At 53.9% G+C, this 275,234-nt stretch overlaps 59 protein-coding genes across 68 annotated transcripts in view; 24 read left to right on the top strand and 35 right to left on the bottom strand.

Moving 5' to 3' along the window:
- The window catches only part of IUM83_03564 (Lysosomal alpha-glucosidase), a gene marked incomplete at both ends in the record, with an annotated part of 3,321 nt that extends 2,772 nt beyond the window's left edge, over positions 1-549 (bottom strand). Inside the window, one exon of the mRNA XM_067927578.1 lies at positions 1-549. This exon is cut by the window's left edge and continues 1,388 nt beyond it. Within this exon, the coding sequence (XP_067795547.1) occupies positions 1-549 (549 nt within the window).
- Positions 550-3,044: 2,495 nt separating this feature from the next.
- Positions 3,045-4,100, bottom strand: IUM83_03563 (kazal-like serine protease inhibitor domain and phox-like domain-containing protein; the record flags this gene model as incomplete). The annotated part of the gene is made up of 1 exon (XM_067927577.1): positions 3,045-4,100. One exon carries the CDS (start codon positions 4,098-4,100, stop codon positions 3,045-3,047), a length of 1,056 nt encoding a protein of 351 aa, XP_067795546.1.
- Positions 4,101-24,216: 20,116 nt separating this feature from the next.
- On the top strand, positions 24,217-24,942 carry IUM83_03562 (neutral zinc metallopeptidase, Zn-binding site; the record flags this gene model as incomplete). The annotated part of the gene is made up of 1 exon (XM_067927576.1): positions 24,217-24,942. One exon carries the CDS (start codon positions 24,217-24,219, stop codon positions 24,940-24,942), a length of 726 nt encoding a protein of 241 aa, XP_067795545.1.
- Positions 24,943-28,196: 3,254 nt separating this feature from the next.
- Positions 28,197-31,546, bottom strand: IUM83_03561 (uncharacterized protein; the record flags this gene model as incomplete). Its single annotated transcript, XM_067927575.1, has 2 exons — positions 28,197-30,412; positions 30,499-31,546. 2 exons carry the CDS (start codon positions 31,544-31,546, stop codon positions 28,197-28,199), a joined length of 3,264 nt encoding a protein of 1,087 aa, XP_067795474.1.
- Positions 31,547-31,854: 308 nt separating this feature from the next.
- On the bottom strand, positions 31,855-32,706 carry IUM83_03560 (uncharacterized protein; the record flags this gene model as incomplete). The annotated part of the gene is made up of 1 exon (XM_067927574.1): positions 31,855-32,706. The coding sequence occupies one exon, from the start codon at positions 32,704-32,706 to the stop codon at positions 31,855-31,857; it is 852 nt and encodes a 283-aa protein (XP_067795473.1).
- Positions 32,707-35,078: 2,372 nt separating this feature from the next.
- IUM83_03559 (putative protein S-acyltransferase 16) lies at positions 35,079-36,408 on the bottom strand (the record flags this gene model as incomplete). Its single annotated transcript, XM_067927573.1, has 5 exons — positions 35,079-35,149; positions 35,217-35,311; positions 35,397-35,465; positions 35,527-35,935; positions 36,033-36,408. 5 exons carry the CDS (start codon positions 36,406-36,408, stop codon positions 35,079-35,081), a joined length of 1,020 nt encoding a protein of 339 aa, XP_067795536.1.
- An 841-nt stretch (positions 36,409-37,249) lies between these two features.
- On the top strand, positions 37,250-40,432 carry IUM83_03558 (rna-binding protein; the record flags this gene model as incomplete). Its single annotated transcript, XM_067927572.1, has 1 exon — positions 37,250-40,432. The coding sequence occupies one exon, from the start codon at positions 37,250-37,252 to the stop codon at positions 40,430-40,432; it is 3,183 nt and encodes a 1,060-aa protein (XP_067795564.1).
- A 607-nt stretch (positions 40,433-41,039) lies between these two features.
- IUM83_03557 (uncharacterized protein) lies at positions 41,040-42,845 on the bottom strand (the record flags this gene model as incomplete). 3 transcript variants are annotated; one of them, XM_067927571.1, is made up of 3 exons in its annotated part: positions 41,040-41,477; positions 41,538-42,551; positions 42,660-42,806. In XM_067927571.1, the coding sequence occupies 3 exons, from the start codon at positions 42,804-42,806 to the stop codon at positions 41,040-41,042; spliced, it is 1,599 nt and encodes a 532-aa protein (XP_067795402.1). The 3 variants fall into 3 exon arrangements, with proteins under 3 accessions (XP_067795402.1, XP_067795403.1, XP_067795401.1); XM_067927569.1 differs by having other exon boundaries at positions 41,538-42,845; XM_067927570.1 differs by having other exon boundaries at positions 41,538-42,806.
- A 159-nt stretch (positions 42,846-43,004) lies between these two features.
- IUM83_03556 (Radial spoke head 10 family protein) lies at positions 43,005-46,703 on the top strand (the record flags this gene model as incomplete). 2 transcript variants are annotated; one of them, XM_067927567.1, is made up of 2 exons in its annotated part: positions 43,005-44,145; positions 45,856-46,703. In XM_067927567.1, 2 exons carry the CDS (start codon positions 43,005-43,007, stop codon positions 46,701-46,703), a joined length of 1,989 nt encoding a protein of 662 aa, XP_067795539.1. The 2 variants fall into 2 exon arrangements, with proteins under 2 accessions (XP_067795539.1, XP_067795538.1); XM_067927568.1 differs by lacking the exon at positions 45,856-46,703 and adding an exon at positions 44,152-44,158 and having other exon boundaries at positions 43,005-44,059.
- A 5,477-nt stretch (positions 46,704-52,180) lies between these two features.
- Positions 52,181-53,809, bottom strand: IUM83_03555 (uv-stimulated scaffold protein a; the record flags this gene model as incomplete). Its single annotated transcript, XM_067927566.1, has 3 exons — positions 52,181-52,459; positions 52,532-53,398; positions 53,471-53,809. 3 exons carry the CDS (start codon positions 53,807-53,809, stop codon positions 52,181-52,183), a joined length of 1,485 nt encoding a protein of 494 aa, XP_067795565.1.
- Positions 53,810-82,604: 28,795 nt separating this feature from the next.
- IUM83_03554 (Cytochrome P450) lies at positions 82,605-83,758 on the bottom strand (the record flags this gene model as incomplete). Its single annotated transcript, XM_067927565.1, has 5 exons — positions 82,605-82,858; positions 82,921-83,107; positions 83,178-83,382; positions 83,433-83,653; positions 83,717-83,758. 5 exons carry the CDS (start codon positions 83,756-83,758, stop codon positions 82,605-82,607), a joined length of 909 nt encoding a protein of 302 aa, XP_067795537.1.
- A 173-nt stretch (positions 83,759-83,931) lies between these two features.
- On the bottom strand, positions 83,932-90,059 carry IUM83_03553 (putative protein S-acyltransferase 16; the record flags this gene model as incomplete). Its single annotated transcript, XM_067927564.1, has 2 exons — positions 83,932-84,371; positions 90,047-90,059. The coding sequence occupies 2 exons, from the start codon at positions 90,057-90,059 to the stop codon at positions 83,932-83,934; spliced, it is 453 nt and encodes a 150-aa protein (XP_067795540.1).
- Positions 90,060-91,330: 1,271 nt separating this feature from the next.
- On the top strand, positions 91,331-93,262 carry IUM83_03552 (uncharacterized protein; the record flags this gene model as incomplete). The annotated part of the gene is made up of 1 exon (XM_067927563.1): positions 91,331-93,262. The coding sequence occupies one exon, from the start codon at positions 91,331-91,333 to the stop codon at positions 93,260-93,262; it is 1,932 nt and encodes a 643-aa protein (XP_067795541.1).
- Positions 93,263-93,676: 414 nt separating this feature from the next.
- IUM83_03551 (DNA-binding protein) lies at positions 93,677-94,427 on the top strand (the record flags this gene model as incomplete). Its single annotated transcript, XM_067927562.1, has 5 exons — positions 93,677-93,682; positions 93,840-93,904; positions 93,986-94,050; positions 94,127-94,293; positions 94,368-94,427. 5 exons carry the CDS (start codon positions 93,677-93,679, stop codon positions 94,425-94,427), a joined length of 363 nt encoding a protein of 120 aa, XP_067795566.1.
- Positions 94,428-94,921: 494 nt separating this feature from the next.
- Positions 94,922-96,109, bottom strand: IUM83_03550 (putative protein phosphatase 2C; the record flags this gene model as incomplete). Its single annotated transcript, XM_067927561.1, has 1 exon — positions 94,922-96,109. One exon carries the CDS (start codon positions 96,107-96,109, stop codon positions 94,922-94,924), a length of 1,188 nt encoding a protein of 395 aa, XP_067795329.1.
- A 489-nt stretch (positions 96,110-96,598) lies between these two features.
- Positions 96,599-98,082, bottom strand: IUM83_03549 (uncharacterized protein; the record flags this gene model as incomplete). The annotated part of the gene is made up of 5 exons (XM_067927560.1): positions 96,599-97,198; positions 97,299-97,381; positions 97,448-97,621; positions 97,705-97,805; positions 97,913-98,082. 5 exons carry the CDS (start codon positions 98,080-98,082, stop codon positions 96,599-96,601), a joined length of 1,128 nt encoding a protein of 375 aa, XP_067795379.1.
- A 116-nt stretch (positions 98,083-98,198) lies between these two features.
- Positions 98,199-101,222, top strand: IUM83_03548 (putative GPI ethanolamine phosphate transferase; the record flags this gene model as incomplete). The annotated part of the gene is made up of 2 exons (XM_067927559.1): positions 98,199-99,637; positions 100,610-101,222. The coding sequence occupies 2 exons, from the start codon at positions 98,199-98,201 to the stop codon at positions 101,220-101,222; spliced, it is 2,052 nt and encodes a 683-aa protein (XP_067795378.1).
- An 8,925-nt stretch (positions 101,223-110,147) lies between these two features.
- On the top strand, positions 110,148-110,976 carry IUM83_03547 (N(6)-adenine-specific DNA methyltransferase 2; the record flags this gene model as incomplete). The annotated part of the gene is made up of 3 exons (XM_067927558.1): positions 110,148-110,269; positions 110,334-110,752; positions 110,822-110,976. The coding sequence occupies 3 exons, from the start codon at positions 110,148-110,150 to the stop codon at positions 110,974-110,976; spliced, it is 696 nt and encodes a 231-aa protein (XP_067795533.1).
- A 141-nt stretch (positions 110,977-111,117) lies between these two features.
- On the top strand, positions 111,118-112,028 carry IUM83_03546 (N(6)-adenine-specific DNA methyltransferase 2; the record flags this gene model as incomplete). The annotated part of the gene is made up of 4 exons (XM_067927557.1): positions 111,118-111,239; positions 111,311-111,602; positions 111,666-111,777; positions 111,859-112,028. 4 exons carry the CDS (start codon positions 111,118-111,120, stop codon positions 112,026-112,028), a joined length of 696 nt encoding a protein of 231 aa, XP_067795532.1.
- A 657-nt stretch (positions 112,029-112,685) lies between these two features.
- IUM83_03545 (importin-like protein) lies at positions 112,686-113,903 on the top strand (the record flags this gene model as incomplete). The annotated part of the gene is made up of 1 exon (XM_067927556.1): positions 112,686-113,903. The coding sequence occupies one exon, from the start codon at positions 112,686-112,688 to the stop codon at positions 113,901-113,903; it is 1,218 nt and encodes a 405-aa protein (XP_067795534.1).
- Positions 113,904-122,749: 8,846 nt separating this feature from the next.
- On the bottom strand, positions 122,750-126,328 carry IUM83_03544 (importin-like protein; the record flags this gene model as incomplete). The annotated part of the gene is made up of 2 exons (XM_067927555.1): positions 122,750-124,348; positions 124,418-126,328. The coding sequence occupies 2 exons, from the start codon at positions 126,326-126,328 to the stop codon at positions 122,750-122,752; spliced, it is 3,510 nt and encodes a 1,169-aa protein (XP_067795377.1).
- A 304-nt stretch (positions 126,329-126,632) lies between these two features.
- On the bottom strand, positions 126,633-129,399 carry IUM83_03543 (Regulator of G protein signaling; the record flags this gene model as incomplete). The annotated part of the gene is made up of 3 exons (XM_067927554.1): positions 126,633-128,993; positions 129,055-129,267; positions 129,346-129,399. The coding sequence occupies 3 exons, from the start codon at positions 129,397-129,399 to the stop codon at positions 126,633-126,635; spliced, it is 2,628 nt and encodes an 875-aa protein (XP_067795199.1).
- An 11,740-nt stretch (positions 129,400-141,139) lies between these two features.
- IUM83_03542 (putative secreted RxLR effector protein) lies at positions 141,140-142,590 on the bottom strand (the record flags this gene model as incomplete). The annotated part of the gene is made up of 2 exons (XM_067927553.1): positions 141,140-141,146; positions 141,230-142,590. The coding sequence occupies 2 exons, from the start codon at positions 142,588-142,590 to the stop codon at positions 141,140-141,142; spliced, it is 1,368 nt and encodes a 455-aa protein (XP_067795375.1).
- Positions 142,591-150,514: 7,924 nt separating this feature from the next.
- IUM83_03541 (uncharacterized protein) lies at positions 150,515-151,771 on the top strand (the record flags this gene model as incomplete). The annotated part of the gene is made up of 1 exon (XM_067927552.1): positions 150,515-151,771. The coding sequence occupies one exon, from the start codon at positions 150,515-150,517 to the stop codon at positions 151,769-151,771; it is 1,257 nt and encodes a 418-aa protein (XP_067795376.1).
- Positions 151,772-151,960: 189 nt separating this feature from the next.
- IUM83_03540 (Histone-lysine N-methyltransferase) lies at positions 151,961-152,812 on the bottom strand (the record flags this gene model as incomplete). The annotated part of the gene is made up of 1 exon (XM_067927551.1): positions 151,961-152,812. The coding sequence occupies one exon, from the start codon at positions 152,810-152,812 to the stop codon at positions 151,961-151,963; it is 852 nt and encodes a 283-aa protein (XP_067795531.1).
- A 1,589-nt stretch (positions 152,813-154,401) lies between these two features.
- On the top strand, positions 154,402-155,820 carry IUM83_03539 (sporangia-induced kinesin-like protein; the record flags this gene model as incomplete). 3 transcript variants are annotated; one of them, XM_067927548.1, is made up of 2 exons in its annotated part: positions 154,402-155,728; positions 155,810-155,820. In XM_067927548.1, 2 exons carry the CDS (start codon positions 154,402-154,404, stop codon positions 155,818-155,820), a joined length of 1,338 nt encoding a protein of 445 aa, XP_067795212.1. The 3 variants fall into 3 exon arrangements, with proteins under 3 accessions (XP_067795212.1, XP_067795210.1, XP_067795211.1); XM_067927549.1 differs by lacking the exon at positions 155,810-155,820 and having other exon boundaries at positions 154,402-155,221; positions 155,387-155,733; XM_067927550.1 differs by lacking the exon at positions 155,810-155,820 and having other exon boundaries at positions 154,402-155,733.
- A 1,078-nt stretch (positions 155,821-156,898) lies between these two features.
- On the top strand, positions 156,899-158,329 carry IUM83_03538 (uncharacterized protein; the record flags this gene model as incomplete). The annotated part of the gene is made up of 1 exon (XM_067927547.1): positions 156,899-158,329. One exon carries the CDS (start codon positions 156,899-156,901, stop codon positions 158,327-158,329), a length of 1,431 nt encoding a protein of 476 aa, XP_067795170.1.
- A 664-nt stretch (positions 158,330-158,993) lies between these two features.
- Positions 158,994-160,229, top strand: IUM83_03537 (Trans-2-enoyl-CoA reductase; the record flags this gene model as incomplete). Its single annotated transcript, XM_067927546.1, has 3 exons — positions 158,994-159,091; positions 159,182-159,414; positions 159,514-160,229. The coding sequence occupies 3 exons, from the start codon at positions 158,994-158,996 to the stop codon at positions 160,227-160,229; spliced, it is 1,047 nt and encodes a 348-aa protein (XP_067795380.1).
- Positions 160,230-160,507: 278 nt separating this feature from the next.
- On the bottom strand, positions 160,508-161,300 carry IUM83_03536 (uncharacterized protein; the record flags this gene model as incomplete). The annotated part of the gene is made up of 2 exons (XM_067927545.1): positions 160,508-161,154; positions 161,234-161,300. The coding sequence occupies 2 exons, from the start codon at positions 161,298-161,300 to the stop codon at positions 160,508-160,510; spliced, it is 714 nt and encodes a 237-aa protein (XP_067795302.1).
- Positions 161,301-161,465: 165 nt separating this feature from the next.
- IUM83_03535 (WRKY transcription factor 19) lies at positions 161,466-165,507 on the bottom strand (the record flags this gene model as incomplete). Its single annotated transcript, XM_067927544.1, has 2 exons — positions 161,466-163,168; positions 164,211-165,507. The coding sequence occupies 2 exons, from the start codon at positions 165,505-165,507 to the stop codon at positions 161,466-161,468; spliced, it is 3,000 nt and encodes a 999-aa protein (XP_067795168.1).
- A 1,804-nt stretch (positions 165,508-167,311) lies between these two features.
- IUM83_03534 (Ethylmalonyl-CoA decarboxylase) lies at positions 167,312-168,508 on the top strand (the record flags this gene model as incomplete). Its single annotated transcript, XM_067927543.1, has 1 exon — positions 167,312-168,508. The coding sequence occupies one exon, from the start codon at positions 167,312-167,314 to the stop codon at positions 168,506-168,508; it is 1,197 nt and encodes a 398-aa protein (XP_067795304.1).
- A 2,331-nt stretch (positions 168,509-170,839) lies between these two features.
- IUM83_03533 (uncharacterized protein) lies at positions 170,840-172,147 on the bottom strand (the record flags this gene model as incomplete). Its single annotated transcript, XM_067927542.1, has 1 exon — positions 170,840-172,147. One exon carries the CDS (start codon positions 172,145-172,147, stop codon positions 170,840-170,842), a length of 1,308 nt encoding a protein of 435 aa, XP_067795235.1.
- A 1,486-nt stretch (positions 172,148-173,633) lies between these two features.
- Positions 173,634-175,760, top strand: IUM83_03532 (WRKY transcription factor 19; the record flags this gene model as incomplete). The annotated part of the gene is made up of 1 exon (XM_067927541.1): positions 173,634-175,760. The coding sequence occupies one exon, from the start codon at positions 173,634-173,636 to the stop codon at positions 175,758-175,760; it is 2,127 nt and encodes a 708-aa protein (XP_067795305.1).
- A 587-nt stretch (positions 175,761-176,347) lies between these two features.
- Positions 176,348-177,309, bottom strand: IUM83_03531 (uncharacterized protein; the record flags this gene model as incomplete). The annotated part of the gene is made up of 2 exons (XM_067927540.1): positions 176,348-176,353; positions 176,560-177,309. The coding sequence occupies 2 exons, from the start codon at positions 177,307-177,309 to the stop codon at positions 176,348-176,350; spliced, it is 756 nt and encodes a 251-aa protein (XP_067795246.1).
- Positions 177,310-177,793: 484 nt separating this feature from the next.
- IUM83_03530 (FYVE-FINGER-CONTAINING RAB5 EFFECTOR PROTEIN RABENOSYN-5-RELATED) lies at positions 177,794-178,972 on the bottom strand (the record flags this gene model as incomplete). The annotated part of the gene is made up of 1 exon (XM_067927539.1): positions 177,794-178,972. One exon carries the CDS (start codon positions 178,970-178,972, stop codon positions 177,794-177,796), a length of 1,179 nt encoding a protein of 392 aa, XP_067795169.1.
- A 2,399-nt stretch (positions 178,973-181,371) lies between these two features.
- IUM83_03529 (DNA replication licensing factor mcm6) lies at positions 181,372-184,348 on the top strand (the record flags this gene model as incomplete). 3 transcript variants are annotated; one of them, XM_067927537.1, is made up of 3 exons in its annotated part: positions 181,372-181,850; positions 181,930-183,649; positions 183,842-184,348. In XM_067927537.1, the coding sequence occupies 3 exons, from the start codon at positions 181,372-181,374 to the stop codon at positions 184,346-184,348; spliced, it is 2,706 nt and encodes a 901-aa protein (XP_067795399.1). The 3 variants fall into 3 exon arrangements, with proteins under 3 accessions (XP_067795399.1, XP_067795398.1, XP_067795400.1); XM_067927538.1 differs by having other exon boundaries at positions 181,945-184,348; XM_067927536.1 differs by having other exon boundaries at positions 181,930-184,348.
- A 158-nt stretch (positions 184,349-184,506) lies between these two features.
- Positions 184,507-185,988, top strand: IUM83_03528 (Vacuolar protein sorting-associated protein 27; the record flags this gene model as incomplete). Its single annotated transcript, XM_067927535.1, has 4 exons — positions 184,507-184,832; positions 184,912-185,032; positions 185,110-185,190; positions 185,254-185,988. The coding sequence occupies 4 exons, from the start codon at positions 184,507-184,509 to the stop codon at positions 185,986-185,988; spliced, it is 1,263 nt and encodes a 420-aa protein (XP_067795240.1).
- Positions 185,989-186,588: 600 nt separating this feature from the next.
- Positions 186,589-187,098, bottom strand: IUM83_03527 (P-type ATPase (P-ATPase) Superfamily; the record flags this gene model as incomplete). The annotated part of the gene is made up of 1 exon (XM_067927534.1): positions 186,589-187,098. One exon carries the CDS (start codon positions 187,096-187,098, stop codon positions 186,589-186,591), a length of 510 nt encoding a protein of 169 aa, XP_067795236.1.
- Positions 187,099-189,285: 2,187 nt separating this feature from the next.
- IUM83_03526 (Cysteine desulfurase IscS) lies at positions 189,286-190,294 on the bottom strand (the record flags this gene model as incomplete). The annotated part of the gene is made up of 2 exons (XM_067927533.1): positions 189,286-189,313; positions 189,450-190,294. The coding sequence occupies 2 exons, from the start codon at positions 190,292-190,294 to the stop codon at positions 189,286-189,288; spliced, it is 873 nt and encodes a 290-aa protein (XP_067795395.1).
- A 305-nt stretch (positions 190,295-190,599) lies between these two features.
- On the bottom strand, positions 190,600-193,896 carry IUM83_03525 (the record flags this gene model as incomplete). 2 transcript variants are annotated; one of them, XM_067927531.1, is made up of 2 exons in its annotated part: positions 192,558-192,571; positions 192,627-193,896. In XM_067927531.1, the coding sequence occupies 2 exons, from the start codon at positions 193,894-193,896 to the stop codon at positions 192,558-192,560; spliced, it is 1,284 nt and encodes a 427-aa protein (XP_067795501.1). The 2 variants fall into 2 exon arrangements, with proteins under 2 accessions (XP_067795502.1, XP_067795501.1); XM_067927532.1 differs by having other exon boundaries at positions 190,600-193,896.
- A 1,306-nt stretch (positions 193,897-195,202) lies between these two features.
- On the top strand, positions 195,203-197,908 carry IUM83_03524 (uncharacterized protein; the record flags this gene model as incomplete). Its single annotated transcript, XM_067927530.1, has 1 exon — positions 195,203-197,908. One exon carries the CDS (start codon positions 195,203-195,205, stop codon positions 197,906-197,908), a length of 2,706 nt encoding a protein of 901 aa, XP_067795394.1.
- A 2,257-nt stretch (positions 197,909-200,165) lies between these two features.
- On the top strand, positions 200,166-203,978 carry IUM83_03523 (putative transmembrane protein; the record flags this gene model as incomplete). The annotated part of the gene is made up of 1 exon (XM_067927529.1): positions 200,166-203,978. The coding sequence occupies one exon, from the start codon at positions 200,166-200,168 to the stop codon at positions 203,976-203,978; it is 3,813 nt and encodes a 1,270-aa protein (XP_067795239.1).
- A 638-nt stretch (positions 203,979-204,616) lies between these two features.
- On the bottom strand, positions 204,617-208,506 carry IUM83_03522 (rpL41-like protein; the record flags this gene model as incomplete). 2 transcript variants are annotated; one of them, XM_067927527.1, is made up of 4 exons in its annotated part: positions 204,617-204,937; positions 205,031-205,130; positions 205,412-205,775; positions 208,149-208,506. In XM_067927527.1, the coding sequence occupies 4 exons, from the start codon at positions 208,504-208,506 to the stop codon at positions 204,617-204,619; spliced, it is 1,143 nt and encodes a 380-aa protein (XP_067795238.1). The 2 variants fall into 2 exon arrangements, with proteins under 2 accessions (XP_067795238.1, XP_067795237.1); XM_067927528.1 differs by lacking the exon at positions 208,149-208,506 and having other exon boundaries at positions 205,412-205,833.
- Positions 208,507-208,988: 482 nt separating this feature from the next.
- Positions 208,989-209,843, bottom strand: IUM83_03521 (uncharacterized protein; the record flags this gene model as incomplete). Its single annotated transcript, XM_067927526.1, has 2 exons — positions 208,989-209,245; positions 209,330-209,843. The coding sequence occupies 2 exons, from the start codon at positions 209,841-209,843 to the stop codon at positions 208,989-208,991; spliced, it is 771 nt and encodes a 256-aa protein (XP_067795397.1).
- A 502-nt stretch (positions 209,844-210,345) lies between these two features.
- IUM83_03520 (GAF domain) lies at positions 210,346-211,416 on the bottom strand (the record flags this gene model as incomplete). Its single annotated transcript, XM_067927525.1, has 1 exon — positions 210,346-211,416. The coding sequence occupies one exon, from the start codon at positions 211,414-211,416 to the stop codon at positions 210,346-210,348; it is 1,071 nt and encodes a 356-aa protein (XP_067795396.1).
- Positions 211,417-212,887: 1,471 nt separating this feature from the next.
- Positions 212,888-214,350, top strand: IUM83_03519 (putative serine protease family S33; the record flags this gene model as incomplete). The annotated part of the gene is made up of 3 exons (XM_067927524.1): positions 212,888-213,095; positions 213,168-213,844; positions 213,907-214,350. The coding sequence occupies 3 exons, from the start codon at positions 212,888-212,890 to the stop codon at positions 214,348-214,350; spliced, it is 1,329 nt and encodes a 442-aa protein (XP_067795277.1).
- A 1,649-nt stretch (positions 214,351-215,999) lies between these two features.
- Positions 216,000-217,945, bottom strand: IUM83_03518 (uncharacterized protein; the record flags this gene model as incomplete). The annotated part of the gene is made up of 4 exons (XM_067927523.1): positions 216,000-216,006; positions 216,767-217,765; positions 217,829-217,864; positions 217,941-217,945. 4 exons carry the CDS (start codon positions 217,943-217,945, stop codon positions 216,000-216,002), a joined length of 1,047 nt encoding a protein of 348 aa, XP_067795187.1.
- Positions 217,946-217,989: 44 nt separating this feature from the next.
- On the bottom strand, positions 217,990-220,815 carry IUM83_03517 (Major Facilitator Superfamily (MFS); the record flags this gene model as incomplete). Its single annotated transcript, XM_067927522.1, has 1 exon — positions 217,990-220,815. One exon carries the CDS (start codon positions 220,813-220,815, stop codon positions 217,990-217,992), a length of 2,826 nt encoding a protein of 941 aa, XP_067795295.1.
- A 1,051-nt stretch (positions 220,816-221,866) lies between these two features.
- On the bottom strand, positions 221,867-222,400 carry IUM83_03516 (uncharacterized protein; the record flags this gene model as incomplete). The annotated part of the gene is made up of 1 exon (XM_067927521.1): positions 221,867-222,400. One exon carries the CDS (start codon positions 222,398-222,400, stop codon positions 221,867-221,869), a length of 534 nt encoding a protein of 177 aa, XP_067795284.1.
- A 2,005-nt stretch (positions 222,401-224,405) lies between these two features.
- Positions 224,406-226,150, bottom strand: IUM83_03515 (methylmalonate-semialdehyde dehydrogenase (acylating); the record flags this gene model as incomplete). The annotated part of the gene is made up of 4 exons (XM_067927520.1): positions 224,406-225,287; positions 225,366-225,434; positions 225,505-225,791; positions 225,871-226,150. 4 exons carry the CDS (start codon positions 226,148-226,150, stop codon positions 224,406-224,408), a joined length of 1,518 nt encoding a protein of 505 aa, XP_067795188.1.
- Positions 226,151-226,851: 701 nt separating this feature from the next.
- On the bottom strand, positions 226,852-227,994 carry IUM83_03514 (putative secreted RxLR effector protein; the record flags this gene model as incomplete). The annotated part of the gene is made up of 1 exon (XM_067927519.1): positions 226,852-227,994. The coding sequence occupies one exon, from the start codon at positions 227,992-227,994 to the stop codon at positions 226,852-226,854; it is 1,143 nt and encodes a 380-aa protein (XP_067795286.1).
- Positions 227,995-246,305: 18,311 nt separating this feature from the next.
- On the bottom strand, positions 246,306-246,776 carry IUM83_03513 (uncharacterized protein; the record flags this gene model as incomplete). The annotated part of the gene is made up of 1 exon (XM_067927518.1): positions 246,306-246,776. The coding sequence occupies one exon, from the start codon at positions 246,774-246,776 to the stop codon at positions 246,306-246,308; it is 471 nt and encodes a 156-aa protein (XP_067795285.1).
- Positions 246,777-256,672: 9,896 nt separating this feature from the next.
- On the top strand, positions 256,673-257,986 carry IUM83_03512 (Embryogenesis-associated protein EMB8; the record flags this gene model as incomplete). Its single annotated transcript, XM_067927517.1, has 1 exon — positions 256,673-257,986. The coding sequence occupies one exon, from the start codon at positions 256,673-256,675 to the stop codon at positions 257,984-257,986; it is 1,314 nt and encodes a 437-aa protein (XP_067795280.1).
- A 247-nt stretch (positions 257,987-258,233) lies between these two features.
- IUM83_03511 (Ribosomal protein L11) lies at positions 258,234-258,853 on the top strand (the record flags this gene model as incomplete). Its single annotated transcript, XM_067927516.1, has 2 exons — positions 258,234-258,251; positions 258,371-258,853. 2 exons carry the CDS (start codon positions 258,234-258,236, stop codon positions 258,851-258,853), a joined length of 501 nt encoding a protein of 166 aa, XP_067795279.1.
- A 187-nt stretch (positions 258,854-259,040) lies between these two features.
- IUM83_03510 (AGC protein Kinase) lies at positions 259,041-261,676 on the bottom strand (the record flags this gene model as incomplete). Its single annotated transcript, XM_067927515.1, has 4 exons — positions 259,041-259,108; positions 259,184-259,290; positions 259,399-261,539; positions 261,674-261,676. The coding sequence occupies 4 exons, from the start codon at positions 261,674-261,676 to the stop codon at positions 259,041-259,043; spliced, it is 2,319 nt and encodes a 772-aa protein (XP_067795287.1).
- An 874-nt stretch (positions 261,677-262,550) lies between these two features.
- IUM83_03509 (AGC protein kinase) lies at positions 262,551-262,985 on the top strand (the record flags this gene model as incomplete). Its single annotated transcript, XM_067927514.1, has 1 exon — positions 262,551-262,985. The coding sequence occupies one exon, from the start codon at positions 262,551-262,553 to the stop codon at positions 262,983-262,985; it is 435 nt and encodes a 144-aa protein (XP_067795334.1).
- Positions 262,986-263,254: 269 nt separating this feature from the next.
- IUM83_03508 (uncharacterized protein) lies at positions 263,255-264,305 on the bottom strand (the record flags this gene model as incomplete). The annotated part of the gene is made up of 3 exons (XM_067927513.1): positions 263,255-263,851; positions 263,916-264,051; positions 264,130-264,305. 3 exons carry the CDS (start codon positions 264,303-264,305, stop codon positions 263,255-263,257), a joined length of 909 nt encoding a protein of 302 aa, XP_067795333.1.
- A 231-nt stretch (positions 264,306-264,536) lies between these two features.
- On the top strand, positions 264,537-265,664 carry IUM83_03507 (actin-1; the record flags this gene model as incomplete). Its single annotated transcript, XM_067927512.1, has 1 exon — positions 264,537-265,664. The coding sequence occupies one exon, from the start codon at positions 264,537-264,539 to the stop codon at positions 265,662-265,664; it is 1,128 nt and encodes a 375-aa protein (XP_067795456.1).
- A 196-nt stretch (positions 265,665-265,860) lies between these two features.
- On the bottom strand, positions 265,861-267,375 carry IUM83_03506 (putative serine protease family S33; the record flags this gene model as incomplete). Its single annotated transcript, XM_067927511.1, has 4 exons — positions 265,861-266,319; positions 266,396-266,638; positions 266,753-267,075; positions 267,147-267,375. The coding sequence occupies 4 exons, from the start codon at positions 267,373-267,375 to the stop codon at positions 265,861-265,863; spliced, it is 1,254 nt and encodes a 417-aa protein (XP_067795454.1).
- Between the last annotated feature and the right edge of the window lie 7,859 nt (positions 267,376-275,234).

The following is a 275,234-nucleotide window of genomic DNA, read 5'->3' as shown; positions in this document are numbered from 1 at the left end:
GCTGGCGCCCGCGTGGGCCTTCCTCTTGCCGGCGTACTCCAGGTAGCAGAAGTCCAGCGACTTCTGCCCCTCGCGGCGCTTGGCCTTGAGCAGCGTCCACTTGATGGCTCGGTACGAGTAGCTGGGCTTCTTGTGCTCCGAGGACGTGGGGAACGTCAGCAGCGTCTGCGTGTCCACGAACTCGTCCCCGTGCAGGTAGCTCATGGCTCTGCGCGCGTCGCGCGTCTTGGGCTTGGCCAGCGCCTGGAGGATCTCCTCCGGCTGCACGTCCACCATGTGCACGCTGCACTTGAGGATCGTGGACGGCTGCTGCGCCGCCGGCTGCTTGGAGGCCGGCCGGATGTCCAGGAACTGCGCGCGCAGCACGCCGCGGCCGCTGCGAGCCTTGGCGTCCGTCCAGCGGTACACGCAGTCGGCGTCGTCGATGATGCGCACGAGCTGCGCCACGCGCTCCTTGCCGAAGCGCCGGTAGTGCATGAGCTCCTCCACGGTCAGCACCATCTGCGGGAAGAAGCCCGCGTACAGCGGGAGCGGCAGCTCCGTCGCCATGCGAGTGACGTCGGTGGCTCGAGTGGTACAGCGCCAATTCCCGACTGAGGACGGCGCCGAACTTGGGCGAGGTGACGCCTCGGCCGGTCTCTGTCGCGTGTGTGCGTTACACCAAAGTGCAGGTTGTACGCTGACTCCCAAGCTCGCGAGCTTGTTGCCAGCTGGCCAACTTCAACGCCAGTCGCCGACTTAAGTGGGGGGGGAGACGTATATACACTTCTGGTTGTGTGGGTCGAGCTTATCGCCTCGGGCTGCAGCGGATTTTGGCAGAGAGTTTGGAGGTTGGCGGGGTACTAGTGGTGAGCGCTGGCTGGAACGAGAACCTTCGGGCAGCGTTCTGAAAGGTGAGGCCCCCCCCGCCGGCGGAGTTTTGTGCAGGCAGAGCTGGTGGGGGACGAGGTGTGCTTTTGCGTGGGTGTGTGCATTGCGTTGGTGTTGTTTTTGTGTTGGTGGTTGGTGGTGGTTCGCGTGTCGAATGTTGGTAGCGCTGCTTGGGTGTGTGCTGTCCACTTTGCGAGAAGAAAAAGTATCTTATCCGGCGGATGTTGAAGAGAAACGGTGTGAGTTGAGCTGAGCTGAGCTGGGGCTCTTCTGCGGGCAGCTGCCGGGCTGCCGTCACGAGCGGATTCAGTTTTTTTTAGTGCTGGGTTTTGAGGATCTGCCATCCCATGAATCCATTGTCGTGCGCGCAGGATTCTCTCCAGAGCGATGGGTTTGCCGATCTTACTCTTGCCAGCGCCGATGGCTCGAGCGTCAGTGCGCGATGCAGTTATCGCAGAATACACTGGCGGCTAGCGATGCTGTCCGCTGTTATCGTAGGGAATTACGCGTGAGTTCACTTTTGCCAGTCCCCTGTTCTTGTTTACTGCGAGCGATTTACAGTTTGTCCTTTTAGTAGTCAAGGTATTATGTGCAACCCAAGTTTGAGGACGTCAAATTTGGTGTCGCTAATTTACGTGAACGATGACGTACAGCCGTCAGTCGGCAGCGTCGACTCGCCAACAGCGCGCGATCGCATACTTGTCAATCGTGGCCCTCTGTTGTCTATTCCAAGCTCGAACGTGCGTCTGGGGGACGGATCCGCCACGACTGCGATGTGTCGATGGTTTTCGTACACAAGGGGCAGATATAGCGTCGCAGAAATACCAGCGCAGTGTGCGTCACAGATTCTGGGACTTCCAGCAGAGGACAAGACCGTCAACGTCCTTGTCCGCTATTCTGAGAGTCGGCAACCTATCGCTGTTGCTGCGACTGGGCAAAGTCCGCTGTTGTCGAGCTACAACTTGGGGTATTTCCAGCGGAAGGGTGGCGAACTGATCTGTCCGTTGCGGGTGAAAGCGTTAAGCATGCTCCCCTTCATTGACTGACCTGAAGGAGCCACTGGGGACATTGGGCAGCGTCCACTGGGTTTCGAGCTCTCACTTCTACTTTCTCTTCGGTCGCTCAACCAGCTCTTCCTCCAAGTCCTGCACGTCACTTCAGACCAGCACAACAATGGCAGTTGCACAAAAGAACGCGGTAATTCCGACTGCGATTCCGGTCGACCTCGAGGCGGGCGTGCTTTCTCCCCAGTCAACGTCTCCCCAAAACTTCAACGCTGGTCAACAAGGCAACGAGCACATATCGCCTATCCAGCAGGCGCCTCAAGTCTACGAGCCTCCGATGGCGGGCAGTTGGGTGGTCGGCTCTGCGGCTGCTGCCAAGATATGGTGCCGAGCTGCTATATGGCGTGCTTTTGCCCCTGCGTCTCGACTGCGCAGATCGCCAAGCGACTCGGAGTGAGCTCCTACTGCTGCGGTTTAGGCTTGAGTGTTCTGTTCCTGTGTCTCGGTCTGTTCCCGTGCTGGGTTTGTCACCTGCGCTCCGCCACTCGCCAGCGTTTCCGCATTCCAGGGAACTGCTGTGATGACTGCTGCGAATCGTGTTGGTGCTCCACCTGCGCGATCGCTCAGATGGCCACGCGCGCGGGGAGCTACACGCCCGGCAGTTGCAGCTTTGGCTCTCTGGACACGCTGCCGCCGTACAAGCCGATGTAGACCGGCCCTCGCCTCCTATGCATATTCCAACCACCTACCAAAGCTGTAGGATCTATAAACCGAATAACAGCTCGACTCTACAACCTGCACGAGTGCCCCCAAGGATGCTTTTTGTACCAGTGTCCCGTCGGAAGAATAGTGGCGTGAAAGGGATCCATGTACATGAACTGGTGAAAGGCGCTGTGTCGGCAGAGAGTTTGTTGCTTAACTTTCAAAGCATAGAGCTCTACGTCAGGGCCAGACAGGAAGCTTCGAGCAGCGTTCTGAAACGGGGTTTCACTAGTGTTAACTGCCTTGTAGTTGACGTTGAAGTGCTATTGCGCCTGTTGTCCCCTGTCCGGTAGGTATCGAGGCACTCACTTGCATTATCTGGTATCTGTGTATTATGTTGCACTTATCTCTATGACGGTGGATCTCTACTAGTGTGACTACTCTCGGTTGGGTTACATCGAATGGAAACTACAGGCCGACACCGACGGGGGCTCGGCATTCGGGGCAGCTCGGGTTATGCCGTAGCCACGACATGATGCAATTTTCGTGGTACACGTGTGCGCACGGAAGCTTCACCGAGAAGTTGGCAGAGTTGGCGTCGGGCGTTCCGGTATCGTCGCTGTCGCTGCTGCTGCCATTACTGCCGCTGCTGTGGCAACTATAGCTGTTGTCCCGGTCGCTCTCGGGGAGCTCGAGCCCCTTCGTTTCACTGGAGACCAGTGGCTCGAGGCAAATGCTGCACGAGTGCTCGGAGTGCGTGGGCAGCAAATCTTCGACGTCTTCAAGACTCAGGATGGCGTTCGCATACGTGCAATTGGCGTCCAGCACGTTCTCGGGCAGTGACAGAAAGTCTCGCATGAGTAAATAGATGCACAGCACTTCACGGCCCAGCGGAGCCGGCAGGTACGGCTCCACCACGAGTGCCGGGACGATCACCTCGAGCGCTCGCCAGCACTCGGACAGGAACCCCTCGAGTTCCACCTTCCCAATATTCATGGTGGTGACATCTGCTTGGATGGAAAACGCGGCATACTGCAGGTGTTCGTATCGCCGGAATACGTCGGCGAGGATTTGCAAGAACACCTCAAAGGGTTTCCACTCCACGACAATTTCGTGGTCCTCGTCTTGTCGGTGGTGGTGCTGTTGCTGCTGCTGGATACTCGTCGGGGTGAGGTGTTGTGTCACGCTCGGATGGTGCAGGATGGTGGCGACTTGGGCGTAGAATCCACGAAACTTGGTCTGGCTCATGGCGATGACCCACGCGAATTGTGTCGTGTGGCCGCCGTTGGTCGTCGTTGCGCCGGTCGCCGAGATGCACGTACTGGTGACCGTGAGCGATAGTGACACCCGGTACACGACGGCTAGCCCCACACAGAGCAGCCGCGCTTGCACCAGGAATCTGAAGCTGGACGGCTGGAACTCCTCGCTCATCTTGCGCAGCCGTCGCTGCACGGGGGCGCTGCTGGCGTTGGTGGCGGCGGTATGCACGAGTTTGACGCGTTTAGTCTCGCGTCCCCCTTCCATGCTCTGCTTTGTCATTGCAGCGTCGCGGTTCCCCTGCGCCTGAACGCGCGGAATGCAAAATGACGACGAAAAGCACGGAGGGACTTGAGTTTGCGCGGCGTTGAGCAGCAAACTGAACCGAACCCGGACTTTCGCCACCCCTCACTCAGCGGTGTACTTGTGCACTCCATGGAAGAGCACCGTAACTTGCTACCGTGTTGGCAAGGGCTCTGGAGCCCACGCTGTAGACGATGGAGTACAATCGGCATTTCGTCGACTCTTCTGCCTCCGACTACAACAAGATACGACTTGAGCTGCTCGAAACGCTGGGAATGAGTGGGGTACGTCGCATGATTTGAGTTGAGGCGGCCCGGTTCATGGAAAACACAAGCGCGACAGCCCTCGTTGTAGTGGGTGGTGCAGCTCTGGTTCGTCTACCAGCGCTTTAGGCTCTATGGGGCAAAACTTATCGCGACAGGCAAGCAAAGCAGGCTCGACAACGTTGCTCCATGCGGCAAAGCTTCGAGCTGAGAGGCGTCGCCAAGCTCAATAGTTCGAGTGGGTGTCGCACGATTCCGACCCCACGCCGAATTACTACAACGGCTCCTTCCACAGCCAAGGGCAGCTAGCTAGCCTCACTATTTATTGCGCTCACGCTCGAGCACCACAGCGTAAGCAATCGCTGTTGTCTGTTGTCACGCGTGGCAAGTCTGTCTGATAACTCGATAGGCACGCGGCGTGCGTAATGGGCCACGTAGCGTTCAGCCCGGATTCTTTCTCGAACTCGGCGAGAGGTTTTTCGGTAGCCTAGAGCGCGACAGCCTACGACATCTATGGCAAGAGGGCCCACGACCACCAAACGAGTATGTCTCGTTGCAGAAGTCGCCGTTTCAAGGCGTTGTGTGTTTGTGCGACGCGCGCAATAATACGCGTCTGCGTTGCAAGTGGATCGCGGGCCAGCGTGGGTTCCAGTGACCAATAGTTTTCCTTGCTGCGGAGACTACTCTCCGCCCAGCGCACATTGCTACAATGAGGTGCGCGTGCAGAGACGTCCGGCGACGAGCAAAACGGCACTTGGCTCACTACGGCCCCGCCACGCACTAATGGAAGTAATGGATCGTATACGTGCCCAATTTCGCCAAGGTTAGATATGTTTCTGGAGTCGCACGCTTCCTACAGCAAAGCTGCATGTATAGTATGCATTATATACCAGGGGTCACCCAGCCAACAATCGGAGCTCCTCTCACCACATACTTATATGTTTCTGTTTAGGTCGGCCTGCTCGGAGAATGCGATAAATGATAGCTCTTAGTTCGACATCCTGTCGCTGTACAATGTTATGCGTGAAAATCTCGGTAGATCACATGAGTGCACTGGCGGACTGAAAGGAAAAAGTGGTGTTCTCAACAAAGTTGCATTGGAAATTACAGCCTCTTGATGGCCATTTAACGCTAACTAAGGCTTCCGCACGCAATGTCAGCACAGATCACGAGAGAAAGTGCTGCTACAGGAGCGTCAACCTCATTCGGGACGCAGTACACGGTGGTAGCCGTCGCAGAACTTGTTCAGACGACGATCCAAAGCATAGTAACGCATAGTCACCGCAGCTTGAGTGATAAGACTATCTCCCACACCTGGCAGCTCCGACGTAGCCCTATTTGCTTCCACAACCAGGGAATAAAACGCGTTTCGGCACTCTCCCCTCTCTATGTCGACAATAGTTTCATGTGTATTCTCGAGGCGGCCCCACAATGACGCGTACAGCGAGAACACTGGGTCCGCCTGATCAGTACCACAGCGCAGTCGGTCCAATATATCCCTTGCTTGTTCAATTACTGCCCGAACAGGATTCAATATCACTTGTTCGGACGTGGCACTGGCAGTAGTTTTTTGACGATTGGCTAGTTGTGCCAAGCGATCCACCACCGTAGATATTTTCATTCGCTCCTTCGGCTTGAACGCACACATCTGCTTGACCAAAGCCCACTGTTCGTCACTACAGATCGTCGGCTGCGAGGGCAATTCCCCATTGGTAGCATGAAATCTCACAAGAAAATTGTCCAGTCCTCTCCAAGGCAAGCAAGGTTGAGATTCCTGTCCAACTTTCACTTTCCCAACATTCTCCACAACCCGAAACGCTTCCACAATGCACATGCCGAGAGAGTAGATATCTGATTCAAACGTGGGGATTTTGTTACCCGGGTTGGTAGCCGTTTTCTTTGCGTCAGGTAGACATTCCGGCGCCACCCAATGCCATGCACCGGATACTTGCGTCTTAACCTCGTTCCCGGCAATTGAACTCAAGCCGAAGTCTGTCACCTTCGCCTTCAGATCGCTCCCGATCACGATGTTGTTTCCCTTGAGATCACCGTGCACAACCTTGCGCGCGTGAAGGTATTGTACGCCCAACGCAGCCTCGTGTAGTTTCGTCCATAATTCACCAGGATGTGTTTTCAGGTACTCAACGAGGGTACCGTTGGTGGCGTATTCACAGGCGAAGAATGGCGTGCCAACGTGGCATGCACCAAAGAGCCGAATGACATGAGGATGGTTAAAACCGAACCAAATATCCACTTCGCGACGAAACATGATGACTGCGTCACCTCGTTCGGGCGAGTCCATCACTGATCGAGTATCTAACAACGCTGATAAACTCGACTGGCCCTCTGCTTCACTCTCCGCCCCAAGGAATTTCGCCACTACGTCGGAGCCCAGCCACTTGGCTCGATACACGCATCCAAATCCACCTCTGCCGAGACATCGCCACCCGTCTACAAACAACTCGAACCTCGGAATGAACCATTCAGGTATTAACTTCGACAAATCTTCACTCGCGAGTGCTCTGGCAATATCGGCGTGCGCCTTCTTCACCACTTGCAGCTGTACGGGGTTGTACTGCGACTCTGGATCATCGATCTCCCGTGCTAAGGTTTTGAGAAATACTGCTCGCTCTTCCGCAGTCTTCAAGCGCTCGAGAAGAAATGAAGTGTCTTCCACGCCCGACACAAACAATTCGATTTGCTCGCGGCGTTGTTGCTGCCATCGATCTTTTCTCACTGTCGTAGTATCCGCCGATTCGCCCAGTACTGTCATCATTAATTCGATGCGTGAATAAAACAATTCCAAGCTCGTTGTGGTAGCCCGCGTCGACGACAGTCGTGCGATAGATGCTTGCTCAGGCGACATGGTGATGACTCGATAAAAGTCGGTGAGAAGAGCGTGAAGTCGTTCCAGCACCATCGAGTTGCTACTGCTCTCGGAGTCTTGCCACCTCTCGCAAAATCTTTTGAGCTCGTTGTATACTAGATGATACTTATCATCACTGCATGTTTCCATGTGTCTTTGGACGTCCAGCCATAATTCCTTTATTTTGCCGCGCTCTGTGTCATCTGTAGGTTCGTATTCGGGCTGCAAAGAGTTGGGACGGTCCGCAATAGCTAGTCGTTCCAGCTCATCGACGACAAGAGACAAGCTCGCTCGTTGGGCGGCGTCATTAGAGCACAACTTCCACACTAAGTTGCGCGCGTCTCCAGGCGGACAGTCAGGTTCACAAAAGTTGGCTGCATCGGCCTCTGGAGTCCAGCGCGTTTTATATTTCTCAACAACATGTTCGGTTTCGCAGCCCCACGGCTGCTCTCTCGTCATGGCTTCCAGAATGCACATGCCCAGCGAATAAACATCCGACTCGACTGACCAAGGTTCTCCTCTTAAGATCTCAGGAGCTTGCCAACGTATGGACCTAACGTTGGTCATATCTGGTTGGTCGCCATCTGTAGGTGTCTTTGATCCGCTTAGATCGAAATTGGACAGCTTCGCCAAGCCGTCACTGCCAATCAAAATGTTGCTGCACCTAAGGTCGCGGTGGAGGATTCCCCGCTCGTGAAGATACGTAAGACCTAGTGCTGCCTCGTGCAAAAACTTCCACACCGTTGGCATCCCCATTGAGGTCAATTCCACATACTCAATCAGCGAACCATTGCTGATGTGCTCGCAAACGAAAAACTGTAAATTCGGAGGAGCAGTGCATGCGCCATACATTTTCATTACGTTTGGGTGCCGTAGTTGCTGCCATAAGTGAACTTCTTCGTCAAATGTGGTAGTGGATGCGTCTGGAACAAAGAGCCTAACCACAGCGTCGGCATCCAACCACTTGGCTAGATATTCACCCCCAATACTTCCGTTTCTACAGAAGCGAGTAAATTCGACTTCCGACGGAGGTATTGAAGCCCTTAATAGCGTTTTGGGAGATTGAATTTCACCAGCGTGCAGTCGGTGGTGAAGCGGAAGAAATGGCGTGAGCATACGCCGAATTTCTTGATAGCCATGGCCAACAGCCAGGCGAATAGCGGTTTCCCCGCGCTGGTTTTTATGGTTGGCATCGATACCGTGATGCCCCAGCAGACACTGGACAATCTCAACATGTCCGTTTTTCGCGGCGTTCATCAATGCTGTGTATCCTCTAGTGTTTTCGACGTTCACGTCCACTCCATATCCAGTGATGGATCGAACGACAGCGATGTTTCCGTTCTCAGCCGCCCTCATGAGTGCTGTCTCCCCGTTGTTATTCTTGACATTTACATCAAGCCCCCGCCTCTCAGTGAAATAGCGAAATACTTCAATGTGCCCTACAACTGCAGCAAGAATCAACGCGGTATCCCCCTCTCTAGCTTTGGCGTTAACGTCAGCTCCATATTCTTCAGCTAGACACCGCACAACGTCAGTGGCCCCGCTTAGTGTGGCCATCATTAGCGGTGTATATCCGTACTCGTCTGCAGCATTCACATCGACTCCCTGATGACCAGCCAGGTACTGTACAACTTGAGCATGGCCGTTTACTGCGGCTGTCATTAAAGCGGTATATCCGAATTGGTTTGTGGCATTTACATCGGTGCCCGGGTGATCAGCGAGATGCTGGCAGACTCTCACGAGTCCCTTTCCAGCGGTAATCATCAGCACTGTATCTCCGATATTGTCCGTGGCAGTTAAGCTGGCGCCGTGTTTAATGAGATATCTGACAATATCGATTTGATCATACTCTGCAGCGGCCATCAGCGCCGTTTGGCCTTCATCATCTTGAGCATTGACGTCTGCACCACCATCAATAAGGGATTGAACGACTTGAATTTGACCATTCCTGGCCGCCCACATGAGATCTGTTTCTTTGCCCCCAAGCTTGTTGAGACAACGTTCAGAAGCGTAGCACCGGAGAGCTAGCACAGCCAGCGCGAAAAGACTTCGATTCGAGTCTTGCAACTCTGATGTGGCCGCGTCAACTTCACCAACAAGTGAAAAGAACTCTGCGGGTAAATCGTCGTTGTCTCTATAACTGCTCTGTCCGTGTATCTGCTCGAGCCGATTCCACAACGATACGTAGAGCAATAGTACTGACGTTAATTCCTCTTGTTTCGAATCCTGTTGCAATTTAGCTAGACGGCGTTGCGCTGTTGCAGCTAGTTGCGGAATGGACCCTAGTTCTAACGATTCTGTCCGAGAAATGGCAATGGAATCGTTGTGTCGACTACTCGCCAGTCTCGTTAGCTCGTCCACCACTTCTGCAATCGGGATTCGTTTCTTCGAATCCAGCGCACACATCCGTTCAACCAATTCCCATTGACAGTCTTCACAAATAGAAGGGCGCGTCGGTAAACTGCCTTTTGTGGCGTAATATTTCACTGAATTTCGGTCAAGATCACGCCAAGGGAAGGAGCTACGTGACTCTTGACGAGCCTTCACTGCCTCTACGACGCGCAGTGCCTCCACAACGCACATACCCAAAGAATAAACATCCGATGCAAATGTTGGGGGCTGGGTCCCATCAAAGCATTCTGGTGCCAGCCAGTGCCACGCACCACTAATCAAACTTCGGGCGTCATCACGTGCAACAAAACTCGTACTAAAGTCCGCCACTTTCGCCTTGAGGTCGCCAGCGATCACAATAGTGTTGCCTTTAAGATCACCATGAACGATCCCGCGTCCGTGGAGGTACTGGACTCCCAACGCGACATCAAGTAACTTTGACCAAATCTCATCAGGGTGTTTTCTCAAATAGCTCACCATCGTTCCATTTGGTGCATATTCACACACGAAAAACGGCGTGCCGACGTGGCAAGCTCCGAACAGTCTGATGACATGGGGATGATTCAAGCCAAACCAAATATCAACTTCGTGGCGAAATGCCGCTAGCTCTTCTGATTGCTGGATCGCATTTCTCTGGTCTTGAGAAGCTGATGGGGTATCTAATAGGCTGTCTTTGACCGACAACGTTGAGTCCGAGTCCGGCGTGTCTGCCAAAACAGCTCGTTTTATAACAACATCAGCGTCATGCCACTTGGCTCGGTGCACCCTCCCAAATTCGACTTCTCTCAGATAATCCCACTCACCAACCAGTAACTCGTACCAGGGAATGAACCATTGCGGCGTGAGTTTCGACAATGCATCAATCTCAACTCTACTGGAAATATCATCGAACGCCTTCTTCAGTAAGCCAAGTTCACCAGGTGTGTACTTGAACGACTGGTCAATCTCTGCTCTTAGCGAGGCTAATAGCTTCGACCGCTCTCCTCGAGTTTTTACTTCTCCAAGTAATACATATGAATCCGACACTTCAGATATAATGATCTCGGTTTGCAGCCAACCATAATGCTTCCATCGCTCCTTTCGCCCCCTCGCTAGCTCAGTCGTCTCGCCCAATGCCTTCCATATTGAGCGAAGTAGTTGACGAAAAGCAACCCTACTAGAAGAGATGTCACTGGGGACTGATAGTTTTAGTACCACAGAATGTTCTCTTGACCCTATCGTCATCGCCCGGATGCCACGGACAAGCACGCCAAACTGTTTCAATAGTGCTGTTCGGAATGGGGAAACCAGCAAATGTTCCCGAACTTTTTTAATTTCATCGAATGCCTCGTGGAAGAAATCATCGTCGCAATGTGCCACATCTGTCTGAATAGCCATCCATATTTTGCGAATGGAATCATCGCCAAAATCGTCAAAACCAGGTTCTGCGGTAGAACCATCTTCCATGGCCAGGTTTCGTAGTTCTCCCACAAGTGACGCTAAACTGACACGCTTCTCTGGATTCTGGCAGCATATCCGCCATATCAAATCTTTTTCGTTTCCGAGAGGACATTTAGGTCCCAGATTTTCGTCACCGGCTGACTCCGGGGTCCACCGCATCTTGAGATCCCTCACACAAATATCGGAGCCGCAATCTTCCCATGGTATCCGCCTTGTCACGACTTCCAAAATGCACATTCCCAGTGAATACACATCTGACATAAACGACGGCTGTTCTCCTCTTAAAATCTCAGGTGATTGCCATCGTATGGATCCAATTGGGCCCGTAGAAACAGAACTTGATTTCTCCAATACGCCACCGAGATTACCATTGAACAATTTTGCCGTTCCATCGTTGCCAATAAAAATGTTGCTGCAGCGAAGATCACCGTGAGCAAGTCCCCGTCCGTGAAAATACGCAAGGCCTACCGCCGCCTCGTGCAGATATTTCCACACTAATGGCATCGCCACTGAACTCGACTTCACGAAGCCGGTCAGAGGTCCCTTACTGGAGTGCTCGCATACCAAAAGCTGCAATTGCGGGACAGCACGACAGATACCGTATATGTCCATCACGTTGGGGTGTCGTAGCGCTTGCCACAAACGCACTTTTTCCTCGAGTACAGAATGATCTGAGTGTGGAATAGCCAAAATCAAGGTAGCATCGGCTTTGAGCCACGTTGCTCGACGGTAATCAGTCCCCATGCTACTGCTCGTACTGAAGTCGACCGGGTCAATTTCAGACGGAGAAATAGAAGTGGTTGCCGACTCATCGATATCACTGTCGGTGGTACTCGTTGGAGCAGCACTGACATACGACAGAGGACTATGTGAAGTGAGATAACGCTCAACGTCGCGATATCCACAGTCGCTTGCCAGTCGAACTGCAGTTTCACCACGATTGTTCCTGGAATTCAAGACTGCATGACAGCGTTCAACGAGGTGCCATACGATCTCACGGTGACCGCACCCAGAGGCGATCATCAGCGGAGTGTGACCGAGCCCGTCACTCTCATCCACATCAGAGCCTGCTTCGACGAGGCATTGCACAATAGCCACACGCCCACCTTTGCAGGCCTTCATCAGTGCCGTGTACCCATAGTTGTCCTTGGCATCCACGTTGATACCGCTCTGACCAGCAAGGTACCGGACAACCTCGACTTCTCCGCTTCTAACAGCCCACATGAGAGCCGTGTAGTCGTTCGTATTGGACGCGTTCACGTCGACACCGCACTCTTCAACAAGAAACCGGACGACCTCCGAGTAGCCCCCATGAGTAGCTCTCATCAGCGCTGTGTCCCCGTACCAATCCTTGGCGCCACAGTCGGCCCCCTGCTCCTTTAGATACTTCACCACCTCCAGCCGTCCCTCCCTCGCAGCCCATCGCAGCGCGTTGTCCTTATCAACGCCGGTGTCTTGTTCTACCAGGACTTTCACTCTCTCGAGCTCGCCTGCTCTCACAGCTTCTAGGAGCTCGTTCCCCTCCATCTGCGAGCTTTTGACTGAGATGGCGTCCTTCTGGGCTTTGTGGGGGGAAACGGCTCAGACTAACATCCATGGATTCCTGAACAAGTATGGTCCGACGATACGGAATCGTTTGTCGAGGGTGAGGAGGGAGCGGAAATGCGCCAGTATTCAACCAAGAAACTGAGCGTGAACTTTGTAGATCCCTGACAGTCCGAGCTCCTGCATCTACCGCCCGTTGACGTGAATACCTGGGCTGGTCAAGATGCTGGCCGTGGCTAGGTGGTGCTTCTCACTCGAGAACAAATTGTTGGAAAGATGAAGAAGGGCTTGCATCGCTGAGAGGTGGAGAGTGGCTTCCCAAGCGGACGCGCCGACCAAAAGGAATCCGATCGCAGTGAGGAGGAGAAGATACTCGATAATATAGTCGTCAATAAACTCTTTGAAAGGCTGGGGAATACGCTTACAGAGTAGTGATCAGCTCCAAAAACCCAGTCGAAAAAACGCAGGGAGCTGCCAATGAGTTGACGGGATGCGGTACCCATGACGACATGAGCGCTAGGATTTTTTTTTCGACCACCATGGGCTGCACTATGTGTGGATGGATGGCAACAATATTAACACTATTGCACTACCACGAGTATCGTGAGGCAACACTTGGCTTAACTGTGACGTTTACTGTAGTCTGCTAGTAGCAGTGCACAGTCCCTAATCGACCAGAGTAGTAACAGCGCAGTCAGCGAGTGAGCAACGTGTTGCTCACTGTCTGCAGACTTTGGCAAAAGCAATCAAAGGTAACAACGCTTTTGCTACGGGACTGGCGATACACGGACTATGACGGATTAACTGACGGCAGAGGTTTGGCAAGACATAGGGAGGGTTCTTGTAGAAACCGAGGACACGACACGTTCATCAACGGTCGTCGGAATCATGAGCGGGTTGTTGAATTCAAAATTGGTTTCGTCATCGTACCAGCAGACTATACATCCATGAAGTTCTTCGAGGCCATTCGCTGGCGTGAAATCTACATTGAATTTGCAAGTGCCGACAAGAATCCTAACTATGTACAGAATGAGTTATCGACAAGGAGATGAAGAATATGTATTTTTATGATTGTATTCCATTATTGACCACTTCAGACATTCACGTCGATTTCTTTGATCCGGTGCCACGCACCTTCTATTCGGCTTTTTCCTGAGCAACAGAGGGCACCGAGATGGTATTCACTCGCGAGCAGTCTTCACCCTCCATGGGTGGCTGGGTATGGGGCTAAACCGCTGAATAAGTCGTTCATGGACTTCCACAATCTTTTGAATATGACGACACGCTTCCAAGCCTTGGAATCCAAGGGCACGGGGGGGGGGGTAGCTGCTGTTTGAACGTCGCTCCTTATTGCCAATGTTCTCTTCTTTAGCTGATTCCTTCACGGATGATTATTATCGATTAAGCTAAAGCCCACGAAACCCAGCATGCAAGCAGACACATCACGAACGCAAGCGGCATGGATAGCGTGGTCAAATTCATGCCAGACATGTATATTTTTGACTTCAAATCATCTTGCACACGGTTGAGCAAAAGGAAGTATTCATCGCAAAATTTCTCCAGACGTCGATCCAGAGCGTAACAGCGCATTGTCATTTCAGCTAGAACTGTCAGGCTTTTTAGTGTTCCCTTAAGTTTTGATGTGGCCTCGTCAGCCTCACCAACCAGGGTTATGAACGCAGTTCGACACTCGTCACTTTGTTCTTCATTGATCTGCACGTATGTCTGCTCAAGTCGTTTCCACAATAAACCGTATAGAGAGATAAGGCCTTGAACTTGGTCCTCTTCTCTTTGAATTCGAGTTAGAAAATATTTCGCTGCTGCGATCACACTGTCGACGGATGAGCTCTTTGGTAACACACTAGCAGGTTTTCTTTGATCGATATGCGCCAGCCACGCCAACCTACGCACCACAGTAGATATTTTCATTCGCTCCTTCGGCTTGAACGCACACATCTGCTTGACCAAAACCCACTGCTCGCCGCTGCAGATCGTAGGCTGCGAGGGCAGTTCCCCTTTGGTAGCGTTAGATCTCACAACATGGTTTTCGAGTCCTCTCCAAGGCAAGCAGACTTGAGACTCCTTCCCAGCTTTCACACGCTCAACATTCTCCACAACCCGAAGCGCTTCCACAATGCACATGCCAAGAGAGTAGATATCTGATTCAAACGTGGGGCTTTTGCTACCTGGGTTGGTTGCCGTTTTCTTTGCATCCGGTAGGCACTCCGGCGCCACCCAATGCCACGCGCCTGATATTTGCGGTCTAGCCTCGTTTCCTGCGATTGAACTCAAGCCGAAGTCTGTCACCTTCGCTTTCATATCGCTCCCGATCACGATATTGTTTCCCTTGAGATCACCATGAACGACCCCGCGTGCATGGAGATATTGCACGCCCATTGCGGCCTCGTGCAACTTTACCCACAATTCTTCTGGATGTGTCTTCAGGTATCTGACTAGGGTTCCATTTGTAGCGTACTCACAAACAAAGAATGGTCTGCCGACATGGCAAGCCCCGAAGAGACGAATAATGTGAGGGTGGTTCAAACGAAACCATACGTCGACTTCATGACGAAACATTTCCATGCCTGCACCTCGCTTCGTCGAATCCATCAAGGATTGCGTAGTGGAATGGTCTATCAGCGCCGATAAACGAAACAGGGAGGATTTCAACGAAAATATATCATGTGTGCTGTTAGATCCAATAATCTTGGCCACCACATCGGAGTCCAGCCACTTGGCTTGATATACACATCCAAAACCACCCTTGCCCAGGCAACGCCACTCGTCTACAATCAGTTCGTACCACGGGATAAACCATTCGGGCGTTAGCTTTGCCAAGTCTTCACTCCCGATTGTACTTGCAATAGTATCGAATGCCTTCTTCACCATTCCAAGTCGTGCGGGGGTGTACTGCGACTGAACATCTTCAATCTCCGTTTTTAGTGTCCTGAGAAACACCGCCCGTTCTTCCTGTGATTTTAAACTTTGCAATAATAGCGAAGTATCTGCGACGCCCGACACGAACGCTTCGATCTGCTCAGTCCGTTGCTGCTGCCATTGCGCACTTCTAGTATTCACCATGTCGGTCGAGTTATCTATTGCTGCCAATACTGATTCAATGCGCCCACAAAGCGCGGTCATATTTCTGGTAGTGGCGAGAGTTGACGAAAGTCGGCTGATAGAAGCTTGCTCAGGTGACATGTTGATTATTCGATAAAAGTCGTTGAGAAGGGCATCGAATTGTATTGGCAACTTCAGCCCGCTAATTGAGTCTTTCATCACCTTACGAACCCTTTTGAGATTGTTAAATGGTCGGTGATACTGTGCATCGCCGCATGTTGTCATGAATGTTTTCACCTCCAGCCATAATTTGTTGACTTTACTGCAGTCGGCGTCAGGTTCGTGTTCTGGTTGTGACGAACTGGAGCCCTCAGCATTAGCTAACTGTTCCAACTCATAGAGGACAGGGGACAGCTTTGCACGCTGGAGGGGATTTTGGCAGCACATTTTCCATACTAGCCTGTGCACATCACCAGGTGGGCAGTCAGGTTCGCTGAAGCTGTAACTACCTAGCTCTGGAATCCAACGCTTTTTATATTTCACAACAGTGCGTTCACTTTCGCAGTTCCACGGTTTCGCCCTTGTGGCGGCTTCCAAAATGCACATGCCCAGAGAATAAATATCCGACGCAACTGACGGCGGCGTACTTTTCAAACTCTCAGGAGCCTGCCAGCGCATGGATGCGACCCCACCCGAAAGCCCGCGACGAGAGCTCTTCGTCGAACTCAAACCGAAATTGGATAGTTTTGCCAAGTTATCACTGCCAATCAAAATGTTGCTGCATCGGAGATCACCGTGGAAAATACCCCGCTGGTGAAGATACTCAAGACCTAAGGCTGCCTCATACAAGAACTTCCACGTCGTTGGCCTTTTCACCGACGCCAACTCCACATGCTCGATCAGCGATCCATTGCTAACGTACTCACATACGAAGAACTGCAGATGTGGGCTCGCATTACAGGCACCGTACATTTTCATCACGTTTGGGTGCCGTAATGGCTGCCATAAATGGACTTCGTCATGGAACAGCGTCTGCGATGCGTCTGAGATAAACAACTTAACGACGGCGTCGGCGTCCAACCATTTAGCACGGTATTCGCCTCCAATACCTCCGCTCTGACAGAAGCGAATAAGCTCGACTTCAGTCGGATGGATGGAATAAGTGTCGACGGATATAGTTTCAAGACCATCCTGCCGAGGGCGGGGCGGAAGGAAAGGTGTGAGCAAACGCCGGATTTCTTGGTGCCCATGATCAGTGGCAAGGCGGATTGCGGTTTCTCCGCGTTGATTTCTGGTGGCGACATTGATACCTCGTTGTTCAAGGAGGCACTGAACAACTTTAATGTGCCCATTTGTAGAGGCTTTCATCAGCGCAGTGCTTCCTCGTTCATTTTTCGCATTCACATCGACGCCCAATTCAGTAAGGGAACGCACGATTACAATTCTCCCGCTTTCAGCTGCCATCATTAGTGCTGAATCACCGATGGCATTCTTGGCATTTACGTCCGCACCATGTCGCTCCGTGAAATAACGAAATAAATCGGCATGTCCTCCAACCGCGGCCATCATCAAGACTGTATCGCCACCCCTTGTGTTAATAGTAACATCCGCTCCATGCTCTTCAGCGAGGCATTGGACAACGTCCACGTGACCGCTCAGCGTAGCCATCATCAGAGCTGTACACCCGTCGTTGTTTGTAGCGTTTAGGTTGGAATCACCTTGACCAGCTAGATATTGAACAATGTTTAGTTGTCCATGTGTAGCAGCCCTCATGAGCACTGTGATTCCGTATTCGTTTTTCGCATCTATGTCCACACCTGGTTGTCCAGCAACATACTCAAATACTTCCAAGTGGCCTCGTTCAGCAGCTAATGTGAGCGCTGTGTTGCCAACATTATCTGATGCGTTTATGCTGGCGCCATGCTCAACAAGATACCGAACTATCTCAATCCGTCCACTTTCTGCAGCTGTCATCGCTGTAGTGTAACCATCTTCACTTTGCACGTTTACGTCCGCACCGCCTTTTTCAATGAGAGACTGCACGACTTCAATACGACCACTCTTAGCAGCCCACATCAAATTTGAATCTCCTTGCCTACTGGTAGCATCCTGAATGTTGTTCAGGCGATGACCGAACGCATAGCAGTGCAGCAGTGCCTCGGCAAGCGATATGGGGTCCAATACTGCATCTTGCAGCTTCGCCGTGGCTTTATCAGCTTCAACAACCAGCGTGCAGAACATCACACGATACTCTTCACTCCATTGATCGTCGATCCTACCGTACGTCTGCTCCAAGCGATTCCACAAGGCAAAATACAACCGCAGTACGGATGTTAACTCTTCAGGGTCCGGCTCACTTTGTAAACGAACCAGTAGTGTTTGAGCCGCAGCAAATTTGCTTTCTATCGACTTCAAGTCGGCAGCCGATATTGGTGATGCACAACTCGGGTTTTCGTCTTGAGTTGTGGTACGAACCGCTAACTTCGCCAGTTCGTCGACCACAGCAGCGATTTTAATTCTCGCTCTTGGCTCTAACTCACACATCCGTTTGACCAACTCCCATTGCCTATCCTCGCATATAGATGGCCGAGACGGCATTTTGCCACGGGTGGCGAGAAATCTCACTTCATGCTTGTCAAGAGAACGCCAAGGCAAGCAGTTTCGTGAGTCTTTGCCGGATGTCACTGCCTCCACAACTCGCAACGCTTCCACGATACACATACCAAGAGAGTAGACATCTGACGCAACTGTTGGCCTTGTTTTGGAAAGTAGGCACTCTGGTGCTACCCAGTGCCATGCACCTGAAATCATAGGTGCCATCGCATTGCCCTCAACAAAACTATTACCGAAATCTGTTAGTTTCGCCTTGTTGTCGCTCCCGATTACAATGTTGTTTCCTTTTAAGTCTCCATGAACAACGTCGCGTGAGTGGAGGTATTGAACGCCTAAAACAGCCTCTCGTAACTTCACCCACAGCTGATCGGGATGATTTCGCAGGTAACTGGGCAACGTTCCATTGGTGGCGTATTCGCAGACGAAGAAAGGTATTCCAACATGACAGGCGCCGAAGAGCCGAATGACGTGAGGATGGCTAAAGCCAAACCAAATATCAACTTCGCGGCAAAATTTTGCCAAAGCTTCCACTCGGTTAGTGGCATCTATTCTGGCTTGAGTAGATGTATTATCCGTCAAACTCGACCCCAAACTCGACCAAGAGGATAAGGGGGAGGCGTCAGTCGAATTGGTTTTGTCAAAAAAATCTAACGTTACTTCTTTTACGACCACATCACTGTCCAGCCATTTGGCTCGATGCACGGTACCAAAACCGCCACTGCCCAAGCTACTCCACTCGTCAATGTCCAACTCGTACCAGGGTATAAACCATCGTGGTGTGGAGGGTGGCGTGTCCCCGGTCGAACGTTTGCTGGCAATATCATCATACGCCTTCTTCATTACATTGTATTGCTTTTTAACAGTGTATTTACCCGGCGAATGTTCCATTTCGGTTTTCAAAGTCCTCAAGAATGCCGATCGTTCTTCCAGCGACTTCAAATCCTGTAGTAGAAAGGAGCTGTCTGATCTTTGTGACACGAACGACTCGATCTGTTCGGCGCGCTCTTGATGCCATGGTGATGACGCTCTTATTTCATTCACTATGGTTTCGGACACTCCCAGCGATGATAATAATGACTGAATGCGCCACAGAAACGCATTCATGCTGATGCAAGTGCTACGAGTTGTACTCAATCGCATCGCTAGCCCCTGTTCAGGTGACATCATTATTGCGTCATAAAGCTCGGTAAGCAGTGCATGAAACCGCTTGAACTCTCTCGGGTGGTGGATTGGCTCTTGCAGACACTCTTGTACCCTCGTGCATCCGTCGAAAGCCCAGCGATACGAGATATTGTCGTCGTTTTGCATGAGAGTTTCGAGCTTCAACCACGTTTCTTTCAGCCGACCCTCCTCATACTCATCAAACGAAGTTGCAGAATGTGCCTCGTGGTCTGAATAGCTAGATGTTTCATTAGCTGCCAAATTCTCGAGCTCGTAGACAACAGAAGGCAGTCTGGCTCGTTCGTGAGGGTTATGACAGCACATGCGTCTTGCTAAATCGCAATAACCAGGAGGAAACCTTGAATATATCTGTGCATCCGTCTTAGGGGTCCATTTCCCTTTACAATCCTCCATCCGTATCTCGCTCGGTCCTATTCCGGTTGTAGCCTCCAAAATACACATTCCCAATGAATATATATCCGAATCAAACGACGGCGGGTCACCTTTTAAAATCTCAGGCGCATTGTACTTTTCTAAATATTCACGATAATCCGAGGAATGTTTTTTCGTCAATCCACTTTGCCCAAAATTCGACAACTTCGCGACATCATCACTGCTGATCAAAATGTTGGTACAACGAAGATTGCCGTGAACGATCCTACGCTCACGTAGATATTCAAGACCTACTGCTGTCTCGTGGAGATATTTCCATATTTTCGTTTTTCTCGTGGGAGATAACGTGACATACTCCCAAAGAGAGCCCCCACTGGGATACTCGCAAACAAATAGCTGTAGGTGGGGGCCGGGCTGACATGCCCCATACAATTTTATCACATTGGGATGCCGTAATCGCTGCCATTGACGCACTGCATCGTCGAATGATGAACGATACACTTCTGTATTGAAGATCTTCACCGCCGCGTCAACATTAAGCCACTTGACTCGGTGGAAGTCACGTCCAATGCTGCTTTTCGTGCTGAAATCGACTGGGTCGATCTCAGTTGGGAGAATAAGTGCTATTGAAGACTGGCTATCACCAGGGGTTGGTGCGACACTGATGTACGATGGAGCTGTGAAGGCAAGTTGGAGATACGGCTTTAGAAATCCCTCGATATCGCGACACCCATAATTAGCCGCCACTCGGGCTGCTGTTTCACCGCGCTTGTTCCTGGAATCTACGACCGCGTTACAGTCTTTAACGAGATATCGGACGATTTCCAAGTGGCCACATCCTGACGCTATCATCAATGCTGTGTGGCCGAGATCGTCACTCGGGTTGAGATCAGCTCCAGCTGCAGCAAGACATCGGACAATACGAATATGTCCGAATTTACAAGCCTTCATCAACGCAGTATTTCCGTACTTGTCCTTAGCATTCACGTCCACACCTTGCCGCCCGGAGATATACTGGACAACTTTGAACCTCCCGCTTCTAGCAGCCCACATCAGAGCCGTGCATCCGGTTGTGTTCGACGCGTTCACATCAGCGCCGCATTCCTCAGCAAGAAATCGGACGACCTCCACGTGTCCCCCACCAGCGGCCCTCATGAGCGCCGTGTCTCCGTAGTAATCCTTGGCGTCAACCGCTGCCTCTTCCTCCACTAGATACTTCACCACCCCCAACCGCCCCTCTCTCGCTGCCCATCGCAGCGCGTTGTCCTTATCAACGTCAGCTTCTTGCTCTACCAGGGTCCTCACCCTCTTGAGATCACCTGCTCTTGCAGCCTCTAAGAGATCGTTCCCCTCCATCTGCGGTATGCGAGGCGAAATCTTGAATGAGATGGCGTCCCTCTGGACTTCTAGTCTAATTTACCACCCAAACGCCATCGGCAAGTGATCCAAAAACTTCCTGGACGTGCATTACTCAAGGAACTGGCCAGGAATGCTAAGGGTAACTTCAACCTGACACATGGCTACATCCATCTTCACTCACTGAAACATGTTATCGTAAATCAGTACGTAACGCCCCTTTGTAACCCTTTCAGTAGGAGTACTTGATGCTGCTGGCGTACACTCTGCTCGTGGACATCACACGCGCTTCGTGATGTCCATTTCCCGTTGCCCTTCGTGGTTGCCGATGCGATGACGCAGCTGGCGAAGCCTGCACAGGAGCGCAAGCGGTGGCTGGAGCTGCAGCGCTGGTGATTTTTCTGGGTAGATACGGCAAAAACCCGACGAATCCGGACTTGGAGACGATCTGGACGTGGCGCTGAGGGCGATGCAGAAACGGGAACTGAACGGTGTCGTCTCCGATATCGCCGTTACTGGAAATGGAAACAACATTAGTCAGTAGGAGGTGGAAGCGGAGCTATTGGAGCAGCGGCGGAACGACGTGACGGTCCCTCTTCGATTCTTCGCCTGGGTAGGTCAACTCAACTTCATACTTACTGAGGGCGACTTCATGCAAATCGCGTTGATTATTCTGCTGTGATGGCATTCGAGACGGAACGCTTGCGCTGAACGCGAATTCCAAGGGTGGACTGCTTGGGTTCTGCAAACGGTGCGTTGGTGAAGATCTGGCCATTGCTGATGCACGATGATCTTTCAAATCGGTCGAGAAGCCGTTGCCAGGAATGATATCGACAAGCGCACTGTAATCCTTCCAATAGAGCAAACCGCTGTGCCTCGTTGTACTTAAATACTATGAAAACATGTTACTGTCGAAGTGTAACCGTCGTCAACGATTCATTTTTTGTTTTGATTAATATACGATAACGCGCCGTGTAGTATGTAAAAAAAAGATATCGGATCGTAAATTTCTCCTAACTCACGGATATGGGGAATACAGTGTTTTGCCTCAATAGCGCAGTCGTACTTTGTATACAATTTCTCAAGTAAATGGGGTGACAGAGGTTTTACTAGTCGACTACGAGTGGGAGTAGGTCGCAATGATGCCGCGCAAGCGCTCAACTTCAGGCGCTGCAGCCTCTAAGTCGACCGCACCCGACTCGCCGTGAGCTCTCTTCCAGCGAATCCCGTAGCGAGATTGCACGTGGCGTAGCCAAGACCAGGTAAAGCTTGGTAGTGACGACGGCGGAATTTCTAGAAGCCTGGCGATTTTGCGAGCCCGCATGACGATCATCTCGCCAGTAAGCGACACTTGGATGTCCTCGCACATGAGGACGTACTCAACAACGCAGTAGGGAGAGTTTGGTTTTGGCCACCACAGCGAGCTCAACGTTGGTAATGGCAGGCAGCTGGCGGCGGAGGTCACAAATCTGCAGCTCCTGCTGCTTCGTGAGGCGTTGGCGCTTCTGGAAAGGCTTCGGAAGAGACGGCATTGCAGACTCGATGCTTGTAGACTTGGTTAGGCTTGGCTAATGAAAGAATGAGGAGCGAGTCGCTCCGGTCGCTCCGACCGACCAAGGTGATCTTGGCGCGCAATGACATGAGTGTGACGCTTTTTGTTTTGACGTTTTCCCCTATGTCCTCGGTTGTGGTAATTTGATTGGCGGAACCATACTGTCGATGGCGTGATTGGCTGAATCTTGCTGTTCGTGAAAAACAGGGTGATTATATATAGTCTGCGAGGTTATTAGATGTGATGGCTGCGCTATTGAGGCAAAATACTGTACTGTACATGTATCAGCTGACAGACCGTTAGTAGATGTAGCCTCTATGTGCATGCACATCGTGCTGTGTCATGTTGTGCAGAGTGATTAGAATTCCCCGTTTGTACTAAACAATGCCAATCTCTAGTACCTGTGTATGTCATGAGTAGGATACAGCGATTCGGGCAAAATTTGCATAATGTTGGGCAAGGTAAAGTACAGTTAAGGTCGCACACGGCCAGTCGCAGCCGTACGCATACTTGTTCGCCACGAAATCGCTCCTTGGTACTACGCACTCGGGTTCGTACATCACATTTGAACGTGAGCACCCAATACGTTTTCTCTTTTAGACACTCGCTTTTGAAAAACTTTTGGAGAAATAGAGATCGTACGTTTGCGTGGTTCGAATTGACAGCTTGGAAACATACGTTATCGATGCAGAAGTTAACGACTATGGATACGAGCTCCGGATCTTTGTCGTTGCAACTCTGTTGGTCTTCGATGCTTCAAAACATTGAGGGCATCACATTTCACGCGCTCATATTTGTGGCTGAATGCACAGCAGATGAGGACTACAATTAATCTACATGTAGTGGCACTAGATTATGCTGGACCTGTCAATTGGTCGTAGATAGACCACTTTAACATAGACGTTATCAGTTGTTGTGTCAACGAGTGGTACAGTTGTCATGATCTGAAAAAGCTTAGTACAAAGGTTACTGTAGTGGTTGACACTACGGTGACGAATGACAATTCCAAGCATTGTTTTACTAGCCGACCAGTAAGCAGCACCAGCAGAAGCTGCCGAACTCTTCGAAGTGTTTACTCTGTTGTAGTTGCAAGCGCCTGCCTTAGTATACCAATCATCGCGCGAGAAATGCCGTTCTTCTTTGATCTGACAACCTTACACGAAGCGTGAAAAGTCATTGGTCGAACAGCAAACAGATTCTACAACCCCCTCGACTGAAATACATATGCATAAACGCCAGAGTGATTCGTATTGGAGTCATGAGCGTCATCTATCACCAAGTCCACACGTGACAAAAACATCATGGTACACAGAACAAATGTCTTATGATAGGCAAGCTAGCCTCACGGCATTGCCTGCAAGACTCATTCTCCATTCTTCCACGATGGTCCCAAGTCTTCTTTCGAGCGTCTCTGCTGTTGTCCTAGCCACCACTTTGGCGATGGCTCCTACTGCTGCTGCGGCCACAAACAGCAGCGCTGCCCATGCTCCGTTTGGAACCATCACGTCCAAGCCTGGTGAATGCGTCGTCGGCAACCCAAACACCTACATCAGCACGACTGACCTTCAGTGGATTTGGGACAACCGTATGAAGTCGGAGGTGGAGCCCTATGACTATTGGATCATGGATCACATCGTGAAGAACAAGGGCACTCTCAACTACTGCGTCCGCTGGGACAGCAAGACCGCCACACTTACCAAGGAAATCGCAGCGAAAATCGGGCCCATGTTGACCCGCCAGTACGCCGCGTGGAACCACTGGCTCATCGGCTACAACTACTGGCCGTTCAACGAGATCAAGATCAACATTGTCGGCTGGGCTGCTCGTAAGGCCTCCGACCTGGAGTGGTCGGATGACTCGTTCGGAAAGCTCTACATCGGCAACCTCGACCAGGACGGAGTTCCGCAGTGCCCCGACAACTGCTACCGCTCGGCCGACGGATTTGGTGGCTGGTCGGAGTCCAGTGGCTGCGATGGCGACCCGTTCGACGTCTCCCTTCAGCCCACGGAGGGCTTGGGCGGAGGGTTGGGCAACTACAACTTTCAGCAATTCGGTATTGAAACGATGCTGGACAACATCGACGCCGAGCAGCTCACAGTTGCTGCACACGAAATCGGCCACAGTTTTGGACTGCCGGATTTTTACCAGGAGCCCAAGCCCTGCTAACTTCAAGCCGTGCCTAATGGACGCACTCTCTACGGACTCGATGAAAGACACGGACGGCTGGATGGTTCGCCGCGTGCTCGAGAACAAGAAGCCCAAGTACGACTTCTGAGTGTGCAGGCGGGTTCATGTATAAAGTGTTCATGTGTTTGACATAAAGCACCTTCAATCGATGTTCTTCAAAAAAAAGAAACGAGACCTCCCAGTTGTTAGCACGACCAATCCGTACATGACGGAGATGCCAATCATCAGGATGACGGAAACGGGCAGTCATTGTCAAGAGCTTCCATCAGCGTGCTGTTAATTAAGGCCTGAACATCAGCTAATTTACCCCACGCTAATAGCCTTGTCCTCATGGTTTACTGCACAAACCTGAATCTTCAAGAAGTTCGTCGTAGTAACAGATGATACCTCGCAATTCGTAGCAATGCTGATTAGTACATGTAACTGGGTAGTTTCATTTTCACTTCAAGTTCGCGTGCACACTAGGTTGCCACTAATGAAGTTCTGAAACAGTGACTTCGAGCCCTTATTGACCCACATCGCAGTTTGAACTTTGAATACAACGGAACCGTGGCTATTGATCAGCCAAAAGCAGCGGCGGTCAAAGAAAATAGCGCTTGGTGACCCCTTGGGGCGAAGATTCTGCAGATACCGCACCACTGGCTGAATGCAGCATCGCTTATCGTGAGCTTGCTTTCGAACAAAATGAAGTAATCGAACAATTCTCGCTCTAGTACTCCAAGCCGAAGTCCAATCAGCACTAGAAACATCCCTGGCTGGATCGCAAATCCATCCGGGTTGAGATCTGCATTCTAGCGAGATAGACACAGGTATCGGGTTATTGACGAAATTTTGCTAATGAAAGGAGTGATGAATACATCAAAATTGGCTTGAATTGTTTTCCTGCCCCGACCGAAACGCTTTCCAGTTATCTGCTGGTACAACCTCGAACACCAATCCGTTCCTTTCCAATCTTTGTGCCCAATGATAGGGCCTCCAGTCTTTGTATGCTAAAGAGTCCAGACGTTAATTAGTTCCCTTTACAAGCGGCATACGAAGCCTTCTCGGAATATCGGTAAACAACTTGTTAGCGCTCTCGACTTGATCCTGTCTCTCATGCTCCGGAACCACCACCGCCACGTCCTCTCCGATCAAAATGTTTGACCCATAGAGGGTCGTTTTATTCAGCTTCAGCGACGAGCGCATCGTTATGTCCGACGCAGTGACAACTCTGCTTTCTAGCTTTACCTCCGCAGCTTTGTCATTTTGCAGCCACTCGTCTCCCGTCTACGGGCCATTTGATTTTATTCAACGCTTTCGCGTTCTTTTTCTTTATCTGTTCCTACAAGTCTCCCACAGACTGGCGCATTCGCCAACGATTGTGCTGAAAGCTCAAGTTATATACTAGGAAGGTATTTGTGGTTTTTTAGATGCGCAAGATTCGGGGAATTCTGTCGCCTCCCCTGGATCACACAGACACTATTTGAGCAACAACTCGATGCTTCAGCGATGGCGGCTAGCTTGGTGGTCTTCCCATGTTTCATTCGTTGCTACTTAGGAGCTTGTAAATCGTGGCCAGCACACTCTCCAGGTTTCTCATCAGTTCTGGTTCATTCTCGAAGCCGAAAAAATCCTGCCGCAATCTCTCCGTTGTTAGATCGAGCAGCAGCACTTCGGTGATGTGCGGACATCCCATAGGCACCCTGTACCGGGTAGACGAGTTGCCAGAAAACTGTCGTTGCACCTCCTCCGAATACTTTGTCGTGCAAATGACGAGGATATGAGTCATTTTCCCAAACTGCTCATCCAATTCACCGAGGTTAATGAACATCGCCTCAAACTTCTTGCATTCCTCGATAATGCCTGCTGTGTCAGCCCTGATGTGCATCACACTCACTCCCACGGACATGATGTGCAGTGTTGGGGGGTCTAACGCCAACGTTCGCATGCTACTCGAAAGTTTTTGTCTTTTCGTCGCCATCCTCATGTTGCTTTTGGTCACCTTAGTGTGGGCCACGAATAATACATCCACGGACCAAGACTCTTCCTGTGGCATCAGACACAAGCATGGACACCCGTCTCCGAGTTTGTGGATAATAATTTCCATCTTCGGCCAAGCATATTTGTGTACTGTTTTGACCCACAACCCGATGTCGGGGGACTCCATGCGCGTAACATACTTTGTGATTTCAGGAAGAGGGTACACTTTTGCCGGCAACCACTCGCCCTCAAAATCATCAACTAATGTGGTTTTGCCAAAAAAGGAGGGGAGCGCCATTTTCCCCGAAAGAAGCTGTTGGAATCTCTTCAGAAGCGCCCACTTGAACAAGTGTGCGGGGTCAAGTGAGGTAATAGGCTGCACTTTGCCGATGTAGACTGCATATTCGCGCAGGGGGCGTAAGACAGACACAACAGCGATCCAAACCGCTCTGTGAGCGAAAACGCGAGCCTGCTCCAGCGTTCCCTCCCAGCTGAGATGGCACCGACGAAGCACGAGTATCGGCGACACCTCGTCTCCATCGGCAGATTCCATATCCAACGTCAAGTCGATAGTCGGGTTCTCATCAGCCTTTTCACCTACCCACCCCGCAAATGTTCTTTGCCATCGAAGCACGTTCCGGTACAACTCGGTTCTCTCCTTCGTAGTTAAGTCGACATCGTTTCCCTTGTCCACGCATTGTCGAAAGGCATCAAGCGTAGAATTATAGAACAGCATCTCCAGTACTGCGCTCGGGTGCCCCGATGATGCCGTAAGAACGAGATCAACAGCTTCCTCGACACTTAACTGGGAAGTGAGCTCCCAGTGCTCCGGTAGAGATCGCTTGCCATCCCTGTAAACGGGTGTTTCTTCCAGAATTGCTTTAATATGACTGCGCCCAAACAAATCAAACGGCAGCCGCACAAGGTCATAAGGCCTCGTTACATATTTGTCGCGTTTACCCGGGGCTTGATTCCAAGCAGGAAAGTTTATTAATGAGCAGAAGTAGAGTAAAGAAAATCGAGCGCCTCCGCTAGAGCGCACTCCTACATGAAGACGAGTGGGAGCGTGCCAGCACCCACTCGTTGTGTAAACTGCGTGCCGCGGCCCACTAGTCTGCCGTGCCATAATCCTTGGCACGCGTCCTGCGCTCCGACGTGGTGCTGATTGGGCACCAGCGCGAACTCGTGCTGCGACGCAGCCTAAGCTTGAACTCTGACCGCCATCACGGCGACAGTGCCCTCCAAAGCTTGGATGCGGCTGCAGTATCGTGCTGCTAGTCAATTTGAGCGCTGAGTTCGTCATCTTCAGCCGCGTCGATGTACTCGCGCACCTTCGCGGGGACATCATGCAGCAACGTGATCAGCGGCTCCCATGAGTTCTCGATGGCTTGGAGACCGGCCCATGAGACGAAAAGCTCCCAGCGGTTCAGGTCATGGTTGTAGCGATGGTCGACCAACTTCTCGACTCCCAAGAGCATGCCCTGGCTGGAGACCAATTCCAACAGCTCTGCAGTCGTGTCCAGCTCGGCGTCGGCGTAGAATTTAAGACGAGAAGCGTGCACATCGTACTTTCGTCCAGTCACCAGGTGCTCTATCTCGAAGGAGTGGGCGAGAGCAGCAACCACTTTGAAGGGGCCGACCCAGTGACCCAACAGCTTGTTGTTCGGCAGACGTTGGTCGATTCTTGACCATAGCACAAAGTCACCGACGTCGAAGTTGACAGGAATGCCCTTGTGCGATGCCATGTCGCGGAGTCGCTGGCGTTCCTTTGCATCTGACACGTCCTGGTGAATAGCGTGCAGCGAAGAGCGAAGCTGGCCCACAAAGCCGCCAATATCGTCGAGGTCGACTACGCGTTCAGCGTGCTCGCTACCGGCGGGCACCACAATTACGTCCAATGCTGATGAAGCTGGCAGCCCCGTGAACACCTCCACAGGAGCATGACCGGCAAGAGATGGGACTGGAGTGTGGTTTAAGTTGGCTTGGATAGCAGGCAACAGATATGGCCACTCGTGCTGGTCCAGGCCATACTCCATGAGCAGCGCTCGGAGTACTTGAAGGACGTCCTTGTTCAGCCTTTCAATCGTCCCGTTCAACCATGGTGAGTATACTGGCGTGAAGTGCAGCTCCATCTTCAATCGCGCTGCGAGGTGCTTCACCATTTCGTTGCGAAAGTGTGTGCCCTGGTCGGACTTCAGAGTCTGTGGTAGCCCATACCGTGCGTACCAGAGTGTGAGTGATTCCGCCGCGACGTAGGCAGTTGGTGTAGCGCACGGAAACAATTCACAGAAGTGGGATATTCCATCTTTCACCACCAGCAGATACTTCGAGTCGCCAAAACCATCACCAAGGGACAGGAAGTCCCAATGCACCACTTCATTTCGCTGCGTCGGTGTCAGCAGCGGGCCATATGGGCGCGGAATCTGACGAGGGCCCTTGAAGTGCTTGCAGAGTAGACACTGTCGGACGAACTTGGCCACTTTATCGTCCAGATTCACGGTGTAAAATCGTTCTTTCAACACCAAGGCCATTGCATCCTGGCCGCGATGGCCTTGTGAACCGCAATGAGCGACGACAAAAATTCGGGCGAGCAGGTCCTTTGCATTCGTGGGGACCCAGGGGCGGTTGTCCACGGTCACCACACCATCCTCCTCTTCCGAAGCGTGCTGCAACCGAGAGCGCTCACGAGAGGCAGCAAGTTGAGCAGCGTGCAGGTCAGCGCGCTTGGGAAAAATAAACTGCTCGTCAGCAAGTGGACGAAGCGGTGATAACTCTTCCACTGGGACGATGTGACGACTGCGTGTCTGGACAGCGGCCACAGCAACAATCTCGCGGGCATGCCAACGGGACACGATATCCGCCCACACATTCTTTTCGCCAGGAATGTGTTCGATAATGTAGTGCAGACCACATAGACGCATCGCCCAGCGTTGCAAGCGGTCCCGGACGTGCTTTTTGAGCTCGACGCTCGGCGCAAAAAATGTATGCCAAGTTGGCATGATCGCAGTAGAGGCGGAACCCACGAGGGCGAAGCAGGAGATATTCGAGATCTTGACAGGCTTTAACAATCGGATAAGCCTCTTTTCCACCACGGTCCAATTCAACTCTGAATGCTTGAACAGGCCACCCTTGCAGATAATCATCTCGTGGTGCTGTTCGTCAACAGGTAGGGAAGCATCCCAATCGCGAACCTGTGTGAGGATGATCGAGTAGCCGGTGGCCGAGGCATCTGTGAAGAGTAGCAACTGGGCATCAGGATCCGGAAAAGCCATCGGCGCGGAGTCCTTCACCAGTGATACAACAGTCTTGAACGCGACTTCTTCGGCCGGAGACCACGTCGTAGGGACGTTCAACGCATTGCGACTTCGCCGACCAATTCGGGTGCGCTCATCATTCAGCTTGTCTTGCAGCGGTGCAATTGTCCTCGCGTAGTCAGGTAGCGAGTCGTGCAGCCAGTTCGTAGCGCACACGAAGTATTGTAGGTCAGCGACTGTAGCGGGTAGCGGGAGCTCTGTGAGAGCGCTGACTCGGGACGGGTCGTGGCGAATACCTTCACTGGAAATAAGACGCCCGCACCAGAGGATCTCGAGCTCAAAAGCGACGACTTTGTACGATTGAGCTTGAAGTTGGCCGCACTGACAATCTCGAAAAACGTCCGCAGCGTTTGCAGGAATTCGGCGATGGTAGGCGCAAATAGGATCACGTCGTCAACCCACACCAACGCCGAATGTGGGATCAGCGGTGCCAGTTTCGCTTGCACTTGGCTTTGAAAATGCAGCGCCGAGTCCATCGCTCCTTGCGGGACTCTAGTAGGTGTATACACGCCATCCGGCGTGACGAACGAGAAAATCTCCCTACTGTCTTCATGAAGAGGTAGCTGCCAGAAACCTTGGGTGAAGTCAAATCGGGCGAAGATCTTCTTGCCCTGGAAAGCATCGGCTTGGATGGCAGCTGACGGCATGGTGCCGGCGATAGGGACCGTCACACTGTTAACAGGTCGATAGTCGATCGTCAGCCGAAATTTATCCTGGGTTCCTGGCTTGCGGACGGGAACCACGGCACATGCCCAGCGTGCCGAGTTATTCTGTTCGATGAGACCACCATCAACCAATGCCTTTACATAGTCGCGGATAAAAGCAGCCTGCAGCGGCGCGTACTTGCGTGGCGCACTCCGGTGAGGGACCGCATCGGGTCGCAGCGTGACACGAAGTGGTTCGACGTCTGCTGGTAGGTCTGCGCCGACTGCGTCGCGCCAAATATCGGGGAATTCATCAAGCAGTGCGCGAACGGCACCGACGTGCTCTTCCGGTAGCCCGTTCCCAACTGCGCAGTCCAGCAGTTCGTCGAGAGAGTTGATTGGTTGTGGGGCAAAAGGAAGTTCGTCGCCCACAGAAAACTCGTCGTTCTCACTATCGAGCAGTGCAGGTTCGGCTAATTGAGCCAACTGCTCCTCGACGTCGATACCGAGCCCCTTCAGCACGTCGCGCCCGAGCAGCAGCTCGTCGCCGTCACCTCTCAGAACGAGGCATGGCACCGATCGAAGCGACACCTGGCCGGCCATCGTCATCAGCTCCAGGTCCAGTAGCAATTCTTGGTCACACCTCAGCCTGCGTCCGTCCGCCATTTCGGCTTCCACGGGCGTACTTAGTAGGATAGGTGAGAGGGTGGGCTGAACCGCACGAAGTGAAGTCACGACGCCTTCTGGGATGATGCTTCTGTCCGCACCGGTATCAGGGACGTACGGGACCGTGAGAAGACCGTTGATGCAGACAGACATAGCACTTCTCTTGTAACGCGCTGCCTTGGATCTCGAGGCGCTGGCGCGGTGCTCCTTGTCTTCGCGGAACTTCTTCAGCGCTTCGGTCCGCTGCGCTTCCGTAGCCTTTGGGCAGTCGTTGAGCCAATGCGCCCCCCTTGCACACTAGGCAACCATCACGAGGGGGGAGCCCGTGGAGGCGGTGTGGCCGGCGCAGCGGTCCCTGGAGCTCGTGGTGCCGGAGTTGTAGGGCGAGGCGCTGGCTTGGAGCTCGTGGTCCGAGGCGGCTTGCGGTCGGCCTTGAACGCTTTGGCATCAATTTTTCCAGCATGGTCCTGCGACATTCGATGAAAGCGCTGCTGGACTTTCGCATGTTCCAGTATCAAATCAAAGAGGGCAACATCATCTGACTTACAGTCACGCCTCTCTAACTCAATAAGTCGATCGATCTGGGCCTTGAGGATAGAAGGTTGCAGGTTTTCGACCAGAATGCGGCAGCGAGCCTTCATCCTGTTCTTGTAGTTGGTACCTTCCTTGTCATCCGCTCCCATCAGCCCTTGTAGACCGTTGTCCTCCACGATCCCATTGAAGTCCTCGTAGTAGCGGAAAATCCGCGCGTCACAGTCATCGATCGTCAGGTCCATCCTTAAGTTCGCACGGAACAGGGACGAGACATCAGGTACGAACTCATTCTTGAGTGTACGACAGCGTGCCTCGACGACTCCCATGATGTCGGCATCGGTGACGGAGGCAACAGGCTTCTTGAGCACATACGTGGCCAGGTTCTTCAGCGTCTGGCGTCTCACAGAGCCCTTCACAGTGGCTACAACGTTCTCATACGTCTCACCGGTAGTAGTGCAGCGGTGACGCATCTTCTCAACATAGCGTTCCCACTCACGGTGCCACTCAACCAGAGCGGCATGCTCCCAGCTGGTCAGCTCGGGTGCCTTGATGACCTCGAAGATAGGCTGGGGGATTGACATCTCCACATCGCCATCGGGATCCACCGTGTAGCGAGTCCCCGACATAGTTGACGTTGAAGTTGTCAGAGCCGAACTTAACGCGAGCCGCACTTAAGTCCGATGCGAACTTCCGATTCGCACTTAGTCGACGAAGGTCGGTAGTGTCCTCGACCCTACGACGACAGGCAGGAGTACCTTCGGTTGACACGCGCACCGAAGAAGAACAGCAGTCCGGACAGTCGGCGACGTCCGGGATCAACAAACTCGCGCTTCGAAGAGCGCAAAGCTAGCTTTGTCGCGTTTACCCGGGGCTTGATTCCAAGCAGGAAAGTTTATTAATGAGCAGAAGTAGAGTAAAGAAAATCGAGCGCCTCCGCTAGAGCGCACTCCTACATGAAGACGAGTGGGAGCGTGCCAGCACCCACTCGTTGTGTAAACTGCGTGCCGCGGCCCACTAGTCTGCCGTGCCATAATCCTTGGCACGCGTCCTGCGCTCCGACGTGGTGCTGATTGGGCACCAGCGCGAACTCGTGCTGCGACGCAGCCTAAGCTTGAACTCTGACCGCCATCACGGCGACAATATTCATCATCACGTGGCGTCCATCCAATCATGCGCGAGAACCGAGCCTGGGCCAACAACAAAAAGTAAACCTTCGGAGTCGCTATCCACTGAGTCCACACACAGTTGTAAAGCTGCAGAAATAGCTGTTGCGAATCCGCGCTATCTCCCATTGTGTCTAGAACTCCTCGATCCATATCGTCGACAACAATGAATAGAGGGCCTAAATCATTCACAATACCCACCAGGAAATCCTTTGCAGAGTCTGTGAATGTCATGAGGGGTGCTGTTCCAGGCTCGAGCTTCTCCGTAATAGCCTTTGCGAGCGCTCGGTTCACCACTTCGTTGAGAGGCGACTTCCCGACAAACTGCCCAGCGTGTGCATTGAAGACGATTGTTCTGCAGTTGGAGAGTTCCTTTAGTACTTTATAGCGCGTCGTGGACTCACCGAAATGTCCAGATTTGAGCGTCTTCTTGCACTGGTCAACGTAGTGGTGAGCAAACTCTGTTTTCCCAAATCCACGGGGGCTGTCCGCCAAAGGAACTTTCTGCTTCCTTCTGGTCGCGTTCCCAAAGTGCACGTCTTGCAGTGTTTCGACAGCTGCCTCCCGGCCTACGAAGGCTAGCCTGGCATCTAGAAGCGCGGGGATAAACGGCTCCTCAGGCTTCCAAGTTGGCTGGACACGTGGTTCTTCTAACATCAGCAGCACGAGCAGGTGGAATTGTTCGTCTTGCATGTCCTCATTGCGTGGAAGGTTGTACCTCGATAGGTCGTGGCCAGGGCGCAATTCGAGGCCATCATTAACCATCGTATAGATTTCAAATGGCACGACGCCACGCTGCATCTGCCGCACTTGATCCTGGGTTACTATTAATCGCGAGCCGAACTGAGCAGCGACAGCTCTGATATAGGTGTTGTACTCCATCTGGGCATCAATTTTACGGAGCAACACGTCCACACGCTCGTGCATTTCCACTTTAACCGAGGCGACCTGCCCTTTACCAGGTCAACGTACACCACATCTCTCAGATCCTGCATCGCGTCACTTCCTTGCCCTTCGCTCATCTCTCTGGTCTTACTGGTCGTACACTTCGGAAATGAGATCGTTTTCTTGTCCTTTTAAGTAAGGTGCAAACCCATCTGTCACGCCATCGGGGAATTTCTGCGATTTCTACACAAAAGCAACACTAAGTGAGGAAAATATACAACATAGGTTGTAGATCTACAGATGTAGCCACAAATGACACATTTGACCGCTAGCCCACAACTTAGTGATCTCATTGTGTCTCGATGTCAAGCAAGAGCAAAACATTTCTGGTTCTATCACGTGGGCAAACGTCTTCCTCACCAGCGGATTCCCTTTTTTCAAACGATTGAACATGTGTCCTTTGCAATTTTCATCGAAAACCTTCACGAAGATCGCAACCTAGACACAAAACACTCGCAAAAATGACTGTCACAATTCAAATTCACTAACCACGTGAGTCTGTCTACCTTGTATCTTCCGTTGACTGGCTGCTTTTTGTCAACACTACAAGCTGAAGAGATGTACTTCACAGTTAAGGCCGTCGTAGTACCCGTGCATTGCGCGAAACAATGTAAGCAGATTGCTCGAGTCATGATCACCTTGTTCCGCCAAATAACAAGCCTCCTGGACATACGGTACAAATAACCGTTTGTGTTCAATTCGTTGATTGCGAAACTCGTCCGTAGAAGTATCCAAGATTTCAATACCCGAATCTGGACCGCTTAATTAACAAGGCCACCAGATGACGCGGAGACATTGACTCGTCAGCTTGGCATTGGTCGCGAAAGATGCGCTCCAGGTAGCGCGCCTCTGTCGTGAACACCTCGTCCACGGTTGTCCACACCTGATGACTAGTTAGCGGAGAACCAAGCACCACCTGACTTTCGCAAAGAGCAGTATCGAATACCCAAAGCGCTCATTTCTGCAAACAATACATGGTTAGCTCACTCAAACATCGCTCAATGCGGTGACAAAATTCAGCACCTTACCAGTCTTGGACTGATTGCGGAGCCACAACTTGTCTTGTTCATACCAGAATACGCTAACAAGATTCAAGCGAGACGCCTCATCGAGGTGTCTCCTCCTCCACAGGAACAACCATGCACACACAGATAGTTTGCACTCCAATCACGAATAAACCTCGACAAACTTTCGAGTGCACAAATTACTTCAAGTACAGCGAAAAGCCGAGAAAGAAGTAGTCCGCTAGCTCCTCTTGGGCAAAATCGCGCGGACCACTAGAGTACCATTCCAAAACTCGCCTACTATTACACAGCGCCTGCAGAAGCAGCGCCATACCCGTCCGACTTCAACAAATACTTGGGCGGCAGTCTGCGTCCAAGCGGCGGCAGCACCAACGCGGTGAACCACAGCGCGTCGTGCCTGCCCAGCATCCTCCCCAGTGCATGCCGCACCGACGCCGCAGTCACCGTGAGCCTCAACCTCTCACCGTCACGCTGCATGAACTCGATGGTGCTCTGCTCCGTGAGCACCAGGTACACGTGCCAGCCCCAATATGCGCAGACCACGACGCCCACCACACTCGTCGCCATGAAGGAGAACAGCACCTTGAAGCGGTCCAACACGACATTTTCACCTTCAACGTCGGCGCTGCTGCTCGTGAACGTCGCGACGAAGAGCCCCGCCGACAACACGGCGACGTACAGGCAGCTCACCCAGATGTACAGCAACAGCAGCCAGAAGTGTCCTGCCCATTGACACGCGTACCGTGAGCACCATAAAGTTTGGCAGGATGCATTGGGGCTCATAACCTGATAATATTGTACAGTACAGTAGGTACGCACGGTAGTTGTTGTAGCCGACGCAGTTGTTGAGCCAGGGGCAGTGGTGGTCCATCTCGTACACGCATCGCCGGCACTCGCGGCAGTGATGCGCCCTGGGCGGCTTGGGCGTCTCGCACTGCCTGCAGAAGCGCTGGTCGCCAGAGTTGCCCTGGACCAGATGCCGGCTCACCACGTAGCCAGGGTCACTCCAGATGGCCAGCGAGAACTGCAGCAGCAGCTCCGAGGCCAGGAAGACGCTGGCCGCCAAGTGCCCGGGGCTGTTCGCCGGCAGGAACTTGGTGAAGTGCACGCGGGCGATGCCCACGATGAGGCCGTAGCCCAGCGCCACCAGCAGCGGGCCCAGCAGTACCGTAGCCATCCCCCAGTTGAGACGCATGACGTACAGTGCAGCCAAGTGTATGTCGCCAAGTCGCACGTATCAGGGGGGGCGTTAGTCGCGGTGCCTGCGCTCTGGGATGACGCTCCATCTGGTCGGCGTGACAGCTGGGCCTGTTCCCCAGTCTGCCCACCTCTTCTACGGCATAAACCTTGCATCCAGCGTGGACCCTCGCTGCGGCATAAGTCCGGCAGGTTTTATGCCTCAGCGGCCGCGCTTCCCGCCCACCCAAGCCCGGCCCCCCGCTGCTGTATCAACCAAAGAGCGGCGTCCAGCCAAGTCGAGAGAGCGAGAGCGAGAGAGAGCGAGGGGAAGTTGCTCCTGGCGCCTCTTGCTGCTCGTGTGTGTGGCAGTCGCTCGGAAAAGCTCGAGAGAGGAGAGAGAGAGAGAGAGAGAGGCGAGTGCAGCCATCAATCAGTCACAGAGAGAGAGAGAGAAAGAGAAGCACAAGAGAGAAGCACAAGAGCCAGCCGAGAGACAGAAGAGACCAACAAGGTGAGGACACGAGCACGTTCATAATTAATGAGGCCGATGGATGGAGAGAGACGGACGGGCGGAGGGAGGGAGGGAAGCACGGGATCAGTCGGCAACTCGCAGCAGTACACGCCACTCTACTCCACTCTACTCCACTCTACTCCAGTTGGAGCCTTCCCCCGTCCTGTAGGGCGAGACTACCCTTCTCTCCTTCCCCTCCCCTCGGTCAGGAGAGAGAGAGAGAGGAGTTAAACGTTGCAGAGCAGAGGAGCTGACGTGGGTTGATGTGCTTCTTTGTTCTCTTTTCTGTGTGCCAGGGGGTTTTATTCTCTTCTTCTTGTTTTTCTTCTGCTGACTGGCGACGTGGATGACGATGGAGTTTGCGCCTGCCAGCGTGGGCGCCGCCGGCCCCGCCAAGCTGGCGTACGGCTCGCCGCAGACGGAGACGGACCAGGGCAGCGAGCCCGGCAGCGGCAGCGACGGCCAGGCGGCCGCGGCCGCCCCCAGCCTCAGCTTCGAGGCGTCCAACCTGTTCCGCTTCGGCAGCTCGAGCGACTTCTTCGCGCCCATGAAGTACAGCGAGGACGCGTCGGCGCCCGCGGGCGGCGGCGACAACAGCAGCAGCAGCGGCGCGGTCAATGACGCCGGCAGCAGTGCAGCTGGAGACGCAGGAGCCAGCAACAACGACGTGCTGCCGCCGCGCGCGCTGTCGCCGTCGAACCAGGCGACCCATGACCGCGAAGAAGGCGCGGCTGGAGACGACGGACGCGCCGGAGCCGGCGACGCTGTCGGACGCACCATCGACATCAAGATCCGCAAGGCCCGCCCGCCCATGGAGATGCTGCCGTCGCACAACAGCCGCCGCAAAAACAGCATCGAGATGTTCCTCTCGCAGTCGCCCAGCCAGGCGCTGGGCGGCGACTTCCTCAAGCTCAGTCTGGACGACCGCCAGATGAGTCTCCAGGCGAACGAGCGCGCCGCTAGTGGCGGCGTCTCCGTGAGCGGAAGTGCCGCGGGAAGTGTCAGCTCGTACGCGTCGGGCCAGTTCCAGCTCAACCCCGTGCAGGAGTCCCCGAATGAATACGGGTCGCTCACAGGCCGTTATCGCCACCAGCAGCCGTCGCCCGCCGTCCAGCAACAGCAGCAGGAGCGCTACCGCGCCGGCGGACGTGACTCTCAGCAGCACCTGCCGACGTCGTTGTCACTTTCGCGCTCGAACACAGTGCCTGGGACCAGCAGCACTGCGTCCGGCGCGTACAACGGCGCGTACACATTGAGTCCGCGGATGTCGTCGGAAGACTCGTGGTCGGGCAGCCAAGATGGTGACAACAACGCCATGTACCAGGAGCAAATGCACGAGTACTATGGCAACAATCAGATGGCCGCCTCGTATGAGCAACAGTATCGTCAACAGCAGCAGCAGTACCGCTCTCCACAGACGGCTAACGGTTCGTACGGCTACGGTGGTGTCCAAGCTCGTGCGCAAATGAGTTCAGGACAATGGAACCCGATGGTTGTGGGGCCGCACCCTCAAGCCGGCATGTATGACGGCGGGAACAACATGTACATGAACCCTCGCTCCAGTCCAATGAGGCACCCGCATACGGCGCAGATGGGGTACGGTTCGCAGCAACAGGTCTCTTCGATGGGGATGCGTGGTGGTGGCCATTCAAGCGGTCGTGCACAGGGACGCAGTATGTATTCACGTATGACCCCACCGCTTCCGGAGTCGTCTCCGCCGCACTCGCCTCGCAAGGGTATGGGCATGGGCGGAGGCATGCAAATGGGAATGAAGCAGTGCAAGTTTTTCCTGCAGGGCCACTGTCGGATGGGCAGCAAGTGCAAGTTTGTGCACCAGGCAGGTGCTCCGACCCCGGAACACATGGCTAGTGCTCACAGCTCGAGCCGTCAAAACGCTTCAATGATGTACCAGCAAAGCCGGATGATGATGTCGCCCCCGCCATCGCATATGATGCAGCAGCAGCGCCATCAAATGGGCAGTGACGATCTCGGTCACCAGTTGAATGGAGCGTTTGGAGGGCGACAGCAGTCTCGTATGTACCGCTCGGAAAGCTCAGGTGTTGGTAGCATGAGCTTGGGCTTAATGAACGGTGGTGGAATGAGTGCTCCTATGATGGGTGGTGCTGCTAACGACCCGTCCAGTCTGAGTGCTGCTTTGAGCGTGGAAGACATCCAGAACCGTGTGTTCGCTATGTCGAAGGATCAGAACGGTTGTCGGCTGCTGCAAGAGCAACTCGACTACGAAGACCGTGCCGATCTGTGCGAAGTGATTTACCAAGAGTCGCTGGAGCACCTTGCTGAGATGATGGTGGACCCATTCGGTAACTATCTCTTCCAGAAACTGCTGGAACGTGTAAACGAGAAGCAACGGCTTGTGATCATTCGCCGCGTGAGCTCGAATCTTGTGGCTGCAGCGCTCAACTTGCACGGTACCAGATCAGTGCAGAAGGTGGTGGAGGTTTGCGCCACATCACCTGACGTTATTGAGGAAGACTATGACGATGAGGATGGCGATGACTATGGCTATGTGAACGATCGTGAGGAGCGCCCGGAAGGTGGGGAACGTCGCCGAACGACGAGCCTACCGGATATTATTGTGGAGGCGCTGAAGGATGATGCCGTGCGTCTGTGTATTGACTCGAATGGTAACCACGTCATCCAACGTGCACTGCAGTTTATGAAACCCGAGTACAACCAGTTTGTATTTGACGCTGTGTGTAAGGAGTGCACGACTGTCGGTACGCACCGCCACGGTTGCTGCGTCCTGCAACGTTGCCTGGACGCGGCTAACAAGGCGCAAAAGGCCGAAGTGATTGAGCAAGTGGAGCGCCAGGCTATGAAGCTGATGCAGGACCCTTATGGAAACTACGTTGTGCAGTATGTTCTTGATTCGTGTACGGCTGAAGAGGCCTTCGGTGTCATTATGAAGCCGTTGGGCCACATCTACGAGCTCTCGGTGCAGAAGTTTAGTTCGAATGTGATTGAGAAGTGCCTTGAGAAGGCTCCCGAGCGCGTGCGCCAAAAGTACATTACTGAAATCACGAGTTGTCCGAAGATGAACAAGATGCTGCAGGACCAGTTCGCTAATTACGTGGTGCAGCGGGCGTTATGCGTGTGTGCGGAGGAACAGTGTTTGCTTCTCGTGAAGGCCATTCGTCCACATCTGGCCGCCATGAAGAACACGTCCGGCGGTCGTCGCATCACTGCACGTATCCTCAAGCGCTTCCCGAACATGGACATCAGCATGGACATGGGCATGTCGCCGACAGCCGACAACCTGTTTGATAACGGTGCCAACGGCATGATGATGGGCCACTTGCCGTCTTCTGCCATGGGCGGCTATATGCACCAGCAGCACCTGCAGCCGAACCAGATGTACGGAATGCAGGGTGGTCACATGGGCGCTTCTCATCACTTCCAAGGAGGAGGCCGTGGCAATCGCATGCAGCAGATGCACGGGAACGACGGCAGCATGATGATGCTGAATGATGTGGGCGGCATGGGGATGAATGCCACGAGTCGTGCATAAGGCAAGAGTCGGAAGGTGGTGCGAAAACTATGAACCAGCAGTTAGGGAAGGAGCGTGTGATGTATGAACGACGAAGCAGCGAGGAAGACCCGGTAAAACGAACGCTGGAGACGCGCAGCAGGTGTGATGGAGAGAGGGCGGAGGGAGGAGGAGGACCTGCCACCAGCGAGGAGGACGCGTGGGTATGATGACAGGAGGCAAACTAGTGACAAGAGCAGGAAAGGATCCAAAAGTTTTGCGCGTTTGTAGATAAGACAGATACAAAAAGAGGAGAATGCATGTTTAGGACTTGTATCAAAGCAATGAAGAGTCCCGCGATAGCGGCGATGGCGGGCAGCGTGGAGTGGACGTGAAGGCGAGAAGCAAGTGACACGACAGTATGCTGTATCAGTAAGCCGCCACCCCACCGCCGAGTTGAAGACGAAGACCGTGGTGAAGATGGAAGCTGGAAGCTGCTTGGCCTGCCGCTCGCCCATCTTGCCCCGTGCTATGGCTGCGACACATAGGCAGTAGGAAAGAAAACAAATGACCATAACAATGAACGAAGAAGCTTTTGAAGGAAGTACGAGGCGTCTATATGGGCTTGGGTCGTTGATTGGCATGCACGCTAAAACTTGTAGCGTTGAATGGACTCGAGGTGGCGCACCGAACGCGGGCTCTTAGGTCGTGTGTCGTCCAGCCTGCCAGATTTGCACGCGTAAATCATCAGCCCCAGACTCAGCAGTGCTTTGAAGGCCGCAAGACACATGAAGAACGCTACAGTCACCAGTATCCCACTAGGTGACGTGAACTCAATCGGCACGTCCGTGAGCGCCTTTGATACCATTCGCAACACTACACAGGCCAGAGGAAGTGACATCAGACCCAACCGTTTGGAAACGTGATGCGTGTGATCCAGAATCGTATCCTCGCTCTTCCAGCCCGTTAGGTCCCGACACAGGATCGTAATGAATTTGGAGTACATCGTAGGCGGGAGCTGGTTAAATTTCGTGATGAAGGCGTGCTTAAGCCAGTCGATCACCATCTCGGCGACCCAAACCATCGCCTGCACAAATGTCAAACAGTCAGCCACGATCCGAGCATGAAAACTAATAAATAAACGTACCGTTCCCCAGGCGACATCCCCAGTAGAAGATTGCAGCAGGATGAGGCTGATAATCGTAATAAGCTTGAAGCGCTCCACGATATCACTGCAGCTGATCTGGAAGAGGTTTTGCTCTTCGAATTTCTTGAACACTGAGCTTTTGAGCTCCGCAAAGTTATTGGAAATCAGTAGCGTGAGGAGCGAGGTGTTACTTGAATTGACTGCCACATTGAGCGTCACAACTTGCGCGAAAAGCAGCAGCGAGTGGAGCACCACGTAAACGATCGCAACGGTGAAGTCCAGGAACATGCGCGTAACACGGCGGGGGTGATATTTGGCCGTGTAGTACAGCGAGTCTAGGATATCCTGGCCGAGGGAGGAAAACAAACGGTCGAAGATCTCAATCATAGTGAACAGCACGTAGAGCTTGATCATGGCCTGGCCTCGGATCGCGTGGTAGACTCGTGACATGTCCACATGGCCCAGCACCGTCGTGCCCACGGCCATAATGACCGCCACCATCAAGTCGTAGAAGTGCGTCCTCCTGAAAACTCTGGTATGGAAACTCGACGTCACCGCGCACCCGCACGCGAACAGAATCCGCAGCGGCAAGTACGTGAAGACGTACAAAAAGCTATCCAGCGCCAGCAGCACGCCAAAGAAGAACAACTGCTCCGTGTTCACCGGCACCGCGAAGAAGTTGTGCACGCGCTCCTGGTGCATCCCGTCCGTGGGTTTAATGTCATGAACTCCAAAAATCTCCTTGTAGAAGAAGTCCGACAGGCGGAACGCATGGGGCGCCGGCGGTTTGTCCGGCAGAGCTCCACCTCCTAGAGCCCCCGCCGACCTCGGCGAGGGCGCCGGGGCCAGCTTGGGCTCTGTGTCCACCCCTCTGGCTGTCAGAGGGTATGGGGAGCTCCTGGCCAGCGGCGCCACGGGCGAGAAGCTCGACGGGGACGGAGGCGAAAATGTCGCCGAGAAGTCCGTCTGCACGCGGAGATTGGGCTTGGGGCGGCCGTTCTGCGAGGAAGATGGCTTCACCACTGTTGCATCTGGGGTAGGAGGCGATTTGCAGTCCTCTGGTGCTGGTGACAGCCTCGTGGCGGGGCTGAGAGGCTCGGGATTCGGCTTTTTCCGCTTAACGGAGCTGCTCGGGACGCCCGCGTGCTTGTGCGTTTTCCGGCGAACCACGCGCTTCCGGTGGAATAAAGAGGTGGAGACGTCTAGGTAAGACGCCTTCCTGGATGGGTCAGCGGTGGGGAAGGCTGCGGGCGCAGCGGGGAGCGCCATGGACGGCGGCGAAGACGGAGGAGCACAAGCCGACGCCATGCTGCGACCGTGACCTCGACACAGACAAGTTTTTTTATGTCACTAAAGTGAGTGTGCGGCTGGAAAATGTAGCCATTTCATGCCAAGTTGAAGTGGTACCGTATGTGATGGTGTCGCTTCATGTGCATTTTGGTGTTGTAACGGATCCCGTCACGTAGTATGATGGAGACGCTGGCGAAGGAGACCGAGGACTTGGCGGTGTCGTGGGCGAATTCACCACCGCTGGACCCTCGCGTGCTGGCGAATGTGGTGCGGGCGTACGAGGGCGAGACACTGCTGGTGTCCGAGTGCGATGTGCCCGTGTACCACGGCAAAGGAAGGCTGGAGTTCAAGACGGGCTTCACGTATGTTGGCGACTTCGTGCGTGGACGGATGCATGGGACTGGACGCATCGAGTGGCACGCGAGTGGCGTGGCGTACGAGGGCGACTTCACGCACAACGAGATCACTGGACGGGGCACGTACTGGTGGCCGAACGGAAGCTCGTACGTAGGGGACGTGAAGCGCGGCAAGCGCCACGGTCGCGGCGCTTTCGTTACTGGGGACCGCGGGGTGGTGCTGCAGCAAGCGAGAGACGAAAAGGGTCAAGAACAGGAGGCGAATGAGGCAGCTGACGAGGTGCCCAAGCCGCTTCTCTTTGGCTTCCGGTCTCACGAAGAGCAGGACCACGATGCAGATGGCGACGGCCAAGACGAAACCAGGGGTGAGAATGAGGCTGGCCTCGTCATGGCTCAGAGCAATGCTCGATATGATGGCGAGTGGGTGGACGGACTGCCTCATGGCTATGGTGAACTGGTGTTTGACGCTGCACGCAACATTCGCTACGAAGGACAGTTCGTGGAGGGGAAGCGCGAGGGCAAAGGACACATGCACTATGCGGACGGCAGTGTGTACGTCGGAGATTGGAAAGCTGACGTCAAATGTGGGCAAGGCATGATGACGTGGATGACCCCGCGAGGACTTGAAGAGTTGTTGAACCCTGAGGACGCAACACCGCTAGAGCGATACGATGGTGAATGGTTCAATGACTGCCAGGAAGGATTTGGAAGGCACGTGTGGCTTGTGAACCCCCTTAGCGCCTCTGCTACGGGGTCAGCTAGCAGAAATGGTTGTTCTTCTCCGAGCAATTTGCACGACAAGAACTGGTACGAGGGTGAGTTCCACGAAGGGCTACGTCATGGTCGTGGGGTGTTCTTCTACGCAAATGGCGCCAGGTATGAAGGGGAATGGAGAGCCAACGTCAAAGAAGGCTACGGGCTCTTCTTCTATGAGGATGGCCGCGTATTTGTCGGGCTCTTTCGTCAAGATCGTAGCGTCGAAGGCAGCTACGCAACAGCCGCTACCACAACAGGATCGATGGTTCCAGCATCCCCAGTGAAAGCAGATCCGACCGACCCGAATACAGCAGCATCAGCGATCTCATCGTCTCAGCCCCCCTCATCATCCTCGAGTGTTGCAGGAATCATGCTATTCATCAACGACCTGCTACCGATAACGGATATCCCAAAGAGAGAAAAGGCTAGAAAGGCCGTGGAGCATGCTGCCCTTCGTATCAACACTGAGTTGCGTGCATTATACCGCGGGTGCATCAAGGAAGCTCGACGGTCAAACTCCTCCTCCAACGATCTCGACGATTCCGGATCACTGCTTGAGGTCTTTGAGTGTCGGCAATTGCTGTGTCAGTGTGGCTTTTACTTTACCAGCGGACAGCTCGAAAACTTCATGCAGGACGTTCGGAATGCTCAGCGAGCTAGTGCCCTGGTCTGTGCTTCATCAATGAATATCGCTGAGTATTTTCTGGAGGGCCTTACTGCAGATAATCGAGCCAAGCATCCTGTGGACCCAACTCGTCTCGATATCGTCCCTTGGGACGAAGTTCTACTTTACAGGGAATTTGTTGAGCTGTTCGTCCGCATCGCATATTCGTGGGTGATGACAGCAGAGGCAGAGGGCACAATTGAGCTAGCTGGAAGCAGCGACAGCACAGTGTTTCTTGCGGACATCTTCTCCGACTTCTACGAGCAAATGGCACGCGAACGGCAAGAAGCGCTTAGTCAAAGTTCGCCGTCATGGCTGGCACTGCTGCGGGCAGAATTAATGGGAAAGAGTCTGCACAATGTCTTCACGAAACACCACGATCATCTCTATAGATGGTATACCATTTGTGCCGCTTATTCGGTTCGAAGTCAGTATGAAGACGCAAGGGAGGGGGGAGATGGCGAGGGTCAGCTTACAGAATCCCCCAAGTACGTTCACGAGGTGTCCATCAAATCCGTGCTTGTCCTGCTGCGCAGCCAAGGTTCGGTAGAATCGCCCATCTTCACCGCAGATTTTCAGGTCCGCAACGCACTTGGAGCGTTGAATCGAGCGTTCTCGGCGTCAGCACCATTGTTGAAACCCGAGTTACACCGAAGCGTAGCTGGATCAATCACTAGCGATAACAACCACGCCGGCGAACCTGACGCCTTTTTCCTGGGCACGAAGTTGGTCTTCTCGGAATTTCTGGACGCCATCGCGATCGTCCTTTTCACGAAGCAGCACATGAAACTGAAAGCCTCAACTCAGAACCCAAGCAAGTCCCAGGAACTACCTTTGCACGTGCTGGTAGACCAATTTATGCAGTCAGCGAAGGAAGTTCATAAATGAGTCTTCGATCGCCAAATACATGCAGTGTTCAACTAGCACGAAGTGCGCCTTCTTCTATGCTAAGTATCACGTAGCCTGCCTGGTAGTGATAATACATGTAATACGTCCAGACGACAGAATCGTTCGTAAAACCATCTTGCACGTAATCGCCTTGGTATTCTGCGGCGGAAAACCAAGACGATTACGTGCAGGCAGACTTTCCGCCTTAAGGTTTTGACAGCACAACAGAAATGCATTATACTAACTAAAAATGCATGTCACACAGATCATCCTTCGTCACGGACAGGTAAACCAGTCTGCCTGCACGACCATAGTCTCCATTTCTCCAAGATGGTCCCAAGTCTTCATTCGAGCGTCTCTGCAGCTATTCTTGCCACCGGATTCGCCGCTGCCGCCGGCACAAACAGCAGCGCGGCCCATGCTCCGTTCGGAACCATCACGTCCAAGCCTGGTGAATGCGTCGTCGGCAACCCAAACACCTACATCAGCACGACAGACCTTCAGTGGATTTGGGACAACCGCATGAAGTCGGAGGTGGAGCCCTATGACAATTGGATCATGGACCACATCGTGAAGAACAAGGGCACTCTCAACTACTGCGTCCGCTGGGACAGCAAGACCGCCACACTTACCAAGGAAATCGCAGCGAAAATCGGGCCCATGTTGACCCGCCAGTACGCCGCGTGGAACCACTGGCTCATCGGCTACAACTGCTGGCCGTTCAACGAGATCAAGATCAACATCGTCGGCTGGGCTGCTCGTAAGGCCTCCGACCTGGAGTGGTCGGATGACTCGTTCGGAAAGCTCTACATCGGCAACCTCGACCATGACGGAATCCCGCAATGTCCCGACAACTGCTACCGCTCGGCGGACGGATTTGGCGGCTGGTCGGAGTCCAGTGGCTGCGATGGCGACCCGTTCGACGTCTCGGTGTGGCCCAAGGATGGTATGGAGGGGGGTTTAGGAAACTACAACTTCCAGCAATTCGGCATTGAAACGATGCTGGACAACATCGACGCCGAGCAGCTCACAGTTGCTGCACACGAAATCGGCCACGGCTTCGGACTGCCAGACTTTTACCTGCAGCCCAAGCCGGACAACCTCAAGCCGTGTCTCATGGAGTCACGGTCGGGGGTAGACTCGGTCACTGACGCGGACGGCTGGATGGTTCGCCGCGTGCTCGAGAGCAAGAAACCCAAGTATAACTTCTAAGTGTGCCGCAAGAAGATGCTTGATTAGAATTTTTACTTGTTGATGCCGTAATAAAAACAATAGATGTCAGTAATAAAAACAATATATGTCAGTGGTCGGACGATACAAACATGCTCTCGTACAAACATACTCTCACAAAGTATCGACAATACCAAGGTAAGATACTTTCAATGCGGGAAATTGCTATAAAGTGCACAAGTTTTTGTACACGGCACGTGATTTCCCGCGCCACAATCTCATACCTCGTGATATGAGGAACAACGAGCTGCTGGAGGCTGCTAGGGCGGGTGAGCTCGAGCGGGTGAAAGCTCTGGTAGAACAAGACACTAGTATCGATAAGGACAATGCACTGCGATGGGCTGCGAGAGAGGGGCGACTGGATGTAGTGCGGTTTTTAGTGGAGCACGGAGCTGTGATCGACGCCACGGACTACCTTGGCGACACGGCGTTGATGAGGGCCGCTGAAGGGGGACACACCAAGATCGTTCGGTTTCTTACAGAGGGTTGTAAATTGGACGTGAATACGTCCAACATGAATGGGATTACGGCTCTGATGCGCGCTGCTACAAACGGACAAGTAGAAGTGGTGCGCTATCTCGCAGGTCAACGCGGAGTTCAGATGGGTGCCAACGACAAGTATGGATACACTGCCCTGATGAAGGCGTGCAAAGCTGGACATGTGGACATTGTGCGATGTCTCGCTGAAGCAGGCGCAGACGTGAAAGATACGGACGAGTTCGGTCACACAACACTGATGATAGCGTCGGGAAGCGGCAACCTCGAGGTTGTACGCTACCTCGTTGAAGATGGTGGCGTCGCTGCGGACTCGAGGAGCATGCGCGGCGAAACTGCAATCCGACTGGCTGTTGCGGCTGGATATCACGATATCGAGCAGTATCTCAAACCTCTTCTTCTCACATTTCTCATGGACGATGTAGGGGGTGATGTAGCAGGAGATGCTGAAGCGTCCGAGATGGATTCATCCAAACTTCTGACGAACAACAACATGGGGCCCACTGAATCATTAAGGCTGGAGTCCGTTCCGCAACTTGCTGCTACAATGCAAAGACTGCTAACTCGACTACGAGATGAGTCGGAGGACGACGAGTTCACGCGGGTGTTAGTGCGGTTTGTTTCTTTGTGGAGTCGTCTTGAGCAATTTTTTTGGCAGATCAATGGCGCGGTCAGCGATGAACACTCCACACAATTCTGCTCCCTTGTTGCTGATGCAAAAAGAGCTACATTCAAGCTACAAAACATACAAGGAAGATCTAACTTGGAGGCTGTAACAACACAGTGCTGTTGCGCGTTTGAGCTACTTCTGGACAAGTGTGTGGATGCTATTAACGGGGGAAACAATGGAGACTTAATGTGGGCAGCTAGACATGGTCGAATTGATATAGTTCGTGCTCTTTGTGAAATCGGCACAGACGTAAATGCTCAAGCAAAGGATGGCCGCACTCCGCTGATGATCGCTGCTGAAAACAACGAAATCCAGCTGATTAAGTATCTCATTGAGCGTGGTGCTAGCATCACCACCACCGACAGCGTGAGAAATACTGTGCTGATGATTGCCGCCGAAAAGGGACGTAAGGAAGTTTGCCAGTACCTCGTTAAGCTATCTGGCTGCGACGTAAATGCCAAGAACTCGTTCGGACATACAGCGCTGATAAGAGCCGCTGCAAACGGGCACATCAATGTTGTTAGACTTCTCGTTGACCAAGGCGCTGATGCCAATGCAGCGAGTAAACAAGGTCTTACAGCGTTAATGATGGCCACCCTTAGCGGGTCCAGTGATATTGTACGATTTCTAGCTGATAAACACAAGGCTGACATCAATGCCAAGACAACTGATGGAGATACCGTGCTGATGCTCGCCGCCTCTGGAGGGCATACTGATGCATTTCTCTATTTCACTGAGGAGCGAGGCCTTGATCTCAATGCCAAGAACGACAATGGTGACACTGCACTCATGAGGGCCGCTGCAAACGGGAAAGTTGCGATTGTTCGATATATCACTGACCACGGCGTGCAGTTGAACGCGAAGAACAAAAGAGGATACACAGCGTTGATGAAAGCCACCAAAAGCGGACACGCTGAGGTTGCACAGTGTCTTCTTGAACAATCTGGCATTGATGTCAATCACAGAAACGAACGTGGAGAAACAGCAGCCCGTCTAGCTGCTGATCATGGCCACCTAGATATCGAGAGGATGCTTACACCGTTTCTCCCACCTCGTCGCGAGCAGGATACTGCAGCAATTACATGCTCGAGTGCATTCTCTAGCTGCATAATCCCACCGTCAGAAGTCGACCTCGTTCAATTTTGCAGGAACGAAAATGTTGGAGGTGAATACCTCGCTGAGTGGTTGGATGCCGACGCTGTCGTGAAACTCAATATTCTAGATGCGTCTCATACGCCATTCAAGGACGAAGTATGTTTGTGGCAGCAACTACGGCACCCCAACGTGATGAAAATGTATGGTGCCTGTTTTGCTAGCCCAAATCTACAATTCTTTGTTTGTGAGTACGTGAGCAATGGGTCGCTGCTCGACTGTGTAGAGTTAGCTTCATTGAAAAGACCAACGATGTGGAAATTCCTGCACGAGGCAGCGCTAGGTCTTGAATACCTTCACGAGCGCGGTATTGTTCACGGTGACCTTCAATGCAGAAACATTTTAATTGGTAGCGATGGCTTAGCGAAGCTGACCAATTTCGGTTTGAGTGGATCAACGAAGCGACCAGGTCGTGAATTTTCTGTTGGAGCAAAGCGCTGGCAGTCTCCAGAGGTTTTACAGGGCAAGTCGGCGTCGACTGCGTCGGATATTTACTCTCTGGGTATGTGCATTTTGGAAGCTGTGACAAGGGAGCGGCCTTGGGGCTGCCAGACTGAGCACACAATGGAGAAACATAAGATGCGCTGGAATCCAGAGACAGAAGCCAACAGCTTCAGTGAACCAGATTGTTTCCCTGGTGAAGCGCGCAGGTTAGTGTGGCGAATGTGCTGCCAGGATCCTGGTCAACGTGCACCTCTGGCATCCATCATTTATGAGCTGGAACGTTTAGCTATCACCGACAGTTTAAGCACTTCACAACCGGAATGTGAGCGTGAAGTCGATACTAACCGAATGCAAAACATCGAAGTGGACGAGTTGTGGCTAGATGTGACAGAATTCATGGATATTAGCGATGAAGACCAATATTGCCGATCATTTGACGCTCTAAAGCGACTTCGTCTAGCCCTGAAAAACTCTACTACAAGGCTGAGGTTGCTAGAGGAATTCAAGATGCTTCTCACGGATTTTTACCGAATAATCACGATGTCACCTGAACAGGCCTCCATGCTGCGGGCTTCATCCACATGGGGTACGATGACGAACATGAATATTTTCCACTTGCGCATTGAATCGGTTTTAGGCTCATTGGAGAAGGCACAGGGTGAAGAGCGCGAGAGAAACCTACGGTGGCAGCACCAGCGCAATGAACAAGCCGGGGTGTTCTTATCTGAAGTGCAGGATACCTCTCATTTATTGGACCGCCTAACGACTGCGGAAGAACGAGCGGCGTACCTCAAGTTCCTAAGAACAGAGATGAAAGACCCTAGGCTCAAGTACTCAGCAGAGCAACTTGCAGTAATGAAAAAGGCATACACAGAAATTGCCTCTACAATCGAAAACGATGATATTTCGCAGCTTATCCCAGAATGGTTCATCCCGAGGTTCGAATTGATTGTCGACGAGTGGCGGTGTCTGGGTAGCGGTGGGTTTGGAAGTGTGTACCAAGCCAAGTGGCTCGATTCCGAGGTTGTGGCAAAGCTTCTTGGGTCTGCAGCAGACATGTTTGCGCCTACGGACCAGTCCTCCGAATCAAGCTTGTCGGCGCTACTAGACCTTTCTAGCACTCAATCCACAATGGATTCGACAAAGCGCTGTGAAGCAATGTCAACGTTCCGCCATGAAGTCGACATCTGGTTCGGATTTAACCATCCTCACATCATTCGGCTATTCGGCGCCTGCCACGTTGGCACACCTTTCTTCGTTTGTGAGTACGCTACGAATGGAACTTTGACGAGCTATCTGCAAAAGCACCCGAATGAGTTATGGACGAAGTTGCACGAGGCTGCGTTGGGTGTCCAGTATCTCCATGCGCGCGGAGTTGTGCATGGTGATTTAAAAGGAAACAATATCGTGATCGGGAGCGATATGAAGGCGAAGGTGACAGATTTTGGGTTGAGCTCTATGGCAAACAATGACGAGATACCGCAGATTTCAGGGGCGTGGCACTGGGTGGCACCCGAGTGCCTACCCGATATCAACGACGGAGCACAGAATGCGGCTAACAAACGACCAACAGTGTCATCAGACGTCTACTCTCTTGGTATGTGCATCATAGAAGCGCTACGGGTTGTGGAGAATGTAGAAGATGCCAAGCGTGGAAAACCCCCAAAACCTACTTTGCCGTGGGGTAAACTCGACAATTTTCTTGTGAGATACCATGCCACGAAGGGCAAATTTCCTTCAAAGCCCGCTATCTGCAGTGACGACCAGTGGGAGTTTATCAAGAAGGTGTGCGCGTTCAGTCCGCAAGAACGAATAAGGATCTCAACTGTCGTTGACAGGTTATCGCAAATTACCACTCGGCAACAGAACGAGTTCAAGGATGCCTCACAAATGAAACAAATGAATTCGAATTTCACTCGAGAAACTATTACGGCAGCGCGAAATCTGTTGAACTCGTTGCCGGATAACATGGAACGACGTGAGTCGCTGCCCGCTCTGTATGCTTCATTGTGGAATCGGTTGGAGCAGGTACACGAAAGTGTCGACAACATCCACGAAAGCGAGTGCCAAAATGCATTCTATTCACTGATGCAAGAAGTCAACGAGGGTACACGGATGCTACAAAACATGAACAATAGCCTCGTGAATTTAGCCGAGACAACAATGCGGTACTATGCGTTGAATCGTCGCCTGGACAAGTTTTGCGACGCATACTTCCGTTTGTTCAAGCAGGGCAGCCAGCCAGCAGCAGCACCATGCGAGAACTATTTTGCTCGCTTTATGACTCTTCTCGCAGGTGTTTCGATCTCCCTACGCCAGTCATCAGGTGGAAAAGTGTACTCGTACGCCATGAAGCTTTTGTATCTGAATATCGTGCTAGTCCAGATTGCGTTTGTTCTAGTTCTTCTCGCCTGTTGGGTGGCGTTCAAGTGAGCCTGATCTTCTAAGGAAGCCAGCGAACGATGAAACACTTTGACAAGTACGAGTAATTGCTGCTAGCTAAGTCAATAATCAGGAATAAATGGTGCAACCCATCTAGAAATTTGCAGAAGTCCAAATGGACTAACAGTAGTATTTACGAGAGCTGTTTGTTGCGCAATGCTCGCAGCTGATACACGAATCTTGACAGAGATCACATCTGGTGAACCGCTTGCTACTTCGGGGATCTGAACAGTCTGGTGCCACGATCCTTAGTTAATTACTTGATGTTGCTCGTACGGCGTTGACGCTTCGACGGAGGATCGTACGCATCAATTGGTAGTGCCACTACTGCAGGTCGAGTCGACTTGTTCTTGTTGGAACTATTCGCGCATTGAACGAGGTCATCCCACTTCAACAAAGCACGCGTCATGCGGTCACGTAAGTCCCGGATCTGCAGCAGTACCTCGCGCTGTGATTGCATCGTTGCCGAGCTGGATGATGGCGATCCTGTTAGCGTCGAGTGCTGTTCCCAGTCGTCCAGCAATGGTAGAAAACGCTTCCGCATGCGCAAGGCACAATCGGTTAGACTTCGGAACAATGCGTCGTTGTCAGAAGACTCCTTACACACTTGTTTGGACACCTCGACGGTTAGCTGGTACGACGAGCTACCCAGACCGTATGCTTGAACGATATCATTAATGTCCATGTGGTCGTCAGTATCGTCATTGTTGTCGAAGGTTCCGTCTTGGGCATCATTGTAATCGTCCGTTTCCACGCTTTCCCATTCTATATCTTCTTCCTCCTCAGAACCATCTTCAGCATCCAATGCTATCGCTGGCGGCCCATTTGCGTCTTCCCATTGGACCTTGTCATCCTTTTGGTAGTCGCGTTGATCCTTTGACCTTGCACGGTCGGCCACAATGTCACCCTCACATTCGCCTCTAAACTTCTCTTCATCCACAATAGCTGCATCTGCACGAGATGATCGCGTCGACTTTTCTTCCTCATCTCCGGAACCACCCGACACGTCAAAAGCATCCAGCGTCGGCACCAAAATCTCAAAGACACGATTCATCTCCACCAGCACCTGCTCCATCTCCGGCACAAACTGCGCCATCTCTCGATCTCGTTGCTGCTTCTTGGCTTCACTCACCCGTTCACGATGTCGTATCGTGTCCACCTCCCGCTGTCGTTGCTCCTGCCGTCTCTCTCGCCTCTGCGGGAACACGTACCCTCTCTCCATCAGCACCGCATGGCCCGCCACCAGCGACGGATACTTGTGGCCAAAGTCCTGCTTCCACGTCTCAATCAGAGCCAACACCTCCGTCAGTTGCTTGGACCCCTGCGTTCTGGCTCGCAAGGCCCTCGACACATTGGCACTCGGGTCTTCACCCGCCGCAACCAGCAGCCGATCGAAAAACGAGGCCGTTTGCTTCGTGATCAGCGCCCGAAACACCACCGACCGCTTGAAAAGCTCATCACACAGCTCCACCGCCTGCAAAAAAGTAAAAAAAAAAAAAAGATCAGAAAATAGGACTCTACACTTCAATACTACATGATGTCTGACCCTGGAGAAAACAATAGGGGTCCTGCTCCCTCGCTGCAATTGATGCAGGACAGTTGCAAAGAGTCTTTGAATGTATTGGGATTGCACCGGAGCTGCCGCGTCGCGGAGAAGACGTTTAAGTTGCTTTAAGCAGCTTTCGGCTGTCTCGGAGCTGTCATTTTCGGAAGCAGGTGCAATCATTCCGCGTCCTCCGCGTCCTCGAGCGCGTCTACCGCTGGCGGCTGCAGCGGTCGCTACGCGGAAGTAACCGGCCAGGGCCTCGTCGAACCGGGCGGCCTCGTTCTCGCTGTTGAGTTGCTGGATGCCCGTCGAGGTGGCGTCTCCATTGCGTCGGTCCATCTCGACGGTGTTTAGGGGTACTCTGGTTGGTCTTATATAGGATGGTTGGGGGGACGATGAGCGGACGAGATGAACATTCTCAATGCTCTGACATGCATTCCAACACATTCTGGGACATGAACATTGCTTTCTTTGGGGACGGGGGTTCATTCTTTGCGCCGTCCACTGCTTCATCCGCGCGGAACATGGCGACCAAGCGGATTAATGGCATCATCGAGAAGCTGGATTGGAAGAAAGTCGAAGCTACTTTGTTCTCTACTGAGCGCAATGACGCGGATCCTGGATTTGAAGTTTGCGAAGCCTCGTTAGAAGACTGGGAGAGATATGTCAAGTCGGAGAACCAAGCACTTGTATCGAGGGCGATGGCGTTTGAAGATGGTCGAATCTACATTGTCGAACCTCCATCTGGCGTCCACGATAGCTTCTGCGGCTTCCTGGAATTCGCTGTGTTGACTGCGACTGGAACTGGTAATCAGCACTTGGTGTCGCGTCAATCGAGTTACGTGGAAAGCCTCCGAAAGCTCGAGCCCGATTGCAGCTTTGGTCCTGCGCCTGGTATTGGTGCCATTCGTCCCGGTGGAATGACGTGGATCGAATACCACACATTGAAAGTGGAAGTGGGAGTCTCACGAGGATGGCCCTATCTGGATCGAAAAGCGGATCAATGGAGGCAATTTCCCGGCGTCGAATACATTCTCTGCATTCGTCTATCACCAGCGCTGCGGGTTCGTCAGTACAAGCTCTACACGGTGGTTAATCGAGCAAATCCACTCCTGCCCATGAATCCGATACCTATCGTCAACCCGACAAATGTGGCTTTCAATTCGCGCTGTCTGTTAGGCCTCGTTGGACGAGGTCGCACTCCCCAAGGCTTCTCTCGGCCCAATGTAGTGATCGATTTATTTCCGCTCGTAGAGAGGCTGATTCAGGAAACCAGTGAAGTCGTGTTCGATTCTCGATCAAAGTTGTCACGGCGTTTGATGAGAACCGTTGAGCCACAAAAAAATAAAAGTAAAGTGAGTGAGTGACAGACTATCGACGACAATAATTGACCAATAATTTTAATTGGTGCAGTGCGTCCACGCTCGGAGACGGCGGCAGACCAAGATGAGTTTCTATCCCCTCGAACTGACTGCCAAACGTGTGGCTCTGCTGGGCCACAGATCTACGATACTGCAAGTTCATCGTAAATCAGGATGACACCGGTCCGGTTGCGGGGACAGTGTATCTAGGAGGTTTCTAAAAATACGAATCTTAAGAGGGCCGTGTCGTCCTGTGTCCCTTGCACAATCCGCAAATTTCTCCATATATATACTTATGGATTATTATGAGCCGTACTTATCAATAGCTTATGCTGCTACTATATACTTCGTATTATATATATTATAAAAAGTAAAAAGGGACACGGGACACTGAAAAAAGTAAAACATATTGTAAGTCGAGGAGATACGTAAGCGCAATTATATACAAAAGAAAGAGTCCCGCGGTGGTGATGAGACAGAGTTGAATCGCCGTGGGACACAAGCCAAGCAATACATATTTCATAAATGAGAAGAACCGTAGAAGTGGAAACTTAGACGGGACAGTAACGCGGGAATTTACCTTCACTCATGACACTCTCCGACATCAGCACTACTCGGTGCGATGGTAATATAATCCGATAGATTCTCCTCCAGAATCTTACGAGAGATGATACGCGGGCGAGCACAAAAATTAGAGATTTTTGAAGATATAGATAATAACACTGGTAGATATATTCACGGCGGACCGATACGCGGCGGGGCGTCAACCATAGAAGTGCACAAAAAGAATATGAAAGTAATTACATCGCTTCTCAAACATGTTTCAGGTATATTCGATAATATCTCGAAATTTCTTCGAAGTATAATGATGTATGTTATACATCGAGTATGTTGAAACTGAATATGTTGGCTCGCCAGTTCATATCGATGAATACCACTACAAACCAACAACAGATGACCAACCAACCCAGCCACAACAACAACTATCTTGTCCAACAATCGAGACCTTAGCCAACATGAAGCAAAAACGGCTCAGAGATAAAAATCTGAGGCTGATTAAGATGAATTTTGAGCGAAGTAAGAAGTAGCTGCTATTTTTTACAAGTGCTGCAGGCGCTGCACTTCACTCTTGAGACTTTCCAACCGAGCAATTTTGTCGGTGCAAGTATTAATTACGACGAGTGCGATATTGCAGATATGTACTCTCAATATCATCAGGTAGAGGCGCACGATTAATGAGATCAAGTTCCTTTTGCGCTCGCTGCAAATGGATATTTTGCTCTTCAATCGTTCTTTCAATACAGTCTCATGTTCAGGTTTGAAGGATTCAAAGCGTGTAATGAAGCGCAGGTAAAGATGCTTCCTGAAATTATCAATGTCGTCGACCATATCACTGTATTATATACTACCATAGATATTTTTTGAGAACCAATCGGCTGTGTAAGGATGTTGATCATCAAGCGGACCATGCCGTTTATTGTATCGCTCTCGTCGCTTTTTATCTTTATGATCATACTCACGGTATGCTTTCAAATTTGTGCGTTGTTGATATTGCTGGTTAGGTTCGCCATTGTTCGTGATCGCTCCAAATGGTACGATCCAGCAATCACTGAGCAACGCATCGTATTTTTTACCCTTGCGGTTAGAAACGCGGAACTTATAGCTCAGTACTTGCATTATCTATATTACACTCTTTTTTTTGAACAATTGCTGTAAGCGTTGCATGTCACATTTGGTAGATTCCAAAGTTACAAGCTTCAGATTACTGTCGTTGATGATAGCGCGAGCACGCTCACGATACGCTGTCTGAACATCATCACGTAAATAAGCGCTATCAACAACATCGTGCTGCATTTGCGCTTCTCGAATGCGCGAGTGTTGATTTGCAATCGATCCATCAATACAATCGAGTTCTTTGACGAAGTCAAAGCTTTCAAATCGAGTGACTAGGCGGTGGTATAAGTCTTCTTGAAATTGGTCCTGGATTGTATATTATAGAATATATATTCTAAATATATAATGAATTTATTAAAGTTACAGGAACCTGTGCGGAAGCTTCAATCAACTCTATGATGGCTGCTCGAGGATGAACTGAACAACATTGACGATATTGCAGAGCTGGAAAATGTAATTATGAACATTCACTGTCTTTGCAACAGCATTCAAAATCACAGCTGCTGCCTGAGTTAGTTGTAGAATTCGTCTTCCTTTCCGTGCTGCAAGTAGTACAACCATAGCGTCCACAATGCCCAAAGGAGGGTCTTGAATATCAATTTCACGGAATGACGCGAGGTCTTGGCAAGCCAAAAGGATCGAAATAGCGCTTATCTGTTGTTAGAAACGGCCATCCAATGCTGACCACCGATTTGTGGTGTACCCGTATTGATAATTGCCTGGGCTTTGCTTTTGTCTAGGATATCTTTGAAGTCAATCTGATCAACTTTGACCCCAAGATCTTTCGCAATTTTTAATTGCTGATCATCAGTCGTGCGAGAGTATCATTATGATTTTAGCGCTCATTTGAAATATTTTTCGCTGGAGCTATATATATGTCTAAAAAGACTCAAAGCTTACTAATGTCTACTGCAAGTGATATCTCTGCCTTCGAACATTCTGTCGAACCCGCTCCAGCTGAACCTCTCTTACGTGATAAGAAATGGACCTATATCCTAGATTCGAACTCTAATACTGGTCAACTAGCCGACCGCCGCTTCGCGGTGGTGGGTATGTGGTTAGTCGCAGCCGGTTACGCCCGCTGTTTCAGCTCGCTCCACAATTTGCCATAGCCCCCCTCCGCTTCGCTCCAGCAGGTGTACAATTCGCCTCAACCCTGTTCCAGCTCGCCCCACTACTTGACTTCCCGTCGGGACCCGTTACGCTCGCTATGCCAGCTCGCGCCACTACGTAACATACTGTTCGTCCCAACCCGTTTCGTTCGCTGTGCCAGCACTCTCCACTGCTGGGCATACCGTTCGCCGCAACCCGTTACGCTCGCTGTACCAGCTCGCTCCACTACTTGACCTTCAGTACATCGCAACCCGTTACGCTGGCTGGGTCAGCTCGCTTCACTACTGGGAATACCGTTCGTCACAACCCGTTACGCTCGCTGTATTATTTGACCTACAGTACATTGCCATCCGTTACGCTCGCTGTTCCAGCTCGCTCCTCTACTTTGCCTACCGTTTGTCACAACCCGTTACGCTTGCTGTACCAGTTCGCTCCACTACTATGCCATCGCGCGCGGTGCTTGAAGGTCTGGCGTGCTTGAAGGTCGGACGTGCTTGAAGGTCGCGGGGAGGTGCTTAAAGGTCCTGGAGGAAGTGCTTAAAAGACCGGACTCACCCCTGTCCAGCGCACGTCTCGTATTTCGCGCGCTGTATCGCAAAAAGTGTGTAGCACCCTGAATAGCAATGTATTCTAACATAGAGAGTTTGGCATAATCGCAGAGCTGTAATAATATATTATGTATTTTTTCAGTCAACGCTCAGGCCCAGAAGGTTGTCTATTAATTTTAGGGCGCATGCACGGGTTGCTATACCTTGTGCGCAGCGTACTGTAGTCGCTGTGTGGTGCTCGCGTCCTCTGGGGCTCGCTGCAGCGGAATTTTGAGCGAAGAGGCAATATCAACCAATAACAGGACGAAAAAAGTAACGCAAGGATATTTTTGTAATATAGAGCATAGATTAGCCAGTCAGGAGGATGGTGAGATGCCATAGGGTAGGTTACTAATACACTGTCGATAGGCGGGAAGGGCGCTCCCCCGACGATGCTCTGCGGCAGGCTAAGGCCCCTAGATAGAGAACGCACAGACAGGAGACAGACACACTGCAGACTCTGTTAGTTGTTTAGGACTAGCCGAGCGCCGCCGCTTCGCGGTGGTGGATGTGGGATTGGTCATAGGAGTGTGGGCCGTCCGCCTCCGCTTCGCTCCGGCGAGCTGGTTGGTTCGCTTACACAACGCTTTATCGTTGTGGGATGGGTATGCCCGCCTCCGCTTCGCTCCGGCAGGCGATGGTTTCGTCAAAGGGATACATTGCTAAATTGAATCGCACTTCCAAAAGGACATGTGTTTATGTAATTATGAAGTGTGTACTGCTAAAAGGCTACTCCGCCTAAGCATCTTTGAATATCTGCCTGTACACAATGTTGTCAGTGTATGCACCGTCGTCTTCCTCCAGCTCCGGATATTTGATCAAAGCCTTGAACTTGGACCTGGATGTAACTCGCGACAGCGCCACATAGAGCTGTCCGTGGGAGAAGCAGGGAGTCGCCAGATACAAACCTAAGTTCTGGACGGTTTGGCCTTGGGCTTTGTTGATGGTCATGGCGAACGCTGGTACAACTGGAAACTGCTTACGTCGCAAGCGGAAGGGGATCTCGCGCGCGTCCCCATCGCTGCCGAAGACGATCCTTGAAATTAGAACGTCTTGGCCTATGCGCTCTGGTAGCATGAATGATGGGGGGCTTGAGCCGGACAACCCGTAGTCGTGTTCTGTTGCAGAGACCTAAGTCGGGGTTCAGGTTTCTCATCAATGCAAGCTTGTGTGGAGGAATACCATTGATAGTCACCGAATGCAACACCTCCGGCTCGAAGAAGTTTCCTTCGTTGTCGTCATCCACTGAATCCACGGATAGACACTCGTGGGCCTCCCCGGAGTGTTGTCCAGAGACAGCTTGGTTAATGCGGTGCTCCACGGCGTTGGTAGTCGTCAAGATGGTCCTGTTGGCGAAGTACCCGTCCGTAGCAACCTCGGGATCGTTGATGTCGGCGTACATCTTATCAATAATGTTCTTCAAACCCCGTGGAACTGCTCCAGGTGTGATTTCTTCGTCTTCAATGTCGTCTCCTTCTTCGTAGATGTTGTCGATCAACATATCGCGCGGAATCTTTACAAAGTCCCTGCCCAGTGACCTGTTGACCTCGTGCCTACCCTCTCCGACTCGTAGGAGAAACTCCGAGAAAGCCGCGAGCTCTGCGGCAGTGCTTTCGTTACTTGCCGATTGTACACGCATGTTTTCCGTGAGATGCAGCTGCCTGAAGTGTCGCCAGAGCGTAGATGACTTAAGACACGCGCCGATGGTTCCGCTGGAATGCCGCGCACTACCACCGGCAAAATCTGGCGGAAGTCACCCGAAAGGAAAATACTTTCCCTCCAAAAGGCTCTTGGTCGTTACCCATGATGTCACGCAAAGCCCGGTCGACCGCTTCGAAGGCGTGCCTTTGAGCCATTGAAGCTTCGTCCCAGATAACCAAACTGGCCCGCTCGGATAACATATTGAGGCGCGATTGCTTATAAATCGCACACGTGGACTTGTCGTTCAGCTTGAGAGGTATCTTGAACGTTGAATGCGCTGTGCGCCCACCCATGAGCAACAGCGAAGCAATCCCACTCGATGCCACTGCAATCGCGATCTTCCCGGACAGTCGCACCTTTGCCTAGATATGGCGCAGCAGGGTTGACTTTCTTGTACCTCCTGGACCGTCAATAAAGAACCGTTTGTTGCCTTGAACTGGTGCTTCGCCCGCCTGGATGATTTCGTCGTAAATAGCTCGTTGGCCGGCGTTCAGCTGGCTTTCTTGGTCCACAATTGCTTGAAGCGTGGCGTACCGGTACCCCTCTAGTTCGTGTCAAATGAGGTTGTTCCGCAACAGCGAATCCAGCACCAGCCGCGGGTATTCATCCAGCTGAGGGAGATCAAAGTCCGCCACTACGTAGCCACTGATCTGGAGCAGGTCGTTAAGGTCCTTGAGTGTGTGGAATCTGAACGTGTCTTCCTTCTCCTGTCCTTCCAAGTCTTCGTATATGAGTGCGAAGTCTTGTGAAAGAACCTCGTAGAATCGATCCCATAGCTGGCGAACCTCCGAAACCTGAGAATAAACAATGATCGCCGCGAAGAGCTGGCGGAGTTGGTACGGCATCTTGAAGGCAGCGGCTTCTTCCTTACACGCAATCCACTCTTCGTCGTCTTCAAGGTAGCCCAGTTTGAGTGCGGCTTGGCGGTACGACGCATACGTAACACCATCCACTGTCCGAAGCTTGGCAAATGACCCTGGTCTCTTGCGGTGGCGTAGCAACACACGCATGTAGAAACGCTCCATGTCCCGAGGGGTCACATGCACCACCCGCCCAAGCGCCGCTTGGTATTGTTTGCAACGAACCCATTTCTTTGCCTTGTCATCCCATCGGAATAGCTTCGGAATGTCTTGGTACACCATGGCCTTTGCCACCTGGTTCTCCGGGGCCTCACTCGCGCACAGTTCGAAGAAGCGGGTCAACATCGAGTGGCGACCGCGCGTGAGAACTCGATCCGGGTTGTCGCTCGAACGGAAGGTCACAAATTGCTCGTTCTCCAGGTGGATCGTCAGCTGTACGATGGAGTGCGTCTTGCCTTGGACGGAGAAGTCGAGAAGCCGCATACATGCCTCTATCGGAGATATATACCTTGCGTTCAGAAACCGGAGAATCTCGTTGGGCTGCATCATTGCGCCATTCGACTATCCACCCACCGTTACCACAGTGATTACAACGTTGTCGGACCCCTTGTAGACGTACTTGTACAGATATTTGACCGCCGTGAGGGCCGTACAAACCTCCACGTTGATATGGCAGTTGTACTTCTGCGAAAGGTAGGGATTGTACGGGACCACCCACTGGTTAATGGTGGCGTTGTCGTACTCCCTTCCCATGAACTTGAGTACTCCTGGAGGCCGGCCGCGACGTCTGCAGACAGGAAACCCGTTCACGTTCCTTGGGTAACCTCTACCAACGGCTTCGGTTATCCCTTCGTGCACTTCCTGTAGTGGGTCTAACTTGACTCACTACTTTAGCTTACACGTCGCGCAACGTGTATGAGGAAGCGTAAGTACTTAGTAATTACTTAGTTTAATTATATTTGAATACACAAATATAATTTAAATACGATAAGACTCCAAGTGACTTAGATTAGGTAAAATGAGAACTGTATTGTTTGTAAATTGATCTTCCTCTAAAATCTGCTAAATCTGTTTATCATATATGAAAGGGGTTGACAGCGGCTGGCTGTCAGAGCCCCGCTAATATGCATGTCTCTGATTGGTAGAAAGATGCTGCTTTCTACCAATAGGATCTTTTTGGGTATGTGTGGACCACTCACCGTGGTGGTCCACTTCAATGTATCCATTGGTGTGACTTACACCAATGTGAGGAAGTATCCAAAACTTTTAACAGATAACCTATCTGTTAAATTCACAAGTGGCTTGTAGCCACTTGTGCGTGTAACCCCGTTACACCATCCCCCCCTTAAGGTTAGACGCGCGGGGTCCCCGCACGTCAATCTTTTGGAATTGACCATTCGTCAATTCTCCGCGTTTGGAGAAGAAATCCGCGCTCATTCAACGAATGAGCGCGCCTCAGAAGTAGTCCACAAAGTCGGTGGGGAGTCATCTCTCCATCGACGACTACTTCGAACGCCAGAAGGCGAAGTACGGCGACGTCGTCGACTTCGACGACGACGATGAAGATATGGAGGGCGAGGAGGACTCGTCCTCAAAGCGCAAAGACCCAGTGTCGAGCGAATCGCTCGACCCTCATCCCAAGAACGTTCGCCCGCGTGAAGGGGACGAATCGGACGCTTCGAGTTCGAAGCGTTCGCGTACTGAGAGCGATACCCCGCTCGCTTCCGCTGGGGCTCTCAGTACTCCGCGCGCTGCTGCTGCAGCGCGTGATTTCAAAGCTCAAGGCTCCCCGCGCGCTGCAGGCGCAGCGCGCGATCCATGTATGCCGTCCGCGTCCGAGATCACGGACCGGTATGGGAACTCGGTACCTCCGAATGAGGTGCCGCTGTACGTATGCAGCGCCATCAAAGATGACGCTGTGGCTGCCGAGCTGCACTTTGATGTGGAAACGCATCAAAGGCGCGATTACTACATCGGACTCTTCCGTGAGCTCCGATGGTTTCAAAGCAAGAAGACATCTTCTCGCAGCAAAGTGCCCGAATGGCAGGCACTTTGTCAAAGCTGGAACGCCTTTGTTGAAAACTTCAACAAGAAACCGAGTGCTTACCGTGATCGGATTAAGCAAGCGCGTGATCGCTTCGAGACGTACTCGAAGCGTGGGAAGTTGGAGCAACTTCATGTTGCTGCTGAGGAGGCAAATGTGCCGTGCGCTGTGCCCGAGGGCTTTCAGTGCACGAAGTGCTTCCCGGGCGCGGTCCGCTTGAGCGACCGTGACCTGAACGGGTACACGTCGTTCCGTGTGCCCGAGAGTCTCAAAGAGCTCCGTGCTAAGTTCTTAGCACGTGAGGGTTCGGGCGCTAGCGATGATCGCAGCGCTCGTATTACTTCCGCTGCACCAGCGCGTACTGCTCCTCGTACGCCCTCACCATTTCCGGAACGTCCTCCAGCAAGACGTTCCGCGGCTCCCATGTATCTCGACGGGGAGGAAATCCTCTCCAACGAATACGAAAACGAGCTCCTTGAGGGTTCGTTTTCGGGATACTATGGTCAACAATCCGCTCAACAATCCAGCGGGTTGAGCCGCGGGCGTCACGGATCGGCGGTAGCGGGGGTGGGAACACGCCCCGGGTATGATCAGCCCCGGGCTGATCAGTATGCGCCTCTCCACGACCGGGTGACCGCCGTGGAGCGTCTGGAGGGCGCTGAGTTCGCCGCCCTGAAACAGGAGCTGGTGAACCAGAAGGCCCAAGTCGCGGCGGTCTCGCAGACCGCCTCGAACATCCAGGTCGAGCTGGGGACCCAGATGAAGGGGTTGCTCCAGCGCGTCCACGCGCTGGAGGAGAGGCTGCTCGTCGCCGAGGCCAATGCCTCCGCTTCTGTCTCGGCTCCTGCCGAGGCTTCGGGTCAGCCGAGCTAGATGGCTCGTGCCGCAGGTATGGCTTCAGCCGTCCGACGTAAAAGGTCGGATGGAGGCGCATGCTAGACGGTATGTCTAGCGTGTATGCGTTGCCGTGCCGTGCCAACACAGTGAACGGCCCGATGAAGCGCGGAGCAAGCTTGCTTGCTCCGAAATCTGAAACTGCATGTCTAGGCAGGTTTTGTGTAGCTAACAAAACTAATGAACCAACTTAAAATTCATTTGTGTTGCCTCTGCCCGCATTGTCTGCGTTCAGCTTCTGTTGATCAACAGAAGCTGCTATTGTGTCTTGGACAAACCGAATTACGGCTTGTCTTTTGGTGATGAAACTGATTGCATCCGAGCTGAAGTCATTCAGCTCGCTCTCCGCTAGAGGCCCAGCCTCTGCGTGGTTCTTTGCGGTGTCTGCGCCCTGCGCAGACCCGTGGTCGTTGGTCTTGTTGGTGGAGGAGTCTGCGCCCTGCGCAGACTCATGTGGTTTGTCCATTGTTGCAGCTGACACTGTGCAAGTGTCAGCGGTTTTCTGCGGCTGCTGTATTGCAGTCGTAGATCCTCCCCCACTTAAAGTGGGAGCCATCACTCCGAGTAAACTCGGTAGGCGTGGATGCCGCATGGCATTCACGTAGAACGGTGTATGCCCGGTCGAGGCATGCACTGAGTTGTTGATGGCAAACTCTGCCATCGATAAGCACTCGCTCCAGTATTGGAACGAGTGAGCGTAGCTCTTCAACATATCGACGAGCACGCGATTCACGCGCTCGGTTTGACCGTCCGTCTGCGGATGATCCGCAGTCGACATGGAAAGCTGGCTCCCAAGAAGTGTAAACACTTCTTGCCACAGGTGCGCTGTGAAGCGCGGGTATCTGTCCGACACGATGTCGGACGGCATGCCATGGTGTTTGAACACCATGTCGACGAGCAGACGGGCCGTCTGCTTCGCGGTCACCTCTGCTGGCACCGCAGCAAGATGTACCATCTTGCTGAAGCGGTCTACGAAGACCACAACACCGGTATTCCCTCCGCTGTCCGGGGGAAGACCAAAGATGAAGTCCAAAGACGTGGACTTTCAATACTCCGACGTAGTCTGTAGTGATTGTAACGGAGCCTGCGCGAATGGCGCAGGCTTTACGCGTTGGCATACCTCGCAAGCACGGATGTACTTGCGCACCCACTTATACTGGTGGTGCCAGTAGAAGTCGCGCGTGAGAAGGACGTAAGTCTTCTCACGTCCGAGATGTCCCGCAGTCGGGGCATCATGATACTCGTGCATGATCCTGAGTCGCAGGTCATGGTCATTTGGCACGACAACGCGATACGCATTGTCGTCGACTGCATTATAAAGAAGCAGTCTGTCGTGCACCCGATATCGGTGTGCACGCGCACGAAGGTGCTTGGACAACTTCTGATGAGCCTTATCAGAAGGCGCTGTGCCATAGGCCAGCAAGAGTTTCGCGTCCGCGTCATGCGCGTACGCGGCCTTCACATCATCCAACAGAGACGATGTGGGTTTGCTCGATCGCATGGCGTCAATGGCAGTGACGTCAGCAGCTTCTGCATAGTCCGGTCGACGTGATAACGCGTCGGCCACTACATTCAATCTTCCGGGTTTGTATTCGACCCGGAAGTTATACTCCGCAAAGAATGAGAGCCATCTCGCCATTCTTTGTGATATGTGTGGTGACTTCACTGCAGTGCGCAGTGATGCATGGTCGGTGTAGACCACAAACGGTCTACTTCAAAGCAAATACACTCGGAACTTTGCGAGTGCGTATTTCATGGCAAGGAGTTCCTTGTCATGCACCGGATAGTTGCGCTCAGCTGGCTTCAGCTGACGCGATTGGTAGTAGACGACACGGTCACGGCCCTCGTGATCGTGTTGCATCAACGCGCATCAGATCGCGAAATCGGATGCGTCACATACTACGTGAAATGGGCGATCTTGGTCAGCCACTGCCAAGATCGGTGCCTCAGTCAAGCCCCGCTTGACTGCATTGACTGCCTTTTGGCAATCGGTTGTCCAATTCCACACAGCTTCCTTCTTAAGAAGCTGTGACAGCGGGCGGATCTTGCCCGCGTAATCCTCCACGTACTTGCACAAGTACGTGGCCAAGCCAAGGAACTGTCTCAGTTCCTTGATGCTTGAAGGCGTTGGCATTCATTGATCACTCTGACCTTTTCCGGGTCAGGGCGAGCACCATTCTTTCCGACGAGACACCCGAGGACGGGTATCTCGCTCGCCCCGAAGATACACTTCTTCAGGTTCGCGTAGAGCTTATGCTTTCGCATAAGCTCAAGTAGCTTCCGGCGATACACCCTGTGCATCTCTACGTCGGTCTTCCCGTCCACAGCCCGGCTGTGGATGAACACATCATCGAAGTAGCTCGGTGCGAAGTCGCGCACCGAGCGCAACAAGTGCGTCACGCACCTGTTGAAAGTCGCAGGGGCGTTCTTAAGCCCCTGTGGCATTACTAGCCATTCCCAGAGCATGCCGCTTGGCGTGCTCACTGCCGTGAGAGGGATATCGCTCTCACGCATTAGGATTTGATAAAATCCGTCTCGCAAGTCGAGAGCACTGTAAACGGTGCTCCCTGCCATCGAATCGATGATAACATCTTTTCGCGGTATCGGCGTCTGCGCCGGTACCGTCGCATCGTTCAGCTTGTTATACGCATGAACGATGCGCCATCCGCCCTGTGGCTTTTTGACACAGAACGTCGGAGCACTGTGCGGGGACTTTGATTCCCGCACTTGTCCTGCTTTGCGACGACTTTCAAAGAAGACGTCGATTGCTTTTACTTGCTCTCGCGGCAGTGGCCACTGCCGCGTGACACAGTACTTCGTGCCCGGCACGAGATCAATCTCGTGCTGAATGCCCTTATCCTGCGGAAGCTCCGCAGGAATCTCTTCCGGGAGTACGTCTTTGTACTCCCTCAACAATTCGTAATAGGGACTCGACTTCAGCGAATCCCAACCTTGTTCCTCGAAGCGCTCTCGCTTCGTCTTCGCACTGAGAGTGTCTTCACTCTCAGTGGTACTTCCCATGAAGAGCTGCCTCAGCTCTTCGCTCTCGCTCTCCGTTCTTTCGCTGTCCGAAAGAACGCAGACCTGCTCGATGCGTCCATCGTGCAAGTCGCGCGTGAAGCGCTTCCAGCTCACGACTGGACGCGAAGTCAACTCCGACGCCGTCGTCGGAGGACTAGCGAGTTCCATTTCACGATACTGGAATCCAGTATCGGTGCGCGTCAAGACGCTTAGCATCTCGACGTCCGGCGTCACCGCCTCAGTCTGCTCAGCAGACGGTTCTCGTGGCGTTTCGGTCCCGGACCGGGACTTGCGCAGCGTTCTTCGCATGCGCCGTCTTCTTGTTGTGCGGAGCCGGGCTCCGCACAGTTGTTCTTCTGGTCCAGGCCCGGCCGTGGACAGTTGTTCGCCGGCGGACCCTGTCCGCGGGCGCGCGGTATCAAGCCCGGCTTGATCGCATGGCGCTTCGTCGTGCAGCCCGGCTGCGCGACAGCATGCAAATTGCGTCAGTGCGGTACGTTTGCAACCGCCCGCACTGTTTGCAGCGTCAACTCCCGGAGTTGACACGCCTTCGTCACCTCGACGCCATTCATTGGCGGAGCCCCTCATGACCGAGCGTGCGTCGGCTCCGGGAGCCGACGCGTCGTTGTCGACCTGACCTCTTCGGGTCAGGGACTGTCCCTTACACGCTTGAACGTGGGTGTTGGTTCCCGGAACCAGTACGTCTTTTTCTTCTGACATCGGCAGCCTTGCCGACGTTGGTTTCACTTGTGCGCGCCCTCGCGCACTTCTTGGGCACTCCGGGATAGCAGTATTAAGCGCTGTCTCGACTTGTGAGCCGCGCGCACCTGTTGGTGCGTGCGCTGTGGTAACAGGGCCATCGCTCTCTGTTCCGCTGTCGCGGCCGAAGCGCACGAGCGTGCGCTTCTTCCAGTCTATTACCGGATCATGCCGTGCAAGCCACGGCATGCCCATTACCACGTCGAACTTATCGTCCAGGTCCAGGACGATAAAGTGTTCGACAAACACTCGTTGTTTGTACGAGAAGCGCACGTTCACGACGCGTTTCTCAGTCTTCACGATGGCACCTGTTGCCAGTCGTACCTCCAGAAGACTTCGAGGTACATTTACCTCCTCGAAGTCAAGTCTCGGCAGGATTCGTAGTCGAACAAAGTTGTTCGACGCGCCTGAATCTACCAAAGCTCGAAGAGAGTCACTTGCTCTCTTCGAGTAAACCTTCAAGATGACTAGGTTCGGCCTGTCATCTTGTTTCTTGCAGTGAGAGCTGGTCTCACTGGGGGCTGCAGTCCTCAGTGTCGCGTGCCCGATGTCGGCACGCGCGACTGCATTACCAGTAGGGCGCCCCGCGCCTACTGGATGTTCGCGTTTTTTGTTGGTCCGCGGCGATGCCTAGCATCGCCACGACGGCCACCTCCAGGGGGCATGGGAGCTGTGCACTCCCGTGCAAAGTGACCGATCCTTCCGCAACGGAAGCATCGCACGTTACCTCCCTGCTGCTGGTAACCAGTAATTGTTGCGTTCGAGAGGTCCATTGGCTCCGGACCTCCCGTCCTCGCTACCGGACGCGGTTGCGGCCTCGGTACGTTTACATGGAGTTTAGCCTGCCGCAGGCTAAACTCTTCTCTCACGGCAAGGGTGATTGCAGCTTCGAGAGTACTCGGGTACTCTCGGAAGAGATAGGTCTTCACAGGCCCATCTCTAAGTCCCTTCATGAACGTGACGACCTTGGTCGCCTCGTCAATTGGATTGGTCACGATATTTGAGACCAAATATCGTGCGCGCTGCGCGTAAGCATGGACGTCATGCTTACGCTGCTGAAGGTCGAGGAACTCCGCCCTCGACCGGAACTCGTTTTGCGGGGGCTCAAACGCTTGTCTGAGCTCCTCTTTGAATACCTCGTACGTGCTGAAGCACGTAGGATCGGAGAGTCGGCGTCCATATGCCCAACGCCTTGCGCGTCCGCCAAGGCAGGACATGGCGAACGCGACCTTCGACAGCGGGTCGACGATGCGTCGAGCCGCTATGGCTGTGTCGAGCTCGACAAGCCATCGGAGGAGAGGCTCGCCCTCTCTTCCCACGTAATTGCTTACGCTCAACTTTAATGGTTGAGCACGCGGTGTCGTCCCTGACGACGCCGTCACTGAGGAAGCAGCATCACGCTGCTCCTTCATGATGAAGCCCAGAGCAACACCATGTTGCTCCGTCGGCGATAGCGTACGTAGCATCGTAGCTATCGCCGCTTCTCCAATGACTGTTGACAGTCGTTGAAGGGCCTCCCACTCTGGGTCAGACAGGTGGGGGCGGTCAGCGCGTGCAACATGCGTTGCAGGCGTGTTAGAGCTCTCCATGGGCACTTCCGTACTCATGTGGTTCTCGGCTCCGCGTTCGTACACCGCGTACGAACGTCAAGCAGTCGGTCGTTGGACGGACTACAAAGTGCTACCAGTGTAGTGGGTCTAACTTGACTCACTACTTTAGCTTACACGTTGCGCAACGTGTATGAGGAAGCGTAAGTACTTAGTAATTACTTAGGTTAATTATATTTGAATACACAAATATAATTTAAATACGATAAGACTCCAAGTGACTTAGATTAGGTAAAATGAGAACTGTATTGTTTGTAAATTGATCTTCCTCTAAAATCTGCTAAATCTGTTTATCATATATGAAAGGGGTTGGCAGCGGCTGGCTGTCAGAGCCCCGCTAATATGCATGTCTCTGATTGGTAGAAAGATGCTGCTTTCTACCAATAGGATCTTTTTGGGTATGTGTGGACCACTCACCGTGGTGGTCCACTTCAATGTATCCATTGGTGTGACTTACACCAAGGTGAGGAAGTATCTAAAACTTTTAACAGATATCCTATCTGTTAAATTCACAAGTGGCTTGTAGCCACTTGTACGTGTAACCCCGTTACAGGAGGTTGATCGGCTTAGGCACCAACAACGCCGACAACGGGAAACGCCTGATGAACGTGAAGAGCGCCAGGAACGCGATCGTACTCGCCGTGAAGAACGTCGGGGTAACATGACGCAAGAGGTAACTGAAGCGGAGCGAGCAGCAACGTGTCAATGACCTTGTACGCGGTTCGTGATGCTCTAGACGCAGAGGAGAGAGAAGAACGACGACAACAGGAGCGTATACGGCGCAGCACTCTTCGCAGAGGCCATGCACTCGCGAACCAGGAGGATTTCAGAGTCTCTACGCTCAGCGGCTCCAACATCGTCAATGGGCGCCATATTGCCTACGACTACGGTTTGCCCTCATTGTAACGCGTGGAAATGGCCTGCAGAGTCCAAGAAAGGCTGTTGTTTAGAGGGAGCGGTGTAGTTACCTCCACTACCAGCGGCGCCACCGCGACTGCACCAGTTGTACACGGACGCCCAGTTTCGTACGCTGGTAGAACGCATCCGCTTGCCTATTTGGTAAAAGTGTTTGCGAGCTTCACGTCGATTGGGGCTTCCTGTAGCAACCGGTCCAACTTCCGGGACGTGAACCAAGACGGGAGCGTTGCGGGACAACGAGGGGTATACACGTATCGCATTCAGGGAGCCATGGGACACTACTTGGGCTCTCTGCTACCGCGTATCGATACGTTCACATATGAGCCCATACCGCCCAAGTTTGCCCAGATCTACATCGTCGATCCAGACATGCAACAACGTACGGAGCGTCGCCGAGGTATCTTCGCTGACCTCGATTCTGGAACGCTGCTGGAGATCGAACAAATGATGGAGGAGTGCAATCCGTTCGCGCAACAAGTTCTCAACTTTGCGGGAGAGTAGGGGTACTGCGCGCCGACCAGGCAGACACAGAGTGTGTTTAGAAGAGTCGATGCAGCGGTGATTCCGGCTACATGAAAGAGGTCGAACCGCTGGCTGCACAACTTGCCATCCCACAGTCTCAGAAGTTGGGGCGACTCTTGTCGAGGATGGCAACTTGGACAGCCAGCGCGACATCTTTCTGCGGACTGAAGATCTCTCGCTGCATCGACTTTTCTAAACACACTCTGTGTCTGACCCGTTGCAGTACCCCCTACTTCTCCCGCATGGAGAACTGGGTTGGACCTACACAGACGTGTATGCAAACGACGTGGTGCGCAGAAAGACGCGTGAAATATCCCTCCGCGAGCACGTAGCCTACCGGTTATTCCAGTAAGTCGGTGACGAATCGGTACTGCACCAAGGTGGACGATTATTCCAGCAGTACTGCGTATCGATACGCGCCAAGTGCGAGCAAGAGCAACTGCGTTGGGTGGCATCCCATCAAGCTGAACTACGGGCCGATCAGTATAGCGGGGTTCGAGACGCGCTTCTAGGTGAAAACGCGGCGGTTCTGCGCGAGGGCGAAACCCTATTAACGTCAACCGGAAACCGGTTGCTACAACAGCCCCAATGAACCGCAGCGCTCGAAGGCAAACACTTTCTGGACCAAATCGGCAAGCGCATCGTTCTACCAGCTACGCGTTCGGGGAGTCCGCGGGCCATGTACAAGTCTTACCAGATTCTATGGCGCCGCTGGTAGTGGAGGTACGGGAAACCGGACGTCTTCGTTAATGACGTGCAAGCCTTTCTACGTGGGAGATTTCCACGCGTTACAACGATACCGGAGCAAAAGTCCAATATGCGCTCAAGACCCTCAGACGATCGTTAGCCCGCGTTTGGCAGCGGAAACTCGCGGCGATGCTGAAAGGCTTGGATGAAAGCGTTCTGGGACGTGTTCTGGCGAGGATCTATGTAGTGCGAAGAGTCCAGAAGCTGCGCCGTCCCACACGCACACATCGTCGTAATCATCTCTCTCAGACTAAGCATCAAACCACGTACATGGCAAATCATTCTCGACAAGCTGCTCGCTCCGCAGAGCTTCCCGTCAACCCCGACGCTGTACGAGACCATCCTCACATGCATGACGCATGGTCCCGTTGTCGGCGTTGTTGGTGCCTAACCCTCCAGCCTCCTGTAACGGGGTTACAAGCACAAGTGGCTACAAGCCACTTGTGAATTTAACAGATAGGTTATCTGTTAAAAGTTTTGGATACTTCCTCACATTGGTGTAAGTCACACCAATGGATACATTGAAGTGGACCACCACGGTGAGTGGTCCACAAATACCCAAAAAATCCTATTGGTAGAAAGCAGCATCTTTCTACCAATCAGAGACATGCATATTAGCGGGGCTCTGACAGCCAGCCGCTGCCAACCCCTTTCATATATGATAAACAGATTTAGCAGATTTTAGAGGAAGATCAATTTACAAACAATACAGTTCTCATTTTACCTAATCTAAGTCACTTGGAGTCTTATCGTATTTAAATTATATTTGTGTATTCAAATATAATTAACCTAAGTAATTACTAAGTACTTACGCTTCCTCATACACGTTGCGCAACGTGTAAGCTAAAGTAGTGAGTCAAGTTAGACCCACTACACTGGTAGCACTTTGTAGTCCGTCCAACGACCGACTGCTTGACGTTCGTACGCGGTGTACGAACGCGGAGCCGAGAACCACATGAGTACGGAAGTGCCCATGGAGAGCTCTAACACGCCTGCAACGCATGTTGCACGCGCTGACTGCCCCCACTTGTCTGACCCAGAGTGGGAGGCCCTCCAACGACTGTCAACAGTCATTGGAGAAGCGGCGATAGCTACGATGCTACGTACGCTATCGCCGACGGAGCAACATGGTGTTGCTCTGGGCTTCATCATGAAGGAGCATCGCGATGCTGCTTCCTCAGTGACGGCGTCGTCAGGGACGACACCGCGTGCTCAACCATTAAAGTTGAGCGTAAGCAATTACGTGGGAAGAGAGGGCGAGCCTCTCCTCCGATGGCTTGTCGAGCTCGACACAGCCATAGCGGCTCGACGCATCGTCGACCCGCTGTCGAAGGTCGCGTTCGCCATGTCCTGCCTTGGCGGACGCGCAAGGAGTTGGGCATATGGACGCCGACTCTCCGATCCTACGTGCTTCAGCACGTACGAGGTATTCAAAGAGGAGCTCAGACAAGCGTTTGAGCCCCCGCAAAACGAGTTCCGGTCGAGGGCGGAGTTCCTCGACCTTCAGCAGCGCAAGCATGACGTCCATGCTTACGCGCAGCGCGCACGATATTTGGTATCAAATATCGTGACTAACCCGATTGACGAGGCGACCAAGGTCGTCACGTTCATGAAAGAACTTAGAGATGGGCCTGTGAAGACCTATCTCTTCCGAGAGTACCCGAGTACTCTCGAAGCTGCAATCACCCTTGCCGTGAGAGAAGAGTTTAGCCTGCGGCAGGCTAAACTCCATGTAAACGTACCGAGGCCGCAACCGCGTCCGGTAGCGAGGACGGGAGGTCCGGAGCCAATGGACCTCTCGAACGCAACAATTACTGGTCACCAGCAGCAGGGAGGTAACGTGCGATGCTTCCGTTGCGGAAGGATCGGTCACTTTGCACGGGAGTGCACAGCTCCCATGCCCCCTGGAGGTGGCCGTCGTGGCGATGCTAGGCATCGCCGCGGACCAACAAAAAACGCGAACATCCAGTAGGCGCGGGGCGCCCTACTGGTAATGCAGTCGCGCGTGCCGACATCGGGCACGCGACACTGAGGACTGCAGCCCCCAGTGAGACCAGCTCTCACTGCAAGAAACAAGATGACAGGCCAAACCTAGTCATCTTGAAGGTTTACTCGAAGAGAGCGAGTGACTCTCTTCGCGCTCTGGTAGATTCGGGCGCGTCGAACAACTTTGTTCGACTACGAAGCCTGTCGAGACTTGACTTCGAGGAGGTAGATACACCTCGAAGTCTTCTGGAGGTACGACTGGCAACAGGTGCCATCGTGAAGACCGAGAAGCGCGTCGTGAACTTGCGCTTCTCGTACAAACAACGAGTGTTTGTCGAACACTTTATCGTCCTGGACCTGGACGATAAGTTCGACGTGGTAATGGGCATGCCGTGCAAGCCACGGCATGAACCGGTAACAGACTGGAAGAAGCGCACGCTCGTGCGCTTCGGCCGCGACAGCGGAACAGAGAGCGATGGCCCTGTTACCACAGCGCACGCACCAACAGGTGCGCGCGGCTCACAAGTCGAGACAGCGCTTAATACTGCTATCCCGGAGTGCCCAAGAAGTGCGCGAGGGCGCGCACAAGTGAAACCAACGTCGGCAAGGCTGCCGATGTCAGAAGAAAAAGACGTACTGGTTCCGGGAACCAATACCCACGTTCAAGCGTGTAAGAGACAGTCCCTGACCCGAAGAGGTCAGGTCGACAACGACGCGTCGGCTCCCGGAGCCGACGCACGCTCGGTCATGAGGGGCTCCGCCAATGAATGGCGTCGAGGTGACGAAGGCGTGTCAACTCCGGGAGTTGACGCTGCAAACAGTGCGGGCGGTTGCAAACGTACCGCACTGACGCAATTTGCATGCTGTCGTGCAGCCGGGCTGCACGACGAAGCGCCATGCGATCAAGCCGGGTTGATACCGCGCGCCGCGGACAGGGTCCGCCGGCGAACAACTGTCCACGGCCGGGCCTGGACCAGAAGAACAACTGTGCGGAGCCCGGCTCCGCACAACAAGAAGACAACAAGAAGACGGCGCATGCGAAGAACGCTGCGTAAGTCTCGGTCCGGGACCGAAACGCCACGAGAACCGTCTGCTGAGCAGACTGAGGCGGTGACGCCGGACGTCGAGATGCTAAGCGTCTTGACGCGCACCGATACTGGATTCCAGTATCGTGAAATGGAACTCGCTAGTCCTCCGACGACGGCGTCGGAGTTGACTTCGCGTCCAGTCGTGAGCTGGAAGCGCTTCACGCGCGACTTGCACGATGGACGCATCGAGCAGGTCTGCGTTCTTTCGGACAGCGAAAGAACGGAGAGCGAGAGCGAAGAGCTGAGGCAGCTCTTCATGGGAAGTACCACTGAGAGTGAAGACACTCTCAGTGCGAAGACGAAGCGAGAGCGCTTCGAGGAACAAGGTTGGGATTCGCTGAAGTCGAGTCCCTATTACGAATTGTTGAGGGAGTACAAAGACGTATTCCCGGAAGAAAGTCCTGCGGAGCTTCCGCAGGATAAGGGCATTCAGCACGAGATTGATCTCGTGCCGGGCACGAAGTACTGTGTCACGCGGCAGTGGCCACTGCCGCGAGAGCAAGTAAAAGCAATCGACGTCTTCTTTGAAAGTCGTCGCAAAGCAGGACAAGTGCGGGAATCAAAGTCCCCGCACAGTGCTCCGACGTTCTGTGTCAAAAAGCCACAGGGCGGATGGCGCATCGTTCATGCGTATAACAAGCTGAACGATGCGACGGTACCGGCGCAGACGCCGATACCGCGAAAAGATGTTATCATCGATTCGATGGCAGGGAGCACCGTTTACAGTGCTCTCGACTTGCGAGACGGATTTTATCAAATCCTAATGCGTGAGAGCGATATCCCTCTCACGGCAGTGAGCACGCCAAGCGGCATGCTCTGGGAATGGCTAGTAATGCCACAGGGGCTTAAGAACGCCCCTGCGACTTTCAACAGGTGCGTAACGCACTTGTTGCGCTCGGTGCGCGACTTCGCACCGAGCTACTTCGATGATGTGTTCATCCACAGCCGGGCTGTGGACGGGAAGACCGACGTAGAGATGCATAGGGTGCATCGCCGGAAGCTACTTGAGCTTATGCGAAAGCATAAGCTCTACGCGAACCTGAAGAAGTGTATCTTCGGGGCGAGCGAGATACCCGTCCTCGGGTGTCTCGTCGGAAAGAATGGTGTTCGCCCTGACCCGGAAAAGGTCAGAGTGATCAATGAATGGCCAACGCCTTCGAGTGTCAAGGAACTGCCTCAGTTCCTTGGCTTGGCCACGTACTTGCACAAGTACGTGGAGGATTACGCGGGCAAGATCCGCCCGCTGTCACAGCTTCTTAAGAAGGAAGCTGTGTGGAATTGGACAACCGATTGCCAAAAAGCATTCGATGCAGTCAAGCGGGGCTTGACTGAGGCACCGATCTTGTCAGTGGCTGACCAAGATCGCCCATTTCACGTCGTATGTGACGCATCCGATTTCGCGATCTGATGCGCGTTGATGCAGCACGATCACGAGGGCCGTGATCGTGTCGTCTACTACCAATCGCGTCAGCTGAAGCCAGCTGAGCGCAACTATCCGGTGCATGACAAGGAACTCCTTGCCATGAAGTACGCACTCGCAAAGTTCCGAGTGTATTTGCTTTGAAGTAGACCGTTTGTGGTCTACACCGACCATGCATCACTGCGCACTGCAGTGAAGTCACCACACATATCACAAAGAATGGCGAGATGGCTCTCATTCTTTGCGGAGTATAACTTCCGGGTCGAATACAAACCCGGAAGATTGAATGTAGTGGCCGACGCGTTATCACGTCGACCGGACTATGCAGAAGCTGCTGACGTCACTGCCATTGACGCCATGCGATCGAGCAAACCCACATCGTCTCTGTTGGACGATGTGAAGGCCGCGTACGCGCATGACGCGGACGCGAAACTCTTGCTGGCCTATGGCACAGCGCCTTCTGATAAGGCTCATCAGAAGTTGTCCAAGCACCTTCGTGCGCGTGCACACCGATATCGGGTGCACGACGGACTGCTCCTTTATAATGCAGTCGACGACAATGCGTATCGCGTTGTCGTGCCAAATGACCATGACCTGCGACTCAGGATCATGTACGAGTATCATGATGCCCCGACTGCGGGACATCTCGGACGTGAGAAGACTTACGTCCTTCTCACGCGCGACTTCTACTGGCACCACCAGTATAAGTGGGTGCGCAAGTACATCCGTGCTTGCCAGGTATGCCAACGCGTAAAGCCTGCGCCGTTCGCGCAGGCTCCGTTACAATCACTACCGACTCCGTCGGAGTGTTGGAAGTCCATGTCTTTGGGCTTCATCTTTGGTCTTCCCCCGGACAGCGGAGAGAATACCGGTGTTGTGGTCTTCGTAGACCGCTTCAGCAAGATGGTACATCTTGCTGCGGTGCCAGCAGAGGTGACCGCGAAGCAGACGGCCCGTCTGCTCGTCGACATGGTGTTCAAACACCATGGCATGTCGACCGACATCGTGTCGGACAGAGACCCACGCTTCACAGCGAACCTGTGGCAAGAAGTGTTTACACTTCTTGGGAGCCAACTTTCCATGTCGACTGCGGATCATCCGCAGACGGACGGTCAAACCGAGCGCGTGAATCGCGTGCTCGTCGATATGTTGAAGAGCTACGCTCACTCGTTCCAATACTGGAGCGAGTGCTTATCGATGGCAGAGTTTGCCATCAACAACTCAGTGCATGCCTCGACCGGGCATACACCGTTCTACTTGAATGCCATGCGGCATCCACGTCTACCGAGTTTACTCGGAGTGATGGCTCCCACTTTAAGTGGGGGAGGATCTCCGACTGCAATACAGCAGCCGCAGAAAACCGCTGACACTTGCACAGTGTCAGCTGCAACAATGGACAAACCACATGAGTCTGCGCAGGGCGCAGACTCCTCCACCAACAAGGCCAACGACCACGGGTCTGCGCAGGGCGCAGACACCGCAAAGAACCACGCAGAGGCTGGGCCTCTAGCGGAGAGCGAGCTGAATGACTTCAGCTCGGATGCAATCAATTTCATCACCAAAAGACAAGCCGTGATTCGGTTTGTCCAGAATGCAATAGCAGCTTCTGTTGACCAACAGAAGCTGAACGCAGACAATGTGGGCAGAGGCAACACAAATGAATTCAAAGTTGGTTCATTAGTTTTGTTAGGTACACAAAACCTGCCTAGACATGCAGTTTCAGATTTCGGAGCAGGCAAGCTTGCTCCGCGCTTCATCGGGCCGTTCACTGTGTTGGCACGGCAACGCATACACGCTAGACATACCGTCTAGCATGCGCCTCCATCCGACCTTTTACGTCGGACGGCTGAAGCCATACCTGCGGCACGAGCCATCTAGCTCGGCTGACCCGAAGCCTCGGCAGGAGCCGAGACAGAAGCGGAGGCATTGGCCTCGGCGACGAGCAGCCTCTCCTCCAGCGCGCGGACGCGCTGGAGCAACCCCTTCATCTGGGTCCCCAGCTCGACCTGGATGTTCGAGGCGGTCTGCGAGACCGCCGCGACTTGGGCCTTCTGGTTCGCCAGCTCCTGTTTCAGGGCGGCGAACTCAGCGCCCTCCAGACGCTCCACGGCGGTCACCCGGTCGTGGAGAGGCGCATACTGATCAGCCCGGGGCTGATCATACCCGGGGCGTGTTCCCACCCCCGCCACCGCCGATCCGTGACGCCCGCGGCTCAACCCGCTGGATTGTTGAGCGGATTGTTGACCATAGTATCCCGAAAACGAACCCTTAAGGGGCTCGTTTTCGTATTCGTTGGAGAGGATTTCCTCCCCGTCGAGATACATGGGAGCCGCGGAACGTCTTGCTGGAGGACGTTCCGGAAATGGTGAGGGCGTACGAGGAGCAGTACGCGCTGGTGCAGCGGAAGTAATACGAGCGCTGCGATCATCGCTAGCGCCCGAACCCTCACGTGCTAAGAACTTAGCACGGAGCTCTTTGAGACTCTCGGGCACACGAAACGACGTGTACCCGTTCAGGTCACGGTCGCTCAAGCGGACCGCGCCCGGGAAGCACTTCGTGCACTGAAAGCCCTCGGGCACAGCGCACGGCACATTTGCCTCCTTAGCAGCAACATGAAGTTGCTCCAACTTTCCACGCTTCGAGTACGTCTCGAAGCGATCACGCGCTTGCTTAATCTGATCACGGTAAGCACTCGGTTTCTTGTTGAAGTTTTCAACAAAGGGGTTCCAACTTTGACAAAGTGCCTGCCATTCGGGCACTTTGCTGCGAGAAGATGTCTTCTTGCTTTGAAACCATCGGAGCTCATGAAAGAGTCCGATGTAGTACTCGCGCCTTTGATGCGTTTCCGCATCAAAGTGCAGCTCGGCAGCCACAGCGTCATCTTTGATGGCGCTGCATACGTACAGCGGCACCTCATTCGGAGGTACCGAGTTCCCATACCGGTCCGTGATCTCGGACGCGGACGGCATCCACGGATCGCGCGCTGCGCCTGCAGCGCGCGGGGGGCCTTGAGCTTTGAAATCACGCGCTGCAGCAGCAGCGCGCGGAGTACTGAGAGCCCCAGCGGAAGCGAGTGGGGTATCGCTCTCAGTTCGCGAACGCTTCGAACTCGAAGCGTCCGATTCGTCCCCTTCACGCGGGCGAATGTTCTTGGGATGAGGGTCGAGCGATTCGCTCGACACTGAGTCTTTGCGCTTTGAGGATGAGTCCTCCTCGCCCTCCATATCTTCATCGTCGTCGTCGAAGTCGACGACGTCGCCGTACTTCGCCTTCTGTCGTTCGAAGTAGTCGTCGATGGAGAGATGACTCCCCACCGACTTTGTGGACTACTTCTGAGGCGCGCTCATCGTTGAATGAGCGCGGATTTCTTCTCCAAACGCGGAGAACTGACGAATGGTCAATTCCAAAAGATTGACGTGCGGGGACCCCGCGCGTCTAACCTTAAGGGGGGGATGATGTAACGGGGTTACACGCACAAGTGGCTACAAGCCACTTGTGAATTTAACAGATAGGATATCTGTTAAAAGTTTTGGATACTTCCTCACATTGGTGTAAGACACACCAATGGATACATTGAAGTGGACCACCACGGTGAGTGGTCCACGTATACCCAAAAAGATCCTATTGGTAGAAAGCAGCATCTTTCTACCAATCAGAGACGTGCATATTAGCGGGGCTCTGACAGCCAGCCGCTGCCAACCCCTTTCATATATGATAAACAGATTTAGCAGATTTTAGAGGAAGATCAATTTACAAACAATACAGTTCTCATTTTACCTAATCTAAGTCACTTGGAGTCTTATCGTATTTAAATTATATTTGTGTATTCAAATATAATTAACCTAAGTAATTACTAAGTACTTACGCTTCCTCATACACGTTGCGCGACGTGTAAGCTAAAGTAGTGAGTCAAGTTAGACCCACTACATGCCTGGCATCTGTGCACCAACGGAGGAGTCTCGACTACATGGCCGTGTCGTGGAACCCACTGCAACTCCCCCGTGGCCCCACCGAAGTAAGCGGACTGGTGCCTCGTGGCCCCACCGAAGAAGGCACCACGCCGCCCTTATTCTCACACTATAATACCTCGACTGCCCTGAAGGTACCCGTTATCCCAACAGGCGGAACTTCCGAAACCGACACTTCTATTACAGTTAGGAAACTATGCAGCGAAGCGTACCTTGGTCCCTGTGCGGCGCTGTCGTCCTGTGGGGCTCTCAGCAGCGCCCGACGTCCGAGCACTTCCTCGCTCCGCCGCGCGCGAAATTCAAAAAAGGAAATGTGAGCGTTGAGGCGAAACCGGCCAATCACAGGACGAATAAAAATAACGCATGGCTATGCGTTGTAATATCGGGCAAGGATAAGGCAGTCCGGAAGATGGTGAGATACCATAGGGCAGGCTACTAATGCGCTAATGCAGGGTGGTAGGGCGATGCTCTACGGTAGGCTGATGTGCCAAGGGCGGGATACGACGGGACAGACTGGAGACTCGGTTAGTTGGGGTTAAGATACTTTGGTCAAATCCAAATGAATCTTTCAACTATTTCTTCTCAAAGCTGCTTTTGTAAATTGGCAAGAAGCTGTGATTGAGCTTCCACTTAAGTTGTAAATCCTTGCCGGTGGCTCTGGATTTACAACCGCAGCAGCGGTGTCATATCATCAGCTCATCCCCAAGGCTGGCGCTTGGCAGTTTATTGATTCTGTTCACGTTGTCGTCGATGGTGTTACCGTACAAACCAATCAAGTCCATGTAAATGTTACTGCAACGTTCAAAGCTTTGACTGAATGGGATTATAACTATTATTTGAAGAATGGTTTAAATAGACTGTTCACTATTGATGAATATGAGCAATTCTCCAACAACAATTCGGCACAAGCCCTTGGTAACTTAGAAACAACTGATTTCATGACAGACACACACAATGCTGGTGGATTCGGTATGGCTCATACAGTTGTAAACGGTTGGAAGATCCAGTTCGGCCCTATTAAAACACTTAGCACGCTTCTAGATTTCACCTCGTGTACTTAGCAACAAATAAATCACTTTAATATTCTCCAACAGGTTAACAACCGCAGCGTGAGGACGACCAAGACAACAGTATGGATTAGACTGGCAACACGCCGCCACGCATGGTGTTCTCTGGTGCCACGCACGCCACCTCCTCCGCTCGCGCTGCTGATGGAGTAACCGTACGCTCAGAACGCAGAGCTCTAATGACCGAACTACCGCGACTCTTCACACCTCAACAATGGGCCTACCAGCGACAGTCATACACGCCACTGTTTGCAGTGGCCATGTTGGGTGTACTTGTTAGGAGAGTTTACTCAGCAATCTAAAACGAGAAAGGGCATGAAACGCAAATACACCGAGAGAAAATGACCACGAGGGGTCCAAAATTCCCATTTTTGGAACTGAGAACATGGCACAGGAAGTGAAGGTCGTCGGAATCAATAGTAGGTGGGTGTGAAATCTACGAGAACTCGGGTCTCGTCGGCACCAGAGTCGAGCTTGGGGTCTGGACGCAGCAACTTAGAGTAGGAGGTGGTGGCCACTTGAGCTTCAGGTTGGATCCGAAAGTGAGTGAGATCAAGTTGTCTTGCATCGGGGAAAGCCCGCAGGCGAAAACCTCCTTTCGGTAATGGCCAAGATCCCTCCCAGAGATCTCCTCAGAGACTTTCTCGGATCCATCCTTCTCTCTCATAGTCACAATCACTCACAACTAGTGCTCATTTTCATTCATTGGTACCTAACTGGGATGACACAATCGTCACCGGCCCAATCTACTGCTAACATGTATAACTCCTGCCGTCGATATCTCGTAAAATCGATGTTGGTTTGTCATCGCACCAGCAAAACGTATAGTGGAGCGATACCCGCAGCATGTAGGCATGCGTATCGCTCGCCACAGTCCACAGTTCACGCCAGCAAACCTCATAACCAGACACGACAGTCCTCTATATCTCACCCAACGAGTAGCTTCAGTACCACCTTTCCAATGAGTACATCTTTAAGATCGATAAGTCCAATAATTAACGGCCGGGCCTCGGGCATTTCCGAAATTTGGATAACTTGAACGGGAGTAGTGCTCGACGCTAGACGCTAACAAGATCCAAGCGAGACGCCTCCTCCACACGGACAACTTCCTCCATCGATGCGTGCACAGCTATTTTGCACTCCAATCACGAACAAACCTTGACAAACTTTCGAGTGCACAAATTACTTCAAGTACAGCCAAAATCCGAGAAAGAAGTAGTCCGCTAGCTCCTCCTCGGCAAAACTCGCGCGGACCACTAGAGTACCGGAGACCACAAGATATTTGTCCGACCCACAATTTTTGTCCGACGTGTAAAAAGTCGAATACTATAGATTTTCAAAGGTACAACCGTAACTTTATGCTAAAACTTGCACGAAAAAGCTAATTTTTATTCCGTCTTGTTAATGACAAATGCACCGGTGTCCGAGCGTGGACCGACTGGAATGAGCCCAGCCTTGACGAAACCACGTCGAATCACATCGACCGGCACAGATTCCCACGCAGCAACCACGATGTCTGTGATAAGACTGCGTCGCTGCGTGGGATTGGTGCAAAAATCGTTATCTACATGGTACCTCACATACATTTCCCTAGTAAAGTGCTTGAACACACGCATTACCGCGACATCCATCGGTTGGGAAAGGCCTGTGATGCCAGGAGGGATGAACTCAGGTTCCGTACAGCAGGCTGCGAGCGATGCTCGCGTTGAAGCCATCTTGTGGACCTTCAAGCTGTCGAGCAGAAGCACTGATGGGCCACAGACCGATGGCCTCCACACCTATCATACAAATTGTAAGTCATACAGTAGGCACCGACACTGAAATAAAATCACGAACCTCTTGGATCCACTCCTCCATGACGTGCTGGTCGCAATACGCGTTCGCCTGCACCGTGAGCACTACCTTGTCCGAGCGGTGGGCAGGATGACGCTCGAGCTCGGCTTGGACGTGGTAGCCAGGTTCGCCCTTGAACACGACTAACGGGGGCAGCTTACGCCCCGTAGCCGACGCACACAGAAACACGGAGGCTCGGAACGAGTTCGCTGACATAGCTAATCAATACAAAAATTAATTTAAAGTAGTACACTGCGCATTTAAATGGTTAGAGACTTACACTGGACAACGTCAACATGACGTTCGCCCCAAAAAGAGATCGTGGTGCTCGGGTTCATGTCGATGTAAATCGACGTTTGGTCCATATTGTATACATAGTTGTACTTATCGTCACCAGCCGTGATGGACACGACACTGTTCATCTCAAACGCGTAGCGCATGGCGCACGCGAACGCGTCGGCCACCAACTGGTTCATACAAATATCAATATAAAATATCAGTACTGTAAATAAAATCGAGCACACGCTGGCACAGTACCTGTAGCTCCTCGCGCTGCTTGACGCCGCGGTGGTTGGTGCGGCGAATGGACAGCTTGTTGCGGTCTCGAAACCGCCGCAAGTACTCGTAGGCAGCGCGCTGAGTGCGCTCACCTAACAGCCGCGGCTCAAGCCGCGCGCCCATGACTAGCAAACACTGGCTCGTCACGCATCTTGCTCTATTTTTCTCATTTGATGCACCCATTCTAGCAACCTACAATAAACAGATCAAAGGTCAGTCAACTCATAGCCGTACAGTAGGATGTGACGAACTTGCCTCCTCTCCATATCAGGATACAGTATCGACGGCCCTCGTCGTGCGGCGCTGCGGACGAATTTCCGCGAGGGCGGAGCAGCCGCGATCGCAGACGCAGCTTTTCGCCAGCGCAACAGCGTGCGCGGCGACACCTTGTACTCAGCCGCCACGTCGGCGAGGCTGCTGTCGTTCGCAACGGCATCTTCGCTCGCGGCGATGGCCTGCATACAGTAGAGTAGATGATTAGACGTGGTGCATGCGTCTCGTTTCGTGGGTGAACTCACCTTCGCCTTAACGCTGTTCTTTTGGTGGGGGCCTCCTACCATCCTGCAAATAACTGAATGGTGGCCGCGTGGCAAGCAACGAATTAGTGGCGACGATGCAGTGCTCCCGCGCGCTGAATGACAGTTTTTACCATACTTTTTACGTTGTAATTTATGTTTTTACGATCGGACAAATATTTCGTGGTCTCCGGTAACATTCCAAAACTCGCGTACTATTACACGGCGCCTGCAGAAGCTGCACCATACCCGTCCGACTTCAACAAGTACTTGGGCGGCAGTTGCCGTCCAAGCGGCGGCAGCACCAACGCGGCGAACCACAGCGCGTCGTGCCTGCCCAGCATCCTCCCCAGTGCATGCCGCACCGACGCCGCAGTCACCGTGAGCCTCAATCTGTCACCGTCACGCTGCATGAACTCGATGGTGCTCTGCTCCGCGAGCACCAGGTACACGTGCCAGCCCCAATCCGCGCAGACCACGATGCCCACCACACTCGTCGCCATGAAGGAGAACAGCACCTTGAAGCGGTCCAACACGACGTTATCACTTTCAACGTCGGCGCTGCTGCTCGTGAACGTCGCGACGAAGAGCCCCGCCGACAACACGGCGACGTACAGGCAGCTCACCCAGATGTACAGCAACAGCAGCCAGAAGTGTCCTGCCCATTGACACGCGTACCGTGAGCAGCATAAAGTTTGGCAGGATGCATTGGGGCTCATAACCTGATAATACAGTACCAAGTAGTACATCATCGCTGTCACTGTGTCCCAGAGTTGGCAATTGCAATCTGTGTACAATCTGTGTACAATCTGTGTACAATCTGTGTACAATCTGTGTACGATCGGTGCGTTTGCGGGGGATGGGATTTGTAGTGGGTCTAACTTGACTCACTACTTTAGCTTACACGTTGCGCAACGTGTATGAGGAAGCGTAAGTACTTAGTAATTACTTAGGTTAATTATATTTGAATACACAAATATAATTTAAATACGATAAGACTCCAAGTGACTTAGATTAGGTAAAATGAGAACTGTATTGCTTGTAAATTGATCTTCCTCTAAAATCTGCTAAAGAAATGTTTATCATCTATGAAAGGGTTGACAGCGGCTGGCCCGCTAACATGCATGACTCTGATTGGTAGAAAGATGCTGCTTTCTACCAATAGGATCTTTGGGTATGTGTGGACCACTCATTGTGGTGGTCCACTTCAATGTATCCATTGGTGTGTCTTACACCAAGGTGAGGAAGCATCCAAAACTTTTAACAGATAACCTATCTGTTAAATTCACAAGTGGCTTGCAGCCACTTGTGCGTGTAACCCCGTTACAGGATTTCTGTCCCGGAAAAGGTGGTGCACAAGTTTTACGAGTTGTTCAAGAAAAGCCCTAACTTTCCGTATACGCACAAACTTGTATATGGGCAGAAGTATGCAAAACAGTTTCTTGCGGATCCAGAAAGATCTTTAGCGAGATCTTGTGTCCGCATGTTTGGAAGACTCGCCGAGTTAATTTCGGGAATGGGTTATTCCCGGCCTAATTTCGGGCGCCCAACCGCTTTTTTTCGGGTCTCTAGAGACTCGATATCCGAAAAGAAGCGTTCCAGATTTTACTTTCGGGTCCGAGATGGCAAGCATTTCCAGAGGGGATAGTTTTCAGTTAGCAAGGAATTGCGTTCAGGGTTCGGTAGTAGTGAGAATTTTGGGTTAGTAGTAGTTACTACTACTAACGGAGACACGAAGCGGCTCCAGAAAATTTGCCCAAGTCTCTGCCCAGTGGCCCGGCCAGCGACAGGCCCGTAAGACATGCGACGGAAGAGCACAAGAGAAGAGCGAAGACCCAAGCGAGAAAGAAGGCTCAAGCAAGCCCAGACAGAGAGCCGAAGAAGATTGCTCAAGATCGTCCAGACTCCCGCCATAGTGAAGTCAAGTCAAACTCCAGACTCACTGGCCTCCGGACCCCGGACGCAGGATTCCAGACACCAGGCTCCGGACGAAGATCTTCGATGGGCGACCGGTCGCGCCCTGTCCCAGCCTGATTTGTACCCAGAAAGGCCTTCCAAGTTTCAAGTATACTCTGACCAAGATGTTAACGACCGACCAAGACGACCGACCATGATGTGTTATGCACGGATCAGACTCCTGCCCTATCCATGACCTGCTCGACGCGCGACGTGATTACCCCCATGCCCCGACTATAGTGAAGCCAAGATAAAAGAGCTGATTCCAGAGAGAACAGTGGATACAGAAGCCTAAGAAAAGATAATGAGAGAGTTCAATTTGCCAAGAAGGGCGCAAGTGCTTCCCTGTCCCCAGGGACGAGGTGTGCTGTCAAGTAAGCGAGAGGAACAAGCCTCGACCGGAGGAATTAACCCTGCCGGCGGCCCTAAGCTACAAGACCTGCGTTTGGACGCGTCGTGACCGCGAATACCGCCGTGGAACTCTCCCAAAGGCTAAGACCAAGTTAAGCGGTGATCGGGCGACGCGCGCTCCGAGGTGACCTGTCCTATTTCATATTCCAGTTGTTGGTCCTTCGCTCGGAGGTCCCATTTCATATTAACTGCGTTTCTAGGAGGTTGTGTGTAGTCAGCCCTGGATCCGATTGATTGACTACTGTGTGATAGGATTGTATATTGTCTGACCGGAGGTTGTTCTCCTTTTGGAGTTGAACGTTTGGAAAGTCTTCCGGCTGGAGCTAATTATCTCCTTGCGGGAGCTGGTGCGCGTGAGTGAAGGGTGCTTTCGGACTCGACCGGTGGTCCGGAAGAAACTCCAGTAGACCGGTGTATGGGCCCCCCGCTCAAGCCCCCCCCCCCCCCAAGAATAAGTAGCGGCTGTATATTTGTATATTTGCGTATTAACTCTCTGATTTCGAAGGTTTGGCTGGAAGGATCTGCTTGTGATCTCAACCCCAGTCGTGGAGACCTACGTTTGAAGTAACGTAAGCGCTCTACACCCAAGACCTTATCATTGTGAAGACAACTCACCAGGTGAAGTTCGTTCTATCGAAGATAAACGACACCTACAGGGATTCACAAGGTCACACGCCACCTCCGTTTGGAGCACCTAGTGCTGCTCTCGGAGTCTGTCCCCATTGGGAAATCCGGAAGGGGGAGTAATTCTCCGGACGGGTGGCCCCGTGGCATCGTGCTATACACCTGGGCGGCAAAAGGCGCTTACCCGCCTCGCCACAACGGACTCTGATCCAATATCACTGCTATTACTATAGTAGAACGGCTTTGTCGTTAGTAGTATCACCACTAATTAGCTGTGTGTTTCCATTTTGACGTCTACCACAGATGTCGATTGTTTTCCTCCGTGCGCCTCAGTTCCTGACGATTGTAGCGCAATATTAGCTGCCGTTGCGCCCGCTCGTTGTCAGTCCTTGTCCTTAGTGGGCTCATAATGAAGGGTCCTGTCGAGAAAACGCGTTCTTGAACGCAGTCGAGCAACCCCGCCCTAGCCAGACGCGAGCGAGTTTAGCAATATTTTTCGCCTACCTCGGCGAATCAACGGCACACATCGATGTTTCCACACAACTGCTCAACGTTCCACACCCGGGCGTTTCGCTTCCTATCTCGCACACGCAGCTTGGATAGCACCCGCTCATATTCGTCTTTGCTTGGATACTGCCCTTTGGCACTTCAGCCCACTCCACTCGATAGCTGAACCACGCATCCAGCAGTGCGTCTGCCTTTGCATTTAGAGTCGCATCCGCTATATTTCCTTCCACGGTATGGCGACTCTTGTCATGTCTTTGTCTTCGCACACAGCAGGCAAATGTGCGTGAACGTCTTGCCCCTGTCGGCGGTACGCTTCTCTAAACGTGTATCACATTCCAAACCGATTCAGTCCCTTTCTTGGGCGGCTTGTGAACGCTGTGATTCGGAATGCCCCCGCCAATGCTTCTTCTTTCTCAGCATCTCCTTGCGCGAGATCTATCACGGTGGCGTCGCTTGAACGCGAGATACCGGATATGCTGCTTGGTGTAAGCTCCTGGGAATCACTGCCACTATCGAAGAATCTGCTCACATACAAGCGACCGCAGAACCTGCATTCAGAAAGTATTAGGGGAAACAGATCATACGCGAAGATATCACCACAAGTTACCGTTTTGAGAGAGCGGTATCTGGCTTCGTGCTGAGCTCGTTGCTGCACAAGTGATATACCCGACCGCCACAAACAGAGCAAGGAGATGTCTCGCTCCAATGGCAATCAATCTTAGCGCACTTCATGGGTGTGTTGCTTGAGCCGCAAAACGAGAAATGAGCGACGGAGCGAGTGGGGAGGCCGCGAGGCCATCAATTCTCGCGCCCTTCGAAGATCTAACATGGGTTGAAGTTTGAGGAACTATTGTAGTGCTAACTAGTACTACTAATGCCATTTTTTCTCACTACTATTCAGTTTGCTCTACTAATCGGTCAAACCATCAGTATTATAGCATAGTACTCCTAATTCGTAGTGATATAGCACTACTAACGCTACTATTCTGGCGTTTACTACCGAACCCTGATTGCGTTATCTTTTAGGAAACGCGCTATGCCGCGTTCTTTAATTTGTGTCCTTTCTGTTTGCAGAGTCGAGCGAAAATAAGTTTGTCCAGGACTAATTTCGGTCGCGCAATCGGATTCAACAGGCTATCAATTGCTTCAAATATTATTTTTCACGTGTCAAGGCCAAACCAAAATCTCTTGGCAGTAAAACTTCGCTCGATTCGATTCAACGATGCATCGATTTAGGTGGGTTTCCCAAAAATGAGATTAATATTATCAAATTAATTTTTGTTGAAATTATTGATGATAATAAAATTATTTCATCAAATAATTCATCAGTCAGCTTTTTTAATTCATACTATTTTATTATTAAATAAAACTGTAAATAAATAATTGACTTATAATTAGTTTGTCTGCAAATTAATTGCCCCGAAAGAACTGGCGCGGTGCGGCGGGCGGCGAGTCTTTCAAACAGGCGGACACTAGAAGCCAGCCATAGATTCTCCTGGATGCAGGAGAAACTGTTTGGAATTCTTGGGATTCTGGAGAAATTGCTTCGCATACTTCCACCTATATACAAGTTGGCGCGTGGTGAGGTAAGTTCTGGGTAGTACATTTTGCCCCTGCACTTGTGAAATAAATGTTCCGTAACTTTGTGAAAGGACGCTTATAGCGCCCTTTTAGCGGAAATATAGTACTAACAGATTTCACCGAATAGTACCTGGGTCACTATTCACTTTTGCCCACACAAAGCAATCACATTTGGGAGGGTGGTCTAAATTGTGTAGAGTTACTAAAAATTCGGTACGTGTGAGTTCCTTGATGAAAGTCACTCGTAGAGAAATAACTCCAACTCAACAAAGAATACCTTTTCAGATTCACTCCATAACAAATGCATTGAAAATCCTCCGCTACAAATGTATCGGGTTAGAATGTGCTATTTCTCACTATTGACTGTGCTACAGTACTCCAAATATAGTGTGTATTATCTCGTCGAGCATAGTGTTTAACGAGCTCCAGATACATGTATGATTATCTCACGCTGTCTCCACCACTGTTGTCGAACAGTGCCCGGATAGAGGGACCAGCCCAGCCTGCCGAAGTGACGGACTGCTCTGGTTGGCCTTCGTTCCACTTGATAACCTCTTGTTTCTTGGCGAGTGGGATCGTGTAACGCACTGCGTTATATAGTACTGGCTTCGTAATTTATTACGGAGCACGTCATTTATATTTGTTGTGGTACGTATTACGGGACGGCTTCAAGGTGAAGTTTACGGGGCGACCCGTCCACTAGCAATTGCATTCAACAAGGAGTGGCCATGAAGTGAGTAGCCAGTCTGGAGTACAAGAGGATACGGACCTTAAGTTACAATAGATCATCTAGGGAGTTGGTCGGCACTTCGGCAAATATTGCATCTTTGGCGATAAAGTATAGATCCTCCCGAGACCATGCCAAATCACACGAGGGACCTATTAACCTACAAAAGACTAGGTAATTCGGGATAATCTATGGTTTTTCGTGTGCAAATCAATCGCTCAAGAGAGGCAATGCAACTATTTGAATATCGCGCTTTTCACGAACTCCCGCACTTGAGCACTCCCATGCCAACTGTAACGCGCTTACGCTCGTTACCCTTCGATCTTATCCAAGTGGATCGACTCGAGCATGCACTGGTTCGATCAGGAGCGAGATCAACACGTAGAGGCGCGGGTTCTGAGCGAAGTATGAGGGGGCATACTGCTTGCTCGGTGTGGTAATGCACAGACATGGTATTGAATTGGTGCGAATATGAACCCGCTAGCATGCGAGGACACATCTCGGCATCTGTCCAGTCACCAGCGTACCGGTCGAGATCATTAACTGGGGTTCGTCAGTGTGCAGGCAGCACTGGACACACTTACACTGGTATTTTGACTTTGTCTTGTATGTGGGCATGGAAAAGTCTACGTAAATCGGCAGAACACACAGCTACACGCTGAAAAAACCGTGATTTGCTGGGAGATCGATTTAATCACGATACAGGTGTCCCCGCTGAATCTGCAACTGCCATCGGCTATCTACCGCGAACACAGAGTGTGCTGGAGTCTGCCAGTGCAGAAGATTTGCCACAGCTGTCTGGTGAGATGTACTGAATTAGTAAGATCATTGCGGGACAATGTCTCTCTGCGTGAAACATCGAGTTGCTAGATCACGGTAGAAAATGAAAGGCCCACAATGAACATTATATCTTGCAGGACATGCAGTGTGCACAACAACCAACTCCATTTACCTAAAGTCCTCATGACGAACCAGTCCAAAGTTAACAAGAAGGCATACGTGCGCCTGGCGCTGGGTGAGTAGGTCATGGTGTGCGAGATGGCGCACAAGCAGACCGGCGACCGATCTTTCAGCATCCACGCACTTGCTGACTGCGTAGTACATTAGCATCTATAAAAGCAGTACGTTAGCTTCTGTGCGCAACCTGTGCAGATATTGTAACCTCGCAGTTTTTTTTGGTCCCACCTTTGCAGATTCAGCGGGGACACCTGTATGCTTGCTGTCTCGAGAAAGATGTGTCTCCTCAGAGAACCACCACTTATTCGCTCAGTTAGGGGTATTTCACCATCTACCGGGTATTCCGCTGGGTTTATACCCGGTCCCAGTAAAAGATCCAGTCTTTGACCAGAATATGCCAAACATGGAAAGCGTTCTATTAGAATTTTTATCACTTTTCTTTTTGCCCTTTAGGAGCCCAAGCTGTGACTAAATTACAGATCGTCGACTGCTTGATTGACATTCTGAAAAAGTCATTGTGACAGGAATAGCCGCAGCGACGCGGTCCGGTGCATTGGTGGCTGAAGAAAAAGCTCTCACCGTTCGATATCAACTGTTCCACCCGGTTAAGCCTACCCCTGTATATGCTGACCATCCGGCCAGAATAATTATGTTGTGGATTTTTTCTGGGCATTTCTCAAATACCGGTAGTTTACTCAGGATAAAATCAATGTGTCGGCAGGCATACCTGTACTGGTTACGCGAACACGTAAAGCATCATCATTTCACGTTTACTGCTGCTACATGTACTAACTTGCAGTCAATATGGCGCAACAGAGTTCACTCTCCAAGTTCCAGACATCACGCAGCCCGCAATGTCGCGGCAGGGCCACGAAACCGAGAAGTCGTCGCCGATCCCAGGCGCCGACAAGTCTTTCGTGGCGCCGGCCCCACCTTCGCGGAATTCCAAACGAAAGCTCGGCCATGCCGCATTGATCACGTTCATCATTGCATTCACCGTCACGGGGTTCGTGCTGCGCCGTGCTCCAGACTCTCAAGATGCTGTCACGGCTACGGATCTCAGCTCGGATTCGCCGACTCCGCGATTCCGCGTGAGTTTTCCCGTGTCGGTGCATGATGCGCCGATCACCGGTCGGTTGATGGTCTGCATCGCCAAGAAGCACGCTGTCAAGGATGCACAAGGCGAGGACCAACCACGGTTGCTGATAAACGACTCAGCCAATACCCAGCAGATTTTTGCAGTCGACGTGTGGGACTTTGCGCCCGGGGACGTCGACACCGAGGGCCGGGAGGTGAACGCCACCCATGCGGTCGGCTACCCGATGCTCTTCCTGGATCAAGTGCCGGCGGGTGAGTATTGGGTGCAGGCGGTGCTGCATCCGTATGTGGAGTACAACCGCTCGGATGGTCGTAACCTGCAGCTGCCGCGGTTTACCACGTTCGAGAGCGAAGGTGGGGTGCTAACGGCGCCAGGCACGCTGTATAGCGCTGCCAAACTCTCACTTTATAACCCCAGAGCATTTTCTGTTGACCTCGTGCTGATCAACGTTGAGCCGGAGCTGCCGCCACTGGAGGAACCCCATGAGCTGCTGAAGCACGTGACGTTCCGCAGTCCGTCGCTTTCGGAGTTCTGGGGGACGGATGTGTTCCTCAAGGCTTGGGTGTTGCTGCCTCATCGCTTCTTCGACGACGCGATGAAGGAGGTGCACTACCCGTTGTTCGTCTACCACACGCACTACAACCGCTACTTTGAGCACAACTTCTTCCCCGCCCCGCCTAAAAACACTGCAACTGCATCGCTGCGCGAGGAATATGGATACTTATTCTTCTCTGACTGGACGTCCGACAAGCCTGCTGATCCGTTCACGAACAAGCGCGGCATTGTGGTCCAGCTGCAACACGCTAACCCGTACTACGACGATTCGTACGCCGTCAACAGCGCCAATATTGGTCCGTACGGCGATGCTATCATCTACGAATTCCTGCCGTATATTGAGAAGAAATTCCGTGGCATTGGCGAAGGCTGGGCGCGAACCATGTACGGCGGCTCGACTGGTGGCTGGGAATCGTTCGCGGTGCAGGTCTACTACCCCGAAGAATTCAACGGCTGCTGGTCGTTCTGCCCAGACGCCTTCGACTTCCACCGCTTCCAGCAAGTTGATCTGTTCGCGAACAAGAACGCTTACTACGCTCGAGGAGACTGGACCCAGAAGGACCGTGGCGCCAAACGCAATTACCTTGGTGGCATTCGCGAGACCATGGCTGAAGAAAACCATCACGAGCTTGCAATGGGCTCTCGTGGACGTTCCGGCGGTCAATGGGACGCCTGGCAGGCTGTTTATTCCCCTGTCAACAACACCGATGGCTACCCTGCTGCAGTTTGGGACAAGATCACTGGTGAAGTTCACCCTGAAGTGGTACAGTACTGGGAAGCACACTACGATGTTCGTGCTAAACTCCAGCGCGAATGGAACGATCGCGGACTCGGCGCCAAGCTCGTCAACAAGCTTCACGTCTACGTTGGTGTCACGGACAGCTACTACCTAAACAATGCTGTTTTCCTGCTCGAGGACTTCCTGAAGACCACAACGGAGCCATATTACAACGGATCCATCGTGTACGGCATCACTGACGGCCGCGGGTACGAACACTGCTGGACGGGCAGCTTTGACCAATCGATCTCGCTGGGATGGCATACCGTCAACCAGCGAATGATCCCTCAGATGGTGGATCACATCGTGCAGTCCGCTCCGGAGGGCGCAGACTTGAGCTTCACGACGTACTGACCCAGCGAAAGTAGATTCTTCAGATGCTCCACTCTGCAGCGACTGCCAGTGGTAAGGAGTACTGTTCGTTCTACTATCATCAGGCCCTCCGATAATGGTGCTGTAATAGACATCGGAAAATAAATTATTCAATATACTGCTACAATTTCAGTTCCAAGATGGCAACTTGTAATTGTACAGGTAGTTAGGAAAGACCTTGTCACCTTACGCGTTGATAACCTGAAGGGGTTGCTTGTTGCCATCTCGGTTCGTTAGAAGCCGTCATGCGTCGAAGTCGCCGTACGAATCGCAAAAGTGTTTCTTCCTTGCAATGGCTACACTATGTGTTCCACATATTCTCAAGTGTTCCACACCAGTCCATTGATCCATTCACGAACAAGCGCACACCGAGGCAAGCAAGTCAAAGCGGTCATCATGAGCGTACGTACCTGCCGCCCCGTGCGGTCCACACGAGCTTCTTCCCCTATCCCAGTCGACGCCACCACCTTCCCCTCTCTCCGTGCTCTCCATCGAGCCGCCTCCGCCCTCCCACCTCGCAGTATGTTGCCCTAACGATCGTCCATCGCACGTCACACAGGAGAAGACGGCCACGCAGCCCCAGATGTCCATGGAGCAGATGCAGCAGCAGCAGATGAAGCAGCAGTGAGTGTCGCCTGAGTGTCTTCGCCCTGCGGTGGAGCTGGAGCTGAGGGTGTGCTGTACTGTGCTGGTGACGGTCTCCAGGGAGCAGGAGCAGATGCGCCAGTCCATGATGCAGCAGGTCATGCTGCCCGACGCCCGCGAGCGCCGTACGTGGAGATGCAGTCAGGCTGTGAGGTGCTGGAGGGGTGACGAGTGCTGATGGTGGGTTTGATGCGGCTGCAGTGGCTAGAATAGCGATCGTGAAGCCCGAGAAGGCGCGCGCGATCGAGGATATGGTCATCCAGATGGCCCAGCGCGGGCAGCTGGCCGCCAAGATTGACGAGGACAAGCTCATCGACCTGCTGAACCAGGTGGGCGTCACGGAGGAGAAGCAGCGCACCAAAGTCACGGTACGGTGGCGGTGAATGTGGTAGGTTATGTATGGCGTGAGGGCTTACTGGTTTATTCGTCTTTGCTGGATCAGATGAAGCGGCGGACGTACTTCAGCGACGAGGACGACGACGATGACGACGACGACTTTTAAGTCTACTACTGCAGGCTGCTCCGTAGCCAAAGGAGCGAGTCGGCGGTGAAGGATTGGGAAATGTGTTTCTGCAAGATAGTGGCGCACAATGGTGCGGGGTTTGTAGCTCGCGCTTCCGTTTTCATGTGAATCACAATGACACCACTACGTTTTCGAAAGCTGTTCTCAAGGTTCGACTTGTGCTGCGGTACGGGGGTCTCGTCAATTGACGAGCCCAACGACTATCGAAAGGTTACGTCATCGCTTCAACACTGAACGTAACAACTTCAACGTCCTATCCGCTGCCTACCATAGAGTAATAGAGTACTTGAAAGCATCGACTATGGTGATGTACGTGCATTAAGGCTCGTTGGCCATATTTATTTACTCCAGACAAGCTAGCTGTTGTCTAGAGATGTGTAATAAAGGCAGCAAAAGTGTGCGGGCGATGATAAAGATCTTGGGTCTTGGCTTGATCCAACTAGCTGATGCGATTATAAATTCGCCCTCGTCGTTCATGCGGCGGCTTTGCCTCCATCCTTCAGCCCGACCGTGTCGATGTAAGCCACGATGATCGTGGTGTCGTCAATGACCTGCTCCTCCTTCATCCAGCGGCGGTTGGCCTCCATGATAAGAAGATCCACCGCCACCTTGGGGTCCTGCTGTCCCATGGCCACCTCCATGCACTCTTCGTTGGACATGAACTCCCACAGCCCATCCGTTGCTACGATGAGGCACCGGTCGTTCTCATCTAGCCACCTAGTGGTGAATTCCGGCTCCGAGAGCACTCCAGCAGTGTGAGCGACCGCATCGCCCAGCGAGCGCGACATGGCGAGACCGGGGACATCCATGTGCCCGAGCCACACACGCGGAGGGCCGTCAATGCCATCATCGTACTCGACAGCAAACACGCGGCCGCCACTGGCAATGATGCGGGCCTTCTCGTCCGGTCGGTCTGGCTTGTGGTCAATGGACAGCTCCTGGCAGCCGAGCGCCTCCGGGCCCGAAGGGCCCAAAAGCTTCACAAACCCACGCGTGATCCGCGAGTCGCCGACGTTGCCCACCACCACGAGGTTGTCGCGTACGACCGTCACAACGGCCGTCGTGCCGCTGAACTCCGTGTCGATATTGGGGTCTCGCAGCACAGTCTGCTCCACAGACCGCAGCGTGTCCGCAATGGCCGCCCGCAAGCTCTCCGCGTCCTGCTGAATATCTCCCGAGCGGTCGAACTTGGCGTGCGCGAACAGCTCGGTCGCAAACCGGTCGCGAATGGCTCCAGAAACCCCGTCCCCGGCCTCTCCGTGGCCGTCGAACACGCAGAGCAGCAGCGTCTGCGTGTTGGCGTCGTACTTGATGACCATGGCGTCCTGGTTCTTCTTGCGCGGGTTGTACGGCGCGTAGCCCTTCTTGGAGAGGCCCGCGAAGGCCACCACGGCGCAGCTGCCGTCCGCCAGCGCCTGCGCGCTGCTGTCCACGTCGTCGATGGTGGCGGCGGCCATGCCGTCCACGAGCTTGTTGTCGCTCACGACGGACAGTCGCCGGCGCTGCAGGCCGAGCGAGTGGTCTCCCCCCGTGGCGGCGGCCGGGATCTTGCCGGGCGTCTTGATGGAGATGCCCTTGGGCGACGCCACATTGGCGGCCGTGGCCTCCTGCTGGCGCAGCTTGACGGTCGAGCCCGTCTTCTGGACCGGTCGAGTCGCCATGGTGTCCGAGAGCGAGAAGAGGGGGAGACTGCGCTAGAGCTAGAGGGGGCAGGCGACTGGGACGCTGCAAATGCCAGAGTGGCCAACCGCCTGCAGCAACGCGCAACGCACGCGGCCAGAGCTGGAGGCGAGCGAGTAAGTCGCAGTAATTATAGCCGGCGAGGCGCCGAGGGCAGCGAGGGCGAGCGAACCGGCGTGACTGGAGGCTCAGCGATGGTCTGTAGGGTCAGGCCAGTGCCCAGAAGTCGACAGGCCAATCACGACCGCGCGACGTGCCGTTGCTGGCAGCTAAGAAAAGCGGCGAGCTGCGCTGCTTGGCGTCTTTAGACGCGCCAAGCTGAGCGTATAAGCCCCAATCTCTCTGGCTGGCCTAATGTAGCTGTTCGAGGGGTGAACCCATGTTGGTCCCGTGTTTCAAAAAGATACAAGAGATGTGCATGTAGCCATGTGACGTGTGCAAGGGGTGTAGCCATTTCGGCTGCTGGGCGTTTAGTCGCTGTCGTCGTCGCTGTCGTCCTCGGACGACGAGAGGCTGAGCGAGATGGTGTTCGGGGGCTCCTCGTCGCTGTCGCTTGAGTCGCTCGAGCTGTCGCTGTCGTCCTCAGCCTTGTCGCCCTCCTCCAACTTGCGCTTCTTGCGCAGGCCCTCCACGTCGTCCACCACCTCGTCGTCGTACAGTGGCGCGCGCTTCTCCGGCAGCTTGAACTTCTTGCGCAGGACATCCATGGCGTCCGCCGGCAGCGGATCTCCCGTCTTCCACGACTCGGGCAGCGTGATGCCGTGCTCCGTGAAGAAACTGCGGCCCATGTAGTGCAACAACGCGTCCAGCGGCAAGTCCACGGGGTCGCCGGGCTTCCACCCTGGCGGCATCTGCTTGCGGATCTGCGCGTCACTGGCGCCGAGCCCAATGGGGATATTAAGCTTCTCAATCGCCTCGCCGCCCTCGCCGTCCTGCTTGACGCGCGCCGCAGTGGACGTGTACTTTTCTGGCCCTTGAGTGACGATCTCCGCCACGATGCCGCGACTGAGTACGCCGGCGCGCATCATGTGCTCCTGCGGCGCCGGCGGCATGAAGCCAAACATGGGGAACTAACCACAAGCATAACCGAAAGAAAAAAAAAGGTAAGTGAAAGGTGTCAGCACGAACCATGACCCCCACAAAAGTACGTTTGGAAACCAGCCCACGTACTCCCGGCTGCCACTCCTTGGGTGCCGACGTCGTGCCGGCAATGCGATGCGCGTACGCCACTATGTCGCGCGGGTCCAGCACCACTGCACAGCACCCACCACACCAACATCAGTACTCCTTCATGTAGCCATTATCACCACCGACGCCACCTTTGGACTTGTGCTTGGCGTTCTGCAGTACGACACGATGTTTCCGCAGCACATTGGCGATGTCCTCCTGCGAGCGCCGCAGCTGCGCCGCGTACTGCACCACCTTCTGCTTCTTGCTCTCGATCTCGGCCTCCACGCGCAGCAGCTCCTTCTGCGCGACCTGGTGCCTGGCCACTGCATTAAGTTGGATACATGTAGCCATAATGCTCCCGTCAGTTGTAGAGCCCTCCCGTTTGTCATAGCTACACTGCACGCACGCTTCTTGACGGCCGCCAGCAGATCGCGGTCCTTCTCCAGCACCTTGTTGAACGTCTCGTTCACGGTGCGCAGCCTCGTGGCGGTTATGGTGGACGGCGGCCTTTCACATACAGTTAGAGAGCACAGCGCGGTTTAGACTCAACAGCGAAGGAACTACAGCCCAGGAACGACCGAAACCATAGCAATAAAGATAGGGGTATTACATACAGAGAGGCCGTATTGAGCGACTCCAGCAGCTTGGTCACCAGGAAGCGGTGCTCGTGCAGCGCCACCTCCACTTCCTCGCGGATGCTCCCGCCCATCTGCGGCATGTTGCGGAAAATAGCAAAATAAAAACTCACTCGCAAATTGTATCCGCCACTATACCCGTCAACCATACCTGCTCTTAAACGAAAATCCACCCTCAACACCTACAGTTGAGAAGAAGTTACAGTTACAATAGCACTTTCCCTCATACAAACGACGAGCGTATCTTCCCACTTCCACTTGTGTCATGGCGTCGCGCAGAGGAGCAGTGGGCGCCGGGCTGGCGCGCCTGCTGGTGCTGGGCGTGGCCTTCCACGCGCTGTACGTGCTGAGCATCTTCGACATCTACTTCACGTCGCCCGTGGTGCCGCACGTGGAGAGCGTGGCGTACACGGACGCGCCGCCCGCCAAGCGTGTGCTCGTATTCGTGGCCGACGGTTGTAGAGCAGACAAGTTCTTCGAGGCCAACGCCTCGCGCGCCGACGCGCGCGCGGAGCCGCGGGCCTCCTTCCTACGTAACATCATCGAGACTCGAGGCAGCTACGGTGTCTCGCACACGCGCGTGCCCACGGAGAGCCGCCCCGGCCACGTGGCGCTCTTCGCCGGCATGTACGAGGACGTGAGCGCCGTGACCAAGGGCTGGGCCGACAACCCCGTGGACTTCGACTCGGTGTTCAACCAGAGCAGCAGCAGCTTCCTTTTCGGCAGCCCGGACATCGTGCCCATGTTTGCTCGCCAAGTGTCACATGCACATGAAGAGCACTACTCGCACGAGGAGGAGGACTTCGCCAAGGGGGACTCGTCCGAGCTGGACGTGTGGGTGTTTCGCCACCTGCAGAAGCTGCTGGACGGGGCTAAAGAAGGTTCAAGGCTGTTCGAGCAATTACATGACGAAGGAGTTGTGATCTTTTGCCATTATTTGGGCATCGACTCGAATGGCCACGCGCATCGACCCAATTCCAAGGACTATTTGAACAACATTAAGCTCGTGGACGAGCTCGTGGAGAAGACGTACCGCATGGTGGAGGAGTTTTTTGGGTATGATGGACGCACAGCTTACGTGTTCACGGCGGATCATGGCATGGGGCTGAAAGGAGCCCACGGAGACGGAGACCCCGCCAATACCCGCACGCCGCTGGTTGTGTGGGGAGCGGGCGTGCAGGGACCTATGCAGGTGGAGAAAGGGGCCGAGTTTGAGATTGATTTACCGACGCAGTCGAGAGCGCAGGTGCGAGCGCAGTTGCAGGCTCAGGAGGAACAGGAACAGGCCGCGGTGGACGAGTGGGGAGCGCTCAACAAGTTGCTGCGCAAGGACGTGATGCAGGCGGATGTGGCGCCGCTGATCAGTGCACTGCTGGGGCTGCCGTACCCGCGAAATTCGGTGGGAGTGCTACCGTTCTCGTACTTGGCCAAGGGGGCTTATCGAGCGAACGCTGTCCGCTCGAACGCACAGCAGTTGTACCTGCACGCGCTGCGCAAGGAACAGGAGAAGCGAGCGCGAACGCTGCTGCGCTTTGTGCCGTACGGTCCATTCCGCGACCGCGTTCCCGAACTTTCAAAGCAGCTTGCAGAGGCGTATGATGCCAGCCTCCAGAGTGATGAAGACTTGGAAGCGTACGCACGCGTGGAAGTGCTGAGCCAGGAGCTGATTGAAATTTGCCTGGCGACTCTGGAGTACTTTCAGAGGTACGACTGGTTTTTCCTGCTCAGCGTAGTTGTTTTGGGCTACGTTGGATGGATGATTGTCGTCGGAGTGGCCTACCTACACCCACGAGACTTCAGCTTGAAGTGGTTGTTTGGAGTTGGTGGAAAGCAATTGGACATCAAGGTTGTCATTGCAGTTTTTGCTGCCTTCGTGTATCTCGCCCTTGAGGGTTCGCCAGCGACGTACTATCTGTACGTGTTGTTTCCGCTGCTGTTTGGAGTTTTTACGTGGAACTATGCTGACCTCATTCAGCAAGCCTGGGCTGGTTCGAGTGAAGCCAAACCAAAGTCCACATGGAAGCGAGGGACAGAGATTGCTCTCATCTTCGTGTGTCTGGAGCTTGTCGTGTTTGGCTATGAACGGCGCGAGATTTTCGGCGTTCTATTTTCTCTTCTTGCGCTATGGCCCTATGTCGGCACTTCGATAGTAGATGAAGAGAAAAACGTGCATGCTCGAACCGGAGGGTTTCCGTCACCGAGTCGCAGCTGGACGATAAGCTGTCTTCTAATCTCGGTGTTTCCATACTTGCCTAGCGAGTATGGAGAACACACTGCGTTGGTAAATGCTGGTGGTCTGCTAACACTGCTCTTCACGGGTGCAGTGTTTCACGCGGCGGGGTCAGACGAGCAAAAAACCTGGATGAAATCTTCGTTTATCCCTAGTGCCTTGCCGTCGGTACTCTCGCTTGTGACATTACATGCAACTATGCAGTATTTGGACGGTGATCGAACAAAGCCCCCCTTTTCGCTTACGGTAGCTAACTGGTTGTTGGCCGGTGCCCCCATCGTTATATTGCTCGCAAGATTGCACCATACCGGAAGCGGTCTAACTGGTGGCCTTGAAACTGGCGCTGGTCGTCGTGATCGCCAATTGCTTCAAGCGGAGGTTGCAGGCTATGTGAGACGGCTCATTGATGTGATGTTGGCCTTTGCGCCTTCATTCATTTTATTGAGCATTGCCTACGAGGTGCTCTTTTACGTGGTGCTCTGCGGTGTTCTCGTGAGCTGGTTGTTGCTGGAGGCGGAAGCCTCTATGACATCTTCTTCTTCAATCTGGCGGGAAGTTCAGCGCGCGTTTGTGTTCCTGTTGCTTGTCAACATCGCTTTCTTCGGCACGGGCAACGTGGCCAGTATGAGCAGCTTCGAGATTTCGTCCACCTACCGCTTCGTCACGGTGTTCGCCCCCTTCACGATGGGCGCACTTTTGGTGGGGAAGATCCTTATTCCGTTCATGGTGGTGGCTTGCACCTTCCACTTAATCCTACTTCTCCCTTCCGCTTCGTCATCACCCGACACACAGAAACCACGTCTACCAGCTACCCGCTATTTCCTCCTGGTTGTGGCGATGTCGGACATGCTCGCGTTACATTTCCTCTTCTTGGTCAAGAACGAAGGCAGCTGGAAGGAAATCGGCAACTCCATTTCAATGTTCGGTATCGTGAATGCACAGATCGTGTTCATCCCACTGCTGTTTCTGTTGGCACGGGCTTTTGTCCGTGACCTGGCACCTGCTACCGAGATTGGCGGGCCAAAACCTTCACGACAAGAAGCACCAATAGTCTGTTAACCTCATAGAGAATAGATTCCGCATTAGCTTCTACAAGAACCGCTTATGACGGGACGATTGGAATCTAAGTGCAACTGGGGCCCGGCTAGGAGTTTTCGAGGCAAAAGGTCTGACCATTTCGTTTTTCGCCAGGATGGCCAAGCACGGAGGCAGCCCAGATACCGCTGGATGGAGTCCACAACGATGAAACGCACCGGACGGTTGAGTGGTCCCTCACATGTATCGGCGACTCCTCTTGGCGCGAGAGGTCTATCATGACGTCAGGCTTCTGTTCCAAAGCTCTGGTAAAGCAAGACCGCGTTTGTTCGGGCGTGGGGTCTGATCGATAGTCGCCAAGGCGACGACATGGCGAGGATCTACCCAGACATTGCAATAGCCGACAATGATGATCGACTGCGGAACCAAATCGACGTAGTGAAACGAGAAATTGCCAATAAAAAATGGAACGAGTTGCTGGGGGAAACAGAAAGACCTGCCGACAGCGCTTCGGAGTGGCTGCTGGAGAGACGAGGCTGAGTGAAGGGAATGAGCTGCAGATACATAAGCAAGTGGACGAAGCACTTGTAGATTGAGCGACCCACAATATTGTGCCACGTGCGTGAGTCCTTGAGTTACTGTCGGGCTAAACATCGAAGCCACAATCGAAACGAATTCAGTCAGCAGACGCAACAATGGTGACGATAAGCTTGAAACGATATCCCAGACCCGGAAACGAAAGAACGTCTTGATGAGGCACGAAAATTGTTCGGTCACCAAATGTTTCGACGATCAGCGTAACAGCCCGCAGCCACGAAACGAAGCGAGAAGATGCTGTTGACGCTTGCTGGTGCCATTTACCGCGCTGTTCGGTCTCGACATTGAGAGATTGAGCTTTTCTACTTCGAAGTACAAATTTGGCGAGTTATGATGACGGTGCAATGCAGAAGAACAGGTCGTTATGATTTCCAATCCATGCAATATTCAAGGGCTGAATCACCACGGATGCATGCACAGCTTTAAGCAATGCCAAAGGTGTTCATTCTTATTATTGAGTACAGAATGTCAGGTACAAATCGGCAACATGTATTTTGAACTGATCCAGAACAGAAATTAGCTTTCGCGGACCCGTGCTTGTTGCATGAACACTTGGTCAGCCTCTAAGCGCGTGCTTGTGGTACCCCGGGCAATTGCTGTACCTCGTTACATGCCACTGCCGACCGTTGAGGCAGTTGTCATTGTTGAACTCGCACTTGTTGCGATAGGTGACCTTGTTGCTTCCACAAACAGCATTGCGCTTTGTAGAGCATTCCACGGTGGCGCAGCTGGTGTCCAGCCTTCCGAGGTCCGTGTCCGCAGAGATGACGGCCGTAACGAGTGAGACGAGTACGGACACGGCGGCAAACTTCATAGCGCCTTACGTTGGAGTGTTTAGAAGGAGGGGTGTTTGGTCTTCGGCAAAATCGAAAGTGATCTGAGCTGGACTAGCGAACAATACCCTGTGCATCAGCTGAAGCTCAATCCTATCAGGATTACTTCATGAAACTGTGAACTGTTGGGTGTTGGTGGCTTTGTCATCGAGAAAACGTTAACATTGCGTACCGCACGTTCTTCAATGAAGAGCAGGTGGAAACTGCAAACGCATGCAAACCAGGGTGTATATGTGCACAACTGCAGTTTTTTGTACAAACTGCGGTACAGTAGTCAATAGACCTCTTGTCGAGTTGACTGTAAAATTGGCATAACCGGGATAACCCGGGGGGTCTGAACAAGATCCCGCTGGAAGTCCTGACAGATGTCAAGGCACTCTCTCTAACGGGAAAACCCTAGTTCAACACGATGAGGTTAATCTTCTTCGGGAGAGATGTCCAATCGCGATTTGGCTCATCTATCCCGAGCGCATGAGGTTCTTGGCGATAGTTTTGTTCATTCACCGTGTTTCTCGGTCTCTCTCGGGCCCACACACAAGACCAAGTCAAAAATGCCGCGTCGGGCATCCGGCTGTACGACGACGTGTTTCGACTGTGTGTGGGACTGACCAACGAGCACGTCTCTCATTGTCCTCTTCGGCTGTGTGTGTGGGACTGACCAACGTGCACGTCTCTCGTTGTCCTCTTCGGCGCGAAAATGGAGATTGGTACAGACGGTCGCAAAACAAGCTCATTGAACTCGGCATCAAGCGCAAACAAAAGCGTCGACTGGCTCAGGAGAAGTACAGGGCTAGGTGTCCGAGTTGCTCGAGATAGCGGGGATGCTTGGATTGGACTTGATATTGTGTTTAGCTGAAAAGATCGAGAATCACGGGAAAAGGAGTAGTTACCCCCGAATTGATTGTTCCTTCACTGACGCGTCTGTCGCCCGTGTGCTATACCATTTTATACAAAGTCCAACATGCAATTTGGTGAAGATTTGATATTTGGCTGATTGCAAACTAACTAGTTAACCGACCTAATGACTTGGTCTTCACAAGTATGCAATTGCAATTGATGGCTAACGTTGTACTCTTTGTACTATCGGCGAGACCATTGCACCAGTTGCTTGATTTTCAGGATCTTGGTGCTCTGTATAATCATGATAGCGTTGTCGAAAAGAGATTCTGGTGGGATGACGCCCAGAAGAACAGATTGAACTGTTTACGAGCGTAAACCCCCATATTGCTACAAGAGGAACATCTTGACACACTAGATTTCCACGTGTTCTACGCGGTGCATGTGTTGCAGCTCCCACCTGCTCCTCGTTGAAGAATGCACAGAATGCATTGCTAACTTTTCCGGGCGCCGAAGGCATTGTAATCCTGAGGATTTACTACGGCCGAGACCAACACGATCCAGAGGGTGCTATTGGGTGGCGCAGGTAAGACTCACTTTCGATTTTGCCCAGCCTCCTCCCAATCAACCTTCAACGCAATGCACCATGAAGTTCGCTGCAGTGGCAGGACTCTCCTCGCTCGTGATAGCCGTTATCTCTGCGCAAGCCTTGGACCTTGGGGTCCTGGGCAGTAATTGAGCTGCAGCAGAATGCTCTGCCAAGCGCAATGCTGTTTGCGGAAGCAACGGTGTCACCTATCGCAACATGTGTGAGTTCAACAACGACAATTGCCGTTACGGTGGGCAGTGGCAGGCGAGCGACGGTGATTGCCCGGGGTTCCACAAACGCGCGATAAGAAGCTGATCAATAGTTCGAGAGGGCATTGCACCGTTTTGCAAACTCAAGCACGAGGTTCGCGTAAGCTACCTTTTGTTCGCGACCAATACAAGCTACTTAGCATATAGTTAAGACTTTTCCATGCGCCAGCTATGAGCTTTATTCAGGCTTCATCGCGATGGACGAGTTTCACCTCATATTTACTAATCGAAGGCAGAGATTACCGTACAGCTTGGTGTAGAATCATTCAACGACAGTCGGTGCTTGAATTCCTTAAGGCTTACCCCAAGTTCAAATGATCGTGTTTGAGCTGCCGAACTAGACAATATAAAGCCTTCCTACTAACACGACTCCACTTAGATGCTGCCTAACGTATATTCTTACGACCTTGCTTTGGTATCCTTGACATCTTCGTAACATTGTTTTACTGTATAATATCAACGAGAGTATTAGCGCTAACACCTTGGCGTTGCGGCGTGGGTAACAGTCCTCGAGGCGCAATCTTCTTGAGGTCGAACAAACGAGATAGTGTTTCGACTTATTGTTCAATTCACTGCAAGCACTACACCAAGTCACCTTTCCCATCGGATTTCATGCAGTGAATGAAAACGCAAGGTAGACGTGGTGACGTTGCGTTCTCGGCAGGGGTCGGGCGATACAGTAGTACGAAATTGTTCAGCATTGCATATTCTTGTTGAACATTCATGTTGATTCGAATCGTGGAATGGGTGGTTTTTATTATTGAGCGGGTTTGGCTAGATTTCCCAGTCGACGATTTGGATGCCTCAGGCTGCACCAGGCTTTTCTCTCCCAGCCTTGGGACCAACTGATCTTCGTCATGCTGATCACTAGTCTCCGCGGCAAGACCACAGAGTGTTTCACGTCGAACTGCACGAAGTGGGAGAAACAAATTTGCCAGTCATCCCTCGTTTTTCCATTACGTCGTATGGCATTAGGGGAAATGGTAGTTCGTCGTAGTTACGGGTCAAGGGCACACCAATAGCCTCGTTTTGGTTGCCACTTTTTGAAAATGGATATTCCACCTCACTAAATGCGCTCACTCTATATTGACTTTTTTTCCACGTGCTAAGATTTAAGCTGTCACAAATTCCTGAGCGGGAGCAACCTGTTGGATGGCCGCGATCTTTCATTTCACACTTTGTTCAGTACGAGAATGACTGTTGCGTACGTGAGAGCCGAGTAGAATACTTGGATGTAGTTATCGCGACGATTCTTTTCCACTTGGGCTTCATCAACAGCCACAACAAGCAACCCCCTTTCTCGATATATCCATAGTTTGTCGCGCCATTTTCATCTGACACGAGCTTCAAATGCAGAGTTTCTCGAAAACCCTTCAATGTTGTACCCTTTGTGAATCCGGTAGTTAGGTTCACTCAGCTTGGAAGTCGATCGAATCAATGACCACATGGTAAAGATTCCTTCATCATCCGCTTAATGAACAACATCCAAATCCACTTGCTGTGACTAACGCGGGGCGTTAGACCTTCAGCGCTCGTTCGAACACCCGAGTCTCGCCGACACCCTGGTCTCTGCTGAGCTGTTACGCATGGTGCCTCGCATTGCCAACCACTGCCACAGATATTTTTTCAAGTTGAGGAGGGTGACTATGTACTCGCTCGTGGTAAAGCTTCATAGCGACTTTCATGAATGTAAAAAACGTCATACGGGAGGTGGCTTGAGAAAACACTGGACCCGTGCTGCTAAACACCGAGTATTTCACGCGTACTGTAATGTACCATAGATGAGAAGAAGAAGAAAAAACACTCGCGGCCCGAAAAACGTCGAAAATGCCGTACTTTCTCGGGATTTAGGTCTGGAAAGAATGCTGCGGGAATCGCTCCACTTCAATTCTTTCAAGATTTTTTGCCCTATAAGGCGTTTTGCAAAGGAACGTACGAATACCCACGCTAAAAGGGGCACATTTTCCCCTTCCAACTGCAAATCCACCGTTGTTTAGAACAAATCATCAATGGTGCACCGTGTAATCTTATGAAGATTACGCCACGCACAATTGATGATTTGTTCTAAACGACGGTGAATTTGCTGTTGGAATTTGAGGGGAAATGACAGATTCGGGCTCTTCCGTAAAATTTTCCAAATTATGACAGAATCGGGCATCCCAACAATTTATGCCAGTAAAAGAAGAACAGCTCATCCACGGTACTTCGCGCCACACCACACCAGGCAGCAACAAAACCTGCAGCCAGGGCCGCCGCAACAGAGGTCCATGCGCCTGCTGCGAGGAGCACCAGGGACACGTCGTGTAGGTGCGCTTGTTGATGGAGCCGGAGTCACGGCAATAGACGATAGTCGTCGCAGAGTTCACCATGGATGTGAAACTAGGTGGGGGTGGTGACCGCGGAGGAGGGCGACCGAGGGGGAAGAACATTCCTAGTGCAGGCTAAACAACTACCGACAAGGCACCGAAGAAAGCACACAAATGCGGACGCAGCGGAAAACTTGATCATAACAAACGTGGATGCGACGGGTGGGCAGGTGCTCTCCTACACAACGGGTTGCTTCTCATCAGTATTTTTCGACGTCGTATCTACGATCTTCACCTAGGACAGCTCCCCTTTGCTCTACACAACACTCGATACCTTTTCATGCAGATGTCCATCACAACATCCTGCTCCACGGCCACGATGCTCAAGGCGTGCTCTTCTTCCGCCGTCTCCTCAAAAGGCGTACGTACTTCTGCATGACGACCTCAACGACATGATCCACCACGTACGCCTCAGCGATATCGGTATATCCTTCGCGATGCCAGTCTCCTCCGAGACAGCGGACACCTTCATCGCAACAGTCACCACGACGACTCTATCGTCAATTGCAAACGCGCAGTGCCGTGATTGAATTGTTACTTCTCTGAGTGCCATAAATTTGCTGGGGTGCCCGATTCTGCGATTTGGCGCACAATTTTGAATTTTTTACGGAATAGTGCCCGAATCTGTAATTCCCTGGTGTAATCATGCTCAATAAAACCCTCAATAATGAGGCGAACCTGCAGCACGAGAAAGCATTTAGAGGAGGGGAGCCACAGTTTTGATTGGCTCCCATCTGATGGATGGCCCTTTTCTGGCGTATGTCTAACCAAATTTGGGATTTGGTCCGATTTGATCTGCCCAAAACGCTCTGTGAATTAGCTCCAAAATGTAGATTCCCAGACTGTGTAACCGCAAACTACCGTGATTTCGTGAAAGGGCGAATTTTGCGACCTTTCTATACTTGAATGACTTCGATTTGTATAGTATAATCAACAGAGGTGGCTCGGGCAAGGGTTAACATACAGTACCCGTACCGCATCGCCCCTGTCCTAAGCGAACTGCAATGTATGCAGTTTACGGTACATATGTTGCCAAGTCTCAGAATTAAATGATAAAAAGTAAAAGTTATAATAATTCTTAGTATTTTGGACCAATCAAAAAGTATGGACGTGGCGGGAATTGAAATCGCGTCCATCCGCATAAAATTGCGGTGCTCTTTCCCAATTGAGCTACGTGTCCAAGCGAGCTTGGTTACCTTCGCAATTAAGTCTCATCAAAGTAATGTGTTGTATTGTGCATCTAGAAAAACTTATCGTCGGAGCTGCTGGAATAATCATCATATCTACAAACCTGTTTTCCTGCTGCAATTTGGGTAGAAGAGTGCAATAGCTTCGTTTACAGAATAGCCAGCAGCCAGGAATTCGAGAAGGCGGCGCTTGTGCGTATAGTCGACTGCAATGCGGGTGTAGCGCTTTGGTTTTTTGCCGGTTCCTGTGGTGCGTGGTCTACCCATAGCACTTTGAACACTGAGACCGAATGGCTGGTGGCAGCCTATAATTAGCTGGTCAACATGGAATTTTAACTACAGACATCTGGCGTCAATGCATTGTTTTCATTGGCTAAAATAAAAATTCGCTTAGGACAAAACTTCGCCTAGGACAGGGGCGATGCGGTACTGGTTCAATTGATATGCAAAAGATTTGGCGCTGTACATGTAACTGTCGGACTCTGTTCAGTTCTCAATTCGTCTCCCCCCACTAACCCGATACGACAGCTTACTCTGTTCAGTTCTCAATTCGTCTCCTCCCACTAACCCGATACGAAAGGGTTGCCACAAAATAAATGCGTCAGAACGTCTTCTTTCTGCTCGTGGTTGTTTTGATTGGGTGCTGCAACACACTCGCACAAGCCGACCAAATCATTGGCATGACTACGGGAGGTCTGGCCCGAAAGCCTGTCGACAGCATGAACACGAATCGGGGTCTTCAAAGCAGAACGTTGGCAAGTAACAACACGGATATGACGTTCGACGCGGAAAACGAAGAGAGGTGGCCCAAAATCCAAGGGTTAAACGCGTTAAAGAATATGTTCCGAAAGAATCCGACGACTGCGACCAGCGCTTTGCGGGAGGACACCAAGATCGTCGAGACGTTACAAAAAATCCCGTGGTCATGAAGAAAGTTGAAAGTGCCTTGGAGAACCCTGTGGTCCTGAAAAACCTCGAGCGTTTGCAGAGCGATCAAGAGATCATGAGGTCGTTGCAGAATGGCCCCCCGAACAAAGCGTTAAGAAAGCTTCCTCGTTTCTGAGAAAAGGTATGTCTGAAGAGTCTGCGCAGAGTCTGGCAGCTGGAATATTCCTCCTCAGTTGTTTCGTAGCGTTTGCTGTTCCCATCGGTATTGTGGGAATAGTAACAAGCGCAGGTAAATAGATTTGTCGCATCACTCATTGCTGTATCCTGCTGCACCAGTGATGCTACTACGCAAGAGGGCAGGGTAAGTATGAAGAAGAAAGAGAACCATTTGCCCTCAATTTATTCTCATTCATGTTTATTCAATACGGTAGTGGGAAAACTGTTTTACGACTTTACTACTGTAGTAGTATTCCACACGAAACATGTTCTTGGTAAACTATCTACAATGAGCAGAGCTTCAACGCTATCAATAAAAATGTGCGCTAGCAAGGAAGTCATGGCGTCATCACCAATACTTTTGTAGAACGCATTCTGTGGCAGCTTTCCTCTCCTCTTTTTCCGTACCAATATCATTAACAACAGAAACTACGCGTCATTGCGACTTCGAAGTCATGCGCGAGTCGGCTTTTAGTCACTCAGATAGTGCTGAGGTTTTGCGGTACGGCACTGCTGGGATTTTTTTAATCCAGCACACAGCTAGTTATTACACTGTATACGCGCTAGCATCCAAGACTGTCGACATTAACCGCGAAGATCAACTTGCTTACCTCCTAAAGCTTCTGTTGCCTGCTATCAGCGTCGAGAGGTCCATCAATCACAAAACTGTAGCCTCTCGAAGGTGCAGGAGTAAGCAAAACTAGGTGAGTTGCCAAGTCTCCAGCTCCTAAGTGCCCACACGAGGCACCAGTGAACCCTCCAGACCACCGAACCTCCTAAGCTCTCCAGTTCCTCGTTGCCTATGTCTGCACGCGAGTCACTTGCGTGTTCTCCACTTCTTATCCCTTTAAGAAATTACACTTGGTCGCATACAGTGCTTGGTTACAGCACGGCTTGTCGTCCAGTTTGCCCTCCCATTTTGCAGCCATACACACACCACACACCGACGGAAGTGCGCCATGTTAGCACTCTACCTATTGGCATTTAGAATCCAACACAAGAATATCCGTGCCCACATGTGTTCACTAAAGTTAGTCGAATATCTGTCTGCTCCACCGCTTCCTTCGAGGACGAGGTTAGCTCCATCCCACCCGTCTCTGACAACATCATTACCCGGAACGATTGGTTGATACACGTCCCCACTCGACTACTAGCACCAGCACCACGATGGACGAGTTACTAGCGAGCGAGCTGTCCGCGGAGACGTTGGCCGCGCTGCAGGCGCATCTGTTGGAGCGCCACCAGGAGGAGGGCGCGCCCGTGTCGGAGGATTTCCGTCTCTCGCAGTTGTAAGCCCGATCAGCACAATGACACATTGACACATTGGTCACTGACTGACTTGTGCACTGGTAGCTGGTACGATGAAAAGACCGGCCGCGCACTGGCCCAAGAGGCCATCGACCACAGCAGCAGCGAGCTGCGCATCGCATTCGTGAGCACGCCCGCGGCCTACCGCGACTTCCTCAAGATCCAGAGCGAGGAACCGGACGAGGCCAAGCGCGCGGTCATGGGGAACAACGTGTACATCTTCGAGTACGATCGGCGGTTCGGCGAGAAGTATGGCGACCGCTTCTGTTTCTACGACTACAACGCGCCCACGGCGCTGCCCGACAAGTTCCACCACTTCTTCGACTACGTGCTCATGGAGCCGCCGCACCTGAGCCCGGACTGCCTCGAGAAGTTCTCGGACACGATGCGCTGGCTGGCCAGGCGCATCGAGCCCGTGGCCGGCAAGAAGGACCGCGTCCTGAACCCGTCCACCTTCATCAACTGTACGAACAGTGCTGGGTAGTCTGCTCTACCTCCCAAGCTACGTTTTCTAACGGTTGTCAATGTTGCAGCCCAGTTGCTGCGAAAGGAGATGAAGGCGGACCTGGGCTTCACCCCGACAGGATTCTACCCGAGCTTCGAGTCCAAGTTGTCCAACCACCTCCTCACATACACCAACTACGAGTCCGAGCGCTTCGGCCCGTGCCAGGAATCCGACGACGAGTAGAATGCACCACTTGTAAGGCGGGCGAGTCTCACATGGCGCCCCACCTACACCCGCCACCTACCCGTCTCTTGAACACGAACTGCTGCTATACCCGAACGACTGGTTGACACCGTTCCATTTGCCATTCTACCTGCCTCGACCATGGACGCCCTCCTTTCCAGCGAGCTCTCGGCCGACACGTTGGCGGCGCTCCAGGCGCATCTCCAGACGCAGCAGGCGCAGGAGGACGCCACCGTGTCCGAGGACTTCCGACTCTCGCAGTTGTGCGTAGAACACCCGTCCTACGTCAAATTCTACCAAATAATCGGCGCTGACAGTGTTTTGGGATATGCAGTTGGTACGACGACCGAACGGGTCGCGCGTTAGCGCAGGAGGCCATTGACCAAAGCAAGGAGAAACGCATCGCCTTCGTGAGCACGCCCGCGGCCTACCGAGACTTCCTCAAGATTCAGGAGGAGAGCGACTCGCCCATCAACGGAGACAACGTCTTCCTGTTCGAGTACGACCGCCGCTTCGACGAGAAGTACAGCGGCCACTTTGTCTTCTACGACTACAACGAGCCCACCAACCTGCCAAGCAAGTTCCACCACTTCTTCGACTACGTGCTGGTGGACCCACCCTACTTGGTAGAGTACAGCAGAGTGTGTTTCGAATTTTGAGATTTTACTGACTGTACTTTGCTATGGTAGAACACCAGCTGCATGGGCAAGTTCGCGGAGACAATGCGCTGGCTGTCGAAAGACGTGCAGGCCGTGCCCGGCAAGAAGGACAAGATCCTCAACCCGTGCACCTTCATCACTGGTAAAGACAAACACAAATCTGGTGTCAGCTTGTGTTTTTATCTAACGTGGTTGTTGGTGTCTTGTGACTTGGTTGATGCAGCGCACATGCTTCGCAAAGATATTTATGCCGACCTGGGCTTCACGCCGTCGGGTTTCACCCCGACGTTCGAGTCGAAGCTGTCGAACCAGTTTCTGACGTACACCAACTATTGCTCTGAGCGCTTCGGCGAGAGCACAGAGGACTTTGGCAGCTCGGACGACGAGGAATAGACTCAGTCGTAAGGAACAGAGCGCAATACATCTACTGTGAACTTTCAGACTCGACAAGGCAGCAACGTACTTTGTCGCGGAAATGGGGCGGACGATTTGTTCGTGTGCGTGTGTTGATTAGAAGAGCTCGACGTTTGGAAAATGGCGTATTGAGTTAGCAGAGCTAAGACTATCCCGTGACGCGTAAGCTCCCGAAGCATAAGCTTCAGTAACCCAGCGAAATGGCGCCTGCAAGCTCATTCTTCTGTTTGCGCGGTAAGCGCCAAGTATCGACGTTATCCGGTACCAAGTGATGAAGTCCACTAACCAGGTGCCGACCGTGTCAATCCAGATTGTCAAGGCCAAGGAGCCGACGAACGTTCCCAAGGAGCAGAAGCAAGCACGGAGCGACTCCCAGTTTGTGCCCAAGCCGGCCAAGAAGTGCTACATTTCGAAGCAGTCGATGGCCTATATGCACTGCTGAACGGGGCGGGTCGCTCCGGCAGTGGCAGATGGAAGAGAACCAACGTCGCCAAATGCTGACATGCGTTTCTCTCTTACTTGTTGATGTCCTTCCTGTCGTATTGGGTAAAAGCAGTCGCTCGAATCTACCTTTGCCGAAAGTTAATGATCGCTAGTTGAATGAAACATTCAACAACATAGCTTTAGCTTCGCGCTATGCCTTCTCTCGTTAAATGCGTTGCCATTTCAACCGCGGCGCCGGCGTCGAAGGACCACGGAGAGGCTGCCATCAAGCAGATGGTCGACTTTGCTCTCGGCCGCCTGGTAAATGCTCTGGCGTCTGAGCCCGAGGTGAATCTGGTCGTGAGCACCATGCAGAGTATGATTAGTTGCCTCAGCGATGCGCGTGAGCTCCACCCGACGCTGGAGCTCAACGAAGCGCAACTGCGTGAGCTAGTGCACGGTCTGCTAGTGGTGCTTGGAGACAGCTTCCAGCGCCGCGCAATGCGGAGAGGTGGGGCGGGTAGCGATGATATGGATGCCGGCGAGGCGGAGGAAGACGAGGACGATGATGCCTCCCAGTCTAGCGAGAACCAAGTGGCTGAGCAGGAGCTTCAGTTTGTGTTGGCGGAGTGCATCGGAACTCTTGCCAAGACCCACGGTGCGGCGTTCTTCCCGGTCTTCATGACTCTTCTTTGGGATAAGGTGGCGGCTCTTGCTGCTCCTGGCTGTCTGATAGAAGACCGCCGCCTTGCGCTGTTCGTTGTGGATGACGTGTTGGAGCACTGTGGCGGACCCGCTATGCGTCAGCTGGATGTCTTCCTGCCTATTCTGGAAAACGCTTTGCGTGAAGTAACCGAGCCTGGACTCGTGCAGCCCGCTGCCTTTGGTGTGGGCGTGTGTGCCTCGCAGGGTGGTGACGCATTTGCTCCCCATGCTGAGCAGTGTTTGCAACTGCTACACAGTGTGGTCGCTCATCCGCGCGCTCACAGTAGCCCTGAACAACGCAATGCGACTGACAACGCCGTGGCAGCGCTGGGCAAGTTCTGCGAGTTCCAGGGAGGTGCTGTGGACGCTGCAACGCTATTCCCGCAGTGGCTCGAGCTGCTTCCGCTCCGTGGAGACCTTGAGGAGTCTCTGGCAGTATCACGCCGGCTGTGCCGCTACGTTAATGACAGGCATCCTCTGGTACTTGGCGCGCCGGACTACCAGCATCTCGGAAAGGTGGTCGCCGTTCTGGCTGCTGTGGCTGAGGAGAAGTTCCTGCGCAAGATGAGCAAAGCAGTCGGTACGAAGGAGGCGTCGGCTCTGCGTCAAGAGCTTTCGTCCACACTTGCTGGCCTCCGTGCCACGGTACCGGAGCCCGTCATGGGCCAGGCTTGGGCCTCTCTCCCTGCCCCTCAGCAGGCCGCGTTGCACGCGCTGTTCGCGTAAGGAATTATTGCAGCCACGTGAAATGAAGTAAACAGGATTTTCATAGGTAAGTAGGTAATAGTAGTTGACTACATGAGTTGCTGTGGTGGTTCAGATTGAGTTGTGGTGGAAACACTTTCGTGGTAAAGTACATTGCCAACGGAAGGACAGGGTGCCGGTGAACGATAGATCCACCTGGGTCAACAATGGGTTGGGTAGGATAGATTAGATTATCCATAGCACAAGTCTATTCGGCCACATCGCCTCGATACCTAGGCACGGTGATACCGATCTACCTCTGCTAAGAACGGCCCTCAGCAGGCAGCGTTGCACGCGCTGTTCGCGTAAGGATTTGTTGCAGCCACGTAGAACAGGATTTTCATAGGTATTACCGCTTTCACTGTTTGACATCTGCCAAATATAGCACAGAAGTGGCACATCGTGATTTCCTTCATTTGTCTCTAAATATAAATTCTGCAGAGGTCGCTTTATGTGAGAGGTCGCCTGTATGCCATTCAGTTGCTTCCAAAGGGTGTGCTATACTCAAAATAAAATTAAACTTATGCTGTTGCCAAATCAGAGGAAAATGCGCCCCCAGACGTATTAACCCTTTCGTTCTAATAAAAATACATTAAGTCCCATTTTGCAAAAGTGGGTGAGGCGTACGAGCGGTCGTTACTGAGGCCAAGATAAATCCCTTCTATCTACCGGCTTTTGTTAACGTGGATTTGCGTTCAGGCTTTGCTCACCAGTAGCACTTTCATCCAATCAGAACCGATGCAATTCGCGCACTCAAAGATTTCCTTGGTACCGGGTGATAGATCTATTGTGTCTTGGACCGAGGCCCTTGATACACAGTACGCAATTAGCACTCTCGAGAAAGGCATCGTTCGCAGGGTCATCACAAATTCTATTTGCAAAGTTTCGTCTTGTGTAAAAATTCCTCAACTACGGATTGCTTAGTTACCAACGACTTACAAGCCTATAAACCCGGTTGAGTGGTAGCACCTCGTACGGCAGACTTGTGGGTTGCTGTTCTTGCCAAGCTTGGGTACGATAATAAACACATTTGGCACATGGACAAGAGTGCCAAGTATGAGCAAAACTTTGCTGGTCTGCAATAATGTCCAGTTCGTTCATTGCTATCCACAAATGCTGCACACCATTGAATTTGCCCTCGTACCGAAACCCTTGGAATCGAAAATCGGCCACAGTGCTGGCGTCGATAGCAGGATTGGACTCCATCCTGATACATCGTTCAACGTGCTTATCAAGAAATATTCCTTTTTCAATAAGGAAGTTCTTGAGGAACACGAGACGGTCACGAATCATTTGACGAGTTATCTGAGCATGTACACGTTATGGTTAGCGTATATAATTTAAATGTGTCATCAACGACCTTACCCCTGAAATCTCCAAGGAAGTTTGCAGCCAGTTCATCATCCAGATGAAGTCATGCACACGCTTTTCCTCTCCGAAGCTAACCGATTTGTAGACAGCATGCATTACCTTGATTGGCAACATAACGACTAAATCATCAATGTCCTCTGTAGACCCGAATTCCGGTGCAAACACCTACATTTTCAATGTGTTAGGTACCGGTCTATTGGCATACTCGGATTAAAAACTTACCCGGTCTTGTGCAGGTACAAATACGGGGAGCAACGACTCGAAGTTCACCTTTTCCGGACTACAATAGTAGAAAAGAGCGGCTGATAGAGTTGAATTTGCATAGATCCGTCGTCCATTCGATGCGGAAACTCCATCTACAAAAGGTAACTGAAGTAATATACATCTGAATGCCACCGTTCATGCCAAACCTTGTAACAATCACTTACCTCAATCTTGTCCAGTCGGCGATCCATTGTTTCACGCAACCATTCACCAACGCTGTTCTTCTGAGATTGCTGTACTACGTCATAAGCCAATTTGGAGTTGAGTGGTTCCTTCCTCTACGCGCTCGCGAACGGTCAAATGAGGACCAAATGTCTTGGGTTTTGTATACCCCCTGAGCGATGAGTGGATATGCAAAGACCGACGTGAGAATCCTCGCGAGAATCCTCACGTGTGGACTTCGCCATAAAATCTGTGTAAATGCGGTCAAACGCCAAATGTAAGTAGTGCTCTGTAAAACGCAATACAATTATCAAGACTAATATATTGAGCGTGTAAACTACCATGCTGGAAAGGATCCCAGAAATGAATAAAACGCTACCGAGTTTTATTGTACATAACAATGTTATACCAAACGATGACCTCGTTCCCTATGTAGTATCGCTGGCATCGCTGGTAGTAGTAGCAGTACAACATGTGTAGGTCCTCAGGTGACGGGACGGTCCTTGCTGTCGGCTTGGCAAGCCTGATTCAAAGGCTTGGACTTCAAAGTTGGCATCAGGATGGTAGCTGCGGTTCGTCCAGCGCCCGGTCAAGCTATGCTGTCCGTCTGGCAATCCAGGCATTGAGCTTCAATGCAATGCGGACTGTGCGATGGCAGATACTACGAGTCGTCATGCATCGAAGCGGTTTCACCGCCGCTCCCCTGATCTGTGATGGCGGGTGCCTTCCACGCGCGTCGTGAACGGCAGCAACCGACATCGTAGCCAGCATTGCGACTAGTGCATCCCTCGAGACTGGTGGCACTGACGCCGCGCGTCGTGAGCAGAGGCGCCTACATCGTAGTCAGCTTGAGAGAGAGAGAGAGAGAGGTTGGATGCGTTCATCGAACATCGGGATGGGTAGCGTAGACAGCGTAACCAGCATGGCGGTGGATGCGTTCCTCGATCGTCGGGAACGGCAGTAACGGACACCGTAGTCAGCATTACGGCGGGTTCATCCCTCGAAACCAGCAGCACTGACGCCGTGCGTTGTGAACAGTGGTGCTGACACCGTGGCCAGCGTGCGAGAGGCTGGATGCGTTCCTCGGCCATCGGGACGAGCGGCTCAGACGCTTGTAGGAAGCTTGTCGGACGGTGGACACGGATCCCCTAGCGTTGTGTAGCTTCGAGATTGGTCGGAGGGCGATGGGGTGTGGTCCACCAGCGGGCCGGTGGTCTGGTGGTGTTCATCTTGAGCGTAGATGGCGACGTTGGAAGTCCGCGTCGTGTGATAACAGGGGGAGGTTTCTGCCTAGCGGGGACGGGGATATTCCGCTGCAGCGATGGCTTGTTCGTGTGTGCGGTTCCCAGAAGATTTGGAAATGAGCTGTGGTTTGCAATTGATTTTGCCGCCTCAGAATCCGATGCTTCACCAGGAAGCCGTTGAAGTGGGGTCAGGAGGGAAAAAGTCCGTCAATCACAGCTCGTTATATTGGGCACGAAAGAAGCTCATTGGCTAAAGTGAACCCCGAGGCAAAATTCGACGCCTGGTCACCAACTTCAACTTCGCGCCAAACCCGCCTGAAGGGACATCCACGTTTGTATTTAAACGCTAACTTGGCGTATCCCCAATGCTAATTCTGCCCTCCCGAATTTGCACCGCCTGTCAGATCGCATCACCATGCCCCTACTCATTGGTTAGCAAAACGCGTCGGTTAGCAGGCGGTTCCTAGTCAAGTTAGTGTATGACCCACGCCAGCGGTAACTCGCGCTTCGCGTGCGCTCCTCGCGTAGCTGTAGATCTGTCAGCTCACGAAACCGTAGTGCTAGAAGTCAACACCAACAATTCCGATCACATCAGATGGTATCATCGAGTGACTACTCATTGGTTAGCAAAACGCGTCGGTTAGCAGACAGTTCCTAGCCAGGTTAGTGTATGCACCACACCAGCGGCAACTCGCGCTTCGCGTGCGCTCCTCGCGTAGCTGTAGGACAGTCCACTTGTACCAAATGCTGCCTCCCCTCCCAGCACTTTTAGTACGTGCAATTCTGCCCCAGTACGCGCAGGGGTTAAATGCACTCCCCTTGAAGAAACTGCCGCGTCAAAGCTCGATTTATAGCAGCCAACGTGGCATCGGCCTCGGCTTTCGATTGAGTATAGTCGTCAAAACATTACGACAGCAGCAATACATTGTCCCCCGAACGCTGTCGTGCACATTGAGATAAGTGGTAAGTGCTCACAGCAATTGGTACGAACGGTAATTCCAGCTTAGGTAGCCGCCAATCACCGTGTCCGGTTCGATCCGCACCAACTGGTGCGAATGTGGCACCACACCCGAGGCAGCAAGATATTTATCCCATCAGAAGCATAGCGGAGTATAGCTGAATCTACGATCCGCCTTCGTCGCGGAAACCGGATTTGCGGATCCGATTCACATCTCGATGATTCACGAAATTATTTAACGCCAGCCACAATTGTAGACGTCGCTGGTGCAGATCCAATGCATTAATTATTTGAGAGAATTTTGCACGAAGTCTACGGACCAGATTTGAAGTAACTCTGCCATCAGCATTTGCGCACCACTTGAACGATTTGATGCCGTTAGAATATGGTAAATAACATGATGGTAAGACAGGGTGAATCGAATGACCAAAACTAGATTATATTCATACTATGCAATCGCTATCTTGCCGACGTTTATACACGTACGCGCTGTAAGATTGGGTTGACCATGACACGGGTACGGATACACCTTGGTCTAGTTTTCACGTGGCACAGAACGTTCGTGTGTATGTGGAACGGTGACGGGGGCACAAGTTTTGCGTGATAATAACTATTCTCAATGCTGGAAATGTTGTCAACAAGTCTTAAATGACGACGTTGCTTGTTGGGTCAAATACAAGGTTGTTAGCGAAGGCGATTGTACCACACAAAAAAGCTTCCGTTGTCACAGGACCCATTGCCCTGATGTCATCTTCATATATGGATACCTTGCGGAGCTTAGGAAAACGACTAACATTTGAATCAATTAGTGAGACTGAAAGTTGCGCCAGATGAGATTGAAATTCGACGCCGATACACCAGCCAACATCAGATCCAAGCGCAACATGCACTACGATGTTTCCAACACCGGAACCAATATCCACAAACGTGTCTGACGGAAGTAGTGGCGGTAGTGATGCTAGTATAGCTGACACCCCTGCTGGCGAAATCTCTCAGGTGTGCTCGTCGGATAAGCGATGAGACCCAAGTACCTGGGATCGAGAAACGTCTCAGAAAATGCTTGTGATCGCGTCCTGAACGAAATCAATTCGGTGTTTTACGCTATCCCCACCTCCAAAATTCTGGGTTGGTGTAGGCCTTGAATGTTTGACAAAGAATCGCCGCGGAAATGACTCCAAACGCGTTCCATACGTCCGTTTCAGCGTTTTGAGGCGTATTTTCAGCTGATGCTGACTCTTCCCAGTGTTTGACATGTCACGCCAAACTCTGTTCCAGTTGATTTTATGTCCTTCATCGAGTTGGGCTTTCACTAGCTGAAACAGAAGCTTGTCTTCATTGTCAGAGAAGTCCGTCATAGCAAATGCAGTAATGGCAATACAAACCCAAGACAAATGGTCTGCTGGTTTTACCACCAGCAGCCGCGACATAACCTTTACTTTAACAAGTATTATTTCTTAGTCGCGTCGGTTTGGCGCGAAGTTGAAGTTGGTGACCAGGCGTCGAATTTTGCCTCGGGGTTCACTTTAGCCAATGAGCTTCTTTCGTGCCCAATATAACGAGCTGTGATTGACGGACTTTTTCCCTCCTGACCCCACTTCAACGGCTTCCTGGTGAAGCATCGGATTCTGAGGCGGCAAAATCAATTGCAAACCACAGCTCATTTCCAAATCTTCTGGGAACCGCACACACGAACAAGCCATCGCTGCAGCGGAATATCCCCGTCCCCGCTAGGCAGAAACCTCCCCCTGTTATCACACGACGCGGACTTCCAACGTCGCCATCTACGCTCAAGATGAACACCACCAGACCACCGGCCCGCTGGTGGACCACACCCCATCGCCCTCCGACCAATCTCGAAGCTACACAACGCTAGGGGATCCGTGTCCACCGTCCGACAAGCTTCCTACAAGCGTCTGAGCCGCTCGTCCCGATGGCCGAGGAACGCATCCAGCCTCTCGCACGCTGGCCACGGTGTCAGCACCACTGTTCACAACGCACGGCGTCAGTGCTGCTGGTTTCGAGGGATGAACCCGCCGTAATGCTGACTACGGTGTCCGTTACTGCCGTTCCCGACGATCGAGGAACGCATCCACCGCCATGCTGGTTACGCTGTCTACGCTACCCATCCCGATGTTCGATGAACGCATCCAACCTCTCTCTCTCTCTGGCTGACTACGATGTAGGCGCCTCTGCTCACGACGCGCGGCGTCAGTGCCACCAGTCTCGAGGGATGCACTAGTCGCAATGCTGGCTACGATGTCGGTTGCTGCCGTTCACGACGCGCGTGGAAGGCACCCGCCATCACAGATCAGGGGAGCGGCGGTGAAACCGCTTCGATGCATGACGACTCGTAGTATCTGCCATCGCACAGTCCGCATTGCATTGAAGCTCAATGCCTGGATTGCCAGACGGACAGCATAGCTTGACCGGGCGCTGGACGAACCGCAGCTACCATCCTGATGCCAACTTTGAAGTCCAAGCCTTTGAATCAGGCTTGCCAAGCCGACAGCAAGGACCGTCCCGTCACCTGAGGACCTACACATGTTGTACTGCTACTACTACCAGCGATGCCAGCGATACTACATAGGGAACGAGGTCATCGTTTGGTATAACATTGTTATGTACAATAAAACTCGGTAGCGTTTTATTCATTTCTGGGATCCTTTCCAGCATGGTAGTTTACACGCTCAATATATTAGTCTTGATAATTGTATTGCGTTTTACAGAGCACTACTTACATTTGGCGTTTGACCGCATTTACACAGATTTTATGGCGAAGTCCACACGTGAGGATTCTCGCGAGGATTCTCACGTCGGTCTTTGCATATCCACTCATCGCTCAGGGGGTATACAAAACCCAAGACATTTGGTCCTCATTTGACCGTTCGCGAGCGCGTAGAGGAAGGAACCACTCAACTCCAAATTGGCTTATGACGTAGTACAGCAATCTCAGAAGAACAGCGTTGGTGAATGGTTGCGTGAAACAATGGATCGCCGACTGGACAAGATTGAGGTAAGTGATTGTTACAAGGTTTGGCATGAACGGTGGCATTCAGATGTATATTACTTCAGTTACCTTTTGTAGATGGAGTTTCCGCATCGAATGGACGACGGATCTATGCAAATTCAACTCTATCAGCCGCTCTTTTCTACTATTGTAGTCCGGAAAAGGTGAACTTCGAGTCGTTGCTCCCCGTATTTGTACCTGCACAAGACCGGGTAAGTTTTTAATCCGAGTATGCCAATAGACCGGTACCTAACACATTGAAAATGTAGGTGTTTGAACCAGAATTCGGGTCTACAGAGGACATTGATGATTTAGTCGTTATGTTGCCAATCAAGGTAATGCATGCTGTCTACAAATCGGTTAGCTTCGGAGAGGAAAAGCGTGTGCATGACTTCATCTGGATGATGAACTGGCTGCAAACTTCCTTGGAGATTTCAGGGGTAAGGTCGTTGATGACACATTTAAATTATACACGCTAACCATAACGTGTACATGCTCAGATAACTCGTCAAATGATTCGTGACCGTCTCGTGTTCCTCAAGAACTTCCTTATTGAAAAAGGAATATTTCTTGATAAGCACGTTGAACGATGTATCAGGATGGAGTCCAATCCTGCTATCGACGCCAGCACTGTGGCCGATTTTCGATTCCAAGGGTTTCGGTACGAGGGCAAATTCAATGGTGTGCAGCATTTGTGGATAGCAATGAACGAACTGGACATTATTGCAGACCAGCAAAGTTTTGCTCATACTTGGCACTCTTGTCCATGTGCCAAATGTGTTTATTATCGTACCCAAGCTTGGCAAGAACAGCAACCCACAAGTCTGTCGTACGAGGTGCTACCACTCAACCGGGTTTATAGGCTTGTAAGTCGTTGGTAACTAAGCAATCCGTAGTTGAGGAATTTTTACACAAGACGAAACTTTGCAAATAGAATTTGTGATGACCCTGCGAACGATGCCTTTCTCGAGAGTGCTAATTGCGTACTGTGTATCAAGGGCCTCGGTCCAAGACACAATAGATCTATCACCCGGTACCAAGGAAATCTTTGAGTGCGCGAATTGCATCGGTTCTGATTGGATGAAAGTGCTACTGGTGAGCAAAGCCTGAACGCAATTCCACGTTAACAAAAGCCGGTAGATAGAAGGGATTTATCTTGGCCTCAGTAACGTCCGCTCGTACGCCTCACCCACTTTGCAAAATGGGACTTAATGTATTTTTATTAGAACGAAAGGGTTAATACGTCTGGGGGCGCATTTTCCTCTGATTTGGCAACAGCATAAGTTTAATTTTATTTTGAGTATAGCACACCCTTTGGAAGCAACTGAATGGCATACAGGCGACCTCTCACATAAAGCGACCTCTGCAGAATTTATATTTAGAGACAAATGAAGGAAATCACGATGTGCCACTTCTGTGCTATATTTGGCAGATGTCAAACAGTGAAAGCGGTAATACCTATGAAAATCCTGTTCTACGTGGCTGCAACAAATCCTTACGCGAACAGCGCGTGCAACGCTGCCTGCTGAGGGCCGTTCTTAGCAGAGGTAGATCGGTATCACCGTGCCTAGGTATCGAGGCGATGTGGCCGAATAGACTTGTGCTATGGATAATCTAACCTATCCTACCCAACCCATTGTTGACTCAGGTGGATCTATCGTTCACCGGCACCCTGTCCTTCCGTTGGCAATGTACTTTACCACGAAAGTGTTTCCACCACAACTCAATCTGAACCACCACAGCAACTCATGTAGTCAACTACTATTACCTACTTACCTATGAAAATCCTGTTTACTTCATTTCACGTGGCTGCAATAATTCCTTACGCGAACAGCGCGTGCAACGCGGCCTGCTGAGGGGCAGGGAGAGAGGCCCAAGCCTGGCCCATGACGGGCTCCGGTACCGTGGCACGGAGGCCAGCAAGTGTGGACGAAAGCTCTTGACGCAGAGCCGACGCCTCCTTCGTACCGACTGCTTTGCTCATCTTGCGCAGGAACTTCTCCTCAGCCACAGCAGCCAGAACGGCGACCACCTTTCCGAGATGCTGGTAGTCCGGCGCGCCAAGTACCAGAGGATGCCTGTCATTAACGTAGCGGCACAGCCGGCGTGATACTGCCAGAGACTCCTCAAGGTCTCCACGGAGCGGAAGCAGCTCGAGCCACTGCGGGAATAGCGTTGCAGCGTCCACAGCACCTCCCTGGAACTCGCAGAACTTGCCCAGCGCTGCCACGGCGTTGTCAGTCGCATTGCGTTGTTCAGGGCTACTGTGAGCGCGCGGGTGAGCGACCACACTGTGTAGCAGCTGCAAACACTGCTCAGCATGGGGAGCAAATGCGTCACCACCCTGCGAGGCACACACGCCCACACCAAAGGCAGCGGCCTGCACGAGTCCAGGCTCGGTCACTTCACGCAAAGCGTTTTCCAGAATAGGCAGGAAGACATCCAGCTGACGCATAGCGGGTCCGCCACAGTGCTCCAACACGTCATCCACAACGAACAGCGCAAGGCGGCGGTCTTCTATCAGACAGCCAGGAGCAGCAAGAGCCGCCACCTTATCCCAAAGAAGAGTCATGAAGACCGGGAAGAACGCCGCACCGTGGGTCTTGGCAAGAGTTCCGATGCACTCCGCCAACACAAACTGAAGCTCCTGCTCAGCCACTTGGTTCTCGCTAGACTGGGAGGCATCATCGTCCTCGTCTTCCTCCGCCTCGCCGGCATCCATATCATCACTACCCGCCCCACCTCTCCGCATTGCGCGGCGCTGGAAGCTGTCTCCAAGCACCACTAGCAGACCGTGCACTAGCTCACGCAGTTGCGCTTCGTTGAGCTCCAGCGTCGGGTGGAGCTCACGCGCATCACTGAGACAACTAATCATACTCTGCATGATGCTCACGACCAGATCCACCTCGGGCTCAGACGTCAGAGCATTTACCAGGCGGCCGAGAGCAAAGTCGACCATCTGCTTGATGGCAGCCTCTCCGTGGTCCTTCGACGCCGGCGCCGCGGTTGAAATGGCAACGCATTTAACGAGAGAAGGCATAGCGCGAATCGCTGAGGCGCGGATGTCCGAGTGCACCGACTCCGTAAGAAGCGGGGCAAGCACCTGCGTCACCTGCTCGGCGTACGGGAAGAACGCGTCTTCAAGATCCGTCACCATGCCAGCCAAAAGTTGGCAGGCAGTCGCCTTCTCTTCCAGGATCGAAGTCCGGATGCTCAGACACTTGTCGTTGACCTGGGCAAGCTGAATGTCCTCGCTGTCCGTAGAACCACCGCTTTCATCGTCATCGTCGTCACTGGACAGAGTAGAAGGATCCACCTCGAACTCAGCCTGCTGCGTAGCAGCCTCAAGCAGCGTAGGCATCACGAGCGGCAGGTACGGCGCAAAATCACGGCCGAGACACGTGCAGCATCGGGCCCAGGCCTGCAGCAAGTACGTGCGGATCAACTCATTGCCTACGATGGACGGAGTCGCCTGCATTTCGGCCATCACCTTGAGGATAGCCGGCGCGTCACGTGAAAACACCTCCTTGCCCACAGCCTGTCCGATAAGACTCAAACACTCGAGCGTGATGCCACCAAGCGTGAAAGAACTGGGAGCGTTCGACTGCGGCTTAATTGCTGCCGGCGATGCAGCTGCAGCCACCATGCTCTCTTGCAGACAGTTCATCAGAATGTGTTGGAGAGGAGGCATCACAGCAGCGTAGTAGTTGCTAAACGAAGCACCAGCCACCGTCGCGACAGACGAGATAGCGGTAATCGCTTGCTCATGCACAACGCGAGTGGCGATGAAAGCCTGGGTAGGCGCTTGGTTGGCACCCGGGACCATCGACTGGCCGTGCTGCAGCAACGCAAAAAGCTGGTGAAGCATCTTGTCCAGGTACGGCGTGAGAAGCTCGGGCGGGCACATGTCGATGAACTGGCGCAGCGCGGTTGCAGCGTGGGCCTGCAGCCGCGGCTTGTTAAAGTCTTCGAGGTAGTGCGCCAGCACAGTAAGCGCCTGGGAGTGATAGGCCTCCTGGAATTGCGGGGCCTGGTCCACGGACAGCTGACCGATCACGTCCACGGCCGTGCAGCACACGCGCGGGTGCGGGTCATTGGCCTGCGCCAGCAGGTGGCGCACAATAGCGTCCAAGTTGTCGTTGTCGAGCACGTCCAGGATCTGGCAAAGGCCCACCAAGGCGGCGTGGCGGCTCACCCAGTTGTCGGCCCGAGCCGCGTATTCCTGGATCAGCGCAAAGCACGTGGGCAGCGAGCGCTTGGCGCCCAGCGCGCCCACCAACCGCTCGAGTGCCTCGGACCCCACGTCAAAGTTGGAGATCTCCTGGTCGATGCCCTGGCCGCCAGCAGACTGCTCGTCCTCGCAGTTGGCCACGTCCCACGTGTCCAGGTCCTGCAGCTCCAGCATCATCTTGAAGGCCACGGGGTACACGGTCTCCACGAACATGTTCTTGGGCAGTCTGCGGCAGCGCGCGGGCGCCTGCTCCGCCAGCGACACCAAAAACTCCATGGCCAGCTGCCTGCAGCCGTCGGGCACGGCGTGGTCGTCGTTCTCGTCGCGCGGGGCGTCGGCGATCTGCACCATCGTCTCGACGAACTCGCGCAGGCACGGCTTGAAGAAGGCCGCGTGCGGCTCGGCCACCTCGATGAGCACCTCGAGCGCCTCCATGACCTCGTCGAACTGGTGCGTCACCAGCAGCGCGTGCAGCGCGGCCAGCACGAGCGGCACGGCGCTGGCCAGCAGCTCGGGCCGCGGCACCTGCTCCAGCGCGTCCAGGTTGAGCAGCAGCATGCCGAGCGCGCGCAGCGCGTTGAGGGCCACGCGGCCCTCGCGGTCGGCCAGGCCCTTGGCCAGCGTCTGCAGCACCGTGACGTCCAGCGAGGCCGTGGCCTCGGCGTCCGGCGTCGTCTGCGTCATCTGCGCGGCCAGGAAGATGGCCACCATCTCCAGCACGCGCAGCGCGGCCTCGCGCAGCGTGGCCAGGGGCGCGCCGCTCCACTGCAGCAGCGTGGGCAGCAGGCCGTCCCACTGGCCGTCCTCCAGGATGCTGCTGGCCAGCTCGCCCACCGTGTCGCACACCTTGCGGCGGATGCCGCGGTTCTCCTCGCCGGCCGCGAGCACGGCCAGCAGCTCGCGCTTGACCGTGGCCCGGGCCGCGTCCGACGCGCGCGGCCAGAGCGACACGGCGTCGCGCAGCAGCACGCGGCGCAGCAGCACGGCGGCCAGCGCGCGCACGTCGTCCGGGCTGGCCGAGTGCACCACGCGCACCAGGCCCAGCAGCACCTCGTCGCTGCAGGCGGCCTGCTTGAGCGCGGCGAACTGCGCCTCGGCCGCGTTGCGGGCCGCGTTGTCCACGGCCAGCAGGCTCCACAGCAGCGCGTCCCACGGGCCGGCCGCCTCCATCTCCTCGGAGAAGTTATAATACTAGTACAGGCTACAAGCGGAGCAGCGAGCGCGTCAGATAAGTTAGATAAATGCGCGGCCACCCATCTGACGGCGCGGCCGGCCATTGGCAGAAACCCACACGCCGAGCGCAGGCCAATGAATGCGACGTTGAAGGCCCCGGCTATGGCTGTTGAAGCGCTCACACGTCGCAGGGACAATGGTATTGTAGCACTTGCACATGTATTAATACATGTGCAACTGCAACTGCAACTGAAAAAATGTGTCACTTGTATTATACTACTAGCCAGGGATTATCCTCGAGTTAACCATTACCAGCAGCAGAGTTCGAGGAGGATCCGAGCGCTGGCGTGGCCCCGTTCCGAGCTTTGTCCAGCAGCGGGGTCGGGGAATCGCGCGACATGCCTCGAGCTTCCTGCACGAGGTGGAAGCGGTGGCGCAGGAAGGCCATCTCCAGCTCGCCGCGCAGCATCTCGGCCGGGTAGTCCTCGTGCACGGTGGCCCACGTCCCGACGAGCGCCATGAAGATCCGCGAGTCCAGGAAGTCGGGCACCACCACGTTGCGCATGTGGTCGTAGCACTCGTTCTCGACCTCGTCGAAGGTCGTCCGACAAGCCACGTCAAGCTGCGCCTCGACCCGCTTGCGCAGCGACGGCGCCAGTGGAATGGGCGACCGCGGGTTGTTCGGATTCAGGTACTTGTCGTAGATTTTCTTGGCCGACCGAAGCACGATCTGGTAACTCGGGAGTCGTCGGTAGTGCTCGATCTCTTCCCACAGCATGAGATTCTCCGAACAATGCTGGAAGTCCAGGAATTTGCGGAAGGCCTGCATGCATCCCGGGAACGTCAAGAACACATCCAAGTGGCAAAGCTCCAGCTTTCCGGCTTTCGCGGCCTGGTCCACAGTCGCGAGGTGGGCATCCGCGGGTGTCGCCTTGCTGTCTCGTCGCAGTTCCTTGTAGTAGTTTGACTTGACGAAGCGCGGAAGCGAGTCCTGCAACATGCCATGCCGAACTCGGTTGGCGATCTTCTTGAACATGTCGACACTCGGATTCGCGAGCCGCACGTAGATCTCGTCGCGCATGGTGGTGCTCATATCGACTTGCAGCCGCGCGCTGGGCATCATGTACTTGCGATAAATTTTCTTTGCGGAATGCTGGAGGAACTCGATGCCTGGCAGCAGTTTGAAGTCCTCCACTTCTTCGCAAAACGCAAGTAAGGAATCCACACCTCGTCGAGTCATGAACAACTTGAAGTATTTCTTGGCAAATGGATCACCCAGCAGCAGTGAGAGGAGCTGCTGAGGGGTGAGCGCCTGCTCCTCCTCCATCTTTTGAATCGACTTGCGTCGAGTTGCCGCATTGATTGAATCAGGAACAGATTTGGGGATGAGCTTCACGACCGGATAGTGCATAGCGGTATCGATAAGCTGGAATTCTGCCAACGCGTCCAGCTTCTGATGGACCGCCTCACTCTCTTCAAACCGATTGCCGCGGCGTATAAGCTGCTTGGTGTCCGGTTTAACTTCTTTTGAATGGGCAAGATATTCCTGCGAGCGGCAGAATCCCGGCCAAATGTCATCACTTATGCGGTTGAAAACGTAAATTTGAGCCTCGTAGAACAGCTTGGGTACCAGGGCACCTTTCGTATCCACGACTTCTTGGATTTCTCGGAGAACTCCGTTGTCTTCGAGCCCAGTTATATAGTTTCTCGACGAAGATGTGCAGTATCGGTCGTAGATTCTCCGAGTTTTGTTCACCACGAACGATAAGTTCGGCAGACGTTTGCAGTCTTCGACCTCGAGGTAGAAAAGTAGGTTTTCGAGCGCCAACGCTTCCATGCAGAACGTCTTGAGGAAGCGTAACTTGGCTGGATGGGCGAGGATTCCCATGAGTGAATAGTCCTCAGCTTCCTCTGACCCGTCCGACGCCATAGCACCCGTAGTTGAAGAGATTTCGTGTGGTGTTGGACCACTGCTTGAGCCAACCATTGAAGGAGCTCCGTTTGGAACTACTGGAGCACAGAAATCCTGCATCTTCTTAAACAGCTTACTATCGCGGAATCGAGGATATACTGACCTCTCCAGCGCGATAAAGCAGATTTGTTGGGCGCCGGAATAAATACCTGCAGAGATGTTATCTCCTTCGAGAGCTTTTTCAATGTCTTGCAGCATTTGGGCCGTAACACACACTGGTGAAGGCGCATCCGGTGACAAAAACTTGTCGTAAATCTTCCGTAAACGACGATGTGTATAGGAGTGTGATGGTAAGTGCTGGAGCTCGTCGATCTCGACCCAGAATCGCAGCATGTCGACACCATTCGGGATCTTGTTCACTTCTGCGAATTTGAGGATCATCTTGAGTGTGGCGGGGTCGGTTAAAACATCGGTCGTGAAAACCGGCGTAAGGTTTTGGACCAGATCAAGTGCAGCGCGAGAGGTGCCCACAGCTCGACCGAACCCCTTTTCACCGGAAACAGGTAATAGAATGCCGCTCGACGTTCTCTCATCGCCATTGTTTGCGACTTCATCGTCTAGTGGGGCCTTAGGTGACAGGATAATATTGGGCTCAATGATCAGATCATTGAAGTCCGACGACGTCGTCACGGAAGCTAATGTTGCTGCATCTAGAAGTGAGGAGCGCGTAGGTAGGTCTGTCAACATCCGCTGCACAAGAAAAGTTAACTTGAAAGTAACTTTAAAGGCCAGCATAAAGCAGTGGATTTACCTCTCGTAGCGAGTCACCGCTAGTTACCGCTTCTGATTCGTTCATAGGTTGAACTTCGGTCTCTGACTCACCAGGTTGTGTTTTTTCGGAGGAAGGTTGCAGGGAGGCCTGCGTTCCCGACGCTAAACGGAGAGCAACCATGTCTCGAAGACTAGAGAAAATTTGCTCTTCCGGGTCCCCAGCAGCCAAACGACGTTCGTACTCATCCTTTGTCTGCACAACCCGAAGCGCATTATTAAGTAAACACAAAAGGACAAAAAACAATCGAGTGGGCCCTCACAAGCAACGAACCTCTCTATAGATCAGTGATGCGTCTGGGTCATCCACGGACGCCGCTGCTCCCATGGCTGTCGGACACGATCAAGTCACCGATTCCTGACCGTAGACTACGTAGCACCTTGTCGTCGAGCGGTTTGCCGTAGAAAGTGGTCGGTCGGACCAGGTGCTGAGGGCGAGGTTGAACCTGAGTGGTAAGCTGCTGGTTATAGTTATGCTAATTAAGGCGCGGCAAGACTCGTACTCATCAGGAACAGAACACGCTATTGATAGAGAAATGATAGGTGATTCGATTATCACTATAAATGGTGAAACCTTGGCAAGGGAATACGGATTTCCTACGTCAGGTTTAGTTAGCACCTTTAGTCCTTTAGCTGTCCTAGAGTGCGTAGGATAATATACTCCGCAGGCATGTTAGTAAATTTTACCATGCAGTATCTTAATTGTCAGTGCTGCTCCACACCCGACCGCCCGTTAGCACCAGGCCATAATCTCCAAATCAGCCACGAATGTGTTACTCGGGGCCATGATTTCGTCAATGGAAATCCTCGTTCATATAAAACATTGCACACAGCCACAAAAGCTTCGCAGCAAAGTTGATATTAAGCTTACAACAAGAGTTCACGTACCATCCAAAAGAAATTGTCAGCTCCATTGCATGTTCATATCCTTCGCTAGATTTAGAATAAATTCACCTTACTCCTCTAACATGTTAGTATTTATTGCTGCGCACGGACAAGCATTTATCGAGTGCTAGCGTTTGTTATACAGCCAGTAATTGTGCAAACACTACAGTAGTGTAGGATGATCGACACCTGACGAAGCCAGTTGGGCTAACCATCTCTACTTGTCAGGAAAACGTCGTGTAAAACTTGTGGTTTCTATGCATTTCTTCGTGCACTGTGCACGAAGATTTCACCGAATGCAGTTATTTCAGGCATACAAAAAGCTAGTGGGTTCACGAGAATGCAATCATTCACTAGAATTCATCGTGCAATTTGCACGATGGGACTCGATGCGTGATCAGCTTGAAAAAAGAAAGAAAATATACATTTTTCAGCGTAAGTTTTGGGTGCTCATCTCTCTAGCTTGTGTTTTCCACGACAAGTGATCTAATCTTCGTTCTATGCCCCTACTAGACACAGACGAAAACGGAAGACGAGATTTGATCTGCTCGTACAGAAGGCTAGCACAGTCGGTAGAGCTTTTAGCTCGGCGCAGCTCGGTGTTTGATAGTAAGCCTTCTATAACTGCATCAGTCGCTGGAGCTCAGCCAGCCGAACCTTTCCAACTCGGGTAGCCACGTCATGCTTTGACAGCATCCGTAGTGCAGGTAATCCAACACACCAATGCTGCCATATTAGCCGGAGGGTCCTGTTAGGAAGTACAAAATCTTCTGCAACTCGATGAAAGCCATCACCCCATTGCTGTAGCTCGAGAGGTGATTCCGTCGTGGAAACGACATCAACAGTCCTTCTATCCGGTTGTTCGCCAGCTAAATGGGTACAACTAAGTTGTGAACGAGCAAGAACCGCAGCAAAGGCTGATTCCAACGCCTCGATTGTCATTATTGAACCATGGATGTGCCGTTTAAGAGTATTCTCGAAGGAATTAGTCAGACCTTGTTTTAACGAATCAATTTCCGCTATGTACTGTGCCAAGTTGACCATTATTCCCACATGTGGAGGAATTCCACTTGGAGTGATGGGATCATTGACTTGAAAATTACGACAAACAACTCGTTGGCGAAGCCACTCAAAATGCGATCGATTGCATGGTGTAAATACAGATGTAGTGAACAGCAGGTGATTATGTGGCAAATGTTCGCGTAAGAACACAAAGTGATACAGTATTGAAGCAAGACCAAACTGACACACCATTCGTGTAACGGGGTTACACACACAAGTGGCTGCAAGCCACTTGTGAATTTAACAGATAGGTTATCTGTTAAAAGTTTTGGATGCTTCCTCACCTTGGTGTAAGACACACCAATGGATACATTGAAGTGGACTACCACAGTGAGTGGTCCACACATACCCAAAGATCCTATTGGTAGAAAGCAGCATCTTTCTACCAATCAGAGTCATGCATATTAGCGGGGCTCTGACAGCCAGCCGCTGCCAACCCTTTCATAGATGATAAACAGTTTTTAGCAGATTTTAGAGGAAGATCAATTTACAAACAATACAGTTCTCATTTTACCTAATCTAAGTCACTTGGAATCCCTTCTTATTTAACTTATATTTGTGTATTCAAATATAATTAACCTAAGTAATTACTAAGTACTTACGCTTCCTCATACACGTTGCGCAACGTGTAAGCTAAAGTAGTGAGTCAAGTTAGACCCACTACACCTGGTAGCACTTTGTAGTCCGTCCAACGACCGACTGCTTGACGTTCGTACGCGGTGTACGAACGCGGAGCCGAGAACCCCATGAGCACGGAGGTGCGGATGGAGAGCTCCAACACGCCTGCAACGCATGTTGCACGCCCTGACTGCCCCCACCTGTCTGACCCAGAGTGGGAAACCCTCCAACGACTGTCAACAGTCATTGGAGAAGCGGCGATAGCTACAATGCTGCGTACGCTATCGCCGACGGAGCAACATGGTGTTGCTCTGGGGTTCATCATGAAGGAGCAGCGTGACGCTGCTTCCTCAGTGACGGCGTCGTCAGGGACGACACCGCGTGCTCAACCATTAAAGTTGAGCGTAAGCAATTACGTGGGAAGAGAGGGCGAGCCTCTCCTCCGATGGCTTGTCGAACTCGACACAGCCATAGCGGCTCGACGCATCGTCGACCCGCTGTCGAAGGTCGCGCTCGCCATGTCCTGCCTTGGCGGACGCGCAAGGAATTGGGCGTATGGACGCCGACTCTCCGATCCTACGTGCTTCAGCACGTACGAAGTGTTCAAAGAGGAGCTCAAACAAGCGTTTGAGCCCCCGCAAAACGAGTTCCGGTCGAGGGCGGAGTTCCTCGACCTTCAGCAGGGTAAGCATGACGTCCATGCTTACGCGCAGCGTGCACGATATTTGGTATCAAATATCGTGACTAACCAATTGACGAGGCGACCAAGGTCGTCACGTTCATGAAGGGGCTTAGAGATGGGCCTGTGAAGACCTATCTCTTCCGAGAGTACCCGAGTACTCTCGAAGCTGCGATCACTCTTGCCATGCAAGAAGAGTTTAGCCTGCGGCAGGCTAAACTGCATGTGAACGTGCCGAGGCCGCAACCGCGCCCGGTAGCGAGGCCGGGAGGTCCAGAACCAATGGACCTCTCGAATGCAACAACTGCTGGTTACCAGCAGCAGGGAGGTAACGTGCGATGCTTCCGTTGCGGAAGGATCGGTCACTTTGCACGGGAGTGCACAGCTCCCATGCCCCCTGGAGGTGGCCGTCGTGGCGATGCTAGGCATCGCCGCGGACCAACAAAAAACGCGAACATCCAGTAGGCGCGGGGCGCCCTACTGGTAATGCAGTCGCGCGTGCCGACATCGGGCACGCGACACTGAGGACTGCAGCCCCCAGTGAGACCAGCTCTCACTGCAAGAAACAAGATGACAGGCCGAACCTAGTCATCTTGAAGGTTTACTCGAAGAGAGCGAGTGACTCTCTTCGAGCTTTGGTAGATTCAGGCGCGTCGAACAACTTTGTTCGACTACGAATCCTGCCGAGACTTGACTTCGAGGAGGTAAATGTACCTCGAAGTGTTCTGGAGGTACGACTGGCAACAGGTGCCATCGTGAAGACTGAGAAACGCGTCGTGAACGTGCGCTTCTCGTACAAACAACGAGTGTTTGTCGAACACTTTATCGTCCTGGACCTGGACGATAAGTTCGACGTAGTAATGGGCGCCGTGGCTTGCACGGCATGATCCGGTGATAGACTGGAAGAAGCGCACGCTCGTGCGCTTCGGACGCGACAGCGGAACAGAGAGCGATGGCCCTGTTACCGCGGCTCACCAGTCGAGACAGCGCTTCATGCTGCTGTCCCGGAGTGCCCAAGAAGTGCGCGAGGGCGCGCACAAGTGAGACCCACGTCGGCAATGCCGCCGACGTCGGAAGAAAAAGATGTGTTGGTTCCGGGAACCAACACCCACGTTCAAGCGTGTAAGGGACAGTCCCTGACCCGAAGCGGTCAGGTCGACGACGACGCGTCGGCTCCGGGAGCCGACGCACCCTCGGTCAAGAGGGGCTCCGCCAATGAATGGCGTCGAGGTGACGAAGGCGTGTCAACTCCGGGAGTTGACGCTGCAAACAGTGCGGACGGTTGCAAACGTACCGCACTGACGCAATTTGCATCCTGTCGTGCAGCCAGGCTGCACGACGAAGCGCCATGCGATCAAGCCGGGATTGATATCGCGCGCCCGCAGACAGGGTCTGCCGGCGAAGGGACACGTTACCGTGCAGCCGGGCTGCACGAAGGAAAATGCGGTCAAGCCGGGCTTGATACCGCGCGCCCGCGGACAGGGTCCGCCGGCGAACAACTGTCCACGGCCGGGCCTGGACCAGAAGAACAACTGTGCGGAGCCCGGCTCTGCACAACAAGAAGACGGCGCAAGCGGAAAACGCTGCGCAAGTCTCGGTCCGGGACCGAGACGCAACAAGAGCAGTCTGCTGGGCAGACTGCGGCGGTGACGCCGAATGTCAAGACGCTAAGCGTCTTGACGCGCACCGATACTGGATTCCAGTATCGTGACATGGAACTCGCTAGTCCTCCGACGACGGCGTCGGAGTTGACTTCGCTTCCAGCCATGAGCTGGAAGCGCTTCACGCGCGACTTGCACGATGGACGCATCGAGCAAGTCTGCGTTCTTTCGGACAGCGAAAGAACGGCGAGCGAGAGCGAAGAGCTGAGGCAGCTCTTCATGGGAAGTACCACTGAGAGTGAAGACACTCTCAGTGCGAAGACGAAGCGAAAGCGCTTCGAGGAACAAGGTTGGGACTCGCTGAAGTCGAGTCCCTATTACGAATTGTTGAGGGAGTACAAAGACGTACTCCCGGAAGAGATTCTTGCGGAGCTTCCGCAGGATAAGGGCATTCAGCACGAGATTGATCTCGTGCCGGGCACGAAGTACTGTGTCACGCGGCAGTGGCCACTGCCGCGAGAGCAAGTGAAAGCGATCGACGACTTCTTTGAAAGTCGTCGTAAAGCAGGACAAGTGCGGGAATCAAAGTCCCCGCACAGTGCTCCGACGTTCTGTGTCAAGAAGCCACAGGGCGGATGGCGCATCGTTCATGCCTACAACAAGCTGAACGATGCGACGGTACCGGCGTAGACGCCGATACCGCGAAAAGATGTTATCATCGATTCGATGGCCGGGAGCACCGTTTACAGTGCTCTCGACTTGCGAGATGGATTTTATCAAATCCTAATGCGTGAGAGCGATATCCCTCTCACGGCAGTGAGCACGCCAAGCGGCATGCTCTGGGAATGGCTAGTAATGCCGCAGGGGATTAAGAACACCCCTGCGACCTTCAACAGGTGCGTGACACACTTGTTGCGCTCGGTGCGTAACTTCGCGCCGAGCTACTTCGATGATGTGTTCATCCACAGCCGGGCTGTGGACGGGAAGACCGACGTAGAGATGCACAGGGTGCATCTCCGGAAGCTACTTGAGCTTATGCGAAAGCATAAGCTCTACGCGAACCTGAAGAAGTGTATCTTCGGGGCGAGCGAGATACCCGTCCTCGGGTGTCTCGTAGGGAAGAATGGTGTTCGCCCTGACCCGGAAAAGGTCAGAGTGATTAACGAATGGCCAACGCCTTCAAGTGTCAAGGAACTGAGGCAGTTCCTTGGCTTGGTCACGTACTTGTGCAAGTACGTGGAGGATTATGCGGGCAAGATCCGCCCGCTATCACAACTTCTTAAGAAAGAAGCTGTGTGGAATTGGACACCCGATTGCCAAAAGGCATTCGATGCAGTCAAGCGGGGCTTGACTGAGGCGCCGATCTTGGCAGTGGCTGACCAAGATCGTCCATTTCACGTAGTATGTGACGCATCCGATTTCGCGATCGGATGCGCGTTGATGCAGCACGATCACGAGGGCCGTGATCGTGTAGTCTACTACCAATCGCGTCAGCTGAAGCCAGCTGAGCGCAACTATCCGGTGCATGACAAGGAACTCCTTGCCATGAAGTATGCACTCGCAAAGTTCCGAGTGTATTTGCTTGGGAGTAGACCATTTGTGGTCTACACCGACCATGCATCACTGCGTACCGCAGTGAAGTCGCCACACATTTCACAAAGAATGGCGAGATGGCTCTCATTCTTTGCGGAGTATAACTTCCGGGTCGAATACAAACCCGGAAGATTGAACGTGGTGGCCGACGCGTTATCACGTCGGCCAGACTATGCAGAAGCTGTTGACGTCAATGCCATTGACGCCATGCGATCGAGCAAACCCACATCATCTCTGTTGGATGATGTGAAGGCCGCGTACGCGCACGACGCGGACGCGAAGCTCTTGCTGGCCTATGGCACAGCGCCTTCTGACAAGTCCCGTCAGAAGCTGCCCAAGCACCTTCGAGCGCGTGCACACCGCTTTCGTGTGCACGACGGACTACTGCTTTACAATGCAGTCGACGACAACGCGGATCGCGTTGTCGTGCCAAATGACCATGACCTGCGACTCAGGATCATGTACGAGTATCATGATGCCCCGACTGCGGGACATCTCGGACGTGAGAAGACTTACGTCCTTCTCACGCGCGACTTCTACTGGCACCACCAGTATAGTGGGTGCGCAAGTACATCCGTGCTTGCGAGGTATGTCAACGCGTAAAGCCTGCGCCATTCGCGCAGGCTCCACTGCAATCACTACCGACTCCGTCGGAGTGTTGGAAGTCCATGTCTTTGGACTTCATCTTTGGCCTTCCCCCGGATAGCGGAGGGAACACCGGTGTTGTGGTCTTTGTAGACCGCTTCAGCAAGATGGTACATCTTGCGGCGGTGCCAGCAGAGGTGACCGCGAAGCAGACGGCCCGTCTGCTCGTCGACATGGTGTTCAAACACCATGGCATGCCGTCCGACATCGTGTCGGACAGAGACCCGCGCTTCACAGCGCACCTGTGGCAAGAAGTGTTTACACTTCTTGGGAGCCAGCTTTCCATGTCGACTGCGGATCATCCGCAGACGGACGGTCAAACCGAGCGCGTGAATCGCGTGCTCGTCGATATGTTGAAGAGCTACGCTCACTCGTCCCAATACTGGAGCGAGTGCTTATCGATGGCAGAGTTTGCCATCAATAACTCAGTACATGCCTCGACCGGGCATACACCGTTCTACGTGAATGCCATGCGGCATCCACGTCTACCGAGTTTACTCGGAGTGATGGCTCCCACTTTAAGTGGGGGAGGATCTACGACTGCAATACAGCAGCCGCAGAAAACCGCTGACACTTGCACAGTGTCAGCTGCAACAATGGACAAACCACATGAGTCTGCGCAGGGCGCAGACTCCCCCAACAACATGGCCAACGACCACGGGTCTGCGCAGGGCGCAGACACCGCAAAGAACCACGCAGAGACCGGGCCTCTAGCGGAGAGCGAGCTGAATGACTTCAGCTCGGATGCAATCAGTTTCATCACCAAAAGACAAGCCGTGATTCGGTTTGTCCAAGACACAATAGCAGCTTCTGTTGATCAACAGAAGCTGAACGCAGACAATGCGGGCAGAGGCAACACAAATGAATTTAAAGTTGGTTCATTAGTTTTGTTAGCTACACAAAACCTGCCTAGACATGCAGTTTCGGATTTCGGAGCAAGCAAGCTTGCTCCGCGCTTCATCGGGCCGTTCACTGTGTTGGCACGGCACGGCAACGCATACACGCTAGACATACCGTCTAGCATGCGCCTCCATCCGACCTTTTACGTCGGACGGCTGAAGCCATACCTGCAGCACGAGCCATCTAGCTCGGCTGACCCGAAGCCTCGGCAGGAGCCGAGGCAGAAGCGGAGGACTTGGCCTCGGCGACGAGCAGCCTCTCCTCCAGCGCTCGAACGCGCTGGAGCAACCCCTTCATCTGGGTCCCCAGCTCGACCTGGATATTCGAGGCGGTCTGCGAGACCGCCGCAACTTGGGCCTTCTGGTTCGCCAGCTCCTGTTTCAGGGCGGCGAACTCAGCGCCCTGCAGACGCTCCACGACGGTCACCCGGTCGTGGAGAGGCGCATACTGGTCAGCCCGGGGCTGATCATACCCGGGGCGTGTTCCCACCCCCGCCACCGCCGATCCGTGACGCCCGCGGCTCAACCCGCTGGATTGTTGAGCGGATTGTTGACCATAGTATCCCGAAAACGAACCCTCAAGGGGCTCGTTTTCGTATTCGTTGGAGAGGATTTCCTCCCCATCGAGATACATGGGAGCCGCGGAACGTCTTGCTGGAGGACGTTCCGGAAATGGTGAGGGCGTACGAAGAGCAGTACGCGCTGGCGCAGCGGAAGTAACACGAGCGCTGCGATCATCACCAGCGCCCGAACCCTCACGTGCTAAGAACTTAGCACGGAGCTCTTTGAGACTCTCGGGCACACGGAACGACGTGTACCCGTTCAGGTCGCGGTCGCTCAAGCGGACCGCGCCTGGGAAGCACTTCGTGCACTGAAAGCCCTCGGGCACAGCGCACGGCACATTTGCCTCCTCAGCAGCAACATGAAGTTGCTCCAACTTTCCACGCTTCGAGTACGTCTCGAAGCGATCACGCGCTTGCTTAATCCGATCACGGTAAGCACTCGGCCTCTTGTTGAAGTTTTCAACAAAGGCGTTCCAGCTTTGACAAAGTGCCTGCCATTCGGGCACTTTGCTGCGAGAAGAGGTCTTCTTGCTTTGAAACCATCGGAGCTCATGAAAGAGTCCGATGTAGTAATCGCGCCTTTGATGCGTTTCCGCATCAAAGTGCAGCTCGGCAGCCACAGTGTCATCTTTGATGGCGCTGCATACGTACAGCGGCACCTCATTCGGAGGTACCGAGTTCCCAAACCGGTCCATGATCTCGGACGCGGACGGCATCCATGGATCGCGCGCTGCAGGCGCAGCGCGCGGAGAGCCTTGAGCTTTAACATCACGCGCTGCAGCAGCAGCGCGCGGAGTACTGAGAGCCCCAGCGGAAGCGAGCGGGGTATCGCTCTCAGTACGCGAACGCTTCGAACTCGAAGCGTCCGATTCGTCCCCTTCACGCGGGCGAACGTTCTTGGCGTGAGGGTCGAGCGATTCGCTCGACACTGAGTCCTTACGCTTTGAGGGCGAGTCCTCCTCGCCCTCCATGTCTTCATCGTCGTCGTCGAAGTCGACGACGTCGCCGTACTTCGCCTTCTGGCGTTCGAAGTAGTCGTCGATGGAGAGATGACTCCCCATCGACTTTGCGGGCTTCTTCTGAGGCGCGCTCATCGTTGAATGAGCGCGGATTTCTTCTCCAAACGCGGAGAATTGACGAATGGTCAATTCCGAAGATTGACGTGCGGAGACCCCGCGCGTCTAACCTTAAGGGGGGATGGTGTAACGGGGTTACACGTACAAGTGGCTGCAAGCCACTTGTGAATTTAACAGATAGGTTATCTGTTAAACGTTTTGGATACTTCCTCACATTGGTGTAAGACACACCAATGGATACATTGAAGTGGACTACCACAGTGAGTGGTCCACACATACCCAAAGATCCTATTGGTAGAAAGCAGCATCTTTCTACCAATCAGAGACATGCATATTAGCGGGGCTCTGACAGCCAGCCGCTGCCAACCCTTTCATAGATGATAAACAGTTTTTAGCAGATTTTAGAGGAAGATCAATTTACACACAATACAGTTCTCATTTTACCTAATCTAAGTCACTTGGAATCCCTTCTTATTTAACTTATATTTGTGTATTCAAATATAATTAACCTAAGTAATTACTAAGTACTTACGCTTCCTCATACACGTTGCGCAACGTGTAAGCTAAAGTAGTGAGTCAAGTTAGACCCACTACAATTCGCAAGCTTGGTGGTGCTCCAGAATAGACGGTATCCATGGCAAACTTTAAACGCTTTTCTAGCTCCAATCGATATTCTTCAGAGATGGTTACTGGGCTAAAAAATGGGGGTAATGTAGTAAAGTTTGGTGAATCAAAGGGCAGATCAGACACATAGCGCCCAACAATCATATCACCAGCAGCCTCAAATCTCACATACTTGTCCTGGACCCCAGGAAGAGTCCAGCCAGCGCGAAGGCATATTGACGCAGCGGACGGACCTGATGTTGAGCAACTGCTAGCGTATGTAGAAGCTCCTTTCCTCGCCGAATGAGTGCCAAAATCCTTCACTGTCATCCCTAACTTTGATAGCACATTTTGCAATACGTCTTCACTTAGCACGCGTTTCAGTAACTTGAGAAATTGACTGTACTGATTTCCACCCTTGAATAATTTTCCATCGCTGGCGAAGCCCAGAACAGCAAAATAAATCCCCAAGCCCAAAATCGGACAAATCTCTGGCATCGTCGGATTGGCGTAAATATGGCGAGGATCCCGAGGATGACTACCGTCTTGGTCGTTCTTCATGTGTGCAAATTTTATGGTAACGGCATCTTCTTGCCACGAAACATGTGCATGTCGAATGGTTGCTGCATTCTTAGCGCGGTACATTAAAATCCAACAAATAAGTGACCAAAAACATCTTTCTTCTTGCTTGAGCGCAGCATAGCTTTGGCAATCTCTTTGTACATCAAAAATGAGAACGGCTCCTTACCCTCAGTAAGTCGCTCGTTGTTTCGCTGTGCAGTGCGGGCAACAGTGTGATGAAGTCCCTTGAAAAACCTTTTCATTTGGTGGTCAAAATCATGAGGACGTGAGTGCTCAGTCGTAGCGTACAGATACACTAAAGCCGAACGAACGTTACCAAACGTGGACTTCCCTCCTATACCGCGCTGCTCCATCGAGGTTAAATAGCGCATGCAATCCAAAGGTTCACGTGTGAACCATTGAGATATGCTGTCATCATTGACGGACTCCAGTGCGAGAAATTGCCTTGTAAACAGGACTTCACGGTAATCACGATCTGTGTTGGCATATAACCACCCCACAAGCTGTATCAATGCACGACAATACACGTATTTGGTGGACGCTGCGGTGGTGTTGCCGAGTACTTCATCAACTCGAGCGTCCAGGGCGTCCATGATGCTGTTGTGCGACTGTTCACTAGATTTGAAGTCTCAAAATATTTTCTAAAATAGACTGCGTGCACTTTGCACGACGAAATCCATTTATCTATACATGTAGATAGGTATCATTGAGCATATTCACTTACCCGGAAACGCTTTGACATTGACTACAATGACTTCCACCGTTCATCAACTCGACTTTGTATTTTAATAGATTAGAAACTTATCGGACTTTTTGACCCTTTCATTTTTGAAGTTGGTTGTTCATCATCAACCACTGTTGATCACTAGATTCCAGGATTTACTAAGTTATCCATAATGGGCATGTGAATGCCTTTCAAGCAACGTGTATCAAACTATTTCTTCAGTCGTTTAAATGCTTCATTGTACTTCCCATAAAGCAAGAAGGGTACGCCGGTTTTTCCTTCCACACCCAACAGAAAGTAGACTTGTACAGGGTCCGTTTTCGTCGATAGCCAACTGTGGAGCTGCTTGGATAGTAAATCCGTGGCAAGTTTCTTCGTACTTGGGACCGTCTCCGCTGCAATGAGAAGTTTCGATAGACTGTTTCCCTGGTATATCTTCGTCAGCTCCGAGAGCAAACTCACGTTCGCAGTGGGATTCTTGGCGCTGTAAGCAATCAGGTACTTCAACCAAACAGTGAAAAGTGGCTGTTCGAGCAACCTATTCCCTGTCAGGTGGAGCTTCAAGAGCGAGAAAACAGCCTCCGGGGGTAGCTTATTCACGGACCAGCTTCGCAACAGTTCATCGTACATTCGTTTTGCGAGACTAGCTGTCCTTGGATTCTTCATCGCCTCTAGAACCATTTTTGAGAAAGCATCCACCTCGTAGAGTTTCTTCAAGGCCGATATCGCGGTAAGTCTTTCCCCATAATAAATTTTGTTGAACTCGTCAGTGTACTTGATCCAGGCTGTGAACAGCGGGTTGCTGAACAGCGCAACTCCTTGATTGTCAAGATGGAGTAATTCCAATACTTCGGCCGGAGTTTTCTTCACGTCTTCACTCAGCCAGTATTTGGTCTGTTCGCCTTGAATCCGAACCGCGACGCTCTCCGTACTCGGGACCTTCTTCGCCGCCATGAGCATTTGCACCAGAGTCTCCTCGTTGTAGCGCTTTGACAAGGCCGAGAACAAAGTCATCTCGTCGTTGGGGTTTGCCTTCTTGAAATCGTCCATGTATTTCACCCAAGTGTTCACCTGAGGCTGCGTGAAAAGTCCAGATCCTGCCTTGTCAAGTTTCAGCAAGGCGAAGACGTCATCGGGGGACTTCCCGTCCACCAGCCAACGCTGAATCTGCTCGGTCTGCACTCGTTTGGCGATAGGCGACGCACGAGGAATGCGCTTGCCCGCTTCAACTATGTTGGCCACACCGTCATCTCCGTAGTGAGCTGTGAGGGTCGCGATCAAGCTCGTCTTCTTCGTGGGGTTGTTCTCGTTGTAAAGCTTCATGTAGCTGATCCAGGTGTTGAGCAGCGGGTTGGCGAGGAGATCATCCCCTGCCTTGTCGAGCGCTAACAGGCCGAATACGTCGTTGGTGGTCTTCTTGTTCACGAGCCAAGTCTGAAGCTGCTCGGTCTGTATCCGTTTGGCGATATCCTCTGTACTTGGGACCCGCTTGGCTGCCTCGATGATCTTGGCCAGACCGTCGTCGCCGTAGTGAGTCGTGAGTGTTGCGATGAGACTTGCCTTCTTTGTAGGATTTTCCTCGTTGAAGAGCTTGATGTAGTTGATCCACGCGTTCAAGTTGGGGTTGGCCAGGAGGTCATCGGCTGCATCGTCGAGCACGAGAAGTTTGAAGACGTCGTCGGTGGACTCGCCTTTCTTGAGCCACTCCTGGAGTTTCTCCGCGGAGACCGTCGACTTGACCGAGTTCACGACTGTTTCCAGGCCGGGGACGGTGATGCCCCTCTCTTCGCCATCGTATGTGGACTTGTGGACCCTCAGCTGCCTCGTGGCGGTGGCACCGGGTAGTGTGGCTGTGGTGGATCGGACTAAACGCTGGTCGTCGGTTGTGGTCCTGTAAGATGTCGGCGTTGTCACGGCAGCATTGGCATCGGCATGCGCCACGAGTGCGCCAATGAGTACATGTAGTAGCAGCACACCGTTGCGAAACATTGATGCTGGTACCTATTGTGTTTTTTGTTAGGCGGGTGTTGGAGTACAGGATTATTTTCATAGACGAAACGGGATAATCCTGTATTTTTGCAAGATTTGTACAGGACGAATCCTGTAGGCTAAAGTCCTGCCTAACGAGATGAAACATATGGGTAAGATACCGAAGATATGAAAGGGTTGGGACCCTACTAGGCTGAAGGCGTTAGGGATTTGGAGACGACGTTAGCTCATTATCGAGAAGAAGTAAGCATATAGCATACACGATACGTTGTGAAGTTGTCGACAGGGACGAACATGATCATTACAGTCACTAGTTACCACCCAAGCAATGCTTATTTGATTCTCGTGCACCTACATTTCCTACGGACCTCTCACCTGAGTGCGAGGAAGATCGCTGCCCTCAGCAGAGTCGTCGATTGGTACCCTTATCTCGACGGACGTAGCATTGCTATTGTCCTTGGATGGCATTTTCATGTCGACCAGCATTTTGGTATTGGTGTCTGGCGCGTTGTCCGAATCGACAGCTATCTCGGAGCCATCACCATTGCTAGGTCGCGTTGCCTTCAGATTGCTTTGATTTGCGATAGACAGATCGGGCAAGCTGGTTACCTGTCCGCGAGAAAAAATGTCGCGACTTCCCGTGAGTATGTAGAAGAATAACTCAAAACGTCGACGTGTGAGTGATGCTGCTGTCATGTCAGTTGTTGCGTCTGGGACTGCATAGCGGATGAAACTCCACGACACGAAAATTCCACAGCTAAACTGGTCAAATTGGATCGGCGTATTCAACACCAACACAATGAATCCTTTGTCATTGAGCGCACGCAACAAAAGACTCTCGGCGATCTCCTTTAGCGCCATAAAATAACTGTTCAGACCGAGCGGGTCGTAGTAAAAGATACGCTTCAGTTCGGCGAGGACAATCAGACTGCACCAGTGAGCGTTGTCGAAGTTGACAGGAATCAATACACAAGGGTTACCATCATGTAGTACAGCCGACCGCACGGCTTCAGCTACGTGCTCATCGATATTGAGTTTTTCGTAACTGCGTGTTTTTGAAGAAATGCGATGCGGTCGTGGCGTTGCTGACTCTATACCGCCGAAAAATGCTGATGGAAAGTCAGTCTGGAGACGCTCACATAGAGCACGGATGCAAGCATCACTCAACCACGTCGGTGGCGTTGCACGGTACAGCATCGCGTAGTTATATTCCAACATGGAGTCGAGTCCTGGAATAGGTGAGTAGGGATACGTACAAACGATCTTTTCCGCTGCTTGGCGCACAACGTCATGCTGGTGCACTGGCATAGCAGGTAGTACGTCGTCGAGAAGCCACTTGTTAAACGCGAAGCCTAACGATACATTGGTTTTCAGATTTTCAATTCGTTTGAAGGCCTCGATTTGCGATCGAGAGTAGGTTCCATAATTCTTGATCATCACCACGTCAATTGCTGTCCCATGCTCGCTGTTGTCTCCGTTCTGGTCTTCTTCGTCGATGGAAATGGCACTCCGAGGAGAGTTTGACAATGGCAAGACCTTCATACAGGATTGAAGTAGATCTGCTGGCAGCAAATAGAACTCGTCCGTGTTTAGTACAGGATTTTTCATCTTCATGAACTTTGGCTTCTTGTACTCGGCGTTGGGTGTCTTCACTACTAGACCACTCAATCGGGACTGCACTTCAGTGAGAGACGGTTGTTCCTTGTCTAGAGCACAAAGCAACCCTTTCAGAGTGTCTGCTTTAGCCGCCACACGCGCTGCTGAGACGGTGTTATACCAGGCACGACTATTGCGTTCGTCGATTTTTTCTTTTCGGCGCACTTTGCGAGGACGTCCTGATTTTCTTGCCTTTTTGTTGATCTGGATGTACACGGGCGAGGTTGACCTGCCGTCGCACGGGTCGACAGATCCTGTTGAGGCGCTACAAACTTCATCACTGGACTCGCCGGCATTGCGCTCTTCTTCCATCGATGCACAATGGTTGGGTAAGGTGGCCTGCTCTTGTTTCACGTGAGCAATATCAGTTGTGGTTCCGTTCTGAGGTATGATCGACATCGCATGTGAGCTACATGAGCTTCCATCTGCATCGAGATTTTGATGGCTATTCTTTCGCACATGGCGCCACTGCATTAGCACGTAGTCCAGCATTCCTTCCACGCGTGCTTCGACACGCCCGTCTTTTATCCCCCTTGCACAAGGGTATGTACTGTATGTATCCGCTGAGACCCTGTGATTATGAACAAACCGTCCCCCTCGCACCTGTAGCTGCCACCGGTTGTTCTTCATCCTCCACTGCACGAAGAACCGGAACGGACACTCAGTGTAGCGGATATGCTGTCGCGGATGCTTTCCCAACACACCAGGCTTCTTCACACGTGGAGGCCATCCATGCGTGCATATGTACGTCCGCTGATACGGGTCTAGACCCTCTGGCACCAGCTCGACATCACCTTGTTTGCCTTTTTTCGTGTTGAGTAGCCGCTTGTTGCGTTGTGTCCTTGACATGACCTCAAACCGAGGCAACACCTGGTGTGTTTGCTCCTTATACTCTGAAAAATACGTGTCCCATTCTTTCCAATCATTATGCCACGTTGTGGGCGCGTCCACGAACACCGGCTCTGGAGCACGAAGCCACACAGGAATCGTGGACGAATCCTGGACCCGTTCACTATCGTCGGAGGATGCGGCTTCTCCACCATTGTCGCCATCACCAACGTCTCCACAGTCGTCTCCATCGCCAGCATCTTCACCACCACAGATTTCTACGTCCTCGTTGGTGTTCTCCTCGTTCACATCCTCGTGTTTGTTGCTATCCCCGCGACCAGCAGAATTAACTCCTTCATCGGAACGGTTGTCGATGTTGCCGACTGCACCAACCCCACGCTCGGACCCGCCATCGCCGCCGGAAGCCGTGCCCTGTGGGCTGACCATCGCTGGCACGTTGGCGCGTGCTCGTGGGCACTCGCTTGCGTAGTTAGTGTGTGCTGGTGTCAGGTGGGTGCTGCTGCGCACAGCAAACCGTGAACTGCGTGTTGTGCCGTTCATTGTGCAAGTGAAGAGGTGCTAGCAGACGTCCCCTCGTCGGCTTGGTGCGCGCGAAACGACCGGCTGACAGGCGCAGCGGCGGTTGCTTGGGACGGCGGCGGCGGTTGCTTGGAGCAGCGGCGGCGGTTGCTTGGTGGGGTGGAGGCGCTGCTTAGTGATCTGACCCGGGGAGCGGCGAGCAGCGGCTGCCAAATGGAAAGCCGTGTGTGTGGGCTCGGGTTGAAGACACAAGAAAGTTTTTTTTTTCTTACGTCCTGTATGCGTTCGGTTGAAAATCCTGTTTGAATTCTGTACTACCAAAAGGGATAGGTTTATAGGAATCCTGTACTCCAACGGTGGCGTATTTTAAAGTAGAAAGTAAAATGGTATTCAAGCAGAGGCAGCAAAATATAATACAAAAATCGGATAAAACAATCGCCTGGTTAGTTTAACGTTTTTCTTCAAGCCCTTAAGTCCTCCTGGTTTGACCCCCGATCTCACTCTGGATAATGGGTTGCCTCTCCTCTCTCGGTCCTCTATTTGACCCCTGAACTAGTCAGCGTTCCATACAAAGATTTTATGCGAGACAAGATGGTAGCGTTCCGCAAGAAACGCCGAATTGCTACTTATTAATAAAATTAGCGACTCGATCGGTATGCGAGGTTTTTATAGTAATTCATTTTTCATTGATGGAGTAGCGATCGGCGACGCATACACTTCAGCATTTAAAATGCGATTTCATGTGGCTTTAGTAATTTTCCCGCTCGTAATATCGGATTAGGTCACGTACCCGCAGTATATCACAAATTGTGTAGTCTAACACAATCTATTCATATGGTTCACAATAAGAAACGTTTTCGAACGATTCATTTGCCCTCTTTTTCACGCCCCTCACCGCAGTATCAACGCCACTTGCTACTTTCTCCGACCCAACTCGGTTCAAACCCTCCTGTTGCGTTCGAAGGATCCCTTTAGTGATAGTGGTCGTCGTTTAGCCTGCTCTCGTGGCGTACAGTAGACCTCAATTCCTTCGAAATGCTTGAAATAAACATATACTATAATAATGTATGTATGAAGGCTTGCAATTCTGCTGGCCAATAGGCAAACCACCCGTTCAACTCTACAGTATGTACCGATATACATATACATGTATCATACCGTTTGTAATACACATGTATACAAACCTATGGTATTGCTGTTTTGATCTTACATTTTGCCGTATTGAACTTCAAAATTACAGTTTTGAAGTTGAAAAGGTGTATATGTACTACATGTACATGTATGCACCGACACTTCACTATTCACACTGGCAAAATGCCAACTAAAACCTAGGCATGGCATTTGTTGGTTGGTGGTATCTACAGTTGCTGACTGGTAAATGCCACAGCTCAAAGCATCTGCTACAGTACAACTGTTTTTCGAATTGCACATAGACACAACTGAATTGCACTCCAAGACCTCCGAATCACCGCGTGAATGGTTGCCACCGACATCTCGCAAAAAGCTGAGTTATCACTGGATGGTGAAAGGTACTGTCGATGTTCGCAGACGCACGGTACATTAGAACTCCCGCCGGGGTACTGAGTATGTATTAGATGAAATGCCCCAGGAGTCATTTCCTAATTCGCTCAATTCGCCGCAGGGCCCAGTGAATCGCTCTTGATCGGCCCGTGAGGCGCAAACCATGCAGTGCGCCATCCTGCTGGTTGCCGCCGCGTTCGTTGCAAATACCAATGCCATATGGACAGCACCGACGTTCCGAGTAATCACAACCGACGACCAATTCTCGATTTCTGCGACTCAACGTATCACCACCACCACCACCAAAAGGCTACTGAGGGTCCACAAGTCCACATACGATGGCGAAGAGAGGGGAATCACCGTCCCCGGCCTGGAAACAGTCGTGAACTCGGTCAAGTCGACGGTCTCCGCGGAGAAACTCCAGGAGTGGCTCAAGAAAGGCGAGTCCACCGACGACGTCTTCAAACTTCTCGTGCTCGACGATGCAGCCGACGACCTCCTGGCCAACCCCAACTTGAACGCGTGGATCAACTACATCAAGCTCTTCAACGAGGAAAATCCTACAAAGAAGGCAAGTCTCATCGCAACACTCACGACTCACTACGGCGACGACGGTCTGGCCAAGATCATCGAGGCAGCCAAGCGGGTCCCAAGTACAGAGGATATCGCCAAACGGATACAGACCGAGCAGCTTCAGACTTGGCTCGTGAACAAGAAGACCACCAACGACGTATTCGGCCTGTTAGCGCTCGACAAGGCAGGGGATGATCTCCTCGCCAACCCGCTGCTCAACACCTGGATCAGCTACATGAAGCTTTACAACGAGAACAACCCCACGAAGAAGACGAGCTTGATCGCGACCCTCACAGCTCACTACGGAGATGACGGTGTGGCCAACATAGTTGAAGCGGGCAAGCGCATTCCTCGTGCGTCGCCTATCGCCAAACGAGTGCAGACCGAGCAGATTCAGCGTTGGCTGGTGGACGGGAAGTCCCCCGATGACGTCTTCGCCTTGCTGAAACTTGACAAGGCAGGATCTGGACTTTTCACGCAGCCTCAGGTGAACACTTGGGTGAAATACATGGACGATTTCAAGAAGGCAAACCCCAACGACGAGATGACTTTGTTCTCGGCCTTGTCAAAGCGCTACAACGAGGAGACTCTGGTGCAAATGCTCATGGCGGCGAAGAAGGTCCCGAGTACGGAGAGCGTCGCGGTTCGGATTCAAGGCGAACAGACCAAATACTGGCTGAGTGAAGACGTGAAGAAAACTCCGGCCGAAGTATTGGAATTACTCCATCTTGACAATCAAGGAGTTGCGCTTTTCAGCAATCCGCTGTTCACAGCCTGGATCAAGTACACGGAGGAGTACCGCAAGATTTATTTTGGATCAGAGTTGACAATGATACTATCGATGCAAAAGTACTACAAGGCTGACGTTTTGGCAACGATGATCGTTAGTGCGAGCAAGAAGGCAAGTACAGCGAGTATGGCGAAACGACTGGAGGACGAGCTGTTGCGGGAGTGGTACACCACTTTCCAGATTCCGAAGCAAGTCTTCGTTTCGCTTCAGCTCAAGGCGGGGTACAAGTTGTTTGAACGGTCACTGTTCACTATTTGGTCGAAATACGTGACATATTTCAGCGAAGTAGAGCCGAGCTACAAGGTGACCTTGCTCTCGGAGTTATTGAAGATCTACGGCGAGAGCAACCTGTCAACGGTTCTTGTTATGGCGGAGAAGGTCCCTAAGACGAAGCAAATTGCGACGGAACTATTGGATGCGCTGCTGAGCCGTTGGCTCTCGGAGCTAACGGACCCTATCAAGGTCTACAAGTTGTTGCATGTGGAGGGAGCAGCGACGAACGATGCAAACAGATTGTTTTACATTAAATACGTGAGAGACTACGCGCTTGGAGCTTAATAGAATCACTATTAATTTTACCCTTACTCGACGCAAAATACAGGCACAAATTAACAGTTTGCTGTCATGGGACCTAAGATATCCATATCTATAGGATATGAGAGTTATTCCGAAGATAACACACAAGAGATCGCGACGGCACAAAAACCACCCAACGGAGGAAACTAAATACATTTACATAACCTTGCACCATGGTTACTACGTATTACCCATACGGTCGAGGTAATGCCGTCCGTGACCGCTTGCTTCAGAACTCACATCTTACTTCGCGTATGCTACTGTAAATGCTAGCCACATTTTTTCGCTGCTTCAGCAGCGAGCCACTTTAAAGTACAATGCGTTGCACAGTCGAGCGAGACAATCGAGTTGCAGCCAGCAACAGCTCGCTCAACCAATAATTTATCGGCGGTAAAGCTCACGGCATTCAGCACGAGTGGCACGGATTTGGAGACAGGCTGGCGTTGGCTAGTCGACTCCATTAATCTCAGCGACCAGCGAACTGAGCCGTCGCCTCTGTGCTGCTGGATACCGTGCGGCAACCCTCTCGCCCAACCAGTCGAAGCGTGGGCGTTCAGCTCGGGATCTACACTTTCCCAGCGACGCTGTAATAAAACGCCGGGTAGCTCACACTACCAGACAAAGCTGCCCAGCGAGTTTTGTTGCGAGTCCGTTGAACTGGTGCCGCGCACGTTGAAGTGGAAGTGGATATGGCTAAATCCGCGTTTTCAATCGAAACTGAAGCTTTCGTGCCGTCGTGAGTCCCCGAGCTTTAGTCGATCTGCGCGTTTGTAGCCGAGAACCTCTACGTTACTGTGCGTAGTGCGTTGGCGTCGCCTTGGTGCTGCTAGATGCCACTGCCGGGCTCAACGTCGAAAAAACTGAATATACGGTGCTGCTAGAGGGCATCACCAGACCTTCGATCACTAATACCCCTGTGCAATCTCTGTACGATGCGACGACGCGGCCATCTGGTTCCGATTGAAAGTGCCTGATGTTGTTACCACCTCCAAGCTCTCAGAACACATGCGCCTGCAATAACCCGTGACATCATCATTTTCTAATTTACCGCGAACGAAATTTACCATATAAAACATCTCCACCTCACATCCTCGAACCGCATTCCCCTCCCATGCCGATCGTTACGAAGCGCCAACGCCAACTGCAAGGAGCATGCAGGTTTTCCGGCTCCTTCCTTTTTCCCCCCACCGCCTGAAATCCCTCAGTCACCGCACAGAAAAGCTGCCAAGCTTTGCCAGGCGAGGCAGGCAGTTCGGCATTTCGTCACAACAGACAAGAAGAGCGCTGCAACAAGCAACAGGCTACAAGCAACTAACCCCCAACTCCGACTACGAACTTAGAACAGCAAAAAAAACTGTAGCCATCTACGTATAGAGGATTGCGCGCGTCAAGCAGATTACGGGCCACTTCTTGACTGGCTAGTAGACCCCCCCCCCCATCATGATGTACTCGCCGGAGCTGTCCATGGCGCTGGCCCACCGCCAGCGCCGCCGGGCCAGCTCCAGCGCCCGCAAGCGCTCGCTGACCGAAGGCGCGCCGAGCCTGGCCGCATCCTCGTCGCGGCTGAGCTTCTCCGGGCGCAAGAGCAGCGGCTTCGACGCCAACGACGTCGAGGACGCACAGGTGCCCCCCGCCGTCAAGTACCTGGAGCTCGTGACGCTCGAGCTGTCCGTGACCAAGAAGCACGCGGACGTGCGCTACGTCATGACAGTGCGGCACAGCGAGCTGGGCGCGGCGTGGCGCCACGCGCGCTCGTTCGACGAGTACCGCAAGCTGCAGCAGCGGCTGCTCAAGAAGCTGCAGCACGGCCACTTCTGCGACGCCGACTGCCCGTGGCTCTACGGGTTCCTCAAGAGCTACTTCCCCAAGAAGATCGTCTTCTTCTCCAGCGACCGCGTCGTGGAGCAGCGCAAGCAGTCGCTCGAGCGGTTCTTCGCCGCGCTCTACGGCTTCCTGTCGGACCGCAAGAACTTCTGCTGCTCCGTGGTCATGACCACGTTCGCCGACGAGCTCGTCGAGTTCATCTACGGCGACGCGCTGCACCAGTACGGGCTCGGGAACCCCGCCAAGTCCTCGGTGCTGGCGCCCGAGGACCGGATGTCGCTGCTCAGGAGGAGCGGCGGCTACAGCACCAAGTGGGACGAGCCGGCCACGCCCCAGAAGCTGCAGCTCATGGAGCGCGAGTCGTCGGTCAAGCAGCAGCAGTTCAGCAGGCAGTCGTCGCTCACCAACTCGCTGCGAGGGTCCGTGACGGACGACGACGTCGTGAACGACCTCAACGCTGGCAACTGCGGGATTTGCGGGTCCGCGCTGTGTGGCGTCGCGTTCGGCAGCTCCACGTCGTCCTCGGCGCTCACGGTGTCCAGTCTGTCCGAGGAAGACAGCAGCAGATCCATTGGCTCGAACGGTGGGCCACCGCTCTCGCGGAGCAACAGCAACAGCAACAGCACGGGCAGCAACAGTGGCGTGTTCACCCCGCCGTGGTTAGGGACGCTCAAGCCTTCAGGTAATGCGGGCAGTGCTAACAGCTTCGGTGGCTCCCGACGCAGCAGCACCAGTGCAAGTCGACGACGAGCTGCGACGTACTACCTGACGACGCTGAGCTGTGGCCATCAATTCCACGACGAGTGCATCGTGCCGAAACTGAACGAGTCGCTGAAATGCCCGACGTGTGGACGCATCCAGACCAACGATTAAAGCTGCGGACCGCTGTTCATTCATCAAGCTAATGACCAAGCAAATTATCTCCACTGCAGCACAGTATGAACCACGTAAATCGGAGCAACGGGCGTCACCAGGCGACGATGTCCATAGCCGTGTATTAGATCCCGTTACAGCAATGCGTACAGCCCTTTTGCCATTCCTGTGTTCCATCCGCTTCCAGACTCATTTCCTGCGGTGCAGATACCAGGTGGCGTCGCCCCAAGCTTCCTGCGTGACCGTGAGCTGTCGTAGCTCAACGAAGTTCTGTGCGTCCGGCAGCTTGTGCGTGGCCGTGATGACGATAGCCCCGGACTTGCAACACTGAGTGAGTTTGCGGGACAACGCGTGCATCAGTCGCTCGCCAAAGCACGTCGAGTTCAAGAACACCAGATCAACATTGGCCGGCCAGTCCACGACCAGTGCGTCTCCCTGCGTGAACGAAATCCGCGTTCGCTTCTTCTGCATGGACAGCGCGAAATTCGGTTTGATGAGCTTCTCCCAGCGTTGCAGTACTTCTTGAGAGATGGCGTGGAGTCCCTCAAGCACCTCAATGCCGTAGCAAGCGTCGAAATCGTGCAACAGAGCTGCAGCAAAGACAGCTTTACCACTGCCAGAGCCAATGTCGAGAAACGTCCCGCCGGGCTTCTTCAGCACGTGGTGCCATCGCTTCAGCACGTCCAGCACCACTTTGAACGGCACGAAGGCGATCTCGCCGTATACTAGGCTCATGGAGATGTACTCACGTTCGCGCCGCTCCTCTCTCGAAGCTTTTTTGGCGACTTGAAGCGGGTGTTCCTGGTACAGCGTCTCGAAGATCTGGGTCATGACAGCCATGGTCTCCTCCGACAAGGCCGACACCACGACAGATTGGTTCGTGGAGGAATCGTCCTCCTCCTCATCGTCGCTGCTGTCCTGTTCGTCGACCCGATCCTCTGGAGCCAAGTGGTGGTGCATGCCATGCTTCGTTGAGATGTTCTGCACGTCATCGGAGTCGTCATCGGCATAGTCATGCCTTGAGGCTGCGTATGAGGCCATGCTGAGAGATCGACTACGCTGCGACGCTTGACGAGGATCCGTGCGCTTGAAAAATGAACGGACGTTGCAATGCGTGACAAGATTTCAAGAAACCACGACCATCGCCTGTTTGAAAGCACCGAGTTGTCTGTGCAGGTACTTTATCCTGGTCCATTCCGGCACAAGTGTAGATGCGGATGAAGGCACAAGACTGAAGTTGGTCCGTTTCGCCAGTCTTCATTTACGAGGCTTTATTTTTGCGGGGTGTCCGAGTCGCGCGTGAGTTTCGCTGCGACTTTAGTTTATCGACCGAGGATCGACTTGGGAATGCCAAAGCTGCACCCTGTTGGACGTCGTCTCACTACAGCATGGAAAGTCGAAGCTCACTGCGTCAACTGCACCAGCAGCTTGGGGATATCGGTCTGTCGGGACACACGATGGTGGCATCAGTTAGGACCAGCAGCGGCGGAAGTAGCAGAAACCATGGTCTAAGTTGGCATTTACCTGACAAGCGGGCCCCTCCGCCATTACCGTCTCTCCCTCCATGGGCTGCAAGCTCAAACCAATCCGCAGTCCATCAAGGTGACAGTCGGGAGGAGAGCGCTGACTCCGACTACGGATTGCTGCCTAGCATACCGCCGCCTGGAGGATGGAGAAAGCCCCGACCGTATTTCCTGGCCACAAAGCAACACCCCTCCAAGATTCCTGACGCCGACGTGCACCAGCAATACCAAGAAAATGACGATCCCAAGCTTGAACCAGAGCACTCGATCGAAAACCAACAAGCTGAGCATGAGCCGACGCAATGCTTTGACCAGAATCCTAGTCAGATTGAAGCTGCGAACGGGTCTGAGGGTCCTGCTTCAACATCAATTGATGCTCATAAGAAGACGCCCTTGCAAGAAGAGGACGAGGACCCCACTAGCAGCGGAAGTGGTAGTGAAACGAACCAGCAAGAAGACAGATGTCCCCAGCATCGATCTCCGATTCGAGGTCAATTCTTTCGCCCGTGGAAAAAAGGCACAAGTGATGACAGCGTTAACAATGGAGGCTGGTCACCGCCTGCGTCGAACAAATGGAAGGAGCGTGCCATCATGGACCCGTTTGCTAAGCGTCGAGCAAGAGCCAAAAATTTCCAACCGGCGCCACCGAGAGCGGAGTCACCACCGGATAGACAGCAGGCGGATCCTACAGCACATATTCCTCCAGACCGCTCAAACGAGCTACCCAAAGTGTATTCACCACCGAAGCATATACTCAAGCCTTCTTCTCCTACAATTTCAACCTCGCCAAGATTGAAGACCCCAGTACGAACCCCGCTGAATCCATTGCGTCTGTCATCAGCGGATAAAAGGCGAGCTGTTGCGTCGCATCGCCCCGTGACACCATTACCTCCTCCAAAGTCCCCTCCACCTCTCCCTGTTCGATTATCCCGTGAGAGACTCTCTCGGGAATTATCGCGCGACAGTCTAGCTGGAGCTGATGAGCGGATCGCTGACCCATTTAGCAACCAGGAATCTTTTGGGCTCGCTGCAATCCGCCGCGCTCAACATGTAAAGGGTCCAAGGGAACAATCTCGCAACGCTAAACCTCACACGAAGCGGTCGACCATGGACGCGTTGAATGAGATCAAGCGCAAACGCGAAGCTCGTCGAGCGCTTCAAGCTCAGGAGAAACGTCGGGTGGAAAAAGAGCTACGTGAACATGGCGATGATGCAGGTTACAAGTTCCGGCGGCTAATTCAACAGTACCGGGATGCACTTCCACCCTGTCAGCAACAGCAGCAACAGCTTCAGCAATTGCCTCCACTTTCTCTAAGCTCGTCCATACGACCTCCACCAACACCGACAACACTTCTGGATGCTTCAGATGCTCCTAGGCTATCAGTGTTTATCCGTAAGCGCCCTCTTGCCAAGAAAGAACTCAAGGCTAAAGGATACGACATCATCTCTTGCCTTTTTACATTAGAAGGCCAAAACGTCAAGATCGACAATACGTCGGCGCTTTTACGACGTGAACTTGTGTGCCATGAGCCTAAACTTCGCGTGGATTGCTCCGAGACGTTGGAGAACCACCAGTTCCGATTTGATGGGGTATTTGACGAGCTACAGGAAAACAGCAAGGTCTATGATGCAACTGTGGGGCCGATGGTACCTTACCTCGTCTCGGAAGCTGCAACCTCCAGCGATACGACCAGTTTGACCGTGTTCGCTTATGGCCAGACTGGTTCTGGCAAAACGTACACGATGAAGTCCATCTATCGCCAAGCTGCTGTTGATCTATTCCAGCAACTTGATGAGTTGAAGGAGTCATCAAGTCGACGTAACTCTCATGTTAGCGTCGGGGTGAGCTTCTACGAGATTTACATGAACAGTGTGAACGATCTGCTCAACGGGCGATCACGCGTACAACTAATGGAGGATGGCGACGGCGCCGTACAGTTACCCGGACTCAAGGAGTTGCCAGCAACTAGCGCGGACGAATTGCTTGAGCTTGTTCATCTCGGCGAGCAAGCTCGAGCTACAAGTGCCAACGCAGTTCACGACGATTCATCTCGATCGCATGCGCTTCTACGTGTGACTTTGTACGCTGCAGACAATAACAATGGATCCGCATTGGCAAGACTCTCCATGGTCGATCTCGCAGGTAGTGAGCGTGCGAGTGATACTCAAAGCGACAAGAAGAGCACGCGGATGGAAGGCGCCGAGATCAACAAAAGCTTGTTGGCTCTCAAGGAATGCATCCGCGCGTTGGATCGAGGAGCAGCTCACATTCCGTTCCGACAAAGCAAACTCACTCAGTTGCTCCGCGACAGTTTTCTCTCTCAAAACTCGAAAACTATCATGATCGCTACGGTATCGCCTTGTTCGGAGAGCTGCAACCACACACTAAACACATTGCGGTACGCCGACCGACTCAAGGAGATCGGCGCAGCTAGTTGACTCGACTGCTGTACCAGCCGTGTAGTTCTTGTCACAGTCGTAGATTGTCACGAAAAAGCATTTTCATGGTACTCAGCTCGATTTTAGTCAGTTTCCTCGTTGCGCTGCAGTGAGAATTGTGCCAAGTCTTGACGTATTCCAGCAAAAATAGATGCTGGGTATTCTGACCCAAGAATGCTTCGGCATGTACATGAAATTTTGACATGCTTCAATGCCTCCACCACCAGATAAAGCTGTAGCATTTGGCGGCAATGCAAGCGATGGCACGAAAGCAACTGCTCGAGGCGCTCGATTAAACCCGCTTCCTTCCATCCTATTGCAATGCTTGACTCCCATCGAAGGGAAATTATCAACGGTGAGTCGGAAACGCTGATCAGAAAAAAAAACTCGAGTACTCACTAATGTTTTGTCTGGTGTAATGCAGGACGCGGACTTGTCTGCTCGAAATATGACCCACCGATCACCTCAAGTGTTTGAAGACATCGTTGCGAAGTCTACGCAGATTCTGAAGAAGAAGGTGTCACAACAAGCCGGGTATGGTGTAATCGGGGGATTGAACTCGCCGGTATTAACAGGAGGTGGGGGTTCCATCTCCAGTGCTCAACATTCCGTTTCGACACAGTACAACCGAGGTTATGCGTTGTATCGACTCCAACAGTATGCTCAAGCAGCGGATGATTTTTTGGCATGCTCCCGCAGTGATCCGGACCGTGCTGCTCCTGCATTATACAACCGAGGATGTGCCTTGTACAAATTGGGGCGGCACGCTGAAGCCGTGCGTGACTTGACTAAAGCACTGAAGTTGGACTCAAAGAACCCTCTCTTTGTTGAAAGCCGAGCTCGCGTACTAAAGGAAATGGGCAGGTTCGAGGAAGCCATCAACGACTACACCTGGCTGGACACGCTTCGACACCACCCAACAGCCTCGCTCTCCAGAGATCCGAGTCAAGCAACTCTACTCGAGGCCGTGTGCAGTCCGATCTCACAACCAGTACAACAGGAGACCACAACCTTATCCGCGGCGTCTTTGGCGTACGAGGCTCAGGAAAGCAAAACCAAAGATTGGCTTGAGCATTTTCTGAAACAGGATCCAGGGAGGACGCGAAGTGTAAGCGACGTCGCCGAAGCCACTCGATTAGTGCGTTGCTGGAGCTTTTTTCGCGGGATGCGAGCTGCCATGATCGAACGCTGTATGCGCGATGCCACGTATTATCGCTTTGAAAGTGACCAACTTGTGGTAGATCAAGGCAAAGCTTCGTCGAGTTTCCACGTCGTGCTCGACGCCGTGGCGTCGCTCGTCAAAACGGTGACACTTCATGAATCGAGCTCCCGCGAGCTCAGTACGCTATACCAAGGCGACACCATCGGTCTCGAGCCGTCAAGCGCCACAAATGGCGACGGTCGACTGATCATGCTTCGCCATCGAGCGCAACGGCAGCTGATGTTGCGTTCTCGAATCGGGTCCAGCTCGCCGCTACTTGCATCGCTCCGATCTCTCAACAACGGATTCCAGTCCAACAGCTTTCGAGCTTTGGGGTCTGCAGCTCGAACCGTGCAGAGTTTGCATCCGAAGGAGCTGGCCACTTTTTCGTGCTTGGACGAGGTGAACTGCATGCTGCTGGACGTCGACGTGTACCTGAACATCTTGCGAGAGCACGAAGAGCGACTTCTGGAAGAGCGACTGCAGTTTTTGCATCGCTGCCACGCCTTCGAGACGTGCTCCGACGAGATGTTGGCGGCCTTGGCTGCTGTCTCCGGGTCCAAGTTGGTGGACCCAAGCAAAGACCCGCTGAAAGCTGGCGAGGTGGTGAAGCAGCTCTACGTCATCAAGAAGGGGGTTTGCCACGTCCTCAAGACCATCACCGTACCCCATTCAAAACCACACGCAACGGTGCATCGGTCTTCAACCCTCGCATCCAGCAGACTTGGGGGCAGCAGGTCGGAAGACTCGCTCACGTCGCGGTCGAGCGATGGCTCCTGGGTGCTGGACAACGGCTGGATGCTCACCAACCCGCGTCTCGTGAGCAACGCGCAGGCACTTGCTGCTGCCAAGCTGCAGCACTCGGAAGAAGTCACGGTGGCTGTGCTAGCCAGCGGTCAGCTCTTCGGCGAGCTGAGCGTCCTGCAGCCGGGCCAGCACTCCCCAGTCACCGTGCGCACTCAGACGTTGGTTGAGTTGCTGGTGTTCGAGGAGGAAGACCTGAGCCAGCTGCGCGTGCAGTACATGAGCGGCACCATGAACGCGTTGCAAGAGTCGCTGCTCTTCCACAACCCGCCGCAACAGAAACTCGCCCAGCTACGCTGCGATCTCTCCCAATGGACTCGTGAGAAGCGCAGCGTGCTGGAAGAGCTCTTCCCACCGGGGTCTCCGGTGACCAAGTCTCCAGCTAAGAAGAGCCCGTCGCGAGTCCAGTCACCGGTAGTGAAGACCAAGAAACCAGCAAAAACTCCAGCACCAGAGCCAATCGACGAGGCCCCGACGCATACAGCATTGCCAGCTCGGCCATTGACGTCGCCGACAGGCAGGTCAGGCGACAAGTGTTCAAAGACTGCTAAGGGGGCCGCGTCGAACACTCGACGCAGCATGTACTATTGACCCTGCAGAATTGGTTGGGTGGCTTTCTCTCAGTAACGCATGTTGACAACATGGGTGTTCAGGTCTCAAAGATTAAATATCAGTTGATCATTGAGAAAGCTCCTTGTAGTTTTGGTTGACCTACTTCTACTGTGCAGTTTATTGTAATGGTGGTTCCCGTCAACAAGAAAATCGTCCACAGTATCGGCCCGAGCACCGCGCCCCGAAGAGCACGATGACCCCCCAGGCCTAATTGACGGATCTCAAACTTTAAATTAATCATTGGGAACTGCTTCAACACGCCGCACCAATATAGACATAAGACTTGACTCCTGCTCGACCGAAGTCACAATGAGCTCTTCTGTAGCTGTGTCGGTTGAATTTTGGCTGGAGCAGCGCCGCCGCACTTCTTACGGGTATTTACGACGGGTTTTTACGGTAATAAGTGTGGCGTCCTAAAACCCTCCTTTTATCGTATGTTATGCTGAATAATGGGTTATCGACGTGTAGCACACAAATGGTCTGGATCATCGGAATAAACTCTAAATTTATTGTTTTTATTACAAACACCGAGTAAACTGCGATTCTCTAAATGTAGAGAAACGAGCGGCTCGCACGAGCCGCTAGCCGCAGCCCCTTATTCGACGGCACAGCAGCTCAGCTCTCCACGTTCGCAGCCGCCACCATGATCTCCTCCATCGCCAAGGGCCTGTCCGCGCAGGGCAGGCGCTCCATGAGCACGATCCGCTACTCGGAGTTCGGCCACCCGCTCACTGTCCTCAAGTGCGTTTAGCAACTTTACGCCAGTGCTAAACAAGTTTAAGTGGTGCTAACCTTTAACACCACCTAAACTTTTTTTTCGTCTTGCAACAGGACGGAGGCGGATGACAAGGAGGCTGCTCCGGCCAAGGGCCAGGTGGCGCTCAAGTTCCTGGCCGCGCCGATCAACGTGGCCGACCTGTCCCAGATCCAGGGCGCGTACGCCATCAAGCCCACGTTCCCGGCCGTGGCTGGCAACGAGGGTGTGGCCGTCGTCACGGCCGTGGGCGCCGGCGTTACCAACGTCAAGGTGAACGACCGCGTCATCCCTACGGGCGCTGCCTTCGGTGAGTTTCTCTTTTTTTTTTCATTTTTAACACCATGGTGTTAAAATGTTTTGGCTAGTGTTACAAGTTGCTAAAGGTTCTTGCCTTGTACCGTTGCAGGCACCTGGCGCAGCAAGGCTGTGGCCGACAGCGCCGCCGTCATGAAAATTTCGGACAAGATCAAGGTGGAGGACGCGGCCACGCTGGCCGTGAACCCGGCCACGGCCTACCGCATGCTGGCCGACTTCACGACGCTCAACAAGGGCGACGTGGTGATCCAGAACGGCGCCAACAGCGCCGTGGGCCAGGCCGTGATCCAGCTGGCCGCTCTGCGGGGCATCAAGACCATCAACATCATCCGCGACGACGGCGAGTACGAGGAGACCGTGGAGCACCTGAAGGGCCTGGGCGCCACCGTCGTGTGCACCGCCGACTACGCCGGCTCGGCCAAGTTCAAGGAGCTCATCTCGGACCTGCCTGCCCCCAAGCTCGCGCTCAACTGCGTGGGCGGCAAGACCAGCCTGGACATGGCCAAGGTGCTGGCCAAGAAGGGCGTGCACGTCACGTACGGCGGCATGGGCAAGGAGGCCGTGGCCGTGGGCACGGGCTCGCTCATCTTCCACGACATCACGCTCAAGGGCTTCTGGCTCAGCCAGTGGGTCGAGGACTCGACGGTCGAGGAGCGCGCCGCCATGCTCTCGGAGCTCGCGGGCCTCGTGGAGGCCGGCAAGCTGCGCACGTGGATTCAGACATATAAGTTCGAGGACTTCGACGACGCCCTGCACGCCGCTGTGAACCGCACAACGAAGCGCAAGGTCGTGCTGCTCATGGAGTAGATCGAGCACCAACCACTACAGTAGTTGCTTGTTTGGTGTCGTACGTCGAGGACAGGAACGCTAGCTGACAGCGACTGCGGACATGACGAGAGCAGGAGGCGCGAAGACAGAAGGCGAGCCCACAATCAAAAAGCAATGAATGGCAGACCTGAACACGAGAAAATCAGTGCGGGAAATGGATAAAATGTGCAGCTCCATTGAACGTATCGAGCATCGATCGACACAAACACGCACTTCTTGCATGGCATTCATTTCATCTAACCTCTAGGCGTCCGAGTCTAATGGTAGAGCAGCGTGAGGTGGTCGTCACCTGCGGTGGATGAAGCAATCTTCTCCTTGGCCAGCAGCCGAGGCAGCTCTCGCTGCACCTCCTGCGAGTCGACCGTCACCTGCTCCTTGGTAAAGACCTGCAGAGCTTTGGCCAGCGCGTCCACAGCTTCATAGGTGCCGGCCAGGTCGCGGCCGGGCTTGTACCCCTTGGCCAACAGCAGGTGCGTGCGCGGCCACTGCTCCACCTTGACAAAGTGCAGCAGTGCGGCCAGCCACGGGTCCTTGATCTCCCAGGTCGGATCGGCCGGGGCCACCTTGGCCACATCCACTTGGTCGTCCGCAGCAGCCTCAGCGTTGAGGCCACTGTAGAACACGTTGAGGCCGTCGTCCTTGGCGTACGGCAAGTGCAGGGCCGCCACGATCGTGAGACTCTGGGCGTTGGCCCGACTCAGAGCGGCCACCAGGGCGTCGGCCAGCTCCCATCGCTGGGCCGTTGTCACCTCAACACTGGCCACGGCAATTAGAGTGGCCTGGGCGTCGGCCCACTGGTGGATCTGGACGAAGGGGGCCAGCTCTGCAGTTAGCAGGGTCTCCACTGTGGCCCGGGCCACCGGGGACACTTGCACTCCGTTGAATCTGGCCAACTGCAGGACATCTACACCCGAGACACGGCCATCAATGAGAAGAGCGAAGAGAGAGCAACAACATGCAGGCGGATGCACAGAGAGACGCACGCTTGCCGGCCCGGGAGAAGTCGTCGAAGGCCAGGTACACGCGGCCCTGGAGCAGCGACTCGGCCATTTTGCTTTGATTGGCCCCACCCCGATTTAGCGCTTTAGGCTTAATTAGGGATGGACGATGCAGGATTTGCGGCTGGACCTCTTCAACGTGGCCAACACGCTGTTTATCCCCAAAACTCGCTTACTAAACGCAGACTTACAGAAGAAAAAAAAAAAAAAATGGAATTCAAGTTGAGCAAATATCTTCGGCTACCTTGTGACACGACGTCAAATCAATACCAATAGCTGTGGGTAGCCTTGTGAAGGTGAAGGGGTTGTCGCCGAAAGTGCTGGAGATTTGAAGTCGATAGGAGCCGTACGAGCCACGCGCTTGGCATGTGTAAAGTTCTGGTGGATAATCGGCTCTGGTTTTCCCTGCAAGTGCGTCGTCTTGACTTGACCCCATTGACGCTACAGCTAAAACGTACGAACCTCTCTTGACGAAAGTTCGCTTGTACGGGTCGCGATAGCTGATAGACCCATCTTCGACGTTTCCAGATAGGTCGCCATCGTCGGCGAAGAAGACCGGAGTTGAACTGTCGTTGAGGAACAAGTAAATGATCGAGTCCAGGTATGAAGCGCGACAGTCGCCGTTCAGGTCGATGAAGGTGCCGTTGTCTGCGATTTCGGCGGAAACTACTGCGAAGGACACGTCAGTGTCCCGGCTGAGAGTAAACTCCACTTTGTCAACACTGACGTAGCCCGAAGCAAGGATGATAGCCCCATCCAGTGTGAGACGAGGTACTAGGGGCAACGTCGATTCTTGAACTGGTGGGGTATACGCAGGGAAACGCTCCGAGTTAGCCGTGTGGCTTGATCCATCGTCAATCCCGTCGAATGCAGCCACATCGATTCCGTTTGCTTTCAAGTCTGCGACAATATCTTTTGCAGGAATACCAGTGTTGGCACACATTTCACCGCAGTGGTGAAGTGCCACAACACCATGATCCGAAAAGGACAACACCGGTGACCCAGAGGATCCAGTTTTTGTGTCCCCGTTGTATGCATATCCAGTTATGCCGCAGTTACTAGCATTCAAACGCAGCAGCCCCAACTTGCTGGCATAGTCATCTTCAAGCGAGATTCGTTTATTCCCGCCCACTGGGTGCTGAGGGATGTACAACTGCTCGCCCACCACTCCGTCACGAGTTTTCAGTCGCAGGTACCCGTACGTTTGAGCTGTTTGCGCTCCATCGGTCGGTAACTTGAGCAACGCATAGTCGAGAACTTCACTGGAACGGATAAATTCTGTCGTGAACGACACCATTTTACCCTCACACTCGTTCAATTTGCACGAAACACCTTCGCTGCACGCACTATCTTCGACCATGAACTCCACCGTTGTGCCCGCTGCTTCCGCATCTGTAGACACGCAGTGGTAATTGGTCATGATGTGTCCCTGATTACCCAGTAGCCACCCTGTGCAGAACGCTGATTCACCAGAGCCTCTTGGGGTGTTCAGGCGAGCTACCGCTCGAGAAGCCAGGTACACTGTCTGAGTGGTGTTGTCGCTGTAGTAGCAAATGGCTCTCTTGGTGTTGTCGTCTGCGCAACGAGACTCATCGGTGGCCACCATGGGGTTGGTGTCGTCCATGAGAACGTAGAAGTAGGAATCCACCACGAAGCCGAAGCACTTTGAATCGCTGTCCGTCACACTGAACGTGTCTGCGATAAGGTCATCGTCGATAGGGTCAAAGTCACCTTCGCTGCGGTAGAACTCGATCCGCAACTCTTTAGCTAGAACCGGCGACGCGAGAATGTCGCCGTAATTCTTACCGCTTGGGTAGTTTTCGGAGAGATTAAGCGTGCGATCTGGGGTGTCGAAGCCTTCGACTGCACGAAGCACCACGGACGTTCTACGCGGCAGCCAGAGTTTACTGAAGTGCAGAGCTACATAGGCGTACCCGGTGCCTTTAGTAAGGGTGAGCAACCGGAATGGAGCGAGACTTCCAGATGCGCTGTCGAATGCGGCTTGGAACTCCGGGCAGCCCATGCCGATATCCAAGGTGCGCAGTCTGGATTCGCTCGTCGAGTTTAATGTTGTGGATTTTATGCCGGAGCTTCCCGTGTCAGGTGTCCAACCTCCTGCAGTATCGTCAGTCTGCATCGGGGTGAAAACAGCACTGCGGAGATTGCTACTACGATCCATTGGACTCGTAGTATAGGCAGCCACCAACAACAGCGTGACGAAGCCTGTACGCCCCAGCGTTCGATAACGTTGGTGGCTGTCACCACTTGAAGACTCTTCATCGAATCGATGGTGAATTGTTGGGACTATTTCGCTCATGTTTCAGGCGTAATGGAGCGAGCTGATTGATCGAAGTGCTGCCGTTTGGCAAATGAATCCATGGTTGAGCTGAGCCTGCCCACCGGTATCGTTGATGCTGACCTTCAGGTTGACGTTGGGAAAACACCCTCGTCCTAGCTGAATCGATGAATGGAGGAAGATTTGTGGTTGCCTATGAATAGGGTGACAAGACAAACTGGTGTCGCCCGTCAGCTCGAGGACGAGAAAGAATCGAAGGAACATCCATATACATCAGTTTGGATCATCGTTGAATGAACAAGGGACGTCACACTTCATAGAGTCTCTAAGCCGGTTTTTGGAGATTGAACGATTACCTGAGCGATGTAATGCCATGCTGACATGGAAAGCCGACACAAATTGTGTTTTATAAACAATCGCGCTAACTGGAGCAAATTAGTCCTGTTGGCTTCTTGCATGACTTCGGGTTAATCATAACAGCTCGAGGGAGTCTGGTAAATGTGAAGGGATTGTCGCCTATAGTGCTTGAATTCTCGAGTCGGTAGGACCCGTATGAGCCACGTGCTCTGCAAGTGTAAAGCTCTGGAGAATAGTCAGCTTTGGTTTTGCCTGCAAGTGCATCTTCCTCGCTTGAGCCCGTAGGAGCTATCGCCAGAATGTATGAACCTTTCTTGAGGAAGGTGCGTTTGTACGGATCACGAAAACTGACCGATCCGTCTTTGAGAGTACCGTCAACATTGCCATCGTCAGCACAGAAGACGGGTATCGAATCTCCTGCTGGAAAGAGATAGATCATTGAATCCAGGTACGTGGCTTTGCAGTCGCCGTTCAGGTCGACGAAAGTATCGTTGTCCGCCATTTCGACGGAAAACACGTTGAACACGATGTCAGTATCTTTGCTCAACGTGAACTCCACCTTGTCAATGCTGACAAATCCAGCGGCGAGGGAGATGGCACCGTCCTGCTTTAGTCGTGTAGTTAGAGGCAAAACGACAGCGGGCACAGGCGGAGTGTAAGCTGGGAACCGCTCAAAATTCGTCGAGGGACTCGATTCATCGTCAACGCCGTCGAAGGCGGCGACATCAATACCACTCGCCTTCAAGTCGGCGACGATGCTTTTCGCTGGGATGCCAGTGTTTCCACGCATATCGCCGCAGTGGTGAAGTGCCACGACGCCGTGATCTGAATAGGACAGAACAGGTGAACCTGACGACCCGCTGTGAGTATCTCCACTGTACGAATACCCTGTCGTTCCACATGACGTAGCGCTCAAACTCAATAACGCTACGTTGCTGGTGTAGTCATCTACTAGTGCAATGCGCTTCCTGTTACCCAAAGGATGTTGAGGAATGTACAGTTGTTCGCCCACGATACCAGCGCGTGTCTTCAGTCGCAAGTACCCGTAGGTTGCGCCTTTTGTGATGAACAGCCGAGCCACAGATCGAGCAGCTAAGTATGCCGCACGGGTTGAACTGTCATCGTAGTAGCAAATGGCCTCGTTCGTGTTGTCCGCTGCGCAAACAGACTCTACAGTAGCGACGAGCGGGTTGTTATCATCCACCAGAACGTAGTAGTACGAATCGACCACGAATCCGAAGCACTTCGACTGACTGTCAGTCACATTGAAGTCGTCCGTGGTGATGTCGACGTCTGTGGTGTTGCGGCTTCCTTCGTTGCGGTAGAATTCAATACGAAACTCCTTCGAGAGTACTAGAGGTGCAACGACATCGCTGTACGCCCGGCCACTGGGGTAGTCTGTGGAGATATTTAACTTGGTGTCCGCCACGTCGTAGCCTTCCACTGCACGAAGCACCACCGACGTTTCACGCGGGACCCAAAACTTGCTGAAGTGGAGCTCCACGTAAGCGTATCCAGTTCCTTTTGTCAGCGTGAACGACTTGAATGGTAGGGTGTTGCCGGGTGTTGCGCTATCGAAAGCGATCTGGAACTCAGGGCAGCCCATGCCAACATTCACTGTGCGTAGATTGGAACCGCTAGATCCACTGCTCGATGAATGTTGAGTAATTGCAGGTATCAATCCCGGTTGGCCTGGGTAGGTCGGGATCTCTGTCGCCTCACTTGGTTTACTGCCACCGGAGCCGGCTTGATCAGTCGTACACGCAATAACCTCGGAGCCTGCGAGGTTTGCTGAGCAAGTGGCCATCAACAATAGCGTCATGCATCCGAGTATGCACATGGTGTGAAGGCGTTGATGTCGATTGCTGCAGGAAGGCATCTCTTGGTGTCAATTATCTCTTTCGAGAGATGTTGCTGTTTGGCAAGTGTCGAGTTGATTGAACTGACTGTCGTTTTGACAGTCAGCGCTTCCCATGGCGGCCAAGCTCATGTCGAGACGATGCGAAGCAAGGGCCACCTATATCGAGCGTCGAAAGCGAAACAATGGTGTCTGCATCGCAAACTTTAAGGTGGAGACGTCCAAATATGCTCAAACTATAAGATGACTTCGGTTTTGAGACGTTTCATTTGCGGTAATGCCATGCATGCGACTTCGCAGATTGGTACGTGAGCCCTTTGCATCAACACTGGGACACATCAGCCACGCTCCAGAACAGAACCTGAGTTCCATCTCCCGACGCCATCCCAAGATGCAACACCGCGACAAGAACCAGTAAAGGCTTGACTGAATGTTCTGCTCCTTGATGCACAAGCGTCAATTTCGCGCGGACTTGAGCCTCACTGCAGACGCGGTCATTTCAGCAGATTCAGGTAGGACGGAACATCAATCGAGGCTGCGGTCAGAGGCGTTTACGCCGAGATCCCGTGGCATTGCTCCGTTGGCAACCGGAATCCTACCTTTCCCTTCGCTCGGCTTTGCCGGCACAATATATCTTTTACTGTGTACAGCATTCGAAGCAGCTTCAACAACTTCAACAACTGGTGACGGCCAGCTTGGCATGATCGGGAGCAAGACACGAACGGCGCTCGTCACGGGATTGAAACGTTAAAAAATTCTAGCTGCACCATATTTGACCCGTACAACCACTAAACAGCAGCGAGGGGAGACTTAGTTTTCGTTGAAGCATGCGCGAACGGCAGCGTCGTGGCGGTCCCCAGCCACACAGGCGTCGACAGACTTCGACCGCGCAGAGCACCGCGTTTACGTTCGACTAAGTCTCGTCAAGATGTAAGCAAGTCGCGGTGCCGAGAGTTCGGATCGCTCGTGTGACCGACAAGCAGAGAGTTGGCCCTCCCAATCCGGAGATAGCGGCTGCAGCGTCTTTCACCGCCTCGAGCGCGCACGCCACCCGCTCAATGCCACCTGCTCAAGCAGCACGTTGGCCCAACGGTTACCGTTACGGTAGGGGTCTCTGAAAAGCATAGGCAGTCGATACATGTACTGTACGCCGGGGCAGACTCGACGCAAGCCGACTCAACGATCACAGGAACCCCCGGGGCAACAGATAAATGCGTCGATACGCGAGTTGTATCGAGGACCCCACGATTCGTGGTGCTTGGATGCCAGCGATGTGGACTCATCAGTCACGCGCCGTGGTCCCGAAATTTCTACATGTACATGTACCTTCCGACAGTGATGGTTGTGTGTGTCTGTCCGAACGGAGCCTCAAATCCGTCAGCAATATGTAGCCTGAGCCTGCACGGCGATCGAGCACTGACGCGTGCACTGGATTTGGCGTGAGGCCCGGCAGGGCCTCGACTACAGTTCACCAGCCAGCCAGCCAGCCAGCCAGCCAAACACTTTCTCATTTGCGCGGAGGAACCAAGCTTGTCTGTCTGCTCGAGACCCAATGGCGAAAGACCGCTTCGTACGGAACCTCTTCCCGGCGTTGGAGTTGTCGGTGGCCGACAAGGCCGAGCTGCAGGCGCTCGTGATGACCTTCGTCGAGGAACAACTGCCGCGTTACAAGGAATTCAGGGCCAACAACCGCAAGGTTGACGCCAACCGCTGGAAGCTCTTCAAGGCCAAGGACACTGCTCGTCTGTACTCCGAGCGGGACTCTTCCAAGGACAAGAGCTCTTCCAAGGACAAGAGCGAGCGCCAGTCCGCGAAGGGGGACGAGCAGGAGGTGACCAACATGCCCGTGATCCTCTGCGAGGGCTCCATCCCAGGCAGACTCGAGGACGTCATGTTCGGCGTCATCAGCCCCACGTTGGAGGCCATGCGCCTGAAGGCGTCCTACATTGATGACATCAGCAGCGCGTCGGTGCTGGCTACCATTGTCAGGCCCACACCGGAAGATCCGTTGCAGTCGCTGGTGTTGAAGTGGATGCAGCTGGACCTGCCTCTAGGCTCGACTAAAATGGTCAAGAACCGAGACTTCGTCTACATGGAAGCCACTGGTATCCTACGCACCAAGGGCGGCGAGCAGATCGGATACCACATTCAACACTCGATCGGCCTCCCTCAGGCCCCCGAGCTGCCGAACCTCGTGCGTGGCAATTGCCACCTGTGCGCGTTCTTCCGCCAAGAGCGAGACCACTCGGTCGAAATGTACGCGACCGGAGCGTGCGAACCGGGAGGTCCCGTGTTGAAGTCTCTGCTGCTTCACCCGGTCGCGTCCATGCTGTTGTCGTGCACGGACTACGCCCATTGCGGCGAGATGAAGAAGCTGGCGTGGATTATGCAGCACCGCAACGCCCAGAAGAAGCAGATGGGCACCAAGCGCAACGACGACAAGTGCGTGAGCTGCACCGCCTCGGTCAGCCACAGCAGAATCGGCAAGCTCAGCACCACGCGTGGATCGTGCAAGCTCTGCTTCCAAGCTGTGTGTCGCGCGTGCCGCGTGCGCAAGCTGCTGACGTTTATGGAGCCCGACCTCAAGTACGAGAAGCGCAAGGTCACGTTCTGCCCGGTGTGCATCAAGGACGCACTCAACATCAGTGCGCTGCAAGTTGCCAGGGATCAGACCTTGGCCCCCAAGAGGCAAGGCATCTACCGCTCTGGCAGCGATTTTTCCGTCACGTCTTCGTCGGACTCGAGTTGACGAGGAGCGTTGGCGATGTGTAAATATAATAGTTCCATCGGCAGAGCTGCGCTAGTTAGTTAGTTTTTTTATTGCGTGAAATGAATTACCGCAACACTACTTCTTCAAAACTTGCCAAGAATCATCAATAACGTCTTGACGATATTTTACAGATTCTTGATTGCCAAGAATATGCAAAGATCGTGAAGATGCTTATGCTTGTACGGGATGTGTGTACGTAGAATGCCAAAAGTACCTGTCTTGACTGCATCTACGGCATCGCGTCCACAGTGCTCATGTGGTAGGCGCAAGAGGTACGTACAGGTAGACCTTCTGTTGAGCGATCAATCTGTGCGTAATGGAGCACATAACGTGTAATGCCTGCCACCCAATTGACTCAAACAATGCGGTACAGTACATGTAGCAGTGGTTGAATGCTGAGCGGGGAACTCGCCAAAGCTCTACACGTTTGTTGTTGTGACCAAACGGGCAAACCAAATGGCTTCTTTACTTACTTCGAAGTAATACGGAAAGGGATAGCGTTGCTTGATAATAAAAACTTTAAATTCACTAACTACCTAAACTATCTAGGCAACAGGTTGAGGTATCGCTTGGACTCGAGCGATCCCCAGTCGTCGCTGCGCTCGGAATTTGACGGCGAGCTAGAATTCGTCGGGCAACTGCTCCATGGCGTCTGCTCCGTCAGCCTAATGCCCACATATTCCCCACACGCGACAGCACGCGCACTGGTCCGTGCTGCTTCATCGAGGCAGTACGTGCAAAACCACATTTTGCTCTTCACGAGAGCGCCCGCGTGCCCGATAAAGCCCAGTTCGATCTTCACTCTGCACGATGAGCATAAGGCCCGTTTGCAGAGAGAGCACGCCCCGATCCCGTTGGCGAAAACCCCGGGTGTCTGGCCACACCCGATACACTTTGCATCACCACGGATGTACGCGCCGGTTGCATCCGTACCCCGAAGTCTCAGCAACCACGTTAGCTTCTTGAGGTGAGCGCAATGCACCACTTTTCTAGCAGAAATCAACGCAATCGATGCATACTTCACCGCAAGCGATCGAACAATACGACCACCCGAATTCACCGAAGCTTTAGCGAATACGTCCACGACACTGTGGTTCCTCTGGCGATACAAGCCACAGATCGACATCGTGCCCCGGATGTTGTCACGCACTTTGATCGTCTGCGGGAAGTGCACCGAGTGCTGCAATTGGTAGCCGACCAATTCACCGTCGCTGAGCTTGGTGAAGCCCGTGGCTTCCATATACACGAAGTCGCGGTTGTTCACGATGGAGCGGAGTACGGGGGGTTGGTAGCCTTCGATCCACTTGACCGTGAGCGACTGGAACGGGTTGGTGGCCGACGGACTGTCGATCGTCGCCAACACGGCGCCATTCGCCAATCGGTCTCCAACGTAGAAGTACTTGAGCCGCATCGACCCTACCGTCGGGGTCATCAAGCCGAACATCGCGTCGTCCAAGGAGCCCTCCATGGTGCCCACCGTTAACAACGTCGGCACTTCTTCAGTCGACTCAGCAGTCTGCTGGTTCATGAAGCACAGGTCCGGGTCCTCCGCGGGGTCCGAGTTTTTGCCGTTCTGGAGTTCGGTGAACACCCGCATGTTGTCGCGCTGCAGAACCTGTTTCCAGCGTTTGTGGTCGAGCCGTTCGTGGTCATCGTGTAGATATCGCTCGTAGCTCACCACTTGGTGATGCACCAGCACGTGCACCAGTTCCTTGAGGTAGTTGGCATCTCCGTGAGCGAGGTGGAGTGGCAGGAACGGACTCGCACCATCAGACATTCTGTTGGTCGAGTTGATCCGCACCGAAGCCGCCAAGTCCGAGGTCAAAGCTGGAATGGGCCCATGTGGAACGCGGGAGTTCGGGGATAGCAGACGAGTACTGAACCGGCAGTTTGCTCTCCATGCGAAGCAGCAGGCGAGGCGAACTTGACGCTTTTCCCGCGAGATTGGCAGCAACTGGACCAACTCGTAGTCTACAACTTGTAAGAGAGACTCGGAAGACTCTCAAAAAAGCATCAACATGGCAGCAGATCCCTTTCGGGGACTCCGAGTCGGAGGATTCCCTCCACCTCGGGAACCGAGTCAGTGCGAACAGAACTCGCAGTGAGTGTACCGTGTACATGTATACCGACGTAAGACCAGTTCACCCATGTCAAATGAACCACACGCCGCTGCTCTGCCTGGTCACGCGTGCTTTCGATGCGGAGGCACGCAAATCTTCGTGTGGAACCAACGTCACGCGTTTACCGCTTCCCGACGTGACGGTGTACATACGCAGACATCCATTGCAAATAAACTTAGGTGGCTACGCTTCAAGAGCTGAGCGCGCTCGGCCGAAGCACTACAACGTTCGGGTCGGACGCGGTTAGTCCTTCCAGATGAGCCGTTAGTCGGTTCCTGTGATTCGAGTGGCGCTGTGCAGGACGGTCTGCACCGAATTCCTCGCAGGCGAGCGCCTGGGCGTCCAGACGCATGGCCTCGGTGGCACACGGACCGCAGAATTTCATCTTGTGCTTGGTTACGCCTCCCGTCCACGCAACGGAGCGCAGCGATTTCTTGACCCTGCAGGCCGCGCAGATCGGACGCGTACAAAGCGTGCACACGGCGCTTCTGCTGAGTAGAGAGGTGCTTTCGCCGCAGTTGAAGCAGACGCCGCCGCTGTCTGCGCGAAATTCTCGCGTGGGCGTCGTGCTCCTGCCGCTGGAGCTAATTGAACTGCTGCTGCTACATGTACTGGTCGTTGAAGCGGAACGTGCGCGGCTTGATACAGCCCAGGCGAGCTTTTTCGCCTGCGCGCAATCCACCAGGTTCTGAGCGGAGAGCAGCGCCGTCGCGCCGTACTTGACTGCGATCGCCGGCGCGACCTGGCCGCCCGGGTTGGCCGTGGTTTTCGTGAAAACCTCGACAACGCCGTCACTGAGTTGTCGATAGAACGCGCACACCGCCATGTGCGCTCGGATGTTGCCGTTCATCTCTCGAGCCCCCGGGAACGTCACCGAGTGCATCACGTGGTAGCCTACCCGATCGCCACCAGCGAGTTGAATGATACCTGTTGCTTCCATGAACACGAAGTCGCGGTTCTTGACAATGGGGCGGAAGATGTAAGGGTGGTCGCCCTCGAACCACTTCAACGTGTGCGAGCGGAACGGGTCGCTCGGCGTCGGCCTCTCGATGGTCGCCAGCACGGCACAGCTGGCGAACTTGTCCCCCACGTAGGAAGACTTGACCCGCATGGAGTCCGCAGTCGGGTTCAGGACGCCGTACATGACGTCGTTGAGCGAGCCTTTGATTGTGCCAACCAGCAGCAGAGTCGGCATTTCGGCCAGTGCAGCGCCCACCTCGGTGTCTCGACGGGCCTTGAACAGTCTTCGTCTTGACCCCCGTTCGCCGGCACTGCTATTCTTCCGTTGCAGTATTGGCTGCTGGCAGAACACCTGCAGGTTGTCACGCTGCGTGTTCCGCTTCCATTGCGTTGGGTCCAGAAGTCGCTGGTCCTGGTGCACGAACTTCTCGTAGCCCAGCACATGTTCATGCACAAGCAGCCTCACGAGCTCTTGCAGCCACGCGGTGTCGGTACACGACAAATGCAGAGGCCCGAATGGACTCGAGGGAATCGCCATCGTCGATGACAGATGCCCACGACGGTGGAAGTTGAGAAATGGGAGCATCCACTCCCGCTCCTGTCGAAGGAAAACAAGGATGTGTAGGTAGGTGGTCGTCTGCTTCGGAGCTTTGGATCCGTCAAACAGCCCATGTATCCTGCGTGGCCGCGTGGTTTCATGCATCGGTCAACTCTGCATCAAGTCGCCCGACTTTCGCACATGATCAGCCACGTTTTCCTCCAGCTTGGGTGAACGTACCTGAGTGTTCCCGGGACAGGCAAAGAGCTGCGAGCGTTGAGTTGGTGTGGCGTTGCTGCCTCGAAGCATTGCGGGGGCGAACCAAGCCTTGGCGTCGTGGCAAAGAGTGCATTCCGAGTCGTGAATGCCATCCGCTGATACGGTACAGTAATACCGATCTTCCAGCAGGGTCCACTTCAACTAGAAACCTGACCGACAGTCGGTCCGACTGCCTTCAAGTGTATCTGCGGCTCGCCTTCCTCGAACACTCCATTCTGGTCGGCAGTGAAGGTGTCTGGCTGAAGCGGCTGAGGTGGCATGGTATCTGCTCGCAAAGGCACGTGTATCCATCTGAGTCTCGGTGCGACAGGATGTACATGTAGCAGTGCTCAGCAGATGAGCATCACGCATTGCGGCTTCGAAACGGCCTCAAGTCATGTGGCGAGTCAACCTGAAGCATAACGTGTAGATCATCCGATTAAGCACAAAGCTCTCTCTAGGCTAGTCGCGCGGCTTTGCCATAGCCAAGGGCAACGGCTGCGAAACTTGGTTCGTCAGGTCAGGCTGTGGACCAGTTCCCACGCTCCAAAGGTCCACCAGTTTCGGTGGGGCAAAGAGCCGACACGTACGTCAAGCGGGCTGACCGGGCAAAGATCTCACACCGCCGCGACGCCTTCGTTTCTACCATTGCATGTCATACCCGCCTTTCGATGGTGTGCAAGACTCGATAAGTTTGACTGCAGTTAACGTGCAAAGGAAACCATCTTGGACTGCGGAGCATGATTCTCACAGGACGAGCTGTGTTCGTCTGCTTTCAGCAGTTTTAGTTTGTGGCAACGCAAATAGATCTTTGAATCAACAGCCGCAAATACATGTAGACCTGGCGTGCTCGAGGATAAGATGCATTCTTAGTGCAGGACAACGGATCGAAAAACTCACCCACGATCCAACATCGGACGTCGAGGAAGTTGATCGGCATTTCTAGCCTTCAATGGCCTGGGACACCATGACACACGAAAATAGTTAAGCGGCACTCATCGTCCTCGAGATGCACTTCTGCTTATCTTGCCCTCCTATTCATAGAGGTGTAGCCAGATCTAGCGTTATTGCAAGTTTCAAGCCTGCTTGCTTCGCTGGATTGGAATGTGTTGATGCTGATGGTCAACTAATGCACGAGAAATCGCGAAAGCCGCCGCCCCGACAATCAATTCACTCGCCAAATTCCCATACATCGGTCAAGCAGCCACCCCCAGCCAACGCCTGAGGAATGCACGATGTCATAGTGGCGACGACGCACCACCGACTGGACGACGACACGCCTCCAAGCGATGGGAACGAGCGACGCTATCGCGCAATGGGTCTGACGGGCTTGATCGTCCTGCTACTGATGACGACTAATGCTGTCAACCCCACCGACAAAAACTCCAGCCTGCGCAGCTCACTGTTCAATACGATGGACGCGGACGATACGAATGGCGCCACGACAACAACCGCGCCGGTCTACGTCGACGGCTCCGGAACGATTTCGGCTACTTCGAACTCCACGGACTCCAGACTTCGAGCCGTGAACATTGGCATGGGCTGCCCGGAGTTTGAGGTGGCATTCGACAGTGCAACACCAGGTAGCGCGACACCGTTCCGGTCGTTCACGCTGACGAAGGGCACAGGGTATGCCTACGTGGCGCTCCACTTCAGCAAACTTTGGATGCCGCGCGGTGTCTCCGTTGTGCTCCGCGCAGTGGAAGGATTCGACACCCCGGATCGCACGATCAACCTTTCGACAAGCTACCCGAGCGGCCAGATGTACGACGACGTTCTGGCCCAGCCTCTTCTCACGAAGGAATTCCGTCTTGAGTTCTACCGCAACAAGGGCAGCCCCAACACCACCGAAGTTGATGCTGACCTCATCGCAGACACTTTCAGCGTGACTGACAGCGACGTGACATGCTTTGGTTTCGTCATCGACTCGTACGACTACATCCTCATGGACAACGATAACCCGATTGTGGCCACTGACGAGTCCATTTGCGCTTTTGACAACACCAAGGAGGCCGTTTGCTACTACTACGACAACGCCACCCGCACTGCATTCTTGGCTGCTCGATCCGTTGCTCGTCTGCTGATTCCGAAAGGTCCGGGTGCTTCAGCCGGTTGTACTGCTTGGTTGCTCGGAAACCAGGGACACATCATGACCAATTACCACTGCGTGTCCACAGACGACGAGGCAAGTGGCACCACGGTGGAATTCATGGCAGAAGCTAACGTGTGTAGTGACAGCGTTTCCTGTGAATCGTGGGGGGCATGTCCGGGAGATACCGTTGCGGTGAGTGTCGACCTTATTCACGCTGACGAAGAGCTCGACTACGCGCTGTTGAAGTTGCCGTCGGGTGGAGCGCAGGCTGCTCAAACGTACGGCTACTTGCGATTGAAGACGCGCGACGGAGTGGTGGGTGAGCAGGTGTATATTCCGCAGCACCCGCTGTACGAGGGGAAGCGAATCGCGATGGTCGATGACTACAACAACAACGTGGCGTTGCTTAGCTTGAGTGCTAGCTCTTGTGGCACGGTGGGCTACTCGTATACTGGCGATACACAGAGCGGTTCTTCGGGGTCGCCTGTGATCTCCTTCGCGGATCACGGTGTCATCGCCCTGCACCACTGTGGTGAAATGTGCGCGAACACGGGTATTCCAGCGAAGAGCATTATTGCTGACTTGACAGCGAACGGCATCAATGTGGCTGACTTCGACGGTGTTGACGACGGTTTAGACCCGGCAGCCAACGCTGAGCGATTTCCGGCATACACCCCACCAGCCCCTGAGGCTGCGTTGCCTCTAACGTCACGCCTGACGATGAATGGTGCTATCATCCTTGCTTCGAGCTACGTCAGCATCGACTCCGTGAAGTTTACGTTGGCCAGCGACACGGACATCTCGTTCGACATACTCTCGGTTGAGATTGCGGACAACGACACCTTCTACGATCTGAACGGAGACTGCCAGGCTACGTACCTGGACGCAATGCTTTACCTCTTCGCTGATGGAGACTCAGATCCCGTATTCTCCATCGACGATGTCCAGGCTGACGACGGATATAACGATGGCTCTGTGAGCTACCGCGACCCGTTCATGCAAACCTTCCTCAAGAAAGGATCGTACACTCTGGCAATTGCACCGACCGGCGCGAGTGGGGATGACGCGCTTGCCGGCAAAACTAAGGCCGATTATCCTCCCGAGCTTTACACTTGCCGCACCCACGGCTCGTACGGCTCCTACCGACTTGAAATCTCCAGCACTGTCGGCAACAACCCCTTGATCTTCACCAGCCTGCCTGCGACGGTAGCAATCAACCCAGCGTTGTGCCACAAGACGCCTGAGGCTATCTGCCCGAGCTAGAGCACGACAGGGTAGCTTTGAATCGCTCGATATACTTACCAGACCATAAATTTATAAGGACATGCATCCAAGTGGGAAAAAACAATAGATATTACCTTACTTTCGCCCCTCTTCACATGCCCATGGTGTTGCCGCCACGGCCGCTGGATTCACCCGATATCGGGCTCAAACTCTGGTAGAATTCAGCAAACATTTCTCCAGATGCCAACTCCTCGCTTGCAATAGTCAGCGTGTCGGCCGCTCTGGCACGATCCACGCAGCGACCACAGAAGCGCAAATCACGTCGAAGAAGTTCGCCTTGGGGTTTGACGAAGGTGAGTTTGTGCTTCACCCGACACGACGAGCAGACAAATCGGTAGCACAACTTGCAGCGATCCCGGTCTAGACGCTTGTCGTACGTATTCGCCAAGCTGCCGGAATGAGTTCTATGGGTCGATCGCTTCTGGCACGACGTGCATTTCTCCATCGTACTGGCCACTGCAGGGACAGGACCCAGAACCTCTGAGATCACTGTGAGCGGAACGCTGGGGCGAGTTGTGGCGGTGCTGGACGTTGTTGTGGTCACGGTGGATTGCGCTCCAGGAGAATTAACCCTGTTGGCTTCCACCACAGCCGCAACGGCATTTTGCATGACTCGTTGGCGACGCGCTTCACGAGAAGTCTTCGCTAACCACGCCAGCTTCTTTTTCTGAGCGCACTCTGCAATCTCCGTCACAGAGATGATGGCATCCGCGACCGACCTCACCACAAGCGAGCGGATAATACTACCACTCGGGTTCAAAATGGCTCGAACGTACACGTCCACTAGGCCCTCACGCTCTTGACGGTACAACGCGCCCACAGACAAATTCGCGCGCACTCGCCCTTCCAGCTCTGGGGCTTGCGGGAAGTTCACCGAGTGCAGCAAGTGATACCCCACGCGTTCGCCCGTGTCCAGCTCCGCGAGCCCCGTCACCTCCAAGTACACAAAGTCCCGATTCTTTACGACCGGTTTCAGCACCTGCAGCTGTTCGTTCTCCATCCACTTGACCGTGAGCGAGTGGAACGGGTCGTCGGCCGTCGGCTCGACGATGCTGGTGAGCACGGCCCCGTCCGCCATGTTGTCCCCCACGTACGAGGACTTGACCCGCATGGCCTTCAGCGTCGAGTTGACCGCGCCGTACATGGCGTCGTCCAGTGTGCCGGCGATGGTCCCCACGGCCAGCAGCAGCGGCAGGTCCGCCAACGACGCGGCGGCCGCCGCCGTCACCTTCTCGCCCGCGGTCGTGCGCTGCAGCTGGTGGCGGTACTCGCGCTCCAGCTCGTCCTGCGTGGCGACACCGGCCTTGCGTCGCTCCTTGAGCGGGTGCTCCACGTACACGCGCACGCCGTCGCGCTGCTTCGTGGGTTTCCAGCGGCGCTCGTCGAGCCGGCGCTGGTCCTCGTACAGGTACTTCTCGTAGCTGCGCATGTGGTCCTGCACGAACACGCGCGCGATCTCGCCCAGACTCGTGGCGTCCTCCACCGAGAGCTGCAGCGGGCCGAACGGACTGGGGCCCCACGCTGGCATGGCCAAGCGATATGATATGCGTATCTTGTCAAGTGAATGGGACGAAAAGTTCAGATTTGACACGGAGGCTATTTATAGCCGCGACTCAACCGCCAAGAGCTATTTTAAGGCAATAAGGCGCTGGTAGTGTGACTTGGCTGGCTGCTTGGGGACTGAGTGTTGTTGGGGAGGCTGAGCTGCGCTGCGTGGGAGTCGGAAGACACCCGGACGTGGTGCGTTGGTAACGGGCTCAGTGTCGGTCGTTGACGTCCGGATCAGGAATGTGCCGCGTCCGGATCAGGGAAAATGGCACAGTCCGGTTTTTGGCCAATCGCAGAAATTCGACTAGCGACGCGACGATTCGCTGAAAAAAAAACTGCAGGGGTTGAAGTTGCCTTCAACTACATGTATGTACTTTTGACTTGTGCTCGGAACTTTTTATCGACGCATTGTACAGATTAGACGGGGAGGGAGGAGGTTCTTTGTTATGTGTCCGACGGAGAGCTTACGCAGTGCGCTCCGAGTCGGACGAGGACGCGAACGAGTAGTCCGTGCCCGAGTGGAAGGCGTACTGCGAGTTGGTACCCGTGAGCTGGGCGCGTGCGGCGTCGGCTGTGTTAATGTCAAAGGCCTCCTTGATGCACGAGGGACAGAAGGCCGTCTTGCGCTCCTCGAACGTCATCTCGAGCGTCACGAAGTTCAGACGCTTCTTGACGCGGCACGTGCCGCACACGAGGCGGTGGCACAGCTTGCACGAGTCGCGCGAGCGTCCGAACTTGCCGAAGATCTTGGAGCTGATGGGGATGCCGCAATTAACGCACTCGCCCTCGCCGATGGGCGCGCCGCGCTGCTTGTCCAGCGCGTAGCGGCGGTGCATGAGCCACGTGAGCTTCTTCATCTCGCCGCAGTGCGCGAACTTGAGCGCCGTGAAGAACTTCATGGCGGACGCGGTCACCAGGAACGACTCGACGCTCGAGCCGTTGGCCACGACGCCCGACGCGTACAGCTCGACGCACTGATCGTGCTCCTGGCGGAACAGGAAGAAGACGTTGACGGTCGCTCGCACGCGGTTCGGCAGCTCCGGCGTCTGCGGGAAGCCGATCGAGTACATGAGGCGGTAGCCGACGCGCTCGCCGTTCGCCAGGTGGGTGAAGCCCGTGGCCTCCATGAACACGAAGTCGCGCTTGTTCGAGTGCAGCAGCAGGTCCAGCTCCTGCCACTTCAACGCCAGCGTCTGCAGCGGCTCCTCGATCGTGGGCTCCACCACGGCGGCCAGCACGGCGGCTCCGGTGAGCTCGTCCACGTACGTGGCGTTGAAGCACATGTCCTCGGATGTGGTGCTCACCGTGCCAAACACGACATCGTCCAGCGTGCCCTGCATCGTGCCGACGCAAAGCGAGACGGGCGTGCCGGCCTGCTCGGACGCCTCGTTCATCATGGAGTGGTTGCCATCCGTGGTGGTGCGCACCTCGCGCTCCAGATACAGCCGCAGGTTCTCCCGCGCCTTGAGCGGTTTCCAGCGACGCTCGTCCACCTGGCGACCACCGTCCTTGAGGTACAGCTCGTACGACTGCAGGCACTCGGCCAGGAAGCCGTTGGCCGTCTTCTGCAGCTGCGCCTTGTCACCGGGCGACAGCTCCATCGACGGGAACGGGTTCATCACGAAGCGCTTCTTGCCGCCCATGGTCTCCGATGGATTTGAAGCTCCTGCACCAAAGCGTGGCGTGCTCCTCGCGGCAGATTTTTAAATGGTTGGGGATGCGCGTCCCGCTTCGTGCCTCCGGATCGACGACGGCGGCCCACTTAGGTTGCATCAAGACGACTGGGATCCTCATCGCGGGCATGGCGAGTCGTGCATAGCACGCTCGGGCGACACGACTCGCGTCTCGGGCAGGAAGCAGAAAGGGACAGGCTAAGTGGAAGGTGCGGTGTTGTGGCGTCGGTGGACAGCTCCCGCAGCAGAAATGGGCAGCGCCTCGACCCGAGGCACCTCGCGTCCCCGTCCGAGCACCGAGCTGCAAGCAGCGCCGAGAGGCTAGTGCGGTGCAGAGTGCCGAGCAGGCTTTGGAGGCGGTGCAGTGTAATGCTACACGTACACGTACACATGTACCCGAGCATTTCACCTCGCGGCGAGAAGTAAGTTACAGCATAGTATTACTACATGTACTAGCAACCCCGCGCGCACACATGCTCGGATGACCGGGCAAAGAGAGTGCGCACGGGCGCGGCTCAAGTGTAGGCACCGAGTGCACGAGACGGATTGCTACAGTATCATTGCGAGCGTTAGCGGCCACGACTACATATACACATTACTGTTGTGAGACGAGAGGCCCTGGTCGTTATTGCTCCCTGTAATACACTGCGCAGCTTTCCACGCGAAGATGATGGTCCGTCGTGCCGGGCACAAGGTGAGCCAGTCCTGGGTGTACATGTAACGAGTCAGGGCACGTCTCGGCACGCTGTCGTGCATGACAAGAGACCTGCAGTCTATCCACAAGATTGGGAAGTGGAGCCCGCTTGACAGGCCGGTGACAGCTCACTTTGCGCTCAGTGCGAAGCCTCACCCCTGCGACCATGATTTCTACAGTCAATTTCGAGTCCTGCCAGCTGCTGCTTTCTACCGCGCTGAATAAGTTCAATTCAATGCATGTAATGCTGAGCGCACGCCTGTGCTGCAGATTCCACTGATACAGGCATGTACACGCTACTGGACGACGGCCAAGTTCCGTTGCCTGCCTCTGGCAATACATGTACTACTTTGAACCGCCGGTTTTTGGACAGCTTACGGACGCGATTGATGAGAGAGAGCTTCCGCTTGCTGGAAGATCCGCTGCCCGTGCTCTCAAAGCGAGGTTGATATCTCTGTGGACTCGAGAGGGTAAACTGCTGGTTTACACTGCGCGGTGGCCACACGCCGCTGGCGTCGCCAGCGTCGCGCAGCTGATTGTTTTTGTGTTTGTGAATATTTGGCGCTCACGCCGATTTGAAGGCATTGTATATGCGGGGGGTGGACTCCACCGTGGGGCAGTGTCTTTCTTTCGCTTGGCGGCGCGCGCTGTTCCCTGGTGGCCTAATTTCGCGAGGGCTTGCAGTGGATAAATGCGCTGGCGCCAGGGAGTGCAAACTGTCGATACACAGTCATGCGCAGATGAGTGCGCTGGTCATGCTGGACAGCCTTGTCAAGGCTGTCCAAGACCCTTGACGCGTTCGCTTCAACAACACTGCAGACGGTGCAGCAATGGAGCAAAGCGCATCAGAGCGTTATTACTCGCGAAAAAGGACCGAAAGGCTCTCGCTCTCGCTCTCGACGAGAGCTCCAGGTCGCGCGCAGAATGGCGTCGCCGAGCCCGGGCTAGCAAGCAGAATTCGCACAGTGAGGTCACTCACCACTAATATGGGAGACGTGAGGTGAGATTGCTTGAGCCACAGGCGAGGAAAACTTGGGGGTGGAACTTTTGCGAGCCCCACCGAGGCAGCATACGTACATGTACGTTTCTTCATGGAGGTAAAACCAAGCTAAATCAAACTTCAGTCGCAGTGCCACGTCAACGAAAAAGATATCAGCGTTGCTGTGCACTGTATGATATCGTGAGTCATGTAAATGTCCAGGAGGCGTCATTGCCGCGCACTGCAGGAGTCGGGTCTGGAGGACAGTGCCGCCCACCTGATAACGTGTGTGTGAAACCCGCTAGGATTGCTAGACGCGCCGCTGGGTGCCACCATGCTGTTCGAATCAGCAAGATCCACAGTACGCGACTGTACGTTAGGCTAAGATCTGACAGCAGCAAGTCCCATACTGCATCCGGCTCGACCCGCACCTTTTGCCACAATCCGGTAGCACCCAGCACTTCCCACCGCAGCAAATAACCGTATGAAAACTATCCTGTCGTTCACGCACCAAAGTTGAAGGTATGTAATCAAACCACATACAAAAAACTGGTCATCCAGTGCATTATGTACAACACACTAAGTTGTAACTTTCCGCCGTCCAACTTACAACTTAGTGTTCGATACACAACTATCCGATCGTTTTTGGCGGGATTTTTTGTTTGGTCCTATCGCTGGTCCTAACCTAATCTAACAATGCAGGCAGGAGGCAACGCCGCTGGCGGAGGCCCGGGCGTGGGCGCCAAGCGCGGGCGCGGCGGTGCGACGGCGGCGCTGAACCCTGGCGCGGCGCCCGTGGAGCTGCTGGTGGACGCGACGGCGGAGGCCGTGAAGACGCGCTTCCTGCAGTTCCTGTGCGGCTACGGGCAGCAGGACGCGGACGAGGCCATGCAGGACGAGGGCGCGCCGCCCAAGATCAACTACAGCCAGCAGGCCGAGGTCATGCGCAACACGGAGACGTCGTCGCTGTTCGTGGACTTCTCGCACGTGCTGGAGTTCGACCCGGACCTGGCGCAGGCCTTGCAGGCCCAGTACTACCGCTGGGAGCCGTACCTGCGGCGCAGCGTCTTCGAGTTCATCCGCCTCGAGGACGCGGCTTACACGGTCAACGAGGACGCCAACAAGACGCAGCGCGAGTTCTTCGTCAACTTTTACAACTTCCAGCACGTGTCGCAGTAAGATATTGTTAGGATTTTAAAGGATTTTTTAAGGATTTTTTAGGACGGGGACTAAATTATGGTTTGCTCCGAACAGTATTCGGGACCTCAGGACCAGGAGCATCGGCGAGCTGCTGTCCTTCTCCGGGACCGTGACCAGGACGTCCGAGGTGCGGCCGGAGCTGCTGTTCGGGGCTTTCACGTGCACCGACTGCGGCGGAGACACCACCGGAGTGGAGCAGCAGTTCCGCTACAGCGAGCCGGTCAAGTGCCAGAACCCGTACTGCCCCAACACGTTCTCGTGGGAGCTCAACACCGAGAAGTCGGTGTTCGTGGACTGGCAGCGCGTCAAGGTTCAGGAGAACAGCGACGAGATCCCCGCCGGCAGTATGCCCAGATCGATCGACGTCATCTTGAGGCACGAAAACGTCGAGCAGGCCAAGGCCGGCGACCGTGTTGTATTTACGGGTACGCTGATCGTGGTGCCCGATGTGTCCAAGTTTGCTCGTGCTGGAGGAGAGAATGCGGTTGCTACTCGCAACAACGGCCAGCGACCACGACGTGGAGGAGAGAACAGTACGCAGGGAATGGAAGGAGAAGGCGTGCGCGGTCTCAAGGCGCTCGGTGTGAGAGAGCTTACGTACAAGACGTGCTTCCTGGCGTGTAGTGTGCAGACCATGGAGCAGCGCTTCAACAGCATCTCCATTCGCAGCGAGTTTAACGAGGATGGTGCAGAGGGAGAAGATGGCGGTGAAGCAGCTCTGCAGGAATTCAGTGATGAAGAGCTGGCATCGATCCGTGATATGCAGCAGGACCCGGATCGGTACTTGAAGATGGCCAAGTCCATTTGCCCGTCGGTCTATGGCCATGACGAGATTCGCAAGGGAATTTTGCTCATGCTCTTTGGTGGTGTGCACAAGAAGACACTGGAAGGTATCAAGTTACGTGGCGATATCAACGTCTGTATTGTCGGAGATCCGTCAACGGCGAAGTCGCAGTTCCTGAAATATATCGTTGGATTCTTGCCACGCGCAATCTACGCGTCGGGAAAAGTAAGTTCAGCTGCAGGTCTTACGGCCTCGGTGACGCGTGATGCAGACAGTGGAGACTACTGCGTGGAGGCCGGTGCTCTTATGCTGGCGGATAACGGTATTTGTTGTATCGACGAGTTCGACAAGATGGACCCGATGGACCAGGTCGCGATTCACGAGGCTATGGAGCAGCAGACTATCTCGATTACGAAGGCTGGTATTCAGGCCACGCTAAACGCGCGCACGAGTATTCTCGCAGCAGCGAACCCGTACAACGGTCGATACGACAAAACAAAGACGCTCAAGTATAATGTGAATATCTCGGCGCCCATTATGTCGCGTTTTGACCTGTTTTTCGTTATCCTGGACGACGGCGACGAAGTTACGGACCAGAAGATTGCGGAGCACATCGTGAATATTCATATGCCAAGCGAGCTGCAGGTTGAGGCGACGGAGACCGGGGCTTACAGCGAAGAAGACCTTAAGCGTTATATCAAGTTTGCGCGCACGCTAAACCCGGTGATTACCCCGGAAGCCAAGCGCATGATGGTGGCGTGCTACCGAAGCCTTCGCGAGAATGACGTAGTGAGCAATGGCCAGACCAACATTGCGTACCGTATCACCGTGCGTCAGCTGGAGTCCATGATCCGTTTGTCGGAGGCCCTGGCCAGACTCGACCTCATGGACACCGTGCTAGTCTCGCATGTCCAAGAAGCGTACCGGTTACTGAGCAAGTCGATCATCCACGTCGACACGCAGAACGTAGAACTGGAGATGCCTGTTCCCGTAGGAGTTGAGAGTGAAGACAATGGCGACGATCACAGCGGAGGTGGCGGTGGCGGTGGTGACAATGACGGGGATGACGACGATAATGACGGTGGAAGCGGAGGTGGAGGTGGTCAAAATGGCGCTGCTAATGGCACTGCTAATGGTGATTCTTCGTCTGCTAGTGCTGCTACGAACGGCACTCCATCCAAGCCCAAGCAGGGCTCGACTTCGTCGTCTTCACTCTCGTTTGAGCGCTTCGCGAGGATCCAAAAGGCCATCGGTCGGTTCATCCGTGAAAAGGAAGAGGAGGCGATGAGCGCCAAGCTCGCCCGCGACGCGATCCGAGCGCAGGCTGCGGTGAGCGGAGAAGGTGAGCAGAAGGAGAAAGAGGACGATTACTACGAGGAGGAGGCGACCGGCGTGCTGCAGGGTGAGCTCGTGACATGGTACCTGTCGTCGCAGGACATCACGTCGGAGGCGCAACTCTCGCGTGAGAAGCAGATGATCTGCTCCGTGATCGACAAGCTGCTGCAGGACAAAATCCTGTCCGTCGTGGACATGGAAGACGAGGAGGAAGAGGAAGACAAGAGCATGGAAGACGACGAGCAGGACAAGAAGAAGGCCAAGAAGCGCGCCAAGAAGCTGTCGCCCGAGGAGGAAGACGCCAAGAAGCAGCACCGGTATTTAACAGTGCACCCCAACTACGCCTTCGAGTAGAGAGCACCGCCACCCCGAGACAGCAGATAGACCAAATACAAACAACAGCAGATACAAGTTGAAGTGGCCGTGTCAATTTTGAGCCAGTTTCGATCTTCGAGGGTCGCTTAGTCCAGCTTAGTCCAGCGTAGCCTCCCCTTCAGTCTCACGTAGCGAGCATGCTTCGCGTGTACACGCCGCTGGCGCCGGAGCAGCCCCCAGGGGGCAGCACCACGGAGGAAACCTTCCTGCAGGCCGAGCACTTCGTGGCCGTGGTGCTCTCGCGGCTCGACAAGGACCCCATGTCGGTGTCGCCCCGCCTCTGGGTCTTCCAGCAGCAGTCCACGGCCAACCGCCTGTGGGCCTTCAAGCAGCAGGCGCTCGTGGGCTCGTGCGACGCCCTGCGCGGCTCCAAGAAGTACGAGGAGTTCAACCCCAAGAGGAGCGCCTCGGGCGTGCTGGGCTTCCCCTGCTGCCAGTTCGTCGCTGGCGACGACTCCAAGCTGTAGGATAACGGAGACAGACCTCCTAGTGTAGAGCTCCATTGTCGTTCGTTCCGCTCATGTCGTTGTCGTTGCGAGCAGGAAGCTGTGGCAGAAGCTCGGCGACATGTCGCCCGAGGAGGCTCAACGCGAGTACATCCGCGTCGTGGAGGACGTGCTGCCGCAGTGGCAGTCGCCTCCGAGTTGGGATGGAGCGCTGCTGGTACGGTCGACGGAGCGAGCCGTGGAAGATATTCCGGACTCATGCATTGCGTTGTGCTGCTGTGTCTGCCGCTGCAGCGAACGTGGACGCCCGACGACTGCAGCGATAGCTGCTCCGTGTGTCACGAGGCCTTCACCTTCCTCAACCGCCGTCACCACGTGAGTCACGTCCGCCTCGAGCGCTGATGTCTTCCGTTGCTAACGGAGCTCTATGATCAACAGTGCCGCCGCTGCCTGAACCTGGTCTGCGCCGTGTGCTCGCCCCACACGGTGCCGCTGCGCGTGTTCTCGGAGCCCACGGGCAAGCGCCAGCGCGTGTGCGCCACGTGCTTCGACGAGATCGGCGAGGCCGCCCGCCGCAGCTCGCTCACCAGCAGCGGCGACCAGGTGCGCGAGGCCACGGTGCCGCTCCCGACCAAGGACGAGAGCTCCGAGGGCCCGGCCAACCCGGACGACAGCAGCACCGACAACGGCGAGACGTCGTCCGAGTCGGCGCTCGCGTCGTCGGCGGCCATCCACCTGGGCTCGCTCGAGTTCCTGCAGGGCGCGTACGGCCAGGGCTCCAAGGTCTACCGCAAGACGTGGCACTCGTACTTCTTCGTGCTGCTGGTGCGCAAGGGCTCGCTCGGCATGTTCGCGTCGCAGGCCGAGCACCTGGCGGGCAGCGAGCCGCCCGCCGCCGTGTTCAAGCTCAGCGGCTACACGCTGCGCATCCGCTCGCAGCCCAAGCGGCCGCACCAGTTCCGCCTCACGCACAGCAGCAAGGGCGGCGGCAGCCCCAAGAAGCCGCTGCACTTTGCGGCCTCCAGCCTCGACGAGATGAACGGCTGGATCGCCGCGCTCATCAAGGCCATCGCCGTGGCCGACGAGCTCGAGCGCGTCGCGGCCGAGGAGCGTCTCAATGGTAACGGCTCCAGCACCAAGCAGACGGAGAGCGAGACCGCCACGCAGGAGTAGGAAGCCGAGACGCTGTAGTGGTTGATGTGGGGGACAATATGACGTCTTCTTCTTCATATTCATCAGTGGCAATCATAGTACTATATACTTGGTAGTTCTACAACAAAAGCGGAGGCTTGGTGAGCCTGGGGGTTGCTAGATAGGTTCGTAGATACACGCGACGGTCACACGGAGGCACACTCACACACGCACACGAAGTCCGGCGAGCACACAGCACAGCTCTGCAACTTGGTGGGGACGTGCGGCGCTTTGGACGGGGGTTTCTTCAAGGGGAGTTGGTTGTTTTGTTGGAGGTTGGGGGGGGGGCTTTTGACTACTTGCACTCCTTCGATTCATCTTCATCTCTTGTACAGGGTGAGGGGCGCCCACTCGCCTTTATAATGGTACACGTAATGGCGGCTGGGCTCTCCCCTCCGCGAAGGAGGGTAGGTAATAAAATAAAATCAGCTTCTCTCTCGGGAACACCCGCGGCAAAGGCGACGCAGAGCAACAAGCAGCAGAGCAGCGCGAGGTGCGGACGACGCGTGGCGGCGTGTGGGAAGGGGGCCCCCATCATGCAGCCGACACCCGACTCGACTCACTTCCTCTGCGCTTGTGCGTTTACTCGTGCACCATCATACACCGCGAGAGCGGCGCGTTGACGGCGCACGAGAAGAACTCGACGGTCTGGTTGCCGGGCGTCACCATGACTCTTCCTGACGGAGTCTTGCCCATCTCGTAGATGCTGAGCTTCACGGGCGTGGGCACGGTGGGGATCGTCGTCATGTCCGGGCTGGCGATGCCCATGGTGTAGTCGTCAAGCTCGTCCAGCTCATCCGCGTAGAACGGGCCTTCCTGCGACGACGAGGAGGCCGTGGACGCGCCCGAGTTGTAGTACTCCTGCTGTCCGTAGTACGTGGGGCTGCTGGGGGACGAGTAGTAGTTGTGCTGCTGCTGCTGGTAGGCCGAGGCTTTCACGGGCGACGAGTAGCCGTCGTAGCCGCCGCTGTACTTGGACGGGGACGTGTACTGCGCGTGGCTGTACTTGGACGGGGACGTGTAGTGCTGCGTCTGCGTCTGGTAGCTGCTGCTGCCGCCGTGGTGTCGGGAATACCGGGGGCTGGCGTACATCTTGATGTTTGTATGCTGGGGGGCTTGCGAGGCGCGTGGCTTTTTCGGGAATGGCAGGTGACTGCCGCCCGCCCGCCGGCGGTAAATTACGCTGACTTTTATTTAAAATTCAAAGCGGGATGCCCCGACTCTGCAGCGAGTATGGATGTTTGTATGCTGAGGATGGACATCACCGCGAGAGCCAGTGGGAGTTTATCGCCAGCCGGAATAGATTTCCAACGGCCGAAAGCACTTGGCTTTTGTATCGATTACTGCTACCTCTGCGAAAGGGGAGCCGGGCGCCCGTAACGGCTGGCGCCATACTTTAGGCAAGTGAACCCCGCATCTGATGCCGTTGTCGAGTTGCAGCTCGACGTCGGAAGAGGCCGCGCGGATTCTCGCTGCAACCACATGCCCGCCGAGTACCGGGCCTCGATCTTCCTGCGGCAGCGGCGTAACGCGGTGGTCGCTCTGCCTGCGCCGTCGGCGATGGCCAGCAGCGCTCTCGGGCTTTTTGCAGGTCTTGTCGCTGCAGGTTGTTGAAACGCGAACCCTGGAGGGTCGCCCTGAGTTTTTCCTCGCGTAACGGGACCCTCCCCGCTCTATGCATTTCTTATCCGCTGCCAGCACCCCGAGAGGAACGCGAGCTTCGAGCGAGTCCGGGGCAAAGCGGAGGCGAGCGGAGCGGAGCGGCACGGCTGCCGATCCGGGTAAAGGGCCTCGCCGCCGCCGCTGCTCGAAGCGCGCCATGGCCGAGCGTCATGGAGAGCGTGCTGCCGCATCACCAGCCGAAGCGGCGCTGACCAATGGCGGGGCCGGAAAGTCCCACCGTCTGTGACCGAAGGGATTGGGAGAGCCCATACAGTACGCGAGTGAGCCCAGCGTGTCACGCGAACCCAATAAATATTGACCGGATTTGAATTCGGTTCGGATCTGGACGGCGTCCGGCCACCGGCGATAGCCGCGCCGCAGCTCCATTAGCAGCGCGCCCAGCGGCTTGAAGGCAAGGAAGGCCGAGGTTTGGAGGTAACGCCGGAGCTGCTCGAGGGTGCAGTCTCCGGCGTCAAGCTCATGGGCCTGATTTTCGCTGTGGCTACTGCGGGCGGTGATTGAAGCCCCATAGTGAGATCCACATTAACTCATCTGTCTCACTCGTCAAAGACATGCACGGGCAACTTCAATTTACGCCCGTCGTACGCTCGCAGGCCGCGAGCCAAGCCAAGCAGGCTTGTCATGCCCCGCTGATTGACAGCGCTCCGAGGCGACGCGAAAGCGCTGACGGCGGTGGTGACCAGGCCCAGCTGCTGCGCGAGGGTCAGGGACTCAACCAGGCTGCAGTAACGCCGAGCGTTGCTGCCAGCAACGCCGAGAGAATCAAGTATCCCACCTGCGCCAGCAACGCTGCCGCTGCTCTCGCTGCGATGACCAGCGTTTCGACCGGTGCGGCGTGGCGAACGTTGGCGTGGCGAGACAAACTTTTGCGGTGGCCCCGCGGTAACGGCGGTTGTCGTCTTGGTGAGACAACGGGCTCGCCGCGCCAGGATCCTCATCAGGTTGTTGTACCTGTACCTGCATGTGACAGTGACGGCAACGACCGCACGAAAGATGGCTACGAAAAGGTCAAGCATTACATGTACCGGTTCAACTTGACCGATGCGTGCGACAACTGGCAAAACGTCCTAGGGGTTTATTAGCTGGTTTCGGTGGCGGTGCTCTCGCCGTTTCGCCGCTGGCTAGATCAGCTCGCTCTTCTCGCCTGCTGCTTCGCTATCCACTGCTGTATCCGCCCGCCGCCTTAGTGCGCGTCCTGGCTCCACTGGATCGTGTTGGGGTCGATGCCCTCCTGCACCATTTCCCACAGGGGGCTCATCTCGCGCAGACGCGTGACGTGCTTGACGCACAGCTCCACGGCGTAGTCGATCTCGGCCTCCGTCGTGAAACGGCCGATGCCGAAGCGGATGGACGTGTGCGCCAGGTCCTCGCCCACGCCGATGGCGCGCAGCACGTACGACGGCTCGAGCGACGCGCTCGTGCAAGCGCTGCCCGAGGACACGGCGATGTTCTTGAGCGCCATGAGCAGACTCTCGCCCTCCACGTAGGCGAACGACAGGTTGAGGTTGCCCGGGTACCGCTTCTCCAGGTCGCCGTTGAGCACCACGTGCTCGATGCGGTCCGTGATGCCGTGGTAGAGCTTGTCCGAGAGGTAGCTCACCCATCGGTGGTCGTTCTCCATCTCCTGCGCGGCCACCTCGCAGGCCTTGCCGAAGCCAACCACCAACGGCGCGGCGAGGGTGCCACTGCGCAGCCCGCGCTCCTGGCCGCCACCCGAGATGATCGGCTCGAGACGAACGCGCGGGCGGCGACGCACGTACATGGCGCCGATGCCCTTGGGGCCGTAGACCTTGTGGCCCGACATGGACATGACGTCGATGTTCATGTCGTTGACGTCGATCGGCAGCTTGCCGAGCATCTGCGCGGCGTCCGTGTGGAAGAAGACCTTGCGGTCGCGGCAGATCTGGCCGATCTCCTTGAGCGGCTGCAGCACGCCGATCTCGTTGTGCACGGCGATGATGGACACGAGCGCCGTGTCCGGGCGGATGGCCGCCTTGAGCTGATCCAGGTCCACGAGGCCGTTGGTGCCCACGGGCAGGTACGTGACCTCGAAGCCCTCGGTCTCGAGCACGCGGCATGAGTCCAGCACGCACTTGTGCTCGATCTGCGTGGTGATCAGGTGCTTCTTCTTGGCCTGGGTGAAGTGGGCGATGCCCTTGAGGATGGCGTTGTTGCTCTCCGTGGCGCCCGACGTGAACACGATCTCCTTGGCGTTGGCGCCAATGAGGCCGGCCACGCTGCCGCGCGCGTGCTCCACGGCCTTGTCGGCGTCCCAGCCGAACTCGTGCGTGGTCGAGTGCGGGTTGCCGTACGCGTACGTCATGTACGGCAGCATGGCGTCCAGCACGCGCGGGTCCGTGGGTGACGTGGCCTGCACGTCCAGGTACGCGGGCTTGGCGCCCTGGACGGCCGCCAGCTCGCCGCGCACGGCGAAGCCCGGCGAGAAGATCGTGGCCGACTGCACGTTCTCCAGCACGCTCTCGGGCACCTCGTTCACGGGCGTGTAGCGCTTGTCCGTGGCGAAGGCGCGTGTGGAAGTGGCGCAGGCGGCGCGCGGGCGCAGGGCGCGCGCGGAGGCGCTGGTCAACGAGCGCAGGGCCTGCATGGAAGTGATGCTTCGAGCGGCTTCTTGCGTTCTTGGCCGTTAGCCGCCGGAGAGGGTCAGCCGGCCGCACAAACATTCCGTATCTTACGCGTGCGATACGCGTATTGTACGCGTGGGATTCGCGTAAACAACGCGCAATCGGACGCGTGCACGCGTCTGAGCGCTTGCGATTGGCTCGATCTGTTAAACGGTTAGGGGTTCGTGGTGATGCGCAATCAGTTGGATTAGGTATTGGGTGAGTGACCAGGCACAATTGCGGAGACCATCGAGCGTCCTCCTTGCTATAGATAGTGTAGCCATCCTACTCATGCAGCTTTCGGGTCGTAGTCCAATGCCCAGGCGGCGAACGCGGACGCCGATGTGGACACGCGCCGGAACAGCGTCTTGGGCCGCTCCTGGACGGTGTAGACCCGGTTGCCTGCCGCTGCTTGAGACGACGAGTGCGACTGACCGCGCTCCAAGTCGCTCGGGTAGTTGCTGCTTTCGTCGTCGTAATAGTCGTCCTCCACGCGGGCGTTGGCCACTGCGTCCAGGTTGTCCTTGTTCTTGCTGTGCGAGTCCGGCACGAGCACCACTAGATCGTCTTCGCGGGGCGTGGTGGCCTTGTGGCGCGTCGACAACAGCGGCACTTGTCTCGTGTCTTGTCGTGCTAGGCGGCCGGTTGCGTGTGCCGGCCTGGAAGGGGACAATGTTGAAGGTGCTGGGGCCGAGTGCTCCGAAGACGGCGCCACGCTCTCGATGTTGTAGTCTTTCAAGACGCGGAACGCTCGTTTGCGTTGTAGCTTCTCTTCTTCGCGGCGTTCAAGACGCTGCGCGGGCGTGTCGAACACCCACATGGTCTCGCCGTCACTGCTGCTCGAGTCGCTGCTGCTTTGGCGGGTTGTGAGAGTGGTCCGTTTATCCTCATCACCTTTATCTTCGTCGTCTTCGTGGTCGTGTCTGGAGTGCTCGTGCTTCTCATGCCGACGCCGCTTTGTAACCGAGCGCGCAAGCGCGTGGAAGACGTCCGAGATGTTGGAGTCGTAGTGCTTCTCGAACTCGTCCAGCTCAATCTTGCTGTTCAGGGCCAGGATCTTCTTCTCGCGAAGGTTGCACAAGTGCTGGTCGCCGTCCAACTCGTCGTCGGCTCGGGCATCATCGGTGCTGTCGGCATCCGAGAGCTTACGCTCTTTGCTGACGTCGCCATTATCTTGTCCGGTGTCGGGGTGAACTGCGGGCATGTTGCCTTGGAACGACAAAAAGCTAGTAAAGCTGCGTCGAATGCGATCATGACGCATCGCGTCTTGTCGCTTCTTTTCCCGGTATGCACGAAGCTTCTCGACCTTCTCCATGTGCATCTCCGCTCGCTCCACAATGACAGCCCAACGCTCTCGTAGTTGTTCCGCCGTGTAGAGCTCAAACTGCGGTTCATAACTATTCTGCTTCGCAAGAAGGCCATCGAGGAGGTGAATGAGTTCCCACTTCGGCCCAACGTGTTGCACCGCAAGCACTAGTACTTCGTCATTGAAGCAGTCGCAGTGCTTGATGCGCTCCGTGCAGTATGGACACAGGTCCTTCCAGCCCCACGTCTTGATGATCAAGTACCATACAAAGTCCTGAACCAAACCCATGAGGGACATGCGCGCAATAGCAGCTAGTACACCGTAGTAAATAAACTGCTTGAGGAACAAACAACTACGGAATGCCCATATGTAGAAGATCGGCCCCTGCGCCAATGTGAGCAGCACAACCACCAGCACCTGCAAAATGAAGGCTAACCGGAACGAAAATCCCTTGAGATCACCACCAGCGGCCTTCGCACGGAAGTACTTGCGTCGTTGACGGAAGATCAGCTTGAATAGCTCCTTGAATATGGCCTTGCCGGCAGAAGGCAGTATAGACACCAAGATAGCGTATAGCACCACGGACGTGAAGATCGTGATGTCTGCACCCCATGAATCGCGCAGCATCACAATAATAAACAGCACGTAAAACGTAATGTAGAGCGAGCACACAACGATCAGTGCCCGCTCGCCACGTGAGAGTCTTTCGTTGCGATACGGGCAAAAGACCCACGTGAAATAATTCTCGTGACGCCACCATGTGTAGAACGGCTCAAAGGGCCGGCGAAACTTCTTCCAACAGCACGGACCACACAGCCGGGTCTTCGGCACCTTGCGATCCCATGGCATCGGCTGCCAGTAGTCAACTTCATTCTCGGGCACGTTCAGTTCACGGGCGTAGATGCGCTCAATGTTCTTCTGGAAGCTCTCGCAGTGAGTGATCATCTGGAAAACTCTCAAACCAAACAACGTGATGATCAGGTATGGCAGGAAGAGCAGTAGATAAGCACCACCGACAATTCCAGATGAACTGCACGCCACTGGCATCGGATTCACCGAGATGTACGTGACGTTGAAATGCTCCCACCCGGACTTCTTGCTCATTTTCGTGGCCTTGTCCAAATCGTAGATCTTCTCGTCAGAGCTCACACTTGATGGCAATTGCCCTGTTTGGCAATAGTCTGCTGTGGGGTCTCGTTCGAGGTAGCAGGGCTGGACAACAAAATACATGGTCTCCTTGATCGTGTTGTCGATGTATGTGCGCGGCAAGTACGCGTAAGTCGTCCGCAACGTGGAGCCTTCTTTGACGTACTCAAATGGTTCACCGTCCACATAGTGCTCGTACTCATTCTCGTTGAGCAACAGCGCGTTAAAATATGACGAGTTGGGGTTAACACTAGAGCTCAATGTGGCGGGATTCGGCGTCTCAACGGTGTACGTGAGGTGGAAGTCGACCTCTTCGAGAAAATGAAGATACGTGTAGTCTTGTGTAACCTGCACGTTTTGAACCGTGAAGGCGTCCAAATGCAACACCTCGTTCAGATGCAGCGAGGAGAGCGAGAATCCCAACCAGACGACAATGCCCACGCCAATACCCAGCCACGCCCAGAACTGCACGCAGCCTCGGCGCTTGCTGTACCTGGTTCCTATAAAATCTGTCCAGAAGTGCTTGTGCTCCTGTAGAACCGGTCGATCGGAGATATACGCCGCCGCCACTTTGCTGCCCTCACCTTCTTCATCGCCCGTTGCGCCCCCCGTCAACTGAATGTTCGGTTCGTGTCCGATCGACTTGCAATAGGCCAGATACGCTTCCAGCAGCTCCGTGTCCAGCTTGCCCGTCTCCTCGTCGTCGCTGACGTCAACAGCGACCTCCTTCTCCTCGTCCAGGTCGCCGCCATCCTCGTCCTTATCCAGCGCCTCGCTGACTCGACTGTTGCGCCGCACTGAGCTCTGTCGGAACGCGTCGAAGTCCACGGGCTCGTTCTTGTCGGCCAGGCGCGTCAGATCCTCGAACAGTGGGCAGTTCTCCTTCGTCAGCGACTGCCGCTGCTCCCTCGAGGGCTCCGCGTCCGGCAGCACCGACTCGGAGGCCGCTCGGCGCCGGAACTCGACGCTGGAGAGCGTCTCGAGCTCTGCGCTCGTGTCTCGGCGTCTTCGGCGGCGGCGCTCGCTGCGTGGGGGTGCGTCCAGGCTGCGCTGGCTCACGGGCAGCTCGTCGAACTCGTCGGCCCCGAGGAACTGCGCACCTCGCCGCCGCGCGGACGATGGGGGCGACGCCATCGGGTCAATTGGCGAATGCGCGGTGCTGCATCGATGGGGCGCTGGCCGCTGACTCCCTCGGCGGATGTTGTAATCGAGGAGGGGTAATCAAGGTCTGGACAGCCAATCAGGGGTCGAGGAGTTCGTTCTGGCCAATGGGAAGAGCGCAATGGCTTGATTATGCGGCTGACGTGATTGGTACAGTTCAAGTGTACCTTCGACCGGTCAAGCAAGCTCCAGAGCTTTTAATCAGCGCAGCGCTACTTAATACAGAGCTACAGTGTGTTGGGATAGGCTCGGGTATTTGGAAGATGGATACATGGTGGTGTGGTTGAGGAGGGTAGTGATGGTGTCCACCACGGATGTTTGCGGACGTGCGCAGCTGTATAACGGGACGGTGTTGTGACACTTGCCTTTGGCGTGAACAGTGTTTTCCGGTATGCAGCCGCCATGCAATATCCACTGGCCAACCCAGGCAGGAAAACGTGTTGTACATGGTGCACTTGCAGTTTCTTCGCAACGAGTGGGTTAGAGTAAAGGGTATTCAGTGTTTCTACAATACGTACGTACACGTTGAAGTGTACAACGTTGCAGACCAGGCGTCATGAATGCACATGTAGTACATGATGCACACACGCGATTTCACTAATCTCACATGCACCGTGCCAGGCCGATGTGTGTGGCACGACCAGCGGAAGGATGACGGTGCGGTGCTGTGCCCCCGTCAGTAGCCCCCGTTCATACATCCTGCAGCTCAAGACTTGTTTGAACCAAGCTCGTGATCACAGACATGCAAGTTAGACAGAAACAGTCGCTGAGTTGGATCTTATCATATCTGGGATCGTATGTGAGATACCGCAAGGTAAGTTCGTGGAGCTAGTGCAGATATCTAGCGGACATGGCGAGTTCGTGCTTCATTTTCAGTGCCAGACAACGCTATGCAATGTTGTGATCTTCCTCGTCACAGACAAGCGCAAACTAGGTACAACTTCTGGACACGATATGACGGTCCAAGGCCTTGAGACGTGATGCCTCACGAGCCATCATTGGTTATTCGGATCATGCTGCACGGGCTCAACGAGAGGCTTCATTCTCTAATCGTATCCGTTCCGGAACGGTGTTGGTGGGAATCGTTCATGGTATCCAGTACGCACCAAAACGACAAGTTTGAGGAGCTCCCTTTAAGCTTTGAAAATGGTACGGCCAGCGACAGAGGCAACCGAGGACGACGGAGGCGTGGGCTAACGAGTGTAGATCAAGAGGGCGCGACACAAGGGGGTGTTCGACGAAAAGCAGTGTCGGAATCGACGCCTCTCTCCGTCGGGAACTGCGAGCTGCTCCAGGACCTGGCACATTTAGCGGACCTGTGCAGCTGGACGCATTTCGACGGAGCTCGGTTGGAAAGAACAGCATTGCCAGGAGCAGCAACACCGTTGAAGAAACACATCCAACCTATCAGCTGAGGCCATCGGGGAGTGGGGAAGAGCAGCAAGCCACAGAGTCCGAGTCACGTAAGCACGGGAACCGTGAAGATGCAGACGACAACGAGTTGGATGCTGAGCTGCTGGAGGCGTACATCGCTTACTGCAAGTCGGTCGGCCACGAGCCTAAAATTCAGGTCGAGCCAAGCGCTCTAGCGCTCGACGAGCGAGCGACTTACGTCCAGGAGAGACCAATGGTGTCGGAGCACCAGCACTTTTGGACGCGGTTTATAGGGACCAGGTACAGCAAGCGGCGCGGATGCACGCAGTTCTGGGCGTGGTTGCTTATTGGAGTGGGTGTACTGCTTTGGTTGGGACTTTCGCTATCGTCATTGCAGTTAAATGAAGTGCTGCATCTGGATGCCTTCACAGTACAGCACGTTCAGGTCACAGAGGACTACACGTATCTTCACTTTCTGGAGGAGGTTGACTTCCACCTTACCTATACTATTCAGACGCCTGATCCAAGCTCCAACGCGACTGCTAACTCCTCCTACTTCAACGCGTTGCTCTTCAACGAGTACGAGTACGCGCACTATGTCGACGGTGAACCATTCGAGTATATTGAGGCAGGGTCCAAATTGCGAACAACCTACGCTTATTTACCCCGAACGTACATTGACAACACCATCAAGGAGACCATGTACTTCGTCGTCCAACCTTGCTACCTGGAACGAAATCCAACAGCAGACTATTGCAACACTACACAGTTACCTACCAGCGTTTACTCCAGCGAGAAGATCTACAATCTTGACCAAAAGAAGAAAATGAAGAAAAAGGCCGTGTGGGAGCACTTCAACGTCACGTACATGTCTGTGAATCTGATGCCGGTAGCTTGCAGCTCGTCTGGCTGGCTCGGAGGAGCTTATCTACTGCTATTTCTACCGTACTTGATCATTACGCTGTTTGGACTGCGAGTATTTCAAATGATATCTCACTGTGAGAGCTACCGCAAGAACATCGAGCGCATCTACACGCGAGAGCTGAACGTGCCTGAAGATGAAGTTGACTACTGGCAGCCGATGCCATGGGATCGTAAGGTGCCGAAGACCCGGCTTTGTGGTCCGTGCTGCTGGAAGAAGTTTCGCAGGCCTTTTGAACCATTTTACACGTGGTGGCGTCACGAGCATTATTTCACGTGGGTCTTTTGCCCGTACCGGAATGAAAGGCTGTCGCGGGGTGAGCGAGCGCTCATTGTGGTTTGTTCGCTTTACGTGACCTTCTACGTGCTGTTCATTATCGTTATGATTCGCGACTCGTACGGGATCAATATCACGATCTTCACGTCTGTCGTGCTGTACGCTATTTTGACGTCGATTCTGCCTTCAGCTGGCAAGGCCATATTCAAGGAGCTTTTCAAGTTGATTTTTCGTCAACGGCGCAAATACTTCCGAGTGCAAGCTGCTGGTGGAGATTTGAAGGGGGGTTCTTTTCGCTTTTCGTTTTTACTCCAGGTGTTAGTGGTGGTTCTACTTACGTTGGCCCAAGCGCCAATTTTCTACATCTGGGCTCGCAGAAGTTGTCTATTTCTCAAGAAATTTATCTACTACGGAGTGCTCTCAGCAATTTTGCGAATGTCACTAATGGGAGTTGCGCAGGACTTTGCATGGTATCTCATCATTCAAACCTGGGGTTGGAAGGATTTGTGCCCACACTGCACGGAACGTATCAAGCACTGCGACTGCTTCAATGACGAGCTCCTTGTTGTTGCTGTAGAGCGTATGGGTCCGAAGTGGGAACTTATCCGTGTGCTCGATGGTCTCATGGCGAAACAAAATAATTTTGAGGCTCAATTTGAACCGTACAGCTCGGAGCAACTACTCGAACGCTGGGATGTCATCGTGGAGCGAGCAGAAAAGCACATGGAGAAAGTTGAAAAGCTTCGTGCGTATCAGGAGAAGAAGCGTCTTGAAGCGCTGCAGCTTGAGCAATCTGGTCGCGGCTTCGTTGCTTTGCTGTCACACCGTCGTACTTCCAAGCGAGACGCAAATGACACTGAAGTTGATCAAAGCCAACCACCATCCTCCACCATAGACAACACGGATAGCAGTTCAGGTGATGCACGAAATTTCTCATCAGAGTCTAGCATTCACTTATGCAGTCTTCGCGAGAAGAGAATTCTGGCGCTGAACAGCAAGATTAAGATGGACGATTTTGAGAAACACTACGACTCCAACATCTCGGATATCTTCCATGTGCTCACCCGATCAGTGATGAAGCTACGTCGTCATGAGAAACACGCCCATCGAAGAGATCAAAGCGAGGTAGATGATGATCAACCTTCAGAACGGGAAGATGGATATGACGGCGATCAAAGCTTGAGATCTTCTTCGAGCGCGAACCGGCAGACCTCCAGTGACAGCAGCGATAGTGAGGCTATGTGGGTGTTCGATTCACCAGAGCAACGTCTACGACGTCGCGAAGAAGATAATCTTCAGCGAAGACGAGTGTTCCGTGTTCTGAACGACTACAACATCGAAAGCATAGATTCACCTGTTGTTTCAACCTCCAAAGGCGAGTTCAGGCACTTCGCCACCAAGAACAGTTCCTGATAGCCGAGCATTGCACCAGGATCCAAAGGGGGTGCCGTTGCTGCCAGAGCACAACAGGTATGGCGCCCAAATGGAGGAATTGGTTATCCATATGCCCGACATGGGCAACGAAAATGACAACCTCGACGACCTGGCATCTTCTCGCGTGGACAGCTGGTACAGTGATGATAGCGAGAGCGAACTCCCTTGCGACTTCAAGAGTGGCAACGACCATCAGCACTCGGAGCAAGCTGTACCCAGTACACACCGTGCTTACTTGGTACGGGAGAAACCGAAGACTCTCTTGCGACGGGCATCCGCTTCGGCGTCCGCTTTCGCTGCGTGGGTGCTGGACTAAGATCCGAAAGCAAGTTGCAATGAGCATGTGAGCGGATTAATGTAATGAAATGGACAGTTATCAAATCGATGGTTCCGGCGATCGCAAGTCGTCCGCGAAGGATCCCAGGGTGGTCTGCCCTACATGTATTAGCTTTGTGGACACGTGCGCTACGGCGCCGTGATTGCTTGAACGCGCCAACGCGCGTCGAAAGTGTATACTGTATCGCCTCGAGAATGTCCACATCTGTAGTTTTTTATTAGAGACGTCCACATTGGGAAATGGCGGGGATCTGCATTACGGCAAGACCATGAAAAGTTGAGCTCCCTTTCATGATAAACAGCATGACAATTTCGCACTGCGAAGTTCGCAGTGCCATCCACCACAGACTGCAGCGCGTACCAGAGCGAGAGAGCGCTCAAGAACAGCTCGAAGACCAGTACTGCGGGGCACGTCGCTGTACGTAGCGAGCATCCGATGTATCCTTGATCTCAGGCGCCAGTGAATCCGCGCCCACCGAACAGATCATGTATCCGCCCGCCGCCCAGCTGTCGGCCTCCTCTGCCGGTCAACGACTGCTGTTGCAATTCCTGGCAAAAGCAAAAAAGCTACAGTACTGTAGCGCGAAGCTGCAGACAAGTGCATTTTTGTCGATTGCTGAAATTCTGCAATTCTGACAGCCATCTCGTAATCAGCCGTCACGGGTGATCTCGGCGTGCTCGCATGATTTGGTCCGCGCCCTTGTCGAGCGAGGCTTCGAGAGCAACGCAACCTGCGCCAGTAGACTACATATTCACGAACTGCAGGCTGCAGTGCAGGGCCTGCAGGCTGAAACACTTTTGGATCAAAACGTGCATTCACTGGCTGTCGCAGGGGACGCGCGCGTGTCCGACCTACACTTTCTCCTGGGACGTGAACACAAAATCGTTTCGCAATCTGTCCCACAATCGATCCTGGGATGCAGTCGTAAGCTGCAGGCTGCCTAATGTACATGTACCTAGCTGTAGCTTTTGCAAGGCTTTGCATTAGAAGCAGGCAAACCTCCAGCACAGCAAATCTCTGACCGAGGTAAACCGGTGGCCGTCCCGTGATCGGCAGGCACACAAAAGTCTCATCTGGGCCGTCCCAGAAAGAAAAACCGGGCCCAAAAAGAAAGGGATGGCGTAATCTCTGCCGCATACAAACTCCCAGTGAAAAAGGTCGTAATCGGCTGATGGTTCCGAACAGATTTTGATTGGCTGACGACGCAGGCCGTACTGTAAAATTTCGATGCACGCGGCTTGGCTCTGCACGTATAAGATTTGGAATGGCTAAAATTTAGGACGGCAGAGGGAGCTAACAGTGCATAGCAAATTCCGAGAGCCTCAAGTAGGCTCGCCCAACTTGTCGTTGGCATTGGCAATCTGAAGCCAATGACATCGCCATCGCAGCGCTTTCAAGCACCTTGCTTGCACCTTGCTGGGCGATAGCCCTCGAGAACGGTCTATGACGTGTCATGTATCCGACTGTGACGCTAACTTCTCTTTGATTAGAAGTCGGCAACAAGGCACAAAGCTTTTATTCATACAATCCGAAAATAAACTACTAAAGAGCGGACATCAGCCGTTTTCGTGTTTGCCGACTTCTAATTTGGCGACGCTAACATTCTAAAATGCTGTCGTCATAGCATATTGTTCCATGGACACACAAAAGCCCGCGATATAAGCACATACGCCTTACCACGATATTGCCAGTCAAGCACCGCCCAACGACCGAAGGGTCGATCACATGGTGACTCCTTGTTCGCTACGTAATGAGGCATAGGCGACAAAGTGCCTCATTTTGGACATGTGGAGCCACTCTCGCGGACCCCTAACCGAAATGTTGCCTCGATTACGCGCGTCACTTCCCAATTGTAGCCGGGACGCTCGCAACTCGACACGTTCCAGGCCACAGATTGCAATGTCGTCGCGGCCTCCGCCGTCCCCGGACGCGATCGCCGCAGCGAATGCAGCGGCGGCAGCATTGGCGCGGCCCGCACCCGAAAGTTCCGAGTCGAACGCGGCGCCCAGCACCTTCCGGCGCGCTCTGGAAGCCTCGCAAAGCTCTGAATTGGACCTGTGCAGCGCGCGCAGCAACCCGAGCGTCAGCAGCTACAACAGCAGCACGCGCGAGATGCACCGGCGTGCCGTGGCCAGCGCCTTCTTCGGGCCGGTCTCGGGCGCCACCGAGGCCATCGAGGAGACGGACGAGGACTCGGAGCCGCCGGCCAGTCAGCGCAGCGTCAGCAGCGACAGAGGCGGCCGGCGGAGACGCCGCAGAGGCGCCAGCTCGGGCGGAGAGGGGCTGTTCAGACGGGTCTTTAGACACCGAACGGCGTCCGAGTCGGCGCTCACGTCGACGACCGACGCTGAGGAGGAGGAAGAGAAGGAGGTGGCACAGAAGAGGACGCTGAGGCAGCAATTGTCGCTGCCGCTGGACTCGCCTGATAGAGAGAACGAGACGCCCGAGCAGCGCGCGAGACGCAGAGAGAACCGGTCGCTCTTCGAGGAGCTCGTGCATCTGGCCAACACGCACCAACCGGTGCAGTTCGAGGCCTTCAAGCTCAGGAAGAACAGTAGGACGAGGAACAGTAGAGACAAGTCGCTCAGTGTGCAATTGAGGCGCTCGGGCTCGGCGGAGACCCACGACGTGGCGGACTTTAGCTCGTCTGATGACGAGGAGGGGGACAGCAGTGGCCACGAGACGGATGTGGACGACGAGGTCATCAACACGGAGCTGCTGGAGGCTTACATCGCCTACTCCAAGTCCATAGGTCATGAGCCGAAAATCCAGCTGAACCCGGCGATGATCCCTCTTGGAGCAGACCGGAAGCCTCGAGACAGTCACGTCGATAATGATGACGATGACGATGATGGAGAAAACTTTACAAAACGCGCGTCGTATATTCAGGAACGACCGGTGCTCGAGGAGCACCAGCACTTCTGGACGGGGTTTCTAGGAACCAGGTACAGCAAGCGCCGTGGTTGTGTGCAGTTCTGGACGTGGCTGCTGATTGGAGTCGGCGTTCTGCTGTGGTTGGGCATCTCGCTGTCTTCGCTGCAGCTGAATGAGGTGCTGCACTTGGACGCATTCACGGTGCAAAACGTGCAAATTACAGAGGACTTTACGTACCTGCACTTCTTGGAGGAGGTGGATTTCCATCTTACCTACACCATCGAGACACCGCCCGGTGAGAGCGTCAATGAGTCCCTTTTCAACGCACTGCTGCTCAATGAGTACGAGTATGCGCACTATGTCGACGGCGAGCCGTTCAAGTACATTGCGGAGGGATCCACTTTTCGTACCACGTACGCGTATTTACCGCATACATACATCGACAACACCATCAAGGAGACGATGTACTTCGTTATGCAGCCGTGCTACCTAGAAAGGAACCCGACTGCAGATTATTGCAATACATCGCAGCTGCCTACCAGTGTCTATTCCAGCGAGAAGGTCTACAACCTCGATCAAAAGAAGAAGATGAAGAAGAAGGCCGTGTGGGAGCACTTCAACGTGACATACTTATCCGTGAACCCGATGCCGGTGGCCTGCAGTTCGTCGGGATGGCTCGGTGGTAGTTACTTGCTGCTTTTCTTGCCATACCTGATCATTACACTCTTCGGACTACGAATCTTCCAAATGGTTAGGCATTGTGAAAGTTGGCAGAAGAACATTGAGCGCATCTACTCACGCGAGCTAAATGTGCCCGAGAATGAAGTTGACTACTGGCAACCGATGCCTTGGGATCGCAAGGTGCCGAAGACCAAGTTGTGCGGGCCTTGCTGCTGGAAGAAGTTCCGTCGGCCTTTCGAGCCGTTCTACACATGGTGGCGTCACGAGAACTATTTCACGTGGGTGTTTTGCCCGTACCGCAACGAAAGACTCTCACGTGGCGAGCGGGCACTGATCGTTGTGTGCTCGCTCTACATTACGTTTTACGTGCTGTTTATTATTGTGATGCTAAGAGATTCGTGGGGTGCAGACATCACGATCTTCACGTCCGTGGTGCTGTACGCCATCCTGATTTCGATTCTTCCTTCCGCCGGTAAAGCCGCATTCAAGGAGCTGTTCAAGCTTATCTTCCGCCAACGACGCAAGTATTTTCGTGCCAAGGCAGCGGGTGGTGATCTCAAGGGATTTTCTTTCCGGTTGGCGTTCCTACTGCAGTTTCTTGTGGTAGTGCTGCTCACGTTGGCGCAGGGACCGATCTTCTACATCTGGGCTTTCCGCAGTTGTTTGTTCCTGAAGAAGTTCATGTGGTTTGGCGTGCTGGCTGCGATTATGCGGATGTCGCTCATGGGTTTGGTTCAGGACTTTGCTTGGTACCTGATCATCAAGACATGGGGATGGAAGGACCTGTGCCCCTACTGCACAGAGCGCATCGCGCACTGTGATTGTTTCAACGACGAGCTACTGGTGCTTGCTGTTGAACGTGTGGGCCCTAAGTGGGAACTCATTCGAGTGCTGGATGACCTCATGGCTAAGCAACACCACTACGACCCGCAATTTGAACTCTACACGTCTGAGCAGCTCCGTGAGCGCTGGGAAGTCCTGGTCGAGCGTGCCGAGAAGCACATGGAGAAAATCGAAAAGCTTCGGGCATACCAGGAAAAGAAGCGCCTTGATGCGTTGCGCCACGAGCGTGTTCGTCGCAGCTTGACGAGTTTCTTGTCGTTCAGAGGCACAACCCATTCAGACCAGCCAGGCTCTGGGAAACAGGTCGACGGTGATGAGGACGAAAGAACGGGGCGCAAGTCATCTGAGGTGGGCAGCACAAGCAGCAGCACCGAGGAAACTCGCAATCAGGAGTCGGAGGTGGATATCCACGTGTGCAGTCTTCGTGAGAAGAAGATCCTGGAGCTGAACAACAAGATCAAACTAGACACGTTCGAGAAGCACTACGACTCGAACATTTCAGAGGTCTTCCATTCACTTACTAACTCTGTCCAGAAGCTCCGTCGCCATGGTAAGCACAAGCACAAGCACAAGTCAAAATCCAAGTCGAAGGGTGCTAGTCTCGAACAAATTCCCGAGGAAGGTGCTCATAGCGACAGTGAAGACGACACTTCCAGGTCCAGAACGCAGTTGGGCAGCTTGGGTTCTCGCAGCAGCGACGGTGAGACGATGTGGGTGTTTGACACTCCGGCGCAGCGTCTCGAACGCCGTGAAGAGGAGAAATTGCAGCGCAAGCGAGCGTTCCGCGTCTTGAACGACTACAGGATCGAGACTGTGGCGAACCCCGAACCAAGTACGCCCGCCGAGCCGATGTTGTCTCCAATTCTCTCGCACCAGGGCTCGATGTCGGCAATCTCCACTGGAGCACCGTTGTCAACAAGCAGAGTAAGCCAACAAGACTCGAAGAAGAGGTCATTGCTCTCAACGCGCAACAGCCCGGCCACGCCACGAAGCGAAGACCTGGTGATCCTCATGCCTGACGAGCCCAACACACACGCTAAGGGCAAGTCCAAGGATAAAGTCGACCTCGACGAGATGGCATCCGGGTGTGTTGCAGACGACTACGACGATGATGATGACGACGACGAATACCCAAGTGACCTGGAGCGAGGAACTCGCGCACCCCTTTCCGGTGCTCCAGACCAACCACCACCAAGCGCAACACGCGTGTACTCCGTCACCGAGCGGCCGCAGACTCTCTTCCGACGGGTGTCAGCCTCCGCCTCGGCATTTGCCGCGTGGGCGCTCAACTACGACCCAAACGTCAAGTACTAAGGTCGTGTCGCCACTAATTTATAGCAGACCGAGCTCCTCTCTCTCGCTCTGCCACACCTACCGTGTAATAGACAAACCATTTATCAATTACCTACAGAAAACTCAATGCATACAACCACAATGCCTGCATCGAAACACTGGCGGCGGTAACTGCGCCTTCATCTCGACTGAGTTACTGAAGTTGCTTATCGCAGTTGAAGACAGCAAATGTCGGTCGTAGGAATTGCAAGCTCTTTCTCCGATGCACCAAAGTAGCTCTATCCATCTAGCTCGATCTACGACGCTTATCGTGACCAAACAGTACCAAACGCAGTATCAATAGCGGTGTGTGCCACTATCCTCAAACCACACTTTTATCAACCGCTCCAAACGAAAGTAAAGCAACAAGACCAATTGACACGTTTTTTCCTCTTCATCCAACCCACGGATGCGCTCTTCTTCCATTTCACATTAACTTGGATACGAGAACCTCGTTGACGCAATCATGGTCGTCCTGCGACTGCGGGAACGAAAGGAAACTGCTGTTGCTGCTGGTTGAGCTGGGGCACGGGCCACCCGTCCAAGCGTTGCGACAGTCTGAAGACCGACCACTAACGTGAGGTCACACTAGCGGCCACCGACAGTCTGTGGCGCGACGCTTATCTGGCGCGCTGGCGCATTTTTCGGCGCTTGCGGCGAAGGCGGCGCATACGTTTCTTGCGCCACTTGGCGCGCATGCCGCCGTTCACGTCCAGCAGCATCTTGAGCGTGTCGCACTCGCCGACGGCGTAGTCAGCGAGCGAGCCGCTCGACAGCTGCTTGCCGGCGCAGACCAGGCGGAAGTTCTGGATGTACTCCACGTCCTCCACGGCCTGCTTGACCGACGCCACCGAGGCGTCCGCCGCCACGCTGAGCGTGAGCGGGGAGCCCGACAGGGTCTCCACGAAGAGCTGCATTCTTCCCTCCTGGATGCTCAGATGCTAGAGTCACCGAACGAAATAAGAGGCCATGGCAGACGGTAAGTATTCCAGATTGTCGCAGTAGCGAGTCGAGCCTAACGGAGGCTAGCGTACCCGAAACGGTGTTCCAAGCAGAGCAGTCAGCAGAAAGTGAGGCTTGGCGGCGGCGAGCGGAGCGGCGGGCTCAACAAGCGATCGGATAGTTGGCTGCGAGCTTGCCAGCAAAAGTTAACTGGGTGGTTGTATGTGGTGAATTCCGCATGTGGAAATTTGCAAAGAGCAGAAAAGAGGGGATTGTATCTTGAAACGCTTTGATTGGCTGGACAGCGGACGCGGACTACTGGCCAACCAAAATGAGATCGTGTAGCGGTACGTAGGTTTGTGTAACGTTTACACGATGACATTCATGTGGGTGGAACTCCCTTGAAATAGTGCCTTCAACTTGCTGTTATGGGTAACACTCGCAAATGCAGAACCTCCTCCGTGGTATTGTACCTCAGCGTGCTGTTATTCAGCGTGACAAAAGGCTGGGGCAGTCGGCCAAGAAATCTGTAGTGGATGGTCAACTGCGCTGTCACAACTGCTGAGTCCGGGTCCTCCGTCGTGGCGAGTGCCGACTGCACAGTCGCCACATTTGAAAACGCAGAGCGGTACATCTCCGTCAGCAGCGAGTCCAGCTGTGTAGTCACCTCCGCCACGTTCGCTGTAAAGTCCTCCACGAAAGTGTACGCCCAATTGCCGTCGTCGGAGTCGAGCTCGAAGGTTATGCTGGCAAATCCATTCGCGAGATCGAACGTCAAGGCCTGCTCTCCAGGACTGTAATCCAGCACGATCTCCCTCCCGAGCGTCGTATTGTGCGCTAGTGGGCAGCTGTTCTCCCACAGACAAGTGTAGCTGGACTCGAGTATTTCAAGCATAGTACTTGACCATTCCGTGCCATCCGAAGGGCTCAAACAGTCCCGGAGTATCCAGGACGCATCGAGAGCACCGTCGATACCATCGTTTTCAAGCATGGTGGCTAGCACTGTCAAGTCTGACTCGAGCAGAACACCTGCGCACGCTGAAAATACTCGGCACTCAGGCGTACTGTCACAATCCTCCAATAACGTTGTGCATGCACTGCAAGTTGGAGCTACCTCATCTAGTAATGAGCCCGAATACAGCCCACCTAGTCGAGGCTCTTGCATATTTAGCGTGACGGTGATGCCCACGACTCCATCTCCATCGTCTATCAACTCCGGAACTTCGGCAGTGATAAACGCGGGTATGGGCAATCCAGTCGAATCCATCAACGCGAGGTCGCCAAACTGCCGACGTCGCACAACCGGTAAAGCTGCTGGGTCATCAGGAGCAACTTCTATATCAATTGTGAAGGGTGTCGTAGCGCTCAAATCTTGCATCGAGCTTACAGATCCGAAAGTAAAACGAACGCTCTGGGCACTGTCGCTGGGCGATGATCCGTTGACAAAGAATGACCACAATGTCTCGCTCTGGTCATCTACCAGCACCCACGGGGCTGGGTAACTGGAATTGGAATCGGCAGTGCTTGACGAATTATGTTCTGGTGGGAGACTGATTGACGAAGATACCGTGGTGTGAATACTTTGCAGTCTACGAAGAAATATTGGTACCAATTGGGCAGTGCCTGTGAAACAAAGCTTGATGCACAGCCCAAAAGTGCTTGTTCCTCCTGAAGCGCACACATCAGTAGCACCTACTAATACTCCAGAGGTTGCGCTCGGTCCAGGGTCATCAAAATCGTAGACAAAACTAGTTTGATGGTTCAGCAACGACTTAAATGAGGTAATGAAGCCGTCACTGATCATGTCATCCTCCGTCACAGGCTCTAAAAACCCAGGTGAGTATTGAGGCCACACCGGTGATCCATCTGCATGGACGTCGATCTGTCGCTCAACCAACTCAACACTACCGAGAGAATATAAAGAAATTGTGGTTGCGAGTTGGTGCGAGAAAATAACTGAACGAATAGCGTAGCGCTGGCTCTCATCAGCGATGAGCGCTCGATACTTGACATAAAGTAAGCGATTCCATGCGTACCCTGCCGCACCCGAAGTTTCGTCCAGGACGTCAACAGCATTTGACGAAATGAGAAATAGACCGTCATCCATAATCGCAACTTGCTGCAGCAAAAGCACGAGAGCGCTACGAACATGGTGGAGCTGAAAGAAATTTGGCGACTCTAGGATAGTACCGGATGCATCCAGCGGCTCGATTTTAATCGTGAGATTAAACGAAACATAGGGATCCACCACATCTGCAGCACTCAGCTCTGGATCGACCCAATCACTAGCGCTGAGAAATCTTACGCTACTGGTACTGGGAGTATCTGTCGTGTCTGTAAAGCCTAACGCAACCAGCACACCGTTTTCGACACTGCTCTGCAATCTAATAATGTGATCGGAGAGTGCCACACTGTCAAAAGCGCCTGGAGCTTTTGGCTCTGCCTTGAAGCTTAGCGTCCAGTTAATAGCGTTGATGGGATCAAATATCGACTCTGATGCGAGCTCAATCTCTGCGGCGGAACTGCTTTCGCCGTCGTTGTGAGTGGGAAGTGTTGATAAAGCGATTGAAGATGAAGGAAAAGTGATCCGTCCGAATCGCACCAAGCTAGGAGCTACCTGAGACACGGTACTCTGCACGTATCCGAGAACAGGCCATTTCGCTCGTTCCAACTGCGCAAGCGAGATATTGTACAACTCGAAAGTTAATTCACTCAAGGCGACTGAGTCATCACTATTTCCAGTATCAATCCATGAGCTTGCTCCTGTCGGAGGGGAAAACAGTTCTCCAGCACTCTTGTCTACATCCATGGCTATCAGTCGCCAATCCGGCTCCATCGCATTGAAAGAATTCGCAAGACTATTGCTCGACGTCCAGTTATCTTCACCAAGCAAATACGTTTCCACGGAATCAGCATAGCGGATGTCGTGAACATGAACTTCAATCTCTAGGACACCCGCATCAGCGTAGTACGCCGTATACGGCAGGAGCTCTGTCGGTGAACGCACAATAATATCCGAGGCGCGGACCTGCAGTGAATTCAGTCGCTTCGTCAGCAAAAATCGCAAGCGCAGATCTTGGAATGCATCTCGATCCATTGTGTAGTGTTCATTTGCACTGGTGGTAACATCCATTGTTACCGAAACTGTAGACGCAATGACAAGCTGGACGCCCACCCACGGCTTCAAGTAGAGTTGGGTAAATGATTCACCCTCCAGCGTCATGTCAACCAACTCCATGGGGGTACCAAAAAGCGAAATGCCGTCGATCGTAGTGTTAACCGTGTTCACGATGCTCCCATACTTCAAATTCTTGGCAATGTGCTCGCGCTCAGTGTTGGTGTAAGGCAACATCAGTGCTGAAGCATCCGAATCGTAATTGTTTCCACTACTACCGAGAGGTGGGGGCAACGCCGATATACCCAACGCCACATAGTACGCTTGTTGTTCTTCCTCCGAACACGCCTCGGTCTGCAAATACTCCAACTGCACGCGTTCAATTCGCTCAACTCCCACGATACTCTGGATCTGCTGGCGGAAAACTTCTTCCCCTGCCTCGAAGTCGTTCATCGAGATATCGCTCCCAACCAGAATCTTTGCTCTCACACGCGGCCCAGTGCGGTACATCCTGAAAAATGCCACCGCGTCAGACTGAGCGGCTGTGTAAACCTCCTCCCACTCGCTCCATGTTAACGTCCCGTAGTCAAGTGACGGTAAGCTTGCAGCTACCAGAACTGGAGAAGTGAACAGCAGCACCAGCAGCAACAATAACAAAAACTTTATGTCGATCTTCGATCGACGTCGAGCTCTCCACTCGAATTGATCATGCACTGCATTATCATCGTCGAGGAAATGAGTACTACCAGACCCGCAGCTAGTGGAGCCGCGCCTTCGTCGTTTGCAGACGCTGGCTGAGTATCGCCTTGCACTACTTGCCATTGCACTCGAGCAAAATTGGACTAGCAGGTGCAAAAGTGCAAGTGTATCTCGCTCGGATCGCGCCGGTTCAACAGCTACCGTTGCCACCGTCCATTTTCCATGGGGACTCCCCATCAGGCGCTCGCATTGAGCAGCCGATCGAACTTGGCCTCGAGCTGCTGCTCTGGAGACAAAATGCCTTGTCGTTCCAGCTCCATCTTGCGCTCGCGCTCTTTGGCGTTCAAAGCTGCGATGCGGCGCTGGTTGCGAGTGTTCAGGTCGTCGCGCACTGCTCGCTTCATGCGTTTGAACAGCTCTGGCGCTGGATACGTGTGGAGATAGCGCAGCGGGGCTGCTCTCGGGGCGTAGTGCTCTCCCAACACATTGCGTCCTGAAAACACAACAAAAAAGCAGGAACATCAACGAGGGTTAGCTCAGGATCATTCAGCAGCAGTTCCAGACGATAAGGACGCACCCCACACTTGAGCGACGCCATGTGTGTCGCGACGGAACTCCAAAGGATCCTCTTCGAGCGACGTGATCCGCAGATGCCTGGGCAGGGAGACGCCCGTGAGCTCTCGGACCCGCGAGAGTCTCAGATCCTCCAGCTGTTGTTCCAGGCGTTGTCGAATCTCTGGCTTCGATGTCGAACGTAGCAGCCTCGTCAAATCAGCCAGGACATCATGCAGTGACCTCGCTGGAGGTGCCACCACCGTATCCTCTTCCTCATTATTTTCTTCTGTTTGCGGCTGCTGTTCACGCTTGAGCCGGTGCTTCGTGGCAATCCTCTGCAGACTACAGTCATCTGCTGCCTGTAACACGCGCTCGTAAGGATCCACGTCTCTTTCGGCCTGGTAGATCATCCAAAGAATGCCATCGCCCTCGGCCGACTTCTCCACCGCCACGACCATGCACAGCAGCGCGTACGGCGCCTCTCGCAGCACTCCATCGCTTCCGATCGCCGCATCCAGCAGCTGTGGCGTCGCCATCGCTCCGCTTCGCGTCACTGTCCGCACGACTGAACAGCCAGCCCCCTCGTCCCTTTTTGACATGTAACCAACACGCTGAAAACGCTTGAAGCCTCAATCCATGGCGACGGTACATGTATTTCGCTGGGCTGAAGTTGCAGTCAACTTCAACTTGACCCTCAGCTACCGAAATCGAGTCAGCTCGTGGCGCTGACTTCTCCACTGACGAGACCAGTCAACATACACATACACATACACTTGCTGTAGGGATGCAATGCAGTAAATCACCGGGAGTACTAAAATGCCACAGCACATATATTTCGTAATGCAACACGTCGGCAGGGCCTGGCTTCTTTGGCCCGGGAGGAGAGTGGGTGGGGAGGCGTATAGATACTTTTACGGTCCATGGCGAGGCGCATGTTGCCCCCCTCACTCCCGCCCTGCGCGGCCCCGAGCCAACACTTAAAACGAGCAGCTTCTTTCACTTCTCTGTCATCGTCCGCAACGCGCGACGCGTCCTTCGTTAGACCCGCTTGGGCCGGCGGCTGCCGTTCGCCGCATTCCTCTGCTGCTGCTCCTTCTTGAGCCGCACCTGCTCGAACCGCTTCTCCAGGTTGGTCATGGACTGGCCCAGCGACTCGAGCTGGTTCGAGTGCTCGCCGAGCGTCTCGAACATGACGCCCTGCTGGGCCGCGAGCTGCTGCTGCGTCTCCGTGGTGCGCGCCAGCAGGTTCATGAGCATGGAGCCCATGTTGCCCAGTCCTCCCTGGCCCTGTCCCTGCGCCTCAATGGCGGTGCTCGTCTGGGCCTGCGCGGCCTGCACGATGGCTCCGCTGTCGGCGGCTGTAGCAGCCGCCGTGGTCTCAACCTTGACGGGTGCAGGCGGCGGCTGCTGCTCCCGCAGGGCCGTCTCGCCCGCGGGCTGCTCCGTGCTTCCCTGTGACGTGGGCGGCGAGACCGTTTTCCTTGCGGGCGGCGAGCGCGCAGCAGCAGTGTTAGAAGAGGAAGAGGGGGCGGGCTCCGGCAGCGCGCCGCCGTTGGCCGCCGCCATGTTCTTGAGCCGCTCGTCCATGTACTTGAGCACCTTGGCGGCGATCTTGTGCAGGATCTTGGCGTCCACGTTGTGGTGGCTCTTGACGTCGAAGACGAAGACGGAGCCGATGCAGAAGCCGCTGGGCGTCGTGATGGGCACGCCCGCGTAGAAGCGCACGGCCGAGGCGCGCGTGACCAGCGGGTTGTGCTGGAAGCGCTCGTCGAGCGACGTGTCCTCCACCACGAGCGCGCGCTTGGCGTGCATGATGGTGTGCGCGCAGAGCGCCACGTCGCGCGGGATCTGGCGCTGCGTGAGGCCGCTGTTGGCCTTGAACCACTGCTTCTGCTTGTCGATGAAGCTCACGGCCGCGATGGGGCACTTCATCTCCTTGCACGCGATGCGGCAGAGCTTGTCGAACTTCTCGTCGGGCTCCGAGTCCAGGATGCGGTAGCGCGCCAGCTCGGCCAGCCGCGCGTCCTCGTTCTTGGGCGTGGGGGCGCGCGGCCACGGGTGCTTCCAGTCGAAGTTGAGCGCGTAGCCGTACTTGTGGCCTGCCGACATCTTGCTGCTTGTATGGGGGATACCGGTACTGTACTGTATCGTACCACTGCCACACTGCACGGCGGTGGCGGTGGCGGAGGCAGCGGGACTTACTTTGGAATGTGAAGCGCCCGCAGTCAGTCAGTCAGTCTCTGGCCTGCCACAACCCCGCGGAGGGAAGGGAAGCGCGGCAAGACGACGCGACGACTGGTCCGGAAATTCGCATTTACGGGGATGAGTGCGCGGAGACGCCGGCCAATGGGCGGCCGAGAAATGCATTCAGTTCGAGTTCAGCAGCAGGCCACTTCAACACGGACCCGCAGTGTGCCACACATTGCCATGGGGCGCTCTGCGACTTGGACAGCCAGGGACTGGAGGGGTCTGCGCCGCCAGCATACTGGGCGCCAGTCTAATGCCAGCGACGCGACGCGCGTGGCGCAGAGATTGTCGAATCGATCGATCGGTGGCCAAAGATACGCGCCCCCTCTCCCCCGCATTGGACGCGAATTACGGTCAGGCATTTCGGGGCAACGCGTTGCCCCGAGGGGGGGGGGGAATATCCACCCCGACGTCGTCGGTGAGTGGGCTCCGACTCCGGCTAATAATTACTAGTAACGGCGTGTGTGTTTGTCGAGCGCCACATGCTGCTCTGATCCCAGCTGCCCACCTTGGCGCGGGCAGATGAACGCGGCGGTGAGTAACAGAGTACTTCCGGCCACTTGGCAGCGCTCTGCCCCATTGCCTCACCACCTGAAAGACCCTGGGTGTCACTGCGATCTGGCCCCGCACTCCGCAGGATGGGGGTGCCTTGCTTCTTCGCGGCGTCGCGCGGCCGGCTCGTAGCCGCAGCTCGCGCCGTTGATGGGTCGTGGTGTCAAACATTCAAATATTTGGACGCTGTCCGCCTATCTGGACGCGGCGGGACTTCCTGTAGTCGACGACGGCGCCGGCGACGATGCTAAGCCGCGCCGACGTAACGCGGGGAAACCATGTGGACGTGCCATCGCTGCAGAAGAACTGGCGGCGAAGCCCGAAGTCGCCGGGGAGTTGACCACCCGCGCTCAACAAACCCGAAAACAAATTGTCCGTAAGCATCGAACAGCGCCACACAGCCGCCAGCCGGTCAAAGGCACAGCTGACAGCTTCAAGTTGTGCCGTTTCGAGCAGGCAGTTGTGAGTCATTCTCGCCGCATGGGCCAACCCAGACGGCGCCCCACTCATAGTCCTCGATGACTCCAAGCCCAACAGTCCACAGCTGCCAACTGATACGCAGGCTTGCACAACCTTCATAAAAAGCTGGAAAGCTTACAACTTAGTGCTCCACGTACACAGAATTACGTGCATTCGCCACACCAATCCAACGTGGCCCACACCACTCATATATGAGGCGTAATCACGTGGAAACGTGACGCCACGTCAGTACAGTCGACGTCAACCCAAGCAGATCAGAGTGCGAGGGGATCCGAGCCGCACATTTGCTGCTTCGCTCTCCATGGGGAACGCCAACGCGCGGCTGCTGCAGCCCCACTCGCGACTCGCGCTCGCGCTGCTGCTCGTGTATCTGGGGCGCAAGGCGCTCGGCCGCTCGGTCGCGTGGATCCTCATGCGCTGGCACTTCCTGCGCGCGGCCGAGACGCCGCGACTCGTGTTCCGGGCCACGGACGGCAACAAGAAGCTGCTGTCGCTCTGCCCCACCATCAGTGCGTGCATTGCAATTGCAATTGCAGTGGAACTAGACGTCTAACCAACGCTTTGCACTACTTTTTCGGCAGCGAAAAACAAGTACTACCCGCCGTGGCGGCTGTTCAACGGACACCTGCAGACCGTGCGCTTCGCCTACGACGAGCGCGGGCCCAAGATCAACTACAAGCGGCAGCTGATGACGCTGCCCGACGGTGGCGTCGTGTCACTGGATTGGGCGCTTTTGTCGGCTCGGGATGCACCGGCGGCGGGTGGCGACCTCAATGACGCGGCGTCGACGACGTGGCTGCCTGATGTGGAGCCTACGCGACGCACGGTGATCTTGCTGCCTGGACTTACGGGCGGCAGTCCAGAGAACTACATTCGTAGCACGGTCGCGCGGCTGCACGAGTTGGGCTGGCAGTGCGTAGTGCTGAACGCCCGGGGGTGCGCCAACACGCCTGTAAGAACTGCGCAGCTCTTCTGCAGCGCGTACACGGGCGATCTGCGCTTCGTGTTGCAACAACTGAGTGAGAAGTACCAGTTTGCACAAGAAGCGTTCGTCGGGGTGGGCTTCTCCATGGGATCCAATGTACTCGTCAAGTATTTAGGTGAAGATGGAGATGAGACTCCGTTGACAGGCGCTATCTCGGTTGGAAACCCGTTCGACTTGACAATTTGCTCGGCGAACTTTGGCGGCTCGCTGTTCAACCGCATGACGTATGACAAGGCCCTCAACAACAACCTTCGCGAGCTCTTCTTCAACAAGGTATGCGTATCCATGGAAGTGTGCATTTATTTATCTTGGTTGCTAATTTTTTTATGATCAAGTGCAATGCAGCGGAGCAGTTTGTCGATTTCCCAGGCGTGGACTTGGAGGCTATCAAGGCTACTCGCACTGTGCGAGACTTCGACGACACACTTACCAAGTACGTATTCCACTACGACACTGTCGACGATTATTACGACGACGCTGGATCCGTGAAGAAGCTGGGCGGTGTGCGCGTGCCGTTGCTCTGCATCAACGCGGAGGACGATCCCATTAGCATCAGCTCGGCGTTGCCGAAGGAGGACGAGGTGAAGGCCAATCCCAACGTAATCCTGTGCACGACCAAGTCGGGCGGACACCTGGCGTTCTACGAGAGCTCTCTCAAGGACCACGCCGAGCTCGAAAATGGCAAGACGGAGAGCAGGAAGCAGTCGAACATGTGGACTGTTAACCCCATCGCCGAGTTCGCGGAGGCCGTTCGACTGAATAAGCTGGAAATTGTGTAATATCCGGGATGATCCTGCAACGTTTTCAGGTCGAATTGATAACAAATAAACGTCCTACGAGCCATATGATTGCATTGAAAAAGAATTGGCTTCGTGCTACGATGTGGTTGTGGTGCTGCTCGTGACAGTAGTGCTGGTTGAGCTGCGAGGAATCAACTGCAAAATGCTGTCGTTCGGAACGGCTGCACCAGCTGAAATGGTCGGGTACGCGACCAGGGTCCACTCCTTACTGTCAGACGAAATGAATACCGGCAACGATCCGGCCCAATGTCCGTAGGAAATTGTCCACGCGAATGTCGTCACGCTGCTGTTTGTACTTGAGCTGTCAACTGAGACTTGAACCACCTGGATATCATCATACTGGATAACTCCACGCAACGATACCGCCAGTGAATCGGGGTCTGCAGCACTTGACAGCGTAACTGCGGTGCCGTCGCGCGTGAGGACTAGTGGAACCTTCAGAGAGCTGAGAGTTGAGATTGAACCGGTGTAGATAAGTCTTTGCAGCTTCTGCGCAGGCGAGATGCTCCATTTGCCAACCGTTAAATAGTTGGAAGCTAGAGACGACCACGACGAAGACAACACGGGTGCAAGCACGAGTGGGCAGGCAGTTCGACTGTAACAAGCACTGGCATTGACGAGTTTGCGCCAAGACGCACCATTCACATCAACACTTGACACGCCATTAGAGATCGCTGCTGGAAGGCACGAAATGATGCCAGCTTCGAGTGAAAGCTGGGTTCCGGTCTGATCTGCTCGCACCAGGTTCAAAATCGCATCTGCCAACGATGTTGTGGAAGTGGAAGAATCCGTGGCAACGGTGACGGTTGTAGTGCTGCTGGGGCTCTGATACTGCATCACGCAGTCAGCCATGGCTGCACACTTGGCGTCTCGGAGGCACGCATCGAGTGCTAAACGCTTGCACTCTGTACACGTGTCAGTTGGCGGTGGATCCGTAGTGGTCGCGAATGGTATCGGCCCGCCAGCAGATACATATCGCACTCGAACTTTCGGCGTCGCGACAGTTGTGATCGTTGCGCCAACCACTTGGGCTTGTGAATCGCTCGCAACAGATACCAACGTGGGCAGTGGACCCACGAGACCATCGTAGAATATGTCAACAGTTGTGGCTCCTGCAGTGTTCGAGGTCACGTTAGCTTGAACGGTCCCCAGGTACTTTGCAAAAGTGCATGACCGGGCAATTCTCGTCTGCAGCCAGTCAGCGGTGGCATTGTTCCATATCGGCAAGTAGCAAACCACCCGAGTCCCAATGCTCACTGAAACATTCAGGGGCGCACTGGTCGGAACAGGGAAGTTTGAGATGCCCGACGCTGGCTGCACTCGCTGCTGACCCTTGCCACTTCCCCAAACAAGTTTAATCCCTGAAGGAACCACGATGCTGGAGCTAGCTGGCTGTATCGGACACAGTCGCTGAAGCTGGCACCGAATTGCACTTGTAAACAACATGAGAGCATTCACATCAACGGGGGCTGTAGCTGTTCCAGCTAGGCACCCGTTGAATAGAGAATACATGTCACCCGTCTCGTAAGCCGTCGAAGTTGCATTCACCAATTGTGCAATAGGCGTCTGGACTGCCGAGAGTGCGCAGGTTTTCAAAGCCGAACACGCTGCGTCATTCGTACACCATTCTAAAAGCTGCAGACAATGCGCACAGCCATCAGCAGCCTTTTCCGTGACATCCGCGACACCAAACTCGAGATAAAGCAGCAACTTGCTCACTTTATCGGTGGTTCCGTTACGTAGCAGACGGCTTTGATGGCGCACCACGACGTTTAACGGGCTCACGGCATTGCTTGAACTGCTACTACTTGCGCTACTAGCCGGTCGAGCGATACTGGTGACCGTGGATTCAGCATCCCCTGAAGTGTGGAGGGTGACCGCAACTTCGACTTTCACAAGTGTAGCGTTGTCATCAGTGCTTCGGAAGTTGAGGGCCATGTCGAGATTTTCCGGTGTCGCACCTTGCAACGTCCAAAGTGGTGTAGAGGTATTACCAACCCGTACAATCGGAGCTGCAGGTAACGAAGACGTCGATGTCGAGTCATCTAGGAAAAACGACGCTGAAGGGAAGAGATTCCATGACACTGGATCTGTAGACTCGGCGCTTTCCAACCAAAAGTCTTGCGTCAATGTGTTCGCCCAGAAGACAGTTGTGGTGAACACACCGCTGAGGTCCATACTGCTGAGGGTGGCGTTCGATGGGTAGATTACGTTCGTCGGGATTGAGGCGGTGTACCTATCGGGGTCGTATTGAAAGCGTTGCCTCTTACGGCGAAGCGCATTCAGCGCATCGTTAGAAACCGCAGCGAGTAGTGTAGCGGTATCCGCTACGGCTCCTGGAAGCGCTAGGTTTCCAACCGGGAAAGTGTCGACGTTCATATAACGAAACACATACGGGAGCAGCGTTGCAGCAAACGATTGCGAGCCGGCGAGAGCCTGAGAGCTCAGAGCAGCCGCAAGCTCCGTTGAAAAGAACACATAGTCGAGAAATGTGGCTGGTCGTGTTGTACCGGCGGTATCTCCGGCTACCAGACGTGTAAGATCCCCAAACAGCACAAGGTTCGCCAGATATTCACGTCCCGCCATTGACGTATCTGCTGAAGCTGGCAGCCGCAGGTAGAACGTCTGGTTCACTTGCAGAGTCGAGTCTGTCGCCAACGTTGCTGAACCGCTTGATACGACGTAGCTCATGTTGAAGTCTCCTCCAAGAAACTCCGCCACACCTCGACGAACTTGGAAAACCAGACTCTGGGTGAGTTTTAATGGATCGATGACGTTCCGGAACAGCACACTGAACGTCAAAAACGAAGTCGCTGTCGGTGTTGCAGCTGTGCGAATCGCCGGGAAATTTGGTGCCGACTTGTAGAGCGTCAGAACGTCAGCACTAGCGAGCGTCTGGCAGGTGACGCCACCGCTTTGAAACGCGGCGACGACCTGCCACATCGGCTCGGATGCGTTTTTCACGCCTGCAGCATCGAGCACCATAGATTCCAAGCGCTTCCCCAGTGCAGTCGCCAGCCCCGTCGTGTTGAGAGCTGCCGGTGCCACGGTCGTATTGAACGCCAAGGTCGGGTCGCCGATGAGGAACAGAACCTCGTACGTCGCTTTGCTGGTGCTGTCGATGACCGTCGCGTTGCGAACGCTGAGCACCGTGACGGAATCTGTCGTGTAGAATGTCTTGGTCCCAGCAACGAGAGCTGGTTCCGTCATCGAGACTTGCAAGAGGCTTGCACTCGGCCAACGGAGCTGCATGAAAGCCGGGGAAGCGTCCAGCCACGGGTCGGTAGTTGTTTGAGCGTCGGCCCCATGGCGCAGGACCGATGCCACGCGGGACAAGAACCACAGCGTCCACGCTAACCTGCTCGCCATCTTGATGCACTCGAGCCCTGCCAGTCTGATGGGGATATCCGCTTGGAAGCGTCGCGACCGTCCATTGAGATCCTGTCAAGCATTGTACCGTCGAATGAGGACGTCGGAGGACGTGCGAGGACGCCTGGACAACAAAACCTACATTAGATTATCGTAACTTATGTCGCTTCCTACGCCTTGAAAAGAAGCCCAATACATACAGCAAACAACTCGCGATGCTGTCTCCTCGCTTCCCGTCGGCGGAAGAGCTTAGCTGCTTGCTTGCTTCGCGTCGCCACTGCTGACGGATGAGAGGTTGCTGGGTTCACGATGCTCGTGCTCCGAATAGTTGTCGCCGCCCAGCACCGGCGTTGAGATGTACGTGAACGTGTCGAACATGTCGAGGTCAATGGTGAAGCGCCCCGTGGCGCTCGAACGCACGTCGGATACAGCCGTGGCGGACTCCGTGTCCTTGGATATCGACGCACTGTGCTCCGCTTTGCTGGCCTTACTGGCCTTGCTGCTACTGCTCAGGTCTCGAACCGAGCCCGACAGCGAACTCGAGATCGATCGACGCCACTCCAGCAGCACCGGCTCCAGCAGCTCCAGCATTGATTGACGTCGCGGTTGGCTGTCCTTTGATGCATCATCGATGCTCAAGCGATGCTGACGGTACTCGTGCTCCGTGACAATCGAATCCAATTGATCGAGATCATCCATGACAGTGTCACACCGGTCGTCGATGTCCACGCTTCTGTCACGGGTTCTTTTGGCACCACTGGTACTGCGGGCTTGCAGCTTGGCGCCGGAGGGGAGATACACCGCGTGTTTCTCTTCCGACGTTTGCGTGATAGCTTGTTTCATTTTGCGGCCTAGGTGGCGCACTGAATGGGTCTGCCAGAAGCCTGACGACGATGACGACGAGCAAGAAGACGACTCGTAGTCGCAGGGCGAATGGCCTGTTGCGTGTGTTGCCGAAGTTGGAGAGTAAATGACTGGAGCAGCTAGTGTCAGGCCGTTCAATGAGTCGCTTCCAAAAGGAGACTCTGGCAGCTCGCGATCATCTCCGTCAGACGACTCGGAGCCTTTGCCCAACTTTTTGTTGCCTCTCCTTGCCTTACTCACTCCGCGAAATCGCGAAGCGGGCTGCTCCGGACGACCGCCTGGGGCTGCCGAAAGCACGCCACCAGCAAGAGCATGAAGTGCCTTGTTGTCTTCGAACCAGGATGCATCGATGTCTCGCCCGCGCGTCTCCGGTCCCATGAACAAAATCAACGGAATCAAAATGATGGCCACTCCGCCGCACCCCGCCAGCATCAAACGTTCATCGTGCCAGGTCCACGCTTCGTCTCCCATCACTCGCCGAAGCACGAGGTAAACCCCGGCAAACATGCCGAGGTGGCCCCAAGCTGCAGAACACGAAATTCCCAGAGCTCGAGTGAGAAGCGGAAACTGCTCGCCAGTGAAAGGAATCAGCGATCCGATGGTGCCACCTGTCGCTAGCACCAGCGCCCCCAACGAAAGCAGCAAACTCAGCCATTCTCCATCCTCTTCCAATAGCCAAGCTGATACCACCATAACAGCACCAGCGCAAAGCACAAACACGGCCAGCGTTCCGCGACGACCTACGGTTTCCACCATCATGGCAGCAAGCAGCAAGCCAGGACACGTCATGGCTGACCAGAAGAGCTGATCCCCCACTCCGAACCCCTCACCCAGCGCATTCACCTTAACGAACGTCCCTGCCATCATCAGTGTCGTAACGATAGCTGCGCTCAAGCACGTGAACTCTGCGAACCAAAAGAACCAAATCACCGCGGTTCGCCGGGCTAGAGATCCTGAAAAGAGCGCCACGACACGGTGAGCGAGGGCCCTCAAAAAGGAAATATCTGCCGTGGGGGCCAACGTGTCGGAGGGCGTTCCTAGACCCTCAGAGCTGGGCGTGCACACTTCAAACTGATGCTGATGCCGGCTGTGTAGTCTCCTCGCAGATGCTCGTTGGCTCTGACTGCGTGCCCTTGCTGCCCCGGGCCCCGCGTAGCTGTACCTGTTAACTCTTGACGCCGACCTCGCCCGCATTTCTCTCTGAATTTCGTCGCCCTGACCGCTGCGATGACCTTCCCGCAGGTCCAAGCCCAGGTCCGAGTCCGAGTCGGAGCTGCTTTCCAAGTACCTTTCATAGCTAACCTGTGGGCGCTGCGACGGTGGTTCATATAAACTCGTGGGCACCGTCACCCTGGCCTGGCGATTGATCCCATGCGCGGTCTCGATCTTCTCCAGCACGTATAGCGCTTCCTCCGTCCGTCCGACACTGGCCAAGTACTTGGGCGACTCCTCCAGCGCCAGGTAGAGCACCGCGGCAAACAGCAACGCAACAGCGCTCAGCACGCCGTACGCCACTCTCCACCCGAGGCCTCCTTCCCCCATAGCCGCGCAGGCCACTTGACCATACCCGACACCGGCCAGCACCCCCAAGCCCGCCATCGACACCGTGAGCACCGTGATCCTTCCTCTCGTCCTTGTGGGCGTGTACTCGAGCGCGAGCGTCGACAGCAGCGCCAGCTGGCCGCCAATGCCCATGCCCGCGAGAAACCGCAGCGTCACGAAGGACGCGTAGTTCCACGCGCCGGCCGTGAGCGCGTTGACCACGAGCCAGAAGCTCAGCGAGCCGAGCAGCACCGGGCGGCGGCCGAAGTGGTCGGCGCACACGCCGAAGGCCAGGCAGCCGGCCGCACCGCCCAGGAAGTACACGCCCAGCAGCAGGATGACCTGCGCCGTGCTCGTGACCACGATGTCCTCCTGCGCCGCCGGCAGCGCGTACAGGAAGGTGAAGATGCCCACCATGGCCAGCAGCCAGCCCGTGCCCAGCAGCAGCACCAGGCGCACGTAGAAGCCTGTGAGTCCGGCGTAGCGCAGCCCCGAGCCCAGCAGCGTGCGGCGCCGCCGACTCGTGCTCGTCGTGGGCGGCGGCAGCGAGAGCGACTGCACGAAGGGCGAGGCCTGCAGCGAGCTCAGCAGGTACTGCGAGTGGTCGTCGTAGGTGAGCGCGTCCAGGCGCTGGCGCACGTGCACCAGGAGCTCCCCGGCCGCAGCCATGGCGAGTGCTACAGTGCCAGGTACGGGGTAGTGACCTATAACGAGGACTGAGCCGTTACGTGATGGAGCCAGAGCTTGTCAGCGAGTGACATGCGGCGTGGACAGGCGCGCTCCCATTTTTTTTATGGGTCCGGGGCCATTTTTCTGTGTGGGCGGGTGTTTGGGCTGCGAAATGGGGCGCCACCGAAAGAGAGACGCGGACGTGACTACCGGGTAGTCACGTGTCGGATGAAAGTTTGTTGCGCTGTACGAACGCTGGCTAGATGATCACTTGCTACTGCGCCGTGCTTGCGGAACTGGCGAGACTTGCGGAAACGTCACGGGCAATCTCGTTTTGTAGCATGAAGTGTAAGGTTGGCCAGGTTCCCAAAAATCTACTAGGTAGTCAAGCTTTCCGAAAAAGGGGATGGGGCAACGCAGAAATGGGCACGATGGCGTGACGGCGCGACAGATACATGTACCGAAAATATGGTACAGGGGTGGAAGCTCGGGTCAACGCGATGACCAGCAGCCACGATGGTGACCGGGACACACACCTCAGCCTGGGCTAGCAGACACTCCGACGGTAAAGGCCTGGAAGCTCGTCTACATGTGTTGAGTGCGTCTGATTCTCCATAGACAGCCAGGATGGCTCAGGGCTGACAGGGAAGGGGTCACCAGGCCAGGTTCTCTGCCGGCTTCACGATCTCCTTGCCAGCGGAAGGATTGGTGAGCGTTCAACGCTCCTCGGCTGCATCGCAACTTTGCGATGCAGCCGCAAGGTCCGTGGAGCGAGAAGTGGGCGCTCGTGATTCATGAAGAGTGCGCATTGAATATTCCCACTCTTCGAACTGCAACCACGTTGCTGTGCCGTTCTGCCGCAGAACGGCACAGCAACGTGGTTGCAGAATCTGCGGCTCACAATTGTCCTGTACCACCGATCAGACGTGGGTGTAGGTAGCACTTATGCCTTGCCCTAGAGAGCAGAGAACGTGTTCCGAGAACTGCAACACAAGGACCATCACTCCGACAACTTCAACTTGCTACATGTATTTCCACTACTCGCACTCTTCTACTTCGAGCCTTGCGTCCAGGACCGTGTGGGTAGCAGCCTCGAAAACGCGCCCGTGCCAGGCGTTGATGACCTCCTAGGAGACGGAGACGGGAGCTTCAGTAGATAAACTTCAGCCAGATTTTCGGCGTCTGGCTCATCGTCCTCAACGCCGCCGAAGAGGTCGAGGTCCGACTCGCTGGATCGGAGGAAGGGTGCTGGCATGGAGTTCGCTCTCGCCAGCGAGCGCCCCGCTTGAGCGGAAGATATTTCCACCATGGAGTTGCGCAGTTGGCCGCCCCGACGAGTCGAGTCGCGCGCGTACAGCCTCTTGGCGCGCGTGGTCACGGCGAAGCGGACGCTATGGAGGCCAGACGCCAGCGACGTGAACCACGAGCCCAGCGTGGCCTCCACACTCGAGCTCCGTCGACGAGGCTTCATGTCCCAGTCTTCGTCGTCGAGGAAGTCCTCCACGCCGGCGAGGATAGACGAGCTCTTGTGGTGCTGCTCGTAGTGCTCCTTGAAGCCAAGGTCCCGCGAGATCTTGGGCGTCATGCTCGCTGTGATGCAAATCGCAGAGTGACTTGGCAGGAGCTAACAGGCATGAGCTCATCTCAGTTTTAAGTTTTAATGGAGCGGGGCCAATCGAAAGCGTAGAACTCGCCACTTGCGGTTTCTGGCGCCAGCGAGCTAGACAATGGCCAACTCGAAAAAAATCACCCGCGCAAGAAACGCTATGATTGATATCGTACGCGTACATGCACTGTTGGGCCTTGATATTGGCGAGTCAACTATTGATCCTGAGCCTCGTTGGCGACGCGAGCTGAGCTTCCTCATGAGAACGATCGACGACATTTCCTCGCTCGCACTGTGCCAGGTGAAGTGCGGCGAGTACAAATTTGTTGAGCCTCCTGTAGTCTCGGATCGTGGTTGGATTGCACTGTAGCGATGGTAGGATAGAGTAATGCTATACTACGTGCCAAGAAGAAGAATGGTCGATTACCGATTAGTGGTCTTCTCAATTTGCTAAGTAGCAGTGCTATCTTCTTGTCGTTTATTCGATCAGTGCCTAGAATACGATGCCTGTCCGATGGGTGAGGTGTAGCTGAACATGACGTACTCGGAATATATCGTGGTTTCTTCGTTGGAACTCTCCGAAGAAACTGGATGTTGCCAAATTTTTGAGAATGTGAAGTTCTTTTGTTTCGACTTGTCGGTGTGTCTAAGCTCTATACTACGTGCCAATGGTTTGCATTACCATGTGAATGTTGATGGCGGTTTGTTGGTTCGTCCTCCCGGACAAGCTGTGACTTGCGAACCAAGATTCTGCATTCTTGTATATTCGGAGTGCCAAGCCTCGATCCTGCCACTGGTGAATAGTGTCATGCGTTTAGCTAAACCGTCTTGGGAGTAAAACAGATTTTTGTTTTTACTGAAACTCCATGTTTTGACGCTTCAAATGGACTTTCAGCGGTACCCACCAGGAACGTTATAATTATGCTATCATATATTTTAAGTCATTCGCGCGGCGATCGTACATTCATAACGCAAGTCCCGCCGAGGCTCAGATCTAACGCATTTTGTGACGATCGACTCATCTGGTGCTAGAGTGCGCACAAACCACTTTTGTCAGCATTCACCTAGTTCATTTTCCATTTCGCCTCGAGCCACTCAAGAGACCCCCAACTACAACATGCAGTTCGCCAAGACACTTTTCATCTCCGCGATTGCTGTTACGCTGTGCTTTGCTCCGACCAAAGCTACGCATAGCGTTGACACGCAGCAGGACACTCCGAATGCCCACAAGTTATACTACACGCGCTTCCCGACCCCCAGTCCCAGTCGGGCTATCCCTCGTGCCGTGCGCGACTAAGCTGTTCGATGAGACCCACATCGGTTGATTTTGTGCGCTATCGAGATCGAAGAGTTTGTTCAGCTGTTGGTCGTCCTAAGCAGCCACAACTTCTCGATTTCGATAATAACGAGAAGAAGAAGATTCTGCTACGTGGTACATAGTGTACTGCGCATAAATTTTTACCACACATTGACTGTAAGTGCTATTTGCACACGTGTTTGTTCCTGTGCACTAAGTCATAACCTCCAAGTCAGACACGAATTTGTTGCTCGGAGGCATTATTTCCTCAATCGATACCCGTGCTCATGGGAAACGTTGCACACAGCCACGAAAGTAATGCAGCAAAACTGATATACAAACATGAGTTCACGTATTATACCAAACATAAAATTGTCTATGTCCATAGCTTTAGGATAAAGTCGATCAACATGCTAGTATTTTCTGCTACTACTACGTGGTATACACTAACAAATAGTTTGCAAACGTTAGCGTATATACAGCCAGTGTCTGTGCGAACACTACAGGTCTTTCGTTAAAGGACAAAAGGTCTCAACGCTTACGCAAATATACATCGATAATTCATCCTGAGGCTGCAACACAAATTATCGAAGAGCGTTTAGCCTACTCAAGCGGCAACATATCCTTTCACTGCAAGCTTTCACTGCAAGCTTTCACCGTAAGCATCTTGGCATGCTCTCAATGCCCTCACATCTGGCCACTGAAGTTAGCCAAGTCACCCGAGTGGATCACCGTGCTCCACTTGGTCGTGATCTTGCGACGTGTAGAGAAAAACTCGACGCATCCATCACCGGTGATATCCATGTCACCGTACTTACTCTTAGTGCCGCACATGCCACCAAAGCTGAATGGCTCGCGTGGCACTGGGATGCCAATGTTGACCCCGATCATGCCTGCGCGGAAACGCGACTGGAAGTACTCGGCATAGGCTCCGTTCGACGTATAGATCGCGGCTGCATTCCCGTAGTCGTTACCGTTCTCAATTTGAAGAGCCTCATCGAAGGAGTTTACACGATACACGGAAAGCACAGGGCCGAAGATCTCATCCTTCATCGCAGCGTCATTCGGGTTTGTGTGCAACAGCACCGTGGGCCCCACCCAGAACCCATTCGTCTCCTTAGCCCACGACCGACCATCCACCATAACTTTGACGCCAGTAGCCTCTGCTTCGTTGATGTACTTGAGGACACGTGTCTTCGACGCTTCATCGATGAGAGCGCCAACCTGACCAGCTTCAGTACCCCGAACCAGCTCCTTCGATTTCTCGACGATCATGTCAAGCAGTGCAGTGCAATCTCCCACGAGCAACAGCACCGACGCAGCCATGCAGCGCTGTCCTGCGCAACCCGCATAAGATGCAACGATATCCTTGGAGGCGACGTCAACGTCTGCATCCGGAAGAGCCACCAAGTGGTTCTTTGCCCCACCTAGAGCAAGCACGCGCTTGTCCAGCGCTCTGCATCGACGAGCAACGAGCTGCGCCACGCGACTCGACCCAACAAACGTAACAGCAGCAACACCAGGATGGTCGCACAAGCTGTTGACCGGATCCACCGTCCCATTAATGATCTACAGATCACACAGTAGCCCCAAGAATCGTCAGTAGTTGCGACGTTGATGACATAGACCACCCGATCCGCAACAAACCTGGAAGACACCCTTGGGGACGCCCGCTTCCAGCAGCAGCTCCGCCACGCGCGCCATCGTCAGAGGCACCTGCCACCAGCCCACACGTTAGACACAAAACATCCCTCCCAACAACAAAGCAACAAAATCCCGCCGTCACCTTCTCCGACGGCTTCAAGATGACGCAGTTCCCCATCGTCAACGCGATGGGGATCGTCCACATTGGGACCATGATGGGGAAGTTGAAGGGCACGACGCAGGCCACGACGCCCAGTGGGTCGCGCACCTCTTGGCACGAGATGCCTCGCGACACCTGCAGCGTGCGGCCCTGCACCAGCTGCGGCAGACTGCACGCGTACTCGACCGTCTCGTTGCCCTTGAGCACGCTGGCCAGCGCCTCCGTGCGGTTCTTGCCGTTCTCCTGCACCACAATGTCCGCCAGTTCGTCTGGCATGGCCAAAAACGAAAAGTATCCGTTAATTATCTGCTCTCTGCCCTAATTCCTACTCGAAAGCCCGTCCGCCACCTTGGTGCTGCACCATGAGCGCGTGGAACTTGAGCATGATGGCCGCGCGCGTCTTGACGGTCGTCTGGCGCCACTCCTTGAAGGCCTCCTGGCCCTTGGCCACCGCCAGCTGCACGTCCGCGTCCGTGGACAGCGCGCACGTGCCGATCACCTGGCCGGTGGACGGACTGAGGACGTCGAGGTACGCGCCCCCCGAGGGCGGCACGAACGCGCCGTCCACCAGGTTGTGCGCCGTCAAGGGGCCGGCCACCTTCTGCTTCTTGGTGGGGGACGCGGACATGGGCGTGGCTGCGAGTCGAGGCACGGACAGGTGTGAGCTCTTCTTGGCGAGTTGGCGAATGAATGAAGATCTATCTGCGCAGACCAAACTTCAACTTGGACGTTGGTGGTGTGGAGAACATAAATATGGCGAGGGGCCCAGTACAGTTTCTAACAAACGCTAGCGTTTGCAAGCTGTATGTTAGTGTCCAGCGAAAACTACTCTCGTTAAAAAAACTACGCGTTGATGGAGTTAGGCAGATTTAGTCTGTAGCTCTCTCTAGTCCACAATCACTTCTTAGGTGGCATGTGAACATGTTTTTAGATCAAGTTCGCTGACACGGATGCTTCTGATGGCTGCGCGCAGCGTACTCCATAAGGAGATACGTAAGTATGAAGCAGTGGCCCCGGGCAAAGAAGTCGTAGATGGTAATGATATGGAGGCAATCCCAGGGCCTAACGCGTATGCTAACAACACTTACTTAATTGGTTAGTATATGGTGCATGTTTGCGGAGTGCACTACAGAATCGTCATCACGAATAGGTTACGGTACAGGAGGTTTGGAACACAATACAGTACGGATCTATTTGACACTGCTTTCGTATCTCACGGGTTGAATGAGGAAACCTTGCTCGTCGTACGCATTATAGTACGCTCGCCAAATGTCAGCGTTCGGACTCCAGCTTCAGAACTTTCTCGTAGATGACGTCCGGGATCTTGTTTTAGGACATCCAGTCCTTGAACGAAGTAGACCTCTGCGGACTATTCGCATTCATCCAGTCCTTGAGCGAAGGAGCCCTCTGCAGACTCTTCGCAAGCTCCTTAGTCTCCGGGTTTTTCATGGCCGCTTGAATAATTGTCGCCAGCTTCTCCTCGCCGTAGATCTTGGTGAACGTCTGGATCATCGTCGTCGCTGCGAACGGATAGTCTTTGTTGAACGCCGTCAGGTATTCGGTCCACATATTCAACAGTGGATTCGTGAAGAGGTCATCTCCAGCTTTGTCAAGTTTAAGGCGCTTGAAAAGGTTGATTGGGTGATCTGGACTAGCCAGCCACTTCGTCACCACCTCGTTCTTAAACTTCGTGGCGCCGAGACTGTCATCCAATGTACCCACAAGGTTAACGATACCCTTTTCTCCGTAGGTCTCCGTGAAGGCTTCCAACTGAGTCATCGTCTTCTTGGGGTTCTTTTCGTTGTAAGCTTTCAGGTAGTTCAACCACGTAGCATACTGAGGACTATCAAAGAGCCCATCTGTAGCCTTGTCCAGCTTCTGCGTCTTCAGTATCGCGACTGGAGAGTAGTCATCCTTCAACCAACGACTAACCTGCGCTGCCTCCAGTTTAGTGGCGAGTTCGTTGGTGCTCGCGCTCTCCATCGCCTTGGCCATCTTCTGTGAGAAAACATCACCGCCTAGGTTGGCCGTCATTGCCCCTGACAGAACCTCATCGGTGTCTTTTGGATTGGTCATCTTCACGTATTTCTCCAACAACTGGAACTCCTTACTCTCGAGAAGATTGCCTTCCACCTTGCCCACCCCCAGCGATTTGAAGGCCTGGTCCGGGCGCTTTCCTTCCTTCTTTAAGCCGTTGAGCATACTCGTCACCTGAACGTTGTCGCTGATATCGCCTATTTTCTTCAGCACGCCGCTGACCATGTCATCAACGATGTTGATACCAAAGACCCCTCTCTCTTCACCCTCTTCAGCGTCAGTAGTCGTGTGTGTTCTCAGATGCCGTTTAGTTGAGGAAGCGTCCAGGTCAGTGAGGCCGCGGGCCACAACTGGGGAGGACTCCGTCGAGGTCGAGGTGGCGCCAGCGTTGGCAACGAAGATTGCGGCCGCCAGTGCAATGTAGTGAACACGCATGGAAACTGTATGCGGGCTTGAGTGGTTATTGAGGAGTGAGTGCCACCCACTTGCGTAGACTAACTGTTCGATCGCTTGGGATTTAGAAACAGATCGTTTGCAGATCATTTCTGCGCTGGGATTTAGGAAGCAGGTGTTGTGTCGTTGGAAAGAACGGCTCTTGGTACAGTACATGGTATGGTAAACCCCCATCGTGGGCTGTACTATTGAATAAAACTCCGGCGGGGGTGCAGCCCAGACAAGGAGGGAGAGTCATGCCCACCCAGTACATGTACACGTACATCTGAGCCCTGACCGCCTCCCTTTTCTGGCCGCTGAGCAGATCTCATGATGCCGCGCGCTTGCCGCGCGCGGTGGTATGACCTGGTGTAATGTTTGATCATGTACAGTACCAATATTTTAAAATATTAATAATGTCAGCTCAATTATAATACATAATATGTACATGTTATGTCCCTCCAATATAAACTCAGTCTATATTTTACTGAAGGAACTTGCCCACCCGTCTGTTTATGTATTAACAGGCGACCTAGTTAAGAAGAGGGAAAAAAGGGCCCAAAATGGTGAAAATCGTCGAGCCAAGTAATTGCGGTCTTTATTTTCAGGTCGTGAAACTAGCATCATCAGATAGATCGATATTTCAAACCTATAAATATGCTGTCTTTATTGACTTGAACGCAGCTCACATCTTAGCATGAGCGCTCGAAAACAGCGCCTCCGCCTGATTGCCCTTGGTGTGAATGCGATGCATGTCTAAATTCGGAAAACGAGGAGGTAGAGTGGTCTGCATTGCCCCATCTCTCCACAATGTGTAGCTTCGTCTCCACAAGGATGGCAAGACGGCGGTGGGCTCGTGGGAGGGTGAGAACAATTTGTCCATCGCGCAGTTCGGCAGGGAGAGCGCGCAGTAAACACCGCCTTCGGTCCTTGCACTCGGTCTCTGTGGCTCAGGTAATGAGCGGATAGATTCCGCCACCAGAGTCTTCTCGTCCCCCCTCCAGTTGGAATTCTGCGCCACTGAGAAATCCCCCCTCCAACGCATCCCGTCTGTACCACTATCAAATGTCTCATACCTCCAAATCCCTACAAATGCTTCAAACAGCGCTAGTATCGGCATGGTGCTTGCATGCCTTGCCATGGCACAACCAGTGCAGCTACGAAAGCCGGGCTTGATTCATTCGTCATTAGAAATTCTAGTTATGTTCCGACTAAAATTTCATTGAAATAGGACAATTTCCGCATTTAATTGTTTTTTTAGTTTCCCCCATAAAAGTCCCCCTTCGCCTGTTAAAACGGATACTATACCGACGCATCAGTTTTAATGCATTACTACGCAAGTTTTTTTTTAAATTATAATCAAATTTGTAGAGTCAAAGCCTTATTGCAGCAAGCCCCTCCAACCAAACGTGTGCAACCCTCATGCTTCTATCCTCTAAAGATTCCTAAGGTTAGTTCTTCCACAATGTAATCTTTATACATGTACAAAACTTTTTAATACATGCACAGTAAATAGCTTGCGAGTCGTGGGGCTGTCTCTTTCATACCAGTATCGATGTCGCACGTGCCTTCTGTTTTTCCTTCTGTTTGAGAGTCGCAAATATCTACTGTATCACAACGTGACGTATAATCACGTAGGGAGTTGGTCGGCACCTTGGCAAATACAAGTATCGTACCTTTGGTGATGAAGTATAGATCCTCCTGAGACCATGCCAAATCGCACGAGGGACCTATTAACCTGCACAGATTAGTGACTCGGGAGGACCTATGGCTTTTCGGTGTGCAAATCATTCCTGGAGCGGTTCTCGCAGCAGTCTGTGCCGGAATAAATCCCAAATCCAAGAATAGACGGCTAGAAAAGAGACGTCTCAGCAAACCAGAAGGCTTCACCCGTCTCTTTTCTGCATATCTAGGATTTATTTCGGCACAGACTCCTCCCTTCACTATCTGATATCACGCTTTTCACGAATTCCTGCACTTGTGCACTCCCACGACAACTCGAACGAGCTTATGCTCGCTACCCTTCACTCTTATCCAAGTACATCGACTCGAGCAATACACTTGTTCGCTCGCGAGTGAGATCAACACATAGAAGCGAGGGTTCTGAACGATGGATAAGGGGGATACTGTTATGCTCGGTGTGGTAGTGCACAAGTGTGTTATTGAAATCGCTCGAGGCATGGGAATACGAACCCGCTAGCGTGCGAGGACACGCCTCGGCATCTGTCCAGTAACCAGCGTACCGGTCGAGATCATGAACTGCGGTTTGTTAGGTCTGCAGACAACCCTGAGCAAACTTAACTGGCATTTTGACGCTGTCTTGTAAGTGGACATAAAAAACGCTACGTAAATCGGCATAAACACATCGCTACACGCTGAAAATCCCGTGATTTTCTGAGATCGATTTAATCACGAAATGCTTGCCTCCTCACTTATTCGCGCAGTTAGGTGTATTTCACGTGGGTATTCCGGCTGGTTTATACTCGGTCCCAGTACCAAACCAAAAGCAAGAGACCCTGTCTTTAGCCAGAAAATGCCGAACATGGAAAGCGTTCTAATGTAAAAAATCCGCATTCAACAGGAATGGACCACAATTCCGGAATTATACATTCCTATTTCTAGTAAAAATATAATTAAATATGACAATTTTGACCTACATTGGAGTTTGCCCAAATTTTATGGGGGGGGGGGGGGGGGGCAAGTTGAATGAAGCTCCCCGGATGCATCTCCCTTTTACCGCGATCAACCGCTGGATCGTGCACTTTCGAACTTCCGGGTTAGCGACCAGCCGATAGTAACCAAGACCAACAGGCAAAGCGAAGTCAAAACAGCAGCCCGACCCTGCACTGACACAGTGGACAGGTATTTGAGCGACGATGGGCATCGGAATGGATAATTGAGAGTGTGCGAATGAGGCTTGGTAGTCGAGTGAGTAGTTGGAAGGAAATCCGAAAGTGAGCTCGATTTAGGTTAGTGTGTTTGCCAGCTAGCAGTCCCTACTGTATGCAATGTTCCCTAGTAGGTGAGGCTTGTAGATGTGGTCCAGATGATCTCGGCTGCGGTCCAAACGAAGTTGCCAGTCGTAAGACTGATCCGCCTAGTCACGGATGCGGCTCAAAACGGTTGACTCAACACATGCAAATCATAAGCACCCAAATTGAAGTTGTCGTCCAATCACATTCCAGTATCAGAGATAGTCCAGCCAATCAGGTTGCGAGATCTTCCCATCTTCAACCACAGACCCCGGTGGCACGTGCCAGCACGCGCAGGCCGTCTGCCTCGCGGTAGGGATCCAGTCGATCAGACAGCGAAGTGCAACCTCAACACCCCCACTCAATTCGATGTCTCGAGCTTGGGTCCAACATTGCTACACATCATCAAGTAGCGGAGCGTCTTCGACGATAGACCCTTCGTCATGAAGTCAGCGAGCTGGTTCTTGGTTTCCACATACTCCAGCGCGACTTCGTTGCTCACCACCTTCTCGCGAATGAAGTGGTAGCGTATGTCGATGTGTTTCGTGCGAGCTTGGTATCCAACATTCTTCGCCAGTGCCATCGCGCCTTGGTTGTCTTCATAGATTACCGTAGCCCCCACTTGTTCAGTGCCAATGTCCTTCAATAGACGGCGCATCCAGACGCACTCCTTCACGCATTCGCTCAGTGCCACATACTCGGCCTCTGTAGAACTTAACGCGACAGTCTTCTGATACGTCGAACGCCACACCACAGGAGCACCGCACATCATTAACATCGTCCCGCTTACGGAACGACGATCGTCGCGGCTGCCGGCCCAGTCCGCATCCGAGTAGGCGACGAGCTCGGTTCCACATAACCCATCGTACGTGATGCCCACGTCCTTGGTCTTCAGTAGGTAGCGCACTACCTTGATTCCAGCGTCCCAGTGCTTCTGGCCAGGGTTCTCCAGGAAACGACTCAACTTGGCAACCGCGACCGAAATGTCAGGTCGTGTTCCACATGCCAGGTACATCAGGCTGCCCACCAGCGATCGGTAGGGCTTCGACTTCATCTTGGTCTTCTCTTCTTCCGCCTGCGGTTCGTCGACCTTGGTCAGATGAACTCCAGCTTCCATAGGCGATGTGCACGGCTTCGCGTTCTCTTGCCCAAACTTCTTGATGATCGACTCGGTGTACGCTTGTTGAGAGATCCTCAGTGTCTTGCGATCCATGTTGTAGTCGATCTCAATTCCAAGAATGAAACGTGCGCGCCCGAGGTCCTTGATTCGAAACTTCTCCGCGATTCCAGCCTTCACCGATGTAACCACCGCATTGTCCCGCGATGTGATCAGCATGTCATCCACGTAAAGACATACAATGCAGTGGTCGTCTCCATCGCCTCTTGTGTACACACACGGATCGGCGTCAGCAGCATCACCCTGAGGTGCGCGTCAATCGTTTCGTTCCATACTCGTGACGGCTGCTTCAGTCCGTACAAACTTTGCAGCAACATACAAACGACGTCCTCTTCACCATCGTCTTCGGCAAGTGTCAAGAGATCTTGTAGTCCCTCTGGCGAGTCCATGTAGATCTCTTCTTTTAGCTTGCCGTACAGGAACGCGGTGTCGACGTCGCATTGCTCGATGTCGTATCCATCTGCGACGCACTTCGCCAGTTTGGCGCGAATCGAGTTCAGGTAAGCCACCGGGGCGTACGTCTCTTCATAGTCCACTCCGTGACGTTGCGAGTAACCCTTGGCTACGAGACGGGCCTTGTGACGAATGACTTGTCCCTTCTCGTTGCGTTTCAATGCGAATACCCAACGACAACCGATCGGTCGTTGGTGAGCTGGTCTCGGCACCAGCTTCCATGTCTTGTTTGCTACGAGCGACTTCAACTCGCTCTGCATAGCCCTCTTCCATTCCACTTGGTCCGCACTCGCCATAGCTTCTTCATATGACGTAGGGACCTCTTCCGTTGCAGCCATTGCTTGGCCACCTTCAATTGCATGTTGGTCCTCGTTAACCTGAACTCTGCCTTGAATCATCTTCTGGCGCTTCGTGCCAGTAGTCGAGGGCGCCACGACTTGCTTCTTGCGAGCGCCTGCCTCTTCAGGATCCGTTGTCTCGTCAATGTGGCGAGCACGCGATCGGGTAATCATATGATCTGTCGATCCGTATGGCACGATCGCATCGTTTACGCCCATGTCACGTTGAAGTGGGATAACGTCCCCGACTTCAGAATCCATTGGCACGACTTGTCCTGACTCGTCCGGTTGATACCCACCATGGCTGGGCTGCTCCACCTTGACTTCATTGTCATCCAGCTCCATTTTCTCCACCATGTCATCCAGATTTGTTGTTTCCACGAACTTCACGGTGCGCACGATTTGCACCTTTCCCGTCGCCACGTTGAGAACTCGGTATCCCTTGACACCATCCTCGTAGCCCACGAATCGACACTTGAAGGCCTTAGCATCCAACTTGCGGCGCTTCTCGTCGGGAATGTGCGCGTAGCCAACTGACTCAAATACTTTCATGTTCTTGAGCTGCGGCTTGGTTCCATGCACAATTTCGTAGGGTGTCTTGACGTTCACCGAGTTGGGGAGCCGGTTGATGATCCACGCAGCCGTGTTCACGGCTTCGGCCCACCACTTTTTCTCGATGGCTTCGTGGTAGAGCATACAGCGCCATCTCCACCAAACTTCGGTTCATGCGCTCAGCCCGTCCATTCTGCTGAGGCGTGTATGGCACCGTCTTTTCATGATTGATGCCACTGCGGTCGAGGTAGGCCTTGAACTGCTTGCCCGTGTACTCGCCACCATTGTCAGAACGTAGGCGTTTGATCGCCTTGCCTGTTGCGTTCTCCATTGCTGCCTTGAAGATCTTGAACTTCGACAGCACTTCCGATTTGGCCTTCAAGAAGTAGATGGTCACGTGACGTGAGTAGTCATCAATGAAGGTTACCACATACGTGCAGCCACCGGGTGTCTTGGTCTGCATCGGACCCATCACGTCCGTGTGCACCAGATCCAGTACGCCTGCACTCTTGACGAGCTTCTCCGGGTGTCGCGGATAGTCGTCCGCTCTCATCTTGCCCATGCAGCAACCTGCGCAGACGGTACCACTTGTGACACCATCCGAAACGCAAGGCACTCCGTCTGCCATGGTCAACAGCTGTTCGTAACGTTTGAACGGGATGTGGCCGAGACGGGCGTGCACAACGACCCATGGCTCCTTACGAGATGCCGTCGCCGCACGACACACCTCGCCCCCCACTGTCTTCAACTTGTAGACGTTTCCAAAACGCTTGGCCTCCATGACGGTAGCATCGCCATAGCGAAAGACACACTTGTCCTTGCTGAACTGCGCGACGACGTCCTTCTCGGCCACCTTCGCAACCGAGATGAGGCTTCCATCAACTTCAGGGATGTATAGCACATCCGACAGCGTGACAGACGTTCCGTCCATCAGCTTCATTCCGACGGTGCCCTTTGCAACTGCGTCGATCTTCGTGCCATCCGCGATCGTGATGTGGACTGGCGTCTTGAGCTCCTTCATGGACACGAACTTGTCCCGGACGCTGGTCATGTGTGAGCTGGCACCGGAGTCCACGAGCCACTTCGACTTGTCCATCGCACCCGTTGCCGTAATCGCGAAATCGGACGCAGCTTGTGCGACTTGCCCACGTTCGTTGTCGACCTTCTTCTTGCGGCACTCGAATTCCTTGTGGCCTGTCTTCTTGCAGTAGAAGCACTTGCCGTTGAACCGATGCTTGAAATTCTCCTTCTTCTTCGTAGCAAACGCCTTCTCTTGAGCCGATGATGATTCATCCGAGGCTTCAACACCAGCGAGCGCTTGGATTGCGTACGAGAGCGTCATGTTCGGCGTGTTCTCGAGCACGGTACTGATCATCCGGTACTCATCGGTCAAGCTGCCGAGCAGCAGCACGAGTTGGCGGGTCTCGTCGAGAGGCTCACCAATCGTCTCCATTTGGAGCACGATTCCCTTGAATCGGTCCACGTGCGTCGTGAACCGCGTACCGGGCTCCATCTTGAAGTTATGCAGCTTCTTGGTGACGATGAGTCGGTTCTTGAGCGTGCTCCGGTTGAAATGCTCCTGGAGCATGGTCCATGCGTCCATCGCAGTCATCGCACCACGGATGTAGACTTGGAATGTGAGGCTGACGTCGCCAGCGATCACCCCAAGGGCTTTCAGATCGTCGGTCTTCCATGCATCCGTGGTGCGGTTGCTCACTGGGTCGAACTCTGCCTTGATGATGTGGGGCAGCAGTCCCTTGCGCGAGAGCTTCATCCGCATGTTGAACTCCCAGTGGAAGTAGTTATCTTCCACGAGCTTGACGGTGTCCGCGTAGCTTGGGCTCATAACCAATTGAGAGTGTGCGAATGAGGCTTGGTAGTCGAGTGAGTAGTTGGAAGGAAATCCGAAAGTGAGCTCGATTTAGGTTAGTGTGTTTGACAGCTAGCAGTCCCTACTGTATGCAATGTTCCCTAGTAGGTGAGGCTTGTAGATGTGGTCCAGATGATCTCGGCTGCGGTCCTAACGAAGTTGCCAGTCGTAAGACTGATCCGCCTAGTCACGGATGCGGCTCAAAACGGTTGACTCAACACATGCAAATCATAAGCACCCAAATTGAAGTTGTCGTCCAATCACATTCCAGTATCAGAGATAGTCCAGCCAATCAGGTTGCGAGATCTTCCCATCTTCAACCACAGACCCCGGTGGCACGTGCCAGCACGCGCAGGCCGTCTGCCTCGCGGTAGGGATCCAGTCGATCAGACAGCGAAGTGCAACCTCAACATGGATGGACGTTGCTTGCCTGGTCGGTGGCAAGGGTAACAGTGTGTATGAGAAACACATGCCGGGGGTCAGCGTTAAGTCAGCGAACAACCAGAGCAACCAAATTCCCCGTCAGTGATCTCCCCTACATCAATATCGTCATGTTACAGGCCCAAACCATAGCTCTGTGTTTGAGGAATCCAGTGAACCTGTGCAGATGCTCAACTGGGTGCAAGAAGATGCTTGAAACGGCTTCGTCTTGGTGCAAGTGGCACGATTTTGGCGCGATCGTATTAATAGTACCTTAATATGGCCAACTTAATACCATCATCGCAGTTAGTACATGTAGGTATGTGTAGTGGGTCGGGGACATACAAAGAACATCATCGTGGGAGCTGGAACTCCCAAAGCACGCCAACATATACTAAGATAGCTGCTGCTGAGCTCTGTGTAATAGTCTACTTTGAGGACTTGCTCCTCAGAGGGTAAATCCCAAACTGGTGCCTGCAGTCTCGCAAGAGACCAACGGTACCATGGCAACCCCATCGTCCTACCTGCCCTTGTCTGGGCAGTCCAGGAAGAGGACGAGTTGTCATGTGAACCTTGACTAAGAGGGTGGGGACGTAGTCCACATCCCACTACAGTATCCCACAACTCGTGTAGGTCGTCTTTTCCAAAACGGAACTCGCCCCAGAGGTACAGGCCTGGCGCATCTTCCAATATTTTTCGTTGACGCTAATGGGCGCTACGTAGAGAGATAGCGAGCGCTAAGTAGGAGTCCCACGGACACGAGTTTAGATTTTTGTCGTAATTCATTTTTTTATAGCGATATTCCAGAAAATTATGGCGCAATTCCGTGACACTCGTGCGGGCATTCCCAGCCACAAAACGACTAAATCGGCTGTTTAGAGGCACAAGAGAGTTCTTTTAAAACGGATTTTTCATAGCGTACAGGTGCCACTACTGGTTTATCACATACCCTGTTCAATACGATCTGTGAACATGAAGATCTGTCCGTGTTTAATGCCTGTTATTTTGAATAGACTGTTTGTTTTACAAATTCTGATGCTGTGTTGACCCTGTTGAGATTGAGATAAAATACGAACTCTTTTTGCATATCTCTAAGCAACGATAATACCTGCGACAAATGATTTATCTGTCTACTCAAGTAGCATCCGTCGGATTTTTTTTATTGAAATTAGGCCACTCTTCTGCTTTTATAAAGCTTCTGACACAGATCTTCTTTTCTACCGTCTTCTCTACGCTCAAGCTCCTACATTCGTACATGTCGATAGCACACTGTCCTCCTCTGTCCTAATTCCGCTGTGAGGTCCACTACTCAACAGAGAACACGCCGTATGATAGTAGCCACTTGAAGCCACACTTTTATCGTTAAGGTTATGGATGTTTTATTTGGTAACCTTGGGAGTAACGAAGTCCAACGTAGGTAAGCTAAGGTGCGCAGCATGAGCTTCAATCTGAAAGAGTCAGGTAAACTATAGTTGTAGCTCTGTAGATGGATATTGTATTATACTAAAACGGGAAAAAATATAGTACAGCTGTAGCCGCAGGTACGGAGGATAGATACAGTCGATAAATGTGAACTAGAGAGCACGAACGGCACTATCCGCGGAAAATAAAATGACAAAATAAGAGGATACATGCCGTGATCAAGTAAAAATGAGTAGCTTGAACTAAACCTTGATTGCTTTTTGGTAGCACGAAACTTTACAACATAGGTGACTTGCTCAAGATTCATGGATTGCCAACATTTCTCGATCAAAACGTGCGTCTCAGATTTCGAAAGTGCAAGGATTTGGGTGTAGAATAAAAGTATCAAATTTGGTTCATCGTACGGTCCGCGCGAGCCAACATGTCCGTAATATTGACATAGTCCCTTGTGCAGACCCATATGCATGTCCAGTCGTATCCAGTGTATAGTCTTCTCCGGGCCTCTCCCGGGTAAGCTCCTCGATGCCAGCACCCGCCTCGTTCGGGCAACTAGCTTCACCAGCACCTGCCTCGTTCGAGTAGCTGGTGTAGGTCAATATATTCAGAACTACTCACGGCCTGGGCACCTAGGCAACGGGCATTCACCGCCGGGTCGGGGCTGGGCTTTCCACCAGTGTCAACTGGCCCTTTCCCCAGGAGGGTCCAGGATAGAGCCGATGAGGAGGGAGCGATAGCGATCTCGGCCTGGGATTGACCGGGCTGCTCCCCGCTATTTCCCCACGATATATGCACCGGGCCGCGGCACGTCGCCCTGGACGAGCCACTAGGCTCGCACGGTACATTTGCGCGCACGAACCCCTTGGCCAAGGCGCCAACTATAGGCACCGCAGCGCCCGCAGTCTCTCTCTGTAGTCCTCTACCCTCTGCTATCCGGCCGTCACCGCCATTCCCGTAACGGCGTACCTCGCTTTACGATGTATGTAGTGGGTCTAACTTGACTCACTACTTCAGCTTACACGTTGCGCTACGTGTATGAGGAAGCGTAAGTACTTAGTAATTACTTGAGTTAGTTATATTTGAATACACAAATATAATTTAAATAAGATAAGACTCCAAGTGACTTAGATTAGGTAAAATGAGAACTGTATTGTTTGTAAATTGATCTTCCTCCTAAATCTGCTAAAAACTGTTTATCATCTATGAAAGGGGTTGACAGCGGCTGGCTGTCAGAGCCCCGCTGATATGCATGTCTCTGATTGGTAGCAAGATGCTGCTTTCTACCAATAGGATCTTTGGGTATGTGTGGACCACTCATTGTGGTGGCCCACTTCAATGTATGCATTGGTGTGTCTTACAACAAGGTGAGCAGGTATCTAAAACTTTTAACAGATATCCTATCTGTTTAATTCACAAGTGGCTTGTAGCCACTTGTGCGTGTAACCCCGTTACACCATCCCCCCTTAAGGTTAGACGTTCGCGAACTGAGAGTGATACCCCACTCGCTTCCGCTGGGGCTCTCAGTACTCCGCGCGCTGCTGTTGCAGCGCGTGATTCCAAAGCTCAAGGCTTTCCGCGCGCTGCAGGCGGAGCGCGCGATCCGTGGATGTCGTCCGCGTCCGAGATCTCGGACCGGTATGGGAACTCGGTACCTCCGAATGAGGTGCCGCTGTGGCTGCCGAGCTGCACTTTAATGCGGAAACGCATCAAAAGCGCGATTATTACATCGGACTCTTCCATGATCCTCGATGGTTTCAAAGCAAGAAGACATCTTCTCGCAGCAAAGTGCCCGAGTGGCAGGCACTTTGTCAAAGTTGGAATGCTTTTGTTAAGAACTTCAACAAGAAGCCGAGTGCTTACCGTGATCGGATTAAGCAAGCGCGTGATCGCTTCGAGACGTACTCGAAGCGTGGAAAGTTGGAGCAACTCCACGTTGCTGCGGATGAGGCTAATGTGCCGTGCGCTGTGCCCGAGGGCTTTCAGTGCACGAAGTGCTTCCCAGGCGCGGTCCGCTTGAGCGACCGCGACCTGAACGGGTACACGTCGTTCCGTGTGCCCGAGAGTCTCAAAGATCTCCGTGCTAAGTTTTTAGCACGTGAGGGTTCGGGCGCTAGCGATGATCGCAGCGCTCGTACTACTTCCGCTGCGCCAGCGCGTACTGCTCCTCGTACGCCCTCACCATTTCCGGAACGTCCTCCAGCAAGACGTTCCGCGGCTCCCATGTATCTTGATGGGGAGGAAATCCTCTCCAACGAATACGAAAACGAGCCCCTTGAGGGTTCGTTTTCGGGATACTATGGTCAACAATCCGCTCAACAATCCAGCGGGTTGAGCCGCGGGCGTCACGGATCGGCGGTGGCGGAGGTGGGAACACGCCCCGGGTATGACCAGCCCCGGGCTGATCAGTATGCGCCTCTCCACGACCGGGTGACTGCCGTGGAGCGTATGCAGGGCGCTGAATTCGCCGCCCTGAAGCAGGGGCTGGCGAACCAGAAGGCCCAAGTCGCGGCGGTCTCGCAGACCGCCTCGAATATCCAGGTCGAGTTGGGGACCCAGATGAAGGGGTTGCTCCATCACGTCCGCGCGCTGGAGGAGAGGCTGCTCGTCGCCGAGGCCAATGCTTCCGCTTCTGCCTCGGCTCCTGCCGAGGCTTCGGGTCAGCCGAGCTAGATGGCTCGTGCTGCTGGTATGGCTTCAGCCGTCCGACGTAAAAGGTGGGATGGAGGCGCATGCTAGGCGGTATGTCTTGCCGTGCCAACACAGTGAACGGCCCGATGAAGCGCGGAGCAAGTTTGCTTGCTCCGAAGTCCGAACCTGCATGTTTAGGCAGGTTTTCAGTAGCTAACAAAACCAATGAACTAACTTTGAATTCATTTGTGCTGCCTCTGCCCGCATTGTCTGCGTTTAGCTTCTGTTGATCAACAGAAGCTGCTATTGTGTCTTGGACAAACCGAATTACGGCTTGTCTTTTGGTGATGAAACTGATTGCATCCGAGCTGAAGTCATTCAACTCGCTCTCCGCTAGAGGCCCGGCCTCTGCGTGGTTCTTTGCAGTGTCTGCGCCCTGCGCAGACCCGTGATCGTTGTCCTTGTTGGTGGAGGAGTCTGCGCCCTGCGCAGACTCATGTGGTTTGTCCATTGTTGCAGCTGACACTGTGCAAGTGTCGGCGGTTTTCTGCGGCTGCTGTATTGCAGTCGTAGATCCTCCCCCACTTAAAGTGGAAGCCATCACTCCGAGCAAACTCGGTAGACGTGGATGCCGCATGGCATTCACGTAGAACGGTGTATGCCCTGTCGAGGCATGCACTGAGTTATTGATGGCAAACTCTGCCATCGATAAGCACTCGCTCCAGTATTGGAACGAGTGAGCGTAGCTCTTCAAAATGTCGACGAGCACGCGATTCACGCGCTCGGTTTGACCGTCCGTCTGCGGATGATCCGCAGGCGACATGGAAAGCTGGCTCCCAAGAAGTGTAAACACTTCTTGCCACAGGTGCGCTGTGAAGCGCGGGTCTCTGTCCGACACGATGTCGGTCGGCATGCCATGGTGTTTGAACACCATGTCGACGAACAGACGGGCCGTCTGCTTCGCGGTCACCTCTGCCGGCACCGCAGCAAGATGTACCATCTTGCTGAAGCGGTCGACGAAGACCACAACACCGGTATTCCCTCCGCTGTCCGGGGGAAGACCAATGATGAAGTCCAATGACATGGACTTCCAACACTCCGACGGAGTCGGTAGTGATTGCAATGGAGCCTGTGCAAACGGCGCAGGCTTCACACGTTGGCATACCTCGCATGCACGGATGTACTTGCGCACCTACTTATACTGGTGGTGTCAGTCGAAGTCGCGCGTGAAAAGGACGTATGTCTTCTCACGTCCGAGATGTCCCGCAGTCGGGGCATCATGATATTCGTACTGATCCTGAGTCGCAGGTCATGGTCATTCGGCACGACAACGCGATCCGCGTTGTCGTCGGCTGCATTGTAAAGCAGTAATCCGTCGTGCACTCGAAAGCGGTGTGCACGCGCTCGAAGGTGCATTGGCAGCTTCTGACGGGACTTGTCAGAAGGCGCTGTGCCATAGGCCAGCAAGAGCTTCGCGTCCGCGTCGTGCGCGTACGCGGCCTTCACGTTGTCCAACAGAGACGACGTGGGTGTGCTTGATCGCATGACGTCAATGGCATTGACGTCAGCAGTTTCTGCGTAGTCCGGCCGACGTGATAACGCGTCGGCCACCACATTCAATAGTTGCGCTCAGCTGGCTTCAGCTGACGCGATTGGTAGTAGACGACACGATCACGACCCTCGTGGTCGTGCTGCATCAACGCACATCCGATCGCGAAATCGGATGCGTCGCATACGACGTGGAATGGACGATCTTGGTCAGCCACGGCCAAGATCGGTGCCTCAGTCAAGCCCTGCTTGACTGCATCGAATGCCTTTTGGCAATCGGTTATCCAATTCCACACAGCTTCCTTCTTAAGAAGCTGTGACAGCGGGCGGATCTTGCCCGCGTAATCCTCCACGTACTTGCACAAGTACGTGGCCAAGCCAAGGAACTGCCTCAGTTCCTTGACACTTGAAGGCGTTGGCCATTCATTTATCACTCTGACCTTTTCCGGGTCAGGGCGAATACCATTTTTCCCTACGAGACACCCGAGGACGGGTATCTCGCTCGCCCTGAAGATACACTTCTTCAGGTTCGCGTAGAGCTTATGCTTTCGCATAAGCTCAAGTAGCTTCCGGAGATGCACCCGGTGCATCTCTACGTCGGTCTTCCCGTCCACAGCCCGGCTGTGGATGAACACATCATCGAAGTAGCTCGGTGCGAAATCGCGCACCGAGCACAACAAGTGCGTTACGCACCTGTTGAAAGTCTCAGGGGCGTTACTAAGCCCCTGTGGCATTACTAGCCATTCCCAGAGCATGCCGCTTGGCGTGCTCACTGCCGTGAGAGGGATATCGCTCTCACGCATTAGGGTCTGATAGAATCCGTCTCGCAAGTCGAGAGCACTGTAAACGGTGCTCCCGGCCATCGAATCGATGATAACATCTTTTCGCGGTATCGGCGTCTGCGCCGGTACCGTCGCATCGTTCAGCTTGTTGTAGGCATGAACGATGCGCCATCCGCCCTGTGGCTTTTTGACACAGAACGTCGGAGCACTGTGCGGGGACTTTGATTCCCGCACTTGTCCTGCTTTACGACGACTTTCAAAGAAGTCGTCGATTGCTTTTACTTGTTCTCGCGGCAGTGGCCACTGCCGCGTAACACAATACTTCGTGCCCGGCACGAGATCAATCTCGTGCTGTATGCCCTTATCCTGCGGAAGCTCCGCAGGAATCTCTTCCGGGAGTACGTCTTTGTACTCCCTCAGTAATTCGTAATAGGGACTCGACTTCAGCGAGTCCCAACCTTGTTCCTCGAAGCGCTCTCGCTTCGTCTTCGCACTGAGAGTGTCTTCACTCTCAGTGGTACTTCCCATGAAGAGCTGTCTCAGCTCTTCACTCTCGCTCTCCGTTCTTTCGCTGTTCGAAAGAACGCAGACCTGCTCGATGCGTCCATCGTGTAAGTCGCGTGTGAAGCGCTTCCAACTCATGGCTGGAAGCGAAGTCAACTCCGACGCCGACGTCGGAGGATTAGCGAGTTCTATTTCATAATACTGGAATCCAGTATCGGTGCGCGTCAAGACGCTTAGCGTCTCGACATCCGGCGTCACCGCCTTAGTCTGCCCAGCAGACTGCTCTCGTGGCGTCTCGGTCCCGGACCGAGACTTGCGCAGCGTTTTCCGCTTGCGCCGTCTTCTTGTTGTACGGAGCCCGGCTCCGCACAGTTGTTCTTCTGGTCCAGGCCCGGCCGTGGACAGTTGTTCGCCGGCGGACCCTGTCCGCGGGCGCGCGGTATCAAGCCCGGCTTGACCGCATTTTACTTCGTGCAGCCCGGCTGCACGGTAATGTGTCCCTTCGCCGGCAGACCCTGTCTGCGGGCGCGCGATATCAAGCCCGGCTTGATCGCATGGTGCTTCGTCGTGCAGCCCGGCTGCACGACAGCATGCAAATTGCGTCAGTGCGGTACGTTTGCAACCGTCCGCACTGTTTTCAGCGTCAACTCCCGGAGTTGACACGCCTTCGTCGCCTCGACGCCATTCATTGGCGGAGCCCCTCATGACCGAGGGTGCGTCGGCTCACGGAGTCGACGCGCCGTTGTCGACCTGACCTCTTCGGGTCAGGGACTGTCCCATGCGTACTTGAACGTGGGTGTTGGTTCCCGGAACCAGCACATCTTTTTCTTCCGACGTCGGCAGCATTGCCGACGTGGGTCTCACTTGTGCGCGCCCTCGCGCACTTCTTGGGCACTCCGGGACAGCAGCATTAATCGCTGTCTCGACTGGTGAGCCGCGCGCACCTGCTGGTGCGTTCGCTGCGGTAACAGGGCCATCGCTCTCTGTTCCGTAGTCGCGGCCGAAGCGCACGAGCGTGCGCTTCTTCCAGTCTATCACCGGATCATGCGTGCAAGCCACGGTATGCCCATTACCACGTCGAACTTATCGTCCAGGTCCAGGACGATAAAGTGTTCGACAAACACTCGTTGTTTGTACGAGAAGCGCACGTTCACGACGCGCTTCTCAGTCTTCACGATGGCACCTGTTGCCAGTCGTACCTCCAGAAGGCTTCGAGGTACAGTTACCTCCTCGAAGTCAAGTCTCGGCAGGCTTCGTAGTCGAACAAAGTTGTTCGACGCGCCTGAATCTACCAAAGCTCGAAGAGAGTCACTCGCTCTCTTCGCGTAAACCTTCAAGATGACTAGGTTCGGCCTGTCATCTTGTTTCTTGCAGTGAGAGCTGGTCTCACTGGGGACTGCAGTCCTCAGTGTCGCGTGCCCGATGTCGGCACGCGCGACTGCATTACCAGTAGGGCGCCCCGCGCCTACTGGATGTTCGCGTTTTTTGTTGGTCCGCGGCGATGCCTAGCATCGCCACGACGGCCACCTCCAGGGGGCATGGGAGCTGTGCACTCCCGTGCAAAGTGACCGATCCTTCCGCAACGGAAGCATCGCACGTTGCCTCCCTGCTGCTGGTAACCAGCAGTTGTTGCGTTCGAGAGGTCCATTGGTTCCGGACCTCCCGTCCTCGCTACCGGGCGCGGTTGCGGCCTCGGTACGTTTACATGGAGTTTAGCTTGCCGCAGGCTAAACTCTTCTTGCATGGCAAGGGTGATTGCAGCTTCAAGAGTACTCGGGTACTCTCGGAAGAGATAGGTCTTCACGGGCCCATCTCTAAGTCCCTTCATGAACATGACGACCTTAGTCGCCTCGTCAATTGGATTGGTCACGATATTTGAGACCAAGTATCGTGCGCGCTGCGCGTAAGCATGAACGTCATGCTTACCCTGCTGAAGGTCGAGGAACTCCGCCCTCGACCGGAACTCGTTTTGTGGGGGCTCAAACGCTTGTCTGAGCTCCTCTTTGAACACTTCGTACGTGCTGAAGCACGTAGGATCGGAGAGTCGGCGTCCATACGCCCAACTCCTTGCGCGTCCGCCAAGGCAGGACATGGCGAACGCGACCTTCGACAGCGGGTCGACGATGTGTCGAGCCGCTATGGCTGTGTCGAGCTCGACAAGCCATCGGAGGAGAGACTCACCCTCTCTTCCCACGTAATTGCTTACGCTCAACTTTAATGGTTGAGCACGCGGTGTCGTCCCTGACGACGCCGTCACTGAGGAAGCAGCATCACGCTGCTCCTTCATGATGAATCCTAGAGCAACACCATGTTGCTCCGTCGGCGATAGCGTACGCAGCATCGTAGCTATCACCGCTTCTCCAATGACTGCTGACAGTCGTTGGAGGGCTTCCCACTCTGGGTCAGACAGGTGGGGGCAGTCAGCGCGTGCAACATGTGTTGCAGGCGTATTGGAGCTCTCCATGGGCACCTCCGTGCTCATGTGGTTCTCGGCTCCGCGTTCGTACACCTCGTACGAACGTCAAGCGGTCGGTCGTACCAACAAGTGCTACCAGGTGTAGTGGGTCTAACTTGACTCACTATTTTTGCTTACACGTTGCGCTACGTGTATGAGGAAGCGTAAGTACTTAGTAATTACTTAGGTTAATTGTATTTGAATACACAATATAAGTTAAATAAGATAGGATTCCAAGTGACTTAGATTAGGTAAAATGAGAACTGTATTGTTTGTGAATTGATCTTCCTCCTAAATCTGCTAAAAACTGTTTATCATCTATGAAAGGGGTTGACAGCGGCTGGCTGTCAGAGCTCCGCTGATATGCATGTCTCTGATTGGTAGAAAGATGCTGCTTTCTACCAATAGGATCTTGGGGTAGGTGAGGACCACTCATTGTGGTGGCCCACTTCAATGTATGCATTGGTGTGACTTACACCAAGGTGAGGAAGTATCTAAAACTTTTAACAGATATCCTATCTGTTAAAATCACAAGTGGCTTGTAGCCGCTTGTGCGTGTAACCCCGTTACAATGTATCCAGCCTCGTCCGGCGTTCACAACCCGTGCTCTAGCGCCAAGTTCCTTAGATTAGTCTCAACTTAATGCACGTCCTGCACTAAATCTTGTCTGAGAGTCGAACGGCGACCGCCGCTCGGTGCTCTCCTACGAAGCCCCACACTACCGACTACCTACGGAACGGCGCCCTTCTCCTAAGCTACTCGCTTGAACCTCTCCCCCTTCGGGGCGCATCTCCCGTCTCGTGGCCTCTCGGCCTCATATCCTTCGCCTCGATGTCGCCTCACCGCGACGCCATTTTCTTTGCCGTCCATGCTGGACATGTCGTCTCCTCTTGCATCTTCCAGCCACCGCTGGCTTCAACCCTCGATATTTTCCTACCTCGCGCCTGTGGCGCGAGTCCCGCTGACTTGCATTCGCCCCCGTCCTTACTCTCACACTCGTGTCCCGATCCCCGTGGTGTGTACCACACTACTGAGTACGGCCGTCACCGGCTGTTCGTCGAGCACTCCGCACCGCCTGCTGCTCGACGAGTGAAGGCCCGCCCAACTACACAGTACAGTCAGACCTGTTTATATGAGGCCCCGTTGGTGGCCATCTACACCAATGACTCATATAAAATGGATTCAGTTTAAAAAAATTATGTGGTGCACGTAAAGAAATCGCGCATAATTCGCTGCTGCTTTACCTTCACCGTAGTCTCCCGAACCAAAGCGGTCACGGTCTGTAAAGCTCTTCGTTCTCTATCAGTCTGCTCTCCGCATTGAAGCAGAAATGCAGACAGCTCCATGCAGTGTCTCAGAGCGATGGCAGGTTGAATTGTGGGTTCCTGGTCCTCCTCCTCCTCCTCCTGCTCGTCCTGCGAATCTGCATCACTTCCTGCTGCTTCGTCCACTATCACATCTGACTCGTGCGCAGGCACGTCCTCGTCCACTGCCAGATACTCACTAGGCAGGTTGCGCAGTCGGGCAAGTGTGGCACGCCTGACCCGGGCCTTGAACGTCGCGTAGATCCACTCAGCGAGCATGGGGTTGTTCATGCCAGGATTCTGCTTGAGCTTTAGGTGCACTTGGAGCTTTTGTTCTAGCGTCAGACAGGTGCGAGGAGACATTGCGAGGGAAGGTGGCTTGCGTTGGGCGTTGGGCGTTGAGCAGTGGGGGCTTTGAAGAGTGTGTGGCCGTGAACAGTGTGAATCAAATAAACAGGTTAGACCTAATTTAGTCCTCCAAAATGTGACTCATATACCTTGTATACATATAAACAGCGGTTATACAAAAACTAAGTAAAATATTTGGTAGCAACAAAGCTTGCATCAAATAAATGGCAAGGCTCAAATAGGGAGGATCATATAAACAGGTTTGACTGTAATACAGTGTCAGTTCAAGCAGTGCTCTCTCGGAGTGTGACTGGTAAACAAGTGAAGGCGACCTTCCCATTTACTATTGCAATGCAGTTCTGCTTTAGCCCCTAGTAGTATTACTGTACTAGATCTGATTAGGGCAGTGGAAGCAACTAAACTACTTATTTCCTGTTATTAGAGAAGAGATGAGAGCAGTACTACAGCAAGAACCTATTGTTATTGTGCTTTTCTGTCGTTTTGCCTCTGCTTGGGAGGTAGTTACGCAAGCAATTGCCCATCTCAAAGGATGTACCTAATTTATCAGTCTCTCTGCTAAAACCGGCCCTAATTGTCGGCGCTCTGGTTGGCTAATATTATCGACTGGACAACGGGTGGTCTTCACTTGCAGACTCGCCGGCTCAAGACGAAGCTCGTAGGATCAAGCCAGCATCACCTCGCGACCCAAGCGCTGCACGGCACGTACACGCCAAACCAGCGTAGCTTATCAGCAGAGTCCCGCTCGCGGGGGTGGAGGTTCGATTCCTCCCGTTGGTATATCTCGGTGTGCGTGCGTGTGGCGTATGGTGAAGCTGGGGCCAACTGCCAATGTAACGGGGTTACGCGCACAAGTGGCTACAAGCCACTTGTGAATTTAACAGATAGGATATCTGTCAAAAGTTTTAGATACTTCCTCACCTTGGTGTAAGTCACACCAATGCATACATTGAAGTGGGCCATCACAATGAGTGGTCCTCACCTACCCCAAGATCCTATTGGTAGAAAGCAGCATCTTTCTACCAATCAGAGACATGCATATTAGCGGAGCTCTGACAGCCAGCCGCTGTCAACCCCTTTCATAGATGATAAACAGTTTTTTAGCAGATTTAGGAGGAAGATCAATTCACAAACAATACAGTTCTCATTTTACCTAATCTAAGTCACTTGGAATCCTATCTTATTTAACTTATATTGTGTATTCAAATACAATTAACCTAAGTAATTACTAAGTACTTACGCTTCCTCATACACGTAGCGCAACGTGTAAGCAAAAATAGTGAGTCAAGTTAGACCCACTACACCTGGTAGCACTTGTTGGTACGACCGACCGCTTGACGTTCGTACGAGGTGTACGAACGCGGAGCCGAGAACCACATGAGCACGGAGGTGCCCATGGAGAGCTCCAATACGCCTGCAACACATGTTGCACGCGCTGACTGCCCCCACCTGTCTGACCCAGAGTGGGAAGCCCTCCAACGACTGTCAGCAGTCATTGGAGAAGCGGTGATAGCTACGATGCTGCGTACGCTATCGCCGACGGAGCAACATGGTGTTGCTCTAGGATTCATCATGAAGGAGCAGCGTGATGCTGCTTCCTCAGTGACGGCGTCGTCAGGGACGACACCGCGTGCTCAACCATTAAAGTTGAGCGTAAGCAATTACGTAGGAAGAGAGGGTGAGTCTCTCCTCCGATGGCTTGTCGAGCTCGACACAGCCATGGCGGCTCGACGTATCGTCGACCCGTTGTCGAAGGTTGCGTTCGCCATGTCATGGCTTGGCGGACGAGCGAGGCGTTGGGCGTACGGACGCCGACTCTCCGATCCTACGTGCTTCAGCACGTACGAAGTGTTCAAAGAGGAGCTCAAACAAGCGTTTGAGCCCCCACAAAACGAGTTCCGGTCGAGGGCGGAGTTCCTCGACCTTCAGCAGGGCAAGCATGACGTTCATGCTTACGCGCAGCGCGCACGATACTTGGTCTCAAATATCGTGACCAATCCAATTGACGAGGCGACTAAGGTCGTCATGTTCATGAAGGGACTTAGAGATGGGCCCGTGAAGACCTATCTCTTCCGAGAGTACCCGAGTACTCTCGAAGCTGCAATCACCCTTGCCATGCAAGAAGAGTTTAGCCTGCGGCAAGCTAAACTCCATGTAAACGTACCGAGGCCGCAACCGCGCCCGGTAGCGAGGACGGGAGGTCCGGAACCAATGGACCTCTCGAACGCAACAACTGCTGGTTACCAGCAGCAGGGAGGCAACGTGCGATGCTTCCGTTGCGGAAGGATCGGTCACTTTGCACGGGAGTGCACAGCTCCCATGCCCCCTGGAGGTGGCCGTCGTGGCGATGCTAGGCATCGCCGCGGACCAACAAAAAACGCGAACATCCAGTAGGCGCGGGCGCCCTACTGGTAATGCAGTCGCGCGTGCCGATATCGGGCACGCGACACTGAGGACTGCAGTCCCCAGTGAGACCAGCTCTCACTGTAAGAAACAAGATGACAGGCCGAACCTAGTCATCTTGAAGGTTTACGCGAAGAGAGCGAGTGACTCTCTTCGAGCTTTGGTAGATTCAGGCGCGTCGAACAACTTTGTTCGACTACGAAGCCTGCCGAGACTTGACTTCGAGGAGGTAACTGTACCTCGAAGCCTTCTGAGGTACGACTGGCAACAGGTGCCATCGTGAAGACTGAGAAGCGCGTCGTGAACGTGCGCTTCTCGTACAAACAACGAGTGTTTGTCGAACACTTTATCGTCCTGGACCTGGACGATAAGTTCGACGTGGTAATGGGCATACCGTGGCTTGCACGCATGATCCGGTGATAGACTGGAAGAAGCGCACGCTCGTGCGCTTCGGCCGCGACTACGGAACAGAGAGCGATGGCCCTGTTACCGCAGCGAACGCACCAGCAGGTGCGCGCGGCTCACCAGTCGAGACAGCGATTAATGCTGCTGTCCCGGAGTGCTCAAGAAGTGCGCGAGGGCGCGCACAGTGAGACCCACGTCGGCAATGCTGCCGACGTCGGAAGAAAAAGATGTGCTGGTTCCGGGAACCAACACCCACGTTCAAGTACGCATGGGACAGTCCCTGACCCGAAGAGGTCAGGTCGACAACGGCGCGTCGACTCCGTGAGCCGACGCACCCTCGGTCATGAGGGGCTCCGCCAATGAATGGCGTCGAGGCGACGAAGGCGTGTCAACTCCGGGAGTTGACGCTGAAAACAGTGCGGACGGTTGCAAACGTACCGCACTGACGCAATTTGCATGCTGTCGTGCAGCCGGGCTGCACGACGAAGCACCATGCGATCAAGCCGGGCTTGATATCGCGCGCCCGCAGACAGGGTCTGCCGGCGAACAACTGTCCACGGCCGGGCCTGGACCAGAAGAACAACTGTGCGGACCCGGGCTCCGTACAACAAGAAGACGGCGCAAGCGGAAAACGCTGCGCAAGTCTCGGTCCGGGACCGAGACGCCACGAGAGCAGTCTGCTGGGCAGACTAAGGCGGTGACGCCGGATGTCGAGACGCTAAGCGTCTTGACGCGCACCGATACTGGATTCCAGTATTGTGAGATAGAACTCGCTAATCCTCCGACGTTGGCGTCGGAGTTGACTTCGCTTCCAGCCATGAGTTGGAAGCGCTTCACACGCGACTTGCACGATGGACGCATCGAGCAGGTCTGCGTTCTTTCGAACAGCGAAAGAACGGAGAGCGAGAGTGAAGAGCTGAGACAGCTCTTCATGGGAAGTACCACTGAGAGTGAAGACACTTTCAGTGCGAAGATGAAGCGAGGGCGCTTCGAGGAACAAGGCTGGGACTCGCTGAAGTCGAGTCCCTATTACGAATTACTGAGGGAGTACAAAGACGTACTCCCGGAAGAGATTCCTGCGGAGCTTCCGCAGGATAAGGGCATACAGCACGAGATTGATCTCGTGCCGGGCACGAAGTATTGTGTTACGCGGCAGTGGCCACTGCCGCGAGAACAAGTAAAAGCAATCGACGACTTCTTTGAAAGTCGTCGTAAAGCAGGACAAGTGCGGGAATCAAAGTCCCCGCACAGTGCTCCGACGTTCTGTGTCAAAAAGCCACAGGGCGGATGGCGCATCGTTCATGCCTACAACAAGCTGAACGATGCGACGGTACCGGCGCAGACGCCGATACCGCGAAAAGATGTTATCATCGATTCGATGGCAGGGAGCACCGTTTACAGTGCTCTCGACTTGCGAGACGGATTCTATCAGACCCTAATGCGTGAGAGCGATATCCCTCTCACGGCAGTGAGCACGCCAAGCGGCATGCTCTGGGAATGGCTAGTAATGCCACAGGGGCTTAGTAACGCCCCTGAGACTTTCAACAGGTGCGTAACGCACTTGTTGTGCTCGGTGCGCGATTTCGCACCGAGCTACTTCGATGATGTGTTCATCCACAGCCGGGCTGTGGACGGGAAGACCGACGTAGAGATGCACCGGGTGCATCTCCGGAAGCTACTTGAGCTTATGCGAAAGCATAAGCTCTACGCGAACCTGAAGAAGTGTATCTTCAGGGCGAGCGAGATACCCGTCCTCGGGTGTCTCGTAGGGAAAAATGGTATTCGCCCTGACCCGGAAAAGGTCAGAGTGATAAATGAATGGCCAACGCCTTCAAGTGTCAAGGAACTGAGGCAGTTCCTTGGCTTGGCCACGTACTTGTGCAAGTACGTGGAGGATTACGCGGGCAAGATCCGCCCGCTGTCACAGCTTCTTAAGAAGGAAGCTGTGTGGAATTGGATAACCGATTGCCAAAAGGCATTCGATGCAGTCAAGCAGGGCTTGACTGAGGCACCGATCTTGGCCGTGGCTGACCAAGATCGTCCATTCCACGTCGTATGCGACGCATCCGATTTCGCGATCGGATGTGCGTTGATGCAGCACGACCACGAGGGTCGTGATCGTGTCGTCTACTACCAATCGCGTCAGCTGAAGCCAGCTGAGCGCAACTATTGAATGTGGTGGCCGACGCGTTATCACGTCGGCCGGACTACGCAGAAACTGCTGACGTCAATGCCATTGACGTCATGCGATCAAGCACACCCACGTCGTCTCTGTTGGACAACGTGAAGGCCGCGTACGCGCACGACGCGGACGCGAAGCTCTTGCTGGCCTATGGCACAGCGCCTTCTGACAAGTCCCGTCAGAAGCTGCCAATGCACCTTCGAGCGCGTGCACACCGCTTTCGAGTGCACGACGGATTACAGCTTTACAATGCAGCCGACGACAACGCGGATCGCGTTGTCGTGCCGAATGACCATGACCTGCGACTCAGGATCAGTACGAATATCATGATGCCCCGACTGCGGGACATCTCGGACGTGAGAAGACATACGTCCTTCTCACGCGCGACTTCTACTGACACCACCAGTATAAGTAGGTGCGCAAGTACATCCGTGCTTGCGAGGTATGCCAACGTGTGAAGCCTGCGCCGTTTGCACAGGCTCCATTGCAATCACTACCGACTCCGTCGGAGTGTTGGAAGTCCATGTCATTGGACTTTGTTGAGTCTGGGGCTCGACGGCCTGGCGCCGGTGCTGTGCCAGCCCCGCGGAATGCTAGGTGCGGTCCGGAAACGGACTGGGCTTCCCGGGATGGGTACGCAAGCACCGGGCCAGACATAATAAGATTAGGTATATTTAGTTTAAGTATACGAAGGCAAGTGTCGATGTAGTCTACGGTACTACGCTAATGGCTGGTATGGAGCCATTAGGGTTAGGGAGACTGCCTCCTCTCTTTTGATACAGAGGCCGGATTTGTGCGATGAGGAACGGAAGCAGCGGATCGGAAGCGAGGACGGTGTCCTCACTTCCGCTTTTGCTTCGGACTGAGCACGTCTGATAGATAGCATTAGGATAGCGGTAAAGTGGCTAATAAAGACAATTGGCAAACAAGACAAAAGCGTTCTTTCACTTTAACAGACTTCATCATTGGTCTTCCCCCGGACAGCGGAGGGAATACCGGTGTTGTGGTCTTCGTCGACCGCTTCAGCAAGATGGTACATCTTGCTGCGGTGCCGGCAGAGGTGACCGCGAAGCAGACGTCCCGTCTGTTCGTCGACATGGTGTTCAAACACCATGGCATGCCGACCGACATCGTGTCGGACAGAGACCCGCGCTTCACAGCGCACCTGTGGCAAGAAGTGTTTACACTTCTTGGGAGCCAGCTTTCCATGTCGCCTGCGGATCATCCGCAGACGGACGGTCAAACCGAGCGCGTGAATCGCGTGCTCGTCGACATTTTGAAGAGCTACGCTCACTCGTTCCAATACTGGAGCGAGTGCTTATCGATGGCAGAGTTTGCCATCAATAACTCAGTGCATGCCTCGACAGGGCATACACCGTTCTACGTGAATGCCATGCGGCATCCACGTCTACCGAGTTTACTCGGAGTGATGGCTTCCACTTTAAGTGGGGGAGGATCTACGACTGCAATACAGCAGCCGCAGAAAACCGCCGACACTTGCACAGTGTCAGCTGCAACAATGGACAAACCACATGAGTCTGCGCAGGGCGCAGACTCCTCCACCACCAACAAGGACAACGATCACGGGTCTGCGCAGGGCGCAGACACTGCAAAGAACCACGCAGAGGCCGGGCCTCTAGCGGAGAGCGAGTTGAATGACTTCAGCTCGGATGCAATCAGTTTCATCACCAAAAGACAAGCCGTAATTCGGTTTGTCCAAGACACAATAGCAGCTTCTGTTGATCAACAGAAGCTGAACGCAGACAATGCGGGCAGAGGCAGCACAAATGAACTCAAAGTTAGTTCATTGGTTTGTTAGCAACTCAAAGCCTGCCTAAACATGTAGTTTCGGATTTCGGAGCAAGCAAGTTTGCTCCGCGCTTCATCGGGCCGTTCACTGTGTTGGCACGACACGGCAACGCTTACACGCTAAACATACCGTCTAGCATGCGCCTCCATCCGACCTTGTACGTCGGACGGCTGAAGCCATACCTGCAGCACGAGCCATCTAGTTCGGCTGACCCGATGCCGAGGCAGAAGCCTCGGCAGAAGCGGGAGCCTTGGCCTCGGCGACGAGCAGCCTCTCCTCCAGCGCGCGGATGGGCTGGAGCAACCACTTCGTCTGGGTCCCCAACTCGACCTGGATATTCGAGGCGGTCTACGAGACCGCCGCAACTTGGGCCTTCATGTTCGCCAGCTCCTGCTTCAGGACGGCGAACTCAGCGCCCTGCAGACGCTCCACGGCGGTCACTCGGTCATGGAGAGACGTGTACTGATCAGCCCGGGGCTGATCATACCCGGGGCGTGTTGCCACCCCCGCCACCGCCGATCCGTGACGCCCGCGGCTCAACCCGCTGGGTTGTTGAGCGGATTGTTGACCATAGTATCCCGAAAACGAACCCTCAAGGGGCTCGTTTTCGTATTCGTTGGAGAGGATTTCCTCCCCATCGAGATACATGGGAGCCGCGGAACGTCTTGCTGGAGGACGTTCCGGAAATGGTGAGGGCGTACGAAGAGCAGTACGCGCTGGCGCAGCGGAAGTAACACGAGCGCTGCGATCATCGCTAGCGCCCGAACCCTCACGTGCTAAGAACTTAGCACGGAGATCTTTGAGACTCTCGGGCACACGGAACGACGTGTACCCGTTCAGGTCGCGGTCGCTCAAGCGGACCGCGCCTGGGAAGCACTTCGTGCACTGAAAGCCCTCGGGCACAGCGCACGGCACATTAGCCTCATCCGCAGCAACGTGGAGTTGCTCCAACTTTCCACGCTTCGAGTACGTCTCGAAGCGATCACGCGCTTGCTTAATCCGATCACGGTAAGCGCTCGGCTTCTTGTTGAAGTTCTTAACAAAAGCATTCCAACTTTGACAAAGTGCCTGCCACTCGGGCACTTTGCTGCGAGAAGATGTCTTCTTGCTTTGAAACCATCGAGGATCATGGAAGAGTCCGATGTAATAATCGCGCTTTTGATGCGTTTCCGCATCAAAGTGCAGCTCGGCAGCCACAGCGGCACCTCATTCGGAGGTACCGAGTTCCCATACCGGTCCGAGATCTCGGACGCGGACGGCATCCACGGATCGCGCGCTCCGCCTGCAGCGCGCGGAGAGCCTTGAGCTTTGGAATCACGCGCTGCAACAGCAGCGCGCGGAGTACTGAGAGCCCCAGCGGAAGCGAGTGGGGTATCACTCTCAGTTCGCGAACGTCTAACCTTAAGGGGGGATGGTGTAACGGGGTTACACGCACAAGTGGCTACAAGCCACTTGTGAATTAAACAGATAGGATATCTGTTAAAAGTTTTAGATACCTGCTCACCTTGTTGTAAGACACACCAATGGATACATTGAAGTGGGCCACCACAATGAGTGGTCCACACATACCCAAAGATCCTATTGGTAGAAAGCAGCATCTTGCTACCAATCAGAGACATGCATATCAGCGGGGCTCTGACAGCCAGCCGCTGTCAACCCCTTTCATAGATGATAAACAGTTTTTAGCAGATTTAGGAGGAAGATCAATTTACAAACAATACAGTTCTCATTTTACCTAATCTAAGTCACTTGGAATCCTATCTTATTTAACTTATATTGTGTATTCAAATATAATTAACCTAAGTATTTACTAAGTACTTACGCTTCCTCATACACGCCGCGCAACGTGTAAGTAAAAGTAATGAGTCAAGTTAGACCCACTACAGCCAAAGCTAGAAGACAAGCCAGCTGCGACGGCAAGAAGGCGAAGACGGTTAGCAGTACCACGACGGCAAGAAGACGAATGCGATTAGCAGTGCTACGACGTGATGGTAGACAGACCGCGCAGGTACTGTAGGCATTGTGTCTGTGTGGCACATCTATCTAACAGCACTTCATGCGTACTACAGCTTTGTGGCGTTGGAGCACAAGCGCAGCTCAGCGGCCAAGGATGAACGTGTGTGTATGCTGTGCAGCAGGTTCATGGCGGCTACGTATTTGCGGTGCGTTAGACATTTAGGAACCCGCAATAAAAAATAAAGTCAAGTGCCTTACCTTCCATCTTTTGACGTCTCGTCAATAAAAACTAGTTGATCTGGGCCGCTGTAAAAGGGCAGAAGCCTCCCAACGTACTCTCGGCGCTCTCTCGGAACGCTTTCTCGAGCCCTCTTTGTTAGAACCTTCCTCGTCAAATTTAGGTCGAATCGAAGCGCGCGACATATAGTTGAGTCCGAAACGTTCATTGTGTCCTTGTAGATAGCTCGAAGCTTGTACCGTAGCTCCTCAAAGTAGAAGCAGGAGTGGTTTGCTACGTATTGGCGCACGAATGCGCACACCTCACTTGGCCTGCGCGAAGTCTTGGCACGTGGCTGGTTCTTTAAAACGTTTCCGGTAGCGCAAAAGCTTGTATACCAGCGACTTAAACTACGAACAGATACTCCTAAAACACTAGCTACAGTTGCGTTGTCAACAGAGTACACATACATTAGCACGATGCCCCTCCAACGCAAGTCTATCGAGTAGGTCATTCTAAACTCTGCTCCAGTTGCTAAGTGCTCGATGGCTGGGTAAATCTCAGCCATTCGGACTTTTTCAAGTCGGAGGTACCTTCGTAGGAATTTGGTTGGTACGATCTGATTGGATAAAAATGTAACCACAATGAATAAATTGCTGTTGCGCACACCATAAAAATGCTTTAGAAACCTAACCATCTGTGCGAAGGAGGCACTTTTTGAAGCCCGATTTGCCAAAAGGGCTGAAAGGCACAATACATGTTGTGCAGTCAGTAAAATTAAGCACGGTTTTGTGTGTATAACATTAAATAGTGTGCTTTACACATCTTTAAAAATTGAAGCGCAATCACTGTCGCGACATGACGGACAACTGCCAAGAGCTCCGATGCATGTGAGGTGGTGGTCAATACCGGCGTGATACATGCCGATCCCCACCGAAATCCCAAGCGCCCCGACCACCGCCTTAGCCGTGACGCTCTGCGTGCTGGCACTCACACCCAAGATCGTGTCGGTGCTTGCCAGTGTGCACTACAAGCTCACCGCAGAGCGACCAAAGCTCGTGTACAAGTCTACACCCAAGAACGAGCGCCTTCTGGCCCATTGCGTGCACCTCGTCAAGAAGAAATTCTACCCGCTGTGGTATCTGTTCAACGGTCACTTGCAGACGCTGCAGCTGTCGTGGGCAAATAAGATGGAGCCCACACCTGCAATTGACTACGAGCGCCAGCTACTAGATATGCCCGACGGCGGGGTGGTGTCCCTGGATTGGGCTCTACTACCATCGAGAGCAAAGGATAGCAAGACCCCGCTGGAGGAGCGTGTTGATACGAGCAAAAAGACCGTGTTAGTTCTACCAGGATTGACGGGTGGCAGCGGCGAGCATTACATTCGCAGTGCTGTCGCACGACTCAACGCGTTGGGCTGGCAGTGCGCCGTGTTGAACTCGCGAGGGTGCCAGAACACTCCACTCCGGACTCCGCAGTTGTTTTGTATCGCGTATACCGACGATTTGCGTTACGTGGCGCGATATCTCACGGACAAGTACAACTTCGCCAGCGAAGCTTTCATCGGATTGGGGTTCTCGATGGGCTCGAATGTGCTGGTGAAGTATTTGGGCGAAGACGGTGATCAAGTTCGATTAACAGCAGCGATCTCAGTAGGGAATCCGTTCAATATGCCCAAGTGCTCGGAGAATATTGAAGAACCGCTGTTCAATCACCTGACGTATAGCCGCGTGCTGAGCGCAGGACTGCGCGACCTCTTCTTCAACCGTAGCAACGCGCACGAATTATTTCGCGACTACCCCGGCAACGATTTGGAGGCGCTCAAGAAGGTCAGGAAGGTGTCGGAATTCGACGAGCTGTTCACGATCAAGCACTTCAACTACAAGAGCGTGAACGATTTTTACCAAGACGGGTCGTGCGTCACTCGGCTGTCCAAGGTCACGGTGCCTCTCCTGTGTCTCAATGCCGAGGACGACCCCATCAGCGTGGCCGCCTCACTTCCGACGAAAGAGGAGGTAGAGGCCAACGAGAATATTATCCTTTGCACCACCAAGAGTGGTGGTCATCTCGCCTTCTACGAGGGGAGCTATGACGGGGATGGCAACGTTGACGAAGAGAAATCCAATCCCAAGCTGCGCCCATGGTCCGTCAAAGTCATCAGCGAGTTTGCCGAGAGTCCTCCAGTGCAAGTAAATCGGCGGAAGTCCGACCACAAGTACTTGCGCGTCTAGAAGCGAATTTTGAAACGATTCAGGTCCAGAAACATGTAAATGGTGCAATTACGTTGCAGTTTGGGTAGAACTTGAGTCTTACAGAGCAGGAGTAAGAGCAAGCAGTACGCAAAAGGGCAGTATGACCTTGTTGAAGCTGTGTATACGTCACAAAGTATACAGTATACATCAAAGCAGCCAATCAAATGGCCTTATCCTCCCCCTCAATACAAGCCCGTCAAAAAATGTGCGGCGGCCACTCAAAGTCCTGCAACCTGCGCTCCAGGTGCGTCCCATGCGCTCGTCGTCGCTCTTCGCGCTGCTGCAGCTCTGCCCGCAGAGCGCGCAACAGCTCACCGCCTGGTGCGTCTTGTAACCCCTCTTCTGCGCTCCATCCCCACGCAGGTTTCGCCTCCACCCGCGCGCTCCTCGTCGAGTTATCAGCCAGCCAACATGTCCGTCGCAGTCAAGGGCGTGGTCCGACTCCGTGTGCTGGCCGGCAAGGCGAGCCCGTCGCCTGCCATCGGCCAGGCTTTGGGTCCTCTGGGCGTCAACATGATGGAGTTCTGCAAGGCCTTCAACGACCGCACGTCCAAGATGACGGAGAACATCCCCGTGCCCGTGATGCTCACGGCCTTCACGGACCGCACGTTCACGTTCGCCACCAAGACGCCGCCGGCCTCGTGGTTCCTCAAGAAGGCGGCGGGCATCACGTCGGGCTCGCCCACGCCCGGACAGAAGGTGGTGGGCACGGTGCATCTGCGCCAGATCTACGAGATCGCCAAGGTCAAGCAGCAGGACGAGATGGTGGACTACATCGACCTCCAGTCCATCTGCAAGACGCTCATCGGATCGGCCAAGTCCATGGGCCTCGAGGTGGTGCCGTAAGCTCGGTGGTTGTGGTTTGGTGGGAGCTAGAGCTCTCTACAGCTAGACGACACATTGAGAATCTCCACTCGCTTGTCATTTTTACTTGCCTGTCTGCTGCCTGCAGTTCTTGTCCGAGAGTGTTGAGCTGTTCATTGCAGCGAAAGTGGAGGTGGTTTACACTTGTCAACACAGAATGGATTGTGGCTTAAGAGTCGAAGCTCGGAAGACGATCGTGCTTGCCTCCGCAGCAACTCTTCGCGTCGAGTCTCCTACCTGTCTTGCTTACTTTACTCTTAGCACTTCGAACTATTGATGCAAACGCACACGGAGCGTGTAGCTCCGACGTACCGAAAAAATGCTGCACAATTAGACTTGATGATATCCGCTCTGGCTCAGTGCGAGCTTCTGGCATAGCTTGATGGTGCATGCCGTGAGCCTCCGCCTCGTCGCAACAGCTACGTGTGTCGGATTCGAGGGCTCGTAGTGGAGCAATGCAACTACCATGGTTGAAGCTCCCGTAGGTCTGGAATGAATGTTGGCGCAATTGGGGTAGCAGCACCTACTCGCCCAATTCCATCTTGATGTCGCTGTCGCGGAAGACGGATGTACGCCGTGAACCAATAATGTCGCTGCCCATGTAGCTGAAGTCGTCAAAGTGCATCGCCATGACCCCCGATCCGGTAGAAGATCCCAGCACGCTCACCACAGGCGAGTCCGCTACTTCCTGCTGCTTGAAGATATTCGGTACATATTGCAGGTTTGCGTTGAGCGCAGCACTGCTAGTTCGTGCACGATTGCCGTGGATATCTTTTGTCACAGGCTTGAACGGAGGGTCCACCCGGCGGTTAAGAAGCGCGTCCCAGTCCACACCTTCAAACCATGGGTGCCCCATAATCTCCAGCGCACCGTCAGCTCCGCAACCCATGCGCTGCCGCGGATTCTTCACGAGTAGCCGTTGCAGAAAATCCGTAGCAGTAGGTGAGAAGTGCTCGGTAGGGTACGTCGGCTCGTTACTGAGGATGTTCTGGAACATTTGACGGCGGTTCTTGTCCCAAAACGGCGTGTGCCCTTCAATCATCTCGTAAACCAGCACGCCATAGCTCCACCAGTCAACTGTGTTGCCGTAAGAGGTAGCTGTGCGTTGGCTGCAAAGCAATTCTGGTGCGAGATACTCGGGCGTACCTACGAACGTCGAGCCTTCATCATCCTCCTTGGACAACCCGAAGTCTGTGATCGCCACGTGTCCATCGCTATCCATTAAAATGTTTTCCAGCTTCAGGTCACGATACATGATGTGCATGTTGTGCAAATGCGCCAGCGACAGCACCAATTCCGCCGCGTAGAAGCATGCCCTTTGTTCAGTGAAGCGCTTCTCCTTCCGTAGATGGACAAACAGCGATCCACCAGAGTAATAGTCCATCACCAGGTACAGCTTCTGCTGGTTCTGGAAAGCGTAGCGCAGCCGCACCACGAACGGGTGCTCCACGTGTTTCAGAATGCGCTGCTCTGACTTGGTGTGCTCAACCTGCTTCTTCTTGAACACGTCCTGCTTGCGCAGCACCTTCATCGCGTACACGCGCCCAGCATTCCGGCCGTGCTTCTTCTTGGCAAGGAACACTTTACCGTACGCGCCTTTGCCCACTACTGAGAGCAAGTCGAAGTCGTTCACGCTCATGGACGTAGAGATAACCATGCTGCGCCTTGAGCTGCGCGCGCTGTTCGAGCGACTTCCCAGGTGGTTCCCAGCGCTCGCTGTTTCCTCCTCTTCTTGAAACTCGGCGTCTTCCAAGTGCTCCCGTTGGTGCGGCACGGACGACATCGCTGCCGCGCCAGCGTACGCATATTGCGAGAGGCGGCTCATTTCATCCATAAGCTCGTCCTCTGCCGGCTCGTCGGGCATAGAGCCCCTCGCGCTGTCGAAGAACGCAAAGACGGTGTCCATACTCGCCGCGATTGTCCACGCCGTGTTTGACGACTTCTGTTCCGCCGGCGATGTCGGTTCTCCCGCGGAAAGACTCAAGCACCCCAGCTGCGTGCAGTCTTGCAGCTGCGTACCAGGGCTCTCCTTCGACCGCTGCCAATTGATCGCTCTCGTCCCCAGCAAGCCTCTCACCTCCTGCGTGTCATCAGTTTCGATGCGGTGGCTCGACTCGATAAAGGCGATCGCCGCCAACTTGGACCTGAGCTGCGGCTGCGTGCACACCAAGTGCTTCGTCAACGAGCCTCCGCGCCCGTACGCCGCAATGTAGACCTGCGAGCACGAGGCGCGCACGCCGTACGTCTCCCACACGTAGCGCACATGCAGCTCCGGCGTGCTGGAGTACGGAATGGGGATCTTCTCGCTGCCCACGCTGACCGTGTTGGTGCTGGGGTTCATGACCACGACGCCGTAGCCCTTGGACAGCGCCGTGTGGAGGTAGGGCAGCATGGAGCCCGAGCGGTACTGGTTGGGGTTCTCCGTGGCCTCCAGCACGAGCGAGCGGCTCCAGATGCCCGGCTGGATGCCGTTGCCGCTCACGATCACGAGCAGCAAGCGGCGGCAGATGTGCCAGTTGGCGCTCATGAACACGCTGCAGCGCGCGGGGCTGTCCGGGGACGGGATGCAGGTCTCCACGAAGCCGAGCTGCACCATCTTCTGCTGCTCCTCCAGCACGATCTGGTGCAGCAGCGCCTCCATCTTGCCGCGCTCGTCGTCACGCGGGTGCTGCATGGCCAGACAGAGAGAGACAGAGAGCGTTAACGACTGCGGGTTATCGGGACGAGGAGAGTTCCTCCTCCCTCGTCTTCTTCGCCTCAAGCGGCGACCGACGTGTAGCCATCGGCCGGGGCGTTATTTACCATGTTGAGCTTTCTGCGCGGGCCTGCGTCTAACGGGAGGAAGGATTTGCCTGCGCTTCTCGGGGCGGCGGCGTCTGGGTGACAGCGGGGCTTCTGGTCGGAATTGGCACTAGAAAAAGGCGGCGCTGGCCCAGAGCGTGACGCACTTGGCAAAACAGCCGCGTGGGTGACTTGGCTTCAGTATGCGCTGAACGGTGAGGCACAAGAGTGACGCCTCCCCCGCGAGAGTAACATTGCTGCTGAAACCTGACTACTTGGCCTGGCGTTACGCGCGCCAGCTGGCGGTACCTTCGCGAAACCTGCGGTGGTTCACTGTGCGCCACACCAAATTGAAGTGGCACTTTGAAGCGAAAGTCTCAATCTGCTTTCTTGACGCGAATGACTCGGGGAAAGCACTGAAGGTTTTCGTCGCGAGGTGACGGAGAGACTTTCGCCCGATGGATGACAGCGGACCCTGCTCGCTCGAGGAAACCAGCGCGCCCGTTCCCTCACTGTGAAAATTTCGCGGTGGTCGCTACATCGCCATCGCCCTCCTCGTGCGCCCGGCACGATGCTGCGCAGACTGCTGCTGGCTGCGCTGCTAGTAGCGGCAACGTTCACTGACCAAGCGAGTAGTCAATTCGCTGCTGGCCCGGCGTTTTTCGGGAATCCCCAGGCGGCGCTGACGACGAGCTCGCAACTCTTGCCGTCGACGAGTGCGAACTGGACGTCGGCTTCCTCTTCCTCTGGGTCGCACCATCGATCGAACAGGCATTCTTTTAATGACGATTCCAGCCTTCGTGGGAGTAGTAGTAGTGGAAACCCTAGCACTAAAGGTGGATCGGATAATTCCGCGAGGGACGGAGGTGGGGACGATAGCGCCAGCGGCAGCTGGAGCATGTCGGGTTCCGGCAGTTCGAGCTTGGAGTACGGATGCGACTGCCGATCGATCCGCCGAGTGTCGCTGATGGGAGCTTCGGACTACTGCCTCGACCCTAATGCGTCTTTGAGCAGCAAATGTGGGAATGTTGATCTCGGTGAAAGTGGCGCTTGCCCAATTACTGGGGCCCAGCCGTGCTCACCCAAGGGCCATGTTTTGGCGAACGACTCGCTGTGTGCGCTGGACGACAAGGACGAGACCTACAAGTGCGTGGCCAGCAAGAAAGACTTGGACATCCAGAAGAAGGGCAAGAGGAAGAAAAATAAACCATACCGTCGTGGTCATGGTTCGGGCTCATCGGTGAGCAATGAGTCGTCACGCCTGATGCTGACTGCACGGCAAGTAGTGGCGGTCGTAGTCGGTGTCGCCGTCGGGGTCATGGTTGTCGTGTAGTGAACGATGAGAGTACAAATGCGTAGATAGCTGTTCTAGTCTTGCATAAAATGCAGTTGTTACAGCTTCTCTCAAGTGGGAATTTCCACGTGCTGCTAATCTCAGACAGCACCATTCGGCGAAAGCCTATACTGGTATTGCCTTATGTCCTCTATTTCTAGCAAGTTGCTTATCCTCTCGATCCCGAAAAATGGAGCAGCAAGTTTATCCAAAGCCGTAGAGCTCTGCATCAGGGCGTGAACGCCTACTTACAATGAGAATTTCTATCGTCAGTTGTCCCTCTTAATGTCCTCGGGCGAAAGCACAAAGTTGCTAAGGCGCAACCACTTGACCGACGTGAAGTAATCCTGGGTCAGCAGCAACAACGGCGTCATTACACATGCCTGGGCAATGATCAACCCCACGATGTTCTCCGCAGTGGTGTGGAAGTACGACGCCGTGAAGAAGAGCAGGTACGTCGCCAGCGCGCCCACCATACCCAGCCACGTGCGCAGCAGCGTCCGCTTTAGACTCGGTCCAGCGCTCTCGACGTTCAATGCAAACCACTCGAACAGCGGGATGGCCAGATAGTGGCTCACGAGCAGCACAATGTGGTCCGAGTGGTCAAAGTCAGCCGGGCAGCGCTTTCCGCGGCGTAGATCCGCGTACCAGCAGGCGTGGTCCGAGTGGCCCATGAGGAGGTGCACCAGCCGCTTCTCCACCAGCCCCAGCCCCATGTACAGCACGACAGTGCGCAGCGCCATCACCGCCACGTACAGCAGCCCGCGACGCACGTACACTCGGACGCGAGGCATCGTCACGTTCGGCCCCAGCATCATGGAGCCGTAGTTGAACACCAGCGCCGACAGCGGGATCGCCCAAGCTCCCTGCACAGCACAGGCGTCAGTGTTACACGCCCAACCTGTCCACACTAAGAGAGGACAGACCAACCTGCATCGAGCCCAGCACTGGCATGAGGTCCATGCCCGTGTAGCACGGCGCGTCCTCGTAGCCGCCCGCCTCGTTGTTGCAGCAGATGGTCTCGGATCCTTCGGGGGCGTCCACGTGCAGCCAGTTGGAGTCGCAGCTACGCGGAACAACCCGGTAACGTCAGAGTTAGCTACGATAATTAATCCATTCTAACCGCCCCAACTGCCCCACGTACTCGCCCTGGACGCGCACGAACTTGTGCGGGAAGCGGCGCGACGTGTAGAACACCACGAGCAGCAGCAGCGCGTTCGCCACCAGGAACGACCCGCGCGCGTTGATCTTGTGCAGCCTCAGCAGCGCCTGCTGCGCCACCGAGAGCTTCTTCGGCGCCGCCGGCTTGCCTCCCAGCATGACGACGCTGACGTGGAATTGTATGGGGATTTGAAGGGAAGGTTTCACTGCGGGAAAGTATGATGGACATGGTGTGGCTCACACCACGTTACCATTGACCATCACTCTGAGGAGGATCCGACAGTTAAGTTGAAGTTTTGCCTTTTCTCCCTCTCGCTCGTCACTCTGCAATTTGCCTCAGAGGGCACAAGACAGAAGAAAAAAAGACCCTACCAGCCCAAAGAGGTGAAAATGGAGGAAGACATCCAAGCCGTGGTGATCGATAACGGCTCGGGAATGTGCAAGGCCGGATTCGCCGGCGATGACGCGCCTCGAGCCGTGTTCCCCTCCATCGTAGGCATGCCCAAGCACTTGGGCATCATGGTGGGGATGAACCAGAAAGACGCCTACATTGGCGACGAAGCTCAGGCGAAACGCGGCGTCTTGACGCTGCGGTACCCCATCGAGCACGGCATCGTGACCAACTGGGACGACATGGAGAAGATCTGGAGCCACACGTTCTACAATGAGCTTCGAGTGGCTCCGGAGGAGCACCCGGTGCTGTTGACGGAGGCTCCACTGAACCCCAAGGCCAACCGCGAGCGCATGACGCAGATCATGTTCGAGACGTTCAACGTGCCGGCGATGTATGTTAACATCCAAGCGGTGCTGTCGTTATACGCGTCCGGACGCACGACGGGCTGCGTCTTGGACTCGGGCGACGGGGTTTCCCACACGGTGCCTATATACGAAGGTTACGCACTGCCCCATGCCATTGTGCGCCTGGATTTGGCCGGAAGAGACCTGACTGACTACATGATGAAGATCTTGACCGAGCGTGGTTACTCGTTCACCACCACGGCGGAGCGGGAGATCGTGCGGGACATCAAGGAAAAACTGACATATGTGGCTATGAATTTCGACGAGGAGATGGAGAAAGCTGCGCAGTCATCCGCTCTGGACAAGACCTACGAGTTGCCCGATGGGAACGTGATTGTCATCGGCAACGAGCGCTTTCGCACACCGGAGGTGCTTTTCAAGCCGTCCATGATCGGCCGCGAGTGTACGGGGGTCCACGAGTGTGCGTTCCAAACGATTATGAGATGTGACGTCGACATTCGCCGGGACCTGTACAACAATGTCGTGCTCTCCGGTGGTTCTACCATGTTCCCTGGTATCGGAGACCGCATGACAAAGGAGATGACCAAGCTCGCTCCAACGGCGATGAAAGTGAAGGTTATCACGCCGCCCGAGCGCAAGTACTCCGTATGGATTGGTGGGTCAATCTTGGCTTCGCTGGCCACGTTCCAGCACATGTGGATTTCGAAGACGGACTACGATGAGTCGGGGCCTTCCATTGTGCACCGCAAGTGCTTCTAAGACGGCAACCAAGACTTTCACGATTTGAGGAGATGGGTTTACAGCATCTTGAGGCTTTAGTGCTTCGATGTCAGTCGATCTACCATGATCCACGTCGAATTTGCTAGCAAGTAGTTTTGAATTATTCTTTTTTGCAAAGCAGGGAGGTAGCATTGAGCTATGCATGACTACGACACAAACACTGAACGCTACCAACTTAAGCCGCATTTGCCGCCGTCACTTTACCCAAACGCACTGCCTCAGCGAACTCGGCGATGGGCTTAGCAGTCCACATGGTTGGTGTGCTCTTTCGAACATCATTTCCATCTCTGCCGTTGATTTCCTCATCGCTACGGAGTGAACTCTCGTAATACGCAAGGTGGCCGCCGGACTTGGTCACGCACAGAATCACATTTGGGCAGGATTCCACGAGAGTACGCGATGGGAGCGCCGTTCGCACGCTAATGGGATCATCCTCAGCATTGATGCACAGCAGCGGCACCTTCACAGCACGCAGCTTCTTGTCGGACGACGCGTCTTGATAGAACTCGTCGGCGTTCTTGTAGTTGAACAGCACGCTGGTGAGTGTATCGTCGAATTCTCTCACAGTGCGAGAAGCCCTAACAGCTTCCATGTCAAGACCCGGATAGCCTTCGAACATTTCAGCAGCATTGCTCTAATCACCAAGCGAAGCACACACATCAATCTTTAGCCCTCATTCTTTCAAACTGAGTAGGTGAGCATGTACATACCTTTTCGAAGAAGAGCGCACGCTTGCTGCGATTCAGCATCTTGTCATACAGCAACCGGTTAAACAGCGTACCGGACAAGTTCTCTGATACCTTAGTCAAATTGAAGGGATTCCCGACCGAGATAGCTCCTGTCAGCGGCGTTTGGTCACCTTCTTCTCCCAAATACTTCACTAGCACATTGGAGCCCATGGAGAACCCCACGCCGACGAATGCTTCTTGGCCGAAGTCATACTTCTTGCTCAGCTGTTGTAGCACAAAACGCAGATCCTCAGTGTAGGCCGTGCAGTACAGCTGAGCAGTCCTCACGGGCGTTTTGGCGCACCCACGCGCATTAAGCACCACACACTGCCAGCCCACCTCGTGAAGGCGAGCAACCGTGAAGCGAACGTAATTCGCCGGACTGCCACCCGTAAGTCCTGGTAGCAGCAACGCCGTACGTCGTGTAGGATCTACACCTTCGATCCAGGACGAGTTCTCCGCATGAGGCAAAACGCCGCCCTCTTTCTCTGCCGGGCAGTGTCCAGGAAGCAGCGCCCAGTCCAACGACACAACACCACCGTCGGGCATGTCCAGCAGCTGCCGCTTGTAGTTGATCTGCGGCGCACGCTTGTCGAACGCAAACTTGATCGTCTGCAGATGTCCATTGAATAGACGCCAAGGCGGGTAGTACTTGGTTTGAGCTGCAGTAGCAAGGTAAACGGCGTTAGCGAACGTTGCAAACAGCTGCCGGTACCGTTAACTGCGGACGTACTCATCGTGACGCAGTGTGACAGCAGCTTCTTGTTGGCGGGCGTCTTGCGGTAGATCAGTCGCGGCGTCTCAGCCGTGCGCGCGTAGTGCCACCGCAGCAGTATCGACATGAGCGTCGGTCCGAGCAGCTTCTTGCCCAGATACAGCAGGATCAGCGCGAGTAGCCAGCGAGAGCGACGTTGGTGGTGCGGCGGGACCAAAGCGAATGCGCGGGTGCAGACGTTCCCCATGGTTTGACCACTTCGGCGGATTTTCACGAATGACCTGACATTGTCAGGTCATTCGTGATAACCAGGCTGGCATGGAAACACCGCGAATGCAACTGGCATGATCAGCGGTCTCTTAGTCGAGCGTGAGTGTTCTGCACTGGCGAAGTGGAAGCGGAATCAGCAATGTGCACCACACTATTTTGTATGATTAACATAAACCAGTATTCAGAGACGTGATCATTCAAAAGTGACAACCCCCAAAATTTTCCACATTTACCAGTTTCAGGCAAGGCGGCAGCACCACTAAAATGGACAGAAAATGAGACGACACACAGCGCCAGGCAGCCAGACGCGCAAACTACTAGCAAATCGGACAAAGCAGCATCGCAACAGACAACTGCCACCCACGAGCGCACAAACATCAACAGATCACACGGGACTGTAGGATTTGTGAACATCACGTGCTCTTTAACCCTTTGACTACCAGCCAGCTGGAGTGATTTATAGGTCCATAGGGACCCATGAGAGGTCTAATCGCAAGATGCGATTGGCCAAAACTAAAAGCTACGAGACGACGGCAAAGCACTGTACAACCTAACAGGTCTTCATGGACCTGTAAAATGCATTACCGCACGAGCCACAAACAGTTCGTGTGACCTGCCATAATTGTTTTCTCGTCTAGCTAGCAGCCCCGCCTCCCCTTCGTGGACAAAAGAACTTCGATGCGTTGTTCAATGTAGCCGACGACGACACGTGAGACTGGGAGACCGACACGGACCCTGGCCTGGAAGGGTGCGGAGCAGGTTCTAATGTATACGAGCTAATATTCAAATTCATACATCAGGCAACGCTACAGAATCCTAACCAAACTAGATAAGCTTACAGTGATAGCGTTATAGCAAGCCAATGTGAATGTTACGCAGGATTGCATGTGCAGGAGTGCGAGCGGTTGGCGGATGTAGATTGGAAACTGCTACTACATCTACTACATGGGGTGCTCGGCTAAGCACGCATACTTGGGATAATGCTATAACGAAATGACGCTGAGTCGAGAGCGCGCGGGCTCCGACGCCACCGCTCGGAGGTCAGCATCCTCAGTGGGCTCGCCGTGATGCCCACCCCAAACGGCTCCTACTTCCGTAGACCATTGCCGTTGTAGCGACACTGACCAGGGCGCGACGGCATGTAGCTCGACCTCTCAAACTTTTGATTGGGAGTACCGTGAAGTAAACCACCGTCGCCACGTGTAAAAATTGGTGTTTTTGATTGGTCGTTTTTTTCCCTGTGCGTTGAATTGATTTGCTGGAGCCATAGGTCCAAGGAGACCCGTAAGAAATCTCTGGTAGTGAAAGGGTTAAGCGCCAAGAGCACGCGACGTCACTAGGCAACCGCGTGCCAGTGACAATTGACTTGACGGGCGATGGTGTGGCATACAGCACCGTGGTTGGTGATGAGTGAAGGCAACGTCGTGGCGGGAGAAGCTGCGATCACCGGAGGTGTTGAAGCTGCGAAGAGTCGGTTGAAGTTGACAACATCGAAGATCGCAAGGAGAACAGACGTGGAGGGCGAAGGACAGTGGCGAGTATAATCGCCAGGCGACGCGACGCAGACTGTAGGTAGGCGGTAGGTATAGGCGGCGGGGACTAGCTAGGAGAGCTCTGTGTGTGCGGCTGGCCTCACATGTAGTGGGACTACTTTGGCTCACTACTTTAGCTTACACATCGCACCACGTGTGTGAGGAAGTGTAGGAGTTTATTAATAATTTGAATTAATTATACTTGAGTCCACAAGTATAATATAAATCAAATAAAACACCAAGTAGCTAGTTTAAGGTAAAAATGAGAACTGTATTGTTTGTAAATTGATCTTCCTCCTCAATCTGCTAAAACTGTTTATCATCTATGAAAGGGGTTGACAGCGGCTGGCTGTCAGAGCCCCGCTAATATGCATGTCTCTGTTTGGTAGAAAGATGCTGCTTTCTACCAATATGATCTTTGGGTAGGTGTGGACCACTCATTGTAGTGGCCCACTTCAATGTATCCATTGGTGTGACTTACACCAAGGTGAGGAAGTATCTAAAACTTTTAACAGATATCTTATCTGTTAAAATCACAAGTGGCTACAAGCCACTTGTGCGTGTAACCCCGTTACACCATCCCCCCCAAGGTTAGACGCGCGGGGTCTCCGCACGTCAATCTTCTGAATTGACCATTCGTCAATTCTCCGCGTTTGGAGAAGAAACCCGCGCTCATTGAACGATGAGCGCGCCTCAAGAAAAGAAGAATCCGAAGTCGGTGGAGAGTCATCTCTCCATCGATGACTACTTCGAACGCCAAAAGGCGAAGTATGGCGACGTCGTCGACTTCGACGATGACGATGAAGATATGGAGGGCGAGGAGGACTCGTCCTCAAGGCGTAAAGATTCAGTGTCGAGCGAATCTCTCGACCCCCACGCTAAGATCATTCGCCCGCGTGAAGGGGACGAGTCGGACGCTTCGAGCTCGAAGCGTTCGCGAACTGAGAGTGATACCCCACTCGCTTCCGCTGGGGCTCTCAGTACTCCGCGCGCTGCTGTTGCAGCGCGTGATTCCAAAGCTCAAGGCTCTCCGCGCGCTGCAGGCGGAGCGCGCGATCCATGGATGCCGTCCGCGTCCGAGATCGCGGACCGGTATGGGAACTCGGTACCTCCGAATGAGGTGCCGCTGTACGTATGCAGCGCCATCAAAGATGACGCTGTGGCTGCCGAACTGCACTTTGTTGCGGAAACCCATCAAAGGCGCGATTACTACATCGGACTCTTTCATGAGCTCCGATGGTTTCAAAGCAAGAAGACATCTTCTCGCAGCAAAGTGCCTGAGTGGCAGGCACTTTGTCAAAGCTGGAACGCATTTGTTGAGAACTTCAACAAGAGGCCGAGTGCTTACCGTGATCGGGTTAAGCAAATGCGTGATCGCTTCGAGACGTACTCGAAGCGTGGAAAGTGGAGCAACTCCACGTTGCTGCGGAGGAGGCTAATGTGCCGTGCGCTGTGCCCGAGGACTTTCAGTGCGCGAAGTGCTTCCCAGGCGCGGTCCGCTTGAGCGACCGCGACCTGAACGGGTACACGTCGTTCCGTGTGCCCGAGAGTCTCAAAGATCTCCGTGCTAAGTTTTTAGCACGTGAGGGTTCGGGCGCTAGCGATGATCGCAGCGCTCGTGTTACTTCCGCTGCGCCAGCGCGTACTGCTCTTCGTACGCCCTCACCATTTCCGGAACGTCCTCCAGCAAGACGTTCCGCGGCTCCCATGTATCTCGATGGGGAGGAAATCCTCTCCAACGAATACGAAAACGAGCCCCTTGAGGGTTCGTTTTCGGGATACTATGGTCAACAATCCGCTCAACAACCCAGCGGGTTGAGCCGCGGGCGTCACGGATCGGCGGTGGCGGAGGTGGGAACACGCCCCGGGTATGACCAGCCCCGGGCTGATCAGTACACGTCTCTCCATGACTGAGTGACCGCCGTGGAGCGTCTGCAGGGCGCTGAGTTCGCCGTCCTGAAGCAGGAGCTGGCGAACATGAAGGCCCAAGTTGCGGCGGTCTCGCAGACCGCCTCGAATATCCAGGTCGAGTTGGGGACCCGGATGAAGGTGTTGCTCCAGCGCGTCCGCGCGCTGGAGGAGAGGCTGCTCGTCGCCGAGGCCAAGGCTTCCGCTTCTGCCTCGGCTCCTGCCTCGGCATCGGGTCAGCCGAGCTAGATGGCTCGTGCTGCAGGTATGGCTTCAGCCGTCCGACGTACAAGGTCGGATGGAGGCGCATGCTAGACGGTATGTCTAGCGTGTAAGCGTTGCCGTGCCGTGCCAACACAGTGAACGGTCCGATGAAGTGCGGAGCAAGCTTGTTTGCACCGAAGTCCGAAACTGCATGTTTAGGCAGGTTTTGAGTAGCTAACAAAACCAATGAACTAACTTTGAGTTCATTTGTGCTGCCTCTGCCCGCATTGTCTGCGTTCAGCTTCTGTCGATCAACAGAAGCTGCTATTGCATCTTGGACAAACCGGATTACGGCTTGTCTTTTGGTAAGGAAGTTGATTGCATCCGAGCTGAAGTCATTCAGCTCGCTCTCCGCTAGAGGCCCGGCCTCTGCGTGGTTCTTCGCGGTTTCTGCGCCCTGCGCAGACCCGTGGTCGTTGTCCTTGTTGGTGGAGGAATCTGCGCCCTGCGCAGACTCATGTGGTTTGTCCATTGTTGCAGCTGACACTGTGCAAGTGTCAGCGGTTTTCTGCGGCTGCTGTATTGCAGTCGTTGATCCTCCCCCACTTAAAGTGGGAGCCATCACTTCGAGTAAACTCGGTAGACGTGGATGCCGCATGGCATTCACGTAGAACGGTGTATGCCCGGTCGAGGCATGCCTGAGTTGTTGATGGCAAACTCTGCCATCGATAAGCACTCGCTCCAGTATTGGAACGAGTGAGCGTAGCTCTTCAAAATGTCGACGAGCACGCGATTCACGCGCTCGGTTTGACCGTCCGGCTGCGGATGATCCGCAGTCGACATTGAAAGCTGGCTCCCAAGAAGTGTAAACACTTCTTGCCACAGGTGCGCTGTGAAGCGTGGGTCTCGGTCCGACACGATGTCGGTCGGCATGCCATGGTGTTTGAACACCATGTCGACGAACAGACGGGCCGTCTGTTTCGCGGTCACTTCTGCCGGCACCGCGGCAAGATGTACCATCTTGCTGAAGCGGTCGACGAAGACCACAACACCGGTATTCCCTCCGCTGTCCGGGGGAAGACCAAATATGAAATCCAAAGACATGGACTTCCAACACTCCGACGGAGTCGGTAGTGATTGCAAAGGAGCCTGCGCGAATGGCGCAGGCTTTACGCGTTGGCATACCTCGCAAGCACGGATGTACTTGCGCACCCACTTATACTGGTGGTGCCAGTAGAAGTCACGCGTGAGAAGGACGTATGTCTTCTCACGTCCGAGATGTCCCGCAGTCGGGGCATCATGATATTCGTACATGATCCTGAGTCGCAGGTCATGGTCATTCGGCACGACAACGCGGATTGCGTTGTCGCCGACTGCATTGTAAAGCAGTAACCCGTCGTGCACTTGAAAGCGGTGTGCACGCGCTCGAAGGTGCTTGGGCAGCTTCTGACGGGACTTGTCAGAAGGCGCTGTGCCATAGGCCAGCAAGAGCTTCGCGTCCGCGTCGTGCGCGTACGCGGCCTTCACATCATCCAACAGAGATGATGTGGGTTTGCTCGATCGCATGGCGTCAATGGCATTGACGTCAGCAGCTTCTGCGTAGTCCGGTCGACGTGATAACGCGTCGGCCACCACATTCAATAGTTGCGCTCAGCTGGCTTCAGCTGACGCGATTGGTAGTAGACGACACGATCACGGCCCTCGTGATCGTGCTGCATCAACGCACATCCGATCGCGAAATCGGATGCGTCGCATACGACGTGGAATGGACGATCTTGGTCAGCCACTGCCAAGATCGGTGCCTCAGTCAAGCCCCGCTTGACTGCATCGAATGCCTTTTGGCACTCGGTTGTCCAATTCCACACAGCTTCTTTCTTAAGAAGCTGTGACAGCGGGCGAATTTTGCCCGCGTAATCCTCCACGTACTTGCACAAGTACGTGACCAAGCCAAGGAACTGCCTCAGTTCCTTGACGTTTGAAGGCGTTGGCCATTCATTTATCACTCTGACCTTTTCCGGGTCAGGGCGAACGCCATTCTTTCCTACGAGACACCCGAGGACGGGTATCTCGCTCGCCCCGAAGATACACTTCTGCAGGTTCGCGTAGAGCTTATGCTTTCGCATAAGCTCAAGTAGCTTCCAGTGATGCACCCTGTGCATCTCTACGTCGGTCTTCCCGTCCACAGCCTGGCTGTGGATGAATACATCATCGAAGTAGCTCGGTGCGAAATCGCGCACAGAGCGCAACAAGTGCGTCACGCACCTGTTGAAGGTCGCAGGGGCGTTCTTAAGCCCCTGTGGTATTACTAGCCATTCCCAGAGCATGCCGCTTGGCGTGCTCACTGCCGTGAGAGGGATATCGCTCTCACACATTAGGATTTGATAAAATCCATCTCGCAAGTCGAGAGCACTGTAAACGGTGCTCCCGGCCATCGAATCGATGATAACAACTTTTCGCGGTATCGGCGTCTGCGCCGGTACCGTCGCATCGTTCAGCTTGTTGTAGGCATGAACGATGCGCCATCCGCCCTGTGGCTTTTTGACACAGAACGTCGGAGCACTGTGCGGGGACTTCGATTCCCGCACTTGTCCTGCTTTGCGACGACTTTCAAAGAAGCCGTCGATCGCTTTTACTTGTTCTCGCGGCAGTGGCCACTGCCGCGTAACACAATACTTCGTGCCCGGCACGAGATCAATCTCGTGCTGAATGCCCTTATCCTGCGGAAGCTCCGCAGGAATCTCTTCCGGGAGTACGTCTTTGTACTCCCTCAACAATTCGTAATAGGGACTCGACTTCAGCGAGTCCCAGCCTTGTTCCTCGAAGCGCCCTCGCTTCATCTTCGCACTGAAAGTGTCTTCACTCTCAGTGGTACTTCCCATGAAGAGCTGTCTCAGCTCTTCACTCTCGCTCTCCGTTCTTTCGCTGTTCGAAAGAACGCAGACCTGCTCGATGCGTCCATCGTGCAAGTCGCGTGTGAAGCGCTTCCAACTCATGGCTGGAAGCGAAGTCAACTCCGACGCCGACGTCGGAGGATTAGCGAGTTCCATCTCACAATACTGGAATGCAGTATCGGTGCGCGTCAAGACGCTTAGCGTCTCGACATCCGGCGTCACCGCCTTAGTCTGCCCAGCAGACTGCTCTCGTGGCGTCTCGGTCCCGGACCGAGACTTGCGCAGCGTTTTCCGCTTGCGCCGTCTTCTTGTTGTACGGAGCCCGGCTCCGCACAGTTGTTCTTCTGGTCCAGGCCCGGCCGTGGACAGTTGTTCGCCGGCGGACCCTGTCCGCGGGCGCGCGGTATCAAGCCCGGCTTGACCGCATTTTCCTTCGTGCAGCCAGGCTGCACGGTAATGTGTCCTTTCGCCGGTAGACCCTGTCTGCGGACGCGCGATATCAAGCCCGGCTTGATCGCATGGTGCTTCGTCGTGCAGCCCGGCTGCACGACAGCATGCAAATTGCGTCAGTGCGGTACGTTTGCAACCGTCCGCACTTGTTTGCAGCGTCAACTTCTTCCAGCCTATCACCGGATCATGCCGTGCAAGCCACGGCATGCCCATTACCACGTCGAACTTATCGTCCAGGTCCAGGACGATAAAGTGTTCGACAAACACTCGTTTTTTGTACGAGAAGCGCACGTTCACGACCCGCTTCTCAGTCTTCACGATGGCACCTGTTGCCAGTCGTACCTCCAAAAGACTTCGAGGTACATTTACCTCCTCGAAGTCAAGTCTCGGCAGGCTCCGTAGTCGAACAAAGTTGTTCGACGCGCCTGAATCTACCAAAGCTCGAAGAGAGTCACTCGCTCCCTTCGAGTAAACCTTCAAGATGACTAGGTTCGGCCTGTCATCTTGTTTCTTGTAGCGAGAGCTAGTCTCACTGGGCTGCAGTCCTCAGTGTCGCGTGCCCGATGTCGGCACGCGTGACTGCATTACCAGTAGGGCGCTCCGCGCCTACTGGATGTACGCGTTTTTTGCTGGTCCGCGGCGATGCCTCGCATCGCCACGACGGCCACCTCCAGGGGGCATGGGAGCTGTGACCTCCAGTGCAAAGTGGCCGATCCTTCCGCAACGGAAGCATCGCACGTTGCCTCCCTGCTGCTGGTAACCAGCAGTTGTTGCGTTCGAGAGGTCCATTGGTCCGGACCTCCCGGCCTCACTACCGGGCGCGGTTGCGGCCTCGGTACATTTACATGGAG

This window comes from Phytophthora cinnamomi (assembly GCF_018691715.1).
Source record: "Phytophthora cinnamomi strain GKB4 chromosome Unknown Contig21, whole genome shotgun sequence".
NCBI classification, from domain to species: Eukaryota; Oomycota; class Peronosporomycetes; order Peronosporales; family Peronosporaceae; genus Phytophthora; species Phytophthora cinnamomi.
This window is presented reverse-complemented; position numbering and strand designations above follow the sequence as displayed.